This window comes from Phaethon aethereus (genome assembly GCF_964289735.1).
Source record: "Phaethon aethereus genome assembly, chromosome: 5".
In the NCBI taxonomy this organism is placed as follows: domain Eukaryota; kingdom Metazoa; phylum Chordata; class Aves; order Phaethontiformes; family Phaethontidae; genus Phaethon; species Phaethon aethereus.
In genome coordinates, this window is record NC_138579.1 from 59,393,240 (window position 1) to 59,635,821 (window position 242,582).

Genomic DNA, 242,582 nt, shown 5'->3' on the forward strand with positions numbered 1-242,582 from the left:
TCACCTGCAGTAGTGGCATCTGCATGTCCACTGCAGGGAGAAGGTTGTTTTTCCCAGTCTTTGCAAAAGAGAGGTGAAAGGAGGCAAGTAGTAAATTGGTGCTGGCCCTGCCACTGCCTGGGGGACACACGTGGACAGCAGAGGCGAGACACGCAGGACTGAAGCTCCCCACCTTCTGCAGATACACCCCCTGTTTCTAGGGTATTTGGCGGTTTTACATTTAGTGAGCGTGTAGCTTTGCACCTCTGCCCTTTGTGCGAGCCGAGATGCTTTTCTGGAGAGCCCAACCGTGTCTCACGGTGGGGGCAGCCACTGTTGCCTATCGCTCTCTCATGAGTCCCAGACGTCAATCCTGCCGCATTCAAAAAAAGAAAGAAAGAAAACCCCCGCAGCGTTCCCCCAGCTACTTCTCCCGCTGCTGTGGCTTCCTGTTATTCCTGAACTCCTGGTATTTTTAGGTTGTTGACTGGCTTCACACCCACTTTGAGAGTGATAAAGTCTCATCCTGGGGAAGTGGTGGCAAGCGCCATTCTAGTAACAAAATCATTAAATTGATTGCTTTTTCAGCAATGCTATCTCCAGTGAAATGTCACTGATACCTACAGTGTCACCGCCTGAGTCTGTAGCCTTCTGTCAGCGATGTGGTTGTTAACAGAGGAGCAGGAGGAGGAGACCAGCACATGGCTGAGCTAGCCCCAGTAGCGCACAGCCCATGAAAAAGGGAAAAAAGAGAAAACTCAGCTTACAAAAAGGAACCAACTTTCAATTGATGGAAACCCAGTACCTTACCTCCATCTATTAAGCAAGCGGGTGATAAAGAAGTACAGACCTCAACTGATGCTTGCCCCATCAAATAAACAACAGTAACGTACAGCCTTATAATGTATGTTTATTTGAAATAAGTCATCTAGTTATTTGCTTCGGAGACAAACAAATTGGATTTGTTTTCACAACATGTTGAGCATCACATTATCATCAGCAAAACAGTAACAAAAAAAGCCCATAAAAAGGACCTCCCTGGAGAACTATTAGATAACAGATTACCCTGCAGATAGCTGGGGAGAGACGCCCCAGCGGGTCTCGTCTAATCAGCTGCTCTGCTGGCAGAGGCAATGAAAAAACGTTGGTGGATCTCAGCAGGATACAGAATGCGTGTGAGTAATGTTGCTGTAGGGCTATTCCTGGCAACAACCTCTGACTTTCCACTAGGATCAGCAGCAAGGGCTGCTGCAGAGCAGCCAGCCCAGAAGTTAACCCTGGCAGTTGGCTCTGTAGCTGCTTGGACCGATGTGAAGTGGAAGGTCATGGGGGCGGGAGGGTGCGCTCCTCCCCTGCTACTGCATGCCTGCATGGCCTCAGGCACATCACTTACAATGAAATATAGACATGAAACTCTCCACTGGCTGTCCAGATCTCTAAAGTTTTCAGTGAGTGTCAATGTCATAAACACATGGGCCATCTTAGTTGCAGGAGCCCATGCATCAAGACCCTACACATTCCACCAGCTTTTGAAGTGCTGTGATAGATCTGCCAAGGCTCCTTTTAATATCTTCCTTTTTGCATGCTTCATCTCAGCTTTAGGCATGACAAAAATGAAGATGTTGGGGGGAGTGAAGGTGTTTTGTCCCATTGCCCTTTGCTGACTACACGAGCACAAGCAATAGGGCTAGGGAGCCCTTTGGCCAAGGAGCAGCTGACTCGTTTTCCCTTAGGCTGCTTACTGGGGTTGTGCTTGTCCCCACCTGCGAGAGATTTGTTTGCAGTGTGACAGCATTCACCAGCTGGGGCATAAATTGTTCAACAAAACCCTCCACCACCCCAGGAGCTTCTCATAACATTTACTCGCTGCTCCTTTTTATGTCCCCAGTCTTTCTCATCCCAGATCATTTCAGGCATTGCCCTCTGCCACTGGCCACCTGCCAAGGCAGTGGGTCCTTTGGCTGGGGAGCCATGCCCAGGCTTCCTGCAAACCTGTGTCGGAAAGATGTTGCCAAAGGTGCATAGGCATGTGCCTGTGCTGGAAGTAAGCAGGAGCAAGCACCCAGGGCTTGCTGGGCTGGTCTGCGGCGCTTGGCCTCTTTACCTTTGTGGCCATGCAAGTGCTTGCAAAGATACAAGGATCCGATGCTACTTCCCATCTCCTATAATCCCTCTGGACTGAGGAAAGTGCCTGGCTCCTGTAGCAGCTCTCCTATCTTACAGAGCACCTTGCTCACAGGAGCCACCTCTGAAAGGCCACCGGCATCAGGGCTAGCCCCGCTCTGCACTGAAGGGACAAAATTTTGCCCATCGATTTTTCATTTGTGTGTGCTAAGACTCTGCTCTCTAGCGTCAGAAATAGTCTGAGTAAGTCTAGGAACCCGTAACAGCTCCAGGAAGCATGAGAAGATATTTTTGCCTGTACATTTCTCTTACTCATCTGTTCTCCACTCTATTGCTGGAGTCTGATTTCTTTCTGCGCTCAAAGGCAGCCCAGCCCTGAGGAAAGCCACTTTCACTGGGCTTGAAGTATTTTTGCTGTGGGACTTTGAGTGAATAGAAGGACAATTTCTCATCAGTCAGCGAGAGACCAGCTGTTACTGAAGCAGCCTAAAGCCTACCTTGGCAGAGTCAGCAAGCTCCTAAATCCACATTCAAAGCTTTGAGGAAGATGCTGATCTCAGGCTTCTGCTCTTCTGTCTCTGGTCATATAGCTATTGCACACACAAGTTACCTGTCTTTTGTTCTGACCACTTTCTTTTCCGAGCTTCATAAAGTTTACAAAGTTTCCTTCACATTCCCCTTCCCTGTCTGGTGTTGCCCCAGCAAACTAGCCGAGCACGGCAGAAACAAACTCAGCTTTCCGAAGGGTAAAACTCGAAGCAGCACAAGCTGGATCCCACACCTGCTTTGGGAGGGGGATGCACGACAGCAAAAGGCTGGGATTTCAAATGCTCACATTTTACCACGAGTGCCACATGCCATTTATCCTGCATGGTTAGTGCATCTCCGCTCGGTCCGATAGCAATTCCTGGCACAATCACAAAAGCATGATGAAGCCCCAGCAGAGTAAAGACTGAAATGAACTCCTGTTCTCAGTAGAAGAGTGCACTGAAAACAACTATCTGGCATATCCAGGGTACAGGCAAATAAACAGCAATAACAATTTAACTTTATTTAGATTTAATTTGACATTTAGCACAGTAATAAGCACAGAAAGAAAGAAAGAAAGTACCAAAATACCAAACTCATAGCATATAAAATAATCAAATATATTTAGTGAAATATTTCTACACACATCGGTGGCACTGCCCTGGCCAGCCCAACCCTGTAAATATATATTATATTTATATAGCTGTGTTATATAAAATACTGTATGTAGAGAAAACACTGAAACTTATCACGAAAATAGAAAACAGCTCAAAATACAGATAGTTCAGATTTGCTGGTAATACCCAATATTGAAAAGAGGTTCAAACCCACTGCAGGAGATAAAGCTCCAGCTTAGATGGCATGGCAGGTGTGAGATGGCGTTACTGGGCACAAACTGACAGGAGCCTGGCTTGCAGGACAGGCTCCGGACCCGAGCCGATGGCCACAAGGTGACAAGAGTTACTGGTCCTCGCCCAGCACTATCGAGCCATTTTCTATGTGGAAATGCCAGTGACTATGTCGGTGCTTGTGGCTGATGCTAAGCTCCGCGGGATGCCTGGGCGAGCAGCGCAGTAATGTCTGCGGGGAGGCTTAAGTACATGAGCAGCCACGTGGATCCCCGTGGGAGACCCCACAGCCCTGCTGAGCTGCACTGCAGCCTGCGCCTGCCTGGGGCCAAAGGGCTTTTGCTAAATCGGAGCTGCCGGAACAGCACTCCCGCGGCATGCAGCTGGCCCTTGCGGCGCTGGCTGCAGGGGGACCGGCCGCCAGCAGATGCAGAACATCACAAGGATATTATTCTGAATTTTAAAGATGCCTCTTCAGCAGATGACAGTAATTAATTCCCATTAGCTTTTAAAAACCTAGAAAGGTGCTTTTGTACAAGGCCAGGCTCCCCCAAGCAGTACCGTACATTTGTTCTGATATGCAAGCAAGCAGCACATGAAGTAGCAACCCTGCTGCTACAGGACAGTGACACCAAATGAAAAGTTTGTCCTGGTGAAAACTCCCACTTGCCCTGAGGGTGATCAAGGTTATACTGTTGTACTTAAGATCCCAAGCAATTTGTAAATAGATATAAAAAATATGGCATTTCTGGCAGCAACACTGAAGTCCCGCTGGAGTCAATAACCCACGCCGGTGTGCTGCAGCCTGGGTGCTGCTGGTGCTTCAGGCTGGGCGCTGAGCGGGCAGGCGGAGGCACCAGTCCTGGCGGCAGGGGAGAACCGAGGGTGCGTTGGGGCCATTTGGTTCCTAATATATCAATAAGGCTCTGTATCTGCTGCTTTCCAGACAACATACTTTTGTGCTTGTTTGTTGCTTTTTGGCTCAATACGATGATTAATTTTCCTGACTACTCACGCTGGGAAGGCAGCTGAGACCTGCCCAGAGGATCCATCCTTGAGGGGTTTCCAGCCCCAGTGAGGCAGCGCCACGATGGGCTGCGCCCAGGGCTGGCCCTAACCCCACAGCGAGCTGGGGCTGCGGGAGATAACCCTGGGAGCCCTCCCAGCCCCTGTTTCGGTGCTTCTTCCACGCCACTGCAGAGAAGCCTGTAACCCATGAATAATTCTGTAATTGCTCTTTCTCATCGAGCCAGCAGTTGCATCCCTAATTACATGGCAACAATACTATGCCAACAGATGAGCTATAATTCCTAGGTGGTATTAGCATTGTTATTTTACTCTGAGTAACTTCCTGGTAATGGCCATTTGAATGTGGCAATATCAATTAAGTGAATATAAATGCTTAGCCCCTGGAAAAATCATTAATAAAAATTTCATTCTGATAGCCTCTAATCACAGCTAAATACAATTACTCATATCAGGCCACTATAAAAAGTATTTTTCTCATCAGAAGTAGTACATAAGGTTTTCCCAACTGTTCATAATAAAGAAGACACTATATAGAAAAGTCCATAAAATAAGCACACATTTGTTTCTCAAAACCCATAGATAAACATGACAATATCTCTAAATTACTGGCTACTGAACAGGATTTCATTTAGCTCTACTGAAGCTGTAGCCTAGTATAAATGTTTTCAAAGCAGCGCGCCGCTGTTTCATCCGGAACAGTTGCACACGGTTTCTTTGATGTCAAGCTCTTGTGTGGGGACAGTGTTTCAATTTCTTTTTATGCCTCCAAACTGCTGAAGCAGGAAAGAAAAGACATTTAATAAAACAGGTGTTTTTCAGGAAAAAAAAAAAGGCGGCAGCAAAATTTGGCCTTGACTACGGTACCAAGAAATAATTCATCACTGCAGTGGCAACAGAACTACACCGTGCCTCTTGCATCCCTATTTCAAGGAGACAGGGAAGCCATCCTGCAGATTTGCACTGCAGCAGGGTCTCTCTGCGGTGCTGTGCCAGGTGCTCCCCAGGCTCGCGCACTGGCAGCACCCGTGGCTGGCGGCTGCCCTGGGCACACGGTGAGTGGGCGTCCTGGGCACGGAGCGGGTGCATATGCGCTCTTGTCCTGCCTCCCTGCGCTAGTGCGCACATCCCTCCTGTACTCCCCAGGGATCATAAACAGCATTAGCTGAGGAAGGTCCACTCCTTCCCAGCTCCCGCCCAGGCTCCTCCAGCTCAGCAGTGCCCATCATTGCAGGCTCGAGCTGCACAGGGGCTGCAGGATGTCCAAAATGACTGTGGCTGGTCATGACAGGCAGCTAAAGAAGGTGCTGCCCTACATCATTCATCAAAGGCGTTTTCTTACGCAGTGAGCAAGCGTTTTTTAGTTGGCTGTGTCTGCAGCACTCATCGCTGAGCAACCACAAGCGCTGCCTGCAAAGCTGGAGAGGCACATAAGTACAAACCCCCCTCTCAGGCACCCAGCACCTACCGGTTTCATAAGTCAGAGGCAGGAGCCTGTGATATGTCTCTTTTTCACTGTGCTCAGCGAGGAGAGCCCCACACAGCGACTGGAAGGAGGGGGTCACACTGCCTGCTGCCTGCCTGCCTGCAGAGCCAGCCATCACAAGCTACACGCATTTAGGAGGTACCAGAGTGGACAGCACAGATTTCTCTTTCTATAGGGAGGTAAGGCTGAAAAAGTCCGGTACCTCAGGAGCAGCTGGCAGGAGGGCAGCTGTGGCAACACGGGGAGAAGTAGCAACACCATTATCTCCAGGCAGGATCTCTCTCTCCAGCACTTTGCAAAACATTCATGTGGGTTTATTTGCCTTGCTTCATAAATATTTTCCAGAAAAAGGTTTGTTTGGGAACACTCTCAAAGCAGTGCTCAAGGAGTCTTCCTAGTGACCTCCAAAAAGTACATTTCCTAAGGTGTTTCCCTGTGCATGTCTTTTCAGACACACCATTTGCTGTACAATGCTTACTGGGGAAAAAAACAACAAAAGCTGAAAAAGGCTGCTGAAAAAGCCAGGGACTGTTTCAAAACTCAATGGGCTGATGAAAACAATTTCTGCCGTGCCGGTGAGCTCTGGCTCGCCTGCAGCGAGGGTCTGGGGGCTCCTGCATGGCCATGCTGGGGGGCACTGCCGTCAGGCTCAGCAGCACACACACAGCTCACCTCCCCAGCCAACTTACTGCTCTCCTGCTGCAGCGCTGCCGCTGCCCACAAACGGGATTTCTTCCCTGTCCATCTTCCCCAGAATGAGATGGTGCTTCTCCATGTTTATGACACACTGTAGAGAAGAAATGCTTTTCGGTAAGAGGGAAAACAGCAATTCACAGTGGTCCCAGCTCCCTCAGCATGGGTAAAAGCCCTGCTGGAAAACCCTTACCTTCAGAGATTTCAGTGTCTGCAGCCCAAAGGAGAAGGGTTTCTCATTGTCTTCTGAAAAATAGGAACATTCAGATTCTGCTAAATAAAACCCTGTTCATAAAGGGACCAAACCTAATTACTCCGGAGGGGAACATCAAGCGCAGGCAGGCGGATACGCCTGCGGGGCGACACGGTGGTCGCTCCATCGGCGCAGCAGCACGCGAGCCTGGTGCCGCCAGCACAACCCTGCTGAATGCATCCTCCTTCTCTTCCCCTTCTCCCTCCCTCCCTCCATCTGAAGGGCTACACAAGGACTTTTGCTGCAGAAAAGCAGTATTCCCATTTTAATTTTAACGTGTTTCTGAAGCTTCATTTTGCTCCCCTGGGGTAAGAGGGAGTGAAGCCCCAGCCCCTACTCCGAGGACCAGAGGAGCACACACGCACTCACCCACGACGAGGGCAGCGCACTCCACGGGGACCGCTCCCACTGTGAGGGCGAGGCACTCAATCTGGCCGATCACTCTCACCTTGTTCGGCAATGAAACCAGATCATCTTCGCGAGGGAGTGCTTTGAGATGCTCCTTTAACCTGCACATTGAAAACACTTTTGGCGTGATGCAGCCATGGTTTGGCTGCTCCGGCAAGAAGCAAATGGCATTTGGAGGGTACTTATACCTGAGGTGCTCTTAGCTTGCTCGTATTACCATGCCATTATTGGAGAGCTGCTTTCTTGGCAGGTTTTCCGTGATGCTCTGCATACAGCCAGCAGCCTACACCCGTGCCAGACCATAGCACGACCCACAACACAGCCCTGGGGCTGCGTCAGCCCTTGCCCCGAGCAGAGCTCCTTACAGGATTTTGCTTTTTACCTGAGGAATTTTTTTTCCTACATTTCCTCAAGACTTGGGGAAGCTGCTGATCTAAAATTGCTTCTAATGCAGTGTGGGTGTAAGGAAGGGGTACTCCACTCCAGCTCCCACCAGTGGAGCCGCTGCCACCATGTCCCCATGCCCCACAGCTGGGGAAGCGTGCCCAATCCATGCTTGTTAGCAGGTGCTGCTGCTGAGTTTATTCAGAGGAAATGGGGACAGATCAATCACATTCAGCCCAAGAAAAGGAAAAAAGGGTGTCAGTGATGTCTTAGGTACAGTCATTTCTTCTATCTATGTCCCATGAACTAGTCTGACAGCACTCATTAATTATTTAGCTTCGGTTTCTCTTTTAAACTGAACGAGAGCCTAGTGGAAAGACAATTCGAGGCGGTGCCCTCTCCCTCGGATAAAAGCTGTATTGCTTTTTGGCAATTTGAGGCACCTTTCTGCTGAACTGCAGCAGTGCACGCACATGTGTATGTGTCTATCCGTCTGTCCTGGTGGAGACCAGCCCCCCTCAGAGGCAGGGTCCCCGGGACTGAGGTGAGGATGTACCACGCTATTTAGCACAGGTGCAAGGACCAGAAGAGGCAGCAGGGAGAAGGAGCTGGATCCCCTCTGCCACTTCCCTTAGGGACTGGCCTTAAAAAGCAGTGGGAACATGTCAAGAAGTTTATGAGCTCCTTGGCACTGAGCTGGCTTTACTCTGGCCCGAGACAGGTTGGAGTGGCTTTTTTGGGTGCAGTGAACTCCAATGGCTTCTCCGTCCGCTCAAGGGAAGTCATGTGGTCTTCAGCGCTTCAGCTGTGGTCTTTGTTTCTCCATCACTGGGCACAGGCCGTGGCACTGGAGCCAGGACCTGAACAGAGCTGAGATACAGCTGGAGATGGCTCCTCACTCCGGTACCCACTGACCCAGACGGTTTTCCCAGGCATGACCAGGGCTGCAGGGAGGCTGCAGCGGGGGGACGGAGTAAAGGCACCTTCAAGGAAGCTCTTCATCACAGCTGAGACTGACCCAAGGACAGATGGATAGCACGTGGGTAATTCATGGCTGAAAGCTGGCCAGGAACCTGCAGCGAGGTGAGGAGAACCACTGACACACAGTACAGGGAGGCATCTTGGAGTTGGGTTTGAAAGTGGAAAGTCCCCAGCAGCGTGCAGTGACCAGAGCTGCTCACGTATCGACTGCGCCCACACCTTCTTGGGGGATCCCCTACGCTGCGGCAACCTGCGAGCTAGTCCCACCGCTTTCCTCAGAGGCGAGAGGAAGAGCTCGAACGGCACCATGACAAGATGCAAAAAGGTTTTTAAAAAAAGACAGGAGGAATTGAGCCTGCACCTCGGGCACACACATGCTGCTTTTAGGCGCTGAGACCTTGGCAGCAGGGCCTGTCCCCAGAGTCACTTGAGCCTCAGCTGCAGGCAGCAGCACCCAGCAAAGCACGCTGCGGGCCCCTCCTGCCCTGGCAGGAGCGAGAAAGAGCAAAATCGCCCAGCACGCCTCTTCCCTGCTGCTTTCCAGGGCTGGATTTAAACAAAACTCGTGTTTTATCGTTGCCACACGTGCTGGACTGCTTTGAAGTAAAACGTCCTGGAGCGGCGCCTGTTGTCGCATGGGACCTACCACAGCGACGGCAGAGCGAGCCAGGCATCAAAGCCCTGTTTTTAACCCATTTGTTAATCTGGCTTTAGCTTCTGTCCCCACAAACACAAACAGCAACGGAGCTGCAGGAAGCTGCCTGCAAGGCAGCGCTGCCTGCTGCGCGCCTCGGCTGGTGGTGTGTGTGGGACGGGGTGTCGCGCTGGCCACGCTGCCAGCCTGCATGTGCAGCGTGGCTCCTGCGCACCCCAGTGTCCGTGGGGTCCCACCTAGCAGGAACCCTCATTGCTGATGAGTAACACTGCGGGGGGACGTGGACCTTTTAACTGCAGCAGTCCGGCTGATGGCTACAAAAGAGGTCTCTCTCAAATCAGGAGGGAATCCCCATAACCTGAGAGCAGAAACTGGCTCTAAGCTATTTCTTAAGCGCTCTTTGAAGGGCGGGACTGCTGAAGCAGACTAGTGCTGCAAAAACTACACAGGACTTGCATCAGTAACACAGAGAGCACCTCTGTGCAACTCAGACATGTTGAGTAACCAATACAGCATCTTGCAAGATGAGACCCCTCCAAAAGCACTGTTATCATCTGCAAGCTATGCTGAGCAGCTCCGCGGTTGGCGACAAGTTTGGTAAGCGCAGCCACCTTCCAGCCACTAAACGCTGTTGTACAGAGAAGTACTTACTGTCTGGACAGAAAACAGGCACCATTCATGCAGGGCCACGCAGTAGTGCTCAGGGAACTACTGCAGCTGTTTTTTGCGTAATCACTGCAAGTCGGCGATAAAAAGCAATGACTCTATGGAAACAAAGTGCCAAAACCTCCTTGATACCCTCTGAGCTGATGCCTGATCCTGCTCCTCAGAGAACAGCAGAAGTTTCGCTGCAAATTGCTGGCAGTCAGCTCTCTAACACCACGTAAATACATTTCCTTTCCCTTCAACAGGGAGAAATTTGTTATTGGGAGTCGCATCAGACACCAGATTTCGTGCACATGCATGTACACAGCCACACAGCTGTATTACACCCAGTGCCAGGGCCAGCAGTGCTCCAGCAGCCGGGTCCCAGCCTCTCTGCGGGGACCTGCAGGGCAGAGCTGGGCTGACCCAGCCCCACGCCTGCCCTGGGGACACAGAAGGCTGGGGGGGTCAGCTATTCCATGAGGCACGGAATGACAAACAGGCAGCCACTGAAAAAATACAAATGCATCCAACTCTCTTAAGGGATTTACTCGGAGGTGAATAGATTGGTACAAGTGGCTTTCTAGTTCATCTCCCTGCAAGGACATTGAAGAATAAGCCAGGATATGGTTGTAACAGGAGGCTCAGGGACTTGCCCGGGCACAGCCCCAAGCGCTCCCTTCCAGAATGGCCATCGTTGGCATGAGCGAAGCCCCGGCAGCGCTGCCTGTGCTGCCAGGTGCCGCGAGTTCCCACAAAACAGAAATCAAGTTGGATATTTACCCTAGCCTGTCCAGGCAGGCAGATGACATGAAGTTGTGCTGCGAGCCGGTGTCCACCACAGCCTTCAGCTCCTTCCCCACACACTGCAAAAGCAAGCAGAGATGGGAGACGATGTGTGGGATGTGGGACAAGCACAGGGTGCCCATGGTCTCGGCTCTGCACACACCGGTCCCCACCAAAATGCCAACTCATGCCAGCCCATCCCCGCTCCACCGCATGCTCAGTGCCCGCAAGGTATCACTTCATCCACCACAGACACCCAAGAGTTGGCTCTTGAGCTGCTTTTTGAATAAGGGGGTGCTACTAAACAACATGGTGTTGAGTCCTGAGCCCTTCCCAGCAGCATTTGCCCCTGCAGAGAGCAGAAGGGGCAGCCCCAGCCAGGAGTGGATATTGCGGAGGGTGGGAAATACAAGAGAGCATGGGGGTAAGGAGAAGAAATGTGAAATTACTCTTGGGGAAAGAAAAGAGGGATGGCACTTGAGGAAAACAGGTTGTTAGCACAGGGATTCACCACAGATAATTACTCCTCAGGGTTTCAGTATGCTGCCCCAGCCTGGCTGCTCCCTCTGCCTGGATGTCCAAGGGAAGACATCCATCAGACCAGTTCTCTCTGCGATACCCAAGGCGGCCGTCTGTGCCACAGCAGCCCTGAGCTGCAGAGGGAAAGCTTCCCCATCCCCAGCTGCCTGTGACAGCCCCAGTGGAGTGCAACCCTGATCAGGAAACATGGAGGACAAGAGCACAGCTTGAGGCTGTCAGAAATAAAATTGGGGGGAAAAAAAAAAAACAGAAGGCTGGGAAGGGACTATTACCTGGCAGCTCACCACTATCAGCTCCTCGTCCTCTGTTTTGCCTGAGCTGCCCAGTTTGGTTTGATTCAGTTTGTTGGTCTGCGCTGAGATATCACTCTTTGGAGTCCAGCTGCCTCGGCTGCCTCGTAACTTTGATAAATTTGTCTCCATTAGGCGCTTCTGCAGAATATTATGTGGTTGCTTTAAGAAAAAGACACACACACAGAAGAGCAGGGTGAAGTCAGAGGAAAGCCATGAAGTGACCTGCATCGCCAGCCTGCCTGTGATGCCCAGGGGCCAGCGCTGCTCTAGCAGGAGGGATGCCCTAAAGTCTCACTCTCCCTGATTCCAAGGCTACATCTACCCTTCCTAGCCTACATCTGTTTGCTCTCCTGCCAGCTCTGGCTTAGCTGGCTTTGACTAGAGAACTACTTTGTATTGGCAAAGGAATAATCCTTTCAAAATATTAACCAGAATTTGGAGGGATGCCCTACTTTTTCCAAACTCAAGTTCAAGATTTGATTCATATAGGAATCAAAGCAAGTCAGGCTTTTCCAAGCTGTTTTTTCAGCAGTAATTGCCTTCATTTGGTGATAAGGATATCAGGAATTCTGCAGTGATGCAAAAAGAGGTTAAAAAATAACTGTTCCAATTACATGCACCACCTAAGTATGAAAAAGGTGTATGGACTTACTGAATGAACACAGATGCTTTCTCTGAGCACTGGCTTGGCTGGCATAGAAAACACCTGTGTCCAGCCTCCACTTGTGGCAGTGCTCTTTGCATGAATGACCCAGAATTTAAGCAGCTGATTTGGGTGTCTGTGTATTGGCTCTTACAGGTGCGAGTGAACTCGGCACATGCAAGAAGAGAACCACAAACGGTGTCTATTGTCAGACCTGGTCTGGCCTTTAGATCAGAATTTGGTCTGAAATTGCCCTGCGTCTCTCTCCTCTTTTGTATTTAGCTGCTAAGGGTGAGTAAATGGGAGCAATCCTGGGTGCCATGCCACAGGAGGGAAAGGCGAGGAGGGGAAGCGGTAAGATTGTCTGAGGTAGGTAGGTAGGTGTTCTTCCGACAACCCCAATGCTGCATATGGCGGCTTCTTGCCTTCTCCGTCATTTGCATTTGCTCTGTGAGAAGCATGTTACCTCTCAAGATCTCCTCCAACTGCTTTCCCAAAAGCCTTTTTATGTTTAATGTTCATCACGGCTGGATGCACATACTCTGCTGGAGGTGAAATGACTCTGCTTGAGTATCTGCTCATTTCTCTGCCCGCTTAATCCCCCCCCCCATTACTGCCCTTTCCTTCTGATTTTAATTTGTCCATAGTGAGAACTTCTTACTGGCTTATTCCTGAATTTTTGCATTCATATGAAATATGCCTGTGTGTCTGCAGAGACATCTAAACAAGCAAACCTTGTAATCCCAAGGGAATTTCAGTGGGATCCGGTTAACTTCGAAAACCTTGGGCCGTGGTTCCCTGAGTTGGCCAGCGCGCACCCTTGTGCGTGGCACCTCGTCTTTAAAATAATCTGTGTGGCATGTTAAATAACAGCACTTACAAAAGACTAATGCAACTTGGCATCATCCTAAAATAACTGCAGCCACGTGAGTACTTCAGATCCTGCTGTAGACGTAATATGAGCGGTTAAACTGGACCTGACTGATAAGGCTGGGTAGATGCAGCCAACACAAGTGGTTACCAGGATGTGTAATCTCCTTTTCTCCCCACTTTTCACTGCCCTTACTTCTGCAGGCAACCTGTGACTTGAAAGGAAATAAAGTTTCAGGACCATTTTCAGCTGCAGGTGCTACGTCTGACCAGCATGCTAAGAGCATGACCTGCGTAAAGGTGATAACGTGGCTGCACTCCCAGCGATGAGGAGAAATCAGATCTGACACTGCGCTGTTTCCTTCACGCACAAGTAGCGACGCTCCAGCACTGCTCTGTGACCAGCGCCTTCCCGGTGAGACCGAACAGCAGAAACCAGTATTACTTCACTAGACTGAAGGCAGGCAGACTGGCTTCACTAGTAATGGACCCTGTGCTGAAGGACAAGCAAATCTGTTTGGAAGCGTGGGCAGAAGCCGAAGGTGCACAGTCAGCACTTTGATCACCTCCCAGGCTCCTCATCTGAGCAAAAACGCAAGCCAGGGTTTGCTGACAGTGGGTGCCACGTCCTTCTTACCCTTTATGTTTGCCTGCAACTCAGGCACGCATCTGGAGGACTAATTCTTCACATCATCAAAAAAACCAAAACGAGGGGATAGAGGACTAGAGAGGTAGATGGGTGAAGTTCCCAGCCAGCCAGAAGACAGCCTGTTGCACAGTGGTCACCTCCTTGCGCCCAGCCCCGCTCAGCTAGCACCAAGAGAAATTTCTGAACGACATCATCCAGGACAGTCTGGGTGCTCTTCTGATCTGCCTGGCCTCAATCACATTGCCAAACACCTTTGAAAGAACAGGCTGGAGAGGAACAAGTCACCAGCATACTCATCAGTGCTATTTTAACCGTCATCTACCCTTGACTTAAACCTAAATTTTTTTTTACTACAAGTTCTCATATGGATCATTAACCAATTACATATGTGGATTTTTCTCAGCCCTGGTTTTATGAATCCTCTATGGGATCCATTGCTCAAAGGAAAAAATCCAGCACTCGGTGAACATGAGTTACCATGACAAATGGACTGCCTTTTGTCGACACTTGCTATTCTGAAAGTCACAGTGAATCCTGCCTTTGGGGGACAAATGTTGCTTACGTTGTGCTCCAATACAGAACTAATCTAGCAAGAGGGGGCTGAAAAGGTTCCCTGTAGCACCATCTTGTCTCAAGCTATTAATTAGTTTAACTTGTATTTCCATTGCTTCTCGTGTGCAACAGAGTGAGGGATGTTAGTCACGGAGATGACTCAAGTGATGGATACGTACTTGGTAAACAGATAAGGTGCCGAGGGACATTGGCAAATGCAGATTTTGCTGGAAAACTGCAAGCAGACCATGCCTGGGAGATGGGGAGAGAAGGAAATCCTCCCCATGTCAGTGATGGGGAAGGCAGCCGTGTTCTCCCTCCAGCACAGGCCGGCCACACAGGCAGGACCGGTGTTTGAAGTAACCCAGATTACCTGGTACCATGTTTCGATGCACCACACAAAACTGTTGAAAGTTTTACAAAAAAATAAAATGTTACATATCATTGTGTAAATGCAAAAAAAAAAAAGTTACTTCCTAGTATTGTTCAGCATAATATAAATACGAATCAGGATTTTTTTAATAAGATATCTCACTTTCCATCCCTGAGACTTTGCAAAAACCTACAATCCTTAAAAAGTAGACACCTAGAAGTGAGTGAAGATACCAGCTATTGCTGAACCTATTTACCACTGTCTATCAAAACCACAAATAATTCTGTCCAGTCCTGTTCCTCTCTAATTTAAAATCAAGCACATCGCTGCAGCTTGCAGTATCCATCTCTCTGGCAGGTTTCCCACTATTTTGGTTTTTAGATCTGGGGATAACAAGACCCATCAACAACAGTTTCACTCAGGTGGAGACGAGAGTCAGAGAAGATGCCAGCTCCTCCGGTCTCCAAACCCATCTCCAGAGGTTTGCCCCCCTCTCCTGTACCTAGACAGTAGAAAAAAAGGAGTTCTAACACACCAACAGGGCTCACCCCAAGAAATAACCGATTTTTCTCTCTCCCCATCCCTCATCCAAATTCACCTCTCCTACAGCAGCCTGTGCGCGCGTGTCGTCAGCCCCCCTCGCAGGGTTGAGGTGGGACAAGAGATGCCCCAGCTCTCCGGCGCGCCCCGGGAGCCCAGGCAGCGGCCAGGTCTCTGACCAAGACGGTGCACCTCACATCAAAGTTTTTTGCATTTTGACCAAGACACAACGAACTCTGAGAGGCGTATAGCGGGAAAGCGGGGAAAACTGGCTGCGCTGCAATTAACTGCGACCTTGCACCAGCTACAGGAGCAGGGGACAGGGCCACGGGGACACCCAGAGCTGTGCTGAGGACCCGGGTGCCCGAGGGGGGCTCTGAGGGCATTTTGGGATGGGGAAATGCTTTTTGGTTTTGTTTGTTGCTATTTATAACTTTTTTTCCCAGCTTGTAAAGTGATGTGGGACTGCTTCAGGCAAAGCCTCTCCAAACCAGACCAGTGGCTCTTGGGCCGAGGGCGAAGTGTCAGAGCACGAGGAGGAGCTGCCAACGGCCAGCATGCCCTGCCCACGTCAAGCACAGTCATGGCTACGGTGTCAGGAAGCCCAAATCGCAGCTAATGGCCGTCTCATGCCGATTTTCTGGCCTTTGGAGAGGAGGCTAATAGCGAGGCATCAAATCAAAACCATTTCTGCTCTATATATCCAGCCCTACGTTTGCCAAATCCAACGTATGCTATGCTATAGCTTGGTGTTACATACTGGGCAAACAAAGTGGAACATGCAAAGGCAGCGAGGAGCTAGAAGAGGTCGGTCCAACCCAGAATAACACACTGAAAAATATCAGAGGCTTAACATAGATAATTACAAGTATTTATCAAACCTGCCCATACGGGGCCTCACCAGGAGAGAAACTTCAGGAGCCAAGTGTGGGCACAGAAGCTGGGGGACACCAGCACACCCGCCCCGTGACCTGCTGCCGCCTCGCTGCGCGCCACACGCCGTGCACTGCCGCCAAAAAGAAGGGGATTCCTCCCCAAAATCAGAGTGGTCCGTGCCAGCTGTCACCCTGACAGGCAGCATCTGTCCTCACTGGCTGTCCCCGTCTCTGGGGAGCTGTGACCTCCTCTCTTCTCCTGCTGAGGCCGCTGGAAAACCCCCACGGGAAACCCTGCATTATTAACGCCGGTCACGTCAAAAGCCCTTCCGCCCACGTCAGCACGGCTGTCGTGCAGCGCTAGGCATGAAAATGCGCTGCTTTGTCAGGAGAGGTGCAGTTATTCACCAGAAAGGTGTGCAGACGGCCTGGCCAAAGACCCCTGATGCCCCGGGCCTCCTGACCACGTGGCTCAACCCCTCTGGACCTGGACCTCTCGGTTTGGGGCCATGCCAAGGTGGGGTCCCACGTTTCGGGGACTCTTGGTGCTTCTCCAGTCTCAGAAACGCACAATCTCCCACTCCTCCTGGGGACAGCTCTTGTAACACCCGGGCAGCCACGGCACCAGGGGGACACGGTGGGTCCTCTTGAAGCGATGGTCGCTGCCGTCCCAGCGCATGCCGTGCGAGCACGGCGGAGCTGGCAGTGTCGCTTCCCTGCAACACAACCCACTGCAACAACTCTGAAATTCATGGCATCTTCTCTGGGGCTGCAGGAATGGGCCGGAGCACGCACCAGTGCTGTCGCTTTGGGGACTCTCCATACGCCCCGTGGAGCAGGAGGCTGTGGCCACGGTGAGCCCCGGCCACAGCACACGTGGTGTGGTTCTCAGCCCACCCCTGGCCGGACACCCACCACAGCCGGGGCAGGCAGCGCGCCTCTGCCGCGCCGCACCTCCTTTTTGTGCTTGGAGGGGTTGGGGAGCTGCGGAGCTCCCCAGGGCTCTGGCAGAGACCCCCGTGCGGACCCTCCTCGCAGGGGCTGTGGGTGCAGAGGGGCGATGCTGCAGCCACGGCTCGGCCAGCACGGGCACAGGGGCACAAGTGACATTTCTGTGACCAGGGCCGTGGTGAGGAGCCCCATGCTCTGCCCCGGGCACCAGGGCCAAACCTGGTCCTCGCTGCTGTGGGGACAAGGACTTCAGTGCTCAGTGCCCCTGGCTCCTGCTACCTGTTGCCCCTCTCATCTGGGCAGAGCAGAAACCCCTGTCATCAGGGTCTCAGCCCCGCACACTGTGGGGTACTGAGCCATAACACGGTATTCAGACTCTGCAGATAGTAGTAACCACCACCATCACGCTCTGAAAGGCACTTTGTAGCTCCCCAACGGAGAGGGGAGAGCAGGAAAGCTCCTTCTGAGCCTTTCCCTGGGCAGGAGCTTCACTCCCTACAATTGCAAAACATTTGAGATGTCAAAAAAAAATAATCACCTCCATGCGCACTGCAGAGAACAGCCAACTCATTCCACTTATGTCAGCCAGGCAGAGCCAAGCCTAACCCAGCTGGCCAGGAAGGCTGTGACAGAACAAAACTGCCCCACTAAAAATATAAAGATTCACTTTTTTCCATGAACCTGTATCAAGCATCGAAAAAAGCAAATATTTTCTGTTAGAAGGTGCAAGAATTTTGCAACAATTGGGTAAGGAAAAAAAAAAGTAAAGGAGCTTTCCTCGGTAGGATATATCTTCTAGATCTTGCTCCTTACATCAGAACTTTTGATATTACATTGAAGTATCATTTCCCATTAGAGAAAGCTCAAACATTTGTGCACATCAGTATTTAGAAATGCTGTCCAGCCCCTGGACATGATGAAGAATATTGTGTGTCAGCTAGAGGATCACATGGATCATTGCATATGTAAATATTTAAAACCTATAATTATACATCTTCATTTAAAAAAATATATATGCATAAGCCTTTATCAGAGTTCAATCTTGGCAGTTATATATTTTGAAGTACTAGTGATTGCACTTTATCAAATCTTTTACGATTATATGTTGTGCATATATATGCGTCAGACAAACATATGTGTATATATGTAGGTATTATATGAAGCCATTTTGATTTACTCTGCTTCAGAGAGAATTTTTGTACTGCAAACAATATCCCATTTTCTTGTAAGTGTTAAAGAAAAATTAAAAGCTTTTAGGTCTGAGGGCTGGGCATCTGAAAGCACCTACTAGCAAAAAGCAACCCTGGTGATAACTAGCATCGTACTTCTACTCCGTTCCTTTTACATAGAAAAGCCTCATTTTTTTAATCAATTTCCACAAGCAACCAACTTCTCCTCCTAATAGAAAAATGGCACGAAGAAAAAAAATAGATACTGCCCTACCGGATGCTTAAGTCTCCTTCCAGTAAACACAACAAAGCCTTACAGTGTCTTTTGAAGTCCCCAGCTTCTTCAGCCCATCCAGAGGGAGGAGATCTGCAGAATCCTTGTGAATAAACTGAACCGCCTGCTTCATCCTCCTCTGCTGGCGGAGAGACGCCGCTTCCCTTATCTCCACTTCTTTCCTCGTCTGCTCTGTCAGGATACCTGAATAAAACATCTTTTCTGCCCACGTACGGCTCGCTTCTCGAAGATGCGCCTCTCGGAGGGATGGAGCCGGGGAGATGCTCTGTCGCCTGCGCTTTATAACTGGAGCTTGGTGACGCTTGGAGACCGGCAGGTACTCCAGCCGGCGCCGCCGCGTAAAGGAGGGGTTGGGCACATCGCCGTGCGTCGCATAGGCAGCGGCCGGAGAGCTCGGGCTCAGTCTAAGGGAATAAATCAGCGCCGTTCCTCCTCACTGCCTCTCTTGAAAGCGAGATTAGCCGTAGGCATCCGGCGGCTCTCAGTCCCCCCGCAGCCTCACGGGCAGAGACGAGAGCGCCGGAGCACCGTGCTTGGAGAGCTGCCAAGAGCCCCAGGAGCCGGTCCACCTCTGCAGGCACGGCTGGTTTTGGCCTGGACAGGGCGACCGAAGCGCCAGGGCGGGTGACGGCTGCCCAGCACCCCTGCGGTCCTGCATGCCACTGCCCCACAGGGCTGGGGTGACGCAGCCCCACACGGGCTGCATAACTGGCCACACGGAGGTTTGCTACCTTATGCCCGAGGCCGGTGGGGTTAGGGCAGGCTCTGGATGCCACCGGCCTTACCGAAGCATTGCAGGCACCGATCTGCATCGTCACTGTCTACTCAAGTCCCCAGGAAGGGTAAGGACTGTTGTGAAAATTGTCCAAGCCAAACTGGGGCACACCAAACGTGCTCCCCACAGGGCTCCTGTACCCATCAAACGTTCAGGTACAGCACGATTTGACTAATCATTAGCATCCACACTACTGTTTACTAATCAGAATAAAACTTTGCAAAGCAACTACATTTTTGCAGCATTCTTGCTGCTTGTCTATTTGTCCAGACGTCCCTGGAGTCAGCCTTGCTATAGTTACTTACCTCTGATGCCAGACGATGCTGAGAGGGTTTCAAAGACATGTAAGAGGGGAGCTGGGATGCTGGCGTTATTTTGGTTGTCCAGGGGTATCCTTTATCCTTCACGAGCAGCTCTTAGGCTTCCAAGAGGCAAAAAGTCCTTATTTCTGGGGCCGGGCTGTCCTTCAGACCGTTTTACTTAAGCACGAACTATACCAAAGTCACCACTAAAATTCCTCTGCCTCATTACATTACAGTGTATAACTTTGTTAATGTGTACTAGTTCATGTTAATACATTTTCATACTATAGAGACTGTTATAATAGAGAAGGGGATTTTCTTAACAGGACTCACAGAGCACATGGGTTTCTTTCAGTACAACAGTGAGTTTTTAAGTAATACATCATCTCTCACCAGAAACACTTTTTTTTTTTTTTTCCTCTCTAACTCCCCAGAAGGGCCCACACACTTTCAGCAGCGCAGCTCGGGCAGCAGGCACTCACCTGAACCTTCCGCTTGCCAAGTAATTTGCTGCAAGGACTAGGTGAGGAGAAAATGCAGCTCTGCCTCAGGAGGGACAGTACGGATCTGGGAACATCCCACATGGGTTTGGTTCTTATTAAACTAACAGAGACCTTTGATGAATGTGGTAAAGCAGAAGAAAAGCAGAGCTTAGCCCAGGATTTCTATGCCAAGCCTGACTTCCAGGGCACTCCTAGCCTCAGGGAGGAGCCAGGGTGCTGACCCCACTTTGCTCTCCCCCACCGACACAGCCCAGACTCACTTGTACTCACTGCGTTTCGGGAAAACACTCCTGTTTCCGACAGGAAAGGGATAGTGGAGGCCAGGGAAAGATACTTTGGAAAGAAGCGACGGCAGCGCCCGCACCCCCGGCTCCTTGCACTGGTGCCGACGCTGAGCAGGGCTGATGCCAGCTGCTGTGGTGATGCCGGAGCAGCAACGCTCTGCGGATAAACTTACCCATCGGAGCTCTGCGGCCACGGCCAGACTATGTGTGTTCGGGTGTTCAGCCCCTCCTCATATGACCTGGCGGGGCGGGGGTGGGGGATCAGAAGAGCACGCAGAATACAACAGAATGCAAAGCCATTGTATCACAGCCTCACATAAAGGCCGTTAGGTGTGAGCCAGCCGGAGCTCGGTGAACGCGGCCGTGTGCGGAAAGATAACAGGACTGACGATCTGAAGGGGGATATAATTTTTTCTTCCCACGCTGACTCGGCTCATTACATGACAGAACCATTGTTCCACTACAGGCAAACATGCCCAGGAGGATAAAAGCACCTTATTTTTCACCTTGGGAGCTATCTGGCACTTACCCAGCTGATTATAGAAAGACATATGACTACATCCACACTCTCCCAAAGGCAAGGAGCCACCGAAGAAAGCAGAAGGACTGCTGCTGAAACCAGGAGACAATTTTGAATCCAAAAGCTCCACGGAGGAGCGGCACTCTGCTTGGCACACTAGCAAATGCCCAGTCAGCTCTTATGGCAAGAAGAGTAAAGCTGCAAGAGCAGGTGGGCCACGAAAAGCCCCCCTCGCACTACAGCTCCAGGACGGCAGCCTGCATTTTAATTCAGCAAACGAGCTTTTCGTCTGAGCCCTACCATGGCGCTTCTGGCCTGTGTTATGAACGCACCTTGTGCCGACGGTGGGAAGAAAACCTGCCCAGCGGCCAAGAGTAACAAATGAGATAAAGGCCCTAATTCCCCTCTTGATTTTTAATCCTGGGAAAGAGCAAGGTGGGAGGAGCAGTAAATCATCTGCTGAAATTACTCGGGATCCATGCTGAAACGGCGGCGCAGTTTGGATGCTTCGAACCCAGCGGTTAACTCCTGAGGTGGTCATTGTTTGCGACAGGTTAGCCAGCGGTATCGCCCCCCGTGCCCTGTGTCTCAAGAGGGGCACGTTTCGGAAAAATTCCCATCTGCCCCGCTGGAGACAGGTCTGTGCGTGACCATTGCCCCTCACTCGAGAAAAGCCCTGAGGGACAAAACCACCTTTCTTGCCCTTCCCCGGCTCCGGAGCGGCAGGCGCGTTCCTCCGCCCCCGTCAGAAAGAGGCTCCGCAAGGCTGCGACCAAGAAAAGCCCTCGCGGGCAGCGTGCCGCGCTTCCGACGCGCCCTTTGCCGCACGTCACAGCTGGCGGCCGGGGAAGGCCGCGCCGAAGGGCAGCACGGGCACCCTTGGAGGGAGGGGAGAGGATGCGCAGCCCTCGGGAGCTCGTCTGCCGTCCTCCACGGCAGGTTAAGCAACACAGGTCCTGCCGGCAAACACGATTTGCTTTACACGAGGCGTAAGCTGACCAACCAAAACCCCAGCGATTTTATACCCCCATTTACAGTGGATTGACATTGGCTTCGTACCCAGCCACGCTGGAGCTTAATCAGCGTAAGGAAAGAGGGGTTTTGTTCACACCCCCATTTCGTCTCGTCTCTCGAGGAGGAGGAGAGAAGCAGCAGGCGAAGCAGGAAGTCGGTTGGTCCTTTTTATTTTTTCTTTTCTTTGATTTCTCATCTCTCCTTAAAAAGAAGTGACTTGTTAGTGGCTGCCATATCCTGAAGAGATGGAGAAATGCCCCAGAAAACTCAGAATAAAGTACAGAGTGGTGTAATTTAACAGAAACAGAAGCAGCAGCGGGCAGGAGTCCCAGAAAGAATAACTTGACCCAGTGCAAAGAGAAAACTTTAGAGGAAGAGTCAGTTTTCCAGAAGGAAGACTCTGAAAAGCTCAAGAGAATGAAACCACAATAATTGATGTAGAAAAATAAGTTATTCTGTCCATCAGATATGCAGGATATGTAAAGAGTCAGCTCTAGCATACTCAGGCAAATCACTGGAATAATTCGGAGACTAGAAAACAGTCTTTTTCTAAAAAGGTTGGATAAAAAAAAAACCAACGCAGAAGGATTTAGTGAACTTCTTAATCATAATTTGTAGCAAGACTAGGACAGACCTAGAGAAATCCCTTAATATACAAAGGTAGAATCAGGTTAAGATTCCCGAGATGTGGCCCATTGCATACAACAACTCCACACCCACCGTCTGTGTTTCGGGTGCTGACAAGAGAAAGGACCTCCTGGCCTGGGGTACAGGCCCCACCACAGGCACGAGCACCTCACGGGGACAACTACTCCCGGGGCAGCCCTCCCTATTCATCCCGGGTGCCGCTCCGACCTCCCTTACCCGGTGCGTGTTCTGCGCGGTGCGTGGGCTGGTGGCAGCGGGCACGGAGCGGGGGCACGGGTGACGCCAGGAGAGGCATCAGACATTGTGCAGCTTCTCATAGGAGACTGAACCGAATTTACCTGTCTAGTTCGCTCTGTATACAGAGACAACAGACGGACGGACGGTAGTTTCAGGAACACAAAAACTGCCTGTGTCAAACAGAGAGATTAAAATGGCAAATCTTGCAAGAGCTCCCTTACCTTTAGTTTTCCTGTTTTAAAGAGGCTGAAACACTTCTGAAAAACAAAAGCAGCACAGGAAGAGCTCGGTGACAGCCAGCACCAGGCTAGGAGCTGTTCGTGGCTGGTGGAGCATGAGAACAGGTCGTGCCCTTGGAGCTCGCGAAGCCGTGCTGGTAACTTCCGCGCTGGGAGAATGAGCCAAGCCCCAACCAGGTCCCACGTGAGCCAGGGAAGAGGCTGCAGGTTCCACGTGCCGACAAAGGGGCAGGTGGGGGATTTGGGACAGGGTGCCAAGGGGAAAGGGAGAAGCCGGCAGGTGACTTGCCAAGCACCGGGGAATGGGTAAGAGGACAGTACACATGGGGGCTGCTATGGGAGACAGAAAGCCTGGCCTCCCCCGGCCTCCACATCGCAGAACTGGCGGAACAAGCACAGACAGCCCTTAGCGGCAGCGATGGTGGCTGCTGCGCGTTGAACTGCGCCGCTGCTGCTCACGGGTGGGTGGAAACGGGGCTGATCCTGCCCCCGCATCGCTGGCTGGTTTCCTCCGAGACGAGCTCTGAGCACAACTCGGGCGTTGCTGCTACGCAACCGGCTGCGCACGCAAGCGCAGACAGGGCCACACGCGGGTCCTTCAGAGCTTTCCATGGAGCTGAAGACACCAGGGAACTTTTCTCTCAAGCAAAAAGACAGATTCATCTCTCTCTCTCCCAAAATGTCCCTTGCATGGCTTTCTTCAAGAACTGCACCCGGGCAGGTGGGCAGGGAACGGTGTACATAGAGGGCAGGTGACGTTTCTCCCCCGTACGCATCACACCAGGCTCCATTTGTTTTGTGCAATGATAAGATTATCCCAGTATAAAATTTTCAAAATGATTAATTTTAAGAAACATTAATACATGCTAGTTCTCACCCTCCCACATGTGTGCTAGAGTTGAACCGCAAATATTTATTCTGAAGTAAGCTACACACATATTCAAAGTGCCAACCATAACTACATCATTCAGACTCCCCAGACCTCAGGGGATTTCACTTCCTCTCCTGTCCTGCAAAAGGCGGCTTGTGTGCTGAAGGCTTCCTCTGCTGCTGGGGCATTCCACGCCATAAATTTTACATTCAGGCCATTAAAGATATAGGAGGGATCTTGTTAAGGCTGAAACAGTGCGAGCCATTTCATGCTACACAAACACAAACTTCTCACTCCTTTTCTAACTTTCCAGAAGCCCGACAGCCGGAGAGCGAGGCGCAGCAGCGCCGGGCAGGCAGGAACGCCAGCTGCTGCTCAGGATTTCTGAGCTCTGCAAGGCCGGAGGAAGAGGACGCTGCTCTTCCTCACACCGGCTCCCACGTCTGTCCAGCAGGAACTGCCAAGAAAGAAGAGGGAGCCTGTTGCTGCTCCCCAAAAGGCACGGGGCTGGTGTGATGAGATGCTGGCTCTGAGGGGTAGAGAGAGAGGGGACACCTGGGAGAAAAAGGCTTGCAGCTGGGTTCTGCAGTGAAAAAGATTGCATTTACAACCAAGCAATGTGGTTGGGATGGCCTGCCTCATCCTAGAGTCAAGGAAAGATGCTGTGCCATAGCTAGATTTGGAGTCTCTTTACAGACCCAGCTCAGAACAGCACCTGGACAAAGCAGAACTTGACAACGAACCGTAAAAAACAGAGCTGCAGACGGTAGCTGAGGGGCCTGAACAGCCACCTCCCCACGAGGCTGCTGCGTAATTTTGCTGATTCTACTGCTGTTGACTTCTTGAAGTAGTTCACAGCCGCCCCTAACAAAGGGGTTATGGACTCCCCACATCAAGGGAGCTGCGAGATGCTTTCACGGTCATTAGCCATTGGACTAACGACACCTAAAAAGCAGAGTAAGACACCGATGAACTGTCACGGCAAGAACAAGAACAGCACTGAATTTGCTCCAACAGAGACATGCCCTTGTTTTCACCCCCCACCTGTTTTCCTTGCCCCCTCAGCAATTTTCTCACTTTCTTCAGCCCAAGGGACAAAGGCGCTGCACAGCACCCATTACAAAGCCCCACTTATGCTTGCAGCCAGCAATCTTTCAGTGTTTTGTGGACACAAAGGAGTCCATTCTTGGTCTAAATACTCCAATACAACAATCCATTTCTATCCACCACCACACTTAAGTACCTGCTTAAATGCTTTACTGAATGGGGATTAGAAGCAGAGGGCTCTCGGGGCAAAACTCCTCCTTCCCAGCACAGTGAAAAATCACTCCTTAATACACAAAACACCAGTATGCACACAAAATCGTGTGGGACATTTGTTAGAGCAACGGTACTGAAGCGAAGCCTTGTCAGCGCTTACTGTATACATTACCCTGGGAAACTTAGGAGATCTGTGTTTACTTTTAGATCTGTGTGGCTAATTAATCATAAGGCAGCTGGCCAAATTCTTCTTTGAGTCAACACCTTGAACATTAGTGGAGGTGCAGCAGGGATACGCAACACCCAGAATGACATCCATGCCTAGCTACAGTCATGGAAGTAGTCTACTAACCTGATCCTAGCTTGGCAGCAAGAAGTTTTAAATATTTACCCATCAATTGCTGCAAACATGGAACAACAATAGGTTGTCATTTTCTCCCTCGTACTTTCTTTCAAACTAATAAGTTGTCAGAAGCAACTAGCACCATGGGCAGGTGCCCACCATGGGCTAGGAGAAGACCACATCACATTCGTTTTCCATTAGGGTCTAAAAAGTGCCTTGCTTCCTGTTAGCCAAGGTGGTTATGTCCAGGGTCATCTTCCCCATAACCCCGTGTCTTCATCAGCGTGAAGTGCACGCTGGCTCCAGGATAAAAGGTGTTGTGCTATGGAAGTGTGTGAGGCTGCAGGCTCAGCGCTCCGCCCTCACCGTGCAATGACAGGACTAGAGTCACTGCTGAAACTTTTTTAAAACTCTCGTCTTTGGGTGACAAGTTTAGAGCTGGCACTGAAGCATCCAGGCACGGTGAAGCACAGGTATTTGAAAACTCCCTGCCACAGGGTGGAAGTCTTAGTCCTGAAAGGAGTTATGCAAACCTTTTAAAAGCTCTCTGCTTTTTCTCGCTTTCTAGAGAACTTTCCTCCGCCCAAGTATAAATCTGCCGCAAAGGCATTTCTCATTCCAGACGCTTTGGAGCAGTACGATTCCCGAATAGCAGTACTTGGGGAGAGGGAGGGGGAACTCCTCGGGCAAGCTCTGTGAAATTTACCTCCCAGAGAACACAAATCTCAGAACATAATTTAAAACCAAGCGAAAGAAATGATCACGTTGTTCCTGGAACAGGACTTGTACAGGTCAGCTCTGAAACAGTATTGCCTTTTGAAAGGTTCCTGTATGGCATACCCAGTTTACCAGGTGACGGTGACCAAAATGACAGAGTATCTCCGGTGATGAAGTAAGCAAGCGAGTTGAACAGAACTGGAATTTCCCAGCTCTTCTGCAAAAGCCTCGAGAACAGGTGCTTACTTCAACTCATGCCAATGTGGGATTCACCGAGGAACAAAATTCTTACTATACTTTTAAAAAGACTGACTGTGAGCCTCTTCTGCCTCTACCAGTTAAAGGAGTATTCATAGAGGAATTTCTTTGACAAATATTTTCACCTTCTATGGAGCTCAGTTCTAAGACAGCTTTGCACCCTGCCTTCAGAGGAGAGGAGGAGGAGGTAGGTTGTTTTGTGTGGGTTCTTTATCAAGTCTGGAATTGCTCTGGTTTCCCAACAGGTATCCAATGAACTCCAGATTTGAATGCTTTACATTAAAAAAAACCCAAAACAACCAACCAACCAAAATATTTTGGAACTTAAGTTGTTCAAAGTCCTGAGTTCATAAAAAACATCTATTTTGAAACTTTAAGATAAATAAAAATTTGAGCCTGAGACATTTTACAGTATCCCCATTTAAGATAAAAATATGACTTACATCAACATTAGAGAGGAGGTCACCACAGTGTTAGTCAAACACAGGATCTCTCACCTCTGTGGTGCTCTTATGTTTATTTTATGAAGCCAAGACTCCAGCACTCTCAGGTGCTGCAAGTATAAGTGAGCTACCATTGTATCCCCCTCCACATGGCATATGCAAAATGGCAGCAACTCATAACGGGTAAGATTTAGTGAGACATGTTACTGGATACTCAGTGCTAATATTTGCTAACGCACAGATTCGTCAACAGTACTTCAATGTAACTCTTCTAACACAGAGGTTGTGTTTGCCATGTTGTGGTTTGGTTAAATATCTCCACCTTCAAGTCGAGTCAACTGAAAGACACTTCAGCTTGCACTATGGCTGAAAAGGAAGCCAGCTGCCCCTGGAGAGCGGGAGCATGTGCACAGCAGGTATGAACGATGAGACACATGGCGCTATTGATTACCTGTGCTTTAAGGTGTTTCTGCCCTACCCTGGGTATGATTCACCACAAGATCATCAGTCCAATGACTGGTAAGAGTCAACCTGTGATCGAGCTGAGCAACCTCACCTGAAACGATGGAGGAAATCGGTAGCTGATTATACACACCATTTTATTTCCAAAGGCAAATGTTCAAAGTCCATTACTGACACCTGTAAGAACTGACTCACGAAAGAGATGGGGTCAGGCAGAGTGCCAGAATCACTCATTGTTCTCAGAAGTAAATAACAGCAACTGAAGTTTTGCATTCACAGCTCATTTTCTCCAGCCTTCTTTGGGGTTTATTCTGTCTGGAAATCAACAACTTGCAACCTGCACATTTCCTCACCAATAATTTGGAAAAGATGGGGGAATGGCCTTGACCGATGGTCAGGACTCAGTTTAGAGGGGGGGGTCTCCTCCCAGTGCAATCTGAAGAGGTAGCAATATCTGTCCCAGCAGCACGGGTCTTTCTAGGGCCCGTATTCGCATTTTGTAAAAATAGAACAATGCAAAATATAAGGTCATTTACAAAATCATTCCCTCTTCTTCAAAAAGGTTGATCAGAGGCAGTGGTCGGGACCAAGAGCCACTAAACAAAGAAAATCTGGGCTACGTATTTTGGCTGACGGTGGCAATGCCCTCAGAGAAGCTGCCCGGAGCACCTGTTACTGCTGCCCAGAAGAACATTTCACTCCCTGGCGCGCGTGTCCTGCAGAGAGCTGCCAGTGGACCCGCGAATACTCCTTCAGATTCCACCAAAGCTGCTGAAGCCAGCCCGAGGCGGCAAGGTGCTTCTCCTCCACGCCCTCCGCCTGAGCGGGAAGACAGAAGCACACCACGAGCTGCGGTGTTAATGGAGCTCCCGCGTTTCAGCGGACTGTTCGTTTTAGGCCTCCTGCTACGGAAGGCTGGACCCAAAACCTGTTGCTGTTTGCCAGCACGGGTTTTAACAACTTTTTGTCCTTTCGTAGGGCCACATGCTGCCCTCTCGCGGGGAGCCCTGTGGAGGGTACCCCGCTGCCTTGGCCCAGCCCTGAGCCCCATGGCGCAGAGGGCGGGCAGGGAGCTGCGGCCTGCCAACACGCCCAGGCACAGCAGCTTCACGTAGGCCGCCACAACCAATGCCTCGTTATCGCAGCTCCCCAGATCCGCGAAAACCTCCTTCTCTGAGCCTCTCCACAATGTGTCAGGCAAGAATGGACCCCGAGAGGTGTCCGAGGCAGGCACGAGGCTCTAGCCTCTTACCTGAAGGCGTGCCGGAGCACGCACCCACAGCACCCCTGAGCCAGACCGTCTCCCACGTGAGATTTTACTTCTCCATTAACTGCACGTGGAAACACATCCCGCTGGGACAGAGAGCTACGGGTCCTTGTTAGCCACTCCAAGAGCAAATGGTCAATTTGGACACATGTCCTGTACAGAGCTGGGACGGGTATTCAGAATGTGCTTATTTCTGCATCCATCTCGTGTCACAGGCACTGGCTGAGGGGCTTTCCAGACCAGCCGAGGAAGACAGCAATGCCTGCAGTGTTGAGCATTCAGTTCCTAGAGCTAAGCTTCCTTCTTCCACTGAATGAACGTGCTGTTCTCAGTATGGATGAGCCTTTTCAGGGTTTTATTTTTGTAAGTTTGCTGAGAGAATTAGCACCTATGGGAGCCGGGGGGCAATAGTTACGCTATGTAAGTCAGACAGGCCCCCTGAGCACTTTTCTGCCAGTCCTGTTTTTAATAACTGATACCTCTCAACTTTTCCACACAACCCCTCACACGAGCACTACATCAGTAACAGCAAACTGGGGGCCACCCAAATTCATGAGCAGGGTTGTGTCACAGACAGGCTTGTCTGCTGGACGTACAGATGCTGAGTTCCCAGTTTTCTGGAGTACTTTTTTAATTTCCACATTAAACCCCAGAAAAATCACAAACGCTTCTCTGACCCTAAGCTGGGGGTCTGGGTCCGTGGCTGGGTTTTACTCTAGGCAGCACCTCCAGAAGCCAGCTGAGCTGATGTTTTGCAACAGGTCTTCTAAACTGGTGACAGGGCACGTGTAGCTACAGAGCCTGGTCACAAAGAGGGTGCGAGGCACATGCTAGTGCTAACGCAGTGACAAGCAGCTCCTAACCTCTGGCTCTAAATCCAGAGCAAACTCCGTGGCTCCCTGCTGCACCATACCAACAGCAGACAGGGCACAGCTGAAGAGCTTCTGGTACCTCCAAATGCAAATGAGGTGTGTTTGAAGCCTCATTTGCTCTTTTGCTTAACCCCAACTCTTTCCTGCTGTTTTGGGAGCATGTGGATGAACACAGAAAAGGGCAAATAACACACACCCAGCCTTGCAGGTCCTGTCACAGCCCCCAAGGGCTGCCAGCCCACCACCGAGGCAGCTGGCTCCTCAGCTGTAATGCTGGCCAGCATCCAGTGCCCCATGCCGTCCAAGCCCTACGCTGCCTGCTCCCTGCCCTGCCCACCCTTTTACACACCTCTAAGGCCCCCAGCTTTGGAGACTTCCTTTTCTCATCTTTGCCCAGGCGCACGTTTGTCTGTGCCCGCAGCTGGCACACACACCCCACGCCAGGCGCAGCGCCCCTGGGGAGCCCTCCCAGGCCAGCCAGCCCTGCCCACGCTCTCGCAGGGACTCTGGCTCCCCCCGAGGCAGCGGCTCGCTGCCAGGGCAGGGCATCGGGGGCCTGGGAGGGCTGCAGGAAGCAAAGGCCCTCATCCCCGAAAAGGGCAAGGGGAGGCCTGGGCAGGCACGTGAGGAACCAGAGGCAGTGCCTCCAGCAAGCGCTGCGCCCCACCAGGCACCCACACATAGATCCTGCTGCGCCCACCCTGCCTGGCATCCCACTCCTCCCGAGTTTGCATCCTGGGCCAGCATGCTGCTTTTTTAAAAACTTTCACTCATTTTTTCCCGCTCAAGAACTGTAATTTTTGCGTTCCCCTTTCATGACAGCCATTGGTATCTTCTTGTCAATACATACATACATATGTAATACGTATACAGGCATTACCACATACATATATGTGTGTATTCAACATACCTCTACACTTCATCTCCTGAACATATTTGCAGACAGGGATTCTCCATCCAACTTGCATCAAGGCTCCTGTCCATGCTTGGTATTTTGTTCCATTTCTTATAGCACAGCAAGCAGGAAAGAATGCACAAAAAAACCAGACTCAGGCTACCACTGCTATAGCAGATTCAGGCACAGAAGATGAAGCTTTCTCCAAACCTAGTCAAGCACAAACTTGCTCTGTACATCAGTGTTTCATGGATGTTTGTAGTGTTTTTGGTGTAACACGAAATACTTGATCTAAGAACTACTAAACAACAAACTGCATCTCAAATGACGATTTCAGAATACTTCAGCTTCCAGTGTAACTATTTCTCTCCTTAAAACTATGAAGCCCTCATTTCCTAATCCCCAGAAACATCACAGATGGGAAATTTCATGGCACATGATTAATACCCAGGTTTGTAAGCCTACACTGCCTATAGAATAAACTTCCTGGTGAAAAAAGCAGGCTTCAGTTGCATTAGATTAAGGTTAGCAGCTAGCCAGTGTGAGGGAGTTTCCTTAATGAATTTTATATTTATAGACACGTTCAATAAGGAAAAATATTTCAAGGTCATCTTTTCTGACCTATTTTTTCCATGGTGTACTAGACAGGCTTTACTACACAGACTTCAAAAAACTATTCAAAATTTGTTTAATCTGAGCAACAGCTGCACTAATACATATTTAAACTGAGAAAGAGTCTTCTTTTTTCTTAACACTTAAAGTGGTTTAATAACTTAGTTTAGAAGAGCAACATGCAGAAAGTCATACATAATTTGCACTGATGTGGAGAACTTACTAGAACTAGATGAACTTACCTTCTAAGAGTAGAGCCTGTCCCCTGAATACTCTAACTCCCTCCGTTTGCCCCAGAGGTGCTATACTTGCATCACTGCTCACGGCTGTTCCACAGGGACGGCACAATATACGTTGTGGAAAGCAGAGCTCCACAACAGAGCGTGAAAATCTGCCTATGAGCAAAAGAGTTGTTCAAACAGCAGCAAGCTGTGTTGTAGCACAGGCTGGTTGCAGGGATGCTTAGCAACAAACCTACTTGCACCTGCCCTGAATTTGTCTCAAGTTCTTTAAGAAGTACTTGTCTGTCTCCTCTAGCAGCAGCCTTGCAGAAGCAAAGTTGGAACGGAGCAGCATCAAAAGGAAGATGGGAAACTTATGTACGTTTTAGTTGTGACAGGTTTTACATTCAGCATCTATTGCATTTACAGGATGTTGACTATATGCATGATAGAAAAAGCATTTGCATTTAAGTTTATTTAATTCAGAAATGTTTGCAGGCCACTATCCTTGCATTCTGCTCCCAAGGATTATCTTAATACCATTCTTTCCTTCTTACCTGCATCAGACCTCTTCCAATTCCTTGGATTTACATAAGCTTCAAGTCTTGCTCTCTATATTTGGCTACTACTCATTCTGTTACATAAACACTCAAAGGTCCCAGTCAGAATTCCAGCTCCCACTGTTCTGGGAGTTCACAAGATAGTTCATACTGATATTCCCTGTCCTGAGCGCTCCTGTGTCCATCACTGCAATCTAGCGGGTGGCAGCATTCACGGTATCAGGAAGAATATTTGAATAACACTGTTTTCTGCTGTGATTAGCCTGTAGTCATCATACTTTTCCATGACCTCTATATCCCTGTACATCATTTACTTTGCTGTCTTTTCCCTATAAACCAACGTCAGCTTTCTACAGCTAACAGCTGAATTATGCAGTTGTATCTTCCAAAACTGCACCAAATGAACCCGGAGGGCTACACTCAGTTTAATACAAATCAGTCCTTGTCACCGTAATCAAAGGAAGCTAAGGGTCAGACAAACAGCTGAATAAATTAAGGAGAAGATACTGGAATTACTTTTATAGAAGAGTACAACTAATAATCTCAACATAGTATCACAGAAACAAATACAGAAAAACAGTATTAAAAATTATTACAGATTAACTCACTTGAAATTTCCTACATCCTAATTCTATTTTTTAATTCTAAGAAATTGAGTCAGTGGATTTAATGAAAAGCTCTGATGAAACTGTGATGTAATCTTAAAAATATTCTGTGACACTGTGTCTTAACACAGGTTTTCAGCTTGTGGTTTTAGGTGAGTGGGGTTTTTTTATTATTTTTAAGTTTAAACAAGGGGGCTTGAGGGTTCTTTCTTATTTCTTTTTTTAGAAAAAAACCCCAGATTCATCTACAAAGTAATACAATACTTTGGAGTTACTTTAAGTAGTTTATTCCGTCTTCATACAGCTGCTTACAACAGGCCAATTGACTCCAGTTCGTCATATAAGAGATATTTTCAGCGCAATTATTAGAATTAATACCAGGATAATTCTGGTATTATACTAGCCAGAAATATGTGCATGACTAAATATATGAAGAATTGTACCTTTAAGGGTCTAAATGCAGGCTAATAATATACTACATGAAACAGAATGCTATGGTAAGCAGACGTTCCCAGGATAAAGTCTATCTGATGTGCGATAACTTGCTACACAACCCTTAATTTTGTCACAAAACTATTATTTAGCACAAAGACAACTAAAAATATTACCCAAGGTTTTCATGCAACTAAAAGTTCACTGGTTTATTCCTCTTATTAAAAGTAACAGTTTGAAACATTTTACATTATTTTACAATCATGAAAAAGATCCTTATGCTTATCTCAGGTAGGTGACATTAAGTCATCCAGTTAATGCTAATTATTATTTCAAAAGTTAAATCCTGTTTTATAAGGTTAAACACTTTTTTTTGAATCATTTGTTGCCAAAAAATAACATCAGTCTACAACCACACAGAAAGTAGAAATTAAAATTTCTACAGAGCCATTACCATCGCTATGAAGATACAATGTCAAGTGTTACAACATTCTGCAACAGTTATCGCTTCTCCCAATATTTAAGATGGCAAAAATTCCCTCTTTACTTTTTACTGCATACACAATATCTACAGTAAAAGGGGAAATTTTGATTCATAATGTTAAATCAAGGGCAACAGAAGTGCTTCTGAGTCATTTACTTTTTATGTAGAAAATGAACGGGGCTGTGGAGCAAAAAGGATCCTTCTTCAAGAAAGGGCAGATTTTTCTTCTCAGCCTCAGTCCGTACACCACACTGACACACTCCTCTCCTTCCACAGACAACAATGAAAATGGCCTGTGCACCACGGGTCAAACAGAGAAGCAAAGTTGAGATCCACTGTACAGACCGAAGGCGAGACGCTGGTCCCAGAGCAGCCGTGCAGAGCTAGAACAGCGTGCCTACAAGGTGAGGTGCAGTGCAATGAACCCAGAGCTCAAGTGAGTAACTCGTGCACAGAGCAGGAAAGCCCAATTTCACCAATTAAAAATATCTGGATGCTTCACAACTTTTGTTTTCTTGAGCCCTTATTGAAACCAATCACTGAGATTTGTGTGTCGCTCAGCAGCACGAAACAGAACTGGATTGCTTCCCTTGGCAGAGAGCACACAGGCCACAGCAAAGCCACTCTGCTGGCACACCACGGTCCGCTCCTCCCGGTGCCCCACCAGCAGGCCTCGACTCACCTGTGCTCTGAGAGCAGAACTGCAGCATCTCACCCATTTCAAGTGCTCCACTGCCACACAGAGATGGTTGGTGAGTCATCGCGACTCGCTGACGTGCTGCATCTGGCATGGGATGCCACAAACAGCGGAGAGGTAGGGGCTGTGCAGCCAGAGGGAATCTGTCGTGAAACACCTTCCTGGGTTCTCACCACAACAGTACACTTCACCACAGACACAGCGAGCCTTTCTCACCACCTTTCCTCTTGTTTTGGCACGCCTCAGCCATTCCTCTCACCGATCACACTGCCTCATACCTCCTTCCAGACAACCCCTGCCCTCTCCCCACGAAGGCAGCAGGGACCCTGTTCAGGATGAAGCACACCAGCCAGGAATGCACAAGGACCTCGGTTCCTTCCCCTCTGTTCTGCTAGTTGACCCCCTGCCTCCCTCCTGCCCCCCAGGCCTGTTTGCTCCCCTTTGCTGCAGGCCTGGCAGTCCCCTTCATGGCATGAACACTCACCACCCTGCCACAGAAACTCCCAAGCAGCTCTTGAGCTGGAGCAGGAGCCCCAGCGCAGCCAGCTAGGGGACAGTCCTCCCTCTTGGCAGCAACACACGCCATTTCCCTCCTCCGCTCAGACCACAGCGATTCTTTCTGGGCAGAAGCAAGAGGAACACCGCGTCACATCACCCTGTCCCGAGAGGCTCCATTCCCCAGCTGTGGCCTAAGGCCACTGCCCCTTCCTGTCACACCATGGCCGAGATGTGCCCTTACCACACGACAGGCTGCACTGCCTCACGTGCCACAGAACAAGGGCTGCCACGGCACGACAGTTCAGCAAGGCTGCACTTGGTAGTATTCATTTCCTCCTAACAGTGTAGGGAAGGGATTCAGACCCTGGCTCTCAATGAGAGTTTCATTCGTCACACTGTGGACGTGGTATTATTCACATACAACAGTTAAATACCACATACCAATGCAATGAAACTCAGGGAGAGTGGACTCCACACCCTAGGAAAGGGAGCACTCGTCCTGGCTACACTGCAAAATGTCAGTACCTTTCCCAGGGGGGGAACGCAGAGGAAGTTTGGCACACACTGCGCCACTTGGCACTGCCGGTGACTGAAAGATAGAGGTCATAAGTCCATCTCCAAATGAGTTGGGACTGCAGCCAACTCCCTTCAGGACAGAGGTACATTACACTGAGAGCGTGGTTTGGATGGCCGGAGGACAGTGATGTAGTATAAATGTGGACAGAAGAGCACGGAGACAACAAAAACATAGTAGTTCTTCCTACAGGCCCTTTCAGAATAGCCTTCTCTCATGTAAGAAACACATCTTGAGGGAAAGGACACAGTTTGGGAATCTTGAGCAGCATTTTGCCATTGATGACTTTTGCAGCCACAGTCTGCTTGAGGAATATCTTTGTACATCTACTTCTTTCCAGCAAGACAGGGAAAGCAGCCCTTCTCTGCTCAACAAGGTCATTGCAAGGTGCTCACACAAGATAAGGAAGGTAAGGATTGAGGCTCATATAAGAACCTTATTCAGGTTTAAAAAGCGATGTACAAGAGCATAATCTATGCAAAGCTTGCATTTAACACAGGGCTTATGTGTTCAACTGCAGGTGCTCAGAGGACAGAATTTTACACTACTCAGAAGAGCCAGTGCCTCATGCTGTCCCAGGTCTATGCACAGGGAGAGCGCACTGGGATTTAGCAAAGAATCTGTTCTATTGTAACATTTGCTGGCAGCCCAAAATGGAAGTGTCCAGAAGGTCAGGGTCTGTTTTCCATTACTTTGGTACCCTGGTTTTATTCTGGTATCACTCCATTTAAACCAACAAGTCATTAGCATGAACACAGTGTGATCCAGACCAGACCATTCAAGCTAATATTCAACCTTTTGCTTATTCCTCTGTATGCCTCATGTAACATACAGTTCAGAGGAAAATTACACCTTGTGCAATGCTCAGACTCACTCGTTTGAACTGAAACTATTTCAATCTTAGCTCTGAATTTCTTGCGCAGAAAAAGTTAAGAGAGACATCAATCTCGTTCTCACTTTCAGCGAGACCAAACATGAACACAGCTTTTTTGAGGTAACATGCATTAATGGCAGCCGAGAGTTCACCCCAAACCACACTACTTAGCCTGTCTGTCCTCATTAGTTTTTAGAGTTACTGATAAGTAACAGGGCAGAGCTCTACAAACTTCTGCTTGGCACCAATCAGTTACAGAAATAACTGGCAGTCTCTAATTCAGAGACCCATGAAGTATCCTTGGTACCCAAAAGGTATTATCTGGAAAGGAATCAAAATTCTGTTCACCAAAATATTTATATTAGCTGAGAAAGCCAAACTCTGCCAAGAATGGAGTTGGCAAACTTCCCTAGAGTTTCTCTGCCAGTGTGTAAAACACAGAAAGCAGCCCCACCTACCACAACCCCTCTGTGCATGTCCAGGGCTGGTTAGTTTTTTTTAAGTACAGTGCCAACTATTTGTAAGGCCTCAAAAATCTGGAAACTTTAGAGCGCAGCAGCCGAATGAAGGATCTTGGGAACATCTCTCTTGACTCTTGGGCTGTGTACTTGAAGTAGTTCTGTGGATGTGCCAACACATCAAACAATGCTTTTATCAGTTTCTTGTCCTAGAAAAAAGAAAACAGATTTTACAGTAATTCCACTGAGGAGTTAGGGTCAGTATTACCAAAGCTTAATGACCATAAAAGATTATGAGCATTTTACTTTTCAAGTACTAATGTTTCAGGGGCTCAGAAACTAGTGGAGCAAGGCTGGCATTCAGGCCCCAGGGAAGTCACTGGAGTTTCACATTTATTATTAGTGGCACCAGGATTTCTCCCCTCCTCATACTTCCAAGAAGAGCAAATGTGTAAAAAAAAGGAAACAAAACAAAAACAACCACCACACCGGATCTGATATCCAGCAAAAGAAAGGTTTACTCAGGATGACACACACTCAACTTGCCCATGCAACTGTCCCCTAACCAAGGTCAGAGAAGTGACATCGACAAAGAGATTTTTTTTTGCCCAGGGAGGAAATGCCCTTGCTAATTTACAGGCTACAAGTAGCAGCGCCAAGTGCTTCTCCAAGAGATTAAACCCCATGTTCCTCAGTTTGCTCCACTGATTCCTTCTAGCACAATCTATGAGAGGCTCAAGGGGCTATCATCACCATAGATTTCCCTAGTAGGTCTGATCCACCTTTGATCCCCTGGACAAGGTGTGTCATATCCATTGCTCTGCACAATCAGGATGTACTGACTCACCCCACTTCCCTGAAGCAGCATGCGTCTAGTGCACCAAGGAGCAGATCTGATGCAAGCAGGAGGCAACCTCACTGGCACAAAAGAGTGTTACTTTCAATCAAAACCAACATATTTAGTGGAAGGAATATACCTTAAGTATTTCTTGATGATTTTCAGATGCGTAAAGTCTACCATCCCGAACAATGTCTTCTATTAGTTCTTGGTAATCCTCTATAGGAAATGCACAAGAGAGTCATTTGCAGGTTCACTTCACTCACATACTCAATACCTCCCTTGGTTACACATGTAATGGTCACACATTCTACTCCCAAAATAACCAGTGATACCTGGTTCTCATATCAACAGTCAGAAAATATTCCAAATGTTCTGTAAAGAAACTACAAATACTGTTTACTATGAAAACAGTGTACTCTGCTGAGCTGCTCAACATCAATCTGTCAAAAGCAAAAGCAATCGTAATGCACCTAGGATCGTAGTGCCTATTGTAACCGAGTAGCCTGCTTCAACCCAACTGCACCACAGAAACTTCTCTGTAAATACCCACAACTTGTTATTGACTTCTTTCTACAGTAAGAAGGGGGAAAGAAGAAAAAAAAAAAAAGAGGTAAGAGGAAGCTTTCTTAAAAGGCAAACTCCCCCAGTCAATCAAAACTTGAAATGCTTCAAAAGGAGAGGTTTCCCCTGAAAAATTAATTATCTGCTGTTAATGAAACTCTGCAGACCACAGTGAGGATGACTCCTTCACAATTAATCCAGCATGAACAGAAATGGGCCACACGATTTTCACATCACTTATGCTGAAGTGCAAAACTTTCACTCCTGGTGACACTGACAAGGATAGGGTGAGACTCTTGCCCCTCAAGCTTCTTTTCAGTACAGGTATTTTGCTATCTGGTACTAGATTACAGATGGTAGCAGCAACACGGTAAGTCAGAAGCACTTGTGCTCTGCCCAGTTCCTAACGGGGTACTCTGATGCCACCTGAAGCAACCCAGAACTTGGAAGGCACAAAAGTGCATAAAACCCAGATTCTGGCTATGAGCTCTGCATTTTGCAGGTCGGAGCCCAGAATCCCAGCTCTTGGTTTAGGTCTGTGGAAGATAGGAAATATGGTGGCACTTAAGATTGCAGTACAATGTAAAATCCCTTAAACTAGCTTCAAATTAAAACAGCCACTGGAAGTAGTCTCATAGTGACACTGCTGAGAGTGCTGGGTTACCCTGCTGCTTAGCAGGGTCAAGGATCCCACAAGGAGTTCTGCACTTCTGCAGCTGCACTAGTCTACATAGACTCAGCTGCTCACATCCGCTTACCGTCATACGTTACATAAGGAACTTGGAATCCTTTGGCACTGTTGCCTTCATTTGACTTGAACTGGATCCACAACTTCTTAGACCTAGAAGTGAAAGCTATAGGGCGTTCGTAGGTTTGACAGGTTTCATATGTGGTCACTGAGTTAGAAGAAGCTTTCAAAGAAAACACACAATAGGCAGTTATCTGACAATGCTTCATACTAATGAACAATTAGAAAATAGGTTACAATACTGTGACAAGAAATGCTTTCTGGTATTAAGAAAACTCCTCAAAACATGGCAGGCCATCAGTGAGTGACTTCTTGGTCAAGGAATATTTTCCCTTTTCCTAAAACACAGTCTACTGTTTGAAGGATGTGTCTATACTAGAAACCGCAGCTGTTTATTCACACATCAGGCACCTGTAGGTACCAGCAAACATCTCTTCTTTCCTCACCCAGGCTAGAATTGCTTAGCATAATTCATGCTTAGTTAGCTTGAACCATCTACCCCTTCTTAACAATATTTCTGTAAGAGTTCACCAACACATCATAGCCTTGCACCCTTGTTTCATCTGAACCTATGGAGCAGCATTACCAAACAGGACTTCTCAATTTGCTACTTAAAGAAATTTCTACTCTTAAGTAGAGGACAGCCAGGCTACATTTAGTTTATGTAAACAGCAATGCACATGTGAAACTTGTGTGGCACACTGAGATAGATACCACACACCTCAGTAGATATTTCAGACTTACAGCTTTTTCGCATCACCAGGTAATCTCCACACTCATCCTCTATAGGTAGAAATATTTCTGGAACCACAATCAGAATACGGCGCTTTGGTGGTGGGTTAATATTCCAAGTACACTCAGTGTTTGCAGGGTAGTCGCCAGGATAGTTTGGTGATTCAATATATCCAGTGTAATCTCCCAGTTCACCTCCACACTGCCTATCTGAAAAAGCAATACAGGATGCAGGACTAGGCAAAGTGAGGTCATCCTACAGCTCTCTCTACAGTCACCATCAGAATCAGTACATGGGTGACAGACACAAACTTTTCTGTTTGCATCTGATGCAGGTACAGTTCTCTTTGCCAGCTTCACTTCAAACTGCTGCCTACTTCTGCCTTTGTGTTTTAATCAGTTGAGACAGAACAATACAGACTAGTCCCCCTTAACACAGCAGTTGCTATCAACCAAGCCACAGCCAAGCAGCAAGGCAGCTGTAAGAGGACATAAAAATGGTCAAGCAAAGATGCTCCTCTTGCTTCTACCGGACAGAATGTTTTTATACAAGTATCAGCTGAAGTCTAACCGGAGTCTGCAGGGCTCTGCTCAGGCACCACGCCTGCAGCAGCACAAACTAGGGAGCATGGCAGGCCTTCTCTCTGCACAGATCAGCATGCTGGAGTAAGAGAGGGTGAACCGCAGTGCAGGAGCCTGTTGCTCCCCAACTCTGTGTGGCTACAAAGGTCTGGGCACTACAGCATCGTAACAGTGATGTGAGGGTGTAACATGCCCAGGGAACAGATTCTTTAAGAGGCATGCAGTTCCCAGAAACATATTTCTATGTATGCTTGTGTATATATGTCTGTGTGTAGATAAGTGTCTCCAGAGGTTCTTCTGAGGAGTCGCCTCTCTGCCCTCTATTTTTCCTCTTTAATTTACCCTCAGCTTCTCACACTACAGCTACCATAATCTAGAACAGTGGGTCTCTTTGTAATTGCCTCTACCAAATGTTGTTATTAAGAAGAAATGGCTACTAGAGCTATTAAGTTTTGTGAGCCAACTTCTTTCCCTTCTATTAAAAGGAATGGAAGTCAGGGTGCCAAGAACACGAACTCTGTCTGTGATATTATGGGAGAAAAGATTTAACAGCAAGGCACAGAGTGACCCAACACCAAGTGGCAAGACACAGTCATCACTTACCTTAACAACAATGGTGGAACCAGTCTGCAGAAATGGTCTCTCATAGACATCAGTAAGCCATGTGGGATGAGATGCAGGCTGGCAGCAAAAGAGGAGTAACACCACTGCCTTCTCTCCAAGCTGCATTTTGCCCTTAGGGCCACCCTGAATATTAATGGACCAGTCTTTTCATTTGTAACAGATCAACAAAACCATCTTGCTGTACTTACTTTTACACTGTGTTATATTTGTTGATCCATCAAAATCAGTAGTGGTGTTTCCAGGGCATGAAATGCAGTAATTTTGTCCAAACTCAGGCTGGTATGTCCCAACTGTGCAGCGAATACACCGATGAGTTGTGGTATTGTAAAAATGGCCAGGAGAACACTGAACTGGAGAGTAATTAAATATGCATCATGGTTAAAAAAGTGGCAGTAGCACATCAGCACAGCAGAATGTGACTTTATGCATTTTTATAGGACTTACAATTTCCCAAACTGAAATGCCATATTCATAAACTACAAGGGTAGTTTTTGTAGAGGTAATTGAACAGATTTTAGTTTATCAAGTCATTTTGTGCAAGCTCAAAAACCCCAAATGCAACGCAATAGAGCAGTTTTGTGTGGAAGCAGCAATAAAAGATATGGGAGAGTGAGTATAACCACCATGATTTTGTAAATAGGACACGGAGCAGAACAGTGTGTTACCAAAACGCCTAGCCACTGGCATTCGGCATGGAAGATGAACTGTATGTGGAAATACTATCTAAACCTTTCTTTCTTGCCAGCTTATGCCAAGCAGCATGTGCACTGCTGCTGCATCCTAGTATGCCCCTGTGACCACCTCACCACAAGCAGAGGTGAAAGACTCTGGCCCTCTACAAGTGGCACGCTTCATCAGTATTAGTGCTTAAACTGGCATATCGCGGCCTTCTGTCATGATCACACACTGTCTTGCAACAACAGGCTATGACTCAGGGTACAGCCACCTCCACCAGATCTGCTGCTACTTTATTCCATCACGTCACACAAATCATCAGCTTATCTCATTTGGCAAGTTTACCTCTCAGCTCAACATCAAAACAATTTACTACCTTGCTTTCAGTTGTAGTTTTCTGTGCTGCACAGTCCCTTTTTTCTATTCCTTTTAAGCTCTGCTTACTCCCAAATAACGCTAGTCTTGTTGAGCTTTGTAAGCTAGCTCAGCCTGGAGTCCTTCCCTATGTGCTCCACTCCCAATCCAAATGCTTCAGATACAAGTTCCAAATAGTTCTTGCATCTGTGATTGCATGTCTCATGTGGCCTCTTCCACATGCAAATCCCTGAGCTCTTCATTCCAGTTAATACAAAAAACTCCTTTAATCTCCACTCTAATTTGAAAACTGAACCCCATTTATAGACTTGTTTTTGTTTATGTTAAAGAAAACTGAAATCAGTTCCTCTTATCTCGATCCAATGTTTTTAATGTATGTTTTTAGGGCTTTAACTTTGAAAAATTAAGTATGAAACAACAGCATTTGCAGATTCAGTGATTCTTTACTGAAGAAATCTATTAGCTATCACGTTATTACTGGTAATATCAATTCTTCAACCATACCGCAAAATTCTTCTATTATGTTGCAATTCTCAATAGTAAACATATCTTAACTGACACTAGAGAGATCTCTTAATCCAAACCACTACCAAATGTTTGCATCAGGACCTTATTTCTATCCTTTATTTCTACTCCACAGCAGTAGATTTTCTATTAACACTTTTTCTTCAAGTGATCTTGATATAAAGTGATGTTCTTTTACTCATGCTTTAAGACATTGAGCAAACCATTATACTGATTAACATTTCATCTCTCTCCGTGGACACATACTTTTATCAGTATTTTCAAAGACAATTTCATAGCCATCTTTCAGCTTTTTACATTTCAGATAACTAAGATGCTAACAAAATTCCTTCATTTTTGAAGATATGATCCCCACCTGATTTTCACTCCTGTGACTAAATCCTTGGGAGCTGACTGCATGTCAGCTCCACTGTGAGCAAGTTTAGAGGGCTGTCTGAGGTACTGCAGGTTAAGTTGAATGCTAGCTTTTAAGGTATATCCCAAGGCATCCAGGCCAGTTTCTCATTATGAACATGAGGAAACCATTTTCTTTCTTATCCTCCAGTACTGCAATTCCCTCCTTCACATTTTCATGTTGCTGCTGTGCTCAAACCCAAAATGTCAGTAAGGCATACTGGTCTTGGTGTTTTTTCTTGAGACTTTTCTCCCTGCTGTTCCTTTATATGACTTTTCACAGAACAATGACTTCACTGACCAACTTCCACATATCTCTCAACCCTTTCTCAACTCCTGTATAAAAATCAGTTATAAAAGAATTGAGGCTTTATTGAGTTTCCTTGCAGCCAAGCCAGGCCAGCCAACTATGAGACCTCTGAAAAGAGAGATCCTTGAAAGCAGAATGACCCTTCTTTGAATGCTCCACTTGTAGCAGCAGAACTTACTTTTGCCTCAGAGCAATGCAGTTCATCAAATAAATCTTGACCTTACCTTTGGTCTCACAGTCCTGAAACAAGGATGCACTGCTATGTCTTGTTGTTAGACCTCCTCCACAGGGAAAGCAGGATACCCTCCCAGCTTCAGGCTGGTATGTTCCAAGGGGACATGGCAGACAGGGTTTGAAGCCATCAGGAGAATATTCACCTGGTGAGCACTGATCTAGAAGAGTAAGAACACAATTGCTTTAACCAGTACATTATAGGTGAAGGTATGTTAATGAGCCTGCATAGGACCTGAAACCCCACAATGAAACTGCTCCCTCTTTACTTGGGAGGTGGGAGCCAGGGCTTCAGAACTGAATCCTAATGACAGATAAAACTTAATACATGCAATGTACCCTGTAAAACAGAAACAGACACTGATAACCTCTGGTGCTGGTGAGCTCTTCTGTGAGCTAGAACAGATTTCACGCTTTGTTGCAAGGCTACACTGGACACTAGGCCTGTCCAGTACTCCCTGTTGACCTGCACAGTGCAATTATGCAGTGCTTATGTCCTCATTCTAGCTGAAGAACTCTTGGACTCCTCCCAAATGAAATAATTTAGTACTGAACCTAAGATACCAAAAATGTACTTCCAGATTTCTAGGAGTATTTTAATCTTCATATTATTGAATCTTCATACTTCATAACCATTGGTGTCACTGAATTGTGTGAAAACCTCAAGCACAACAAGTAATTGTGCAAATTCATTAAACTAAACATTATGCATGCCTCAAAGACATTTAAAGCAGAAATATTCTTGCCATTCCTCTGATACTGGAACTTGGACAATTATCATCTGGGAATGCTGTGTTCTGCACGGTGCACAGATAGCACATACTCAACCTAACTGATTTTACTTAAAACACATACCTCAATATTATCTAACAAGCCCAGCAATATTTGTGGGTATCTTTGAAAAATTCTATTTTTCCAACTTTTCACAAAAGAACTGGCTTCAGTGCCAGTATTTAATAATTACCCTGCTCTGGAAAGGCACAAAATACTGTTGCAGTTGTTCAGCTGCGCTGAAAAATTCTGTCCTTTTAAAGACCTGTTACGATAATAAACTGTTAGTTTTAGTTTATAGCTCAAATAAATCACCCAGTGAATAGCTGTTTTGTTAGGAAGTTAAATTGGCCTTGGCTTCATTTCAGGCTATATGACTAACAACAAGCAGGGCATTAACTACCGGTCATGATCAATGATGAAGAATTTTGTTTATGGCTGATGCACTGAGCAGAATAGTGAGTGTTCCTCCTTAGCTTAAAAATAAAATGCAGCAGGTTAAGCAATGCTCTGTAGCTTATCAATGAAAGCTACTGAGGAAGCTGTAGCTCTTGGTTCTAACTTCTTCCACCACACATCACTTCTGCTCTCATAAGGACACACATTCATTTGCTTCCCAACTTTTCAAGCCTTTCTTCATTTTATAAACATTCCTACAGAACACTCATCTCTGTACTCTTTGTGCAACTCAACAAACATGAATGAATTAAGGCTTTCATTGCAGCACTCCTAATAAGGTAAGGAAAGAGCACTATTTACAATTCGTGTCAAGGAAAGACAATCACAGTTACTAAAGGTGATTTTGAGAAGTGGCTACTGACTTCAGGAACCCAGAAGCAATAGGAGGACTGGTGCAAATCTCCTTCCCTCAAAAAACTCTATGGCTCTACGAGAAAACGATGTTCTGAGTGGCCTCACTAGAGGCGACCTACCCTCTGCTGTCTCCTCATAACCTGTCTTTTTCCCTTCATTTTTATCACACATCAAGTTTGGGGTGGTTTGGTTTTTTTGCATTGGGGGTATGGGTGTGTTGCATTGGGGGTATGGGTGTGTCTGTTTTGTGGTTGTTTTGAACAGAATGCTACTTTACATTGACACATGTAAAACCATACAAATTCAACCTTAAAACTGTACTTCAAGTTTCCTGAACTTGCTCAGAGCCCAGCATAACAGTAGGCTGGCTAAAAGAGCTCAAAGGAAACCTGCCCCAGGCAGGAACCAAACCCACCACTTGGAAATGTTATATCTGAGAACTTATCCCATAAGAGCTCCCTTGACAACTTTATCATCTGCACCTTACTTGCCTTGAAACTGCATGTTGTAAAATTGTAGAGCTCCTTGTGGAATAAAACTGAGTTAATTTAAATCTTCCAGGTTTATTTAGGAAAGTGCCTAATTTTTGAAAACTTGCATTGAGGAAGTAAACTTAAAAAGATCTCCCTCAGACATCACTGAGATCCTCAACATGGGGCATTCTTAGATGCATTGCACAACTGAATTTTCAGAGCAAGAGAAAGATGGAGTAGAAGCATCAGGTGGTCTGTTTCTGTGCTTTCCCTCCACATTGAGACACACTGTGACCTCCAGCTAATTTTTGGTTTCCAGCATTCTGAGGACTGGGGCAAGAGTCACACGTTATTTGTCCTTTTTCATCCTGTTAAGGTTTTTTAGGGCATAAAACACAACTTTCTCATTCCCCATCACAGTACGTTCCCACACTTTGGCTATCAATGAGAAAAAATACCAGGTTGCTAACATTTTGTGTTTGTGGGTTCAAAGCCAAGTTAAGTGGTCAGCAGCTAGACTGCTAGGTAAAATGCAAGGTGATTTAGTGGGCATGGTGGTGTTGGGTTGATGGTTGGACTTGATGATCTTAAGGTCTTTTCCAACCTTAATGATTCTGTGATTCTGTGTGATACGAAGACTATGTTTACACAACTATTAGAGCCGATCACCTGTCAGGACTTCCACAATTTGGTAATTTCTGTGTACTGAAAGCAAGCTGACATTTTATTTCAGCTTTGCTCAGTGTTAATCTGAGGTCCATTAAGCTGCACCAGCTATACTCCAACTGCTTCAGACCTCATTTCCCTCCTGTCTTCCACTTGCACTGGCTGCCCCAGGGATGCGCTGTGGCAGGTCAGCAGGATGGTAGGCTATGCCTGTGACAGTGCCAACAGAAGAAACACAGGGCTGGGACAGTGAAAGGCAGGAACGGTGTAAAATCAACCGGGACCAAACCAAGATTTTTCCATTTGATCTGAACCAATCGATTCAAGTATTTAATTTTGATTTTCCTAAAAGGTGGCAATAGAAAACTCTAAAAAAAAAAATCCAACTAGCTACCACCACTGTAACAGGGTGTACAAAACCAGATGAAAAGAGCTGTCTACAGTGTGGAGGTTACAGCTGTGAACTAGCTTGGAGAGAGAAAAGGATCAAGGGGGAGGACAAAGGACAGGCTGACCCAACATGGACAGAAAGCCATGTAACGACTACCCAGATCTTTCAGTAAGAACTACTGCTTCAAAATACAAATATCTGTTTGGGCAACGGCAGCTTGCTGGAGACAAACCAGGCTGACAGAGGAGTCCAGCTGGATGAGCAATGGGCTTGTTCTGTGTGCCCATGGAGTTTGGGTTCACAGGACACCGCCACCGTAGTAAGAAGGGGCTGGCCACTGTCTGCTCAGAAATCCCTTCACATCATTATCACGTCCCCAGCGTGTGGAGTGGCCTTCTAAGACAGAGCAGGCGAGGGGAACAGCAGTTGCTTTTACAAAGGCAGTCACTCATTTATGAAGCAGTATATGTGGTGTTGCCTCCTGGAACTGGAGAGAGTAGGCCTAGACGGATAGGCCTATGGGGGTACTCCACACATATTCATATCTGATGTTACTATATGCAATAATAAGCCTTATTCTCTAGGGTGTTAAGCACCCATGCTCAACTTTAAATCGGTCAGACTTGAAAAAAGCAAGCAACTCTGAATTAAGTTTATAAAGTAGGTAAAATACAGACACTAGGAAAATTAATTTTTAAATATTGCACTGCCTAGAAAAAATGCATAACCCTATCTTTCCCCCACTATGACTTCTGAGATGCACCAAACACTTCAAACCTTAATAGATCCTATGTGTGTATGAGAAAAGAGGTTAATATATCCAACTAAAGATTAAGCTATATACAGTCTAACAAATACTCATTATTCAATGCAAACATTAAAACTACTCCAAGTGATGTCCAAGCTTTAATGCCTCAAGCTCTTAAATATATCAGTTTCTTCACATAACTACATCAAACCAAGCTTTTCAAAGTTGTACAGAGACCAGACAATTTGATCCACAAACACATTCCCTGTAAACTTCTCCCAGTTCCTCCCCATCTTCCACCTAGAGATGTCCCAAACACAGGCCACTCATCTAACCTGCAGGAGTAATGATAAAAACCTGTTTAGAAGCTCACAGCACTCACTAGGGCCCAATGTAGCACAACAGACAGACCTGGTGTTACGTTCAATTATAGTAACATTAATTATAGGGACATTGTGTCAACACAGAAATCACCCCACGGAAATTCATAGGACTGTGCATAGAATTAGGATGATACAAATGAACCCTCAAAGAAACCCCAACCAAGAAACATCTCGAAGTTCAAACTTCTCCTGTCTTTTGTTTAAATGAAACTAAAAAAGTTGATGAGCTTCATGTCACAAAACTAGAAACTGCATGGTCCCTCCTGACACATGGGAAATACCCAGTCGAAACAAGATCTGAAGATTTGCAAATAATGACATTAAATCAGAATTCCACTGGCTGGCTTTGCTCTTTTTTCAGAAACCTGATTGTTTTTCTCCAAACGAACAAAAGAACCAATTGCCTCTAGTAGACTCCATTTCTGAAGCCACTGTCTTTGTTTATCTTCAATGCCCATTAAAAACCCAGTCTTGAATCTCATGCAGCTGTTTTAGAGAAAAAAAAAAAATATGTGAAAGCTTTTCTGATGCAAAAACAAGAAGAAAAGAAGGGGGTGTGGGGGAAGAGAGGGGCCCACAGGGAACCAGGATTAACAGTCACAAAGACTTTTAAAGGCTCTTCCCCTCTTTTCAACACATTAGCCTTTGAGCATTTGCTCCTATAGACAAACGCTGTAGAATCTCAGTGGCTGGGAAGGTGAACCTCATAAAGAAGGTCATGATCCACCAATTCACCATTTTCTTAAGAATGATGCCTTGACTTTATAAGGAAAATCACCAACAACTGATGCAAATCAATTCTGAAGTGGCATCCTTTAAGTTATTGTATTTTAGCAGTTCACACATTTAGGTCACATGAGATGGTTACACATCCTAAGGATTTATGTCTTAAATCTATGAATGTCAGAGCAAACAGGTTAGCAGAAAAATAGTACTCTTTCTCCCACCTGATAATTCATTTCTTCTTGTCAGATTTGTATAAAATTGTAAAAAAAACCCCACAACATAGAGCGCTCAGTTGTGTAACACAACTACTAATTGTAACAACTGCAGGCAGCATTTCACTTCTCTTTTTAAATCTCTCCCTTGTACTTTTATAATGCCACTATCATTCCACATCTAAACTTTGAGATGTGGTTCATCATTTTCTATAAAATGTTAATATTTTATTTGCATCCTCTAAACTAAGGGAACAAAACTGCTGAATGCTGAGCAATGAAATGCATCAACACCTCCCACACAAGATAAAGCTGCTCAGCATTTACAGCAGAGCAGTGACTATATCACTGCTGCTCATGCTTGCTGTTCTCTGAAGTGACAGCTCTTTGGATGAATCCACTTGCGACTACTGCGCAGCAAGAGCATGCTCACGTGTCCTTTCACGCAGCAATTTCAGGGAATGCTACTTTTCATTGCCTCCTTCCATCTCTTAAAGTATTCGTCTATCCAACACAAAAAATACCATGTGTAATAGGCAAGGTGTACTTTCAAGTCTATGGGATGTGATCAAGGTATGACGGAGTTTTAAGCAATGGAAAAAGAAGCTAAATTGCTTGTCATTTCTTCCTCAGTGGAAAGTCCCTGAGCACAAAAGGGTCTCAACAAATATCAACAACTTCTCTTTATGGAGAAGGGAATTGGTAGGGAATTGCTAGTATTTAAGCAGTTGGTCTTTGACTGTTAAATCTGTCTAAAGCCTAGCTCATACTGCAGAACAAATACTTGTTCTGCAGTAGCCAGGTTAGTGATGAAACTGCATTCTCCCCAAGACAAATCTTCTCTTCTCGAAGAAACAGGTAGCATTTCCAGCATCCTCAGATGGTTCATCCAGTCTTAAAGCACTGTCATTCAAATATACATGGTTTTTACTGTAAGATTTACTGCAGTGTGGAAAGATCACACTCCTGCCATGAGAATCTAGTTCTCCACAAAGGTTAATGACAGTTCCATTTTGCTATATGCGTTTCCTGTGATATACATTAGTAGAGACCTATTGCTGGTTGCTCCTTGGAAGCCATTCACAGGACTTCATGGAATTAATCCATGTGTACTCACAGTCTGTATCCTGGGCTGCATCAAGAGAAGTGTGGCCAGCAGGTCAAGGTAGGGGATTCTGCCCCTCTATTCTGCTCTGGTGAGACCCCACCTGCAGTACTGCATCCGGCTCTGGAGCCCGCAGCACAGGAAAGACATGGACCTGTTGGAGCGGGTCCAGAGGATGGTCACCAAAATGATCAGAGGGCTGGAACACCTCTCCTGTGAGGACAGGCTGAGAGAGTTGGGGTTGTTCAGCCTGGAGGAGAGAAGACTCCAGGGAGGCCTTCCAGTACTTAAAGGGAGCATCTAAGAAAGATGGGGACAAACTTTTTAGGAGGGCCTGTTGTGATAGGACACAGGGTAATGGTTTTAAACTAAAAGACAACAGATTTTGAATAAATATAAGGAAGAAATTTTTCACAATGAGGGTGGTGAAACACTGGCACAGGTTGCCCATCCCTGGAAACATTCCAGGTCAGGTTGGACGGGGCTCTGAGCAACGTGCTCTAGTTGAAGATGTCCCTGCTCACTGCAGGGGGGGGTTGGGCTAGATGACCTTTAAAGGTCCCTTCCAACCCAAAAATTCTGTGATTCTAAACAACGTGAGCCAATGCTAAATATGCTTACTCGCTGATACAGAGCTCGCACATAACAACATAGAAAAAATGCAACACTTGAACCTCTAAAGCATCAGAAAATCCCAAACAGAACTGTATGTTAAACAGCAAACTTGAAGTAAAATACATCACTCCTTGGAATCAGCTGTGAATTCCCTTTTACCATCAACAGCTGTTTTAAGAACAGCAGACATACACATGCAACCATTCAGCATATTAAGAATGATTAAATAGCTTGGAAATCACATCTAATCTGTTCCTGGTGTCTTCCTGGAGCTTTTATTCTGTACTATGCCCCACTGCGGACGGTAGAAGCTAAGACAGGAAAGTCAGGAAAAGTACTACCTCACCAAAAATGTGAAACCAAATGAAGTTTAGCTTACTGCTGCAGTTGCAGGCCAGTTACTCAAGTCAAAAGCTGTCAGAGCAGGAGCTGGACTTTCCCTCTTATGCTGCTCAGATACACCTAATGTTGCAGACAGTGCTGTGCCAGGAGAAGCCTACCACAGGAAGACAATCAATACAACACTGCCTGAATCAATAAAATTGTATCTAACCTAGCCATACTCCAAGTATTTTGTTTTAAAAAAATGTATTTGAAAACAATGAACTGAAACCTTCACTTCACTCTGTATCACAGAAGACTTGTAATTCCCTAAACTTACTTTCTTCCCTCACTGCTTCCTGCTCCTCTGACAAGACTGAGCAAAATCCCTTTGCCAAAGTTCTTGGCCTGTCCAGAGACCACATCTACCACCTGCACTGAATCCATCTGCTGACCTGGTACGTCTTGCTATTGAGTCACTTTCTCCCCAGAATCATTAGCATGTCTAGATAAGCAGGGCCCCAATCCTGTCCAGAAGTTCTCAGCAGCTCTGCAGAACAATTGGATCAAAACAAAGCACTGACTCTCCCCCACACATCCCTGAGCTAGCTTCTTCCTCTTCTTCCACACCATTCCCACTCCATTCTCTTCTCCTCAGTCTATTTCTTAGCTCCTTCTGACTGGCAGTCAAAGCAAGCAGCGGCCGCAGCTCAGTGCTGCCTTTGCCATACACTCCGGGACAATCAGCTTTTTCTAAGGAAATGAGGCGTATGTAACAACACTGCCTCTGTGTGCACTTTTATGTCCCCTCAGCAACTAGTGAACTTTCTGTCCAACTTCCAGGAACTTGACAAAGGATGCAGAGAGGTTTCAAAGATACTAAGCTTCCGTATGTTTAATATAAATAAGTGGGGAACATGCAAGCAGAGGAGCGAGACCTTCTTAGCATCCATGTAAGTAAAAGGCTGTGATGCAAGTTCTATCTCCTGTTTGATCACAGCAAATCTGTGGAAGCATGTGGTTTGAATACTTCAGCTGAAGAAAGGAAGATTCAGTTAGTGATTGCACCTTTTTAGGCACGAGCAAATCAAACCATAAGGCATGAGACCCACAGGGAATCCTATCTTACTGGTTCCACTGCTCCCTGTAGTACCTGTTAAGATATCCAGAGCAAACTGTGGCACCAATTCAGCAACAGAAGAGGCTTGACTTCTACAAGTTGTTCTTCAAAACATTTTTCTTCATATGCTCAGTGTCTCTGTTTTAGCCATGGACAGGCTGTTTATGCTTACCATACCAAAGACTTTCCAAAAGTCTCCTTTCTCTCTGAACTAGCACAGAAATGCCATGTAAGCTTCTCATTTGTAATGAGAAATTAAACTGGTTCCACAGCTACCTAAAAAAAAAAAATATTTTTTTTTTGTTGTTGTTCCAATTCCTAGTTGTAACTCACGTTGCCTTCTCTACCTGCAGTATTTTTAGCTTGCTCATTTTTCCAGATGAAATCACAAATGTCTTGAAAGTATACTGTGCTCTGTACAGTGGACTGAGACAGAGTTTTTCAAAGCCTTCCTCCAGCATCCAACACGACAGCCTGAAAACATCCATGTAAATTCATCTTGGTGAACATTCCAAATTTTTTCAAACTTATTACACTGTTAAAAAAAGAAAACGTACAGCTTTTTCCAACAGAATTCCTGAGTAATTCCCTAGTCTGCTTGCTTGCACAGATGTTTTAAACACCACCAATTCTACGAATTCAAGTTTTTCCAGAGTTAGCAAAACTAGATTAGAAAATGCATTTTGAGGCTGAAAGGGTTGCTGCTGGAAGACGTACTAATTCAATCTGACAAGCATTTAAAAGGCTTGCTGATTCACAAAAGCACCTACATGCTGCCTACCCTATGCAGCTTGAATTAGCCGTTGTGGTTGTTAGGCCCCTATTAAGGTAACATCTGACCCCTGTCCTTAACTTTTGTGCTTTGGAAGTATTTATTATGGGCTGCATTATGGTGTTGCCCTCCAGTGCCATGATAATTGAAGATTTTTCTCAGTACTGGCCTATAAAACTCCCTATTCCCCATGAATTTATAACTCTGCCATGAAGATTCTCCGGGACTCAGAGATTAACCAGCAAAGGGAATGTGACTCTATCAAATTCTGCCCAGCATTTTCTTTGGAACAAGGGAGAGATGAAATGTTCACAAGTTCAGAAACACAGTGTTACACTGGATATTAAATGTAGTCTTAAAAATAACACTGGTGATGTCGAGGTCACTGGTGCCTGATGTTACTCCCATGTTTTCTACCTTTGAGGTTACTGTAGGCTGTGCATCGACTATAACAAAGTGCAATGCACTGAGCCCTTATTCTACTCTATAACACAGCAACTGCCAACAATAAATACAGAGGGGCACATCTCAGTAGCCCAAGTAGTAACCTCTACTTCTTCACACGCAGCCTTCCTCTCTCCTGGACAAGCATCCCACAAGCCCCTCAAGTTCACTAGACCCGAGTGAAACAGTAAAACACATGTAATGGTTTGTTCCTAATTTACATTTGCTTACCACATCTGTTACCCACGTGCATCTGTCCTGCACCACAAGACTGCTGCGGCTCTGATAGCTTGAGAGACTTTCTGGCCACTTCGTGGTCCATGCCAGAGACACGAACGCGGAACTGGTCCCTGCTGACTGTCTTCCGCAAGGTTCGAATGGTTTTACGGAACCTCTTTTCAGTCTTTTTCCGAGCACAGCGCACATCACATGTATCTGGAAAGTATCAAGGGTGAAAGCTGCTATAAGTGACCATGCTCGAAATTCCACCCAATGCAAAAGACCAACCAGTCAAATCACTGAGAAAGCAACTTCTATGAACAAGTCTGAAATCCTTAAGGACAGCACCACCAGGCTAGAAGAAAAATAATCAGACCACCAGACTTTAATCTATGGGCAGCTCTTTGATCTTTGAAACTATCCCCATACCTGACTTTTTGAAGCAGTAAAATTCATTTTCAAAACAGGAGATACTTTTTATTATCATTTTACATACAGATAGAAGCGAAAAATACAGAAATTACGGAGCAAAACAGCAAGAAGCTTCAAACCGCACCTTGGATTATTTTCCAACCAACCTGTCACCTCCTTTCGGCTTGTTTCAAGCTCAAAGTCCGCAGTGATAAAAATTGCTCTAGTCGCTGTCAGTCTACTGAGGGCTCCATGAACTTTCTTGCCAGAGCTGCATGTTAGGTTTACATAGTGGAAGCTCTCCATTACTGAATTATGTCTCTCTGTATGAACAAAATTAAAGGAAGCACAAGCTTGGCCAGCTATGTTATTGAACATTCACTAGTGCTCAGTGCATATGTTGTCATGAAGAGTTAAAGGGAAGCAAATTATTAACTCCACAACCCAGTAAACAAACAGTTTGGCCAGTTTCTCAACTGGTGCACCCTCGTGTAGAATCATGACTCCAGTGCACCTACACATGTACTGTCAGGCTGAGACTCTGGCATTACACTGGGTCCGAGGCACGGTTCACTGGTAGGATGCAAGCTTGGCTGCAGTGCTCAGCCCGCTTCCCCTGGGTTTTGCTAGCAGGTTCTAATGAATTGCCTTTGCACTATGCAAAGAATCTTAAAACCATGACACTGCCTGCACCAGGCAGGCTACTTGAGAGAAAAAATTTTGCACTCTTACGAAGCATGTGAAAAGTGTGTTAGCTTATAATGGTGTTTAAATTAAGTAGTGGCTGCATACACAGGACATTTGGAGACCATTTTCAAGGTTTCAATGAGGTGATAAGATTTACTTAAAGAAAACACCTGGAATAAGCTTTGGTTCTGGAGTATGTAACACTTCACTGAGCATCTAGTGTAGTTTTTCACTGTTATTCTTCTAAGGACAAACTGATATGCTGATTCATCATATTGTTTAGTGACTTCTTTCCCCAACTCTTTTTTTTTTTTTTTTTTTTTTGAAATGTACTCCTCCTCATTTTCTGCTGACTTTGTAAATTCCCAGGCTATACTTTCTGCCTTGGAACAGATGGAAGAGCTGACCTCAGTGTCCATCTGGGGCTGCTGAAGTACAGTAAAAGGAAGACAAGAGAAAAGAGGAATAATCCTTCGGTAATAGAGTCAGCATAAAAGGCCAGGAGGTTCTTCACTGAGGCATCAGACAGTAAGGAAGAGGTGAGAAAGGAAAGAACTGAAAGAAGGGATAGAGAAAGGAAAGGAAGATATCAAAAGAATGAAAAGTATGGTTGATTTTAAGGAGAATTTATTAGCAGTGGTACAAACAAAAAAGGAGAAGGGCTTTCCTAGCAAGATTGTAAGATTGTCACAGGGAAGTCCTGTGATCTGAAATAAATATTACAAGAATCATGGCTGGGAAGGAGTGTGATTCCCGAGGGCAGTGAAGAGCAGCAAGTTTGCAGTCCTCTGTGCTTTGCTTATGGTGTATGTCGTATCAGGAAAACACTTAATAACCCCTAAGCTATGGCTCTAACCTGCTTACCTGCATTTTTATATTCATACCTGGTATCATCTGTTCCAGACCTTCTTGAAACATCTCAGTCTTTTTCAAACTACATTTTCCTTCATTTAATTTAAAGGTTACACTTATCTTGATGGCTGAAGTATCTTCAGGAAGAAACAATGACATGTTATTTTTAAAAAGTAATAGAAAATTTAGATAACCCTAATGTTACATCATAACAATGACATCAAAAATATGCTGATCTAAAGTGAAAAAGCAGTCATGACAGAAAGCCTAAAGAGATGCCAGCTTCCTCCTGCTGTAAAGCTGGTTCACAACTGGAACAAAGTATGATAATTGTATTAAATTTAAAAAAAAAAAAAAATCAAGTCGAGATCTGCTATTGGGTAAATAAAATAAAGGGTAGCTGAAATTGAAGGAGATTCTCCAAACCAGTTCAGAAAGTAGTTTATGTCTATATGAAATAGCACCTCTTATTTGTTTAGCTTTAAATGCTTTCTAAACTTTATTGTCCAACAGCTCAACCTAAACTTAGTGTATCCTGCCAACACTGTCCAGTTTGAATGACTAAAAAGAGGCATGGAACTCCTGGCCTAGCTGTTTATTTCACTACTGATCTTTTTCTCTTTCCTTATTTTTAAGTCCTTGTTTGAGTGATGCTGTTGAAGCAGTACAAGGGAACTTCCTGCTGTAATCATGAACTGCAATCACGAAGAAGATGGAGAAAACATAGAAGTATAATGGAGATGGAAAATAGAAAGTCAACAGAAACACCCTCATTTCACAGTTATCTATTAAAAGAAATTAGTCAAATCATGCAACAGTAAATCCAGTGATTACCCAGCCAGCTGGATGCATTTGTATTTTGTTGTTTTTTCTTAAGCTGAGATGACCTGCCACAGGTGAGGCTGTAGGCATCTTGTATTCCTAACAGATAGACCATACAGACAGACAGTAAAGACACAGGCACTGTGCACAGACTGAAGAGTCCTATAGTACAAAAGACATTTTTAATTTGTTGAATGGCATCATCATCTTCACCTTTTTCAACAATGTTGTTCATAAAATACCCCACATTAGAGCTTGTCTATTTAAAGGGTTCAGGAAGAAAAGCAGCATCTGTCTCATCATCACCAGCCGAGTCTGCATGCTGTGTCCTGTGGGGTGGAGGGGCTGTGCGAGCAAAATCTCAGACCCCACGCAGGGCTGGAATGCCTTCACCCCATTCAGCAGCGGCTCTCAGGGCCAATTAAGGAATGGCCCAGGGAGCACGGAGAATTCTGCCCTGTCCTCTCCAGCTTCAAAAAGACAGTTGTCATGAGAGGGGAATCTGAGCGTAGAGTAGTTATAAAAGACAAGGAAAGGGGGGCTTTCTTGGGACACTGGCAGGGATCTAGCCCTTTCTCTGTAGTGAAAGAGGAAAGGTCCCTGTTGATTATCTACTTCTTAGGGTTAGGAGGTTTGCTACTCTTAACACTCTCTACAGCATCATATGCTTGTTTTTATTGTTTTTGACTTACCAGAAAATACCTGGACATCCGAAGAGCAGCTTAAGAAGCATCTATCGCTCCCACCACTCTTAATGCAGTGCAGCAATACTTTGGGTGACATATTATCAGGCAAGGGACCCTTTATCTCTAAATAGGATAAAACAAATACTCACGAGAGAAGTAAAACACCTATATACACTCTACTAACAAATCAGCATACAGCTGCTTTTGTAGCTGGTACCCGAGAGCACCTATGCAATTAGTATGCTGTTGAGACAGAAAACCAAAGCAAAGTAAAATCACTGGAGGACCACACAACATAAGTAATTTCCTTTCAGGTAAAGCCATCATCAGGAAACCTTCTCATGCAGGGAAACAAAAGGAAATAGAAGAATGAGCTAGATAAAAGCACAGGAAAGAAAGCATCAAAACCCCTCAAAGTATCTCCTGTTTTGCAGGGGGGTGGGGGTGTTTGCTTGCTTTTGCCAGTTTTACCATCAGTACTATCATGCCTGACTAAAAAGTAAAGTGGAATACCAGGAACGATGACTAGTACCACTTAACTAGAGGGATCACGACTTTCGGATTTGACTATAACATCATGGTCATCAGACACATCAGGAGTAGAAATGTATTTACTAGGCACCTTACCAACACAATCCTTTTTATTCCAGTGTAATTTGAAGTTAGAATGACACAGGCATTCATAGTCTCCCAGTGTGTTCACACACAGCTGTTGGCAACCACCATTGTTGATGCTACATTCATTAATATCTATGGAAGAAAGGTAAAAGTACTTTTTAAAAGTTACTCTTGCCAAAGTTTTGTATCCTAACTCCACTAGGTAAATGTACACGAACACTGCTTAGCAGGGTTTGGAAAAGATTTTAGGAATGCTATCTGGATACCCACCTTGCAATAAGTTTCATTTTCATGGAAATCCTTTGATAAATGTCAAAATTGATCAAATGTTGTCAAAGTGGAGATGTTAGGTATGTCCTTAAACCACATAATTAAAAAAAAAAAGCCTCAGCAACATGGCAACAAATTAACTCAAAGAAAAGGAGACGAAATCAAGCCTGCATTGCACTGTGTCTGGTTAATTAATATTTCTATTTTGGAATAAATACAGGTGACATGGTCAAGATTCAGTCCTCCAAAGTGCTCAGATACAACTGCTGTGGAACACTATTTGACTCCATGTGGGCAAACAACACCACTGTATCACCATTGTCCCTTGTGGCCAATTATCCAATTTTGAGGCCTTGCCCCACCCAATAAATGCCAACAGAGAAACCACTGACAATACAACATACTGCCTTTGGTGCAAACTTGCTTGCTGGTGCAGAATATGCCATTCACCAGTGGTGTATCCCAGGGGTCAACACTATCCTCTTCACTAAACCTGCATGATGGGACAAGAGTTCACCCTCAGCAAGTTCACAGATGATACAAAATTGGGAGGAGCAGCTGATACATCAGATGGTTGTGCCACTATTCAGAGGGACCTTGAGCGGCTGGAGAAATGGGCCGACAGGAATCTCATGAAATTCAACAAAGGGAAATGCAAAAGTTCTGCGTCTCTGCTTCTCAGATCCACACCGATGACTGCTTCGCTTATCTCCAGCAGCTTTACAGCAATTATACATAAACCTAGAAAGCAGCCATCAAGAAAGCTACTGGAAGTCCCAGTGAGTCCCACGAAGTTTGTGCAACTAAGGGTACCCACTTCTACATAGACTTTTCTCAATGGTAATACAAGTTCTTGCCACTGCTCTCCCCCAACCATTTGTTCCCCTCTCTAGATAGGTAAAAATTTGGCAGAAAATGCTGTGAAAAAGATTACAAAACTGGGCTGGTTTCAGGGGAAAAGCATGCTACTAACAGAACTGATACTGCAGGGGTAGGAATCAGCAGCAGAGGAATAATGGAGAAAGAAGGGAACACTTTATATTGGTACTCGTGCCTAAGGTACCACAAAATCGGCGCAAATCTTTGGTTTTCATTGACCTTTTGTTAGGATGCTGCATGCAATGACAGCCTATTATCTCCAGCACTTAGTGACTTCTTCCATATAGGTCAGAAGGTGTATACACAGTATCCCTACCAGCTTTGACACAGCCTGTGAATGCCAGTAAATGAAGGACTTACTATGGTACAAGGATTAACATCTTCTGCACAGGCATATGATAGGAAGGGGACATTTAGCAGCCAACAGAAAAATTACAGTTCCTTTCCCTCATTGGTGGCCAAAAGAAATGGAAATAATGCAGAGGAATTAATGACAGGAGACTTCTTTTGGCAACGAGAACACATGTTACTCGCCATTAAGTCAGGTTGCCCTGTTCATGAGGATAAAACACAGCGATGCTATAGCCCTGTAAAATCTTTGCAGACTTTCTAGAGGCAGAAGCTAGAACAGATCAGGCACACAGGGATCTCTGAATTGTTATCTCCAAGTTCAAGTGTGCTCATTCTGCCTCAGAAATAAATAGGTCTTACTCAGAATTAAGTAAGTATATGGAGTCAGTAAGGTCCTGCCTACAGCTTATATAAAACATGTTTAATTCCTTTTAGTGTCTAATTATTAATGTTTCCTGATGTTAATTCTGGGAATGTGTCACAGAAATATTCACACTTGACACACCTTGGGCTTCTGTGAACATCTTTCTCTTTCTTTGAACTTTTCTTGTAGGAAAGAAGTACAAGATTTAAGAGTATTAATCTTGGCCAATGTAAATTAGTGGTACTATATCGGCTAAATTCCAATCTACATCACATGAAGATCTATCATACTCACAAAGGCAACCTGCAAAACTGTAATTTTCTAAGTCATCCAGAGCTTCCTATTCTACTGACTTTTCATGGAAGTCAATGAGACTTTTGCATGTGAAAAAAAATCTATCAAATTATGGCTTTCATACCTAGGTGCAAGAAGCATCAGTTTGTTCTAACAGTCATAGGTGCTTTCTGGGTGCAGAGTGGGAAGGGAAAATCATTTGAGCAAAGACAGAAATGAGCAGGATTAGTTTCTACTTTTGCTGTGTCTCCTTATCGTGGAAAAGAGTAAAATTTACTCTATATGCCTATTGCATATACATAGGCTTGTGTCTTGCACAGACACTAGTCAGACCTGTGGCAACAGCACCCTATCAGCATGGCCTGTAGTGTCTTTTTAGAACTCACCTCCACAATGTGTGAAGCCATAGAGAGCATATCCTTTGTTACAAGTACACTCAAAGGTGCCTGGATGATTGATGCACGTGTGGTCGCACATCCGTTCAAAAGAGCATTCATCAATGTCTGCAAGTTTTAAAAGGATACATCAACATCTTTCAGCCTGACAAGGGAGCACTGATGAGCTAACAAAGTTGGACACAGCTATGTGCAGATTTATGTAAACTAAGCAAATTCTTTTAAAGCAAATAATGTAACATAACAGAATGACAACTTTTAAAAGAACAATTAGTTTGCCAAACAAACTTTTTCCTGGCAAACCTCAACACTGCTGCTACGTTTTTAACAATTACGTTTAAAGTAAATTATTTCTCTTCTACGGGAGAAAAAAATGCTGACAAAACTCTTATTTCTTTAAGAAAAGTCTACATGAGGTCTGCAGAAATAGATTTACAAAAGAAAGTACTGACTTTGTTTTTTCCCCATAAATGAAAGCAAAGACAACTCTATATGAATATGTCATGCCTGATTTAAATCTGCTAAAAATCGGTGTTCTCTGAGATATACCTTAAGACAGATGACTGGAGTAATTTGGTCAATTTTTCCACGGATCCATTATACTGTATATTTAGACTTCAATGTCTGTCTCTAAAAGCTGCTGAGATACCTGTTTTCTCCAGTGAAGGTTTTCCTTGGCATTACAATAAGTTTGCACACATCTTCTTTGTAAAGTACAGTTAGTATAATAGCCTAACCATAATCCCAGTGAATTGAATGGGACCACTTCCTGAGACTCTGAATGTTTATTATAAGCAAAAAGCACCGAAAACTTCTGTGCTAGTACATTATGCATGCCATGTAAGAACATTGCAAGACACGAAAAAGGTTCACTTAACATCACCGACACATTATGCCGTTCTTTTTTCTAAGGCTTTGGCACACTTCAAGATACCACTTTTGAAACAATCTAAGGAAAGTAACAGAAGTGACAGGGACAAAAGGGAGATGGAAGTCTTTAAAATACATTCAGAAACAAATTGCATTAAAAAAAACAACCTATCTTGAAAATCTTACATTTTTATGTTCAGTTTGTTCCATATAAATACTTGTCCTCCTTTGATTTAGAAAGGATAAGAATGCACCAAGAAGCCAGGTGAAAATTATTTTCTGTTGGTCAGTTCAGCTTTCTAAAATTCATCATTAAAGTCAGCTGGTTGTCTAGGCAATGGAATTATTCACCTTCCCAGCTGGCTGATTGGCTTTACATTGTTTCATACTGTAGCTTTTCCAAAACCACAGACCATTTTGATGTTTATATTTTAATGTATTTAAGCAGCTTAAACAGAATTGCTAACTCTATACTTACAAGCCATCATATAGAAAAGCAAATATGCTTTCTAGGTCTCATAGGAGAAATCCATGTCATCCTACACATCAAATGCTTCTATGATGTTTTAGGGAAAGAATTGCTTTAGGGAATAGTGATTCCACTCTGTCTACAGGCCTAGAATTTCACAGATCATATGTGGTATCTCTTTTTCTTTAAATAATGAACTCATGGCATCTAAATGTCCCATTAAGAAAAATAATTTCACTGCAATGGTGAACTAGTCAGTAAGATAGACAGAGAGATACCGTCTATTTTTCCCTGTAAATTATTTTAAGATCATTAATAGAAGGGGGGGAAGCATTATCTTCATAAAGAGCTTTTTAATATGATGCTATCCCTGTCACTTCCAGAAAATAGTTCACTGTTCCATTAAATATACCTCCTACAACAGTATCATGCCAACTTTATTAACTCAACAGCTGTTTCAGAAAGAACAAAACAAAACTAAACTAAGACAGAAGTATGGACTCTGGAGTCCATTATCACTTCATCATTGCAGTAGATGTCCAAGCTGTGCTGATTTGTTCTACTTCTATTGCCTCTCCAGTGCACATACCTTGACAAGACTTCTCATCTGTTAATAATTTAAATCCTTTTCTGCAGCTGCAATCAAAACTGCCAACAGTGTTTTTACAGAAATGATCGCAGCCTCCATTATTGGACTGGCATTCATCAATATCTGTAACAAAAAAAGTGTTTCAGCAAATATACACAGTACATTCAACAAACTTCCACTGCCAGATCCAGAAAACAGTCATGTCCAATTGGCTGGAGAAGCCCCGAAACAAAAACTACAAATTTTAAGGAAGATCAGATCCAGCTTTTAAAAATGATCTGGCCCATTCAGCCCCATGACAATGCTATTTGCTTTCATTTAACATATTGCTGTCAGTTACATTTGGGTACATGCATTCACAAAAGACCATTTTCCTAAGTTTTGCTTGGAAACACTTTGACTTAGACGCTTTCTAACAGGTTTTAGCTTTTTAAACATTCTCTCCGTTTCCTCTTCCTAAGCCCTGCAAAAATCTCAGACAGAGGAGACTTCCTGGACTACCTTGTCCTTTTCATGCCAACATTAGAATGAGTTCTTTTTCTAACGTTAGTCGACTCAGGCATGGGAATTCCATCATTTTTACCTAGCAGAACAATCTCAACTTAATGTATGTTTCCAGTAACATACATTACTGGAAAACATATTCTAATGTACGACCTAAATGTCCCTTTGCTCCTTTCCACTACTCTAATTATCATTAGAGCTGCTTGGACCAGCATACATAATTCTACTCACGCTTCGCTGTTTGCACACCGATATTTACTTACAGACTGCTCTAATCCCCAGCTGACTGTGGGTAAATAGCAGACTATTGGACTGTGTATGCCTGTAAGAATCTCCACACCCACCTCTACTTTACCGCAGACCTGTATTACCTCCTACCAACCCTCATCTGTGAAAAATGAGGCCATCTTGGCAGGAGGGGTGGAAGTGGTGAGGGGAAGGGCAGAGCAGCAGAGATTCCCTGCACATGATGCACCTGATGCGATGGAACCGTGCATCTACCTCGGCTGCAGTCCTTTCTTAGATCGGATTACATACACTGGCTTTCCTCTGGAACTGGATTACCTTCATTTGAAGATGAACACCTTACAGCAAGGTGTCAGTAGGCATGTGTCCACAAGTGGAAAAAAAAAACCACAAACCAAATAAAATCACCTTTACATGTCTTCCCATCAAACTGGAGTGTGAATCCAACAGGACAGCTGCAGTGAACTCCAGTCGAGGTATCTTTACACGTACGATCGCAGCCACCATTATTTACTGCACACGTTTCTAGCCAACAAGATAAAGCTGAAGTTTACTCAGGGATATTATAATTGTAACAAGAAATGTCATGTGATACAAGGCACTATTCCAAGCACACTGCTATTCAACCACATTTAGTCTAGTATACACGAGCAACTACTAAATGCACGTGTTGGCAAAATCCCTGCCTCAGCTATGTCCAGTTTTTTTGCAGAGACTCTACAAACTAACACATTGTCTCTGGATATTCTCACCCTTGGACACAAATCCCCACGCCTTGATGACGAGTCTGTTCCTGTCAGACTTACAGCCTTATGCCTACACTCAATCCTGGCTGATCCGTGGACACTTCCCACCAATGCCCAGACACCTGGTCACACTCAGCACTGCTGTTTCTCATGCCAGTGCCTTCCCGGCAGTGACAGACCCTCAGAGGCTGGCATTCTGGGCCGGGTGCGAACAGCTGTAGGAAAATAGGGTGGCCTTTTATCCTAACATGCCCTTCTAGATGCAGTCCACTACTGGGCCCAATTCTCTTCCATGCAGAAGTATACTTTCAATTGAAGAGAAGCAGGTAATTCCTCCACAATCACTTGGCTAAAACTGTAGCACAGCAGGAACTGTACTGCATTCCCACGATAAATTAGAACCACAGAAACATACACTACTTCAAGGGCAAGTTCCTGACACCTCCTACTGACCATCACAAACAATGTAGATAATTTCTTATACGTTCTGGAATAATGTTATTTCCTTAAAAGGGAGTGGAGTATCTGAGGCAGAATTCGGCCCCGAGCTATGATGGTTACAATAAAAAAAAAATTCTTCAATCTAAAAGATTTCAGCAAACGGCAAAATTATTTTGGACAAGCACTTTTACCCATAAGCAACCGTCGCTTCACCCTCTTGTCCACATCAGCTCCTGATGTAGTGTTCCCCTCAGAAATTTCAACAGCAGCCTCTTCCCTCTCTGAAAGCAACATGAAAAAAGCAAATGAGTAAAGGTGCCCTGACCAGAAGCCTCATCTGATATCCAATACATACACACATGCAAACAGCTGCATCACGTGCTGAATTATCAGAGACAGTCTGAACTGACTAGGCAGAAATAAATTATAAAAAAAAGTAGTAATGAAAACCATGAAGACCCTTCAGTCAAAACCATGAGAATACTTTGCTTTTGTTGCTTCCTTACAACTCACATTTGCTTCAGTATTCTTAACAAAACAGAAGATGAGCTATGGATGCGGTGAACAGCAACAAGATGAAAGAACTAATTGAACTGTCATGAACTGTTCTGTTAAAACACACTACCACCATCTATCATGGACTAATAAAAGGACCAGCCAGTTATGCCTGAGCATTTGATTTCAATCAACAGGCAACAAACTCTTCCAGAGACTGGAAGAGTTTATAAATCTTAGACTGCTTTCTTTACTGGATAACTGCCTTGCAAAAATTGTATTTTAATTGAATTCAGAGTTCTCTTTTTAACAGACGTACTGCTTGGTTACACTCTCTGTCTCATGCTGTACAAGAAACTGAACTTCAAATACCCTAGAGGGAAGGGAATCTTCCTTGGTTAGTGCCAGGCCTTGTGCTTCAGAGGGACCAGTGATAATTACTGGCTGCAGTAGTATTAGGTAACTACTTACATATGTAAGCATAAGTTGCCTGGACCCAATCAACTCACTGATGCACTAGCCAGTTTCTTAGTTTTGGATTCCTTGACATTTTATAGCCATACTATTATGAAGTGCATTAATCATGCACACACAGCAATGCCCCACAACTCTAGAGTTAGTCATCAACAGAAAACCACTTCCTTCCACTGTATACTGACCCAGGCAGGTTTTCCCATCCACATGCATGATGTACTTGGGGTGACATCCACAAATAGGCCCGTTATCAGCATCATCACATGTATGTTGGCAGCCACCGTTTCCATGATTACATGTTACTAAGAAGAAAATAGATGTTAGATCTCATAAGTACTTCCAACATCTTTGAAAGACAGGGTACAATTTTGTCTCCATTTGACCATCCAATACACCTTCCTAACATGCCCCTTGCTTGAAGAACTCTGTGATACTGAAATACTGCAGAGCTCTCTTGTGGAGCTGAACTTCCCATCTGACAGCTCAACTCCCAAACTACAGATACTGTAGCAACCAACAGACTGGTGTGATAGAGTCCAGCAAAACCACTGATTCTGGTTTAATGCAAACGCACACAATTTAGGCGTATCACCCCGGTTTAGCTAGAACATACCAAATTCCCTATCACTGCAAACAGAACACTATTTGTTCACTTTGGGAAACCATAAGCATATGCAGAATGTTGCATACAAATGCAGCTCCTCTGGTTCTTGGAAAGTTCAAATCCTGGTCGGCATTCACAGGCAACTCCTCCTTTGGGCGTTTCTCTGCAAATGTGGGCACAGCCATGATCTTTATTCATGCAGCTCATCCCTTCTGCAAAACAGGACAAGTGCAACAGCATCAGCATCCTCAGCATCTCTGTATGCGGGCAACAGTCAGATAAAGTCAGTTCAATACACACACAGACAACAGCCTGCTACTTCTGAGAAGACTCTACAGTGTTAGGACAAGAAGTATAAGCCTACAGACAGAAAGGCAGAAAGTCCAACACTGTGAAGTCAATGGCCCTAAGGTTTCTCCAACTGTGATCTTTTCTATGCCCACGTTCTTTGACTGAAAAGTCAAAAAGCAACACCCCTAGATTTGTACAGCATTTTCATCCAATGCTCTCACTTTATACCAGTGTTTATAAAACATCCTCATTTCTTTTATAAAAATTGCAGGGTGGCTGATACCTGGCAAGATCAAAGCCTAAAATGAAATTCTTATTTCCCTGCTTAAAAGAGCAGCCACCAGGCACAGGAATGCCTAGGCTGATGGTCACAAAACTCATTCCTATTTTAGTTACTGGCCTACAAAGCAGATCCCCAAAATCATAACCTACCTTAGCGACCAAGTAGGCACCAGGCAGACATGCACATTGTATGTTTGCTGTATGACAATTCTCTTTATTGTGAACCATTTTGGTTTTTTTTTTTCTGACTTCAATAAATACCTCCCAAAATAACCTCAAAGAATCCCCAAATGGATTCTGTATTTCTACACTCCTGTCCAGCTGGACAGAATTTAGTGCCAGTGCCTGCTTTAACCAAATGAAAAAGCAATGTGACACTCGTGGCTTGCTTCCTTTTGGTGCACCTCCTGAAAACATCCTGCCAATTTTTGTCTCTGACAGTTACAAGCTGTTCATGCACCAGCACTCAATGACTGCCAGAGTGTCTTGTCCGGTCTTTGCAAAAAGTTAAAGACAATTAAACAGGGAGGAATTGTTCCTAGAATTATTGTAAAAACTTCCTTCACCTTGCCCCATGGTTCAGCTAAAGCAATGCCTTTGCCATTGGCAAGATGGTGACAATTTGTACACACACAACTTAAAACTACACAACAGCTGGCTGAGTTATCAAATGGGATCACTAGGCCAAATTAAAAGAATAGTTTTCCTTCTAACAGTAGCCCACAGATTTTTGCTGAAGTTTTCCATAGTGCTACAAAACTGGGAGAGAAGACAACCAAATGCTCTTACCAGGTATATGGAAAATATACCTTTGCCATCAAATTCTCTGTCTTGGTGCACTTGGCTTTTATAAGATATGTTACACCAAAATGCTCTTTCTTCTTGGTGAGAACACTTCATCTGAGAAGACTAAGTGTAGCATACTTTGGCTGCAAGGGCTTATCCCTCAGTGAACCTCTACTGAGTTGAGCACAGGGAGACTGAAAAGGGTGACCATGCTGCTAAAACGGAATTGTGTGAACAATTCCACACCCTACAAATTTCTTAAACTTCCACTGCCCTTTTTGCAGCCTTATTACTAAATGAAACAAAACCACCATATTGGCAAGCAGAGGTCAGCTCATCACCATTATTCCACTACACTTCAGTTAGGTCCTTGCTCTGCACACCACTATCCTTGCCATCTGAAGCACAAGCTACAGTACCCTTTCTCCATTAAGAAAGCTTTAAGCAACAAAAGAATGGATATTGCCGAGCCTAGATTATTCTGCTCTACTGGCTTTTTGATTCCTTTCCCACAGTGAGGACTCTGTAGAAGTCTAACAAGACAATGACACTTCAAATCCTGCAGCATACAGACACAGCCCAAGGAGACCACAGGAAAGCTGTCATCTGTTATTGCGCTGTCACTCAAGGAACAGGACAACCTATGAGGCCTCAAATTAGCCTCATTAACTTTTGTGTTTTTGTGACATTTCTGTTCTTAAGCATGCAATATGCTTTCGTCTGTTAGCTCAGAGGTGTTAGAAAGCATTAAGAGAATTAGCAGCTTAGTTTCTGTTAACAAAGTTCTTCTTTTGTCTCTATTGAGCTACCAAAGGTGAAACTGCTCAAGCAGGTACTTTGGTAAAGTTCACTGACATCAGACAAATCATTTAAATACTCAATTTGGGATTGCTCCATTACGAGTGAGCAGAATTCAATCAGGTTTCCGCAGAAAGCTAAAACTGGCACATTTTAGTAACAAAGTACCCGTTGTGTAACGAGGTACATGACCAAACCCACCAAAATCTAGCTGACTCAAAAGACAGTATTTCATAGAAGATACATACATACATACATTCTAGCAGTTACTGTGAAGCTGCTGCTTGTTTCCAAAGGTGGTAGAAGATTTCTACTCAGCCCCATTTTAGAAGATTGTATTAATGAAATGTCTGTAAAAACATAAATGCTGTGTGGCTGCCAACTCCTTTATGGAAACAAAGTCTCCCAGGTTACATTGTTCCAGAGCTGTTACACTGGCAGACTGTGGTCCAGAACAAAACCCCAACGAATTTTGGTCAAATTCCACCACATGCTTTCCAAACATAACTTCTTTTGCAGGAGACCCTGCCCTACTGACACACAAGTGTCTTGGGATGGATGAGTCTTTTGATCTCCACACTCACAGCCAAGAGAGGTGGAATCCAGTGCCTGGCCTAGTGGACTCCAAGCCAGACAAGTCCTTTCTGATGACTGGACCTTCATCAAGTTACCCAGCAAACCTCAGTGAGATCTGAGCACTCCTGTCACAGGCAAGACACAGGCAGAAAGCCAGCACAGTATTTCTCTATCAGGTCATGTTAAATTAATCTCTTACATGTATGATCTGTGTTTAAACCTTTGTCTTTTTTACAAAGAAAACGCAGGGACATTGCCACCAATCCGCTCAGAACATTAAGGCTCCATGTAGGGCACATTCAAACAGATGCTCAATAGGACAGAGGCAGAGGATACAATTGTACAAAGAACTACCGGAGATTCTCAGAGGCAGCCCTCTAACAGCCAAATGGCGAGGAGCATCAGCACAGCCAGTGGAACAGGAATGCATTCGTCTTTTTTCATGCTTTCTACACCCTTGTGTTAAGGCAAGTTTTTCCAGAAAGCTTTCTAGTTATCATTGTTCTCCACAGTTAGAAGGACTCTTAAGAGCAACAGCTGAGATGGTCCCCTGTGTACGAGCTTTCAGTCCATACATATGTGGTTTCATATGTGGTTTTCAATTTGCAGGTCCAATTCACTCCCATTGATTCAGCCCAACAAGTACATAGCTATGACTGTAAAATACCACAAGGGAGAGTAGCAAGATCGGTCATCCATAGCAATAGCAACCACAAGATGTACTACATATTACTCGTGACAAACTCTGTTTTCCTTCATATTTTTGTATTCTCTAGTATGGAGCACGTTAAGCACAGAAACAAGCTACGTGTGCATGGCTGCCCTGCCAGGCACTGTAACAACCTCCCAAAGTAAATCCATTCTCCTACATATAGATGAAGAGCTCATTCAGAGCAGACAGCCAAGGGAAAACACAGGCTTGTGCACAACTTCCCAAGACACTGTGAGTTCCTGTGGTTTAAGCAGGGGCTAGGCAGAACCATCAAGCCCCTCAGAGCACCCCTGTGCTTCAGACCAACACAGTCATATCCAATGGAAAATCAACTTTCATTATCAAACTCTCCTTTAATAGCTACTGGACCTTGAGTCCCACGTGACAGTAGGTGACAGGGAACCCAGAAGATAATTGCAGATGGACTTGCAAGGGCAAGTGACTCTTAGGCTCCCCTGTTCCACTGGTCATCAGAAGGAATACAACAGCCCCAAGCCTCTCTATTTCTCCTACCTCAACTCCAGTTCACTCTTTTTCTGTGTATATAAAGGCACCACCAGGAAGGTCTCTCAAGCATTAATGTGTTCACTCTCTTAACTGGGCTGGGAGAGAGAGAAGGAAATATCCCCTTATCTTACAGATAAGAGGCAAAACTGAATAGATGGTCTAGGCAGTAGGTACCAAATCTTGTTTAGATCAATGCTGTGAGGTCTCAAAAGAGAACTAATAAAGTATATACACTGAGAGATGCATACATAAGGCAGAGAATAGAAGACCTAGCGATCAGTAGAAACGCAGAGAACAAAGTGAGGGGAAAGATAAAGCAATAAGATTTGGCTTACAACAGACCTGCCCACCCAAGAGAAAAAAAAGTGGGGAATCCCATGGAGCACCTCTTCACAGTAGCTGGGGGGAGGCAGGAGGGAAAGTCACAGCACGATAACTTGAAAAAATGGCTTTTCAAAAAACCAAAACAAACACTTCTGTATTTTGGTATGAAGAAAAAAGCATTTCAGACAAAAACAATACTGACTTTTTTCTTAAAATGGGTATCCATAAAAATGTATTTAATTTAGTAGTTTTTAGGAAAAAAAATGCCCCTTTTTTTCCTCTTGCTTTTCTTTTTCAAAGGAAAAAAAAGACTAAATTAAGAGGAAATTTGGTATTATGGAAAAAAGGCCTTCTTTGCCAAGAAGTTAAAAGAAAATAACTGCATCTTTAAAAATAACAGAACAGAGGTAGAATTCCAAAGGCACAATTTAGGGAACAAATATTAATGACAGGAAATGCTGCTGCTATTAGTTCAGGAGAGTAGAATGTACTCAAGTAGCAGCAAATAAGAATAAAAAGAGTTGGAAGTTTTTCCTCCCTTGGCATGGGACAAGACAAGGAGTTCAAGCAACTGATTTTCATCCTTAGATTCATCATCCACATCCACACACAAACACACATCACTGCTATCAAGGCAACATGAAGGGAAATGCCTTGCCCCACCACTGCAGCCTTCCTGCTTGTCCCCACTGCTGGCCGAGCTCCTGCAGTGGCAAGCTGAGCAACGGCCTGAAAAACCACAATGCATCAGCAGACCCCCATGAGACCAAGCTCAGTACCAGAGAAGCTGAGAATACAAATTCCTAATTCAAACAAAAGATCAATTCAGCTATGTCAGATGACAGCCACCTCGGTGCACTCATCTGTGGATGGCCATATATGTCTACAAATGTTGATCTCTTCACTAGGGGGATTTTTAAGATGAGATTTGTTTATTCATGCTCAGATTCCTCTTATAGTCATGCCAACGATAAGCCTTAGATTAAAGAAAGCTTTGCAGCTTTAAATACTTCTTAGTAAGATATTCACTGTACAGTTCAATGGACAACTCCCTGATCTGAGCAACCACTTTAAAGTATTCCCTACAGGCACCCAAAATAATTTTGTTCAATCTGATATCTAATTAGATACCCAAGGCTCTCTGATCTCTCAAAGGTCGCTTCATAAAGGTTTCACTCAAAACAAAGAACACGATTTGAATACCTTTGGGGCTGACAAACAATAAATCTCTCAGCTGAAACCTAAACACTGTACAGGGAATCAAAAAGGTACCTGAAGGTAATTCAGGTATTGCCCTATAACTAAAGCCAACGAAAATGGTCAGAACTCACTGTTCTTCAATTTGTTGTCATTCCCTGGATCAGGACAGTTTAGCTGCACAACAGAGTATAAAGTACACTGGAAGTACAGCAGTACAGCCTTTAACAAGCACAACACTGCAGACATACAGGTGGGATCAAAGGGGCAGAAGGGATGTAAAGAGTCTTCAAAGTTACTTAGAAGATTCTGACACACTGTTCCTTTTAAAAGGAGTGAGGACTTCAAGACCCTTCACACCTTTGAAAAGCTCAACCTAAAAATACTTTTGAAGGTGCTTTAGAGATTTTGCAGTTAGCTTCTGTCAAAAACTCCTGCTTGGTTCCTGGAGGAAAGCAGCCAGTACCTTCTGAGCGGTGGATGCACGTATGCTGGTTATCACTTAGAAAGAACCCTTCCTTACAGCGACATTCATAGCTGCCCACAGTGTTGACACAAACATGCTGGCAACCACCATTGTTGAACATGCATTCATCCGTATCTGAAAGAAAGAGAGAAAGAGATCAGCGTTGTACTAACACCAACACTCTCATATCGTCAGCAGCCACTCAATATGCAGTACAGACAGACATCTACTTGGCATGTAACCACTCAGGCAGCTTAGCCACCCCAGGCTACCCTGGTGCTGTTGTTGTACTTTCCCAAGGGTGACAGCACATTTTCACTGCTCCTCTTCCCCTGTTTGCAATTTGACCAGTCACAGGGCTCCCAAGAAATGCTGGCCAACTAACCAGAGTTACTGGTTAACTGGTTACTAAGGCAGAGCAGCCTCAGTGCAGCCAGAAACAGGGCTCCACACTCCACCCATGTGAACGTACCCTGCCTCTCTGAGCAGCGGGATAGTACTGCTCAGCAGCCTAGCACATTTACATCTAGGTTGAGCACCCATACATGGTTCTGTCTTGCTCAGTGGAACATAATTTTGGCTCCAAACCCATCCAAGCTATAAACAATGTTTTTCTGGAAAGCTCCCCATTTTGAAGCAAAGGTGGAACAAGAAAAATACAACCCTCAAAATAAATTTCACTATCCCCTGCTCCTTACTTTCATTCTAGCTAGAATTCACACATCACATCTACTCTGATGCTCAGTTTGATTAATTATCCTCCTCCCTCGACTCCAGGTGATCACCACTTACCATCAAGGCTGCTGCTGTGTTGCCTGACTGCAGTCAAGGACAAGAGCAGAAGTTCTGGAAATAGTTTTAATGTTGGTTTTGCAATATTCAGAGCTTCAATAATACCAGAGAATATAGAAAGGCTCTGCTTGCAAGGTAACCAAGAGAAACAAGGAGTAGATAAACCTCTGCTAAGCCCCTGAACAACAGGATGCTCATCCCAACCTCCAGTTCTTTGGAATTTTACCCCTTAATAGGCACAGGTTTTTGTAACCACCACCAGCAAATAATTTTCCTACTCTAATTTTCAGAAATGCCAGATTGAACAGAAAGTAAAAATGCTCAGTCCCTTAAAAAACAGGACAAAACGTTGCTGAGGCAAAGCACTGGTCTCATTTGCAAATTCATATGGAACATCATGTTTACTCCCTGTTCTGTTCATTGTTCCTGTGCTAATAGTGCAATGTTTTTAATTTAACACTGCAGCATTTCTGGCATAAAACAGCTGTCTTCTCAAAAAGGATAAAGAGAAAGGCTTTTAGTAAGAAGCATAACATAGCATTACAATAGATTTAATTTCTACTGAAGGCATTGAGTAAGCCAACTGGATGCAAAAGAATGTGACCTCCTGTAGCAAACTGAGCGGCTGACATTTCTCCATCACAGAGAAGCTGAGTATTTTAGAGTTCTACAGTGATGTGAATGTGCAAACAATCATGAATAAACAGCCACCATGAGTCTCTAGTAATACAGATTTGAACTCCAGCAGATGTTTCTGTCTTACAGACCTTGGAAAGCTTACAAAAAATCATCTCCTTCCAACAAGTAATTGTCTATTTGGCTTAAACCCAGGCACACAGCAGAGATCTTCAAAAATAAGGGTGAGAGGAGGGCAACCCTGGCATGAGCAAAGTAAATAAACAGATTAAGAGAAGATTGGAACCAATTTGCTGCATGCCAAAATATTTATTTAAAGTTTACATTGCATCTCAAAGTTGGCAGGTCAGTGGTAAAAACTTCATTGTATGTCAATGACATTTTATTGTATTTTTTAAAGCCTGCCATGCAATACTGAGCAGCTTCCCAGTAATGCAGCAGGTGGTAAATTTTGGTCTAAGTTATGTCTAAGTCTTACTGATCACAGAGAAGTCAGCTGAAGCATGCTCTAGAGGGGCTACTGGATACAAAGGGAATACACCTTTTGGTGGCATTGTAAGAGGCAATGTGCTTGTTCACATTCAGCCCTTCATGCTAACCTCAGCTGAACTCCACTGGGTGTTTACACAAATGCACTACAGGAAAAATAAGAAGGCCTTCCCATTACTTTAAAGTACCAGCAGATATTTTGCTTCCCTCACTATTTTCTTTGATAAATTACTTGGAACTTAGTGACTTCATCCTCTCCCCCACTTACACTGTAATAAAGTTAATACATGGGCATGCACCAGGTTCCCAGCAGGTGAAACCCAACACAATCCCACCGGAGACTCCCAAGCTTTTCTGATTTTTCCCAGCAGAAGATACAGCCCAGGGGTGGTCTGATCCCCCAACTGATATGCTATACACTAGCAGGAAACACCCCAGTCAAGCTAACTACAGTCTTAAAATTATGCTGTGAGAGCAAGTTTCCCCCTGACTGACATGGGCATGGAAGCCTGCCTGGGCACATCCACACTCAGTGCAGCAGAAGAGGGAAACAGAGCCATCTCTGAAAAAGGAAATGGGACAGGTACCGCAGCGCAGGGCAGAGCCACACAAGGTACCCAGCTTGGGTCCTGCAAGCAGGACAGCTTCATCAACATGACGCTCTGTCCCAGGGAAGCATATCCAGGGAAGAGCACTGCCAACAGGCTGGCAACTCATGCATTCCTGTATGCTGTTGCACTGTGTGTTGAAGAATACTATCACAGTAAAACCACAAGGTTGTCTTGTCCATTTTTAAAGATTTTCGCCTGCTGGCACACAAAAAGAACAAAACTATTGGGAAAAGGGAGAAAAGGGAAAGGAGGGTGGGAGTGTGTGCATGCAAGGTCAAGGAGTGTTGCCAGGATTGGACACATTTCCAGAGTTACATACTTTGCTTCACACTAACCATCCAGGGAAACTCCAAGCATTTGGCCTAGTCCCTCTGTTCTTCAGTGGCCTCTATCGCATACAATTACTGCACACTCCTAATTGCCTTTTCCTTACAGTTTGCAATTCAAGGAAGTACTCAGACAGAGAAGCCCACATGTTATAGATGTATGAGAGAGATACTGCTAAACACAGAAACACACCTGAGAACCGACCCTAAACTAACTTTGGAACAAAAAAAAGACAATAATAGCACACATTCTGTTACTTCTTTAGCATAATATCACATATTTTAACTCAAAGCGCTTAACAGAAATGTAGCACAATTGTCCTCCTCACTTACAGAGGAGGAAAGAACCACACTGGGATGGTGCATCAGTACCTGCAATTCTTTAGTCCCATATGTAACATTCTTCTCCAGCTGAGCTGATTCAGCCCAACAGACAGCCATGCATTTCCCATGGATGCAGTTAGAGGGTTACATTCGCATCACCACTCGCAAAGTTCATGAATACACTTCTTACCCAGGCAGTTGTGGCCATCATGAGCCAACATAAAGCCATCGTAGCAAGTACAGCGGTAATTTCCTGGAATGTTGAAACACTCGTGGACGCAGCCTCCATTGAAATCGTTATCGCATTCATCAATGTCTAAGGAATAAAGCAAAAGGCAGTATGATGGATGCTTACTTGAGTGTTATAGACAGTTAGAGAAGAGACTGCGAAAATGTGAGCAGCAGCTGCTGTCCAAAGTCATCATTGTCTTTTAAATAGACAATACTTAATGCATTACTTGCTGAATGTTACTAAAGAGTGATAAAATGCCCTGAGCTTCACGTGGAGCTTTACCTTATAATTTTTAAGCTGCTGGTGAAACAAGAAACTAATTATTACACCAAGTGATATTACTAAGTGAAAAGCCATGCAATCTGTTTGTCTTTGATTTTCTTGTTTACAAAATCAAAGTGAAGAAACAATGACTACTTTGATTTAAAATCATCCTCCATATTCTAAGCCATTACTTTTAATGGCTCTGTCTTCTTAGAAATACCTCACGCTCACACAGGCAGAGCATAGCGCTTCCATCACCTTACCTTCACATTTCTTCCCTTCGCCAGTGTAACCCACTTTGCACGTGCACTTGTACAGCTTCGGGGTGTTTTGGCAAATAGCATCTGGGTGGCAGTCATCAAGCCCCAGGGCACATTCATCCACATCTGTGGAAAGACAAGATACGGAAGGGATGTCAGAAGGTGGAGAACAGGGCACGTCTCCTGTACACACCACTGACGAGGTGACGTAAGGCTCAGCACCTGTTTGTGGTGTGTGCGTGCGGGCATATAATATGTATTTGTAACTCAGGACAGAAACATGCAGAGACTGCATCTGAACTTAAATTTGTATAATGTTCTACCTGCATATAGATGTATTTGTATGCAATTCAGGTAAGCTTGTGTTAAACTTTTGCACCCACTTATAAATACATCCAGAGTAATCTATTATTGGCTAGAACCTCCAAGAGATTTAGTTGACAGTTTTACAGAGATTCATTAGAGACTGTTAATCTTTCCAGTTAACAAAAAATAGTTATTGAAAGAGTTCTTGACCACATCTGTGACAGCAGGAAGCCCAATGATTTTTAAACTAACAAGGGGGGTTTACAGAAATGTACTTTCACAGGCATCACCAACACGTTAAAGGACTGACTTACCATTAAACAGACGCAAAATTTATAAATAATGCCCTTTTTTTAAATACAAGAACAGTATCTGTTGACCAGCACTGCCAAATCACCTGGCCAGCCATCACAAAGCACAGCATACTGAAGCAAAATATCCAGGTGGAAACTTCAGAGCAGAAAAAATGAGGAGAAAGAGAAACACCAACTGGAGGAAGTCCTGGAGATGAAGAAATGTACACAGAAGAAGAGGAAGAAAAGTTACGGGCAGCAGAAGACATCAGCAGGAGTTTTTCATACAGCAGAGGAGAATTCAAACACAAACCCAGGAAGATTTTTAGCCAGCAACTGGCTAAAAAGAAGAATTGCAGAAGCAGCACCCCACACAGGTACAAAGCAGCACCCCACACAGGTACAAAAAGTGACTCTTAAAACAAGATGACGAATTGCAGGAGTATCAGCAGAAGGTGACTACTTAAACAGTCAGCCACATTTTACCGTGGGGATCACTTTCTAATGGGGAATTTCAGCCAGCACCTCTCCCACTTACAATTATAGCATTCATGTTTGTTTTTTTTTTTTCCCCCCTCAATCACAAAATATGCCTGTAGGTACTGCAGCAGTTGCCAACTGCAGAAAGTATTCCCTTGCTTTTAACTCCTAATGGTGTTTGACAGCAGGAAACAAGGCAAAGAGCAGTGCTCTCCTGGCTCTCAGGTGCACACAGAACCGATCGCAGCGATGGGCTCCCCAGGTACCGCCACCAGAAAGCAAGGGGAAGGTGGAAAACTGCCAGAGAACGCAGCAGAAGATGCTTCCTCTCAAAGCAGAGAAGTCAAGCCATTAAAACATAGGGGAGGCAGTGAATTGAAGGAGCAAGTCAGGTAAGGAAGGTTGCAGGGAGTTGCTGAGGGGCCTCCAGCTAGTGGGATTCTGGTAGATGGGGCAGGAGGGAAGGATGGGTAGGGAAGGAAAGACAGCGGGCAGAAAGATGCACTAGCCACACACGCTGGCTGCGTGCCCCCTGCACAGTAAGCTCTCCCCTTCCAGCCTGGGCCAGGGAGGAAGTGGGGAACACCTGCCCTGGCAAGGCGGGTCCCAGAAAACACACACTGAGGAGGGGGCTTCTTTCAAAGTTATGGCCCAGAGACATCAACTAGATCTCACGACAACAGTAAAACAGCCAGTCTGCTATTTTATTTTTACGCTAATCCTCTGTGGTCTGCAGCACGCAGAGGAGACCAGCAGCAAAACCCCCCAGCATTAATGCATACAGAAGTATGGAAAAGAGGGCTAGAAAAAAAATCACTAGGCGCAGGGAGCGAGATCTCCTCATGTAGTGACATGTAGCTGAAGAGAGACCCTAGAGGAGAGAGACCGAGCAAATATCACAGCCTTAAACCTGGCAGTAAGGCAGACGCGGAGGAGGCTGCAGGAAGAATTACTGGGTTTATTCCTCGGCGACCAAAGGCAGATTAAGCCGTGACAGACGCAGGGTTTACTTCCCCGCTCCCTCGGCACAGGTGGGACGTTAACCAGCTGCCCTGCGCCGCGGGGTCAGCCCTGCTCCCAGACGAGACCGCCTAGAAACCGGCGGCTCAAAGTCACCAGCGGCGGCTCAAAGTCACCAGCGGCGGCTCAAAGTCACCAGCGGCGCCTGCAGCGTCCCGCGAGGGGCGACCTCCGCCTGGGGAACGGCCCCTGCTCGCCCCGCCAACGGCCGCCCCTCACCTCACCAACGGCTCCCCTTCCCTTCGCCAACGGCCTCCCCCGCCCGCCCGCCCCGGGTGCTGGCCCCAGCGGCGCAGGGCACGGGAACACCCTGCGGCAGCGATGGCCCGGCGCCCCGCGGGGAGAGCCGCCCGCCGGGGCAGCCGCTGTCCAGGGCTGAAGGCGAGCCGGCGGCGCGGCGCGGCACTCACCGGGCAGGGACAGGGCGGCGGGGGCGGCCGGCGCGGGCAGCAGCAGGAGCAGCAGCGGCAGCGCCCGCGCCCCCGCCGCGCCGCGGCGGCCGCCGGACCCCATCGATGGCGCTGCGGCGGCGGCGCTGCTGCTGCTGCCGCCGCCGGGCGGGAGGAGGCGGCGGCGGCGGAGGGAGGTGTCTGCGGGCGCGCGGCCCGCCTCGCACTGACAGCGGGCGCGGGGCGGCGAGACCTGGGCGGGCCTCCCCTGCCCCGGCCGCCCCGCCCTCCCCAGAGGCGATGCGCGCACCCCCCTGCACGCGAACCGCCCCACCCCACACTGAAACCCTCCGTCAGCCGCACCAGTGCACCCACCCACGGCACCGGCGTTCGAACACCTGCACGGCACCCTAAACACAGGTGTCCCGGAGAGCCGGTGCTTCCTGAAGGTACGTACAATACCTCACACGCAGGCTGCGGGTGCCAGCGGCACGTGTACTGGGACCGGTGCTCCCCTTTCTGGGGCGGCCCATAAAGCGGTGGCTTGCTAGCAGAGACAAGCCCCTGCAAAGATCCCGGATGCCTGCATCCGTTCGCAACCCATACAGACAAAACTCGCTCCAGCCTTGCTTGCGTTTCTTCAAAAATGCAGTATTATCGCTTTTACCAAGTAATGACCACACCGCTGCAGCACATGAAGTCCCCATCTGAAGGCTGTACCAGAACCTACAACATGACTCCACCACCCCTGGTCCCATCCCACCTCCTTTCCCAGCCAGGGATTTCTCACAGCTGTCCTTCCTTTGGCAGGTAAAAGTGGCCTATCCATTATTCACTGGAATTATAATTTCCTAAATGTTGTTTGACCTTTCACGGCACAAGCGAAAGCAGGCAGTATACTTTTCCACCCCTCCCACCCCCATTTCGCTGCCTTTTCTCTTTTGTTTTGTTCTGTGAGAAATACCAAGCTATTTCTCGTTGTATACACATTAGTAAATCTTCAGAGTGAAACTTTCCCCCAGTCTTCGTCTTTGTTTCCTTAATGGTAGCTATAAATTACCACTTTCCTTTCTCACTGGAGCATCAGGCTTCATTGCTTTTGAAATGATCAAAGTTATTCTCTTCTAAAATCCAGTGAGAAACAACCTATTGTATCTCCTGGACAGTTTCAGTCTTAGTCAAACTCATCTATAAATGCATAAAACTGCTCATTAAACACTCCAAGGATTCTCCATCCTCCCACCATACTCCAAGCATCCCCTGCCAACAGAAAGTAATAAATGAACGAAGACTTTCTCCACAGTTTCCATGATCTCATGAATAAACAAGTGTGCTTACGATGGGAATTCGCACATCCATGCACCTCTCGTCTGAGGATATCAACCAAGGTGTCTCTGCACTCCCAAATGCAGAGAGAAGCCATCTCCCATTGAGGCACGTGACTATAAGCCACTGTACAGAAAAGCTGTTACATATTTCTGGCACTTTCCAGTCACAGTTCCTCAATGAACTTGACCAATATTAATTTAATCAAAAGTCATCCCATAAAATCTATGTAGCAGAAAAAACAGTAAGGAACACTGAAGAGAAGAGGCACATATCCAAACTACAGCTTTCTGAGACACAGCAAAAGCAAAGCATCTTAATTACTTGTGTAAACTAAAATATGAAGTGACACATAAATATTTGGGAATGCCAGAATTTGATCAAAAGATCTCAACATAGCTTGGAAAACAAACATTAACAATATTAAACTTATCTTGGTTAATGAAACCATTTCTTATGCATATATCTCAAAAGTGCTTTGTGAAGGATCTTAGCTATAATTTCACATGGAATATTAATTGATGAAGGATTGCCATTAAAATATCTCTTTAAAGACACAAAACAGACAGAAGCTCAGACCTCAACTCAGACATCCTTCTGTAGCCTTCTTAACTATTTCTATTCAACTACAGACTCACAGTGACAGATGACTGCACTGGGTACAAAGATCTTTACTGGGAGAAAGAGGCTACAAAAAGACTCAACTTCAGCAATAAGTTAAGTATGATTAAAGAAAAACAAACATACCAGGGGCAGTTCAACAGGAAGAGACCCCAAATAACACTGTTTGGGCTTTTCTTCAGCAATTAAAAATAAAAATCACAAAGTTTTAGGGAGCAAAATAGCTACTGGCAAATATCTGCAAGAAGTGTATGCAAACAGGGTATTTTCATACATTATGCATACTGATCCTAAAACCAATAGCAAACTTTTTGCTCATCTAGATACTATAGAGCATTTTAGTCTTGATATAAATTTTCTCAGTGTTATGTGGACCAGAGTCCCATTCAGTTACGTTTCACAGATGCTTTGAGGAAAAAGAGCTTTAGGTATTTTACGTTCGGAGAATGGCTGCACAGCAGAGAACTCGTCTGCTTTTTCCAATTGTACCAACGTGTGTGCTACCTTATAAACCTGCAAAATGTAGAACTTCCCGCAAACACTTGTCTGATCTCTTTGGGCTGCCAGGAGCACAATGCTGCTATCAACGTTGTCTGCTGCTCCAAAGGAACTCTTCCATACAGACAAGATCCCCAATTCCCCCCTCACTTAAAGCGCCCTCCACTTTATCACTCAAAGTTGCTTCACATTGAGAGATTGAGACTAAGCTGCCACAGAGCAGCTGCACAAACTGGTCCAGAGATTCTGCACTTGATGTCCTCAGTTCAATACCTCTGTCTGAAAATTTGGGATAAAAACTGCTTTATAATCCTTGTTAAATGTTATTATTTAATGATAAGCAAACATGATTTGAAGACATCTAGATTGCTGTTTCATTTGTACTTAATGTAGTGAGAAGTAGTGGGTCTGCTGGACTGAGCAACAGTCCATCATACTGACCCAAAATTTAACACGACTGAGCGAGCATAACGAGTGCTTGTGACAGAAGCTAAAAACAACTGGGAAGGTGGGAGGAGATGCCAGAACAAAAAAAGGGAAAGGGGCAGACAGACAAGTGAGGAATATTTGCAAATATTTAATTATTCTAAAGCTTTTCACACACTTAAGGTTTCAGAGCTGTAGTTTCAAGTCTTACTCATCTCCATATGTCCACTGGGTTTTGAACAATTGTTTTCCTTTGAAATGAATCACTCAAACTTTTGCACTTATGAGAGTTTCCATCTTAGTATCCAAGGCCTTTCCAAGCTACCAAATAGGTTGAGTTCTACATAAAATAACACATCTTCAGTAATCAGTATTCAGTTTTGCAATTTAACAGTGGCTTTCAATGGGAGCAGGACCTGCACATGGCTGATCTCAAAACAGAGGAAATCTGGGGTTCCTCGGGTCACAAGGAGTCTAAAAGACCTTGTCATGTAATTTATACTCCTTGTCTAAGTCTTTTTATGCTACTGGTAGAAAAACTTCCCTGAAACAAACATCGGATCCATCAGTGGTATTTTAAATGTTATAGGATCTGTATCTTAAAATGCCACCGTCACAGAAATGGAGAACAGTTCCTGCTTATTGCAGGACTGAATGCAGTATGTTCTGTTAATGAATATACACCTTGCAATTAATAGCAAAACGTCTCCTTTTTTCCCCTATGTGAAATAACTTTTAGACAAATACCTACTTGGTGCAGCTTTGACATTTGTACTTTAAGAACCTTCCAAGTCATCACTACAACAAACCATAACACAAGCACATTTCTAGACCTTTGTGTTTGGACCAGTTAGTCAACAGACTAATCATTGCCCAGCACCCAAACTCTCCTCACCAACAGACATTAGTAAGCATCACCTTCTATGAAACCACCTCAGACTTGACATATGGAACAGTGCTGTGAACCCAGCAGTTGCACAACACACTTTGCCCCCCAAGGCCTCTGTTCTTTTTGCTCCTTCCCCTTGCAGGAAGTCTGAAAGATTCGAGGCCACTCGTGATGAAGTGAATGTGTTTCTGAAGTCATGCTTACCTCACAGCTCCTTCCAGGCCTGCCCCACATCCACCCTCATAGTGCCCTGCAGAGGAATTAGAAGCTGTAGGTCTACTAAGCCTAGGGAACTGAGGTGGTCTGTTTCCAAGAGAGGCAGGTTTGGCCTCTCACATAAACGTGGCACGCCTGGCAGCAGGCACCAAGTTCACGACTGCACTCTCCCAGACCTGTCCAAGGCTCAGGCCACCAGCACCACCTCATCAGAGCATGGGGCGGAATGAGTTCAACCTCTCAGTATCTCCCCCAGTGAGCCCACAGGATGACACCAACAGTTGTCAGAATCACCACCAGCTCAGGAAAATTGATGTGGTTCCCCCAACAGACAGCTTAACTCTTTTTATTTTGCTTTGCTTAAAAAACGCCTCCATCGCTAAGGGGGGTGGGGGTGTAAAAACAGAGAGAGGTGAAGGAAGCAGAGATGCCTCCAAATCATGATCAAACTCCTTCTGCCTTTTTCCTGATGGTATGAAGCATCCAGTGATGACCTCATACAACTTGACAGAGTGAACCCCACCAACTTCAAGATAGTCCTAACTTGAACCACTGTTCCCAGCTGAGAAAATCACCTTCTGTATTTGCCAGCTTCAAAAAAGGAATTTGTCAAAGCAGGAGTTAGCCATTGCTAACATGCAGGTCAGAAGAACATGCAAATCTCTCCAGCTACAGCTGACAAAAGAGTGGGCAGCTCCCTAAAACACGGAAAGAACAGCGCACCTGAAGGATGAGCTCCTTTTTGCAGATGCTGGGCGACTAAGGAATGGCAGAAACCATACAAGGTGGGGGCAGTGGCATTCAGCCTTCTTACCTATTCCTGTCACTGTATGTGGGGAGGAACACAGAATCACAGTGACTGAGGTTGGAAGGGACCTTTGGCAGTCATCTTGTCCAACCTCCCTGCTCAAGCAGGGATCGCGAAGACTGCATTTTGGATGAAGCAGGAGATGAAAGTGAGCAAAATTGACTTGGTCTCCCTGCTTCTCACACAACTGACATATAAAACTTACAGGACATAGGCAGCAAAAAGTTACAAAAGCACAACCACAAATTAGTTGTGCTCACGTTTGTTTACTACTCCACTCAAATCTAAAAACTAGATTGAAGATACAGTAAGGCAGGCAGAACCAGTTTCAAGGTGAGATAAGCAGAGCAATATTTAATGAACCAAGATTATAGAGGGCTCCACTACATCGGTAAGTACTTCAAATAATTTAAAAAGTGAATGAATGGAGAAGGAAGGAACCATACTTTTGCCTCTGTGCCAGTACAACCCCTCCACCTGATAATTCCTCCTCTGGGACTATCTGTCAAGTTAGAGCTTACCCTGTGCAAAGATGAGATAAAAAAAGTAGGAAAGAGACAATAAAGGCAATAATGCTTGGGGCACGCATGAGTGCCACAGATGTTGTCAGTCTCAGAGCTGGAGGACAGTGCTAATTTCTCATTTAACCTTGTATTCGAAGCATCAGATAGTTACATTTCCAACAATTCCTGCTTCTCTGTATGGATCCTCTCACATAAAGAAAAAGGCTGAGTACATGGTACATAGAGGTGAATAACTGTATTTTTCAGAACATAAAATTTGGAGACCTCCACCAAATTTCGTTATTGGGATCAAAAGTTCTTTCTAAGGTAGGAAAAATGCTAATACAAACAGCAACACATGTGTGTTTACTCACAGATATTGTCCAAGATCTGCATTAGTCCCTTTGCCTTCCTGTTCTCCCCACTCCCTGATTACTGAGGAGGCATCTCTTCCACTGATGGCAGTCTGATCAACAACAACTGCTTGCAAGCAGGCTACACTGGTGATGGGAGGTAGGCAGACATTTAGTTGAACAGATCAGATACAAAACTGCACAAAAAACGTCTCCTGAAATCAGACACTAAAATATCATACGTACCTGCAGTCAGGGAAAGAAGATAAGATGATTAGCCAAATTATGAGAGGCTTTTGAAAATAGCACATTAATGCTATTTCTTATGTTAGAAGATAAATTTTATTGCAATTCATCAAATGAGCTACACCTGTAAAACTGTTTTGTATATCCAATTCACATTTAATGTCCAATGGATTGAAATGTCACAGGAAAAATAAAAAAGGAAAACAGTACCTGGTTTTGTCATTATAATGTAAACTTCAACACCCGCCCTTAAAAAAAACAAGCCAGTGATTTCCCCACGTAGTAAAATATATAGTATATAAGGTATTGATGCTTTATCTTACTTTAACAGCCAATCTCTAGGTATAAAATAAAGAGCTACAAAGACATGAAGTACATGTACAATATCTTCAAGTAATTTCAAGTATCCTATAGTATCTCTTACTATGGACAAAAATCATTTGACAATATACAGAAAAAGTTAACTCTGAATAGTTTCACTGCAGAAACCTTAACGTATTCATGAATTCAAAACACATCAAAAACATGGATCATCCAGCTAGTAGGTCCCATTTGAACAATCTGAAAAATACCCTTCATAATGGAAAAAGTTGTGGAATAGTATTCAGTTCATGAATATGTCTTCAGCTACAGAATGTCAGACAGTTAAGTTTATGGCAGGTAAGGGCTATTTTTTGTATAAACTTATCATCATACTATTTCATTACATTTAAAACAAGTCTTTATTGTGTTTTCTTTTTCTATAAAGTATCATATCAACTCTGACAGCATTAATCAAAGAAGCATAAATAACTGATAGGTGATGGCCTGGTTTTTTTTTTTCCCCCCTCAAATCAGGTATCAGCCTCTAAACATGTTTGGCCAATTTAGCACTATATATTTACTGCGTTATGAACTACTTTTCATCATTATATTTCTCTCTACAGAATGCAAGTCTGCTGTTAAAAAAAATTATCTTTTCCCATTAACTGTTACAAAAAAACCCCCAACAAAAACCAACCAACAAAACAGCATAGCCACATTAACCCGCACCTACCAAACCTGCTCCCTTATTTTAGAAAAGTAACAGGAAAAAAAAAAAGGTTACAATTGCATTATTCTATAGCTCATTTCTGAACAAAAATGCAATGCAAGTTTTAAAAAGGGAAATGGATTTTACAAAGCGCTAGTTAAAGAGTAAAAGACGCTGACTACGCCATTTTTCTTACACAGTCACCCAATTCAGCAGAATGGCCTGGAAGGAGCAAATGCTGGATCCTAATGTTACTGTGTGGGACCGATGCTAGCTACATCAATGAAAGAAGTAGGTTGGTTTGTGGTAAACACCAAAGACTGGTAGGATTATGGCTGCTACTGCAGACTGAACTGTTCTTAGATACGCCAGCCAAATCCCTTCCCAAAGCCCTATCACAGGCTACCACAGAACTGTATTTAATATATCAGTCTTCCTTGGTGGCCTTTGGATCCAACAAAACCAACATTTTTTTCTGCTGCATTTCAGAGGCTTCTGCTGCACTTCAGTGGAGCAAATCCTTCCAGACTCAGAAGTTCATACCAAAAAGCACTATGAATCCTAGTGGGATTAAGCATAGTCCCCACTGCGAGAAAGCAGGAAGGGTCTATCACAAAGTTGTCTTTCCTGTCAAGAAAAAGTAACTGAGGAGCTGGGAAGATGACCTCTGCATCTTCCTCTTGCATCTGGACAGCTAGCACAACAGGGTGCCATCACTGATGGACAGCTTCATCCCCATGCGCTAGCCGAAGAACCCAACACTTGGGAACCAGCAAACCCCAGCCTCTCTCCATCTCAGGCATCGCTAACGGTCATAACGAGACCAAGGAGATTCACACCAAAGCAAGCCATTAAACCAACGGTACCATGCCACACTAGGTGGACTTGTGTAAAAAACAAACAAACAAAAACCCAAGATGCTTCACCCCCTCAATTTAGGGTTAATTATCTCATGCAAGATAAAGTTAATCCATACTTAATACTATGAGAGATATGGTTTTAACAGGATCAACTAACCTGTTAAAGTTAAAATAATTAATCCAACCCTCCTTTCTTACGTAGACATACTCCCCGTGTAATACACAAGCGTAGTAAAGTAGTCTTAAATATAGCTGAAAGCACTGTAAATTTTTTTTTGTATTATTAATATATAAATAAGCGATTTGGGGCAAGCGTATAAAGATTATCCCAACATATTAAGTTGAATACATGAAATTCTTAGAATAAAGTACATGTTTTATTTTTGCCCTTCCAAAGATGGAAACAACCTAACAAAACCAAACCTGCATGCACAACATACTTCTGTGAAACGCTCCTGTAAGCTCCAGACTGTGAAAGAATTCACACCCATCCAGCATGAGGAATGGCTTGGACACTGCCCTTGCAACTTCCTAATGCTACTGTGAAGTCAAAAAAGAATCTTGCTCTGATAAGTAGTGACAAAGGAACTTCTCAGTTTAATAATGAAATAAATAGGACAAAAGTAAAAATAGTAAAAAATTTAATACACGTGCTATGCTTATAAATTATGAAAATAAAACTATCACAAGATGTGACTAAGCTGCAGGTAAAGAAAAGGTGCTACAACATTGTATGAACCAAAAAACTGGGACTCTGCTTCTCAAAAGAGAAACTATACTGAGATAAGTTTATACAGTGGAGACCTCTTAAATACATAGCCCTGAATTTCTGTACAGTAATTTGTGATGCTGATAAATCAGCCAGTTCTTAAGTCACATATTCATTTCAAAGATATTTTTATCAGAGGATTCAAATGAACAGAGATGCCTTTAGGCATTTGCAAGTTCCAGATTTCCAATAAATTAAGCTTTCAAAACATTTGTGTTTTATTGTGGAAGTGGACTAAAGCTTTCTCTGCTAAAAACAAAAGCATCCCAAATGAAGCAGACTTTCACAACAGGACCCAAGACATACTCATTCAAAAGGAAAAGAAAAAACCTTACTACCCACTGCTTTTTCAGAAAAATTAAGAAATCCTTGTATTTGTTAGTAAGGTATACCATTATTATTTTGTGGGGGTATAAACATCCTTCTTTAGTCGTCTGGCATTTGGGGAACTCATGTTCCTTTTTATTAGCAGTTAAGAGAATTACCAGCAGCAACCGTATACCAAACTTCAAAAGGCTGGTTCAGGTGGAAACATTTTTGTGTTGTGAACAGGTTTTTCATTTAAGTGGGCTGCACTGTAAATTCTGAATTGCAACACAATATAGCCAGTTGTATAATAGACTTTTTTTTAAAGACAAACTTACAAAACACAATGATAGGTTAAATAAATAAAAAACATCAGTTAAAAAACACACTTAATTTCTTCTGTGCAATTATGTACCAATATGAAAAATATTACTTTGATATCTGCACATGTCACGGTTCAGTCTCCTGGATCTCACTAAAAATAATACTGACAACAAAAATAAAGGAAAAAAATGGTTTGTTGACAAATCAGTGCTTTGGAGCTATTAAAAAAAAGCACACATCAGATTTGTAGTTCCCTTGCAGCAGAACATGACCCAATACGTTAAAAATCAAACATTGGTAATAATGTTAATATATAAAATACTAGTTTAAAAACTATAGAATGACCTTCTCAGCAGAAATGGAGTGTATACATTTGGGGTCTATGACATACAGCATATCTGAAGGCAAGTTCACAGAATGCTGAAAGGCTCACTGCACATTTTCTATGGCAAGGAAATACTGCAGCTTTAAAATAAGCTGCACAATACTCATCTCTATCTCTTTCACATGAAAGTGTGTAAAAAGCAAATCAGCAAATAAACTCTAAAATAGATTTATACCAAAATCCTCTTTTTTACATTGAGTTTACAGCTTCTATCCATTTGCCTGTACTACTTTTGGAGTTTCCTTCAAGAAAAGTCAAAGTTGCATTTTAGGGCCATGAACAAGTTCACGATACAATGTACTGGCAGACAGAACTTTTGCATACTAACGAGATTCACTCCTTGTTGCCTTCTTTTTTTTTAAAGATAGTTTTTCCTGGAGGACAAGAGATCAAATATCGATTCCTTTGACAAGAGATGCCTCCAGCGTAATGTTGAACTCTTGCAAGGTCTGCAGCACTCGAATCAAAGAATTCACAAGAGTATGATCCTTAATCAGTGCTATGTCTTCATACATCTGTGCTGTGATCGGGCAGTCTGCGAGCAGGGCGATCCAGTGATGCAAGAGGTGGTCTCTGACAAATTTGGAAATAAAAATAAAGCCAAGTTAGTTTCTCATTTTCATTGAAATGATGTTTATTCTTTGCCTTCTAAAGAGACCTACCATCTTCTCCCCACATTTTTATAAGGTGGGGAAGAGGGAGTAACTGTCTGTGGAACTTGTTCAAGTAGGGAGTATCCGTGAGAGACCCATTTCTAGTCTTTCCACCCCTCACATCAAAAAATATGGTTCCCAGGAGGCCTGGAAGTCCCAAGCAGGCACGAAGTCACTAGCCTGCTTCATTGCCTTTGTGTTAAGAGGCTTCTTGATGGTCCCAGCTTCCCTCCTACCCACCTCCTACAATGAGTATGTGGAGGGTGGGGAGTTTACCCAGCCATTAACTGGAGAAGCCTCACTGATGGATGGTTTTCTGTTTCTATCTTCTGACCTTGCTAACTGTACATGAGAGGGAAGCTATTCATACCAGCCTACAGCCCTTCTTTCTCAATTCAGCTGCTCTTTGGGATACTCAGTTTTGTATCTCAGATTTCCCACATGCCACTTCACATGCCTAAAAACTCAGTCAGAGCATGGTTCACTTGATCCTTATTTAGTTACATCAAAGAACTGTGTAAGTAGTAGTCAAACTGCACAACCCAGCAGTTGCATATTAGTAAGATAAAGCCACACAACACCCTTTTAATTTTATTAAAATATCAATAACAACAAATAAGAAGTTTCTTCCTACCTGGCTCCAAGACACACCAGCATCTGAAACTTGCCATCCTTCCCAATGTTTCTAGGGGTGTTGTTGATAGCAGTGATAAAGCGACAAAAAGTCCTGGCCCTTGTCTGCCAGTTCTCTTCTGGGACCATTTCATTCTGCTCAAGGGTCTCATAGTATGTTTGTGCTTTTTCTTAAAAGAATGGTGGGAGATAATGAAGTTTCATCAGTGCATATAGTGGTCCTAAGATATCTGAAATACCATTCTCCTGTGCTTGGAATAAAATAGTTAGGCGCTATGACCTTCTAATTTAGATGATTAAATTTAATACCACCTCAGTACAATATTTTCCCCACAAGCATGCTTACAAATCCATAAGGCTACCTGACACCCATATCTGACTGTTGGCAAATCAGTATGAGTGTCTGCATCATGTAGGGGACAAATAAAGTTGAAAGACCTTGATTCAAAGCTCATCCATGAATTTCCTGAATGATTATGTCTAGGCATTGTTTTTTTCTGTTTGATTCAGTCCTGTGCTCCCCATATGTTCCACTTCCTTCTGAACAGTGCTAAAGAGGTTCTAGTATCTACTGAATTTTGAGATGCTGCAGTAAAATGATGATATAAGGAGGTCCTGCCAAGACGCGTACAAGAAGTATGCTGTTCATGTCAGCTGAGACACAGAGGCAATGACGGATGGATATACTTCGAAGACACAAACAGGCTCTGGTATGTCTTCCTCCCACTTACCTAAAAAGTCCCAAATAAAGACGTTTTTGAAGAGTCTTGGTGATTTAAACCCATGCTGAAACACTTGCTCAAGAGCTGAAACAAGTCCACTTTCTCCACACAGCAACAACGTCAGACTGCCTCTCTGTCAAGCACACACAGAAAGCACACTCACTTATCTCAGTTTGGAAGCCTGGGACACAAAAGTGTCTCACGCATCTGTTACTCAAACCAATTTTTAAATAAATAGATGCCCAAAGTTATAGTCTACCGTCGAACAGTGGCCCCAGACAGGATGGCCCAGTTCTCACACGACCTCTTGAAGAATGAGGCTGAAGAAAGCAGTCTCAGGGCCTCGTTGTCACCAAATGAAGCCACAAAAAAGCCAAGATAAAGATCACGAGCACGTTTTACCTATAATAACAACCACTCTTCAGAAAAATAAGAAAATATTTTCCTCTTTTACTAAGTAATAAAGATCACAAGTCCATTGTAGCAGTTGCCTCGGACTTTGCTTATCAACAAAAACAACATTTAATGCTATATTTAAGCCTCAGGGAAAAAAACCGAATTCTTCTTTAGAACATGATGGTAAATTCTGTTTTGCAAAAACAGTGCATGACCACTTGAGATTGTTGTGTAAATGTGATCAACCAGAATTATACTATATATGAATTTGCCATGCCATACTGAACTTAGAAAAGATAGGTGCAGAAGGAATGGGAGGAACTATTTGTGAAAAACTAATGACTTTCAAGAGATATCCATACAGGAGCCAGCACTGCTCTACACCACTCCTGCTCGCAAGGGCTGGATTTTGATGCTTTGACACTGGCATGCTTCTTAAGTTTGTTTCAGAAAATAACTTGGTGTGTCACTTAAGATGAATACATGTATAACGTAGAACTGTCCCAGAGTCTTTGAGCACGTCTGCTTCACTTGCAGGGGAGAAGGTGTGGGTCTTTTTTGTGGTTTTTTGTTGTTTGGTGTTGTTTTTTTTAAAGCAGCCTATGGGTTTTCATGTTTTAGTAGCAAAGACAATGCAACACAGGCATAAAAAAAACTACCCAATACTCAATGTAAAAGCAAAATGTCAGATAATCCAGAAAAAACTAAACAGGAGGCAACACTCTTGACAGTGGTACAGGTAGAATCTTTGGCAGGATTTGACTAATAACACAATTTCCAACAACAGAATGTTAACGTTTAAATTAATGGAATGCTCCAGTTAGCAGCAAAACTGAGGTACTTTAAGATGTACTATTCCAACAGTGTAGTCTCATTATTTTTGTTCCACTTAAGGAATTTTCAAACAGATGGCTGTTTATTCAGTTTAGTTATTTCTGTTATATACTCTACAATGCTTACTAGTAAGAGTTTTAAGACAAGAGTACCACTACAGACAACGCAACTCCTCACCTCCTTCTCTGGCTTGTGGAAATGCTTGACAATACCATTGACAGCTTCACCAATAGCTTCTTGTATCTGACCAGTATTTAACTCTGCAAAATAGAAAAAATATATCCCGTCACTCTAACAGCTTTAGAAATTGTACCTCTGCATGAGAAATAAGGCATACCACCAAAAAAGCATGAACCAGTATAACCTATACTGTTACTGAAAAGGTACTGGACTGTGGGTAATAGAATCCAATTCTACTTTTATTTACTGTGGAGGAGGTAGAAGTGGAGATGGTCTGGTTTTACATCAAAGTTAAGACTGTGGTGTTTCAACACAACAACAGATGGGAGAGGGTTTTTACATATTATGTGAATTTTCAGACCAGGGTCCAAAGCTAAGAAAAGGAGTATTGCTTTGATTAGGACCACCAAATCTGGGCATCCTGGAAATACTTGCTGTGATAAGTAAGCCCAAGTGTGCTTGGGAGCAAGGTAACCACCAGCTTTATCAGGAACAAGACAACCCCAGACCAGTGATCTCAATAAAAAACTGAAGTCCACAAATAGAAACCACTAGCTAGCTTTTTCATCCATGAAGGACAGATAAGAGACAGGACAGCAAATTTCTACCTTTCTCCTTAGCATTTGTTCCACGGATGAAGGACAGGAATAGAGAAAAACACCGCCAGGGCAGATAAGCACTGGACTGGGAGTCCAGAAGCATCTTCCTTTCATCCTTGGAGACTTCCAAAACTTGAATAGATAGTACAGGTTGCTCAGTATTGCAACTTGTAAGTTAGCTGGACTTTGAGCAGGTTGGGTTGGGCTAAGTGAGTTTCACAGGTTCTCTCCAAGCTACAGTTCTAAAATAGAGGAAAACCTACAGTTCTGTTTGCAGCAGCTCTCCTCAGGTGATGATGCAGAACAGTACAAAACAAAACATCCCTCACCACTCACTTGGCTTATTGTTCGGCGATATAGTGACAAATCTTCTGATCATGCTTGGTGACTGTTGCAAAGGAGGGGTTCGGCACTGCCGCTCATCAACCTCAGTGTGGGAGGTCAGCAACTCTCCCACTAGGATCCTCTCTAAGCTGCCATCATCCATTCCTTTTCCAAGCCACCTTCCACAGGGAAACCTAAGAACATAAAGGAGATACTTGGATCAAGTTCTTCAACCCAGATTCAATTCCATTTCAGAGACTTTCCCAAATTCTGCTAGTATAGTTATTAGAAATACTTCACTTGTCTAGCAACAAATGAAGTCTTGGTTTTGGCTTTTGCCAGCAGAGGGAGCAAAAGTAAAACAGTTTTTCAGTTCCAGGTTTGCGCTCAATGTCGCACTAGATGATCTGCAAGGCAAACAGTGGTAGATTTTGTCTTGTGTCCTTTATGTAGCACATGATTTGAGGGCTGCAGAGGAAGAGGAGGTAGAAGGGAAAGACCCACTACACACTATAGATGGGTGGTGAAATACACTTATGCTTTCACTGAATGTGTTACATAACAGTTCAGCCACAAAAAAAAAAAAAACAAAACATATACTTAAATGCCAAAACACCAATACATCTATTGGAATTGGGATATTAAATCAGACACTAGAAAGCACATGTGCTCACTTGCTCATTACCACTTTGTATAAACCAGTGTTGATGTCAGCTTAATCAGAAAACTGAAGAGCATCCAAAAATAGAATCTTGCCTCTTCATTTAATTATAAACAAACTGGCAGAGAACTGAGTGGACTTACCTGTCAGTTTGTCATCAACATAAGCCTAACAGTTTCTCTAAACAAAGGACAGGGCGTCAATCTATGCTGTACCTAACACTGATAGATAGAAATATATCTAATTCTTACTGTAAATCTCACTTCTTTACTTTCACTATGCAAACACAGCTTTCTAACACTCATAAGCCCTTATGTTCCAGCTTGTGTCCAAAGGTGTCTCTAACACCTAGAGCACTCAGCCTTAATATAAAATACCACCCATACTTGGTAAGCAGCGAGCTCTAACTTGCTATTTCTTTTTTAGGCTCAAGGCAGATTTAAGATGCATTAACAGTCAACTCATCTTCTCCACCAATGTTTTGGAGGCTAGACATGAGCATCTGCAAACTGAAAACTGTTTAATTTTGTAAGAATCACAACTTGTTTAATGCCAGAAGCCAAATGACCTTTCTACGCCTTCAGGTAGCAGCAGCCGTAGACATAAAGTTCTGGGAGATAAGACCTTTCTAATCAAACAAGCCTTACTGTGCCAGCTCCCTGCAGAAATTCTACTTACCTAATATGAAATGTCAAGATGATACTTACTTGTAAGTATGCCCTGTTATTTCATTTCTGACCATAACATATTCCACTAGCCACTTGGCATACAGCCCTGAATTATCATGTCCTATTTGCACTGTGGTCAGTTTTCCCAGGTTCTGGCACTGCAAATTAAACAAAGAGTTTGTCAGAGTAAACTGAAAGAGAACAGCATGTTAGAGGAGTAAACTATCAGAGAACATGCTCAGACAGGGAATCAGAAGTGTGGTTCTCCTTTTCTGACTGCATGATTGATTCTGGGCTTTTTAGAGGTCGTTTGCTTTGTTTGTTTTTGGTTTTTTGCTTTGTTTTGTTAAATATGATTTTGATCAGCAGAGAGAGTATCAGTTGAACTAGATTTTTCAATTAAATTTTACCCAATGCACACACACACACAAAAATCAGAACAGAATCACTACTTTGTTTCCAGTAGAAGAGGATATGACACCTCCCACCATTACAGCACAAAGTTGTAATATAAAGACAGACTTGTGCATCCTTGCACTAAGGATCTGTCAGTCATTTTGCTCTGCATGTTATTAAATATAGACTAAATTTGCTATGTACAGGCACAGAAAGTATTTGTGACTAACCCCACAGACTGAAGATATGAAATGTATGGCAAGATGTTACAGCAAGGGGAGACTTTAAAACTGAACAAACAGAACTTCCAAAGCATTTTTTGTATCAAGCAATACAAACCTCAAAAGTCATTTCTAATATATTCCTGGGAATCTGCAGGACTCCTGTTTCACCCAGTTCTCCCGAGATACAGATCCAAGGATTGGCTGTAAACATTGAGCCACCAAGTTTCTTGCTAGGAACAATCAATATGTGGTATGGGATCACTGCAAACACAAGAAGAAACAACACTTCAAAAATTAAGAAGAATAATTATGTAACCTCTTTAATGAAAAGAGGAGGGAAAGGTAAGCCTATAATACTGCAGTACCAGGAAATGTTAAAACAACATCAGAGCTGCTACTTAATCATGCTAACATTTGCACACTAAGCACTGACTGACAATCAGGAAGTGCACACAGAGTAGTCGTTAAGAAGCAGAGCTGATAGAAAAACACTGTCAAATGAAAAAAGAAATACAGATGGAATAATGCCTTCATCTGGGTATAGTAATTTTTCATTTACCAGCCTCAAAACATGTCAAGAAGATGGTTACTTGTCCCCAGCTTAGAAACAAGGAAGTGAAGACAGAATATTCATATATCCAGGACTACATTGTAGCTCAGCATGCAACTAAATGCTCAACTCCTAACTGCCTGCTTTTGTGTGTACACATACACACACTACACAGCTAACACCAATTCCCATTCAATTACTAACCGAAGCCTTTGTCTGCAGGGCTTGCTTGTAGCAGCATTCACTACTGTGGCTGAACAAATTCAGTGAAAATACATTAGAATGCTGCAAGTTTCTTTGTACCACGTTGCTCTTAGCTATGCTAACTCTAAGACTTCTTGATACTAAAAAGAACAAGCAACTTTTCCCCTCTCTTCCTCTAACTGGTACCACACATATGCTCAGACACTTTCTGTTGTCAGGTTTACCAGTGGCTAATTCCACATAGTATCACCTGAGTTACAGTCCCTTCTCTGGCTCAGGACGCATGTGCTCCTGAGGAAATGGGCTCTTCAATCACCTAGCATCTCATGCACAGCCCCCTGTTAACCAAACTTTTATAACAAAATCCAATTACCTGAATGGTCACTGTGTTTGTTGGCAATTTGCCCTTCTTTTATAATGCATAAATGGATTATAGTTAGGACTTTTCAGCTGAGGCATTTAATACATTTCTCCCTCAATGTCTCCTCAGCTGTCAGTGCCCTCAAGAAAGCATTTGGTGGTTGGATTTTCTTAAAAGCTTGATGCTCGTAGCATTTAGGAATGAATTAAAATGTTTCTCTTTTTTTCTGTGTTGATAGTCTTAAAGTGAGACTTTAACTGCATCCAGCAGACCAGGTTTTAGCATTGTCCAGAACTTGCCCACAAGATCAAAACCTGCTTTGCTTAGACATCTCCTTGCTTTGTTTTTCATACACACAAATATGGATCATAACATACCATCAACAGTAGCCCCTACCATGGGGCCAGGGGGATCCTTTCACACAACCCCACACACAGTTTTATAAGCCTTGCTTACAGTCTTTCCTTATTCTGCCTTATTAGTGAGGTCCTGTGGCAACAGGCACACAAATGCATGAAAACTCTGCAACACATTTAGGCATCAGCAACAAGAGGTTAAAAGTTTCTCTAGGGCATCTTTAAAAAAAAGGGGGGGGGGAGGGGAGGGGCGTACTTCAATGTGTTGCAGAGCTCTGATGCAGCCCTCAACGGGCATTTCACTGTTATCCCAAACTTAGAGACAGGCATGCAGCAAAGTAGGCTGAGCACGAAGAGGGGAAAGGTTTTTTATTTTCTTTTTAATCCCTAGCATGTGTTAATATTCTTACCTCGATAATGAAGAATCCATATTGTTTGCATCATGCTAAATAAGAACAAGTCCACCACAAAATTTTCTGTTGAGAACTCTCCCCCAACTAAAAGAATTAAAGCTGCCCATATTTTACCAAGTTAGAAACAAAAGCCTTTAGTACACAGAGAGAGACACTACTGCCCACCAAAGAGAACCACATAAATAGTGATACAGCATACACAGATGGATACCAGGAAGAAAGGCAGAACAATTGCATTAAGGCAAGTTGCTCAGAGCTGTTTAGAATTTTGGGTAAGGCCTCAGCTAAATCTGGATATCAGAGTTCCAGGGAAAGCAAATACTTACAGATTGTTGTGAAAACATTGGTAAAGCAAAAGTAATCAACAGCATTGAATGACAGGAGATGATATAAGAATTGTTCTTTCTCATCATCACAGCGGAGGAATGCATAACGCTTGTAGAGTTTTCTGACAAAGCAAAACAAATAATCTGTCATAGTAAGAAGATGCTTTCAGTAAAATGTTTTCTATTATGCATATTTATTACGTAAACCATGAAGAATATGCAAGCAATTACAAATGACAAGTGATACTAGTAGAGCCAACAGTATTTAATGTGCCAAGATATGACGACACTCTGCAAGTCTCAAGTCTCCCAAGTGCCTCAGTCCAATACTTCAAACTCTTTTCCACTCCTCAAAAGCAAGGTTTGGGGTGTTCTAAGGGTCTTCTCCCACCCGAAAACACCACAAAAGATAGGAAAAGGACTTTCATACTTTCTTGGAAAAAATTCCCTGTCTTCTTTTGGCCATGTAAAATGACAGAATTCAAGTAAAGAGAGTCCTCCTAAGTTACTTCTGAGCAGATAGTGCTGTGGGAGAGTCCTCAAGCACAAGGCAGTTAGAAGACTGTTTCCAAAGGACACTAGGGCAAGCACTGGGGCTATCTGCTTGTATTAGGTTATAGGTGATAGCCCAGGGCCTACAACAACCCGCACGTTAAGCTAGGGAATAGCTTCAGTGTTGACAGCACACAGCTCCTGACATAACCAAAATCATAAGCAAGCAAAGGCGGCCTAAAGTCCTACTGTTCCCTTCTATCGGGTTACAAGCTCTTTGCTAGGACCACAACGCCGCACAGAACTGCAACTTCTTTTAAGTGGAAATATAAAAATGTAGCTCAGTAGCCTTCTCTCAGTCATGGAGATGCTAACACCTATGCAGAAGAATGTGCTGTAAACAGAAACAAAGTTATATACCTATTGAAATTACCCACATTAGAGAATTTAACACTGCAAGACTTGCAACTGAGAAACCTTGAGAAGAATTTACAACGTCAACTTTTTCAAGTGCAATTTTGATGGGAAAATACTCTTGAAGTTACTCAACTGTAGGTAGCAATCACCTTTATTTTTGTCAATTATGCAACCAATAAATAATACCAGTGTTGGTGAATAATCACAAAGGAAGAGCATGCCAAGATGCATCAAAATCCAACTGATGCTAGAGGAATATTCAAAACATCATGAATGCATGAATTAGGTGTTAGAAACGCTGACACAGCCATGGATAGGTTGTTCCTGCCAGGAGGACATCCTGACAGTTCCCCTCAATTTCAGATATAAATTACAAAACAGTCAGCAAGTGACTCACAAGCCAGAATTTGCAATGTTCAATGGAAATAAAGATACTGAGCCTTAAAACAACATTAACCTGCCTGTAGCCAGAAGAGTAGCAAACCCACAAAGGTCTCACAGGTGACTGTGTCCATGTTTCATTTGAACAATCTGACCCACACGTTTAGACAGCCTATCCACAAGGGTACAGGCTGTCCTACCTTTTCAAAGTGTAAGATTTCTCAGTTTACTTATGTACATAAAGGTCTCAGGGGAGTGAAGCTATGTGATTTCCTTCTGTTCCCTAAATCTAGTCCCTTTGCAAAATAGAAAGAAATCAAACATGTTTCAGTTTCCTTACATTTTTTAGCAAATGCCAAGTGATGAGAACGGGTTAATTAGAATATCTAACAGTTGCTTCAAAAAAGAACAACACATAATCATGTTAACTGTAAAATGACAGAAGTTGCACAACTACTTTTAGTACCTCACTGAGCTTGGCAACGTTTCCTCTAAAAACAAACAACGGAGCACACTTTAAATCCATGCTGCCTAGGACACCTTTCTTTAAGTAGAATATCTAAATATGCAGCACAACGCACACAAAGAACTGATGTCATTCCTGTGCAAGTTGCTCCTTTGCTTGTCGCTTTCACTTAAATGTATTTTTGCTGCTGTCTCACTCTGCTCTAAAAAACCAGAATCTGATAGACAAACAGTGCATTGGCCAGCGTTGAGAGTTGTGTTTTTTCCTTCTTTTTTTGGGGTGGGGTGTGAAGGGTGCTGGTATGTAGAAAGTCCTCTCACAGCACTTGTTCTGCATGGGACAAACACTGCTAAATTTAATCTGATCTGGACTGCTGACTTCACTGGAGAGGCCTAACCTTAACTTAGAGATACAGGTAGATTTATTAGCTATCCTCACTCTGTCCTTCAGGTTTTCCTTGCTTTCTGTTGGAAGACCACAGCTTCATCAGAAAATCCATGTAATTCAATACAAGGCAAATATCAAATAATCAGTTGGGGTTTTGGGGGATTGGGGTAGGGAAGACATTTCTTGGCAGGTGGTGTGAGTGGGAGAAGAAGAAAGGAAGAGTAGACAGCATAGGTTAAGCTCTCTCCAGAAAGAAGTCTTCAATTAAAGCTAATGACAATTACTAGGGCCCATACAAGAGAACCTTTAATTTCCACACAGTAAACAGTATATCCAACCTTACCAGCTGCACATTTTTTTCTGCAAAGGTTACACTAAATAAACCTCAAATTGTTACTCCTAAAACAATCAGTATTAAATATGGCCTGTACTCTGATTTGTGCAACTATTTACAAAAGAATTTATGTTTATAAAGATAATGTACACGTGCTCTGGACATCACCAAATAAATTGGTCCTTGTGCTGAGCATTTCTCCTTTTGCCCTTCAACATGCATACTCATAAGAAGCACTATCACAGAGTACTTTTGACAGAGTTGAAGCCAGCCGTATTTGGAACTCTCTCCAGGTTCAAGACTTTAGTTTTCACGCACATCCCCCTGCCCCGCCCCCCTCCATATACTTATCCCATTTTCTTCCTATAGTACAACTAGTCTTGAAATAGTGTTTTGGGTCTCAATGGTTCGGTCTTCTCATAATTTTTTAATTACCTCATATACAAGGAATTGAAAGTCACATATTTTGAAATGTTTAGGAGAAGTAATAAGAACAAAAAATGGACCATAATAGCAGTTATTTGACTATTAAGAAAGCAATTCACCTCATGATCTTAAGCAGGCTATAAATGCAAAACCTTTACTGTGTAGGAGAGGACAAACAAAGCCGAGACACTCAGTTTGATCTAGATATGTGGACAACCATGCTCTGAAAGATTTAGATTGAAGATTTCAAAAGATTACCAGATCTCATCTTGAGCTTATTGCCCTAAAATGAGATGCAATAACTGATCCCAGTCAGCATTCCTAGTCACCTTCAAGGTATTGTGTGTACACCGTTCATCTGCTCTCTTAAACCACACCAGAAGTTTGGTTTACCTACATTATTTTACATGGCAGTGAAAGGAGTTACAAGAATGTCTCAGATTTGGAGACAGAAGTGAGAAGCTAAGGAACAGTCACTTTGAGTCACACTAGCAAGAACCACAGAAGCACACCTGGATGTGCCTTTACACTCTTCATATTGTGACAGAAGTGCATAAAAGGACCCAAGCTGCACTTTGTCATGCACTGCAAAAACACACAAACAATCCAAGGAAAACAAAATACCCCACAGCTACAGAAAAAGGGCCAAGATAAAAAGTTTGACTCAAAGTAATGGCATTTGTCCAGTTTCATTTAATCCCTAGTAATTTTGAAGACTTCACCTCAAAGTCACAGGCAAGCCTATGCTGCCAGAACTGATTCTGTATCTGAAGAACCCCAGCATTGAATCATAATTCCCAAATAGCTCATACACAGGTACAGAGACACACTTGGAAGGCTAGTTTGTTCTATTCCTTTTGCACACTGTTAAGCAGCTGGAAGAATAAGCACTTCTGGGTTTTTGACGTCAAACAACTGAACAGGCTTAATTTTTAAAAGTTTTGCCAAAGATAAACCATCTTACTTTGTGAGTTCATGATCTGAAAGCAGCTGTTTTAGATGCCTAGAGAGCAACTTCTTTTCCATAGAGAGACGAACCCAGGCTCTGGCCTTGCCAACATCTGTTTTGATCTCACTAATGTTCTGGATATGCCTGAAAAGGGGGGGGGGAAGAAAAGACATTGCCCAGTATTTTCAAAGTGTGACAGTTCTTTTGAACCAAGCTAGTCTGAAGGAGTTTTGCCAAAAATGCAAAATATCAGGCAAACTACTGGAAAACAACGCATGACCACCTTAATATTCAGCAGTATCTAAATCCCTTGCATATCTAGCTGAAAAAGAGTAAGAGCCTGAAAAGGAAATATCTGCAATGCAGTGCCCTATTTACAACATTCTAAACCAGGCCCATTGCCTCACATGATTTAAGAATCATTCTGGACCATATCACTGCAATATTTATGGCTGAATGCTTTGGAAAATGAAATACTGTCTTTGTATGCTCAGTAGTAGCTTTTCTTGCATACAAGACACAAATGATATATTTTGAAAGGACAAGCATGTCCCTTGAAAAACCTCAATTCACTCCTCTCCACTGAAAAAATTAGATGTTGATAAGGAAAAAGGAGCAAAGAAAAATCCTTTCAAAATTACTTTAGAAGTTTTGCATATTGTTTTTTGATGTACTGAAAAGAGGGCACTGAGCAGAAGTTATAGTTTTAGTCACTATCTAACACTCAATGTTAGATAAACCCATTCCTTAGGTGAAACAAGTTCTTTAAACTGCTTTCTTCACTGAGAAGCAAGAATGAGCTCAGAGCTACGCAATCAACTTGGCAATGACTGGGAAAATACATATGCTACACCCACATCTCTGTGGAAATAAAACAATATAGAATACTTACAAAAAGATGAAAACTTTGTCAGTGTATTTCTATAAGCTAGTAGCTGTGACAATATAAAATCTGCTCAGTATAAAATGTTTTTTGTGAAGGTCAATGAAAAGGTTGTACTATATACTTTACAAGAGTTCACCAGGTTCCTTCCCCACATCCCCCTCCTGATGTATGAAAGAGACTTTTCTTTATGGTAGACATTATACACAGAAACAAGTATGCAAATCTCACAGGTTTTCTCTGTTGGTTTTAATAGTTTAAACTCACCTCATATCCTGGATGAGAGAGATTCTAAGAGGTGACATGGCTGGACTAGTATCAGACTTTCTTCTTTCTGAATCAAGAAGTATTCCTAGATGCAGGAGAACAGAATCTCTTGTTAGCAGAAATCCATCTAAAGATTTAAAAATCAATATAAAAAAGGTGAATTAACACCAGCTTGCACTCCTGTGTTACTGGTGACTCACTGCTCTGTGAAGATACTGTGTCTTATTTCCACTTCAAATGAGATGAAAATCTAATATGCTACACAGATGGTTATGCAGATCAGCACACACTGAGCATTAACACATTAATAAGCTTAGATTCAGCTGAAATTGGTATGACATCAAATGGCTTAAGACATATACTAATCAAGTATTATTTTCTAAAGACCACCCTATTTTCTTTCTACGTAGTAAAACTGATTGGCACTGTTGACACCAGAAAACAGTGTTCAACATGTTTTACTCAGTTCACCACATATCATATGTTTAACTAATCTATCACTTTGCACACTCCTATAACACCACTACTCTTTAAAATAGCACTTTTGTGGGTTTTTTAAGCAATATTGTTACTCTTAGCAACTTTAGAAAAAAAATAGCGGCACCCACCACCTCCCCCAAATCCATTTTTCTCTCCAAAGTTATACCCTATGCCCCCATCTGACACAAGCAGTGTTTAAATATTACATTAATAACCTTAGTGGATCTGATGTACAGTATTACTTTTACTGCAACACTTGATACAACAAAAATTAAAATGTTTCTTCAGTGTTTTTTGTGGTTTTTTAAATATCTTTTTCTTTTAAACAATAAGCCTACTGTTCAGTTGTTTTTCAAGAAAGAATGCAAAACTTCAGGACATAGAGCACAATTTTATATGCTTATGCTTTTTTTTCCACCCCCATCCGTAACATAATATGCTTTGCCAGTCATGCAGTGACTATGTGTCATATGGAGGATGGTATATTGGAGCAAACCATTTTAAAGCTTATCTTCAAAACATCAGATACTTCTGCCCCAAACAAGTAGGCTCAATCCAAACAAGTTTATTTTTCACAAAATATATTGAGACAATACACCAGGTCTATATTAACTCTGTAGTGGATAGAATACTTGATTCAGTTATACTGAGTAAAAGATATTTCCAAGGAAACAATCTCTGCATGGTGCAAATCTGCGGGCAGCTCTTACTCATGGTTTTTTACCACCTTCTTCCAGTGGAAGCCAATCTTACCTGAGGTACTGAAGCTGCCAGATATAGTTTTTCTCTGTCTGTTTTCTAGGTAGTGTAACAGATGAGACCACAAAGCAGATTTTCCCTAAAATTAAAAAAAGTGTTAGCTAAAGAAATCACTATCAGCTGAATAACAAAAAAAAAAAAAAAAGTTTAAATCATCATTGACAGTATCAGCCATAACAAAAACTTGCTTTAAATACATTTGTTCTTATAGAGTCATTGGTAAAAACCAAAAATGAGACACAAGCTGGAGGTGCTCAGGAGCTGTAAAGAGGTTGAGAAAGAAAAGCAAGAGTCAAACAACTGGGATCTAATGATTCTGGTAACAGGAAAGAGTCAACTGAACTTCATTTCTCATAGTTCATTAACATGACAAGAAAACATATAAAGGCTTGTAAAACACTATGTGCAAGCAAAGTTCTAAGTCTGAGGCCATAACCTGTACTATGTGTCTTTCCCTCCCTGCCTCTCCAGCAGTGAAATGACAAGAGATACAAAGACAGCCTGAGTAAACCATCTTAGAGTGTTCCCTTCAAGGTAATTCAGGGCTATAGGTGCATGCTGTCAATTTTTAGAACCAGAAAAGATCCCCCTCAATTGCATCAAGCATAGGACCTGGATAATCACAAACACAGTAAGAAGAGACAACCCAAAATATAATCAGGACAATGAAAACTTATCAGCAAGAATCCAGCTCTACACATTATAAAACCAACTTAAAAGTTAAAATTTGAGATGTAGCTTTTAGGCCAAGATAAACCCGTCAAATGGTTTTAAAAGGTGCATCTTGGTCATTACGTTGCTTTCTTAAACCTCCGGTGGCTTAAAGTAGTGTGAGAGGAAATCTTTCGCTCGCAAGCTAAAAAGATTCTTGGATTCATCCTAAAATACTCTGCATGATAAAGCAAAAGCTTACAAAGCCACAGAAAGGCAGCAGTAATTGGACAGGGGCTCTCCAGCACATTAACTGGAATTACTTGCAGAGGAAATTAATTAGTATTACTTATCATCTTCCTAAATTATTATATTAACTTGAAATCCCAATAAAGATTTAGCAATTCTGCATTTCAGAAAAGCAGTCATAATATAAAGCCATATTTTTATTTACAACTTTGTGCAGAAAGAAACTATGACTGTAAAGCAACAGTTGTCAATTCAGTACTATCAATGTAATCTAAAATCATGTAAGTGCCTTCCTAGAGGTGCAGTAATTATGTTTCAACTCTGAAATAATTTTTCTAGGAACTATCTTTAAAAAAATCTCTAAACATTTCATTCCTATAGCTCACTACAGTTGACATAAAGAACTAACAGCCATGAGGGATTATTCCAGTAGTGGCATGCCTCCAGAAGATAAAGCCTAGAGTGTTTGTAACATCTGTGTTGAGAGAAGTCTATTAAAAAATATGCATTCAGTGGTGAAGACATAAAAAAATCCAGAGAAGCTCAATGCCTCATGTGTGTACCTGACAGATCCACCATGGAAAGCCAAAATTGCAAGTTTTATAAAAACATAAAAAGAGAGCATGAAAAATATCAACCAGGGAACAGTTACATCCAAAATGGCATTTCTCTTAAAAAACACACACATGCACACACAGTCTAGTGTTCAGCAACTAGCTGCCATGGCAAGGGGAACTGCAACAGATCACATAAAGCAGCAAACAAAGGATCTTGCAGCAAATAGATGTCAACAATCATGATGAATGTAAGAATTCATGCAGCATATATCTGCCCACTTCCTTTACCATCATGTTACTCTCCTTTAACTTTACCAGAGAGCAATGATGATGCAAGCTCTATCTATAAGGGAAAGGAAGACAGCCTAAGGAAAGCAGTGGGACAGAGAGTGGGCAAGGGAGTAACAAAGGCCGCCTGAAAGTTCAGACTACTTCAGTCATTAGACCCTACATCTGACAACTCTCTTGCATTGCTCTTGGCAAAGGAAGGCATGGATTCACTTCGCACATGGAAGAATCAGTAGGTAGCTAATGTAGGACTATCAGCGTTCATCAGCAGAGAAGAGGTAAAGGCAGGGATTGGTGGAAGGAAAGCCATCCATCCTCATTACTATGGTCAATTAAGAAAGAAGAATCTTGCTTGGCTCACTATTGAAAAATAAAATGAAATTGATGTATAAAACAGCAGGCTTTTGCATATTTAATAAAGGCCGGAGCACACAGAGAATCGGTGGTGTTTTTTGTATGTTTGTTTTTGTTGTGGGTTTTTTGCTGTTTCTTTTTTTTTTTTTAACTGTGGATCATAATATGAGATGCACTGCACTTCCTCCATCAGGCCTCTATTATATTCTACCACTCTATCTATTCCACCATTCAGCACTGTTTGCCAACATCTGCAATCAATCCAAAGCATTAACCTTATGTAGGGTTGGCCGTCTGGTGGTCTGAAAGGCCCAAATCTGAGTTGAAGCAGAGTATACTGATGCTCTGTCTTCTAAGACGAAAGCAGTACAGCTTCTATCCTAAGTGATATACAAGAGGGAAGGGAGAGAATCACATGATAAATCTTCACATAGAGAACTGCTATATAGCTTGAAGGAGAGCAGATTTAAACACTGGCACTTGGGTGCTGGGAACAGAGATACTGAATTACAGCTGCTTGGATTATGTACATTTATTCTGCACGTTCTTTTTAAAAAAAAAAAAAAGTTATAATCCTCACTGTCCTTGCTATTCCTTTGTACAAAGGAGGAGGAAAGGATAAAGGCCTTCCAAACTCCATCTAGTCCCACAAGTGACTCCAAGAAGAACAACAAAACAATCAATTTTAATTTAATACATAGAACAACACCTCTAACTAGTGATCTTGTAAACGTCACTTAACTATCCCTCCATCATTCAGGAAGAACGAAAATCGCAACGGTTTTACTCTTAAAAACTAAATTATCCTTCATGAAAACAAATTCCCCATACCATATCCCATTGACAGCACCTTTACCATACCCTGCCTTACAGCCTATGCAACTTCATTAACAAAAATATTAAGACCACAGAAAAAGTTTTATTTACCACCCCATCAAAAAAAAACCCCACAACCACAAAGCACCAAAACCCACAAACCAAACCAAACAAAAACCCCAGGTTAAATGCAAAGACAGTCTTCCAAGAAGTCACCTGTGGAATACTTCTACATGTGCACTTGCACATAGCCCAAAGCAAAAAGTGGAGACAGACAAGGGGACAGTAACTGACAGAACAAAGGCTGGGGTCACACACACAAGTATTTTAACATGTCTATATACACAGAAAAGGCATCGTCTGAAAGCGGAGAGAGGAAGAGCATAACATGACTTTAGGAAAAGTGCATTCTGCAACATATAGGAGTATTTGTTCCTCACCTGTTTGACTTGCAGACCGTGGCTCCATATCCTTTCTAAGAGGTCACACAGACTGGCTATCAGGGTATTCTCTTCTACACCTGTGATATTCACTTCACCATGACCTAGCTCCACAGCTTCTCGCCCCATTTTTTCAACCAACATTCTCTTGGTCTCAAAAAGGACAAGGCAAAAGAGAGTTAATTCTTTCCATAGGAACTTCTAAGATCACTTACGTTTCTTAAATAACCAATAAGGAAGCACACGATAGCAAAGCTGTGGCAGAATAACTGGGTGTATGTAGTATTTCTGAAGCTAGTGCAAGACTACATGTCTTTTATCCCTGCTTTTCAAGACATGGCAGCAGCAGTGTTGATCACTTTACAGCCTCTTCCATCTTGCTGACAACGGGCTTGCAAATGGGCACATAAGCCCAAAGGGAACAGCAGGCCACATAATGACAAACTAGAAGCCTAGCAGCAAGGCCCTGCAAGGGAGGCTTGGGTGTTTCTGAAGCCTGGTGAGTGCTGGACTGGGAGCAGTACACTATGTCCACCTCCTCCCAGGGGAGGTGAATGGGCTCAAGTGCTTCCAAGTAGCAGGGGGATATGCCGTTTCTGTGAGACTGTGCTCTGTCAGAAGGGTATTTGCGTTTAAACCAAACCCATTCTGGAGTGCATCTCTTGAGTTTCCCCGATGAGTAACATTCCCCTAAATTGTGCACAATTTCATACTGGTCAACAAAGCTCTCACCAACTCTTCAAGTACAGTCTCCCAGTCACAACATACTCATTGTATAGCTACCTGAAGGGAAAAACGACAAGGGAATCACTTCTGCTCATCTCTTAACATTTTTTCATCATTGTTGCTATTCTAGAGTAGCTCTCAAATGAGTAATACTGCCTTAGGCACCTATGCAGAGTCTTAGTTGAGCCTAAGAACTAAGTTAGTCTCTAGCTTCTCCTCCTCCTCACCTCCCCTGGTAATTTCTCTCTCTGCTAACAGCAGGCTCACTACATTCCCTCGAGTTGCATTCCCACAGTGAAAGAATCAAGTCTATCTTCAAGGACTTTCACTGTCATATGCCTCTATTAAGTGAGGGGGATTGTTTATGCAGTTTTGTACATACAGAAAACTAAAGTGAAATCAGAAGTAGATGCATGTATTAAATATGGTTTTATGAAAAGCTGTATACAATTGTTATATTACCTCCACTCACTTAAGGCAAGAATGCATCTATTTGATAATTATTCTTTTTACTGTTAGTATAAACATTAACACTTAATTCAGATTAATATATTGTCAAATATATACTGGTGAAGCATGTCTACAAACTAATGCTGAATTTCTTCATTAAGCGCTTGAAAACTTACGTTTCAGAAGTTTGTTAACCCACTTCCTTTAGTTATGAGAACAGCTCCTGCAGTTTCACCACAACCTCCTCTTTTGGAACATTCACTCTTGTTGCAATAATACAGTCTTATTAGTGATAACTGAAATAAGCTATGATAGACACGGGCAGTGGGATGATAAAGACTCATCAGAATATTCAATCTCTTTCTATCATTTTCCATTCTCTACCATAAGTCTGCTTGATAAAGTTTCCACTCCTTGCAGAATCTCTAAATACGTTATCTCTTAGTGAATTTCTCATTACCATTCAAAAATCTTTATACAGCTAAAGCAGAAACAGAAAGCAGAAGACGGGGGTTCAAGGATATTGGCCAAGAAATGGTCCATAAAGGATGGATATGAGGTGCAAGAGGACAGAAATATTCTCTGTATTACCTTATTTCGGCATTCCTTCAACAAGCCTTCTACAAACTTCCAGTTTGTTTGTGCAATTACCGATGGAGAGAGGTTAGACAGTTTGGGCTGCCGAATAGTGCTGCCTAGATTCCTGGCTTCTTGGATATACTTCTGTGTTGGGGTAGAAAATTGACAGATACGGATAGAAGCGCAAGTGAGACTATTTTGCCAGGAGAAAAGGATAAACTTATCTTTATAACCCACCCCTGTGCAATTAGGAAAGGATCAGATCCCCATTCAGAAAAGGCCTCTTTTCATATCCAGCATTATATTGGGCTGAGACACTTAAGGTACTATTTCACTGGAGGACAAATCCCCATTTACATTGTCTATCTAATATTAAAACACACATTGCTGAATAACAAAAACACAATACAAACTGCCAAGGATATTTACATGCATAGTTATTCCCTCCACTACTGAGAACTGCCTTGTTTTTTTTCATATAAAATTAAAGTTTGTACTAATTACCCAGACCAAGACCATTCAAACAGCAGACTGGTCTACATAGGGACTGCAAGAAAACTTTGCTGAAGCTTGACAACATCCGAGAGCTGTGCTATGCCCTGCATTCCTGCAGATCTCTGGTTTGCTTACCCACCCTCCCAGTCTTTCAGGAAGCAGCTGCAAAATGCTATTAACCGCTCTCAGCTGTGAACCATCTGCATTTTTGAGAAAAATAATTTCCTCACTATACTTGAAAGAGATTTTCTGCTCCTGTTACTGCCCATTAAGGAGTTGCCACTGTTTTCACCTCCAAGACAACAATAATTTGCAAAATGTTTTGAAAGACAGGTAATCACAGGAGCACGGCTAATTGAATAAGTGATGAGAAAGTCCCATACAGGCACTGATAGAATACTCACGATTAGTACCTATTTCAGATTAATAGGTAATTTCTCTAGCTTACACTGAAATAATGACCAACTGAAAATTCAGTTAACAGACAGATTTATCAAACATGATCTGATCTTTGCAAAGAGGGAAAACCACACCTTCTCCATCAGCCTTGCATTAAAGAGCTATGATATATACATTTAATTATGCATCTTTATCCCAAACTATGATTATAGTCATGTTGTGCATTGGACATACCAGATAACGCTCTGACACAGATTTTATAGAGGGCATGAAGGGCCAATCATGCTGGTCCCAGTCTAAACACAACTGCAACTGAAGCTCTGACATGGAAAAGTCCAGGTGCTGGGAGGACAAGTTGGTAGCAAAAAGCCAAGAGACCATATAAAGCGGAAGTGGTAAGTACATATGAAGTAATAAAAGCAAGCATGCAAAACAGAAAAGGAAAAGAGTGAAGACGTAATACAACGCAGAACTTCCAAGCATTCAACATAAAAATAAATTCCCAAGCAATGAAGCTGAAAGGAAAAAAAAGAAAAGATGGTGTTCAATCATTGGATTGGTGTAAACTCTGCCCTCCACTGGGCACAAATATTTGCAACTTAAAAGCCACTAAGTCTCAATTCCACAGATTTTTGTTGGCTGCCCCAAAGCTTCAATGTGTATAAACCTCACAACACTGCACTTTGAAACCAATGCCTGCTGCTCAGCCTGATCCCCAGTGTTCATCCCAGAAGGGCTCCCTCTCCATTCTTTCAAACTTAATAGGAAAATCTCTGGTTCACCTGGGAGAGCAGGTCAGCGTTCAACCAGTATTATGTAATCAAAAAGGCACAGCATAAAAACCCTAAAACATCAACACAGATTAACTTGGGAGTTGGTACCCTCACCTGAGGCTATTTGTAATTTTTATTCCTCAGAAATTATTTGCCTCACGTGACAGAATAACTCCGATAGGATAATCAACTTGTGAAAAGTCAGTTAAAAAACAAAACAAACACAAAACCCCAGAGACTAGAGGTAGATTTTTCCCTCTGTAATTACGTAATTGATATCTTCGAGGTTTACATGTATTAAACATTATAACTGTTAAAAGCAGTAATGAGGTTACAAATCAACTATTCTTCACTTCTGTTACTTCTCAGTAAAAAGTACTTTAGAGTTATCTGAGCATATGGAACATGTCAGAGCCAGAAACTACTCATAGGTTTTTTTTATTATGCAGACATTCCTCTATTACACAGTTATGGATGACATAGATGACACTATACTGCAACAAAATTTTAACAAACCAATGTGAAAATTCTGGAAATGAGTACACTGGAAAGGCAAAGGTAAACTCATCACTACCATAAAAGAATGAAATAGACAAAGATATTTGATTTTGATAACACTATCCTACCAGATGCAAGACTACTTTAAAATTCCAAATGAAGCTCTTCTGAAGATACTTAGCAAGGCAAGAGAATATTGTCTTCAATGAACAATATACATTTAAACAAAAGTTAAGCTTTGGGGTTACTAAACAAAAAATGAATTCCGATATTTGAAACCGTATTATTCTTAGAATTACCCATAAATCAACACCTGGTGTACCAGTTTGCAGTCTGTATCATATGAATTAGAAACTATACTAACTATACTGTAATTAGTTCACATCACGCAGATCTTTCAAAATCCCTTCACCACAAAGAATAACTGTGTCAGCTGTAGAAGCACTAGTGAGAGAAGTTATCATTTCAGAAGGTGGGTAAAGCAGCATCAGGCTGTGCTGTGTAAAAACAGGCAGACACAAACCTGACAGCATGGGTGGGGTTCACATTCCCACCTTAGCATGAGATTGCTTGTCAATTTGTCACCTTAAGACTTCTTTTATGGTCTACAAAAAAGCCAGGCAATTCCAAAAAGCAATGCTTCTGATTTTAGGATGAAATTAATCACTCTGGAGGTGGTTATCTTTCCTCCATCAAATATACAAAAGCACAGGGTGACTAAGATATTTAGAGACAGGAAATAGACAGCTAAAAACTGTTAAGATGAACTCCTCCCTTCCCCACCCATCCCACCCTCCCCCCCCCTTTTTTTAAACTTTAAAGCATGTGATGACATTTTCAGTGAACTCTCCTATGCATGGGATGAAATAATTTTGTCCTGAGAGGGGGTAGAAATGGCATACTTTTAGAATAAGCCAACTAAGTATTTTTTGACTGCTATGGACCAGGAATTTCATTTGTACTAAATACACATAAGGGAGAGCAGAGATGGACTGCAAGTAACTGTCTAGACATTTCATAAAGGTTACAAAGCATCATTCAGGCAATTAGGAAAAAAAAAAATATATCAGGTCTCTATAGCTGAACAATTTTCACCTCTCTCTGATCATTGTCAAGACGCAGGTGCTCTGTGTGTTGCTTCTGTCTGTCCTTCCGCCTCCACTGTGCGGGAGCATTTCTCTTTGTCCACCTACAGACGGAGGATTATTAAGCAAATGTCAAGAGTTAGGTGAAGGGCAGTTGCAATGGGGGAAATAAGTTTCTATCTTACTGTATATTAAACATGTTGACCTAATTACATCTGACAAAGTACAGCTGCAAATACACACAAAGAATCTCTGTAGAAGAATCCAACATTGGGCAATCAAAGGATTTTAGAAAATTAGATCACATACACTTGCTTTGTATTTTTCCATCCTTTTATGATATCCAGTACAATTTACACCTTTCTCCTCTTCCTTCAATGTTTTTATAAGAAGATATCCTAAAATATTTGCTAGCTCTTAACTGAGATCAAATAAGGAGATCTGCTTTTATATTGATAGTAATTATAAGTAACTCAAAGTACATCAACTATAACCTCAAACATAATAGGGCTTTCTTACATAAATTTGCTTCTGGAAGTCCAGACTTAAAAAAGAAGGGGGGGGGGGTGTGAAAAAAAGCAAGAGACATAACCAAAAAAAACCCAAAACACCACATACAACCCACCCACACCATCTGCTCTGTTCTCACTTTAAAAGAAAAAAAAAAAGATAGTGAATCTGCTTTCTAGTATCTCTGTGTTAGTACCATTCTACAGATCTTGGAAGATCCAGCACCTGTTGTCCTAGCTTACTCACTTGTTGCTTGCTGGTCCAGTGGATAAAACATCAGACTGAAGCCTGGGAAAAAATCCAAGCTCATATTTTCCTTGTCCAATTTTCATGTCCAGCAAGTGTGGATGGACTGCAGTGTGATCTATTTTTGCTAGCCTTAATTCAATAGATTTCTCTGAAACAGTATGAAAGTTAATTTTTTTAAAGGTGTTTTAATCAGACATGTATCTATAATCACACATCCTCAACTAAAAGCAGATCTCAAATTTGAGAGGAGGTGGAAGTTTCCTACTGACACCAACAGGTACACTAGCACAAGAGTGTATTAAACATCAGAGAACTGCCACCAAAAGGAGAAAAATGTTTATCTTCTCAAGCTCAAACATTTTTCACACAAAGCATGCAGGAAAACAGTTGAGTTCAATTAAACTTTACATGAATTTCACCTCACATCTCAGCTTCCTATATAACGTTTAGTTCGCCACTTAAGCATTACACCTCAGCTTTTCCTTTTTTTTTTTTTAAAGTTTCAAAGCATAAATCGTTACTTAACTTTAACCTAATGTCTACAACACACAGCACTGGCTAGTAGTATTTTCTTAAATGTCAAGAAAGTGGCTTATTACTCTTACCAGCCTCATCAATGGTTGTACACTTTTGATACATAGATGTGCGCAGAGTGGGTGTCCTAACGTTTAGCAGCCTAATTTTATCCACTCTAGAATCAAATACTCTTAAAACAGGGTCTTTATCATCTTCATCATGGCACATAATCTTATTGTCAATAAAAGATGCAAACATTTGGGTCTCCAGGAATCTCGAGAGGAAAGGCAAGTAAGGTTCAGGCTGGTCCGACAAGAAAGATGCCTAACAGACAAGAAGAGGTAAGTGTTTGTGAGTCTGCAGAGAGAGATACATCCATCAAAAGCACCCAATTTGTCTACTCAAGGATGTATCAGAGTGCTTCGGTGCCACTGAAAGCCTAGTTTTATTACATACACCAATTCTATCTCTGAAACAGATATGCAATCTTCAGTTTCATGACAATTACCTACCCTATAGCACAATAATTATTAAACTGTGATTTTAGCACTTCCTTAATTTTCTAAAAATGTCAACACAATCCCAGCAAACCACAACAACAGTACTGCAGGTGTGGATATTATGTACTTCTGGCTGGGCTCAAAGCTTATGAAGTTGATGAGAATCTTTTCATACAATTTGATGGGAATCAGATTAGCATTTTAGCAGGCAGTGCTTCAACATAATCTTCACCCATGTGAACTTTCCTGCTGACAATATCTAATCTCCAGTAAAGACGACAGTAGTAAAATTTGAAGAACTGAGACTTGTGTTTCCCTAGAAAAGAGGTAGGAATACATTTGGTACACATGTACGTAAGTGCTATAAGGGGTCATGGCTTTATTCATTAACATATTCAGCAATTCCTCTGGTTTACAAAAAAAAATTTAAAAAAAAAAAATCATTGTCACTAGTAATATTTAACCTTAATATAGAGGTTAGCCATGAAGTGAGATTGTCTAAGCTATTTTTCTACAGCATCCTTAAAAGAGTACCTTTATATCTCTAAGTGTGTGTATGTATGTATTTTTCCACAGAGTATACAAGATGTGACTTTTTTTGGGAACACTGACATTTAAGGAAGAAATTACAATTTTCATAGTACTGTTTTCCATTTTATGGCCCAATAAACAAAGTCTTAGGTTTGAATACTGTTTTACTTTTTACATTGACATATCTTATTACAACTTACTTTATCAAAGTTTTGCATCTGTTCCCTGTTTGTAAACCAAGATTCCTTGTCCTGACTAGGCTGAATGACAAATACTTCATAATCTGCAAACATTTGTGTAAAGCGGTTGGCAAAAACTTCACGGATTTGAATGTTCAGCTGGTAAATCTTGAATTCTTCTTCATCACACTGAATTTTAAGATCCTTTTTGCTACTGGTCTCCTCTCGCACCTCCAACTGAGAAAGTAAGGGAACATACAAAAAATTTGAATTGTTGCTTTGTCAGGTATTCTAGGTATACAAGATCTTAATCTGCCACTCAGCTGCTACTCCTCAAGTCAACATTCCAATTAAAAAAAATTACTTAAATTTCAACCAGTGTAATAAAACAGCAACATCAAAAAATCTAGAAAGAAACCTTTGTCTGTAAAAGTTCTAACTTCAATAATAAACCATAACCTACTTTAGTACTGGTTGCACTGGATATGTTTTAGATTAAAAAAAGATAGATAACCACCACACACATGCCCACGTATGCCATATACTTAATTTACTTACTTTTACTGTTTAATCACCTGCATAGGCTTTTCAGGGGTTTTTACTACCCCTGCATATTAGGCAAATACATATTTCTGTCTGGTGTAATACAAGTCCAGGTTTAGAACTGTTACAGTTTAACACATACCAGCTTTCAAATGAAGACAGAAATGCACAGTAAAAAGAAGCTGCACATGTCTAGTAGCCAATTTCCTGTAACCTAAGTCCTCAGCAGCGTAATGCACAATTCATCACTACACAGCCCAGAGTAATCTTTAATGAAGTAAAATGCATTTTCAGTTAACACATGGACTAAGATTTATGAAAACAGCAATGTAAGATTCAGATATTCAATTCATATTACTTTTGATAGGAATTGAGTTTGCATACGCATTTGCTACCCCTGCCATTGCTTATTATTATAAGAGGCACCACCACACATAATTAGACGTAATACCTAGAGCTGACAACATCTGTACAATGATGCAGTTGCTGCAGCTGTCCCATGCTTCTTAAAGCACCTCCGCTATAGCAGTCCAAGGCCAGCTATAAATAGCATCCTACAGCCATGCTCTCTGCTAGAGAGAGCTCTGCTACTCAGCCATTTCTTCTAATCACATGAAAGTGGTGTAAATTTAGAACAAATCTTAAAGCCAAGAATAAACAAGGCAAGGTGTATTTCTAAACACATTAGCTTTGCAAAGAAACACTTGGAGGATAGCCAAAGGTTTCCCTAGATACTGGGGGCTTAAACGCCACTCCCTCTCTCCCCCAAGCTTGCCCTTGTTTCGACAGATGTTCACAAGGCTTGTGAACATATTAACATAAAGTTCTTTCTAGTGAAGACAAACACAGTCTTTGGACCATGACTTCAGACCACCTGCTAGTGTCCACTAGTGCAGATAACTTCATAGCTTACCTTTTCTAGACTCACACCTGTTCTTTTAACGAGTGCTTGGAGCCTTGCAATAGTCTCATTTTCCTTTAGCAGCTCATAGGAATTCAAAGGTGATCCTGCTATGTTCCCATTTCTTTTATCAGAAACCAGGTCACACGCTCTGAGGCTCTTCATCTTGGAGGCACTTTCACTGCAGTGAAGGTTTCCCTCAGGTGGAATTCCAAAAGCCATTAGTATCTCTGAAATTTCCTGAACAAACTCAAGTTTATTCGGGAACTGGGGTAAGTCTTCTGGCAGCTCGATGAAATGGTTGTCTACATCCACAAAGCACAGGTTAGCCTGGGATTTAATTTAGAACAGGATACCATTACACTATCCCTAAGCCCAAGGGTCACGTTTTAGTCCTCTTTGGGTTTTGTGCTTATTAAAAGGTTTAAATACATTTGCATGTGTTTGGTTATCTTGTAAAACAGACTCGCCCCAACCGTAACTGAACTGGTTGGTCAGTTTTGAAGAAAGCAACGCAAGGCCTACATTTCCAGGTCTTTCAAGGAGGTAACTAAGAAAGACGACTAATTTTGAAGTTGTTTACTAGTTGTTTACTTACTTTTACAAAAGGGATTGTAGCATATATTAGGTACAGATGTGTGAATTTTTTCATACACATACAGCTAGAATTTTAACTACAGGATATTTGCAATGCTATTTTATACACATGCATATGTAAGCAGGTTCCTGTTGCTCAGGTTATCAGCCCACTCCTCTACGAGATTTGGCAAATTCCATACTAAAAGGTGTATTGATATTGTGGAAGCTGCAATAAAGTTATCTTCTCTATTCTGTAAGCAACTTGAGAACTAAGGCAATTCCTTGAAAGAGTTTAGAAGTTTGTTTCCAAGGGGAAAAATGAATTGAACTAGTTTCAATGCTGTTTTCCTGTTCCAATCTCTACCTCATTTACCATCAAAAAGGACCAAGAAAAAAAAAAAGAAAGAAAGAAAAACCACCTACGTGGCTTCCACAGCAACATCAAAAGAAGTTATGCATCTTTCAATTCACCCTATATTTGGTGATGAGGGTTTCCCATTTTGGCTGCTGCATTGCAAAATTTGTATCAAATGGTTTCATGACATCATGTAATTACATACATCACAGCAAGAACCCCATTCCTCTGTGAAATCTGCTGGGAAAGTTAAGTGTACAGAAGAAACTTAGCTTTTCTGTAGAAGCGCTTCAGTTTTTCTTCACTGCAGAATTAACTTGCACTGTCACTTTTCTGTTTAGCCTTCCCATACAAAATCCCTTCACCCAGATTACGGGGTACTTTCAACCTAGCTTCATCACATTATTCTAAGAGGCACACCTGAACTCAGGTGTCACTATAGTATTGCAGAAAAAATACATATCAAGTCATGAGCGCTAGCAGATCTCCAGTTATTTCTTATGGTTCAGTAAGTGCAGAAGGATAGAAGCACTCTAACAATTTATTAGGAAAGAAAGAATTAGAAGAGATTAACCTCACACTGAATGAATGAGAGATGCTCCCAGAAGTCAGAACAATGTACGCAAGCAGAGAAACATCAGTAAGGACAAAGTAATTCCAATAGGACTTTGCTGTAGGACTGGTCATAGGTAAACTGTAAACTAAGATGTCCTGTTCCTGATGAGACCCCTTAAATTAAGTAAAATGTTGTAAAAACATACATTTAATACTTGTGACAGATGTAGCTCTTGGTATTCTACAGAACAGAGTTAGGACATCAATTCTCCTCAAAACACAAAACATCTGTTGTTTTTGATTTCTTGAACTTCAACATTAAAATTTAAGAAAACATTGTAACTCTTAAATCAGACCTCCACTGGACATACTACACTAGATTTGCACAGAACTTTGCACGAAGAAGTCCAATTTATGCTCTGCTACAATATTACCCATAGTTACAAAGGCAAGTAGGAGAATTCCAGTTCTCCATTTCTTGATGGTTTAGCATTCTAATACTGGGATTGAGTTCTTCTGCTCAAAGAAATGCATACAAAACAGGTTAGTAGCTCTTCTATAGATCCTTTACCGTAAATTAAATCACGAATTGAATTAGGTGTTGCAAAAGTAGGGAAGTGATTGTGCCCCTGTACTCGGCACTGGTGAGGCCGCACCTTGAATATTGTGTTCAGTTTTGGGCCCCTCACTACAAGAAGGATGTTGAGGTGCTGGAGCGTGTCCAGAGAAGGGCAACGAAGCTGGTGAGGGGTCTGGAGCACATGTCTTATGAGGAGCGGCTGAGGGAACTGGGGTTGTTTAGTCTGGAGAAGAGGAGGCTGAGGGGAGACCTTATCGCTCTCTACAACTACCTGAAAGGGGGTTGTGGCGATGAGGGTGTTGGTCTCTTCTCCCAAGTAACTAGTGATAGGACAAGAGGAAATGGCCTCAAGTTGCACCAGGGGAGGTTTAGATTGGATATTAGGAAAAATTTCTTCACTGAGAGGGTGGTCAGGCATTGGAACAGGCTGCCCAGGGAGGTGGTGGAGTCGCCATCCCTGGAAGTGTTCAAAAAACGTTTGGATGTGGCACTTCAGGACATGGTTTAGGGGACATGGTGGTTCTGGATTAATGGTTGGACTTGATGATCTTAAAGGTCCTTTCCAACCTAGTGGTTCTGTGATTCTGTGAAAAGAATCCAAGGTCAATAAATAGAACTAAGACCTTGACTCTGAAACAGCTTCTGGTGCACCCTAGAAAAGGGTTTTATTTTTTAAATAGGGCAGGTGTCATTGTTTAGATTTCAGCAGTTCAACATTGCTCAAACACAGCAGGCAATGTGTGTGCCTACTTGTCAAGGCAGCTCCAGCGGTAAGCTAGGGATGCACACAGAGTGCATCTGCTTCAAGTTCAAAGAAACATTCTGCACAAAGGGACAGTATATACACAAGAAGTCTCATGTTTCAAGCAAGCACCTGAATTTAGGAACTTCAGGACCCCCACTATGCACATGATTCTGTGATGATTTGAACTCAAGTCAGATAATATTTATCAGGAACACTGTAAGCACTTCAAGACATGGGAGAAATAAAGCCATGAAACTAGGCACAATGCCTACCAATCGATGCTGAGGGAAAAACAAAAAACATTTTATTTGTCACAAGCTGTCTGCAAAATGGCAAGATAGACTCATTAAGAAACTCTTCAAACAGTCTAATTGTATGACTTCCTTTTAAAACTCTCTTTAATTGATGCCATTCAACTTTTCTTCTTTTTTGGATTATCTTACCTTAGCACAGATTCTGCAGAAAACATCACTCTCGGTTAAGGTTGGTTGTACCTAAAAAGCGCTCAGCCAAAAAGTAACCAAACATTAATCTCACCAATGCAGAGATTCTAGTCTTCACACTGAAAATAAACTCCTTGCCAATGAAGAAAAAGCCAAATTTAATGCTTGCTAAAATTGCTTGTAAGTATCTGGGCTCATCTGGTTAATTCTTCCAACAGTTAAATATCCCTTCTGCAGAGCCTCTCTTTAAGAGCAATACACAGAGTTCTAAACACTCTAAGTCACTAAGGATGATTGCTTATCCTGCAACTTACTATTACATTTCCCAGAATTTGCCCTCTATATAAGCATTTTTAAAAAAGGAATATATTTGTGTGCAGCAATACTCTAAATAGTGTAAAGAATACATCTGGGGACACGCTACACTTACTCAGTCCCTGGTTAATAACCTATAAGATAGAAAATTACCTAGAGCAGCATCAAAGAAGATTCAGTAGACAGCTTTAGCCTCTCTTAACTTAGGGAGACTGAGGTCACCCTCAAGAACTGCATAAGCACTTCTGAAAAGGCCATGCTCCCCAGCGAACAAAAATGGCAAAGACAACTCACTTCACAAGCCCTTCAAGAGGTACGAACCTTTGTGCATTAGGTCCGAACCTTGCCAATAACCACCGACTTCACTTAACACACAGAAAACATGGATATGCAAATTTATACACCCACAACTGGCTTGTGGAAAGTGTGGTTACAGTGGTCCTAAACTCTACAGGATGCTCCTGTGCCATTCCTGTAAGCAAATGGTGACCTTCTGCATTTATTCTCAGCACTACCCAGAATTTGTGACTGACAACTACTTACAGCTGCAGCTTTCAGAAACATGAATTTATCTCCTCAAGTGGCTATTCAACATTGAAATAGAGGAAAACATAAAGCTGAAGTCTGTTAATAATAGCAGTATTGCATATCAAGGATCTATCACATGAGCAGATAGCCTGAGAATGCACGCAAAGCAGTGATTATCTTTCAAAATAATTATCTTGGTCAGTCTGGTCTAAAAGTGTTGGCATCAAGAGGAAAAAAGGCTTTTCTAGAGATCTTTCTTATCTTCTAAAACAATAAAAAAATATAACCCCACAGAATTGGTTAAGATTTAGCATTGAATAACATTTTTTTAATGTTTGAAATAAAAATACTGAGAATATATGTCTGTCTTATATTAGCAGAGAACTAGATTTTAACTTTTTAAATCTTTCAACTTTTCTGAAAGAAAAAGCAGTTGCCCAAGACCGTTGTGATCACTTCATTAAAAAACAAGGTTTTTTAAGGAGATGTAACTTCTGTTTGATTTAACCAGTGCTGGAAGACTCAGTGTTGCTTATTTTCACTCAAAATAATTTCAATTTCCATCATTCTCCTGCATCAGAGTGATGAGATGCACATGCAAATCCAGTAGCATGAAATGACCCAGATTAACTTGCTTGTTAAAAATATCTTGCTGTAACACTGCAAAAGTTTCTTTAAAAGGAAATGCAAAGACACATCAAAAAAACAATCTCGCTTTAGTATTTGCTGGGTTTAGGATCTGCAAGAAAGCTAGTTTAACCACTTTTTTTGATCAATTTTACTGATAAACAAACCACATTTTTGCCAGCAACATCTGAAACAGCTACATGTTCTTCCTTTCCCCTTTGATTTCTGCAGTACCTTATTCCAGCACCACTTCTCCCATGCCCCCAACCCCCTTCTCTTCTGGGTTCTTTACAAGCCTCTGATGCAGCTATCAGTGAAACCACAAGGATGCTCATGCGTACAGAAAGAGCCCTCAGCAAAGTGGTAATACATAAAGGAACAAGCTTAACTTTAAGTCCACTGTATCGGTGACATGGACAAGAAACTCAACCCTAGAGTAAGCCTCGAGCCTTTTCTACAATTTTTCTGGGCCACAGAGAGTTAGGTCTTTGCCACTGGTGAACATCAATGAATTCTCCATCGGGCACTGTTTTCTGATGTACCCAAGGTATAGTCTAAAACTGAATTTTGTACTAATACTAATTCTGCTGCAGATTTTAATAATCATCTGACAAAGCATCAACTTCTAGGATACAGCTGGGCTTCCATGCTCCCATGGTAAAGCATTCCCTTAAAGCACCAGATGTGACCAAAATATGGGAGGCTGCCACCACAAGCAAACTAAAACAAGCCTTATGGTATACGTCTGCAAGAGTTAAACCAAATGTGACCGAGTTAGGACAGATAGTATTTTCACATATATTAGCCTAAAACACGTTGAGCAAGACAAATTATTCTTTTTAAAACTTCATTGTAAAACCACAATCAAGAAGCTTACAGTGACACTGAGGCATCCATGGTATGCTAGATAGCAATATTATATTCTTCCACAAAGCCCTTCAACTGAGAAGCATTAACTAGATTTTCTGTCAAAGATTTGATTTTCTAGAAGCATTAACTAGATTTTCTGTTTCTTCATTGACCCTTGCCTAAATTAGATATTCCTGTCTTTAACAGCAGCTGCCCCACGTATCCATGTGAACAGAAATGCAGTTTGTGCAGTTTCAAGACTGCATAAAAAAAGCTGGGTTTTTTTTTGCAGAAGTCAGAATATATTAGAACATAGAACAGCTCTTCATATACCCTTTGCGATAAGCGAGGAAAATTCTGAAACTTACTATATCTATGAATCAGGAGCCTAGAGGCAGGACTTAAGTTCCTCACATAACCCTGAAGATTTCCTGAAGTACCATATACATTCCAAACTTTACAGATAAGCAATGTTAAATATTAATATCCCTTTTGTTACTAATGATAAATTTGTCTTTATTGACTTACAAATAATAGAAACCATATGCCCTCTTCTGCTGTTCTACAAAAACACATTTTATGCATGTTCCTTGTCAGTTTCTATCTCAGGAATTAAGCGTAGAGCTGCTTTGGCTCTTTAAGTGAAGGGTATCTGAAAGCCTAATCATAAAGCAAAGTAGTTTTGAGATGAACCTGTAATGTGCAATTCTAAATATATTAAAGCTGACTGATGAAATTATTAATATCAGAAATACTGATACTGAGCAACAGTTTCACTTAGTGAGACCAGCATGCACTTAGAATTCTGCTTTATATTTTAAAATGGTACATTCACTTCTTGTTGCAATGGCAGATTTTTTTGCATTTGTTTTTTAGGTTGTTGGTTTGCTGTTTTGTTTGGTTTTTTTTAAAGTAAACTCTACAATGAAAATCTCAACAATAGCGAACTCCTGTTCTTCCCAGTCTACTTTGTCTCTCAGATAAGCAAATTCTATCGGTATAGGACAACTTACTCATCTTTGAAATCTCCAGCAACACGTTAAAGTCCATTTCTATGCCATAGCTACATCCCCAGCCTGCGGTGCTAAGGACTTCAACAGTTCACAAGAAACCTTACTCAGCAGTGACCACCAAGGGCATTCCTCAGACTAAGTCATACTCATCGTGTACAAAGCTTTAAGAGCTCACTCTTTGAATAAGAAAGAGAAAAGCTGAAGCTCCAGAAGGACAAGTTTAAGTCCTGCAGCAAATTCCATCACATGGGCACATTGCTGCTGATCTCAGTCCTGTGTCCTCCCCTCCTTGCCCTCCCAGACAATTCTGATCTCTGTAAGATACTATCAAAAAATCGACTCCCCAACCTTCATAAAAGGGTATCTGTAAAACAAAATGTAAATTCAGGTGCCAGATTATTTTTTTAATACTACTTCGATTTCATTTTTAACATCTAAAAATAGATCAACCACCTTACTTTAAAACTCCAAAGTTAGCTGATAAAGCTCTTCAAAACCATTTGCCTTTTAAATAATTGAAATACTTATTTGAAATTAAAGTATGTTTATTTATTTGGAAGTATTACTGCAATTTTAAAATGAGGACATTCTTTACAAAAGGAGGACAGTCTTTTAGAAGCTTGTCATCATAGTGAAAAATTCCATGGTGCATATTAACATGCATATCCACCCATGCATTTTTCTTCACCAGCTAGTCTCTCTAAAAAGTATACTAACCATATTAATTAGGCCTGTCAGTACACCCAAAATTCTGTAAAAATGTAGTAAACCAGAACAATAGACTGTTTTCATGGCAAGAACATACACTATTCTGTTATTAATTATGCCAGTGGGGAAAAAAAAAGAAAAAGAGGGAGAAAAGAAAGAATTCAAGAGATTAAATACTTCAGTTTTCATAGAAAAAAAAAAAACAAGTTTGAAGAGAAAATTTCCTTTGAACTTGCAAGGAAAAACAAACAAAAACTATCAGCATATGGATTTGAGAAAAAGAGCAATGTTGGCATGGTGACCAGACTGGAGGTTCACAAAAATATCTTGTCTTTAATTTCACGCAGCTTTTTTAAGAAGTTTTTTTGCGTCAAGCTATGTTGCAGCACTGCCTGATAATGAGAATAAAAAACAACACCACAAAACCCTCTGCCTGTCACACTTCTGTTTTTCCAGTAATGTAAATGATAATAGAAGAAAACAGACAACCAGAGAAAATGGCAGAGATTAGAGAATCCTACCAGTGCCTCTAAGTAGGGTGTTTCCCATGGTTTAGCAAGTCCCTCCCACACAAAGTTACACCTACAGATAAGCAGACTCTAGCAGGGGCCAGAGCTGTGTTGTTCCGTAGCTAGTAACTCTGCAAGCACTCGCTTCTCACAGGGCTACCTGATAGAGGTGTCCAGCTTCTTGACAACAGCCCACCAGATATATACTATAACACTCAGTATTTTCTATATACAAGAGCAAATAAACCATTCAGTGGCGCTCAATGAGAGAAGTCATTCAGATGACTGATGGAACTGCCTCACAAGCCAGCCAGACACCAGCCACCTGACATACTTCCCATGGGTGGCTACTGGCTCCCGCAGACATTTCCTTTGCTACTTCAGGTAGGGCTCAACCACTCTTGGTTCCCTGATCCCCACAACCAGCTCTTAAACTCCCTCTTGGCATGTCCCTAAAAATAATATTCAAAGTGAACACAGAGATAAAGTAAATAAAAACAACCTCTAAGCAGTTTGAACTTAGTTCCAGCCCCATGTATGAGTTGCAGAACCTTTACAGACTGTTTATTTCTCCTTTATACAGTGGCTGGTGTTAACAGAGCTTCACTACTAGGCAGGACTTCCTGAGCACAATCCCAATTTGCACCAGTTTGCTCAAGTATATACTGACATTTTGCAGCAGAGTAAAGTGTGCATTCTAGAAGAATATTTGAAATATTTTTGGTGCAGACCCCTGACAGGCTGGATCCACATAAGCCAGCCCCAACTCAGAAATGCAGTGCAGAGAACCAGCACAGCGCTGAAGCCACGCAAGCTTTGCTCACTCAGCACCACTCAGAAGCAGCCGTATGGCCTTTTGGCCACCACTGGTGAATTCACACACTGCACTTCCTTGCATTTCCTACCACTACAGGGCTACGTTTGCAGTACCAAAATGTTCTTTCTGTAACTCCACTGCATCAATACCTGTAAAATTACGGTTTAATTTTATCAGAATATACAATTTCCAAAACAGGGGTTTATTTATCTATTTCACAAGATTTTCTCCAGCTTCTCCAAAAAATAAAGAGCTATCCCAAACCAGAGCCAGCAAGAACTTCACAATGGCTGTTAGAGTTAGCACCAGTGTTTTGTCTCATTTCTCATTTCCTTCATAGTCATGTACAATATTTAATCAATTGAGACGAGCTCCTCTCACCTCTTGAGGAAGTTCCAGCTTAGACCTGTCATCCAGCCCATTAGAATGCAAGCCCATGAGGTAAGGGACAGGAGCATCTAGAAAATGAAGGAGGGATGCTGGAAGGATAGGAACATACACATGCTGCCACTGAAATGGAAACATTAGTGCTGTGATGGTCTCTGCCACAGTCATCAGTCTCTGATAATCTGAAAAAGACCAAGGGAAAAAAAATATTTCTTTCACAAACATTTTTAAGTAAATGAATTTAAGTTAAAGAAATGAGAACTTGCTTTAAAACAGAAGCCACAAAACCCAGTACTAGCTGAGCAGCATCTTAATGAAAGCCCAGACTCATACTCCCAAGCACATTTTGCTGAAACAACAGACAGAGCTCAATGCAAAGTAGGTCATTCTACAAGTCATATGGAAATGAGCAAATTGAGTCTTAGCATGCATTAAGTCACCCTCTGCTACCTATACCAGGGTTACCAGGAACACCAGTTTGAGTATGGAAGCAGTATTGTAATTGGCTAAGAAACACATCGGAAATAATTTCTCTTCTCTGTGCTTATGGTTTTCTATGGAAGCCTTGGATGAAACCCAAGGCATCTGGTATCTCTCAGATAGACATTTAAACACTCTTTTAAAAAATGTTTACAAAGCATGCTGTATAGTAGCCAACTCAACAGTGCGACTGAAATAACTGTGTAAAAAATAAAAAGGATCAGCTTTGTTTATCCTTTGCAATGTATGACCAAAGTCTCAGTTCAATGCAAAACCAACTCATCTCCTCCCAGAATTTAACAGCAGTGCAAATGCACCTGTGCAACACGCATACCAAAAGATCTTTTTATTCAGCAGCTGATGGCTAGAGCAGTTAACATTGCAGTATGTTAGGCCAACACCTCACCCTCCTCTTTTACACTACAGAATCATCTTTAATTTTTTTTTGTATTTATGCACCGTAAAGGAAACGGCAACACCAGCTGAAGTCAAGAGCGTGTGGTCTAATACAACTGCTGAAACATTCAGACTGCTTTCAAGCTGCCAGGCTGGAAAGAGTATACAAGAAGCTCACAAGACTAAGACAATTCCTACCTTCAGTCAAGCTATAAACATAGTACAAACTGGAAACATAGGATGCCTTTTTCATGATAGCAACAATATCCAACTGCAGCCAGGCAAGGCAGGGGGAAAAAGGAGGAAGAGAAAAAAATCAGTATCCTTCATATGTGTGTTGAGGTGTGGGGTATGCATGTCTTCTAACATGTTCATAAAACTACAGACACTATGAAATTGGAAAAGATGCACAGGTTCAGGTGTTGAGGTTTCTGAAGCTGCTGCACACTGTTGCAGAGTTCAGATGAAAACTGCAAAAATAACATTTGTTCTAAACAAACACTCTGGAGAAAAATTAAGCTTAACTGCGCACTTTCTAAGGTTATCTTTATTAATTCTATCCTTTAGCTATCCTCTACTCAGAGTTCAGATAGCTAAAGACAGAGGGCCAAGAAATTCAGTTCATGGCATTTATGATTAATTTTGTTTGAAGACAAAGTGGCAGAGAGTTTGGAGTCTGCAAAGAGTCCCACAACCCAAGAGGAACCCAGCTCAGGTTTTGCTAACATCAGTCATAATTCTCCAATATAGGCTTTTGATTTTTCTTTTCAGCTCAAGCTCTGCTGGCGGAAAAGGTTACTGCACAGAGCTATCTGTCACTGCCTCACAGTAGACCTACTGTGACTGAAGGAGACTTCAATCAAAACAAGCAAGAATAGCTTAAACAGTTTAAAGTTTTTGCCAAAAGCTTACTTGGACTGAAACACATTAGGGAACAATCAACAAACATCACCAGCAGCACTCCCCTATTCTGCCTGGGCACCAGTTTCTGCCTACACAATTACGTACTGGTTTACAACTTTAATCACAGCCTGACTGCAAAGAAGTGATGAATTAATGATAAGCTTTGGGAAGAAGAACCCATTCCATACCCTATTTTCTTTAGCTTTAAAAGGACTTTAAATGTAGCCATAGATACACAAACATTCCAGCTGTTAAGTATTCAGCTTGTTTATTTGAAAGAACAAGTCTCAGAATAGAAACAGTGTTTTCCTACTACACAAAACCCCCCTGTCTAATCCTGCTGGCTAATTTAAATACAACTTTTCTCTCTGTCATTAAGCTAACTTTAATATTAGCCTTTCAAGTTAATTACAAAGTAACATCAATAATTCATAATTTTTATCCACTCAGCAGCTACCTCCTGCAACCAAGTTACCTGCAAATGCAGCTCTCTGATCCTGGATACCCACATGGCTTAAGCCATTCCCAACTATTTGGCCTGCACAGTCGCAGCCTGCAAGTAATAATGGCTACATTTTGCGGGCTTTATGCACGTCAGGAGCTGTTGGCAAAAGGCAAGGACAAAGGCAAGAAGCCTGCAAACTTAACAAAATATTTAGGTTGTTTTGGTTTAAGTTACACCTATCCTGAGAGGGTATAGAGTTTTTTTGGTTTTAAAAAAGAAGGAAGGAGCATACTTCTAGTACCAAAGAATTACAAAAAATCTAAAAATAATAACAACAAAAAGTTTAAAAGAGAGGAAAAGTGCTTCAGTAGTGGTCTTGGTCTTGTTTTTGAAACCAGAACATGCTTATTCTGGTGCAAATGACAAGTCTTTTGGCCTTATATTGTACAAAAGCTCTGGTAGGGAAAAAATGATATACCACTAGTGTGCTATTAGTTTGGAAAGTAGTTAACTGATCACTGTGCAAGGTAAACAAAATCCACTACTTTTTAACATGGCCACTCAAGAACACAGAAAAAGGTTGATTAGTTCTTCTAACCAATTACTGTAGGTAAAATACATTATCCCTTAAAGCGTGTATGAGAAGTTATTTACACTAGTATTTATCTGTATCTAGTATATCTAGACATTTTTGTTGATCTATAAAAAGCAAGTAAATCCAGGAAAAAGAAGAATTGAAGGATCTTGGGTCTAGAAAGAGAGGAGCAGGATGGTAAGAAGGTGCCAGTTGTAAGAACCATGATTCCACCTCTCCATTCTCATATCCTACCAGAGAGAAGTCTATCAAGTACCTACAGAAATTGTAATGGTTTTAAATTTGGCCAAGTCGGACGTGATCACATTCTGGAATATTTTTTCCTTCTAATCTTCTTGCTTCACAGTTGACAATGAAATACTGTTGTATTTGTCAAGTAATTTCCATTCCACATGGAACTCCCACATTGCTGCTATAAGGCAGAGAGTTGCCCCTACAGTGGTGGACCATTACCACTGATGTGGGTATCTTCAGAAAGTATATGGATAAACCAGAAAGATAGGCTACTTGCCAGGATGAAGCTTCTCTTCAACCTGAAGGGGAACAGAGGGGAAAAAATTGTATACACAGTTCCTATGGACAGGTAGCATGCAATGCAGTTGAGCCACCGGAATAAAGCCTTGCCCTGGAGAGTTCGCTTTAGGCATGCCTGTTCATAGCAGAAAGCACAGTACAAAAGAAACCTTTTCCAACGAATCTTTCTGACCACAGGTATTCAGTATGTTCGACTCCATAGAGAAAACACACATTTCTTTAATTGGGCCTTTTACTGCGGTTACAGGTTTTCTGAAGTAAGAAAGAACTGTGGTTAGTAGCCGCAGTGGGTCAAAGTACTTCCTATTCGTGTTTACTTCTGTGTCTGACAGGCCGGTTAAAGATGCCTGCAACAAGCAGCACATTTCCTAAACCACTGGAGGCATAAGAAGAAAATGTCCTACATAAGAGATTAGAGTTGGGCAACACAGGACTAATACTGCAAAGAAATAAAAACTAATATTTTAAATCTCCAGAGTGAATTTTAAGCAAGTGAAACAAAAGATGGGAAGGAGTGATTCAAAAGCAAAGCAGAAAAAACACCCCCACCTTTATTTGTACTTTAAAATGGCAGCAGACAGCAAATACCCAGAAAATAGAAACTGTTGAGGATCACAGTCTGTGGCAGTGGCACATTGCATTTCTCCTTTTATTGTTTTTCGCTGTTTAGAAAATCGCTTCCAAGGAGATTTCACAGCTGTCTTAATTCAGTGCACACTTTCCAGAAGAGCTCTAGGTGCTCTGTAGAGATAAGGAGTAAGTCTGTTTCACAGATACAAGAGCAACATAAACTGCAGGAATGCAAACCAGCTCCCGCAGAATAATCTGGTGAGGGCACTACTGGAGGCCTCCAGCACTACTGTCCCTTTGCCAGAGTTCCTCAGCACTGGCTCAGCATTAGGAGCAGCTTCACTGTCTTATAAGCACCTGCATTCCTCTAACACTTTTCCAAATGGGAGACAACTCTTCCTAGAGGATAATCAAATCAAGATATTCATTCCCTACATTTGGCTTACACTGATCTAAAACATACAGGCTGTGCCAATATAGTGGGACAAAAGAAGAATTTCCAGAAGCATAAAGTCAGAAACATTTCAAAGGAATCTTGAAGCAAAACACATTCACTGCCAAGTGAACTTACTCCTTTCCAAGGACTGATTGCAACTTAAGATGCTAAATAATTTGTTTCAAAAAGGATTGCATCTGGCAGCAGAGTCCTCCAAGAGTTTTAGGGTTTCTTTTTTTGTTTTTTTGTCATTTGGGGGGTGGGTGTGTGTGTTTGTTTTGTTTTTTTCTTGAGAAGTAAATCTTACAAGCAAACCCTCTGATCCTGACATGTACTCTTCTGAATCTAAATCCACCCAATGAGTATCACAATCGCATCTGAGCTAGGAGGACGAGAAACGATCCCAAACACCTCAACTGCCACAGGTTTGAGCACCAATACATTTAACAAACCCAAAGGACATAAAAAAAATTTAAGATTTATATTCTGAAGTACAACCTAGACCTCACACTACTGCATGTGCAAGAATGTGAGCGAGCCCTTACAAAAGTTCAAGCAATTTCTGATGCCACTTAGAACTGAGTGCACCATCACCTGTATCTCCATTCAACATTCGCTGTTTTACGAACATCAAAAAACAGATGTTAGTCAACCATACAGAAGAAAGAGCAGAATGTACTAGAAGCATATTCCAGTTTTAAAAACAAACAAACAAAACACACACAATAAAAAAACCCACTAAAACCTAAACAAACCAAAACAAAGCAAAAAGAGGAAACTGGTAAGTAAAGGTATAGATAATCAGAATCACAGTCAGAAGTTCCATTTTCCTACTGATATCATCCTTTTAAGCGAAGAAAGCAATTACTTTTACTAAAGCAATTTTCTAATTCACTGTCATGTAGAAGAAAACAGAGTATCATGGTTAGAAAAGACAAAAAACAAAATTACAGGAAGAAAAAGTTTACTTTCTACAACTTCAAAATACTTCACCCTCCCATTTCAACTAATACAAAAATAAAGCACATGTGTATCAAAAGCATTTTAGAAAAGTCTTCAGCTTGACTGTTGGCAACACCAGCAGTATGTAGTAACTTCTGTTATTAACTCACTAGGACCTTCAACGTATTCTGAGTAACTACTAGGAAACTGCACCAAAGGGTTTTTTAAGAAAAAACAGCAGGGTTAAAAAAAAAAAAAAAAAAAAAGTGTCAGCAATTAGATCCCTCAGAAAGTACTTAAGAGAAGCTACATTTCAAAAAACTATGGCTACTATTACTGAGAAGGCACAGTCACAGCTAGTTTGCCAAAACTGAGGGCCAAAAGTCAGTAAACAAATAACTAAAATTCTTTTTCTACTGAAAGAAGACTTTTCAGCCAGAAACTCTAAGTGAGAACTTGATAGAGAGAGACAAGACATGTCCATAAAGGTGCAACACAGCCCAACTCAGCCAAAGTTTGGGGTGAGACAGGGGAACAGTAGATAGAAATTGTCATAAAAAGCCAGACCCACAGGCCTTCAGCTGCATGGGTCCCTTTGAATTCTGTATGTCTGTGCACGCAAACAAGAAACTCAAGTGTTCCAGAGCTATTTTAAGCTTCTTCAATTAGCCACTGATCAGACACTTGGAAAGTGTCCAAGAAAAAAAGCTGAACCTATTAATATGACTTGGAAGGAGAACCCAGAATACAGAAGACCAGTCTAGAAGCAAGCTGAGTTCCAGCCCAGGAGAAAAGAGTACTTATAACATGATGGCCTGAAAAGAGACCAGGGAACACTGTTCCAAAATGGCGATGCACACACTGCTTTTCTTGTGGTGCTTCCGCAAGACACAGGCACGCACACTTCCACCACAGGAGGTCTCAAGCACAACTACAGGTCAAGTGGAGTGCATTCTTCTTTAGATGGAAGAGGTGATATTTGAATCTTCCACTGGTGGGACACAGATACCCACATAAACTCTCCCTAAATCTCAAACATATAAATGCAGAATCTACTTCTGGAGAAAATACCAAAAAAGTTTGTCTGCTAGGCAAGCATTTCTAGCTTTTCTATGAATAATAAGCAAAGCAATTTGTTTTTTAAAACCAATAGAGTAACCACTATTGACTACAGTAAGGTTTTTTGACTGTGTTTGTGTTACTGTATAGTTTTTCCTCTGGTAGTTAACAGTGTTTATACAATGCAACAACAGTGACATAACACCCTGCTGCCATTATACACTTAATAACCTTGACTATACACACAAAATCCATCCTTGGCTTTAGTCTATGCACACATCTCAACATAGAAACATCTGTATTTCATGCTAATAAAAAAATGTTGCTAATAGCTGCAGCTTATATTTTATAAATAGTTACCATTTGTATTCTACATATTTCAGCAACAGCTCAATGGAAGACAATATTGAAAACAGATTTCAGTACCACCACAGACTATCCCTGGATTTATCTTGGGGTCTTCTAGGCTTCTTTATCATTACTATAAAACAGTGTTCCAAATGCAGTCTGTTTACTTGAAAACACACCATTATGGATGGGTGGGTCTGGACTAACATTATCCAGCTTGGGACAAAAAAAAAAGTCTTAGGCCAAAATTATCTTTTGGCCTAATTCCACGTAATCTGTGTTAGCATAACAGGATGCAGAATAAGAAGCCCAGTATTCACGAATTTCAACACAGAAAATGGATACCACTGCCACATTACTTACTAATTGATAAACAGATGCTATTTCAGCTTAGTTGCTGCTTATCCTCTTCAAAGCAAACTTTATCTACATGACTTCAGCAATAACTATTTCAAGGCCTTAACAGAGATTTGGGATTTAAATTCAGTCAAATAAAACTTTTTTCAGGCAATTTTATTTCAAATTAGCAACTTAAATGTGACTTTGGGTACTCAAAAAGAAAATTACATCTGCATAATTAGTTCTTATTCAGAACCATATACACAATTTACTATGTATCTTCTCAAAATGAGCCGGCAGTGTGCCCATGTGGCCAAGAAGGCCAACAGCATCCTGGCCTGTATCAGAAATAGGGTGGCCAGCACGAGTAGGGAAGTACAGTGCCCCTGTACTTGGCACTGGTGAGGCCACACCTCGAATACTCTATGCAGTTTTAGGCCCCTCACTACAAGAAGGACGTTGAGGTGCTGGAGCGTGTCCAAAGAAGGGCAACGAAGCTGGTGAGCGGGCTGGAGCACAAGTCTTATGAGGAGCGGCTGAGGGAACTGGGGTTGTTCAGTCTGGAGAAGAGGAGGCTGAGGGGAGACCTTATTGCTGTCTACAACTACCTGAAAGGAGGTTGTGGTGAGGTGGGTGTTGGTCTCTTCTCCCAAGTAACTAGCAATAGGACAAGAGGAAATGGCCTCAAGTTGCGCCAGGGGAGGTTTAGATTAGATATTAGGAAAAATTTCTTCACTGAGAGGGTGGTCAGGCATTGGAACAGGCTGCCCAGGGAGGTGGTGGAGTCACCATCACTGGAAGTGTTCAAAAAACATGTGGACGTGGCACTTTAGGACGTGGTTTAGTGGGCATGGTGGTGTTGGGTTGATGGTTGGACTTGATGATCTTAAAGGTCTTTTCCAACCTTAACGATTCTGTGTGATCCTGTGAAAATGCATGGATAGTTTGGGAGAGAGAGGAGGGAATTCAGCTAAGCAGCTGGAGAGGAACACGGGAGAAAGCATGCTACTCTATCCAACAGCACAACATTTCCAGAGACAACAATAAAGGGGACAGTCTATCTATGAATACAGGAGATCATGTGAAAGCCTGAAGTTTTAAGTTTAGGTGTCTAAAAAAAGGAGACAATGCAACACTCTTTTCAACTCCAGTTCTTTCCTTTACATTAAAACATGCGCATAGATCAGCCTGACAGCCACTTTAAGGCAGCTATTCTGTTGTTTGTGCGTTTTTTAAAATTCAAGAAATGAAAAGACCTTGTGCCAGTACAACTACAAGATGAGAAAACAAAAACCAAGTACTCACGCTGTGAATAAAGCAGTATCTGAAATTCCAAGAGGGCACAGGTAAAGAGTTGAACCACATTTTCTACTCCAAGCAATTCAAACACTTCTTTAACCGGAAAATCAAATAATGGTAGTTCACTGGTGCTTGGTCTCTGGCAGATAATCGGTCCATAAACACCTGAAAATTTTAATGACCTTCCTGCTGGAGGAAGAGGAACCTCATAGAGAATATTGTAGATGTAGCTTTCTAAAGGTAGAGGAGGCGGCTGAGGTGAAGTCACTGCTTGGTGAAGTTGTTCTAGTACTTTCTTACAAGCTTTCATGAAAGACATTGGAGTAATCAGACAAATGCACTTTGACACATAGAGTGTGTCTCTGCTGATGTCATAGGAGTTAAAACGCTGCAGCTTTGAAACAGAGGTGCCATTGCAGTCTCCAGTGCTGCTGCAGCTATCTTTGTCATTTGTGGGTGGAGTATGAAGAATGTCATATTCAGCATTGTGCATATGATACAATGTCTGCATTGCACTGCAGATCTGTTTGCTAGTAACTTCTTCAAAAAACGTGAGAGAAAATCCAAATGTCCGTGAGCCATCTTCACGAGTAATAATAAAAGAGTGGAACTGAGGTTCTCTAGAATCTGCTTGTGTCTTGAAAGCAAGTCCTTTAGGCATACACAGCTATAAAAAAAGGGGGGAGAGGAGATAATATCAATTAAAACACACTTTTCTCTCCCCCTGCCTCCAGAAGCATTGGTGAAAATAGGATTTAGAATCCACAGACTGCCATTGCATTTCACTTTAAATTCTATTAAGTGCTACATCTCTGTACAATACACTAATACGCATCTATATCAGAAAAACTAAAGGAACATTATTAAAAGGGCTGTACGCAGTTTCTATTGAAATTCATGATCATTTTGTTACCAACCTTTGTGGGAATAAAATAACAGAATTCAAACTCAGATAAAGGAAAGTATTTTGGTCACTAAGACCAGAAACCTGACAAAGTACTAAATTTTATCTAGATTAAGAAGCCACACCACATTCCATTAAACAGAAGAATCATGCACCGAGAAGATTAATTAATTGCAGACTAATTTAGTTATCTACCAATTCTCTAGAATGTAACAAAAAAAAGTTGTAAAAGAACAAAAAAAAACTCTCCTAGGGATTTAACACCTCCCAGTTAAATGAAATGGCCTTTTGAGCCTGCACAATTTAGAGAAATTAATGACTATTTTCAATCTAAAATAGACACTTTTTTGTCAAAGAAAACACAGATTAATGCCTTCAGTTGTTAAGGTAGGTTTTTGTCTTAAGTGATACTGACCATTCCCACTGCATCCTGGTCAAAAGGGTTCCATTCAACATTCTCAGGATAGCGAGCAAGAACTTTGGATTTAAATGTGCGTCTTAACGGAGTCTGTTCAAAGTTTTCCCCTGAAGGTGGAAGAAAAATACAAAAGTAAGTATTTCATTCTCTTTTTAAGCTCAAAAAAGGCCAAAAAGCAGGACATCAGGAGGTAGATGCGAGGAAGAGTGAATTAAGCACACACTCCTTTTAAGAGAAACAGGAAATGAAAGACAGTTAGTTAGCATATAACCAGACTGCAGATATTAGCAAGGATTAGCATGGTCACGTTTCTATGTTGTTAAGCATCTGTGCTTTTCCTTATGCATGACTATCTTGAGATTGTGGTCATGACAGCAATTCTCTAAGCTACTCTTCAGATATTTCAAATTCTTGTTAAAGCATAGCTAAAGCTTCGGTTTCAGTGAAATTTTGTTACTGAAGAAAAGCACAAATAGAGAAGATGCAAAGATGATGCAAGTTTAAGATAGACATACAAGTGACATCATTTAATTTCTTCTTCAAGACTTAGGAATAAAGGGTATCCACCATCTATTACAAGAAGCTAGCTGTGAAGAGAGAGTCTAGAAGGTTAAAAGATCAAGAACCACATAAATGCCCACGAAGACAGGGTATCAGATGAACAACAAGTTGTGCGCTTTTTTCCCCACACTTTTTCCTTTACCTTCTGTTGCACTTGAAATGAAATGGCCGGCACCATCTCGCGTTTTAGAGGCCTGTATATACTGGCATAAAGCTATATAACAAATAAAAACAACACTGCATTATAAATTTCATACTGTCAACTGTAATTACGTAGCTAACACATAACCAGTAAAAAACATACAAGTATTTTATACAGAATTAGCATGCGTAATAGATAGTCTATTCTCCTAATGTGCTTTTTATACATAAACAACTTTACACAAATTTCTCATTCCAGGTACGTAGTTCTTGAAGGAGATTATCAGTATGCAACAGAAGCTCATAGTTCCTGTATACACAACCAGAATACTGATGCAGCAAAACTATAAAATACTCCCAAAGAGCAGATGATGAAATTAACCCCACGGACAAGACCATTTCAAGGCCTTTAGAACTATATGAATTTAAGTGACATGGTCCAACTTTTCACAGATGCTATCCACACACTAGACTGGCTGATACAGTCTTGTTTATAAGGTCTCATATTTTCTCTACAGCAATGATTGTTCATTGTGATAGCAGAGAACTTTCTGCAGTAAATCTTCTGAATGCATATATTTGCCCTAAAAAAAACAAACTGCACAATTGCATATCTTAAAATAAGCTTAGCTATCTTACTAGAATGCAATTAGCTAAATGAGCATGCAGCTGTTGACAGCTGCACTAACAATCAGACACAATTGCATGAAATCATATGCTTTAAATAAACTATTTTGGCAACACCTGCAAAAGAGAAAACACACTTCAACTCCTTACTTGTTTTCCTACATGCAGCAATTACATGGCTATACAAATTGATTTCAGAATCAGTTGGGTTTGTTCTGTACTTTTACAGCAATATTTGAAGTTCAATTTCTAAGCCAACTTAGAATCTTTATTTCGTACAACATTTACTTCCACAGAGTAGCCATACGTTTAGATAGTTCTAACACTGCCTACAGACAATAAAGAACCTAACAAACACATTACACCAAACAAAACTTAGTTTCCATGGAATGCTTAAGAAGTCCTTTGACAGCTGAGAAGTCATGTAACTCTGGATTTTGTTTAAGCTAAATATTTAGATATTACCTCAAACAGAGAACTTGTACTGAATCAGGACCTAGGACAGGTCACACGATATCCAAAATATTCACATCTATTTTGCTAATTTTCTGGGTTTTAGCACTTGAAATTAAAGGAAGGATTGTTTCTCCTGTTTGTCTGAAAAAACAACAGCTCAGCTGATTTTCATACAAAACCACTCAGTTACGTTTTTTATTACTTTGTTCAATAATATCATTGTTCAGAGAGGAAAAAAATGCATATTTGGGAAGCCCTGAAACATGTATAGAGAAGGATAACTAGGAAAAAAAGAGAACACAACTTCACTGAAATATAACCATCTTGCGAAAGAGCAGAGTCAATGACATAAAACAAAACAGCACTTCCACAAGATCTAACACCAACCTTAAAATATGAAAATAAGCATTTAAAGAAACTTCCAATATCCCAGGAAAAAAAAATGGTCATAATGCCACATCTCTATTTACCGACACAAACATACACTCAAGTACAGAGAGTCTGCTGTAAAAGATGTTTTAAAAATAAGTGAGGAGATTTAACACACCTACTATTTTCTATATTTACATCTGTGCAGATGATGTAATGTCAACTTTTAGATAATTGAGGAAAAACCTCAGACATTTACTAAGTTGTTTTGTTCCTGGTTTTTATTCTTCCACATACATATAATTGAGAAAATATCTGAAGGCCAAATTTCCTCCTGAATTTGGAAACCACACTCCAGAATCACTGGGTTCACCTATGTGCAAGGTCATGCATATTTTGGAAAGAAAATCTGAGAGTCAAAGACCTTTTCATTAAGGTGATCAACACTGCAAAATACATGAGGCTGCTCTTCCCTTCTGAGGAAAAAAAAAATCCAACACCAAATGGATACTTATACATTTTAAGAAGCCTTGCCCTACCTGCTCCGAAAAGACATTCTGTCCAACACACACTTAGATTTTTTTTAGACCTGAAGTCTGTCTATAATTTAATGAAAGTACTGCAGTTGATTTCTGGAAACCCACTGAGTCCTGATCCAGACAGAAACATAAGGCAACACTTACATGCCTTCCTGTAATTCATCAAACAATTCAGCTGTTGCACAGACACTGCTCTTGCCAGAGTGCCTCCATATTACAGTTCTCTTATAGAGCCACCCAGCTCTGGTATCGTATTTGTCACGTTGACTTCCATGTGAGGGCGATGCTCATTTTCTCTTTCACGGCACCAGTGTCTTCCATCTTTAGCTAGCTCTTTTTGTAAAAGCCTTCATGCTTGTAATACAGCAAACCACTGGACCTTCAGATTGGACAATGCTGACTTCCAAAGATACTGATAGGGCAGGGAATGTCAAGTGACAGCTCACCAACATCTGGAAAGTTCAACCCAGGAACAGAAAGGTGACCTGTGCAACTCCAGGACACAGGCCACCCTGTTTTCTTGCCATTACAACTAAAGAGAACCTGAGCACCAGCAAGTCCACCACCTAAGCTCTCCCTACACTGCCCTCACTAAGTAGCTAGCGGTTGTCACTAGATATCCATCCACATACAGGGGGGGAAAAAAACAATCCACAAATAGTATTTGCTTATATCCAGAGTCAAAAAGCAATTAACCTTAAATTTCTAAATTTATGATCAGTTACAAGTCTCAAACACAAACACCCTGCTCCAGCAAAATACCAATTACAGCACAGCTCCAGCAGGCAAAAATAACTCATGTTTCAAGATCTGTCATCTCCGTGAATTGGACATCTGATTAATTCACTACTAATTGAAATGGTTTTAATAAAAACACTGAAGACAAGAGCAGGTTTAACAAATGCAGGAAACAAACCCACCAGCAAAAATGAGCAGTTTTATTCTAGAACTGAGAAAAGTCAAGTAAGAGAAGATAAACTGATAAAAATATGATGTATCCCACAAGTTTCAGAGTGAGTACAAGTGCCTACACTTAACAACTATCAGAGGACTGCTATCATCAGATCATGCTTTTCATAAGGTTCCCCTCCTCTAACAGAAGTGATGGCTAGAAAGTACTTTCCTCATTGGTCCGAGTTACAATGAAGAGGTCTTCAAACATGATTTCTCTGTAAATAATTTTTCTTTTGTGCAAGTTCCATGTAAAAGTGTTGGGGTTTTTTTGTTTGGTTGTTTTAATGGAACACCGTATTGCCTGCTGAAGACTAAGGAGGCCTTTGAAACACATTTTATGATCCTCACATACACGTTATCACTCAGCTGTTTGTCACAGCACAGGAAAAGCTCTACAGAAATGAGGATACAAACCACACCACAGATTACAAATTTGCAGTGAGTTTGCATTTAAAGCAGAGCAGTAACCAAATAACTACAACTAGAAGATAATTTGTCAGGAACAGTCATACAATATATAAAATCCATAAACATACAAAATTCCAGGAAAAAGAAAAAAAAAAAAAAATCACGAATACTTGAAGAAGTTTCAAGCCAACATGCTTCTCAATATCAAACCTCCAAAACAGTAAGAATCCCATTGTATTTTGTAATGTAAATATCATAAAACCATAGAGAAACATCATTTCACTAGGCACTGTACAAATCCACAAACACCAGTTTAGAATAAGACTTGTTGCTGCAATGAGCAGAGGAATGGCAGTGAAGCAGAGGGTCTCAGAATTTCTTTGTCATTGGAAAAAACACTGTGGCATCCCACTCAAAATAGGATCAGTGAAATGATTTGGATTTAAAATAAATAGAAAATAGAACAAGGGGTTAACAAAGATTAATGCTTCACTAATCCAGTTTAGCCCATGTCCACAGCTTAACTAGCTTATAGAGATCCCCCAAAACAAGAGGGAAGCAAAGACTAAACCACAGGCACAGAGGTTCTTAAACTGGTGCACTGAAGAAAACATGGGACTATAGTAGAGTTTTATTAACTTACATGGGTAACTGAGTAACTCCTAATGCCACTCCTCTTCCTGCAGCCTAGCTTGCCCACCTGATGGCTCCTGCCATGCCAGATAATAGTCTTCTCACCACCAACAACCACCATCTGGCTTTGGTAATGCCCTTTCCTTCCTTTCCCTTCTTTCACACTTCATCACCCCCCTATGACTCCAGCACAGGGTGAAAAAGGAGTGAAGATGCTACAGCAGTCAGTGACTTGGAAAGATTTTATCCATCTGAACTGTGGCAAAAATAAGCTATTCCCAGCTGTTACACTATGTAGGCAGCTAGTCTCATTACAGTCCTATATTGCTCGCTCCTTATTTGTTACCATGTAATTTAAAAAGACATGCATAAAAGATTTAAGTTCTTAGTATAAGCTTGCTTATCAAAAGGGAAGTCACCAGCTAGGCATAACCTCTGAGGCAGTCTCCTTGGTTGAGGGATGTTGAGGACCTTGAACGCTGCCGCTACCGAGACTGCCAGCTTGAGCCAGCTCTTCCTGTGGCAGGCAGGGCTTAGCTCACAGCTGTCTCAGACTGGAGTGAGGTATGCTCAGTACTGACCAGATTAAATCTCACATAAGAGGCGTTAATTCTCCAACACCCTCCCCCCCGCCATCTCTTCAGTAAACTGAACTTGATGGACTGTATTGAATGCATGAAGGAAACTACCAACCTGCTCAAGATGACCAGAGTTGAAACACATTACATTTAGTTGGAACATGTAGTTAAAACCAGCCCCTTTTCACAGCTGCGTTGAAGCTCACACCACTCCTCTAAGAGCCATCTAGTACAATTTGCAGCACATGGAACCATAAGGTCTGATGGACTTCCAGTTCCAACATTATTTATACCACCTTAAATGATGCTGGCCTACGTGTCTGTAATTTGGACTTCCTAATTACAAGCACATTAGAACAGCTAATACATACACTCCAACTACTCTGTTTGAACTAACAACTAGACCCCATTTTATTGAGTGGTATCCTACTGAGTCATCTAATACTGAACGTAAGCCGTATCACAATGTAGATTTGTAGTGTATGCTGGTGACCTCTCTGGCTCTCATTTTTGTGCTCCTCCCTACACTTACCTGTATTACTTTTCTTGCTGCTCAACCTGTGAGCAGAAGACAGCTATGTCTTGTCTTGGTACGATAAGAATTAGGACTTACAGACTCAGAGATACTACATGGAGTTTCCAACCTGTGCAGGACCGCACTGCTTTGAAAGTACCTGCATGAAACTATCTATATCAATGGATACCACTTCTCTACAAGATTATAGAGAGAACAAAAAAAAGTTACAGAAACTGGTATGAGCTAAAGCATTCTTCAATTCAATAACCTGCAAAATGCTATCTACCAAGCCTGCCTCATCTTTGAGGGGGAATAAAAAGAGTGACTTCCGAAGGCCTAATTTTAGCTCTTTCCTGATTTAATCAGAGCAAAATCTGACTCACTGCCTTTCATATTCCTCTTCAGGAAAAGAAAAAAAAGTCTTCCCAACACAATAATAAGAATAATGGTTAGGTTGTAAAACTTGCAGTTCCAACTACTTATGACCTCCCCCCTAATATATAAACAAGTTTCAACTGAAAAGCAGATTTACTGTAAGTGAAAAAGATGAAATTTTGAATTCTCAACAAAACAAAAAAAGACAAGACTTTTTTTAAAGGGCTAGAAATTCAAACTTAAAACCCTGCCACCACAGACACACACCTCTCACTCTGTACCCTTCCCTTTCTGACTACGCCATTTGCAACGTTCTGTTTACAACCTGAACCATGGGGGAGTTCAATTTATGGTTGCTATTATTAGCTGCAAGTAACCAAGCTAACTAGTAACATATTTACTGTCAAACCTTCATGCATAGTCATGAAATAAGATAGACCTGTAGTGAAATCTCTTAACCCATCCACTGTAAATTCAAGCTATGCTTGCCAATCATATACATCCTCTGAGGAAGCTCATCGCAACAGAAGCAACACATAAGCAGATGGATTGCTTGCAAATTTCTAATGAAAATTCCAAAGAAAACTTTTACATGATTGTAACAATTCCATTCTCCCTGCCAAGTAGTTTGTTCCTTTGTAAGTATGTTCTAACACTAATTTTTTTTTTCTCTTCAATACATTAATCAATCATTCTTCTTTGTAACCCACACCCCGCCATGAAAAGTTTCCATTCACGTAATAAAGTTCTATCTAGTACAGAACAGTACCCATGTGGCTTATGTTGTCCTTAATTAGAAAGGGCAAACTTGTTAAAAAAAAAAATGCCAGGGATACCTTGTAAACAAAACTTTTTCAAACTGAATCACAGCCTTTTGTGTATGCTGTCAATTCACTATTTGGCTTCAGTTTTTAGACAGTGACTGCAGTGTTGCAACTCTAAAAATTATGCAAGACTAGGAACTGTACAGAAACTTCTCCTTACACACTAGATAGAAAAAAGTCTTTGAGCAGCTATTTCAGAGGTAGAGTCTAACTCAACTTTCCCTCTATGACAATAAAGAGAAAGTCAGAAGAAGCTACCCTCATTACCAGAAAAAGTGCTCAATAAAAGAACTAAATGCTCACACAACACTGATTGTAAAAAACTGTTAATACTGCCACCTTCATTTGTTCATCAAGTCCAGTGATCTGCTCAAAATAATTACAAAACAAAGACATCCAGAAAGCTCTACTGATTCTGATTAAGTGGTTTGTTGCTTTCATCCTGCCAAGCAGCTTCTTTCTTTAAATTCTTGTGATACAGCCTGTTATTAATTCAAGTCATTTGGTGTTGGTGTACATTTATGGTATACATGACACATTCAAATCAGAAATATTAGAAAGCATGCAATGAAAACATTAACTTTATATTTTCCACATAAGGATACTCTTACAGGAATCTTTTAGCATACAGAGGCTGTATATGCAGTTCCTGCTGCCACTAAAATGAACATCTCAATGAAGTAAATATAAAACAGATTCAACATGAAACAGTCCTATTGCTATAATTAAACAAATTAATAAAAACAATGAGAGTCTGTAACAGCAACAGGAACTATGAGCCATACGCTTAGGGCAGCTTTCCTGTACTATGCAGCATGCCAGAGAAACTGAACTTAGGATTCAGAAGACCCTATAGAACCCTATAATCACCACCTTTACCTCTGCACTTTCTACACCACAGTTCAAAGAATCTTGCAATGGTTGAGAGTCATCCCAACTTGTGCAGGGTGGGGGCCTGAGACTGAGCTGACCACGACAGCCAAAGAGTAGAGGTTTTCCCAAGTGCCACTTGCAAGTCACAAGTCAGTCAACAAGTGGCTTTGAACAGTGCATGAATTATAAACACCATGCAGTGAACAGCCTATCCTGCTTTCAATTAAAAAAATATAATAAAGCACAAAGCCATACTTAGATGAACATGGACATTGTAGGACACTTTGAAAACAATCTTTCTCATTCTGGAGTTTTGGGTGAAAACAGAGTAACTGCAATAACATGCCTGTCAAAGGGCCTAACACTTAGGGAACAAAGTCTGAATTGTTTCCACAGATACAAGAATGGCAGCAGTCCACAACACATTTAGGACTAAGTTAATCTGAAATCAGCAGCTAATGTCATAAACAGCAGCAGGATTCCCAGGTCAGACAGCAATCATTTTCAGTACACACAATAAGGCCATAGATATTAAGGAAAATAATTTGTTTACTGAATATAAAATTATACCAGCTCTAAAATTCATAGTCCAAGTCCAATTAAAAATAGTTGGCTGGCAAAACAGATAGTGTGCATACTTCTGGAATCCACACTATGGAAAGGATGAAAATATGGAGCAAATGAGAGCAATTTGGGGGAGAGGGGACACTGGGGCAAAGAGGTGGCAGGCGCACTAACAGATTTGAGGATTTCTTTCTTGATGTAGGCATGGAATGACAGCCAAGCCAAGAACCAGTATCTTAAAATCAAAGGCAAAAGAGTTCTGTTAAAAGTCAGACTTGCTGTATTGTCAAATATTCTATTTCCAAGTCATAAGAGCAAAACTGGGATAATCAAACAAGTAATTAAATTATATGGGCTGTACCATACTAGATGTGAAATGAGATGGCAATCTGTTGATTCATTCTAGCCCTTAAAAAACAGAGCGGGGGGGGGGAGGGGGGGCAAGGAGAGGGAGCAGGGGAAGGCAAAAACCCCAGACCTAGCCTTCTGGAGAGCAGTACCATTCTGATTTTTCAGAACCCCATATTCTAATACTGAAAAGTCCTTTCAATACACATCTATAGGGCTATTAGTATACTAACAATTAGCCAAAGTTTACTTTAAAAACAAAACAGTAAGTTTCTCCAATTCCATCTTTAACAAATATTAAACCATATATAACTGAAAAAAAAAAAAACCCACCCTTCCACAATGTAGAAAATAAACATCCAAAGTTTGGCAGACTAAGCTAAGAAATTCATTAAAGAAGAATTCTTGGAATAAAAACCATGATTCAAGAAATGCTGCAGCTGCCAAATCTGTAAGCAAACAGCCACTCTGAGTATCAATGGACAAATGCCTTCAGATTATGACTTGTTTCCTTCCTTCCAGTTCCTCCTCCTTCGGTAGAGCTGCACGTATTTCTCATTAGAGAGGACTCCCTTCCTCAGCAAATCTCCTCCTAGGATATATACAAAAAAGAATTCTTCCCTTTTATCCTGAAACACATAAACCCTCTGTCCTGCACTTCTATCCCCTCTTCCCCCTGTTGGCAAGACCACTTGGCATAGTGCAAGCTGAAGTGGTGGTTAGACCAGTTAATTTGTTACTGGAACTGGGACTTAAACAGTTTTTAAAGTGGATCAGCTTATCCATATGAAAAAAATCTTCAGGATCACTTTCATTTTACTGCAGCACTGCTGTTTAAGCGACTGGAATCAGGGGTTTCAATCACTGCCTCCAGCAACTGTCATTCCACTGGATTTGTAGCAGATCTACAACCTGTGATTCTCACATATGGAACTTTCTCTAAACACTTCTTTATGCAAGTTACTGTTCCACTTTCCCTGACAAAATAGCTCAAAGACAATGAAGTCCACTGTCTGCCTTTCTAAAACAAAGGTGCAAATACGTGTTATGGACACACTGCTCTCCACTTACATATCTATCTTAAGTGCAACTGAAGTGTATGTTGGGTGGAGTGCCATCCTCCATCTGTAAAAGTTCAAGGACTTTCTTTAGAGGATATAGAGAGAAGAGGAAGAAAAGGCTCTAATTTTTTTTTGCCTGTTTGTCATCTAGGGAACCCAAACTTGCTTGTAACAATCCCTTATCCCAGTCCCATGAGAACACATCCCTTTCAGCATATAACATGAACATATTTATTATTTATAAATATTATAATATATTAATATTATTAATTATTAATATAATATGTAATTATAAATATTATGTTAATAATTATAAAATTAATTATTATAAATAAGAAACATCTTTATTATTTATAAATTAAACATATTTAAACATTCAATGGACAACACAATTCTTCCCACTGCAGTCACTAAAAAGGTGAGAAGGACAGAGATGAGTTAAACCTAATCTGTCGACTGTAAAAGACCCTGTTGTTTTCTTGTTTTCCTTTTCTTTCCAGAATTCAAGAACTGTAACATTTCAAGAATTGTGACATGAAGAACCTCACTATGAACTGAAAAAAACTCAAACAAAAAACAAACAAGAGTTCATTTCACTAACTGGATATTTAGTGTAAATTCCACAGGATACAAATAATCTCTTGATCAGCCGTTATTTCAACAGCATAAATTCTTCCAAGTCCTCTATAGCAAATGAAAATTTAGGAGTTAATAGATATCCATTCAAATTTCAGCATTCATCTAGTTGAAAACAAAACATTGCCACACACACTTTGGAATTGTTTCCAATGCTGCAACATCTAATTTAAAGCACCATAGGTAAACAACTGAGGAAATCTGCATTCTGTGATTGTAAGGTCAAGAAACCAAAAGCTTTTGGTTTTATTTTTCTGGTAGCATTTCAAGGAAGGCGGGAAGAAGTGGGACAGAGAAGGGGCATAAGAAACCATCAAGAATCTAAGGCAGCTTTTTAAAAAACAAACAAGAAAAAACCCCAAAAAGTCCTCAGCTTGCATCTTTAAGAGCATCCTAAACTTTTTTTTTTTTTTTTTTTTTTTACAACTTTGCATAACACAGGAAGGAAGATGGACACAATGTATTTTAATCAAGACTGCCTGGCAGAAATTTTCAAGGAAATGTTCTTAAGAATGGAATTGTTTTACTAAACTATTTTTCTGCTTTAGCCACAGCAAAAAGACTTACAGACAGATAGTTAGGTCTGTTTCCAACTAAACAACAGAAGCAGCACTCAAAATTACAATGACAGGGGTGTTCTCAGCCACAGGGGCTGGGGGGGGGGTGTGGTGTGCATTTCCATTACACAATAGAATTGAAATACGTGCAACAGAAGACACTGAGAAATGAAAAGGGTGGCTTATCTTCAGAATAGAACACAATTCTTTTATATGAACTAGAAATACGAAACAGATGCGGAGACAAGCATATTTTAAATATATTTAAGACAGAAATCAGCTGTTCTCCTCATGCGCACCTAAGATTGGCAGACCCACTGAGACTGCTTCAGGAAAGCCTGAGTAAACAGAAGCACAGACCATCTCAGGCAACCCTCCTGAACCACTGTGGATCTCCTTTTACAGTGACATGTCCCATCCAGTCAAATTTCCCTACTTCTTGCGCTCCCAGTACCCTCCAGCTCTGGGGACTGATCTAAACACATCTGTGTAAAAGCACAAGTACCAAATGTTATTGAAGCAGCTGTCCAATCCTTTAACCAAGTATTTCTACTCTTCTGGGATACCACCAAAATTTTGAAAAGGAAAGCCATATTTTAAAATACACTTGAAGCCTTTCAAGTAGGTTGCAATGACACACAGAAGCCTGCAAAACACAAAAAGTTCCGTTATACAGCCTTCTCAGTATACAAGTCCTGTCCAGTATGTTTCACTGTTATCTAACCTTTGAAAATAGTGTTTTGCAGCAACCTGCCTTAATAAGGGCTGCCCCCCACCCCTAAAATGCCCTGTAAGAAAGTCATCAAGTTGCTTGATTTTTTTCCCCTATTTTTAAAATAGAAGTGACTTCTACTACCAGAAAATTAATCAGATGTGCTGACAGTTTGCTTAACGGATATGACAAACTGAAGTTTATCTTAGCTCTGACTATATCCTTTCTTATCACCTCACCAACCACTTCTCTCAAGCTTTCTTCCTTTTACATGTATCATATCATGCTTACCTTTCTTCATAAGGCATGATGCATGTTTGGTAAAAAAAAAATAGTTTTCAATATGAAAAACCTGATTAGAACAGGAAGCACAACGTCCAGTACTTTTGTTCAGCCCTGAAAACACAAGTCACAGGTCCAAGTTAACCACTTATAACTGCACATTGCCCCTTTGTTCAAAGTCATAAACAAAGATGATGACTTGTGGTTCCACAAAACCAAGATTATGAGTTAAATCCCTTCCCTGGTCAAGTTTGAGGAAAACAGAACATTATGTTACACATAGTTTTAACTGTGGAAGACTTTATGTGAAGGAAAGGGAAAAAAAGACACACACACAAAAAAAAAACCCACCATACACACCACACAAGTACTTCCCAGAGCACACTTTGTCACCCACACATAAGAAACTCAGGACTATTCATGGAATGAATTACCAGTAAGAACACGCAATTCGCCTCATTCAGGGGATACATCCAGATTCCTTCATTTTCCAAGTCGAGATTAGGCCCTGTTTATAAGGCCTCACCTGTGAAGTGGCAGCCATCTCAAGGCTACTAACACATGCAAGGGCAGACCTTGTGTAGCAAAGGTTAGTTCATGGATCCTGAGCACACTTCCAAGGGAGATGTGAACACTGGGACATCTATCCAACGCTCACTGCCTGCGACGACCTTGCAGCATTAAAGCAACTCACAGAGCATAAGTAACTTGTGCCCTCTGGATCACAAACCCCTTAGAGGTCAGGTCAGTGTCCTGCAGATCACTCACATGGATTTCAGCCCTAAGAACTTTTATAATATGGCCCCCAATGGAGCTGTGCTTCAGGGCACCTATGCCCATTTAATCAATGGCTGCACATTACCAACAACCTCTTTCCTCACACCAAGGCCTGCTGCTCCCTGGAACCTGCTACACTGAAACACGTCCAATGGGACTAGCTAGTCCTCATGCAAGGGAAAGAGGCAGGAGCACACAACCGCCGTAAGGGCAGGGAAAGGGAAACCCCAACAACCTACAGTTAGATTGGCCTGGGCTGCCATAAACCTCTGCCATATTCATTCTCAGAAATGACCAAGATACTCATAAATAGAAATTTTACCAGCCTTCGGGAAAACTTTTGAATGAGTTATTTCACATTTCCAGCTCCCAGACCACACACACAAAAGCCAGAAAGAGACATGACTGTCTTATGCTGGCTAGAGCTGGCACTGACCTTGTTAATGTAAAGGACTTTTCCCCTATGCAATTCTGATGACAGCTCAGTAGGACAATGCTGGACTTGGGGAGCAAAATCAGGAAGCAACAGTTGGTAAGGGAGCTTGCTCAAAGTAGCAAGTTAAGGAGGAATAAGTAATATATGAAAATAGTAGAATAGCTCATTAAAATGTTTGCTTGTAGAGGACAGAAGCAATACACAGATCAGTATGCTGCTGCAACCTCAAAATCTCTGACCATACGTTTTTGCAACACAGAGTGCAATTGCAGACACAATCAGCAGCAACTACAATTGCAGAAAAACTTTTCCAAACTCACCTGTAGTCATGCTGAAAGGATATCTGCTTCTATAAAACCAACCCTTTTTCCTCACTCTGTTAAACATTGAAATGTTGCTTTATCTGAAAATTAAAAGGTTGCTTATGGCATGTTATCTGTCTGCAGATCACTTATGCACGAATTGCAATAAAGTTTCTTTCTGAGGATGCTTCAGTATCAATATATAAGTCACTCAATACAGAGGTACACATTGTACATGACTCTGGCTGATCATACAGCCAGTAAAAAACCAACAAACAAAGCAACATAGTACACTTCTACAGGGAAGTTTGAAACTAAAGGCCTCTTGCTCATCAAACCATAAGCAAAGCAGCATGTTCCTGGAAAGACTAAAAAACATGCCTTGAGCAGAAGCACTCCAAGTAAATTCTTCATCATTCATCAGTTTGTGCTGGAATGCTTGATAATTTCTCTGTGCAATAATGTTTTATGCCTCCCAGGGTTAACATTCCAGTTCGTTGCAAACTTAACTACAAACCACAAATCCAAAAGGGTTGTCAAGAAATTCAGAGAGAATAATTACTGCACAACATACATCAATAAGTAATTGCTTCTGACATTGTCACTTCATGTGCATTATTTCTGCTACATGAGCCCTGCAGGTTAGAAGGAATTCAAAAGATAAGTATGAGAAGTCATTACCAAGAACACTCAAGTAGGACATCACCAAGTCAAAAGGCAGATAAAAACAGCTGTAGTGTCTTGTAGCTACAGGATTAATAATTTGAAGCGAGGGAGGTGTATTATTTGCAAATGGCAGTATTTCCCAATCCATTTAAGATGTTTTCTTTGTGTAGTTTCTCTCTTGCAAAAGGAACTGCAACGAAAACAACACAAAAAAAAGGAACAAAAAGCTAAATCAACCCAGCTTTGTATGCCTTGCTTTAATAAGGTGAAGTTCCTATGGCTTTTTTAAAAGGCTTCAAAAGCCAGACCCATAAACTTTAATTCTTTAGGCACTGTTTTAGAATCTTTAGTCTATTCTCAAATAAAGAACCTGTAACCTTTCCCCTCTCCCACACCTTATCTAAGACCCTTTCCAAATAAGCTGAATTTGTAACCGAATACTGAAGGGTGGAAGAATGAAGAGTTTTGGAGGTTTTGAGGCAGTGATTCTGTGAAGCACACAGCTCAGTTTAACCTAGAAAACAAATATGATAATCATAAGGTTGGCATTATAGAAACATCAATCACTTAATAAACCATGGCTTCAAAAGTAGTTCAGCGAAGTACAGCTGCTTCCCCCTTACATCAGCTCTCCCATTCTTTATTCTACATATCAGCTACCCTAGCACGTCTGTCTCAGTTCCCAGAGAGACAAAAGATCTTTTTGGCACTCAAACATGGCAAACAGCTCCAGCTTCTTGGGAAAAGACAGGGGGGTAGGGAGGAGTGGAATAAACTATTATCCCGATTAAAACGTTGCACATGTGCCGGTGTAAGTCCAGCCAAAAGTTGTTGCTACCTACTGCCCGTCCACAGTGACCTATGGGAAAACAGTGTGTGGTCTCAGCCTTAGTGCTACTGGAGAGGCCCCCCACAGAGTTAACACCTTGGTTAGCAGTCTCAGAGAAGCAAAGAAACTGAAAAGCCTCCTTTTCAGTCTCAAAATGAACCCCTCAGGGAAGAGGCAGACCATTAGGGACCTGTGGGAAGCTTGCACCGATACCATCCATACTATGGACAGAGGGGGAAAAAAAACTAAAATAACCCCCAAAACCAAAGAACACTTCAGCCTTTGGAAAAATCCAGCAATGACTCCCACCAATGCAATTCACTTCTGCAGCAAAGCGTTGGTACTACTATCATAGCAAAGATAGAGAAATTTACTCACACACTATTTACCCAAGGAATAAACAGTACTGCAGAAGAGCTTTGCTGCAAGAATCACAGCTGGCTCCAACCCCAAATGCCATGTCTTAATTCCAAGATAAAAATGCCCAAAAGAGGAAAATACAAAACAGGTCAAATATCAGGCAGAAAATTTTATCTGCTAATTTAAATTAAGCTTACTCTTCTTCCTCCTCTTTCTCCTTAGCTACCCCTTCTTCCTCCTCTTTCTCTTTAGCTACCCCTTACAAATACCTTCGAAGCAAAATAAAAGCCTGTAACTATATAAGTCTGTTAAACGTGGAAGCTAACACAGGCACTGATAACAACATTACTGTGTGGACTACCACAAAGGAAACTACTACCCCAATTCTGAAATACTAAGCAATTTATTGGTTTGTATATGTCACAAGTGCCTTCAATCATTCCATCATGCTCATACTTTTTAAAAGTTTATATTGATAAAGAATGCTGTTAAAATAAACCATACCAACAGGAAACATGTGAAGATAAGCTGACATTTTAAATATGAAGCCAAAAAAATAGAAAAATAGCAACACTTCAATTACAGATAGAGGGGTGAGGTAAGACAACATTTCTATTTTACTGGTAAGGAGAAACACTTGCTCTAATATCAATTTGTCAGATTAATTTTGAGTGGAGCTACATGAATACCGTACACCAGGTACCATCATCTTTCTTTAGAATTTCACACATCAGCACTAATAAAGTGGCCACTGTGCCAGCACATAGATGCCTTACTTATAAGCAGTCCTGTTATGCTACTTGATCTATACACACACAGATCTTGCCTCAACACCATTAAAAACAACTAACACAAAAAAAGTGTGACACAAAAAGAATAATTAAAATGGTATCATATCACCACACACTGGAGTGAAAGGAGATCTAATATGGATTCAGAAAAGGCACATGAAGGGTGGCTACAGGAAGGGTATTTCCTGAACACATTGGCTTCACCTAACACTCATTTTCATCCTCCTTTTAAGGATGAAGGCCATGATAAGATGCACTCAAAGCTCCAAAATAAGGACCTTGGTAAAAAGAACACAAGTCCATCTACTGAATAAATTAATTTTTGGACCAAACCTTAAAAGACCAGCTCAGACTGGAAAGAAAGGCAGAAAGAAATACAGGTGACAGACTAGTCGCTGGCCTTAGTCTTCCAGAATAAGATTTTTTAAAAAAAAAATCCTATTATTAAATCATCAATCTTTACAGATTATAAGCATTTTCTTTCTTTTTACACTGTTTCTCCTTTGTAACACTGTTATTTCTGAAATAACTATTATCATCTTTATAGTATGACATTCAAGACTACTACGGCATGTGCAACAAAACCTTCGATTAGAATATGGTGGGTGCAAGTTCCATATTTTGTAATAGCAACTCCCAGACTACAACTACATATAAGTGTAATGCAATGGCAAGTCAACCCTTTGTTTTGCCACTCCATAATAAACAAGCTCTATCGACAAGTGATTGTTAAAATCTAACACATTACAGAAGAGGAAAAGAAAACAAAATCTTTGATGAAAAAGAATGTAGAACCAAAACTCCAGCAGTTCTATATAGCGCAAGTATTTCCACCATCATTCAGATCGCATTTAACTAACTCAACAGATAAAGGACTCCAGCTGAAAGATGAGATGAGGCACAACTTCATTCTCATTACCTTTCCAGGGCACAGTCATACAACCTAAATTAAGAAACCCTATCATCATATTGCAGCATTATGATAAGTTATATTACACACAGAAGATTTTTTGGTAGTTGATGTATTTCATTATTTCCTGGTGGACACCGTAGTTGACCACACACCAGTAGCATGCCCCTGCTGCAAAGAAGGCAAATGGTATTTTGGGATGCATTAGTCAAAGCATTGCCAGCAGGTCAAGGGAGGTGATCCTTCCCCTCCACTCAGCACTGCTGAGGCCACATCCAAAGTGCTGTGCCCAGTTCTGCACTCCTTAGTGGATACAGTCATGGGCATAGTGGAGAGAGTCCAACGAATTGCCACGAAGATCATTAAAGGTCTGGAGCATCCATCGCCCATATGAAGAAAGGCTGAGAGATCTGGGACTGTTCAGCCTGCAGAAGAGAAGGGTCAGAGGGGAATCTTACTGATGTATATAAATACCTGAAAAGAGTGTGCAAAAAGGATGGAACCAGGCTCTTTTCAGTGGTGCCCCGTGACAGGACCAGAGGCAGTGGGCACAAACTGAAACATTTCCATCTGAACATCAGGACACAATTTTTGACTGTGAGGGTGACTGAGCACTGCACAGGTTGCCCAGAGAGGTTGTGGAGCCTCCATCCTTGGATATATTAAAAAAATGATCTTGACACTGTCTGGGCCCTAGGTAGTCCTCCTTCAGCAAGGAGGGTAGACCCGACAACCTCCAACGTCAATTATTCTGTTATTTTCTCTGTGAAGGAACGTATCTGTAACAGACCTTTGCAGCTTACTTGCGAGATTTCTGTCATCACTTCTCACACATCAACACCATCTCTAAATGTGGAAATGCGCCTCAGCTCCTCTCTTGTCCAGCTCAGCAACTGACACTGGATGAAACTCAAGTTTCAGTCATACAGTCTTAATGAAACTTAAGCTTCATTCAGTGTTGGGTTTTTTGTTTTGTTTTACTACGACCCAGTAAATTTTTGTCTATGTGCTTTAACAGGTCACCCAGTGCAAACACAATTATTAGAATAAGAAAGGATGCCCAGATAATCAGATCAGTTGAATTTGGGGATAAAAAAGCTGTAGCAATAGAGAACATGCTATCTTTAACCCATGCTAGCTACAAAGCCCTAAGTACAGTATTTCTCACTATATTAAAAGAAAACACACAAACATATATATACACACACACACACACACAGAGTGTACTTTCCATCAGTCAGCCAGCTTTTTCAGGAAAAGGTGTTACAGCTGTGCTATTTTGTAAGCTTCCAACATACAAAGGAAAGATGCTACCAGAGGTGTCTCTTCAAGCAAAGTAACTAGACTGAGCATCAATTTATGATCTTATGCTTCATTTATAGGTCTGCGTAAAATGCTGTATCATCAATATTAACGTTGAATACTAGAAATACACAGTTTCATTAGCCTGGTAAGAACAAAGTCTGCCGGCAGCATCTCCGGGGGCCCTGGCAGCAACCGCCAGTTCCCTGCGGCGGTGGGGCGGCGATGACATCATACCAGGCTGAGCTCCGGCAGCCCTGACGCAGGAAAGCCCTGGAGAGACCCGCTGTGCCCGGCTTCACTGTGCTGGAGAACCATCCCACGCCCCACCCCTGAACCCACCAGCTGAAGTGCCAGCGCCCCTCTTCCAACAATGGGCACTTATAAAGCAAATTGTTTCAACAGTACAAGGATTCAGAATCTATTTTTCAGCACAGAAATAAGGAGGAGGGGGGAAAAAAACAGTGCACAATAATCCTTTCATTCAAACAAGAAAGCCTTCCAGGAAGTACAAAGTGTTTCACAGCTTTATCCAAAACCCACTGAAATCAACAGAGGCCCTTTCCATTTATATCAGTGGACACTGGAGGAGACTATAACCTAAGACACAATTTGAAAGCATTATCAGTCACAAGATCATGCATTATTAATAACACAACAAACTCAAGAAAATGCACCGGAATTCCAGACAGCTCATATGCTGTGACGTTATCATAAATTTATCCTCCTCCCCCTTGCTTCCCTCCCTGCTCTTTTTCTAAATTTTTTCCTCAAATCACACGAAAATCAGCCTCCCCCATAAATACTAAAAACCTATTCCTTCCCCCCAAAACCCATACCTTGTCACAAGCAACACCATCACGGTGGAATAGCAGAGTCCAAGATATATTGCACACTGCAGTTTTACATACTATAGATGTAGTCCTTGACCGGGAAAGCAAATACAGAAAGAACATCATGCTCCAGCTTTCAGACCTATGTACTCAGATAGAATATTTTTTAAAAGGCACTGATGTCTTCCAGTTTACGATTAGATAGCTAGCTCAAAGTAATACACTGCTGGTTTTAAATTTAATTAAGTGAGGACAGTTATTCATGTTTCTATCAAGATCAGGGAATATTACTGAGTGTGCCTTGCACTATGTTACACAATTAGATAAATGAATTAGTAAATTAATAACAAAGTTAACATCAGAAACTGTTTTCAATCTAGAAACTTTGTTCACTTGTGATTCAATCAAGAAAAATCTGTGGAACTTCATGTATCTTTCAATTAAACTGTATTGCATTTTGTTCTCTGGGATTTCTTAAATTAAATTGATGCTGTAAGTTAAAGTGCCATTACGGAGCAGACTGTTAGCACTCTATTCAGAATTTGAGTCTCAAATTGCAGTCTATAGTTATTTTAACATTAGGCAAACATGAATTCTTTTAGCGTACTGTTCAGCATGAGGGACAGATGAGAAATTTTGTTTGAAATCATTAAAGAAAAAAAGAAAGTTTCCGTCATAGCCAAAGTTTAGGAGAGTTCAGTGTAAGGCATCAGTTCTCATAACACAAATTTCACTCTGCAAGAAACAAGTGTTTATCGGGGCAACGGAGGTTTAGATACAACAATGTAAAAAAAACCCTCATGACATCTTATAAAAGCAAGCTATTAAAAAAAAAAAAAAGAAAGAACATATTATGGGTCAAGGTCTGAGCTCAAATACACAAAATAAGTACTGATGTTAGGTTATGTTTTCACCACCACATTCCTAGATCTTTCTGAACAGTTAAAGATGCTAAGCAACAATCTAATTTAACTGAAGCCAGTACAGTGAAACTAAAGATGAAACAAGGTGCTGCTAAAACAAAGAACAGATTTTTAACATTAAAAACACAGGTCTGACACAGTGTTGTAGGACAGATTGATATGCTTTAGCTATGTATTTGTGTGAACATTCCCATCTAACACAGTAATTACTTCCTAACCCTATTTCTTTTCAGGTACAGCTGGAAGGGAATTCTTATGCTATGCTACAACAAAACTTAATACAGAACAAGCAAGCGTCTTTGCTTTCTCTCCAAAATGCGGTTCATTAAGATTACCTGCGTGTTTCAAATGTCCAAGACCCTGACTAAAAGTTGATCAATGCAATCAATCTCCAAAAAGAGCGTGGTACATAGCTGTTAAGACAGAGATGATCTAAAATAATACCACGGCCACCACACAACCTTCACGTTGACAAGGCCGTTCAAAAGAGGTACTTTGTTGGCTTTTTAAGAAGTTAGGTACACCTCTACAGACACGCGCTTGTGCACAGCCGGGCATTTCTGCGTGTCACGCAGTCGGGGCAGCAGCACAGACCCCGAGGCGCCGGTGCCGCGGGGCACAAGCGCCGCTGCCAGGGGCGGGGGGCGTAGGGAGCTCCCGCCGGCTGCCCCCGCGGTGCCTCGGGGCCGCCCGAGTCAGCGCCCAGGGCCCGCGGAGCCGGGAGGCGGCGAGGCCGGACCCCGCCTCCAGAGCCACCATCCCGCCGCCGCCACCACCACCACAGAATCGACCATTAACGCCCGCCGCCGCCCCCCGACCCCGCGGCCACTCACCCGAGAGCTCGTCCGGCTCCAGCCCGGTCTCGGTGTCCAGCCCGCAGATCACGAAGTAATCGGCGAAGCGGCCGGGTGCCGAGGAGCCGCCCCCGCTGCCGCCGCTCATACTGGAGCCCGAGGGGTGCGCGGGGCTCAGGGGGTGCGGGGCCGGGCGGCGGCGGGCAGCGGGGCTGCGCCAGCTGCGCCAGCTGCAGCGGCCGCCTCCATGATGGAGCGGAGCGGTCAGCGCCGCACGGCATTGTGGGTACAGCCCCCAGCTGTTCCTGTGGGGGGGGCAACCCGGGCAGGGGAACCGCAATGCTGCGCCTGCGCTCTGGGCTCGGGGGATGACGTGATGCTGCTGGTCCAGCTGGGGGCAGTGCGCGCGCAGAGGCAGTGGGTGGGGGCTGAGAAGGGCGGTCTCGCGCGCGGTGGCCGTTAGGCTGGTGGCTGCCAGCGGCGCGTCCGCACTGTGGGTGGATGGTGGGGCGGGCGGGCAGCCATCAGGGGATGTGGCCAGACCACCGCAGGGCAGCAGGGCTGCTCTATGCCTCCTAGCGAGGGGGCCTTGGTTAGAGCACCGGCCTAAGCTTCGGGTGGTCAGTGGCTGAGGGGTTCCCCTCAGAGGCTCTCCTCAGCCGGGGAGAGGCTCTGACCTGCCTCTGCAGTTAGAGGGGACAAGGCGGCTCTGCCAGGAGCTACTCGCTTAAAGCATGGTTTAGTGTCGGTGGTGCTTAGAAAGCACATCTGGACTTGGGTCTTACCCCATCACCTACAGCTTTTCATGCCCACTCGATGAAGGCTGCTGCCCCAGTGGTTGACATGACTCCACAGCTTTGTGGAGCAGCCATACCCTGAAACTGGCCCAGGTCATGGGGAAGAGACAGTGGGTGCAGGGGAAGTGCTTTTCAGATTGTTCGTTTTTTGGGGGTTGAATGGTGGGGTTTTTTTCTATTTGCATTAATATCACAGCCATAACTCTATTAACAGTTGGGATTTCACAGCTGGATGAAATCCCAGTCTCCCCTCTGGCTCAGCATGGAAAGGAAGACAATCCCTGGGGGAGAGGGGAAGAACACAAGAATGACTCAGACCAAGTTACTACAGGATGAGTAACGCGTGCTCATGGTCTCCGTTGAGAGCACATCTTTCCCCTGACCAGGGAGGGACCTGGGACAGCCTTGCTAGACTAAAATTAGGTGTGTAAGCAGTTCCCCTTCCTCTCTGCTCACTCAGTTCTCTATTTGCAGCTTTCACATTAGAATTCTTCCCTATCTTGTAGGGCTGATAAGATGATAAATGAAAACTTCTCAGTCTTTCAGGATTATTACCTAGGACCACACAAGTAGTTCAGGTTGCATCCATAATGCTGAATTACTCAGACACCAAACTAACTTAGCATGCTATCAAGCATGTGAAACTTCACCTATTTGAACATAGGTTGCCAAGACATACTGAGTTTTTGCAAGCACTAGAGACAGCAGCATGTGTAAGACTTCACTGTCAATGGTCTACAGCTCTTACACCATTTTGCCCCCTGAATTGCAGAGAGCTTTTCTAGCTTTCTGGGAAATAGGAAATACTGTGAGAAGCACTGGTACTATTAGTATTCACTTGGTTAAGACTGTATGGGCCACAGAATGGGTTATCAATGAATGAAAGTATTGCTTAGATTTGATTGAGAGTTTAATTTTAAAATCACTAGTTAACATGAGGGAGAGATTTCAATAAAGGTAACAGGATAATTAGGAGCAATATTAGCACTAAAGTCTCAAGTTAACTGTAGAGTAAGCACATACGTTTAGATTGTGTTCAGCCTGTCTGGTGGTTTGCAGAAGACAGCAACAGAGAACAGAACTGGCTAAACATGGTTGCTCATATTCTGCTACATTCTCTAGCCATTCTTTGTACGTTTTGCTTCTCAGTCTGTTTTTGATGTGGCAAAGGACACTGTATTCAGCCCATAATAAGCTTCTTTTGAGTAATCAACAAAAGTCATAGCCCTAGGGTCTCAGAAAGACTTGCAAGAAAGTCTAGGGAAACAGCAGAGGTACTGCTAAATAGACTAAAATGGGGAAGTAAAAAATTGTTCTTACTTGGGCTTTAACTGCTCCAGCAATAACCATGTGTTTAGAAGATTTAGCAAATAAAACTAGATAGGCCAGTAAGCAGAGGATTACTAGAAATACTACCGAGCAGCGATATTTAAACACACACATGCCTTGCTATGCCACAGGGTAAGGGACAAGAAATACTTTTTTAAAAGGAGACTCTCAGACTAAGAAATTCAGATTTGCTTTGAATTGCTACAAGAAAGGAACAAGAAGGGAGGAACTGCATGAACCAGAAACAACAAAATGTTGATTATCTTTGATTAATTAAGAGTCACCACAACATTTTCTGTGAAAAGTTTTTTCTTACTTTGTCAGATAAGTTTTCTGCTTTCACAGCCAGGTTACAGTCCAGTCTATCTTAAATCTAGGCATCCAGTAGATGTATCCAAACAGCTACAGCTTTCTCCTCCCAGTTTTGTCAATGACTGTCTCCTTTCTATTGCATCCCTCTCCACAATTATTTCATTTCTGAAATACTCTTTGCCTAGTCACCACAAGCAACATTGGTGATGTTTAATTCAAAGGCCAGTAGCTTTAATCTGTCAGTCTTCTTGAGCAATGTTCCCATCAGAGGAAGCACCCAAAACATGGCAATTTTGTCAATAAACTTTGCAAACTGCTTTGGTGTCCTTGAGTGAGGTAACGACATTCTAAACTACATGATAAATTCTTGAAAGCATTCTTTGTGATGTTGACAAAGTCTGTGTAATTGTGAAATCTGTGGAAACTGTGACTGTTTAGCCAGAGAGTCATAAAGATATATTAGCAAATAGGAAGTGATTTAAAAGATTCATTGTCTCTGGCAAGACTATCAGTGTTGGTTCAGCTGCTGTTTTCAATTGCAAAGACTGGGATTTTCAAGCTCAGGTATTTTAAAAAAAAATTTTAAAAAAAGACAAGATGGAACTTAATGTGAACATATCTTCATAATTCCTCATACTAGCTAATTCAGACTTATTTTACTAACAATCACCATGATGATTATTGGAAGAGTTTGTTTAATAAGCAATAAGAAACCCAACAGCAAATTAGTTTCATTCAACACTGCTCAGAGAATTGAAAAAGTCTGAAATAGGGTGTCTGCCCTTTTTCTGTGCAGTTTTTTCCCCAAGATGAGGTAAGCCCAGAAAGGTAACAGAGCTCAAAGCATAAACAGATTGCTGCAGTTATCAGGGTGCTGATTGGGTATGATGTCTTTTAACTTTAACATTAAAGCAATCCTCCTGAGCCTGCCAAACTGGACATTTGAAACTGGCTACAACTGCTTAATGACAGTGCGTTTCGTGTTAGCAACATCCACGCAACAGACTTCTGGAATATAGCCTACACACCACATCACCTAACACACACCCTCTCACAACAGGGCACGGGCACAGATCAGAGAACAGTCATGTCAAGGTGCTGAACGTTTCTTAAGCTCCCAATGCATCATTGTCCCTCTTCTCCCCAACTCCAGGAGCCCATACCTGGTGGTGCAGCTTGTGAGCAGGTCATAGATTCGTTGTGTAGGTGTATCTACAAGGACTCACAGAGCCTCAGATGGGCAGTGGCACCAGGCCACCTGTCACTGAGGTCCAAGAGTTGGTCAATAGCTGAGGTGAGTGCAGAGGGCGAGTATGTAAGAGTGTTTTGTTTCCATTCCTAACTTGTTGAGGATTGTGCCCCAGCCTAAGGAGTCCTGCAAGGTGGAGGAAAAGGCCAAGGCACTGACAGCCAAGAAGGCTCTTAAAATCATCCACAGTTTCAAGAAGTTTTGCGCATTTCCCACTTGCAGGAGGCCGAAGACTCAACCCAGTGTCTGCAAAGGCAGCCCAGAATCCCTGTAAGAGCCCCACACAGCAGAACAAGCTTGAACTTCGTATCATTATGAGGTTCCCTTTGACCACAAAAATCAACCATGAAAAAGAAAAAAGAAAATGCCTTGATTTTCATCACTGATGTCAAGACAGAGGCAAACATAGGATCAAGGAGCTTTCAGGAAACTGCACAATATTGACACAGTCAAGGTCACACATTGGTTAAGTCTGAAGTCTGGTTGGAAGACTTGTGGCTCTCTAGCCTAGTGTTCTAGTTGAGACACTGAGCTAAATCCACAGAGGGGGCTTGGGTATCAAAACATCCGATTTACTCTATCTGCTTAATAATTTTTTTACTATACAGACCAGGCATTTAGGATCTCCCGTAACACTGGAGGACAATCAGGAGATAGAATTCAGGGTAAGTCCCATTAAAGTCAGCATATCAAGATAGAAACTGCATATTAAGAGGGCCCTGAGGGCACTAATAGGCCTCAGTGGCCCTGACCAGCCTCAGCTTGGGTCTCAACCCCACCCACTATGGGTCCATTTAAGTCAGCCTGCTGGGCTACATCACAGCCTGGTTACCTTATTGGGCCCAATCCTGACCTTGTGTTGCTGATTTGCATCCCTGGCTTTACCGCAGAGCTGTCTCATCGCTACAGATGTGCTTGATGACCTAGATTCTTGGTTGAGGCTGACCCCGGCCTGCCCTGCTCCCTCGCTGGAGACAATGGAAAGGCCACCTAGGCTCTGCCCTTCCAACCCCCACCCTGGGGATACTCCTCATGAGAAATCATTTTAACACAGAACAAATAGTCAGACATAAGAATGATTTAGTGATCTCCTCAAAACACTTTTTCATGTCATAGAACTCCTCCAAGTACAGTAAACATTGCAAGTTCTAGATTATTGGACACACTCAAGGGCTAGCTTGTGAAACAAAAATCAGGAGTTGTGACCGTAACGTTAGATCGTAATTCAGATGCAGAATTGTAAAAGCTATCTGCCACTATGGGACATTCTCCTTTCCAGAGCCTACTAACCTTGTGTCTACTAACCTTTTAAGGCTATGAGGATATCCTTGAAGTCCTAGGGATATGCAGAAGCAGAATTCTCGGTTTGGAAGACTGTCTACAGAAAGGAGCTTTTATGAGGCCTCTCGCACAGTTATACACCAGTCATTGATCTTAGCTCTCCATAATCCAGGCCCAGGTTCTTCGTGTGTGTACTACAAAACAATGAAACATGAATTACTGCACTAGGTGGAATATTTTTAAGATGATACTAGTTTGTTAGATGTTTAGTATGTTAGTAAACATATTATGCTTTTATTCATATTAATTACAATCATTAAAGGCCATAACTTCTTTCAGTTCGGGTGGCCTGGAGCTATAAAGCCACCAGCTGAGAGTTAGGTAGAAATGTGCGTCATTGCAAGACATCAGTCGGTCACAAAAATAATCAGAATAACTAACTTCTCTTTCAGGGAAATTTGAAAAGCTCATTCTGGATCCTGCTCTCCTGTCAAAACTTGTTTAATTTCGCTCTTAACACTGTCACACTAAAATATATAAAAAGTGTGAGGTTTGTGAACCGTAACAGAAGGAAAGCTTTCTGTAATTTGACCTGTATTCTTCTCAGCCTCCTGAAAAAAAAAAAACCTTACCATTTTGTCATCTTGCAAAAGAGATGGTCCCACATTATGAAAAATAGTTTGTTATATATTTGAGTGATAGACTTCCCCTTTCTGGCACTGGCTCTGTAGTGGGTGCTAAGGAATGGACAGGCACTCACACAGCACTTGTGGGGCATGATTTGTTCACTGCTGAACTTAATCTTGAATGGAAGAATTTGACTAGAAGGTATGATTCTTAGTGCTTTAGCTCCCACAATTCCCAGTTATTACTCCACTGTTATATACTTACAAGAATGAAAGAAAGAAAAAAATACGTGACTACGAAACATAAAGAAATGCATTTTCCTGTTTTGTTTCTTTTCAATATATTTTTCGTGCAAAACACTAGAGGTATGAATTTCATTCCTGTAGTAACAGCTCTCACAAAGGCACCTATTTCAGTTAGTCCTTACAGTTGTAAAAATGTACCTGCAGTAGCTGCTGGGTGTTTCAGTCCTTGATCAGCTACCTGGTTGAGTCGATTCTGCTGGTTGTTCAGCTTAAACCAGAGTAAACTGCATGGTACAAGGCAGGCAGCATACCTCAGTTCTAATGCAAAGCAGAGCAATCCACACTGCATGTTAGTTACTATCATAAAGCTAGGTTATCACAGAAACTATACATGATAAATATTCTCTGGAACAACACACAAAAATCTTCAAAGTTACCTAAAAAACAACCATGTTTTGACTTTGCATAATAGTATAGTTCACAAACATTTTATAGAAAGACTTGTCATTTTCACTTTTGCTACTTTTGTCTTAACCTTTCAGCAAGCTTTCAACATCAGTTTTCTTCACAAGGCAAAAGAATTCCCTAACTGGACATAATAGAACATTAAGGGAAGGTAGATGAAGCTATTGTAACTTCAGCATATGAGCCTGCCATCAGGAATTCACACAAAAAACCCCCAAACATACATATTATGCAAACGGTTGTATTTGAAGAGATAAGTTAGACCCAATTGCCTTTCCAATGCAAAATACAAAAAACTTTTCAAAATTACTGTTGAAATTAATTTCAGATGGAAAAGTCAAGTTTACCTAGGTGTTCTGAAATAAAGGTAGAAACAGAATGAATTAATCTACAGATGTAATCAGTGCAGTTTAATTTTTAATCAGTCATTAAAAATATCATTTAAGAAGAACTCATCCCTTTTAAACAGATTAAAAATTAAGCTTAGTGGGAAGTTCAGCATCCTTCATTGTGCTCAAAAAATACAGTATTTCATGTTTTATACAATAGCTTTATTATCAAATGGCAAGAGACATTTAGTAATGACGTCATGCAGGTATCACAAAAAATTCCAAAAGGCAAACAGGTCACCTAACAGCTCAAAATTCCTTGCATTTAAAAAAACAAAGCTACATCTTTCTGATTTCCCACTTAGTTTCATAGTAGACACTGTTTTCCTGTCAAAATGTTACAGCTGTCTCTTGGATCACTTTCTGGATTCCCTGAAGGAAAGAGTAGGCTAGTACAGTATTCCACAGCACAGTGCTTTTTTTGCCTTTTTCACAAGGCCTTCCTTGCTCTTCACAACCCTCAGCAGTAGTCCTCACAGGGTAGGAAGCTGCCCGAGGCCCTTGGCAGCTAAAGATAAACACAGAAAGGACAGGTTAAAAAAAATGCTCAGGTTTTGCAAAGGGAAAGAACCTTATTTTCAACCTTTTTAAGGTCTTAATGCTTTTTGCCACAGTGACAGCAACCCAGTCTATGGCTGAATCACAATAGGTTTTTCAGTAACATAGCCTGATCCCATCTACGCAATGAAATGTAACTCAGTGAAAATGTGAAGTGATAGCACGATTCACATTCAATTGAAAAATAGTTCAGTTCCTTCTTCTGTGTCAAGTTTCCACCAAAACATTGGCTTTATACAGCGTAGAAGGGATTTTACAACACCATCTGTTATTGACCAGAAATTGAGACAAATTTTGAGAAAAGCCATTGGACAATAAGTAGTAGGTGATTTATTCTGAGAGTTCATCTGCATTAAAAGTTAATTATGCAGAAAAGCAGGCTGTAAATCTACAGCAACTTCACACTCAATAGTCCAGGGGACACTTGCTCACAACAGCTAAATTCACACTCAAGTTTACTATGGAATAAAACCCCTGGGTAGATGACCTCCGAGATTAGAACTGCAGCAATAAAAATAATCACTGCTCAGATTTAAGTGCCAATGAAGTACACTTTCAGAGTAAATTCTAAATAACAAAACAACTGCTGAAGCAAAATGATCCTACAATAAACTTGCAAACAGAAGCAATATGAATTCCTTTATATACCTATGTAAAAAATATCATTTACTGTGCAGCCCAGATTTAAATAAAAGACAAACAGTGTATCAATAATATTTACTATATATTTACATGTAACACTGATGAAATGAAGGAGTCAATTAACATTATGTTACAAAAAGAACAAAACTCTTTAAAGGTACCAGTACCTTTCACATTATCACATTTATGGAGCTGTTCTGATACATCTCAATGATCTATCATATGATGAGTTAACATGAGGATACAAACAAATAAACCCTTGACTTGGAGCATATGCTAATGTGTCAACTCCCATTTCAGCAAGGTACTTCAGGGGCACCAAGTTAAAGCATATAAGCAGCACTGGTTTCAGCAGGATAAAACTTAAATGCGCACCCCAGTTCCTTGCTGATCAGGGCCTCATTTTACAGCGTTCCACTGACAACATAACAAACTACAACAGTTATAAGCATACAAGTGGAGGGATCATATACCTTACTGAGTGAATATATATACTTTTACTTAAAGATGAATCATAGTTGGTTGCCCATTGCCAGTTACTGACTTACCAGACAATGGAATCATCCTTCCAATTTTATATACACGAGCCTTCTGCTACATGACACTTTGATCATTATTTGGAATCAGCTCTTTAATAAGAACTGCACCAATTTGTGTACCTGACATTTCGAGCTGCAATGGAAGGTTTTATACTCTTTACATATTGCTTGAGAAATGGTAGTATTACACTGCTTAAAGTTAAACATTTTTCCATCACTTGAAAACTGAGTTTTATATAATTATACGATCATTTTCTTAAATTGGCAGGATAAATCTGTGCAAATGAAATACTGGCAAAATAATCAACATTAAAAAATTAAAATTAGAACTTCAAAATCATCAGCCACAATAGAAATTCCACCCTGCTCTCTCCCTTCCTATATCCTCTCCCAGAATAAAACTTTACAAAGGATGAGAGGGAATGATGTGACACTTTGCTTTTGTTAATCCAGTTAGTAAAGCAGATGTAGGTTCAAGTATTTAAATCCACACAGCACTAATAAATAGAAGTAAACAATCAGGATGAGATCATCATTGTAGTTAAAGTACTGCAAAAAACCTTCGTTTCTGAGTAAGCACCGTTATTATATTATGCTATTGTCTTGGAACTCCAAAAGGCAAAAAAAAAAACCCATTGTTGATGAGAAATGTACTCAGACCAGACTACATGCAAGCCTACAGAGAATGTTACAAAACTAGACTGAATAATTAAAGTTTTTTTCCTGCAAGTTTTAGAAAGCATTATCCATAGTTTATGCCTACATTACAATTTTTACTCTGCAGATAATCAGAGAAAAATGTTACATTTGTTTTCACTGCCCTCATCCTGAGGGCCCCACACACACCCTCTGAAAGTAAAACACTGATGGTTTGGATACAAAACTATATGCAGTACATTTCTGAACACAATTCCTTCTATTTTAGGCCATGTGTTCGTTTAAAGACATTCTTATCTGTTACAAGCCTCCCCTTTAATTGCTTAAGATCCAATAGAAAAGCAAATATACAAATATCAGAAGTGCTGATCCTGAGATGAAGCATGGGAAATTATGGTCCAGTTCGATCATTATTCAAACTTCTGTTTCAGTTTCTTGTGGAAGACAGCTGGAAGAATGGAGAGGATGGCTAGAATCATGAGAACAAAAACAGAGTTCCAGGAAACAGCTTCCCCTGCTGTTGTAAGTTGGTACAGCGTTGTTCCTGCCTTAATGGCTACAAAAGACGGTGGTGCCACACCTGGAGCAGGGAATTAGAAAGGTAGGAAGGCAAAGGAAGGAAAAACAGCTTGTTAGTGGGGAAAAAACAGCATAAATTAGTCATCCAACTTTCAACACCAAAAATTTCAGGCTTTGTTGCCTTGTACTTTTTTGTTAAAAAGAAGGGTGTAAATACAAAATTAAAAGACAAAAAAAAACCTTATCAAAAGAACTTTTTTGCCATTTTGATATTTTTAACACCAACTCAAACACAGAAGACTAAGCAAATAATCTCTGCTCTTTAGACACTGAAGACTTCAAGCTGTCCTTCTACAAACCGAATTTTATTTAAATTCATAAAGGAAAAATATGGATTGTTTCTTAAACAGATTAAGAAGTGTTTACAAAAATATGCCAATTACAAAACTAAGGTGTTTAGCTCTACATTAGTTAATTATGAATTCACCCCTAGGAAGATATATTATGATTAACAAAATGGAGTGAGAAAGGGAGAAACAATCCTCCAGATCAAAGTCACATACATCCTCAAACAATTATGCTGAGCTCAAAATGGGAGCTTAGAGAAGTTCCCAGAAGTATTATAGTCACAGAGTGGAACAATAAGTTACTAATAACGTGTTCATATAAGTCATGTTTCCTTAAGCAAGTAATTAAGCCTGGGCTCACGACCTCTCATCCAGTACACCAGAATAGTCCTGACTATTAAAATCTTTTGATGCTGTAAGTTCCACACATCAAAAAGTACAAAAACAATATGCCCATAACCGTTCAGCTGTCCAGCAGGTGGTGATCTCTGCTGAACAACGCATACAGAAAGAGGCACGTAATATCCCTTCTTCTGTCTACCCCCAAACTGCAGTTCACTAGCCAGAATTCTTACCTAGAAAAGTGCCAACGAAAAATACTTTCAATGGCACATTAATTACAGGAGATGTGATATTGATAAACCAATTGGGAAGAAAAGGTGTTATTCTCAAAAATATTATGTAGTTGATGAGGTGTTCTCTGTGTCGTTCAACCTGCCAAAACAAAACACAAATAAAAGAAAAATCAGTAAAAAAAAAAATCCCCGTCTTGAAAATACACAATGATTTTACTACTAGAGGTTTGTTAGGGGTGGGGTTTTTTTTTTCATCTTTTGTAGAAATTTACAAGTCAAAAACATAAAAATCTGTTAAACAATGAGTGACTCAAGGAAGAGTCATCAATGAATCACCTGTTAAATAGTAAGGAAGTTAGTCTGGAAATACCAGTCTGCGGTACAGCATGATGACCATGTGTCTGAATCAGCCAACTTAAACAGCAAACAAGTAATTCAGCACAGCAGCAGGCCTAACCCTAACTTTAGCGCAACAACCTCTGCCTGTCTAACTGTACCCCAATCAACACCGTCAGCTTCTCATGCTGACCCTAAAGCTTTTGCAGGAACTAGCAATGAAGTTTGTTCCTCGACCCATTCTGTCCTAACTCATGATCAAACCTGAAACACAGCTGTATTCCTCGCTTGGAAACTTATCCAGGTCATGGCTCTGAAGTTCGTGAGGTGGCTGCTGCCATAGTTGCAAAACTTACCTACCCATACATTAGAATGCCTAGCATCAGCATTTACCCAAGAGCATCCACAATAGCCTCAATTTTATTTACAGTCTGAATTATATTCTCAAGTCTAGCCCAGCTACTTACACTAGTACTACAAAGCCTCTTCTCCTTCCAGGCTGACTTTAGCACATCAGCCCTTTCAGTTCTTCTCAAACAAGAACTGTAACCTCAAATCAAGTTATAAGGATAGCAAAGCATCCACCATTTCTGGCCTATCCTGGCAGACCTTCACTAAGTCTGAGCCTAAACATGGTCATCTGGCCCCAGCTGAAACCAAACGTGATCTGATTACAATTCCATCTGAGATCTCATGTAGCAACTCCCTCTACTCACAATACTGGTTTTTCCCCCAACTTTAGCTTTAACTGCAATACTGAAGCCAGTAGCCCTACTACTGTTCACTAGTACCATTGTGGGGTTTTTCTTCAATCTTAGTGAAGGATGAATATTCAAGCATTCATTAAACCTGCATATAAAATGTCTTAGCCCTCAAAATGCAAGCGTCATACAGTCCAATTAACCTGGAAACAGTGAGATACGAGCTGCACGTGTAATTACATAATTTTAAATCACATATCCAGTTCTATTAATGAAAATCGTAACCATTAGCTGCTTAGAGAATAGCCTCAAGATTACACTGCAATATTAAGATTTACTTGGGTCAAGTGTCAAAATACTACTATATTATTTAATAAGGTCAATGGTGCAGGACACAGCTCCACATCTTGCCTCATGAAGAACAAGTTTAAAATATTTTTACATGATTAAAAAATCTTGAACAGAGTACAGTAGTAAGTTGTGCTTCATACTTGCAAAAAAAAAAAATCTGTTCAAACACGTTTCAGAGTATCAAAGCAAGAGTAATGAGGTCAAATACTAATCACACTATGATTTTGTATTGCAAAATCTTTAACTTCATCTGACAATTAACACTTGCTGAAACTAATGTTACCAGATACTATAAGAGAAAGTTTCTAAATGCTCCAACCAGAATAACATCTTCAAATTAAGGTTCTGCAATCAGACATAAAGCTATTGGTTTTCTTCCCCTATAAAAAACAGAAACCCAACTTTCATTAGTTCTGATGCTTACAGAATGATTATTTTAAATTGAAACTGGAAAGGTTTCCTATTGACATTAGCTAAACCAGGGGAGTTACCAGGTGCAAACTCTTCCTAGGCAAAAATAGCTCCCTCACAGGAAGTACCATAAAAATCAGGAATACTCCCCACTGTTTAAAAAACACTCAAAGTAACTACACAGTGTCAGAAAGGAGTCAGAATCCTTTCTTTTATGAGCAGAAGGCCCCCTAGTTTTCCATGCTATTCCATTATACATTTTCTATCATAAAGTTCAGCATCTCTAGAAACTTTACCTGTTCTGACCATTTTACTGCTTTTTCTGTTAAATATCTGTATACAACAGGACGTCCCACTAGGTATGAAAGCATATAGCAGAATGAAGCTCCAAGTCCTGAACACTGGGAAAAGAAAAGAAAAAAAAGAACAAATGAGCAGAAACTCTAATTATATACACCTACTAACTACACTACCCGCACAGAGCCTGCTTCTATGCAGCTCGCCTTCAAGGCTGAAGGGCTCTCCTGCAGCAATATATACACACTCCCCAAGAATGCTCTTGACCCAAGACAGTTCCTTTACTTCCAAGGCATTTAGATCGATCTTAACATTTAAAGCAGACAATACTGATTACTTATCAGTTAATATTGAGTGCTTCTGCAGTTTTATTTTAAGATTTTGAACAGTGAAAGCTTTGCAAGTAAGGGGCACAATGGCATTAAAGAGATTCAGACTTGAAAACTCATCAACTTGGTCCCCCATACTATTTTCCATACTTACCAGACAAACAAGAAATAAGGCCAGTGGAAAGGGATAAAGAAACCCTGAGAGGATACTGAGAAATATAGACCCAGGGATAGCAAACGTTTGCAAGCTGGATGCATCTTAGTTAAGAAAAAATATTTTGAAAAGCTACCCAATTCTTAATTTTGTAAGCAGTCAGGATGCATATTACAATTTGAAAAAGCATAAATATAAATAGGCATAACCTCTAAAGGTCTTTACTTCCAACTATATTTGCAGAGCAGCCCAAGCACAGAGAAACAAGGGGTAGATTCACCATTACACATGCAAAATTAAGTCACTAAATAAAAGCTGTATTAAATTTTCCTTTTATCTGTGCTACAATTGGCACCACGGATTTATTGTGACATTACAGGAAACACACGCTTCTGATTTTACATTGTTGACTAGAGATACACAGATTTCAGCCATTTTCTCTGAAAGTTCACAGAACTCCTGTCTGAGCCTGTAACTACTATGAGTTTCATGGAAGACTGACATGTATGAGGGCAACTCCTACTTCCTTACCAACAGGCATGGTGCAATCACTAGATAACTAGGATACATGATCACTAATTTCAGTCATAATTTTTCAAAAAGTTTCTGCAGCATAAGCAAACAGGCTGTTGAGCTTAAGGCTTGCTAAGAATACTTGAGACTATGATGTATGGCCCATTTTGGCTAGAAATCTTACAAAGCAAAAAAAATTTGCACACCATTTTATCTGAGTTGAATTAACTGAAATATCAAAAAGCCAAATCAACTTCCTTTAATAATTAAAGTCCATTACAGCCAGTACAGCCTTTTCTAAGAAAGTGTCAAAGTTCTGAGATAACTAACATGCTTGTCAGCTGATCAGTCTACTGCTGAGACAGTAAATGTTGTCACATCAACTGCTATAGTAGCTCATCAAACAACCGATTCTGTTCTACTTCTTGCTAACATGTAAGCTAACTCTTTATTTTTCTTTTATTCTCTTCATAAATCTATTATTTGTGACCTACACTTAAAAAGAACGAGCTAGAGGCTAATTTGTAATGGCACATTCAGCACTGATTTTTCTCCAAGTTATGAAAGCCTCCTGCATTAAACTATGAAACAGACCTCTTATACAGCTTTTAAGAGTTATTAACCTTTAGTTAAGTGTTCCAGTTAGGAGTGTTTAATGATTAATTAATGTATTCATCACTCAAGAAAAAAGTTAACACAGAACACAGGTAGCCTTTGTGTCTCCCTAGGTGGAAAGTACTTCAGAAATTTAGCACTCTCTAAAAGGAAATAGAGATTTGTTTTTTGAATGTGAGCACTGCAGCAATGAAAGAAGGATCAAAACACTTTCCCTCAGAAACAATGCAAAATATTCTCGGAATTACTGTTACATGGCACTTCTGAATGTCTCAAGGTAAGAGCAGTGCAGTAGTCTCAGTTTTCCTTTAGAATCAACAGTAATTTCTAAGAGGGAATTCAGTTTGCAATTTTAAAAATTAGCATAACACTAAAATGAGACCAAGTCTAATATCAAAGTTTAAAAAAATTGGCCATAGCAGACACAATCAAGGTAAAGCATCATGCAAATCCCCAACCGCATTTAATACTATACATGCAGGCATCAATTTCCTTCTACTTAATCCTTTCTTACAGTCCAAAAAAAGCATACTGAAACACATAAGAAATGTTTTAAAGTTCAAAGATTTTGGAATATATTTGTATTTATAAACACACGTAGGTATGTTAGCCCTCTTCACCCATGATCAAGCATTTAAGTTCATATTTTTAAATTCTTTTTCAGAGAAACAGGACTACATCAAAACTGCCCTTTATATCAGAAAAAGGATACAAAACATATGTGGCAAAATAAGCCACTAATACTTGAACATAAAATGTGTCCTTATATTTGGACAGGACTTTTCCCAAGGCCTTTGCATCATCCATATCTCTAGGAACCTTTATACATTCTCTTTCTTCTCTGGAAAAAAAAAAGTAGGAACAGTGATAATTATAATCAAACAGTATAGTAAAATTACTTAGTGAATATACAGATAATTAGATACACTGCATCACTAGACTACAACCTCAGCAAACAAACCACATGATTATTGTTGTGAAAATGTTCTCAGCTGAACACTTAACATTTACAGTGTGTTTTGTATTAGAAAATGCTCAATTTTCAATATTTGCAAACCGTATTTTTTCATTCATTAAAATAATCTGCTTCATCTCTAGGGTTTTGTGTTTCTTTTTTTTTTTCTTACCAAGTACTGATCAAAAAGAAATAATTTCTCAAACCAAGCCTTGGCAACTGAACAACAGACAACATTTCAGCCAAAACCAACTGTAACTGCCTCAATACTAGGGTCATAACATTTGAAGTGCAGCAAGAGCGGCAGAGCTTTACCTCACAAACAAAGCTTTAAGAGCAAAATCTCATGTCACACCTTAATCTGGTGCAACCCTGGGCAGCACAGTTGAGTGTCCTCTCTTCCTCTGTATCAGACTTAGTGATTGGACTGTTGCAAACTGAACTTGTTGAGCAAGTTAATCAGAGAGAAAATTAACTACTAAAAGAAAAAAAGAAAATTGTCAGACAAGCAGGCTTCCATCTTGTCAAACTATCTACCTTCCCAACACAAGTACTAGATGCAACAGAAAGAAGAAAAAGAGAACATAAATCTTAGACATAAAGGAAGAGGGATGTCCCCCTTTGATGACAGCCTCCAGTTATACCAGTGCACAAGGAATTTTAAAATAAACCTAGGTCTAACCAATCATGTTTTGGCTTTCAACTGAAGAAAGTTAAGAACATAGTGCTAATGTGACGGGGGTAATTTTTTTCAAAACAAAGCATCTCAACTGTGCAACAGAAACCCTAGGTCAACCCTATGTACAACTCTCTTTACACAGTTCTTACCAGTTAGTACTTCAATATTAAGCTTTTATATCTTGACATTCTAGGTTATAAACTCAAATTTCCTTTAAAAAAAAAAAAAATAAGGACTTGTCTATAATTAACTGATGTCAGTTTAAAAATCACTTAACCCCATGTAGGCTCCTCTACAATTTGATACTAAAGAAAAGCAAATAAATTAATCTTTCCTGACATACTTACTCACTAAGCTGTGGGAAATTTTTATATACCAGGAACATGAGGAAAGCAGCTGATAAGAAGATGGACACTAAAATAAGAAGTGATGTGCGAGCTGATCCACCTTCTGCCTGAGCTTTCCCTGAAATTAAACAAAAACAAAGTTTAAAAAAAAAGGAACCAAAACAACAACAAGAAAACCCTCACATCTTGTAACAAATTTCAAACTTACACTCTAAGAAAATGTAAAGTTAAGCTCTCTGTGGACATAATCTTCTCACCAATGCTTTCAATAACATATATAACACATTGCTCAGATTCCCTGAAAGCTTTCAAACAAATTTGAAATTCTAACACTAGCAAACATGCCATAGAAGTAAACTTGTAATTTATTAATTTTGAATTATATATTATATTAATAATATTATTACAATATTATTAATAACATAATATCAAAATATTATCAAAATTATTAATCTAATAAGAAATAACCTTATGATCCATAATAATTTAAGACCCAACTAATACATAAATTTGCAAAGAGCAAATTTTTCAGAGCAAAACAAAGTAAGCCGTACATATTTTTTCCTTTTTGCCAGAAATCTTCTGCCAGTCAACTAGAGATTTAACTTGCAGTTAAATCTTCAGTATGTATAATGCAACTTCGAAACATGCTCATCAACAGTTGGGTTTTTTCCTCCTCCTAAGAACGAACACCAGGCACAGCCACTAGCCAGTTAGGTGGGACACACTCATCAGGATACGACTTATGTGAACACACACATGCACCAGCCTGGGCTATAAAACTACAGTTCTCAGACTTGGGAATTACACATATTTTACACTCCTATAAAGACTTCTCTTAGATATATCTATGTAAGTTTCTATTAGCCTTTAAATTCTTGTGTAAAGAAAGTAGTGGAACCACAATAAGTGACACAATTACATTTTAGGCCTCTTCTATACTTTACCAACATGACCACATATATGAAATACACTGATTAGCACAAAGAATTTTAAACAGAGAAATAAACAGTAGGAACCCTCTGCACCCACACTAGGGTGTGAACGTGTGCACGTATTAAAACACCCTCCCTCCTCAGACACTGCTAGAGGCTAGCACAACTTCACAGCTAGTGTCAGTCTCGGTCACCTGAGGAACACAAAAAATGCCAAAGCTGTACTTTCATTCGTGGATGCCGGTGGCATGACTACAATGCCAACACGCAACGTTCAAGCGGGTCGCACCGCCACCTCACTGTTGTGAAACAGCGAAAGGATGATGAAACCCAGGGACGAAACGGAGCCGGCTGGACGAGCTGGCAATTTTACACGCTTTAACGTTTTTCTCTTTGAGGTGAGCGTGATCCCACAGGTGTGCACTGGCTCTGCTGAGGCCGAAGGCGGCATCCATGGAGTAGCTACAAGCATGAATACCGCACCGGTGGTTATTTTAACAACATCTTCTCCAGAGACAAAAAACAAAAAAAATTAAAAATTAATTTAAAAAAAAAAACAAAACAACTTAGAGGACGAAAAACGACAATAATCCAACTGCACTTTCTACCACTGCCACTTCTTGTACTACAGCCGCGCCGGCAGTGGAATAAAACACACACACACGAACCCACGAGTGTTTCCTCATTAGCGTGTGGGGGGCGTGGGGGTTGCTGCCCCATTTCGGCTCCTGGTCCTGCCGCGGGTAGCTGCGACGACAGCCCGCCTCACCCCCACACACACCGGCCCTCCCTGAGGCGACCGTGCTGCCGCTCGCCCGTCCGCCCGCCCACGCGGGCCGGAGGACGTTGCTCGCTGCGCGGGCGGTTGGGTGGGCGGCTGACCGTTGGCAGAACGAGGTCCCGCGCTCCCGCCGCCCCAAGCCCCGGCACCTTCTAGAAGCTGCCGCTGGTGTCTGGCGCTCTCCGCCGCCGCTTGGCAAGGCCCGCGCTCCGCCGCCCTCCGCTGCGCCATGGCTCCACGTTACCCCGGGGACCCGCCGGCCGGCAAATCAGGCCCAGGGCAGGCCTCGCCGGCACCGAGAGCCGCGGGAAAGAGGCGGAGCGCGACCGGCCGCTCCTCCTCACCCCACCAGGTCACGGTCGCGCTCCCGCCCCCGTCGCCACACAGCGCATGCGCTGCTCCGGCGTGTCGCTTTTATGAGGGAGCATTACGGCCTTGCGTTTCTGCGCCGTGATATACGGGAGCACGTGTTGGGCTTCACGTCGTGAAATGCGGCGGTGGCTTAGTGACGGTAAGTACGGTAACGCCTCCTTTGCGGGGGCATCCAGATGGGTATATACGGTAATGGAGTGTGCGCTCAATAGGGGTAAATACGGTGGGGGGCGCTCCCTCAGCGCAGTGGGGTGGCGGCGCCTGAGCCCGGCCTCCTCGGCCCCGGCTGGAAATAAAGGTCGATCGTGCCTGCAGGCAGCAGCATAAAACTCGTCTGCGGGCTTGTTTCACCTCGGTAACGGCGCGAGGCGTGGGAGCGGCTTGACATCTGTGGAGACGGGTGGGCGTTCCCGTCAGAGAGGGGGCGGTGAGAGCCCCTCGGCGGGCGGCTGGGACTCGCTCCCGCCCCGGGCGGCGGCGGCGTCTTCGGGGGTGCCCGGGCGGCTCACGGGAACAGGAGTGGGCTTCGAGGACAAGGGGAAACCTTATTTGATTTTTGCAGTTAGGTTTTTAGGTTTTCGAGCCAGTTTGTTCCTCTCTTCCGAGAAGAAGGCTTCACTGCGCGGTTTCAAATGAGCCGGATTGCGCTTTCCTGGGAAGAAGGAAAACTCCTCTAGCTGCCTCAGAATTTTTTTCACGTCTCTTCCTGTCAGTAAGGGGGTTTGGAATCCCTTAGAAAAGTCATGTCCCAATGCTCACAGATTCCTTGGCATTCAAGCCGAATCTGACCTCGAAGCACCTATTTCCTCATAGAGTCTTTTGGCAAGAGGACACCTCTTAACCTTTCAACTCTTCCCGCCAGTGAGAAGTGTTACAAGTAAGTGTTCTGCAGGGAGAACACTCTGAAACTCTTCGGAAAACACACGTTGCATAAGCTTCTGGGCAGACTTGTTGGCTGAGGGAAATCGTGTGTCACCCTCGCTCCCCTTTTCCAGCTGTTCTCTACTTACAAATCTCTATCCTTTCTTCAGGGTCCTTTTCTAGAAGGGAAGCTTTCATGAGAGAGCTGGACACCGTTCCAAGATTTAACTTCAGCCTCAATTATCTGAATACTCTGTCTGCAACTAACTTTATACCATGACTAAACATATCTTTTAAAATTGCTTGTACAGGATACAGCAGATAAGTAATTTTATAGCAGTAGAATTTTACAGACTGTATTTCCTGAGATCATTATAAAGCAGTGAGGAAGATGCAGTTCAGCACACAGCAGACCTCTTAAAAGCGTTGCTTTATTGCTACACTGTGCAAAAACCACTTATGTTACAGTCTTAAGTGTCTACAGGAAGTTGATGATTCATTTAAGATCTCAATAGTCTAATATGCTATTACGCAAGTACAGCCCCTGCCAAATCCAGTGGGAGGAAATAATCCAAACTGTAAATTGTGTTCAGATTCCAAATAAAGCTTCAACTCATGTGCAGATTCCACATGAAGCTTTAATTTACTCAGAATTTCTAATTTTTGGAATCAAATTATTTAAAATTATTTCATTAAATCATGTAATTCACTATTTTAATAGGAATACTAGTGCCCTGAGGACCCAGTCAGGTCTCTGAACTTGTTGCTCTGGGCATTGGTGCCAGATGACAGAACCCTTTGTTTTTTCAAACCCTTTCACTAGAAAATCGTGCATACTAGCAAGATGGGAATTGCTGACAGCGTAGCAGATAGCATTTTTTCCCCTATTGTGAATGCACATCATGTTTACCATCTCTCTTTGATAATCGCATTGCTTCTAGAGTCGCCAGATTCAAATGATTCAAACCCCTGAGACATCTTTCTCATCTGGATAACTTCTGACAAAACATCAAATAAATACTAAACTGAAGAATGTTGGAAGTAAAATTGTAAATCAGATTGTTATGCAGAAAACTGTTTACCAAGTGGTGTGGTTTAGCCCCAGCCAGCAGCTAAGCACGACATAGCCATTTGCTGGCCTCCCCCCACAAGGTGGGAGGGGGGAGAGAATCGGAAAAAAAACTTGTGGGTTGAGATAAAAACAGTTTAATATGCAAACACCAATCGGTACCCAGTGCAGCAGTTGCTCACCACCCAGTGATCAACAGCCCATACCCAAGCAGCGATTCCTGCCTGCTGCCGAACTCCAGTTTACGTACGGAGCATGAGGTTACATGGTGGGGAACATCCCTTTGGCCAGCCTGGGCCAGCTCTTCTGGCCATGCCCACTCCCAGCTTCTGGTGCACCTCCCCGCTGGCAGAGCAGGGGAGGCTGACAAGTCCTTGACTTAGTATAAGCACTACAGCTACTTAGCAACAACCAAAACCATCAGCATGTTATCAACATTATTCTCATCCTAAATCCAAAACACAGCACTAGACCAGCTATTAGGAAGAACATTAGCTCTACCCCAGCCAAAACCAGGACACCAAGTCATCCTGAAACAGAAGAAAAAGCACATACTGAAATATGTAAATAAAATATGTACCACAATTTAAAATCTGTGAAGTAGATTCTAAATGCTGCAAGGACTATTTCTTATTTTGGTGTAGTGGTTTTTATGGTGGGGCATGAATCCCAGTTTGGCATGTTTGTTGTTCAGTAATCACTTCGAGCCAAGGAGTCAGGCAGAGCCTGCTTCAGTGGGTGTCTGACTTCCAATTACTTGCTTTGTATTGTGTAGCCCCTCTGTGTTACTCAAATGCAGGTAACCTGACAACACAGGTTAGGCTAACATCTGACTCTTGCTAAATCCTCTACAGTTCCCACTGTCCAAGCCACCACTGCAAGACATACAACAAACAATTAACAGCAATACAAATTTTCTCCATGTTTCCCCTTCTATTTAGCACAAGTGCATGGCCTGCAGAGCATTCCCAAGACGCTGATTCTGCAGTAAGCTCCCAGTGTTAGTATATGTCTCATTAAAAATAGAGAAGATGATAATTCCAGTCGACTCAGTGTTCTGGAGCTCCAGCTTTCTGAACTGCTGCCAGAGTGAAATTTAAGGATCCATCAACTAGATCACTTTGAAGTTGAAATATACTGCATAAGTGATATTTGTTAGACTAGATTATCAGAAGACTTTTAGACTGTTTTATGCTGTTCTGGATGCCCCTCGTGGGGGATACTGCTGTTGTGAATGCGTTGGCTGGTTTACTAAACTTTGAAACTGTCAGTGGTGTTTAGTGTCTGCTGACAATTTAAACAGTCACCTCCAAAGACATCCACACCTAACAAATATCAGCAGAACCTCTGCATTCACTCAGGAAAAAAAAGGACACATCTGGGGAATGTTCCTTAGGACTCGCTCTGTAAATAACATAACTCAGAACCTCTATTTAAAACCTTAAATTAGATTCATTTACTGGAAAGAAAGAAAAGAATGAAAAATACCACCGTAAGCCACATCCCTTATGTGTTCAGAGGAGAAAGAGTTTTGGTAACTGGAACTCGGTGAGTGAGCAAGGAAACTTCTGACACATGGTTGAGATCAGAACTGCCATAAACAGCATCAGTCCACAGCGTACTGGGAACGATAGCTGTGGACTGAAAATAGATTTACACGCTTCATGTATGAAGTATCCCCTATACATAACGTATAACTTCATAAACAACATGAAATCTCCTCTGCTTCTTCCTGAGCCCCTCCTGGGATGGAACATCTGCTGCAGAATAGTTTGGTCAGCAGAGAAAGAATGATAGAAGCCCTCCGGTCTCCAGTTGGAGTTTGCTCAGTGGCTTTACCAGTGGGCACAGCACTCTCTGTACTTAGAGGCTATAGGCTGAATGAGGCAAATAATACCCACGAGCTTTATAGGAGTTGGGTTTTGGAAAATATACCTTAAACTCAGAATATGAGTTCTTTCAAATTATAGGTGAACCAAAAGGAAAAGCGTTTTTTTGGCTGCTGGAAAGAAGCAAAATACATTGACAATTACTAGGGCAGCAGCTAAGTGGTCAGCTATATGAAGTCACTTCCTTCTGTGGGTGGCTGGAGGGAATGTTTTATTTTTATCAAATTGAAAGAGCTGTCTTCCCACAGCACAAAAAGTTGTATTTGCTTCTTTTTTAAATCACGCCTAGATGGACTGATAGAGCACGTGTCGCATGGCTGAGTCATTGACACTGCCGATGCTTTGTAGACTGAGTCATGCTAATTGCCAGCAAGAGCGGGGAGGAAGAGAGTCGGAGGGTGATCCTACTCCTGAGAGCTTCTAGCTGAAAATTATCAAAAATGGGAGCATTAATCAATAAGTAAATCATACGTATAATTTCTTGAGGAGAAGTGCGGATTTAGAACCCTTTTCTCCAGCTTTCCCCTATTGTTGTCTTCTTTCTGACTACCACAAAGAAAACTGCATTGTTTTAACATTTTTATTATGTATAAATATGGCAAGAAATTACTCTGTTCCAACTAACAGTTCAAACGTTAGAATAAAGCAGCTGATTTTGCTTTACACAGAACAGGTTGGTACTTTGCTGACATCTCGGAGGCAGTAGCTTGCCAAAAGAAGCTGTAACAAGCTGAAAGGCAGATGACAGGAGAGCTCTCCTCCCTGCCTGGGCCCATTCCCGTGATGGAGGGCCCAGCTGCAGCACTCCGCTGGACAGCCGGTACACCGGGCGCCGAGCACCTGCTATTGCCTGCGCGCCCTCGTAAACTGTCGCAGAGCCTGAACGCTCTTCCAGCAGAAGCGCGGGCAGAGATGGCATGAGGGGTCACATCGCTCCTCGTGCGTCTCAAAAAGGACTTCGCATAGGTGCTTTTTTCCTGATTCTTCCTCCCTCGCCTGGTTAGCGTTGGGGTGGACAAAGCCTGAAGCGTACGAGCACTCAGCTTATCGTCTCTGGCTGGTTTTGAGTCTGTTGTGTTCGGTGACGGTGCCAAGTTGTCTCTCGGCAGGGGCGCTGGGTGCTGCATGCGGAGGTGACCGCCGCTTCCCAAATACAACAGTAATGCCGGCGAACGAGAAAGTACTTTGCTTGAACCGGTTCGGAAAGGAGGGTAGCCAGCGGCCTTGCTGTGGAGCACAGGGGTGGAAAGAAGCTGGCAAAGAAGGGCCCGACAGTCGTTCTGTGGTAACCCCAAGAGGTCTGTGGTACAGCAGTACCTACATGCAACACCCGCGGCCTGCTGGAGGAGTAAGATTGCCTTTTCAAAAGTTTAGAACAAAATTATACTAGCAGATCCATTTTTCCTCAACAAAGGAGTTTGTATTCTGTGACAGATGTGTTTGTTTATTCTACCTCGGCCTTAAAAAAAGATTTACAGTCCTATGAAACCCGTGTCTGGGGTGTAAGTGTTAACGAATGGAGTTACACCCTTGTAATTCTCCAAGTTGTGCGGATGTTGTTATATTAGAGAAAGATCTTTCCTCAGCTTCATTTTTATCACTTGGGAAGGAAATCAAGACAACAAAATCGAATGTACTATATAACTGGTAAACTAATCCAAAGCACACAAGGCTTTAGTGATTTTTTTACTTTTTTTTTTTTTACCAACTTCAAGGAATTTGTTTAAAGATACTATCAGTATGGTATATGAACATTGTTCCAAGAAGTTGGCATTAATGTAATTAATGCACATCTAAATTAATTTAGCCATATGGATGCAACGTTCATGTATAAACAAACTTTAACAGAGTTCAGAATTTTTGAGAGAGTCCAATTCTCCTTAGTTTTCCTAAGCACGGTTTTGCTGGAGTACAATTAAAAATGCTTGAGTACTGTGTCTGTCAGAAATTAAACCTCTAACATTTGTTTTATTGTCATTCTATCCATATTTTAATTTAAACAAATAAACCTACGTCCCTTGCAAGCAATGGGGTTTGAGTGTTTTGATGAGCTCATTATGATAAAGAGTTTGAGGATGTAACTGGTGAATAAGCATCTGCACAGAAGACAAGTTAGGATGGAGTGCACTGATTAAAATGAATACAAAAATGTCACCATCAAGTGAGATAAATAGAAATATGCACATATTTGTAGCTGGATAGCTCTGTTTGTGTGAATGAAGGGTTAGAAATATCTTGGAGCCAGGAGGAGAGTTAATGAAAGCTTTTGTTTATAAAAGTCAGTGCTCAAGGACAGAAGCTGAAAAATGAATTAAACAGCAAGTGAGAGCAAAACTAACAAACTGTGGAATCAAAAATATTCAGATTTGTTTCTCTCTTGGTATTTTTTTTATAGAAGGTATTTTTCTTAACTCCTATTGTCCATTTTATGTGCAACTGTACATTTTATGTAGCTACTGTACATATGTACAATGTACATACTGTATGTACTTATTCCACATATGTACGTACAATATACTGTACACAGATTTATGTACGGGTGTACAAAATGCACATTTTTAATAGTGTGTACCTATTTTCATTACTGCTTAGTTAATTAGAAACACAGTAAAATAGCTAGCTATGATGTTTCTATCCCAAAAGGCAAAAAAGCCAGATTCTCAGTTCTGATGCAGCTCTTTTTCCTAATTAATAGTTCATAGATCACCTTAAATAGTCAGCTACCTTTTTTTTTTTTTTTCTATTGCATATGCCAATGGTGTGCATGAAATGGGGAAAGAAACTTTTCCGGTTAGTCTGCTCATATCCTATATTTGAATGCAAGAAGACTGCAAATTAAGAGTGAAACATACCCTGTAATAAGCTTATGCCATCCCAACTCAGGGTCATGAAAGCTCCGTCAGGCTCCTTAAACGTAGTATCAACCTTCAGAGGCCTTACTTCTGATTCTTTTTTCCCCCAGAGTCGGAAAGCACTTTCTCTAAAAAGTCAAAGCCCCTATTAAAAATACCAGGAAAAGAGGGAGTTCTCATCACAGTACAGGGAATCTCAAGTCTCCTCCTGACAGAAATAACTAACTTGCCGTTTGTAACAGGACTGAACAACAGCAAGAGGAGCGTGAGCTGCAAGGAGGGTCCTTGCTTGACTCAAAAACGGCTGCGCAAGACTTCAGCCATGCAGCGCTTGTCCGCAGGCATCCGGCCTTTGCTACTCCTGATAACTATCCCATTTGTAAATTTCCGTGTAGAGAATGTGTATGCCCTTATTCTGAGATACACCCATTAGTCGTGATTCATATTTAATACTAGGTTAGGATTAAATGTAATGATCAAATATATACCCTGTCTGCAGCTGGGTTTGCACTAACATAGCTGAAATATTCCTTCTAAGGAGAAATATGTTCCTTCAAGGATTCCTTCTAATTTATAGCAATAAGGTAGCTGGACATACCTGTCTGCAGGGCAAAAGTTCCCAAATCTAAGTTATTCCGTGCTGATAAAAACACTATCTTTAAGCTGATCAAAGACCCATTTTAATTTCTCTTTAGATGCCATTACATACTTTTCGGACTGTTTTACAGGTTCTGCCCCTACAAATGTGGAACTGGAGTTTCAGCTCAATTAAACTGAGGCTTAGGGTATATTTTGGGGTGTTGGCAGAAGCTTCTGTCTTTTGATTCTTGTTCTTGGGCACACCAATTCAAGAGGGAGGGGGTGAATAGTGAACCTGAGCAGCGGCCTTTGATCTCACTGAATAATACTCTGTGTTTCTTTTTGCTGGTTTATTCTTTGTTGGACTAGTTTCTGACCTGCCTCACTGTATGGCCACAGAGTAACACGGGGAAGGGTATACTGGCAGAAAAAAACATTCAGAAGTGGAGATTTCCGGTGCCCATCTAAACAGCCTGTGCCTGAGGCTTCTTGTATCCCGCCTCAACCCCATCCTTTAATGTCACCTTTTTGTGGGCCAGGTCACTGTTCCTGGTGTAACCACATTGCACTGTCCAGCCAAGTGGAACCACCTGCTGGAGCTCACCAAGACCAGAGCGATCTCCTTCTGCTGCCAGGTTCTTAAAAAGTAGACAAGGGGTCAGATCATTGTAACTGTCCATTGACATTTCCTTTCTGCATTTTGCTCTCTTGCTGTAAGTAGGCTAGGCAGCTTACGCTATCGGAAAGAAAACTTCCCTTTATTCTAATTTGCCCTGAATTGAGGTCCTAGCTCTCTCCCTGAATGCTAAGAAAGAAGCTAGAGGAGAAAATGTGTTTATAAAAAATAATAAGCTACAAAGCAGAGAGTAAACAGTGTGAAAAATAAAAAATGAGCCCTTGTTGAGATCTGAACAGAAACCAGTTCAGCTTCCTCATTTATTCTACAGCTCTCTTGGAATGTGGTCTTTACACAACACGCCACTTGGCTACCTGAACTGGGTTACCAGCAGAAAGCGTATGTCAACAGCCAATTGCCTAATGGTATGGCAGGGTCAAACGGTTGAGTTGTCGGCGATCGTCTTCCATGTTGTGCTCTGAGTGCAGTTTTAATCACGCTTTGGTGTTAAGCGGTAAATGCATTTGGCTTGGAAAAGGAGTAAATCGGCAGTACTGGCACATAGTTTCGAAAAACAGACCTATTGGTCTGTTTTTTTCAAAAGCATAAAATTAACACTTGCTTCAGTGTTAGGAAGGATTTGCATGTCGTCTTATTAATTACCTAAATAACAGAATGGCCTTAAGCAATGTGACCCAGATTATGGTAAGCATGCCTGGCAAAGGAGAAATTATAAAGACTGAGCTTTTCAGAAATGCTGACTATCTGACTTCTCTGAAATTCAGGCTCAGAATGTCTCAGTGTAGCACTGTGTCATATGGCGCTGTGTTCCTAGGTTTTATGTTCCACATTTCTCTCTTGGTAAACAACGTTATGTCACGCAGGGGGACCGGGGTTCTGGTCTGATGGCAGAAGCAGCCTGGTTTCTGTGACACGGGGCCTTACACACCACATTGGGTAGTGCCATGAGTGACAGGGGCACTAATTTACTCATCCTTCTTGCCACGCTCATGAAAGCAGCAGCTTGAAGTTCTAGTGCTGCTTCTGGATCTATTCTCACCACCAGCGTACCCAGAAATCGTAGCAGGCTGGATGATCAAAGACATTCGCTGCTCATGCTCCGAGAGAGAGTGGTTTTCATTGCTGAAGAGCATCATTGCAGAGACGCTAACCTGGAAAGCAGGCGTGTACACGTGTGGGACAGGAAGGGAAGGATATGTAGCTCATCACACAGTCGTACAAATGCAGAGGCTTTCTCCTGCTCACAGCAAGCCATTTCTCTCAGCATTGATGCCCAGCATACAGGGTGATCAAAAATGCCTGAAACGAGGGGCAGTGGTGCCCCTGCTCAGGGGAGAAAGCTGGGGGTCCGGGAGTCCGTCAGGAAGCACCTGCGGTTCGGAGATACTGCAGGAGAACAGTATGGCCAGGTAGCTGGAGGTCTATTTCTGCAGGTTTTTCCCCATTTGCACTGGAAACCTGAATGAAGATTTTCAAAATGAAATGCACCTTACTTTTCAGAATACTTTTCAGATCTAAATAGCCTGACCAGCAGTTTTTACAGCCGTCAATGAACCGCTGGCTGGTGGCCAGCGGGCAAAAGACTGCAGGTCGGTTGATCCTTTGCTTTATTTCCAGGTGTTGCTGAAGGGTCTCAGAAGATCTGAAGAGAGAGGTCAGAGTTTCTACTTTGTTTGAAAATTTCTTCTACCTTAGAGGAGGAAGAGACGAAAAATCAGGGATCTTTGGAAGTGGAGACCAGGCAGACCAAGATTTGGAAAAAAATTACACGGTGGTTAGACACATGATTCAGGAAGAAAATGTGGAACAACAGTTCTGATGTGGAAAGGAAGACGGAGAAGTGTGTTCAGGTAATATGGGAGTGAAAAACAGATTGTAGAAGAAAGAAGGATAAGGGAAAAAGGAAAAGTAGGAAAAACTGGTATTACTTTTTCCAAAAAAAGCAAAACTTCCGGTGAAAAAGTTTAGAACTTCTAAATATTTCCCATATCGTTAAGGAGTCCCTGCAACCCTTAGATAAATCCCATTAATTTCCTTTGAGATTAGGAGGGGAAAAGTTAATAGGATCATTTTTTTTCCCATTACGATGTGTTTCACGATTCACAATTTAAGAATGCATGGTCTAATCAGAACACACACAAATGTCATGCCATATTTTCTTCTGGTTTGTTTTTTCTGAGAGATACAAAATATCTGCAGTGAGACTGCCCAGTATTTCTCCTGATCTGGCCTCTAAGGTCCAAGTTCTTCCAGAAACTAACCATTCAGTGACCCGATAACCAATCCACAAGGAACAAACCTTTCACCCGTGCTATATGCAACCACACAGTTTTTAAGAAAAATATTTAGGTCAGTGTTAAACCAGTATTCTGCAATGGAAAATAATTAAAATTCAGAGCAACATCAAAGGGGTCAGAATGTGTTTAACTGAAACATTTTGGAAAAGCTGCCAACTTTCTCAGAAATTACTTGTTGTACATGTATTCCTATAGGAAATTATTAAATTAATTGAAAAAGCTATGACATGACTGATAGCACATACTATCATAATAAATGAGCGTCACGGAGTCAGTTGTTAATCAGGATTAGAAGTTAAATGGGGACGGTCTGATAAGTATAGACTGTTTTTACCTAAGGCAGTTCTGTGAAGGAAACCTCTTCATTTCAATCTTGAACGTTATGTACTCAGTCCTAGACAAGTTTCCTGTCAAATAGCTTGGTTGAATGCAGAAATCCAGATCTACAAATATCTGTGATAAGGAAATTTGCACACTTTTTCTACTGCACACAATACAAGTTCCTTTTTGCCTGTGGACAGACTACAGGATCAGCTTTTTGGCCCGCCTGCCACAACAAAATAAGTTAAACCCAATGACTGCAGAAAAGAAATGTCAGATGCTTGTGTAAGATACTGTTAATTAATTTGATGTGATAATTTCCGAATAAGCAAGGCTAGTGCAGAGAAAATAAAAGAAATCCACAGGAAGACTGAGAAGTGGTTCTATAAGAAGTAAAAAGAGCTGGTATGCTATTATTCTGTAGAAATCCTTATTGCAGCTGAAGCAGCATGTTTGCTTTTTCATGTGGAATTACTTGCTGTACTGGTGATACGGTTTCATGCAAATACTTTAATAAACTTTCAGCTTGATTTATCCGTAGCAATTCCTTATTTTCTGTTGTCAACCCAGCAGAAACACGGATGAAAATTCATTTCACGTTCCGAAGCGAGGAATCCTGCTGGGGAAGGGCCAGGAGCAGGACAGCAGAACGCCGGCAAGCAGGAACCGAGGCGTACGAGGAGCACGCGGGGCGGCAGCTACCGCACCTCTTTGCTGTCCTGAGAACAGCCCGTAGCCCTGCGTGCACCGCGCACGTGCTGTCAAAAGGTGAACTGAGGGGCAAGTGCTTTCCGCTTTGTTACTTCACAAAACGCATGGAAAAGACACGGAGCCTTGTTCAGCCAAAGACATGGGCATTGGTGCAGCGACAGCCATCGAGACACAGAGGCGTGTGCCCGCAGGTCGAGTATAAAGTCGAGTAATACCAATTCCATCGCTTGTTTTAATACCTATATTTCTTCACAGGTCAGAATGGGTCCTATGTGTACCCTTCCTCAGCACTACGACTGCTTTTGTTAAATAAGAAGCTACGAGTACTTAAAACAATATAACCCAATAGAAAACATATTCATCCCATCTGGACAGCAATACTGAATTGTTAAGGCCTGCAAAGAATAAACGCTACAAGTCACCTAATAAAAGTGCTAATCAGAGGACATCTAAAATGGACGTAAAGGAAGGAATTAAAATAATTTGGTCTTATAACGGAAGAATGTATTTCTAATACACTCAAATTCTGATACTTATCTTTGCTCTACCTAAAAAATACACATCACACTTTTCAACCCTAGTTTTGTTATTTTTTTACTCTTTTAACATAAGCAGCTCGCTAAGGCTTACGATCTATAGAGCTATTTCTAATAGAAAAGTAATTTGGTGAAGGAGTAAGGTACTTTTATGAAATCCTATTTATTTTAAAAATGCGTATCAAAAGTTGTGCTTCACTTAGTCCAGCAGGAATCAAACAGAAAGGGGCAATACATTTCTTTTAGTACTTGTTAGTAAACTTTCCATCTTATTTGCTGTTCACAAACTCTGTATCTAATCTTAGGTTTTCTCCCAGTCAGCTGCAAGCACTTCCCTGCCTGCCTCTGGGTATTTCTTTGATGCCTTTATTATGCTTCCTCTCAAACACAGAGAATTCACCAAGCAACAGCCAGTCTGCTTTTTATCTGTAGTCAGACCCAAAGAAACGCGCTTGGCCATGTAGCTCCAATTCTTCACCTGCCCTGCATGGGGCCTCTGCTTTTAGCACGGTTCTGATTATTTCAGCTATATGTTTCGTAAAGGAACAGAACTGGTTTCACATTTTTCCTGTATAAAAGGCTTCTTTGCTATCTACCTGCTTCCCCTGTATTATGCAGAAATCTGGTAACTGTACTCTTCATTTACTTTAATTTTCTAAGAGAAAAAATGTTTACATCTCAAATGGGGAAGGGAGTAGAGAATATACCTACTTGCCTGGCCTAAATTGTAATCTTAAAATTTTAGCATAGAATGGATTTTAAGGGTCTCTGTTTGGCATTGGACAATCGTCATCTTGCTTGCTATTTATGAAAATTAAACAGGAAAGTTTTAAAAGTTTCAATTTAGTCTTTTATTTAAAGATAAAGTATTATTCATGATATTGACTTAGTAGTATACATAACTGTCTCCTCAAGTTTGGAAAGGACAGAGGGAAAGGTAGATCTGAAAAGCTGGAAAAATAAGAAAAAGGAATATTGTACCATGCCAGCAAAAACAAAATATATTTTAATGTCTATAATGAATATATAATAAATGTGCAGCTAAGACCGTGGTCATCACTAGAGGTCAATCATATTTATTGATTTCTCATCCTCAGATGAATGTTACCAACAGCCATTTGATGTCATTCATACTGCATAATAGTCATAGTAGGCTTCTTGATCAACTTCATCCCTTTTACCTCTACTTCTTTTCTTATACCTTCTTTTCCGATATCCCTTCCTTCTTTTCCATCTCTGCTATTCTTTCCCTCTCCTTTCTCCTCTTGCTGCCTCCACATTATTCTCTCCTCTCTCGTATACACCTCGCCACTACTGATGACATCCATGCCGCTTACCACCTGTGGAAAACTGCCCAGCCTGAGTACCGACCGGCAACGTAAGGTGCTGGCAGGAGACCCAGCTTCCCCGCGCACCGGCTTGCGCTGTCACCTCCCAGCAGCGTCGGGAGCCGACGGCCAAGGGTGTGGGCAGCCCCGAGCACACCAGAGGCTGCTCCCCAGGGCGCTGACCGCCGCTGGCTGCCTCACAGCCTCCCTGCCAGCCAGGAACGGGCTCCAGGACGGCTGCACGGGCAGCTACGCCCGCCACGGAGGAGCCCGCCGGCACGCTCTCTGAACACGGGTGTGTTACGGAGGGAACTGCCTAGAACCGTACCGACTGCAACAAGTCAACAAACTGAATGCTATGCGTACTAGATGACTACGAATCTTACTGCCTGTATGTAGTGCCTTGCACATGAGCAGGTTTTCCTAAGTGCTGAGAATCTATTCGGAGCGAATTTTTAATATAATAAAATCCTGGTCCTGTTCTACTGTACTCACTGTATTTAATCAATTCAGATGGAAACCGCATATGAGTATAAAGGCTAAAATTATTCTAAACAGGACTAACTTGAACTCTCTGTCTTATTAAATAGAAAGAAATACTATACTTTGATAAATGTATATATAGCTTGCATAAGCCTCACTTGAACACATTTAATAATATGGCCAAAGTTATAGCTTAAATGTACTTTTTTACTCCTAGGAAGTTTCAGAAATTTTTGCCTGTTCCCCAGCTTGAACATTTTCACAGCTATTTCTGAACAATTTCTGTTTATTGCTGTGTCTTGGCTGTAAAAACTGCATTAGAAATCTTGTGTTTTAAAAATAAGCATCCACTTGAACACTAATTAATCACGGATGCACATCCCTTACACTTAGATTTTCTATAAATTTTCTTCCTCAAAATTTCAAGTCCACATTACATTTGATCCACAGGTGTCCATTTTAGGAACAATCATTAAAAAAATAAAAGATGAGCTTGGGGTCCTACTTAAGGAACGGTAAGGAAAGAACATACTTGTTTTCTTGCAAAAGTAAAATAAAACCATGCCCATAATGCATATGAAGAGAAAATATTCTTGGGGAACACAGTGATCAGTGTCCTTATTCTAAGGCCGTGTTGTATTCGCTTGCAGCAATTCTGTGATCTTCAGCATGAGTTTTCATTTCACAATAATACATTCCATTCAATGCACTTCTTAACTCGTGTGGTTGTGCAACTGAATTAAAAACACGAAAAGAGCATAAATTGTTAGTGCCATCTTAGTGCCACAAGTACCAGTTACTATCTCCTGCTCATCTCTCCAGGGTGTCACAGGTCCACCGCTCTGCATCTTTGTTAGTTTGGCATTTTCCCTAAGGGCCATGAAATTCAATGGTTTTGCACACAGAATTCACCACTTCCCAGTGTCTGACACTCAGTGCCTGTGTCTATGTGCCACTGAGGCTTATCTGAAGCTGCCTCTTCCCGTTTCATTTTGCTTGCACGAAGGCAAGTACATTTTTTGCACAGTTTGACAGGGGTAGAGTTACAGAGCTGGAGGGGACTCTGTATCGTGATAAGGGAAAGCTAAAAGCATAGATGTGTATACAAATATAAACATACAGGCTGGAAAAACAGTACATGAGGTAGGAGGAGATAAAGCTGCTGCAGCTACAGACAGCCTTGCTCCACCGCTGTCGCCCCGAGCCTGAAGCAGGCTCTGGGCTGGGTTCGCTGGACTTCCACATTGTGGAAACTGAGCCTTCATCCCTCTAACTTCAACGCAAACAGCAAAAACCCAACCATCGTGCAGTTTATGATCACATCATCTAGTCCAACATCCTGTATGGTACTGCCAATTCAAGTTTTATGCACGTGTTTTTTATTAAAGCCCTAATCTTGTCAGTTTGACTGAAGCACAGCTTGTGTTTTTACTAAAACATATCTTCCAGAATGGCATCCAGTCTCAGAAGACATAGAGAGATAGAGTCTGATTACTGCCACTGGGAATTTATTTCAGTGATTCTCCAGTTTCATCTGTTAGGATATATGATCCTGTTACATCTTTCTTCACTAAAGAGCTGTTCAGTACCCAGTATTTTCTTCTTTAGGAGATACTGGCGCTCTTTTTTCCCAGCTTGCTGCCCGGAATTAACTGTTAAAAGTGAGAATTGATGAGGGAGTCCTGTACCTTTGAAGAAATATTTAAAAAAAGAAGTTAGTAGTCCAGTTTTCCTGACCTCAGAAGTATCATACATCAGAGCTTTTTCCTTATTTTCACGCTGCTCAAGCTTTTTTTAAGAGACCATTGGTCTAAAAGCTCTATAAAAGCCCTATCTCCTTGGTGTTTACTCAGGACCTTAATATCACTGGCTCTGTTACAGCGACTTACAGCTGTAAGTCAGCACAAGTCGTATGAGGAGCGGCTGAGGGAACTGGGGTTGTTCAGTCTGGAGAAGAGGAGGCTGAGGGGAGACCTTGTCGCTCTCTACAACTACCTGAAAGGGGGTTGTGGTGAGGTGGGTGGTGGCCTCTTCTCCCAAGTAACCAGCGATAGGACAAGAGGAAATGGCCTCCAGTTGCACCAGGGGAGGTTTAGATTGGATATTAGGAAAAATTTCTTCATGGAGAGGGTGGTCAGGCATTGGAACAGGCTGCCCAGGGAGGTGGTGGAGTCACCATCACTGGAAGTGTTCAAAAAACGTGTGGATGTGGCACTTCAAGACATGGTTTAGGGGACATGGTGGTGCTGGATTAATGGTTGGACTTGATGATCTTGAAGGTCCTTTCCAACCTAGTGATTCCGTGATTCTGTGACTGTTTCTTTGCTGCTTCATCTCAGCATTTCTACTCCTGCTGTTCCACTCGCATACACTTCAACCAGCTAATGACCAAATCTTATTTTCAGCCTCTGTCCCCTGGGAAACCTGTTTGAATATGGGGTTTAGCATCTGCTAAAAGCTTGCCATTTGGCTGCAGCGGGTGGGGGTGACTCGTGCTTTTTTTTTGACCGGGTGGAGCGACTATTGAGCTCATAAAGGAGCTTAGTGGCTTCTTTACATCCATCCTGAACAAAATATCAGCAAAGTTACGTTGGGGGTGAGGCCAACTCCCATCTGACTAAAGGGGATTAAAGGCAGCTGTGCAACCACAGGATGGGCATGCTATGGCATCCTGCTCTCTTGGCTAGAGCCAACCTCAGAGCAGGGATGCCTTAACGAACCTCCCTTCCACTGCCCACTAAACCTCTGCTTCATCTCATCGTTGCAGTAGTGACATACGGTAACCAAGACTCCTCACAACTTTTGTCTTAAACCTAACTTGGACATTTCAAATAGGCCTCACACAGGCGAAGAGAATACACTCGTCATCTCAAATAATTTTTGTGGCTATTTTATACTACCTTGTTTGCATATACTGAAAAAATGTCAATGCTAGAGCTATTCTCTGGCAATGTAGCATGTGTCTTTCCAGCACCAGAGGATGGGACAAATCGCTCCCCTACTCCCCCTCTTCAGACCCCTGTTTTCAACTCAAAGACTGTACCAGATCTTTTGCCGCAATGTCCTGCTGGGAGCTCATGTCAGCCTGCATGCCCATGGTATCCCTGACAATCCTTTCAGCCTACAGAAACCTGCCTGCATTTTCTGTTCTTAAATGTATAGCTTTACAATTGGCTGCACTAAAGTGCATTTCTGTGTGTTGTTCAGTTTACCTGCTTGTCCCATCCACATCGGATTGTTTTGCTAATCTCACGTCATCCTCACAATGATCTGCAGCAATTTTTTATTTCAAAACTACTTAAAGTATCAAATAGCAGAGAGTCAGACAGTGATATCAGTAGAAATCCTACAGAAACAGTCCCTTAAGTAATCACTCTTCACATACCTTTTTACCGAGAACTGTAATTTAGCCAGTTCTCATTCCCTTCAATGTGCACTTATAGTTATAGCCTACTATGATATTTTAAAGCAAAGAAGTCTATTTATTCTGCACCGTTTTCCCAGCCAAACTAGAGAACTCCTCAAACAATTAATCACCTTTGATGATTTTACATCAAATTCTGTTGACTATCACCAGTTTCATTTCATAGCTTCATGTTTGAATCCCATTTGAGCTTTTTCTTTTAAGACTAATATAGTTACCTGAAAACTTTGCATATTGGCAGAATATTTCTGTGCATAGTTTTTCCTTCCTATTGCCATCTTTGATTTAGCAATAGATCCAGGACAGCTTTGGGTGCTGGTGTTTCACCCACTCAGTCCATGTCCAAACTCCCTTTGGATTTGTAGGATTGGTAGGTATCTTTACACGCAAGTATTTTTTTCCAAATACTTTGGATATTTTGATATTTGGATATTTTGAATGCTGTTGATGCAGAAATACACTGTCTTTGCACAGCTGGAGTCAATCTGGCTGCTGTCAGATCTGTTCTGGCACAGAACAGCTGACAGCAGCATTTATCAGTTACTACATTTTTGGGAATATGTAGATGGCATAAAAATTGCTGCAAATTTTTTTTAGAAAGATCTGGTGAAAGCACCTAAACTTGACAAGGCTTAAGAAGACCTTCGATAGCTGCGTTCCCTTTATACACGATTTTTGGATTCTAGCTTTTAATTTACCATAAAGAGAATGGTACCCCAGAAAGGCATACATGTTAAGCCGTGCTCTGCAGTCAGCTCCAAGAGAGTATCCTACTTCATTAAAGCTGACAAATATTGTCTTTGTTATTGTTCCAACTTTCTGGGGAAAACATACATGGCTGTTAAACCCAAGACAGTCTGTGAGAGGATGTTTATCTTCAGGAGTAATTGCGACTGATTTGTATCCAATGTTTGAGGCCTGCACAATACCACATCTGCCTTTTATGAGATAATTTGAGACGCTCAGTGCTCCCACAGCAGCCTGAGGTTGCCTACAAGTGTTCATACACAACAGAGAACATTATTGAGCAGCTAATCTCTGCAGCATGTATACATTTTGTTTCTCTTCTGACAGCAAGAATTTGATGAGGCTGGTCTAGCTAAAGGACATGTTTCTCTCCAATGTTAACTCTTGTGATTTGAAATTTGACTTAAAAATTAAATTCTTATATCAACTCATCTGCTGCCTCTTGCAAGATATTTATGCATTGGTAGGATATTTTTCGCCTCCTTTGTTTGCTACACAGTTTTGGCCAAAGTCCTGACCAGTTGCTGTGCTGTGGTGGCTAGACTTAGTCCCTTTTGTCCTGCTAATACTGTTCAAAGAAAGTATCTGACACAAGCGGGTGTATTTATTTAATCCCAACAAAATTTCGGTGTTCAAGATGCCACAGCTCACTAGTGCCTTGTACTTTGACATCAGCTGTCATCTGTTAGGTTGCTCCTCTCAAACTGCTAGTTTGTCTGTTTTCTTTGATCATTAGTATTTCATCTCCCTCTTTAATGCGGAACTACCCATGGCAAATGTAATCCACCAAAAAATTGTTCAGATTTGTGACAAATTCTTCTTTAACCTCATGGATGTCTCTTCTTAAAAGCTGGTATACAGTCTACATGAAATGTCCATCTTGAGTGAATCTTGCATTTATTATTTTCTGTGAATCATTTATGCAATTAATCGTGCTGTGAGGTTAGCTATTGTTATTACTGCTGGGCAAGCAAAGATGCGAATGCAAACATTCCTTGACATACAATGTTTTCTTTTTCAGAGTACACAAACTCTGGACAATTGCTTATACATTCTTCTGCATAACTTTTTTTTGTCCTCCTCACTTTTCTAAACAAATGGTAACAGCTCTGGCAATAAGCTTCTCCAGCCACAGCACCTCTGCTGACAATGGTTCGCATCCCATTGTGCTTTGCTTTGCAGCCTTTCTCAGCTGTCTATCTGGCAAAGAGTATTATGTATAACCAGCACATCATGAGCCCTTTGTCCTTTGAAGTACTTACTTTTCCGTTTAGAGAAGGTATATTCTGTTTCATAAGTTAGAGGTATTGCTGTTTTGATGCAAGGAGCATTGAGATTTGATCTTGTTATCTGTGCTGAGACACAAAAGCATGGAAAAGACTTTGTTGTAGCATTTTTAATAGTAGTGAATCAACAGTACTTCACCATTTTTTACATTTTGGGCAACATCTAGAATTGGAGTGTGACTGCAGATCTGTGCAACTTATAGAAGAACATCCTATGACACCATGTCCTGAAATTATGCTACATTGCCACTTGGGTCTTCTGGATCCATGTGTCTCCTAGGCTTATTTAGAAAGCCAGACATTCATTGCTGTTTCGCCCTTAGTTTTATAAAGGAGGCACTAATTTTCATACTTGCAATAAACCTAAAAAGACTATGTAGTGTAAATCACAATTTTAGCATTATGTAAAAAAAACCAAACCAAACCAAACCAACAAAAAACTAAACCAGTAGCAAGAGAAACTGAGAAATCCAGTTTTTAGTCCGACAACAATCATGGAAAAGTTACTCATTTGGAAAATTTATGTACAAAAGCAAGTCTGTTAAGCCGTTTCATGTATCAAAAGACACGCTAGATAAACCTGCCTAGTGCAGATTTTGCCAGCTGAGATGGCACTGGTTGGCCTGCCTTAGGCCGTTCTCTGGGACAGTGGCCAACTGAGAGGGGATGGCCTTCAAAACCAAGCTGGCTCCATCCAGGTGAGGTGTTGCGAATGGCCTGTGGCTCATGCTAACTCCATGTATGGAAAACGTTTGCAAGACCACTAGCACAGTTGGCTGGTAAAGGGAATCAAGTTTTAATGTGGCATTTCCTGAAACTCTTTAACTTAACTGGTAAAGAGATAGTGTCCTTTATCAATTTTCTAAATTGCATCATTTTTAATTTGTTATTTTCTGTGTGTATTTGCATTTCTGCTTTTCTATTTGATATGCAGTTTCTTTGTTAATGTGCCTTCATTTCAGAGTTGTGCCAGGATGGGCTGTTTGTGAAACTTTTTTTCTTTATTGTATTATCTGACTGTTCAATAAACTCCTCTCATGAAAATAATTCTCAAAATTTCAAGAACATCACTGCATGTCATCCCCCAATGAAGACATGACAGTGAATGACTCTGTATACTACCAATCAAATTTAACAAATCGCTATGCACCTAACTTGTAAATAGCATTGCTTATTTTATCATCGCTAATCATGTAAGTGAAATTACTTCAGTGCTTAATGCTTGTAGGATAAAGCCTGCAGAAGTGACTTAGAGAGGACCAACTTACACAGTCCAATTCTGATTTTGTGACTGCATCAACCCCTCCAGAAATGACCGCCCTGTTTATATTGATTTTCTGACAAATTTCTGACACATCTTAGGGACATTTTTTTTCTTTTTTGCTAAAACTAGCAGAACAAAACGCTGGATTTTACCAAATGCTTAAGAACTGTTTGTACCCTATACCCATTATAAAGCAAGTGCCTTTAAAGGAAACCCATGCCTCCATGTATCCCTTCTTCTTCATCATCCATCCAAGCAGCTCTGAAAACGGGAAGCGTACGTGGTAAAAGGAGGGACCTTCTGTAAAACAACAGATTCCACTTTAATCTCAGCGCGGCCCATGAGATCAGGACAGAGCGTGTACCGGCTTTCCCCGCCCGCAGCGGCGGGGAGCCCACTCCGGCCCCCCGCAGCCAGCGGCGCCTGCCGCAGGGCCGAGATCGCCCGCAAGGCCGAGATCGTCCGCAAGGCCGAGGGTGCCCGCAGGGCCGCTCCAGAGGCCAGAGCCGCTCCCCGGGCTGCCCCGAACACAACCCTCGCCCCGCCGTGGCGGGCCGGTCACCGAGCCCTCACACGGAGGGGGAACCAAGCAGCGGACCCCTCCGTCCCCCACTCCCCTCAGCGTGTGGAGGTCGGCGGTGCGCCCTCCGTGCGAGTGTACTCGCCCGCCACTTCGGTTTGGCGGGGCGGGCGGCGACTGTTGGGGCGGCCGTTAGACTACAGGTCCCGTGACGCCCCGCGGCGCGGAGGCGGGGCGCGGGCGGCGGAAGGGGCGCCGCTCCCTGGCGGCGGCGGGGGGCAGCTCTATCCGGGCCTTTGGCGCTTTCCCTTCCTTTCGCGCCGGCGGCCGCTGCGAGGCGGCGGGTCCATGTGCGCACGGCGCGGCGCGGCCCCGGCCCCTGCCCTCCGCCTTCTCCTCTTCCCCTTCCCCCCGCCGCCGCCACCATGGACCCCAACACCATCATCGAGGCCCTACGGGGTACCATGGATCCGGCATTGCGGGAAGCCGCCGAGAGGCAGCTTAACGAGGTGAGGACGCCGACGGGGCCTGGGCCGGGGGCCGCGGCCGCCGCGATGCTGGAAAGCGGGGGACGGCGGCGGGGTCGGCGTGGTCGGGCAGGCTTGTGTGAGGGGGAAGTGGGGCAGGCCCGGCGGGGGCGGCGGGAAGGGGCCGAGTGCGTGGGGAGACGGGGCTGAGGGAGTGGAGGTGGGGGGTGTGTGTAGAAGCCCCCCCTCCGCACCGTCGGCCTCGTCTCCCTGCGCCCTCGGCCCCTTCCCGTCGCCGGGCCTCGCCTGGTGTCACGGCGGCTGCAGGCCGAGCCCGGCCGCCCGGCTCGCATTGTCCGTGGCACATGGCAGCGGGGCCTCCGGCCGGGGCCACAGGGCCAGGCCAGGCCATGCCGTACCGGGCGGGGCTGCTCAGGGGCGGCGGGGGGCGGGGGGGGTGGTTTAGCGGCAGAAAACGGTCGGGGTTGGGGAGGAGGCCCCCGTTGCCTTTCCTGTCGGTAACAAATTACCTCCATTGTCTTCCTGCTCAGCCGAGGAAAGGGTAGTCTATAGAGGGGTGGTTAAAATCATGGGTGGCGCAGGCCCCCGGTGGCTCAGAGGCTGGACCCAGTCCTGCCTAGGACTGTCTAAGGGCAGTCTTTGGATGTGGAAGGCAGTAATTTTTCAACGGGAAAGGAGGTAGTAAGATCCCCATCACTTTTCTAAGTAGTGCAGCCTATTAGCGTAAGAGTGGCCTGGGCCGAGTTCAGAATTAAATCTGCTAGCCTGGCGTTATTTGGTGTTCGTACAAATCCTGTGGACTCCCGGTTCGGCAGCGCTGTCGAGGTAGGTGTGCTTTCTGGGTGTAGTATCGACACGTGCCCGAAAGAACAGAGGAAGACAGGGCTCCCAGCCCAGATCTGTCATCTGCTTAGACTACATTCATGTGTCATATTGAGATATAACAAAACCCGGAGGTCCTAGTTCCACAGGTTTCGATTTTGAAAGAAAGTTGTATTTTTGCTCCACTTAACTCTACATGATACGTGAAATTTTTTTTTATTGATGAGACACAGCCACGGGACTTTTAGACTTTTTGAAGAAAAGGTGATAGCTTGATGGAGGAGGTGAAAGGTAAGCCTGTGTGGCAGCTCCTGTGGTGCCTTTAGTTGGCCTTTTCCACAGATGTTTTTCTTTGTTGCTCTTAAACAGACTTCAGGCTTGACAAAATACATTTAATGCAACAGATGTTCAGCAGAGCTTAGATAAAGGTGGGCCAAATGTTCTGCTGGTGGTAGAGAAACTTTCAAAAACTAAAGATATACCTTCTCTTATTAGGAAAAAGTGAATTAAGCTGAATTCCTGCATATCACTTAATAAGTGAATGGCAAATAACTATGAGGTGCATTTTAAATAAATAACTGTAAAACTACCAAATGTTTAATTAAGGTTTGTATAAAGTAGTTGGCTGTCTTTTCCATACACTTAGGTAAAAAGTATTTTAGTGTTTCTTATTTAAACCAGAAGTGAAAATCATGTAATTGCCTGTAAAGACAGTAATATATATGAAATCTTAAGCTGGCTCCAAAATGCCATTTTTTGTGTTGTATGCATGTCAGTATCTGCATACAGTAACTTGCTTGAAATCTATTTTAGCTATTTTCTGCAGGTATTGAGTTGCTGAACGTGCACGAAATTACATTCTCTGCCAATCGGGATCTTCAGCAAATGGCTAACTGTTGCATGAAGGATCATGCTCACCAGCAACTGGCTTTTGTTCACACTTTTGAATCAAAACATCATGGTCTATCATGTACTACACGAGTATTAAATTGGTATAAAATCAAAATATCTGAGTCCCGTTACAGACACCAGACATTATTGAACCAGTGCGTAAGAATTCTTTGTTATTGGAAATGTAGCCTTGCTCATCTTTCACAGTCCTTTTGTGATAAAAGTATTTGTTAAACCCTAAATCTGCAAGCACTGGTATGTATATTTAGGTTTTAGTCATATGCATGGTCTTGGTTTTGCATAGGTTTATTGAAGTCAGTTATGCATTTGCTTGTAGGATACTGGTCTGAATTTGTTAACTGTTAAGGCAATTGCATTACCAGTTAATATTTCATTTCAGGTAGGGGTGTCTCTTTCTCTGCAAAGATGAAATCATACAGCAGCAAACACTATTGTTTCACATGGCCAGGTGCATACAAGTGTTTTTATAATTTAAGTTTAATAGTTGTCCTTGGTTGACCTTTTAGTTTACCTTTAATTTGTCTTAAGTGCCTCTGTTGAGCTGATAAGACTGGTTTTCAGTAGAATGGTCATTTTACCTTATCAGAAAGGAACGTGCTTCAGTCAGTAGTTGATAGTCCTAATTAATGGAAGAGTTAAGTAGCTAGATCTGTCTTCATCATAATCAGCAAAGTTTCCACTGACTGGAGAAGGGAACCAGGTGTATGATTCTCAGTTTGTCCAGAGTTTGTTATTTTCCTTTGACCTTGGCAAAGTCATGAATTCTTCTATGCTTTATTTCTTCTTTCACTAAGTTTTATCAGGTTGTATTGCCTGCACATAAAATGCTATGAGAACTTTCAGAGTTGAGAGAGGCTAAAAAAAAAAAAAGAAAAAAAAGTAAATGCAGGTATCTCAATCTTTTTGGCTTTACTTTCTGCACTGTGAAAATAAGTTACAGGGAATGATACCACTAGCTCTTGTGTCAGCTTCTCATGTAATTTGCAGCTGATGATGTACCCTGAGGTGTTTTGCCATCTCTGTCCCTGTCTTAGAGGGACAAGCTGTGTTTTACAAGGGCTTAGAACCAGACTCTTCAAGCAGCGAGACAACTTTGTTGCCTTTTGAAACAGTCTTTGTACTGCATGTATAAAGTGTTTCTCAGAAATGGTGATGAAAATAGATATTTTTAACCATGCAGTTATGGAATGACACTCTGAAAATAATACACAGTGTTGTTTAATCTTTTAATATCAATATATTTATAAAGGTGCAGTTGCTAGATAGTACGGTCCTTGCAGGTTTCTTCTTTGTAATTTCAGGGAATTTATAACTTAACTGTTATGTATGTCTTGTAAGTATCTGAGATTAACTGCAGTACATATGAGCTATTAAGATGTCTTTTTAGACTAACAACCCAATTTTTCTGTCTGAGAATGTTTAAAAATAAAAAAGCAATCCCCAATAACTTAAAATTTTTTAAAGTCAAAGCTTAACAGAGTTTGTTTAGGAAAATATTACCCTGTTGCTCTACTGAAAAAGTGCCTTTCAGAAGTTATGTTTAAGCTTCTTCATGTTCTAATATGAGCGACAGGGGAAGGAAAAATGCTTTAGCTTGTTGACTAGTCCCATAGCATGCCATTGGTTTAACAGAATATGGCAGGGCCTAGTTCAGTGTCTTTAATTGTCTGCTTAATAGATACAGATGTCAGAATGATGGAATGATTAAATGATTGGACTCTAACTACTGGGAGCTTGGAGTGAAAGGTTGTCAAAGGGGAAAAAGCAAGATGCTTATTACGCAGTGCCTTTCACCCAGTAATTTCCAAATGCTGATACACTATGTTTTGGATACTTTGGGGTAGGTATTTATAGTGTGTTACCCCCATCTTTAATTTTTTTTTTAACCTTTTCTAACATGGTCTTCATGTATAACACTACCTCTATATATTGTAGTGTGAGTAAGAACAAGAACAGAGCATGAGTTTCCTGGCTCTGATTATCAGATCATGGGTTCTCTTTTAAAGTTGTTAGTATGGTGTTTTACCAAAAGTACTCGATTATTTTCACTGCCTTTATCTTCCATCTTTATATTTTGGTGTGTGCTAGATGAGAGATGCTTTGGGAAAGGATGGTTTTAAACTTTATGTGTTGAGGCTGGTCCAACACCAGAAATCCCCTTGGGGGCAGTAAGGAACCAAGGGAGCTTTGTCTTCATTAGGAAGATGTTACATTCTCGATGCACGTTAACCAGTACAAGGCAAAATCCTGGCAGACAGGGCGACTTGCCACTTTCTCATGACTTAGCAGATAGTTACTGTGTGTGCTTAGCTAGCCTTTGCTAAGAGCACATTCCTTTTTCCTCTGTGAATAGAAGAGCAAATAAGCTTCAGAACTTGCAGACTTTTTATTCTGATAAAATGAGCATCAAGGATGTTTGCAAGATCTGGTAAGCGTGTATTTATTTTTTGTGGACCTTAAACTGGATTTACATATTGTAGGTGCATAAGAGGTTGCAGAATTAGCCTGCAAAAAACTGAGGTCAGAATGACTCCCACACCTGCTGAGTTCTTAAAAAAGAATTGAAAGAGTGCTACAGGGCAGTTTGCTGATTCAGCATGGCCTTACAGTTCCTGACCTTACCTTTCTATAAAAAAACCAAACCGTTTCATCTCAGCGTAATAGTTGTGTTCACCTAGTCCTGTTATGGTCTAGATCAAAAATTGCATGTAGATTTTTTTTTTTTCTTCAAAATTGGAATGGGGGAGATGCATTGAATTTGTATTTTTTCAGATCCTTTAAAAATAAATTGTAGCCTTTATTTAAATGTGTGCGACTTTGAATAACTATATAAATAACCTAGGGTTCTAGCTCAAGCAACATAGAGTAAGTATTACCCTTCTATTTTGCTTTTTTGGTAACGGTAAAGGAGGTACCAGTAGTAGTGTGTCTGTATAGTATGTTAAATTCTTAACGTCTAAGAAGAACACACGGAGGTCTCTGACTGAGATGAAGCTTCTTCTTTTTATCATTTAATGGCATGCAGGCTTTGTGTGAGATATGAATAATTCTAGTATTAAAGATGAATGTAACTGACTTTAGTGAGTATCATTGCTGGGGAAAAGGGCTTTTCTGTATCATAATTAATTGTTGATAGTTCATATGCCATGAACTGGTCTCTTTAATGTTAACTTCAAACTTCATTTATATTTCAGAGTATGTAGCTGGCATGGCACTTTGCTCAGAAGTGTGTTTTAGCACACGGCTAACAAACAAGTCTGCTAGGAAAAGCTGCAATGAAATATGCAAAAAGATTGTATGTTCTGGAACAGTGATTGATATTAACAGACAGTGGTGCAACGTTTGTGGTCTGATAGAATACATTCCTCAGCTAGCGAGGGTGCATAGCAGAGATTGCTCTTGGGAAAAGTCCCTGAATTCTTTGGCTCTTACACAACAAAGTCATACCAGTGACACGGCACGTTGGAGGATTTGTAAGGGGGAAGGACTTAAGATCAGTTTTGGTTTTGTTTTTTTAAAATGTTGAGTTACGTGTTGGGAAACGGACTTTGACTGTGACAGAACTATTTGGTTTTTCAGTTATCATTGTAGTTCTTAAATTTAATACTTATTTTAAGAAGGTATTTGTAAACAAGGAGTAAGAGAATAAAAGACGAAGTTTTACAGATGTTAAAACTCTAAAATCATAGAAATTGTTTCTATTCTCCACACAGTGTAGAGTATCTGATAGCAACCACTGTGAAATCCTGATTTTAATTCTCATATGCTGGAGCCGTGGGACTTCTGTGTAGAATGACAATACTTGCCAGTGGCTTTTACTGAAGTGGCATCAGTGCATCTGATTCTTCTGGAGACTGGGGTGTGCATGGGCCAGCGGAATGCTCTACATTCTCATAGTTCCCTGATAGACCTTTTATGAATCTGCATTTGCAGCTCACCTTTTGTATAGCGAAGGATTCTGGCTAATTGCATGCACTGAAACCAAAAGCTAGTATTTGTATAGAATATGTACCTAAAATAGGTGTGGGGTTTTTGTTTGGTTGTTTTTTTTAGCAGTGCTGTCAGTGAAGAGGAACATGATGTCCTGAGAGGCAGCCATCTTTGGAGAGTAAAAATACTAAAGATTAAAATAGCTGAAATGGATGTGTGTTCAGTATTTTTTAATGCCATAGATACAAAATTGGCACCTATGTGGTGCCGTATTTTAAGTTCAGTTGTTTTTTCGGGTGCGAATAAAACATCGGATGTTCTTTTTAATAGCAAAACAAAACAAGGGGAAGAGTGACAGGTTATTCTAGTACCTGGGGTTTTATTTGACCATTCAGTACACCCATGTCTTCATGTAGCTGTCCTTACTCCACATTTCAGTTTCTCTGGAATTGCTTTCCTTTCAGCGGCATGGGAAGGGGGTCATTGGAAGGAGTTTGGACATCCTTTATATTCCACATAGAATGCATAGAAGTGTTAAATGTAGTTCTGTGAAAATTTAGTTATGAACTGAATGGATTAAGAGATGGCTTTGTTTGGGAAGTACAAGGTGTTTTAGTTACGCTACCTTGTATTAAAAGCACAAATTATTTCTAGTATGAATCTCTGCTTTGAACCACTAAAGGTGATGAAGTAGCTCATCGTTGTGGTTGGTTGGTGCCTGATGCTTGAAATGTTAGTAAGGATGATACTTGTAAACTAAAAAAACCCCCAAGATAATGGTATAGATGTTTTGGTCCTATCCTTTAAAACATGTTATAGTTCAAAGAATCCAGTGGAAAATATATTAATCCCACGTACTACTATAACTGACGTTTCTCGGGACCTTCTGTAGCTTGCTACAGGCATAGGCTTAGTCCTGGGTTTTTTCCATTAAGAAAAGATTATTCTTTAGTATTTTCTTAAATTTCAGTGTGTGGCAGTTTTATACACTGCTGTTTAATTTTTGTTGCATTTTGCTTTTAAGACACAGAGGTTTTGTATTATATTTTTTTGTTATTCCCATTAGTTCCTTGATCGCTTTTAAGCAATTTCCATTTTTTTTTATTGAAAGGGATAGTTTTTTATTAAAACGATAGTTGTCATTTATCATGAAAAAGGGAAAGTAATCCTTCATTTTTAAAATTCTAGGATTAAATGCTTTTCAATTTCCAAACATGAAATATATTGCAAATTTTCAGTGTTGAAAAGGTAGCTGTTAAGTTTATCATAGTCATTGTGGAAAGACATCCGTTTGCACTTTTAAGTCTGTAATGACCTTATTCGTAGGTGAGTTAAAGGTTATTGAAACTGAAAGCGTTCTTCAGCAAATTCATAATACATTTAAGTACAGGAGTACTTCCACTGACATTAATGTTGGGCATATAATAGAATAGTGTGCTGAATTAGGGTCTAAGGACATTTGGTATATGTTGCAGGAGAAGTGTGTCTATTAACGTTACTTAAGAAAAGGAACTTAACGGACCTCGAGCTGTAGTAGAAATGAACACCAGCAAGTAGATTTTATTTCAGATGTATTTATTCAACCATTACTTGACAGTTGAAAAAAAATAGGTTTGGGATTTTGTTTGTTTGTGAGTGTGTGTGTGTTTGGTTTTGGGGGGGTTTGGGGTTTTTTTTTAATTTGAAAGTGTATTTGCTTCTTTCGGACTTTGAGGGTATCAGAGGGATGTGGGTGAGAAAGATGTGTGCTCATATTGCAGTGTCAGTTACTTGCAATTCATCAAAACACACTCTGTGAATAAACATTTTTGTTGGAACAGATGCGAGTGTTGCTTCTGTGAGTTTTCTGCAGCCTGCAGATTTTTAATGCATGGGATGAATATGTACAACAACGTTTTAACATTTTGTGGAGATTCTTAAGTCAAGTTAATTCTTCATTTAAAACTGGTTTTGAATAACACATGATAGAAAATGGGCTACATTAATCAAATCTTAGTACAAAAGCATGAACAAATGTCATGTCCCAGGCTGTCCCTTTTACACTTGGTGCTGTAGGAGTGAGCTGGGCAGTGTTACACACTTAGGAACATTGACATAATTTCATACTGTCAAAAGAGCTTTTGGTCCTATTAAAAGAATAGAAAGATAATTTATCTTGATGATATTAATTTGCTCTGCTGCAGTAACTGAGACAATCGTTTGCTAAATGAATAGTGTAATTTCAATGGTTTTCAAAGTATTAATTTATTTGCTTTATGTAGGGAGTAATAAACTGAGTAACAAGCAGGTAAGAGATGTTTTCCTAAGAGTTTAACAGATTAAGTTACATAGATCTATGCAGTTGTATTTGCTAGAAGCACTGCAAAGAGCTTATGAAACAATACTGACATGTCAGTGAAGATAAAACAGAAATATATCTTGGCAATTTGAAACGTGGAGTAATTAGGTTAGGAGGGACCTCTGCAGATCGTCTGGTCTAGGCCCCTGAAGCAAAGCTGTTTCGAAGTTAGATGAGGTAGATTGGGACTTGTCCAGTTGAGTTCTGAATATGTCAACGGACAAGGTCCCACAGCCTCTGTGGACAGACTATTCCAGACCTTGGCCACCCTTGTGGTTTTTTTTTGTTTTTTTTTTTTCTGTAAAATATGAATTTCACTTACTGCAGCTCATGTCCATTGACTCTTGAACTTGAGGAAAACTATGTTGCTTTCCATTTTTAAAAATTAGAATTAGTTTTTAAGGATTACAAATCACTTTTCTCAGGGAAATTAATGTAATGTCTTGAGTTTTTGATGCTTAGGAAAGGTGGATAAAGGATGCTAGAATAATGTTAGGGTCAGTTTTCTCATATTGAAAATACAATACAGCATTTACTGTACCAGTGACATTTCTCATTATTGTAAGAAAAAACACGTTTTGTTTTCTTTGTAAGTGAACTCTTACACACCCTTGCAAAGTCATTACTCTGCAGATGTCACTCGTCACTCCATTTTGGTCTCCATACTGTTGGTTTGCTGTTGTGTAGGTATGCTGACAGTTGCTGCAGTAATGCATAAATGGTCACTTGAAGCTGTTTTTTTTCGAAAGATGGACTATGAGTTGGACAGGCTTGCTTAAGGCTGGGCTTAGTTTTAAAACACAGTTGCCATCTGTTTCTTAGATTATTATATAATTAATTCATACCTTGATAAAGGTTGCTGTAAACTTGCTGCGCTTGTGTTTTATCTGGCTATTTCGATATTCTTTCAAATAAGTATTCTGAATGAAGAACATGTTTGGTGACTGTAAAAGGCCGATACCTAAAACCTGTTCAGTGATTTTTTTTCACTCTGTTACCTTAAAAGATAGGGTTTTTCCTCCCCCATGCTGTCTTCAGAATACAGTGGGCGTGAAACTTTGGAATGCTTTGGTTGATTAGCTGACTACTGTGAAACTGTCTGAATTGCTGGTATTCTATTGATTGCATTACATCATTATAAAGATATTGTAAAACCTAATGGGAGCATTCTAAAAGTTAACAAACTATGACTAAATAATAGTAATTTTTTTTTTCCTTTACAGGCTCATAAATCAGTGAACTTTGTTTCAACTCTGCTTCAGATCACTATGTCTGAGCAACTGGATTTACCAGTGAGACAGGCAGGCAAGTTTTCAAATCCTTTTTCTTTGTGTCTACTTTAATGGTTCATACACACAAGTACATATGCATATCCTGTTAAAGAATTCTAATGGTTTTAATCTCAAATACTGAAAAGTTGGGAGTTGCTTGAATGACAGTCATCATGAATTTTATCTGGCACCCTACACTGAATAGGGAAGATGGAAAGAAAAGGTGGCTGGCTCTTCAGTGATTGCTCCCCTTTATCTCTAGTGAATAATGGTCTTTGGGGAAACAGAATGGTTTATGATGCTAGTACACTTGGCCCAATGAAGTAATTTAACTTTGTACTAGTAATGCTAATATTTCTAAACATTTTAAGTGGTAGAAAACAGATTATTTCTCTTGGAACCCTGCTGATTTGCACATGAGCCTGCAGTAAAATTGAATATTGAATATTAGCAACTCCAAACATCACCTTTAAAGCTGCTATGATTACTTGATAGAGGTTTCTAATATGATACTTCAATGTTTTTTCTGACAGTTCAGGAAGTGTGATCTTGATCGCTTACTTGGATCATCCACATAGTAGACTATCCTAAGTTGTAGCATAAGACTAACTTGCATTTTTATCTTATTACTTGGGGGTACCATTCAGATGATGACTCAAGAAAGTTACTGCTTAACATGTATAACATGCAAAAAAAAGGAGGTACATTTGAAAACAACCTCTGAAAAATTAGCCCTCAGTGTAAGCCAATTAGAAACCAAAGCCATCTGTAGAGACTGGAGACAACTCATACAACGCATGGCTTACAGTGCACGTTTTGCAAAGCGATTAATGACATGATAAATCCTGCTCAGGACAGATTGAAGGCTGTATCACTTCAGTCTTGTAATAGCACATATCTGCTGGGTGTTTCTCTCCTTTGCAGACCCTTTCAGAAACCCTGTGGTTTCTGAACCTGCGGAAGGTACATACAAAATTTGGGATGAGAAGTTGCTTTATGGATTTGTACATGGGATTAGGTTAATAACTTTGTTATTGGTTTGTCATGTGACATTTCCTGTTGCATTTTGTAAGTCCTTTTCTTTCCAAGTGCTATAGCTATATTGTACCACATAAGCAACTTGGATTTGGTTATCAAATGGTAAATGCAGGCATTTGTGCCAGGAGCCTGGTTGCTACAAAGTGCTGTGCCCCATAACCTTGGTATAAAGGAGCTCTATTTCTCTTTAGCATTCACTCCTGTATCACAAACTTAATTAGATTTTTTTTTTTGCTTACAAGGGTTGTTTTAGATAGTCATTGGTGTTGATTAGCTTTGTTTTAATGAAAATACTGAGAAAATGATAAAGGGTTTTTCAAAAGTGTGTTGCTAAAATGTTCCACAACTACTTATCTATAATACAGGTACAAGCAATATGCTTAGTGTTTTTATATGAAAACACATTTTTTACAGAACTAAGAATACAGACATCACAATAAATGGGTAAAAGAGTATCAACCTAGTAAAATATTAGGTTGATAATTTACATAGTTAGTGTTTTGATTCTCATACTCAGAAATGGTCAATGAATTAGTCATTACAATCAGTTTTGTTCTAAAATAGATTTGTTTGCAGAATATGTGTTTGTTTTTGTACTCTGAACGGCTGTGAGCTGGTGTGGCTGTTCTGTCTCGCAGGGGTTATCTACTTGAAGAATATGATAACCCAGTATTGGCCAGATCGTGAAACTGCACCAGGAGAGATTCCACCTTACTCCATCCCAGAAGAAGACAGACACTGTATTCGTGAAAATATTGTAGAAGCCATTATTCACTCTCCTGAGCTGATTAGGTATGCAGTTTCAATGTGTTTATGAATTGTCTGTGGTTTCTTTTTTGGCACAAGTAAGACCACCTGCGTGCTAGGCATCACTGTCATACATTGTGTATTGTAAGCAAAGAATTAATGTAGATGTAGATGGAAAAACAATGTTCAGCTTGTGCAGCATGTAGAAATTTAAAGTTCCTCAAATGGAGAGTATTAAGCAGAAAGTACAGAACTTAAACCTTCTAAATAAAACTTGAAATAACTCTTAAGTTTAGGTAATAGCTGTTTCACCACCACAATAATATTAAAAATAATAGTAGTAACTTAACCATTGCGCATTTGATTTCTAGAGTACAACTTACGACTTGCATTCACCATATTATCAAGCATGATTATCCTAGTCGCTGGACTGCAGTTGTGGAGAAAATTGGATTTTATCTTCAGTCTGACAACAGTGCTTGTTGGCTTGGAATTCTTCTTTGCCTTTATCAACTTGTGAAAAACTATGAGTAAGTTTTTTCTATCACATAAACCAGCAGAATTAATATATTTGTGTATGTTTTTTCTATTCTGCATGTATATTATAGCCATGCAGAACTGGGGTTGTGCAAAGGTGATAGAAATCTAATTTTGGAAGATATTATTGAATACTCACAATGCAGATGTTGATTCATATATGTTCTCCACTAAGAAATTACAGAAAAACTGCCTTCATTAAAAGCTTGACATCAGAAAAAAGAGGGTGTTTTAAAGCCTCGATTTGGTAGTTGCATTTTACGGATTGATAGTAGTAAGAAAGTCTGCTCAAAATCATGACTTTTGTGGAAAATGATAATTTATTTAAACCAGGTTTAGACTCTTAAACAATTTGTACTGGAGGTATCAATGACAGTAAACATATAAAGGTTTCAAAGTGTGAAATCTTCAATGTTAGGAAGTTCAGAATTAGTTGACAGACTCTGGTATGATCATTTTGATAGCCTCATCCAACCCATCATAGGAAATCTATTAAAGCCCACTGTTCTCCTATATGCAAGGCATTGGGTTAGGATACAGGTCAATGTTCGTTGCTGTGTACCTGGTATTATGCTCAGAGCTTTGAAGTTGAGGTTGCACTTTGAGAAGTTATGTGGAGCTTAGCTGCTGCTGCTGTCATGTAGGAAGCTCATTTGAGCTGGGTCAGAGAAAAGCAATCCTGGAGTCAGAGAATTGAAGTAGTGGAACTGATGGAATCCACAGTTTACTCTTTCAAAGCACTAGCATGCATGACATTTTTTTTTTTCAGATACTTGATTTAGAATGTTGCATTGAAAAATTTCACTATCTAATTCCATTAATTTATGTAAATAGTGTAAAACAGATGAATGTCAGTTTCTCAAAAATCCTTTTTACAGGAATACTATGAAGGCTTTTGTAATCCCATGTTGGAGTTTTTTTTGGTGGCTGAAAATTGCAAGTCCTGCTAGGAAAGGAAAATAAACTAATTTCTCACTTGATTTTCAATTTAAACATCTTTAACCACATATACAGCATGAGACATCAAACATGAAGTGTTCACTGGTAGTGTGTTATGATTATAGCAATCCTTGTTTAAGGAAGAATTTTGATATGAGTGCAGTCATTGTGTGATTAAGTAAGGTAACAGGTGTGGTCATAATCTTAGTTCATCAAGCGCTTTAGCTGAGGCCAGCAACTGCTCATACTTGTTTAGTTCTCTGGTGAAGTCAACAAGGGTCGGTTTCACAAATCATGTAGGAATATGCATATTTCATTGCGTAACACTACGGGTGCAAGCAGGTCTCTGCAAAATTTCTTAAATGACTTACGTCAGGGTGTTTTTTTTGGAAAAACTGCGTAATGTTATGACTTTGATCAAGTTTTTACTGCTGGAGTTGTAAGAATATTTTGCTTTTTTTTTTTCCCGTAATGTTGAAGGTAAAGATCTTGGAGTTTTTAAAGTTGTTTGTTTCCCTCCCCTCCCTGCTGCCTGCAATCCAGACAGTAAGACTAAAGGGCTGCTCTTTGCATAGCCAATTTTTCTGGTCTTTTTCAATTGTGTCTGTTGCAGAAATTAGAAACTTGAGTTTTACTGAACAACATTTAGTCCTTATATTTAGGTTTCTAGTTCAGAAAATATGTGGAAACTCTATTACTGAACAGGATTTTTGAGCTCGGTGTTGTGTCGTAGTTTTACAGAACATGCCATGTGGCAGCAAATTGAGTAGACTCTATCTTATATTTCTGCAAATTGGCACCGTTTAAGAGGCTGAGCATTGATAGTTAATATTAAGGAAAAATCTAACAAAAATGTATTTAAAACAACAAAACCAAACCAAAATCGAATCCCCCAACCCAAAAATCTCCCGCAAGAGTCCAAGAGCATTATAGTATTAATTGCTTAATTAAAAAATAGAACTGTACGGTCTCAAAATGGTATTTTACTTTGTTCTTATTCTCATCACCAGTATGGACAAGATCTTATTCTGCTGTGCTAACTCTTGAGTCAATAAGGACTTTCATCTTTATAAGTTAAAAGTTGGGGGGAAGAATTCAAAATGTGGCTTCATTTCCTTTCAGGTCTTTTTAAATGTTTTGAGTAGGGAAATGGAGCCTTGTTTTCAGCATAGGCAAACTAGTGGACTGTCAGCAGCATGGGAAGGTCTGAGGCATTATTTCAAGGGAGGTTGCAGTCGAAGCCTGCTCAGAGTCTGCCACATAGCCTTGAAGCCTACATTCTCTATCAAATTGTTCTATTTGGGCAAATTAAATGGTAAGATGTGAGAGACATCAATGGTAAACTGCGAGAGTCTTCAGACTTTACTTCCTTCAATATCGGTGAAGTAATCTAGGTTCTGGAAATACTTTGATAAATTGTCAACTCTGGTAAATGTCTTTCTGGAATTTTACTGACTAGCCCAGCGTCTGCCATTCTTGGCAAAAAATACATACCTTTTGCCTGCAGCTTTTGTAGTGCTCTGATTGCTTTTCACTGTAGTAATGGTGTGGCTGAACATGATGTAGTATTCAAAGTGAGTAAGTTGGCAGAAGTGCATTACCAGCAGAAAACTAATGTGGATATATAGTGGAGTAATGGATGCTCAGCGATGGTTGTGTGGTGTGTGTGTGTCCCCCGCCCCTGCTTTCCTTTTACTGTAATGTTGTCTGACTATAACTTTATTTCAAATTCTGTAATGAAGAAATGACTAGGGGTTTTTTTAGATTGTATGTTATGGACTGTAATATACTTGTGTCTACACTGGGGAAAGGTGGACTTCTAAAGTTCAAAAGCTACCTGAAAGATCTACAAAACTAGTTTGTTCTTATCTAAAGGTACAAGAAACCAGAGGAGCGGAGTCCTTTGATAGCTGCAATGCAACATTTTCTACCAGTTCTGAAGGATAGTTTCATTCAGCTCTTGAGTGATCCATCGGATCAGTCTGTCCTCATCCAGAAACAGATCTTCAAAATATTTTATGCCCTTGTCCAGGTAAAAAAGAAACTTTGTATATATTTGATCAGTAATTTGATTTAAAGTGTAATGCTTTCCCTTAAATTAGTAAATTACAGAAATATTAACAACATTACATTACATCTGAATCAATTGTGGTATGAATCACAGGTTTCTGGTATGCTTGATTATGCTATACAGTGTACTTTTATACAGTGCTATTCCTGGTTGGTATTAGATAGAACGTATGCATGCCATCCTCTGAGGTACAGTGTTTGCTAAAAAACCCGTTACAAAATCAGTTTTCTATTGACAAATTGCAGAGGCAAGCCTGCATAGAATTACCAATGTAAATGTAGTTTGGAATGGAGCTGTTAACATGCTGTTTGTTAATTGCTTCAGAAATTAATGTAACATCTATTAAGTAGCATCTTAGCATTGCATAAGCAGAATGAATTGGAGTAAAGGCATCTAGCACCTTTGAGGATATTGAGGATATAGACTAGGTTGTGTTCTTTTGCCTGGTTTTCGGAGTCATTTGCTGATCTTTCATGGTAGCTAAGTGTAGACAAAGATTGGAAAGAGCTAAAATTCAAACTGTGAAAATAACATTTTCAAATTGCTTTATAATAAGTTCCCCCCCCCCCTTTTTTTTTTTTTAAATAAGTACACACTACCTTTGGAGTTGATAAATCAGCAAAACCTGACTGAATGGATCGAAATCCTGAAGACTGTTGTCGATAGGGATGTACCAGCTGTAAGTGGCTTTTGGGTATTTATGTCTTCAAGCTTAAGTATTTTTCATTCATTAGAATGTTTAAAAGTTTAACTTTATTTCTGTATTTTTTTTTCTCAATAGATGCCAAGAAAATGTATTTTTAACCTAAATACGGTGTGTTAAACAGAATAGACAAATTTTGAAAATATGTAGCTTGTATGGGAGCTCTGGTCTTGAATTACAGCACAACTTAGTTTTGCTTCTTTCAAGAATATGTTGACTATTTATGCAGCATATATCATGGGATTTATTTTTAGATACACTGCTTTATAACTCTATTAAGCTAGAAGTGCAAATGGCAGGTCAAAAGCAAAATATGCTATATGGTTGTTCAAAATACATATAATTTGAACTCTTTGTGAATAGTTGGTAAATAATCTTTTTTTTCCCCTTTTTCTTTTCTAAAGGAAACCCTTCAAGTTGATGAAGATGATAGACCTGAGTTGCCTTGGTGGAAATGCAAGAAGTGGGCTTTGCATATCTTAGCTAGACTTTTTGAGAGGTATTTTCTCTTCCATTGTTATTAAAAACAAACAGACAAACAAAAACCCAAACAAATATTCAAGTCAATAATATTGCTGCACCCTTGAATTTACATACTTGATTCTAATTCTAGGTATGGAAGCCCTGGTAATGTTTCCAAGGAGTACAATGAGTTTGCTGAAGTGTTCCTGAAGGCGTTTGCTGTTGGTGTTCAGCAAGTAAGACACGCTGAATGTGAGGGGGGATTAGGATAAGTTTAGAGTTAGTAGTGATATTTTATTTCATTATTTTCTGAAAAGGCTTCTTGCTGTTCTTCATAATTGTTTTTTAAGCACATTGGTATGGAAAGCACTGATGTCTCTGGGTTAAACAAAAAGAATAATTAAAGAAATTATTAATTTGCCACGTAGGACAATCCACTGAAAATAGCCTATTGATAACCTGTAAATAGAGTAAATGCTCTCATATTAACAAGCCCTCAGATGAGCTTCAGATACATGTTATCAATTTCTCTCTTTCTGGAAGAGATAAGTAGAATATTTTTGTGGTGTAGTTGACCTTCTTACCTATCCTTTTAACTGTGACGATAACAGTTTTTCTTTGACTCAAAGTCAGTAAAAACTAAGCTTTCTAGCCTTCTGCAAAAGCCTGATGAAGCAGAGGCTCACTTACAAACAGGTCAGTCTGGTCCCTTTCCACTCATCTCCCTGTCTGCGGGTTTCCACTTCTACAAGTTCTGTTACACACAAAGCATCTTCTGGACTATAGCAGTTTCTAAGCTGATGTATTAATGTTATGCCAAACTCTCCTTGATTTCTACTTTTGTTGGAGTAACCTCATGATTCAGATAGTCCTACCACATGGCAGCAACTTACAGGTTTTCTTGAAGGGACAGAATGGATTGGTGGGGCAGGAATTGTCATCTGTCTCTTACAGTGCATGTGTTTAAAGTGAGTAATTTGAACTTTGGGAACTAGCAAGAAAATTCCCACAAACATTGGGAAATTTTTGGATCTGATTCTCTGCTCTTGGCTGTACTACTGACTTCTGTTTTTTGAAACAAGCTTATTTATAAAAAAGCTTCATGTAGTTTTTATAAAATTTCCCTATATTGGCTCATAAGTCTTTATATTAAGGTGATTAGGTTGTAAATGTAAACAGACTGTTAAATTTATGAAAATCTCAGGGAGCAGAATGTTTTCTTCAAAGCCTTTATTTTAATCAGGAGAGGAACAATTCTTAGTTCAGATTCCATTTTCTTAGTTTTCATTCCTAATGAAATGATAAAGAATTAAGGGACTTTAAAAGAGGAGAAGTAGGGAAAGTATCTCCTAAATAGATGTGGGTTTTTTGAAGGTCAAAGTATTGAAAGGGAAAAGAACGTTTGTCACATTGAGTGTTAGTAAATATGTGCCAACATTCTACTTGGACAAGTGCAGTCGGCGTCACCTTCTGAGGTGCTCATCTATCACTGGTAGACGATATCAGATAATTATTGCATGTTCTGGTTGCTTTGCACTTCCAAGCTACAGTGAAGTTCTGACAAAAGACTGTATGGGCAAAAGAAACGTTTGAAAAGATAAATTTAAACATCTCAACAAAATACTTTGTGTTTCTTGTTTACATTTTCTTTGAATCAAATTTGATCCTTACTGTTACTGAATCTATGGAACACCAAGAATTTAAGTATTTGAAGAAAATTGCTAAAAAGCAGGACTTCAACATGCTTACAGTTTCTTCCTGTACAATAATGTAACTTGTTTAGAAATACAGATTATTTTTAAGGTGCTGTCCTCTCTTTCTATGCAGAAGATAAGTCTCAGATGTATGCTCAAGAAATTAAATTGTTCAGATAAATATTAGGGAAAATTTTTGAACAGGATGTATTTCTTTACAAAAATTGGAAATCTGTGAAATACTGAAAATACAAATTCTGATAATACGCTTCACTGAGTTCGCTTTACTCTCCGAAGTGTACGCACCCTTTTACTAAAGGAGTAGTAGATAAATATGGGATTACAGGTTGTTCAAGTATAAACATGAAACAAACTGCTAATATTATTCTGATAATTACTTCTCATTGATTCTTCTTTTTATCTACGCTATACCTCTTTGTCATGTGCATGTCACCACCCCCCAAATAATCCAGTACGTTGAGCATTAGTTCTAGCTAAACTTTAAGCTTGGCCAAAACAGGCTGAGCTGCCTAGCTCAGATACCCTGATTCTTATCCTTTGTGTTAGCAGCTTTTTTTGCTCAAGACATTTCTCATTTTGAAAGACATGATGAGCCAGAACTAAGCCCTGGTTGAACACTACTGGTTCAAACACTGTGCCTGGTTGTTCCTTGGCACAGTTGCAGAATTTTCTTCATTTGCCCTATAGCCTCCATCTCACATCCTGTTTTTCCTCACTGCAGTTCTTAAACCTGTTTTTAATCTTTCATTTCTTTACTTACTGCATCTGAATCATGAAACTACTTAGATTTGTGAAAAGAGAGGACCAAACCCCTTGTCCTAAGTAGCATGACTGCAAAAGACCATTTGTTAGGCCTCAGCTGCAAGTCTGAACATTTGATCTCTTTTCCTTTCCTATCCTAAGTCAGTATCTAATGCCACCAAAGCCTTGCACTCAGGTGAAGGTAACAACCAGTAATTTCTTAAGTCCAGGAGGCTTTTAAACATGAGCAGTTAAACTTTAAGGACTGATAATGCATCTAGAGCATAAAACCATTACTAAAGCTATGAATTTCATGGTCCTCATTTCATGCATTCTCTTTAAACTCAAGTGTGAGGCAACTCCTCTGGGAGACATGCTTCAGTGCTTGTGTAATGTTGTCAACGGAATTACTTTTCAAAATAATGAATCTTACTTTCCCAAAATGTTTTCTGGGTGATGTTACAGATTGATAGATTTTTTTTTTTTCCTAGTTCCTTCAGTTTTAGATTTTTTTAAAACGTTGTTTTATGTGAAGAATTTAATGAAACCCTGGAAATGGGATTTGTCATTTCTCTCCAGTTGGTGCTGCTGCTTTTGAAGGTGCAGTGTTGCCACTGATCTGGCTTGGGCTACAAGGGAATGCCCTTGCATTACCAATACCAAACGTTCCAGTGAGCTGGAATTTAATTACTAGTAACGGTCCCATGTCCATTTCATATCCTTATTCGTGGAGAGCCATGTACTTTAACAAATGTAAATCCCTGTGAATAGTTCTGAAGGGCACCTCAGGAGAAGAATTGATGCCAGAAAGCCAAGGGGAGAGGCTGGTTCATACTCATACATTTTTCATACGCTGCTGTTGCTGTAAGGCTGCGCATAGGCAAGAATCGGTAGACTGCCTGAGTGTAGAGTATTTTACCAATCCAGTGTTTGGGCATGAATTTCTGCCCCCAAAGAGTGTCAAGATGGAATAATAAACCTTGCAGGGAAAGGGCTCCTGGGCTATGTTGGTGATGAATTAACATGTATGTTTTGTCTTACTAAAGGACTGCATTTTTAAAAGATGTGCAGCACCTGATAATGAGCTGCAGATTGCCTTATACAATTAACAATGACATTTAGTAGAAGGATTAGTCAGTACACATTTTAGCCTAATGAATAAACGTTGGTTTTGTTGGATTCAGAGGGGTTCTTATGTAGGATTGAGAGGGATTGTAGAGTTCTTCTGGTTAAAGTGGTCTGTGCTCAGTATAAGCTATTGATGAGCTCTGCTTTTTCTAGGTGTTGCTGAAGGTGTTGTATCAATACAAGGAAAAGCAGTACATGGCTCCTAGAGTTCTGCAGCAGACGCTGAATTACATCAATCAAGGAGTGTCACATGCAGTCACCTGGAAGAATCTGAAACCTCATATTCAAGTAAACCATTTTTGAGCTTTAATACTTGGATGACTCAGTAGTACATTAGTCAGTTTGTTGTATGGTGTTTCTAGCCTTGCTAGAATTCAAGTTTTAGGGACCTCTGTTATAAATTGCTGGTGGGAAGAATTTAATCCTGTTTGGTGAGGGTTACCTTGATACAGGAGCAGAGCTAGCTAATAGCTTTTTTTGCTGTCAGTCCTTTGTGCTTTAATATGTTAAGAATTGCAGTGTAACACAGCAACACAACAAATTTGGAGATGTTAATTACTGAATTTGTGGCATTGAATCATCGCCACATACCATTATCCAAAGAAAATCTAATGGCTTGTGCTGTATTGTAGCTTTACCTTAAGTTAAAAGACCTTTTTTTGTAAGGTAGCACATAAAACCCACTATGCCCACATAATTTTAGAATGTTACCATTTTGTGTGAGAAGTCACAGGATGGACAAAATCTCTGAAATACAGGACAGAATACAGAGATTGGTTTAGTAGTACTAGCCTGTTTTCAACTTTTTTTTTATTGCAGGGAATTATCCAAGATGTTATTTTTCCATTGATGTGCTATACAGATGCTGATGAAGAGCTTTGGCAAGAAGATCCATACGAATATATTCGCATGAAATTTGGTGAGTATTTGAAATCTACTCACGTTTAAAATATGGCTTCACACAAAGATGGAATTTTGGTAGTTTTTTTGTGAAAATAGAGATGGCTTTAATCTTTAAAAAAAAGAGAGAGAGAAAACCAGTTTGTATTATCCAAATAATACAACTTTATATAGTTAACTTTCGGATATTCTCATGGAAGTGGCACATAACATATGACAGTCAACAATGACACAGGTGTTTCTGCACTTGAAAAAGTAGCTAATTTTGACAGTTACGAAGTTTTTGTTATAAGTCAAACAGTCCAGGTGTAGCTAACAATAATTACATAAACTTATGTTATTAAAGGTTTATGCTTTACAACAGCTAATATTTCAGGCCCTGGAGTTTTTACAATCTTAAGGAATTTCACACATGGTACAGTTCAGAACAGACTTACCGTAATGGTAAATAAAACACTGTGAAGTACTCCTAGCATTCCAGGCTTGTCTTATTTCATGTCCTGTGACTTGCTACTTTGTTGTTGGGGTTTACTCTAAGTCTATGCAGTCCTTTCAGGCTGAGGAAGAAAGAAGATATACTTCAGACTTCCTGAACAAATTCTTTCCTCCACTAGGACTTTTATGTGTCTAGAACAAGGAATCTTTATGGGTTTGGGAGTTTCTTATCACTCAGGTCAGAGGAAGACCTGTTGACAGTACAGGTATTGTACAAGGCTCCGATAATCTGTAGAGAAATACGAAGCTGAGCATTTTAAACTCAATTATGTGTGCTTGCCTGTACAGAATCACAGAATCACTAGGTTGGAAAGGACCTTCAAGATCATCAAGTCCAACCATTAATCCAGAACCACCATGTCTCCTAAACCATGTCCTGAAGCGCCACATCCACGCGTTTTTTGAACACTTCCAGGGATGGCGACTCCACCACCTCCCTGGGCAGTCTGTTCCAATGCCTGACCACCCTCTCAGTGAAGAAATTTTTCCTAATATCCAATCTAAACCTCCCCTGGCGCAACTTGAGGCCATTTCCTCTTGTCCTATCACTAGTTACTTGGGAGAAGAGACCAACACCCTCATTGCCACAACCCCCTTTCAGGTAGTTGTAGAGAGCGATAAGGTCTCCCCTCAGCCTCCTCTTCTCCAGACTAAACAACCCCAGTTCCCTCAGCCGCTCCTCATAAGACTTGTGTTCCAGACCCCTCACCGGCTTCATTGCCCTTCTCTGGACACGCTCCAGCACCTCAACATCCTTCTTGTAGTGAGGGGCCCAAAACTGAACACAGTATTCAAGGTGCGGCCTCACCAGTGCCGAGTACAGGGGCACAATCACTTCCCTACTCCTGCTGGCCACACTATTCCTGATACAGGCCAGGAAATAACATATGTCAAAAATTGACTGGTGTCTGCTTCTACTGTTACAAAGATTAGCCTTTAAATAAGGAAGACATAAAACTTCAAATTAGACATATAGAGCCAGTGATCATGAAAAAGGTGAAACATATGTATTGGGAGTCTCCAACCATGTGTTCCTGCAGCTTGGTCTTGGAATATCTGTAGTAAGAAAGCATGATTAACCACCTGGGGGGGAGATGCTCTTTTGTTTCATATTAAATCATTAGATTAGATTAGGATCATGAACTGTAGTAAAAGACCAAAATTTATAGCTGTTACATGTTTACTTAATAGATGTGTTTGAAGACTTCATTTCTCCAACAACTGCTGCTCAGACGTTACTGTTTACATCATGTAGTAAAAGGAAAGAGGTAAGCTATTCAAGGATTTTACTTAAATACATTAGCTAGCTTTAGTTTATAGTCTCCGTTTGCTGAAAGAACTACTAATAAGTTTTACTTTTCTGCTCTCTTGTCATATCATAGTACACTAAAGTTTACTAATTCTATGAAATTTATTTTGCACTGGCCTATTTGATTTTTGTATTTGCCAATTCCACTAGGACGAATCTGTCAAGAATGTTGTGTGTTTATAACAAAGACATAAAGCATTATCCAGATTTCAGTCTTGGAGCAGATTATTAGAGATTTAAGCATTTCAGAGCACTGAGAACGGTACCTGAGATGATTTGACAGAAATATTTTGCCTAACCTTACATGTAATCTAGGTCTTGCAGAAGACAATGGGCTTTTGTTATCAGATCCTTACGGAGCCAAATGCTGATCCTCGTAAGAAAGATGGTGCTTTACATATGATCGGTTCTTTGGCTGAAATTCTCCTAAAAGTAAGCATAACAAATCTGGTTGTTCTTTTGGTTCTTTCTTTTTTTTCACCCCTCGTTTCCTTTCTTTCACATATAGCATCTTAGAAGAAATGAGAGTAGCTCTTTGAGTTTACAAGTTTTTGAATTGCTGCCATTATTTTTTTTTTAAAGCTTTAATTGATTTGGTTTTGTTATCAGCTTAATTACACAAGTTTTATTAGGTCGTGTTCAAGTTCAGATTATTGTTTTAGGTTCCTTTAAGTTCTCTGCTTCTAGTAGGAATTGCTATACCATTTCCTGCACTACACTTAACTACAGTCCCTTTTTTTGTGGAAGAAAGGGAAAAAATCCATTCAGTGAGAGGCTGTTGATTTAACGAGATCTTTTCTGTGTGTAGAAGAAAGAAAGGAAATAAAGTGAAATTGGAAACCTTGCTCAATTAGAATGGTAGCAAAAAAGATGCAGGGCATGGACTTGTGTTTGGACCACAATTCTGAGAATCTTCCCTGACCACTTTTGCTTTTGATACCAGAGTAATGTACTGCCAAGCAAAAGGTGTCTCTCGGAGTCAAAAAAAATTACAGGGGGGAAAAAAAGCGTCACTCCTTTGACTGAAAATTATAAAAAGTCTATGTTTAATTACTAATATGGGACTTCATTGTTGCTTAATGGACTTTAATAAAGGGGGAAGTTAAAAGTCCTATTATGCTGTTCATACTTGTATATGTGACTTCTTTTTACTGGATTAGAAATGCATTTTTATTTAAAGGTTTAAACTGATGTGTTTCTGTTCATATTCTAACAGAAGAAGATATATAAAGATCAGATGGAATATATGTTGCAGAATCATGTGTTCCCTCTCTTTAGCAGTGAACTGGGTTACATGAGAGCACGGGTAAGAAAGTACAAGATTTAATGTTAAGAGATAATGTCTGTTTCAACTGAGGAGTTCAGGAATATTCTTTAAATTTTTCTGCTCTAACAAAGGCACTCCTTTCTGCACCTTCTCCGTAATAAATTGTGTGCTTATTTCAGACACTAGTATCAGTCTTTATGTGTGATTATAGCTAGCTACTGTGTAGTTTTAAAATGGCTGCAGAACTGTGTGCATAGTTTTCCATCTGTGTCTGGTGGTATGGTCTATTTGTGTTTTGCATTTAGACTGTACTGCTCACACAAAACCTGTGGCCAAAGATGAACCCGAGATCATAGTACTGGTCTAGTGATGTCCTGAAGGACAAGCCTCCCACTGGCCAGCCTCCACACGCTCAAACATCTTCATCTGTCAAAAAGTTTTACAGTATCTTTATTCAGCAGTAGTTGTACTTCAGTTTTAATAATTTGTGTAGGTTATGGGTATACGAGTAGTTGATAATCCTGTTTGTAGGTTTTGTACCTCTGATTTTGTTCAATGTCTTTTTTTCAGGCTTGTTGGGTTCTTCATTATTTTTGTGAAGTCAAATTTAAGAGTGACCAGAATCTTCAGACAGCCTTAGAACTCACAAGACGGTGTCTGATAGATGATAGGGAAATGCCTGTGAAAGTGGAAGCTGCAATAGCACTTCAAGTTCTGATCAGTAATCAAGAGAAAGGTAGCCCTCTGTTCTTAAAGCTACAGCAAGCTTTAATGGAATAGGCATTCATATTGCTATGTTCAGGGAGACTTGTTCTCTTCTTTCCTGATGTTAATTTACTACTTGCAATTGCAATTTGTGATAACTTACTGTAATTTTCCAGCTGGAAAATGTTATTTTCTATAAATAACTTGATCACAATTTCATGGTACAATAAATCCAGTTTTACAGCAGCTAATCATTGAATCAGAAATACAGTGGCAATATAAGCATATCTGTCTCAGCACACATTAGTTCATGTTAACTTTTTTTAAAAAAGTTTTCTTTATCCTGCCAGGCTTTACATTGCTTAGTATTCCTGAAGCTAGCATAAAAACCACAAAGCAAAGAGAAATTCTATATCAAATACTTAGGTATTTTTGTAAAATTAGCCAATGTACCCATTCCTGTTCATTTAAACTTTGCATTGATAAGTAATCTTGCATTCCATAAACCAGAGTTCTATAGTCTTTTCCTACTTCAGTTGTGATCCTCTTGGTATGTATTTTTATTAAATATTTTTAATATTAGTATTGCTATAACAATTTATACTACCCATGGTTTTGGCATATTAGTGCTGAAGTACTAAGTATTAATAAAATATATATTGGCTTTCTTATACTGTAGTTTTGTAAGAATATGAATTCAAATACTTCCACTTGTTTTACAGCTAAAGAATATATTACTCCATTCATTAGACCTGTAATGCAAGCTTTACTTCATATTATAAGAGAAACTGAAAATGATGATCTTACTAATGTGATTCAGAAGATGATCTGTGAATATAGTGAAGAAGTTACCCCAATTGCAGTAGAAATGACACAGCATTTGGTAAGACTTTCTGGTGACTTATGAAGAGATTTAATATGAGAAAGATTGGTATTTAAAATTAAGATAGCTGTCCATCAATCAATAGCTGTTGTTACTCCAGTCTGCCCAAGTGCATTGATACAAGTAATTTTCTGCAAGATGTAGACTGTTTATTCTCAAAAGTGGCTTCATAACTTGAGCTACATGAAAATTTCTCAGAAAGATTGTAGAAATGATTGAGAAATCTGTACGTATTTTCCTCTAATAGTGTTGTTAATGAATTTTGGTAGCACATTTTAGGTAGTCTCCACAATGTGACTTAGTTTTTCTGGTTTAAAATGGGAAATTAAAGAGCAGATTTCTAATAACATTTATTTTCACACCAAGTTTTTTGTGTTCTATGTAATGTGAAAATAAAATTGAATCTGCAGGAGAAATTCAGACCTTGAATGGCCGTATCTAGCAAGTTACACTAGTGGCTTCAAAAGCAGATGTCATCTCAGTGCTTTCCCTTTAATGAGGAAGGCCCAAGGCCCTTGCCTTGGAGTTAAAACTAAATTGTTTGCATGTCCCTTCTGGGAATGCCTACAAAGTGGTCCAGTCTACTTCAGCTACCAATTAAGCCCTGCGTCAGAAAAACTTACTTGTAGAAAATGTATTCTTTTGCATGGAAAGTAATGTCATTTATATCTTTTTATTCATGAATGGTTAAAGGATGACAGCTTAAATGGCTTAACATTCAAATTTTATCTATCTTGAAAAACTCTGGAATGGAGCAGTTACCTTCTAATATTAATACACATTTTCTTAAAAGAAATATTCCATAAATTGTGTAGAATACCAGACTTGCACAATTGTTCTTCATCTCCAAGCATGTCCTCATTAAATGACATATTTATGGCTTGTTTTGCTATTACATGCAGGCAATGACATTTAACCAGGTGATCCAGACTGGACCAGATGAAGAGGGCAGTGATGACAAAGCAGTAACAGCAATGGGAATCTTGAATACCATTGATACACTTCTCAGTGTAGTTGAAGATCACAAGGAAGTGAGTAAAAATTACTTTAAAGCTAATTTGTCTTGTCTAAACACTGGAAGTCTTCTGTAGTTCTAGTGTTCCTGATATTGTTATCTGAAAAACTGTCCTTTCAACCAAAAATACCTTAAAACAGAAAACAACAAAGTACTTATCATGCCACAAAGTTGTGACAGAGTGGGTCGCATTTCTGACACAATACGTGTAGTAATAGAGCTTAAGTGTTCCCATAAGAATCCAGGTTCTTGTTCAGATATGTGGAAGCAACTTGTCTCTAACAGATGAAACTCTTGTCAGTGCAGCTGGAAAAAAACATCTGTCTTGATGAGGTCTGCCCTTCACAGAAAATAGGTAAAACTTCACTGAGCTTTGAACATTGACTCTGGTGACTTAGTTTGCTCTCTGCAACAGAATCAATATCTGTAAATACAGCTGTTGTGGCTATGCTAAATGATAGGGTTTTTTACCTGCCTAATCTGCACTGTAGAATTCTCTGGTGTGATGAAAACTTTTATTATTTAGTTGGGTTGTACTGAACGGCCTTATTTCTGTCCAGAGTACAGCTTGTTCAAAACATGCTATTGCTGATGAAAATACTCCTTGACAAAATCAGCTACTATTTTTTGATAAATACATTGTATTTTTTTAGTGACTATACAGTTCGGTAATAAGTTTTACTCTCAGGGCTCTGAAGACTTTACTGAGGAAGCAGCATAACACAAATTTTGAATGCTCAATGGTGGAATCCAGTGCTGCCATGCAATAAACCAAGGACCAGTTCAGTTTATTTACTTGTTACTAAAGCTGCTCAGCAAGCTTTTCATGTACTTGTTTTTGTCAGTAAATTCTTGCTATTGAAATGAAAAGTTTCTGTAACAATATGCTAGTCCCAAGGAACTCAATTGTAGAAAGTTGATCAGTAAACATTTGTATTTAGAGACATCTCACATAGGATATCCAGTGTTCTAAGAGATAGGGTATTTAGCTGGTTAGTTTCAAATCCTGTTCTGCATAGCTAAGACCAGAAACTCAACCCTTATTTGTCCCTATGCAAGGTAAGTGCCCTAAACAGGTTAATGACTGTTCTGTTAGCTGTTCCACAGACTAATACATACTAATTGGGGAGAGTGTCTGAATCTGTAGCCCAGCATTGTCCACATACCGTATGAACATCCTGAGCTAGGTTTGGGAGGTGGTTTGGTATTTGGTTTTGTTTTTTGAAATTTCACTTTTCCGGAACAGCGAATACTTCCTGCAACTTCCATTGCTTACCCCTCTGATATATACATTTACTTATTGTGTTTTAATGGGACTGAACTGTTCCATAGGGTTACTGTCAGGCTTTTTTTTAAGGATACCCTATAATGAGATTCTTCTAGCATTTAAAGAATATTCCAAAAACGCCTCGTATTAAAAGCTATCTTATAAATCCTTAACTAAGAGTGCTGCTCTTACACATTTAGTGCTATAAAATGTGAGAAATTTTGAATTATTTTTAGAAGACTATACTGTGTAAATAGAAATTGCTTTGAGTAATTTTATTTTATAATGTGTTTAAATTAAACTCCAAAGTATTGAAAACAGTCATAAATCTCCTTTTTCAGATTACCCAGCAGCTGGAAGGGATCTGTTTGCAAGTGATTGGAACAGTTTTGCAGCAGCATGTATTAGGTATCTCTACTTTTGTTGGCTTATGTTTTTTTAAGTGTATGGGATTGGCATTAAATTTACCTAGATTCTATTTGTTTTAGAGTTCTATGAGGAGATCTTTTCCTTGGCTCATAGTCTGACTTGTCAACAAGTTTCTGCACAAATGTGGCAGCTTCTTCCTCTTGTTTTTGAAGTCTTTCAGCAGGATGGCTTTGATTATTTTACAGGTAAGTAATACAAATAATAAATCAGAAAGCCAGATGGTTTCATATATGTGATTTCAACCGTACAATGAATTGCATCTTGATTGAAATGTTAGGAGAACACTGAAGTGAGGTTATGCTTGAAGTCTTTTATTCTGCTGTTGCTGCAACCAGCCTTGTTCTGCTAAGGCATCTATGACTAGATGCACGCTTATCTTGACAAACATTAAGCAAGAACTGTAATTAACTTAATAATACATAGATTTCAACCTGATTTTTAACAGCTCATCTAATAAAACATGCAAACAATATCTAACTGTGATCATTCTTTTTTAATACAGACATGATGCCGCTCTTGCATAATTATGTTACTGTTGATACAGATACACTTCTGTCAGACACAAAATATCTTGAAATGATATACAGTATGTGCAAGAAGGTAAGTAGATTATTCCTTTGTGATAACAAAACCTGTGATCTCTTGTAATACACTGTTAAAATGGATACTTCTTTTCCACAACAGCAGACTATGAAACTGAAGAATTTTGACGTCTGCTCTTAAAGCATTATGCTATTTAACAACCTCCATGATTCCACAAATCAAGTTATCGCAGAGAAATTTAAAGAGGTTGCATCAAATTTCAGATATATGCTTTTGCTAAAGGGGAAAAATAAATCATACACAACAAAAGCAGGTTAAACAACCCAGGTTTTTGTGCATGAGTGTTTTGTGTAATACACTTTGTGCATACGGGCATGCAAAATGCGTATGCATATTGCAAAAGGTAGATGGTTTCTTTTATCTGAGATTTGTAGCCTCACTATGGCTAGGATACCACACACAATATGTATGCTAAAGGTCTTAAATCTATTAGCTAAAACAGGTGGAATGGGGATGGAAAGTAGAGGGACAGGAATAGGAAGTTATTTTCCCAAGTTCATGCCAAGTCAGTGATGAAAGCTGGGAGCAGAATGCAGTTGTTCTGACTCAGTCCAGTCGCTTTTGGGCAGTGTTTCTGTATTTAACGTAGTTTCTGCTAACTTAGTTCCTTCACCTCGGTCACGACAATCCCTGGTATCAATACAGGCTGGGGGATGAAGGGATAGAGAGTAGCCCTGCCAAGCAGGACTTGGGGCTACTGGTGGATGAAAAGCTGGACATGAGCCGGCAATGTGCACTCGTAGCCCAGAAGGCCAACCATATCCTGGGCCGCATCAAAAGAAGCGTGGCCAGCAGCGGGAGGGAGGGGATTCTGCCACTCTACTCCGCTCTGGTGAGACCCCACCTGCAGTACTGCATCCAGCTCTGGAGCCCTCAGCACAGGAAAGACATGGACCTGTTGGATCGGGTCCAGAGGGGGGCCACCAAAATGACCAGAGGGCTGGAACACCTCTGCTGTGAGGACAGGCTGAGAGAGTTGGGGTTGTTCAGCCTGGAGGAGAGAAGGCTCTGGGGAGACCTTAACTGCAGCCTTCCAGTAGTTAAAGGGGGTTTATAAGAAAGATGGGGACAGATGACTTAGCAAGGCCTGTAATGATAGGACACAGTGTAATGGTTTTAAACTAAAAGAGGGTAGATTTAGACTAGATATAAGGAAGCAATTTTTCACGATGTGAATGGTGAGACAGTGGCACAGGTTGCCCAGAGAGGTGGTAGGTGCCCCATCCCTGGAAACATTCCAGGTCAGGTTGGACAGGGCTCTGAGCAACCTGCTCTAGTTGAAGATGTCCCTGCTCACTGCAGGGGGGTTGGACTAGATGACCTTTAAAGGTCCCTTCCAACCCAAAGCTTCTATGAATCTATAATTCTCAGCTCCTGTGCATTAGATAGCTGCCAACTGGACTTGCTTTATCCAATCAATATGTAGAACACAAAGTTTTCCAGAATGTTAGCCCTATGTGAGGAAATGAATACTTCTTTATAAGATGGTGTCAATATTTTATAATCTCTAGTAGTAATCTGTGAGGATTTCAGTTTCCACTTCTGGATATCATGTATTGTGTCTATATGAGAACTATGGTGAACTGCCAACTGCCCTGCTCATGGTATTTCCTGAGTAATTCTTTTGAAAAAGTTTAAATATTATAGTGAATAACTCTTGCCAGCCTTTATTTGAAAACAGTAAGTTGCAACCAGGCTGATTGTAAATACTTGAACATTTTTTATATATATATTTTTCATTTTTTTTAATATATATATATAAAAAGAAAATTAGCCTGTTATGACTTCTTAGTGATTAGTATTTTATTAGCTGAGCACAGTGAATCTTTAACACCGAAGTTTTAGGCATTGCTTGGCCTCCCAGTGGACATCCCAAATTTGTAAACACAATTTTTACAAAATTCAGTACATAAATGTGTAAGAAAAATTTTTGGTTTGTGTATGGAAATAAACCTTTTTTTTTTCCCCCCCCCCAGTTTTACCTGCATTCAGCAATGTTTCAGTCTCTAGTTCTGATACTGAGTCATTGCTGTAGATTTAGCTGCTTCACTGATGGATATGTTTGCATTGTAATAGAGTGGTAAACTTATATCCGCTTTTCAAAGCGAAGCAGTATATATAGAAAATACTTCTCGAAGGGATATCATTAGCAGTAATATTATTTTTCAGGTCCTTACAGGAGTTGCTGGAGAAGATGCAGAATGTCATGCAGCAAAGCTGTTAGAAGTAATTATTCTTCAGTGTAAAGGGCGCGGCATTGATCAGGTTGGTAACAACTTTGGTTGCTGTAACTATTATTTTTAGAAGAATTTATTCTGCAGTATCATTTGATTATGTATTAACATGAGTTCCGTTCTACTTCAGTGTTACTCAGTTAACAGCACTGCAGAGATAGTTACTGCACGCTTTGTCTCCAGAACTGCAAAACTCAAGTGTTTTTGTGAATTATTGTCGTAGAGGAATGAGGGACTTCATTATGGAAGTTGGAATTTGAGAGATGAGTTTGTGTGCTTCCGCTCTGTACATGACGAGCACTCTATAATAGCTGTTTAAACTTTTTTTGTATGCTTTTTAATACTTGTGAATAGCGTGCCTAGAAACTTTTAATTTTTAATGTATTTGAGAGAAAATCTTCTCCAGCAATTTTTTTTTTTCACTGTAGCATCTCTGAAGACACTACTCCTTTGAACAGCTGATTTCTTAGGATGTTAGTAATATCTCTTGACTTTGTGGATATTAAAAAGATTTAAGCTGATTTTTCTGGACTTCCTAGTATACACATTTCCTCTTATTTTTCATTGTTAAAACACAAGATTATAGAACCAGGAATTAAATCTACTGTGCATGACGTCACAAAAATCCATGTGCTAAGAGTAGATTAAATCTTTACACCTTTTCATTTCATCTTTGTATATGACTTCTGCTGGAAAATAAAAATTTTTCCCATTTTATGCCCTCTGTATTTATGAACAAGACTGGTTTTATGCCATTTCTCAACTTTAGTGTGAAATACAGAACTACAAAAGTTATTTTTTATCCTAAATTTGTAATGGTTCTCACTCTTCAGTGCATACCCTTATTCGTGGAAGCTGCATTAGAGAGATTGACCAGAGAAGTGAAAACAAGTGAACTGCGAACAATGTGCCTCCAGGTTGCCATAGCTGCTTTGTATTACAATCCTCATTTACTATTAAATACATTGGAAAATCTTCGTTTTCCCAATAATGTGGAGCCTGTCACTAATCACTTCATAACACAGTGGCTTAATGATGTGGACTGTTTCTTGGGGTAAGTGTTTCTAATTTTGAAGATTCTTCTCTGTGATACACCTCTATATTACCTGCTTGTTAATCATAACAAAACTATTTTACTCTTTTTGTTTTGTAGACTTCATGATAGAAAGATGTGTGTGCTTGGCTTGTGTGCTCTTATTGATCTGGAGCAAATACCACAGGTTTTAAATCAAGTTGCTGGCCAGATCCTACCAGCTTTTATCCTTTTATTTAATGGATTGAAAAGAGCATACGCCTGTCATGCAGAGCATGAAAATGACAGCGATGATGATGATGAAGCTGAAGATGATGAGGAAACAGGTATGGAAACCAAAACATTGTGTTACTTTGTCTTTTTTCATTTTTTTTCTGATGGAGATGCTGAGTTCCTTTGTGGAGTTCTTCAGAGTTCCCTAATTCCAAAAATCAAAAGCTGTGCTGGAACACTGAACATCTTTTAACAACTTTCAAGTATATCTGACTTACTTTCCAGTCCCTCTTAAAAATTAACTTCTAGGCTGAGTCTCTTCAAATTCACATCAAGCTAGCTTTTGTGTGTGGATGCTGTCATTGCTGAAAGAAATGATTACTGAGGCAATGTTTCCCATTTGAGTGAGGGGTAAGAGTCAGTAGGAGTTTCCAGGAATCCTTCAAATCCATTGTATGGTTTGGGCTATATTACAAACTCCATAAGCTGCTGGTGGCTTATCTGTGCATGGAAAATGACAGCTATTGTGGATAGCTGCGTCCCCCCCCCCAACTAATGTAATCTCAACTTCATCAGCCTTTATAGACTTTCTTCTTCATACAGTCATTTCACAAACTTTCACATCTTTTGCCACCTTCTTTACATGAAGGTGAAAATTACCTACCGCTTCCCCGTACTTCTTTCTTCCACCTTTCCCTACGTTCTGCTTAAGCTTTTACTTCTTGTTACCTATTTTTATCTTTCCATCATCGGCCTGGTGTCTTTGTGAGTGATGGTTTGAAACAGTTTTCCACATTCAAACCAATCATCTGTTGGGTTTCATCTATCTACTTAAAGCCCAGTTTCTTTTTGATTTCTGCTGTTGAATTCTGGACTCTGCAGATTATTGTCATTATACATCATTCATACTATTATGCTTTGTATTTCTGAAGCATTCTTTTCAACAGCCCTTTTGCATGTGCCTTTAAAAGTGTTTTCGTCATATTATGTCAGACTTTCTTTGGAGCATAAATATTGCTTTGCTTAAAGTTTTATCAAGGGCTGTTCCAAACAATCTGTATATACAATTTTCCATACACAATAAAATTTTCCATTCCCACTTGCACAGTTGGTGTAAATGAGGGAAGAGTGTCTGGGGTGGGGGAGACCGTGGCAGTAGGAGAGGAGTTAAATGAGCTTCCCTCTTTCTAGTCTGCACTATACTGTTACCAGTTCCATCGCCTGTGCTGCATAATCAGCCATCTACTTAAAGAGTTGTTCTTGCTGTTCTTGAGATAAACTTCTTGTGTGTGATCTTTAAATCAGAGGAATTGGGGAGTGATGAAGATGACATTGATGAAGATGGTCAAGAATATCTAGAACTTCTAGCAAAACAGGCAGGTGAAGATGGAGATGATGAAGACTGGGAAGAAGATGATGCTGAAGAGACTGCTTTGGAAGGCTATTCCACAATTATTGATGATGAAGACAACCCTATTGATGAATATCAGATATTTAAAACAATCTTTCAGAGTAAGTAACTTTATTTCCTTTCCTGGCCACAAGTTACATTTTAACTTAATTTTAGTGTATACCATTGTAAACTAGAACCCGTTGAAAGCTTCCAAATAGGCTTTCCAATATACGCTTTGAACAAGTTCTTTCTTTGGAAAGGGGAAGCCAACATTAAGCTTTCAGAACAGGGGGAAATGGTTGAATGAATCTATAGTGGGAGGGAAGAGGTCAGAGGTTGTATTAGTGTTTTTAAATGCCCTGAATTATGTAACCCTAACAGAATATTATTCTAATTAAAATGGTAGTGAGTTAGTAAGCTTTGAGTTACAGAACGTTTAAATGAACACTTTTGCTTATATTTTCTTCCTCTTGCAGCAATTCAGAATCGTAATCCTGTGTGGTACCAAGCTTTGACACAGGGTCTTAATGAAGAACAAAGAAAACAATTGCAGGACATAGCAACTCTAGCAGATCAGAGGCGGGCAGCACATGGTATTTTTCCCCTTTTATATCATTAATTGCTTCTTTCACTGTTTGAATGCTTTTTATGTGCTCAAGAAGCAAAATACAGAAAATGCCTATAATTCAAGTCTGGTAATGTCTTCATGAAAGCAGGGTTGTTTCACACTCCAGAGATGTGTGAAATCTCTTTAAATTGTCAGGTCACAAAGCCTCAATGCACAAATTGTATGCCATACCACAGGTGTAAGGAATGATAGAAATGTCTTAATGAAGTGAATTTTAAGTAAATAAAAGCATATTTGTCATAACTGCTTGGATTTGAAAACAGTTGATTTGATTACCTGAAGGTGGTTGAACTCTTAAGTATGGCAACACACACATTCAGTGGCTGACAAATTGTTTCCTGATGTGACCTAGTCCACCTGGGATAGACAGTGATTCTATGGATGGGAACATGGCAAATTATGGAAGTAGTATCTATCTGTAAAGCTACATTTTTTAAGCCTATTAAATATTCTAGATTGTTCTTCAATACAAATACAGGTTTAAAAATACAGGAAGTGGGCACATCTCCAGTTTCTTTCTTTGTGTGCAAATTTTCCTAGGTGTTTGAGAGTAAGCCAATATGTATCACTCTAAAGTCAAGGTTGAATTTTGAGTCATCAGTCCAGTCTCACATCCTGCATCTCATTGAGCAATTACTACAAAATGTTTCAAAATAGAAGTTCAGAAATGTTTCAACAAAAAGATTAGTAGTAAGAATGCACATTTTATAAGTAGGTTTTATCAGAAAACAGCCTAAATTACCTCACAAAGCTTGTAAGTGTCCCAAGTGGTCCACTTTTAATGGTTATAAAATACAGTTTCACTATGACCCCTGTCAAGTAGTAGACATCGTACTGATGAGCTTATATACTAGTAGTGCATTTTATGAAAAAGAATTTTTGTTTTGGTTTGTTTTTTTTCCTCGGCTGCTTATTCATAGAGCAAGTTAAATTCAGATTTTGAAGTTTAACTTAAGCAACTAGATCCTTACAGAAAATTCTTGTGTACTGTCAGACCATACTGATAGTCCATTTAGGCTACCTATCACACATGGGGACATCTTGTTAAAAGAATTTGGAATATAATTATCACACTAATGTAGCTAAGAAGAATTTCCATAAGCTAAGAGATTTGTCTTCTGTGCACTATGGAGCCATGAGAGAACAAAGTGATGCTCCCCAGGTGATGTTCTCCTTCATCAGCCATGGCAACATTTTTCTGGCCTATTTCCAAAGAAACAGACAAAATGCAGATCCTCTAGATAATATGAACTGTCCTATATTCCCAGAAAGTGAAAGATTGCAACTATGTTGAGGTAGGAGAAAGCTGTTAGGCTGGAAATAAAACATTAATAAGTGTTGTTACCTTGAGCTGGGAATAATATAAACCTTCTTCTGCATTATCTACATTGTAGTAAAGATAGACAGAAATACACATTTCTGTCTGCTCTTTACCAACCTAATTTTCAGTTGTCTATGTATTAGAGCTTGTAAAAATCAGTCTTGGAGTAATCTTTAAAGGATGGAATATGCAGCTAGTAAAACCAGACAGCTTAACTATCACTGCTAGTTATAGTGATGGATATGTGGACCTCAGATGCCTAAAGATCTTAAGGTTTAGTTGAAAATGAAAAGTAATAAATTCGGTAGTTTTCTCTCAAAGATTTGTATTATATGGTCTAGCAACCTGAACTCCAAATTATCTGCTTGGCTATCGAGGGGATATGAGTACATACTAAAAAGTCTGTTCCTGGTGCTTCAGTAGCTATTTCTGCTTATACTGTGGAATTGACATAGGAAGACTGCAAATTTAGTTAATATCTGTGTACTACTTTTTTGTACATGTGCTCTGTTATTGATTTGACTTAAAAGTCTATTAACGTTAATCAGAAAGAATTGGGTGCCTGTTACCAAGTTCAGAAGTCCAGCATTCATTCAGGTCCTGTTTCTGAAATGTGAAAATGACAAACACATGTCCAGAAGCTAAAGTGTGGACTTTTTAAAATATAAATTAATTTAAGCATAGCTATAACAATATTGAGAAATTAAAATAAATAATCAGTCCATCTGTTGTTTGGGGCCTGGCACATTTCCATTTCGTGGGTGCTGATTACTTTCTTGGGTAACCCCAGGTTAAACCTGTATCTCTGAGAGACTCAAAATGGTCAGTCACAAAACCTTAAATCTGTCTTCCCCCCTACACATGCACTAAAATATCTTCCTTCTGTGTTTTTTGTTTTGTTTTAGAATCCAAAATGATTGAAAAGCATGGAGGATACAAATTCAATGCTCCAGTTGTGCCAACTTCATTTAATTTTGGAGGCCCTGCCCCAGGAATGAATTGAATTATCACTTTTCCTGCTACTGTGTGATTGTAGTGAAGAGCTTGTGTTCCTCCCAATAGTGGTTCCAGAACTGGTTCATGTTATCTACAACTCACTCTAATTGATAAATAGATTGGACAAAAGCCCCAGAAGCGGGACCTGATCATGCAACCTAATACTGGAAAGCAAACCAGAGGTTTTTTTGAAGATAGGAAGAATCTGAATTTAAAGCTTCAAATGACACACTTTGGAAATCGGAAATCAAGAGGGGATGTCATGAAGGCAGCTTTTCTTTTTCTGAGGAAAAAAAAATAGGCATGGGCTGCAGGACTATTTAAAATGTCTCGTTTACAGGAAAAGCTAGAAGGCAGACTTAATTTTTACACCTGTGGCAGTATGAGTATTTGCCCAATTTATTTCCCTTTTCTCCCTTCCTATTGGGTGTCTATTCTTTTACTGTAAATAAGATAAGGTAATCAGATAGCCTTACTTAATCTTCATCATTTCCATTTATCAAGATTGTTCATATGTAGAATATTGGACACTTAATGTAGCACTACATAACTGATAAATCTGTAAATGAATTAGCACTTTCATATTGAAACAAGCCTGCTAGCCTATGTACAAAAATAGCAAAATGTTTGCTGTTTATAAAAAATAAAAATAAAAAATAAGGGATGTATTGGGGAAAATAATTTCAAGTTATTAATTTAAAATGAACTAGCAGTTTTGTACCTGGTGACTTTGTGGTGCAGTCACCTCTGGTTGTGACTTGAATTCGGTTATGTAAAAAGGGGTTAGTGATATTTCATTGCTGCTAAAAAAAAAAAAAACCAACCAAACACCCGCCGTGTCCTTTGTTTTTCTTAAAGATCTCACTGTACAAGGTGAAATTTGGATACAAATGTGTACTGTAAACACTGAGGAAAAACTTACGTTCTCTAAAGCAGGTAAATAAGATGTGAAGTTCTGCTCTTAAGAGTTGACTGAGGTGTGTGGATGAAACATCTATATATGCAATCTATTAAAAAAACACAACAATTTGGCTAATTTGGGCTATGATCCATGAATGCAATTTTCCCCTAATTTTGCAAAATACTTTTTTTCTAGCATGTGGTAGTGCAGATGCACTACTCTTGCATTTCATTCCCCCTCTTTTTGCACTCCCAGCATTATTCTGTGCTGTTGTCTGCCTGATCCAGACAGTGTATTTGAAGTTTTGCCAATCTTTCTTTTTTGAAGCCACAATTTTCTTCCTTCAAAGTTGCTATAGTAACTAGTATTTTAGCTAGAGGCAAAATACAGTTCCCTCTGGGACCACTATCAAAACCACTGTATGAAGAAGCCAGCAGGGAGATGCTGTGAAGGGGTTGGCTTAAATGCCCCCTTTTTCCTTTCTAAAAGCAAAAATATATAGGTTTTTGATCTTGCCTTGAGATCATTGGTGTCAGGTCTTATAAATCGTTTGTTTGTTGTTTTTTTTTTTTTCTTTTGGCTGTTTTATAAAAATGTCACCTGCTGTTACAATTAATATTAAACAAGCTACCTTAATTTAATGTAAGCCTCCAAAATTTAAATACAGGTTAAAAATAAACTGAGTTTATATCTGTAAAAATGAAATGCACATATATATATTATGATACTCAAAATGCAGTCTTCAGAAAATTGGTTTGTGTGGTGTGGTTTTTTGCATGAGCAGAGTAGCAGGAATTCATGGTTTGGGGTTTCCTTTACAAGCTGACCAGCACCATGCTCTGCCTTCCATTTATTGCACAGCCACTAGTGCTTCTCTGGGCAGGTGTAATGGGTGTTTTCCAGTCACTCCTCTCTGGTCTGCCTTTCTTCAGCAAATACAATTCCCTGCACACAGAGTGCTAATGTGAGAGACTGAACCAGGACTCTAATGCCACGTTGCCCTAGCCAAATACCAAAGGGATACTTTCAAAGCAAACTGTGGACTTAAAAGAATGGACATTGCACCTGATGTGGAAAAGCCTAAAAAATTAAGCCTTGAGTCAGAGTATCCGTTATAGTAGTGGTATGAGAACCACAGTAGTACTTTTGAATCTTTAGCTGACTGGCCAAGTACATGTAACAGAACTGGGGGTTTTTTGTAAATGTGTAACTCCTGAGCACGTATAGGTGTACTCTGGCCTCAAGATAATCTTTAGACAAGGTTTTATTTTTGTAGAAAAAGGTGACATAATTACAGCATGCCTTTTCCTGTGTGTTCCTTGACCTTGAAAAATGCCCAGTTTGACATAAATAGTCTGAACATCTGCTTGTTAGGTATCTGCTTATCTTGTTACTCATCCCCCCAAAAAGTAAGAACTTTTTAGGACAGATGAGAAGCTTTTTGCCTCATGGCGGAAGATACGACAGAGAAGCAGTGAGAGGGCTCTGTATACAAAGCAGATGAAAAAAAAAAATGAGGGGAAAATCGCCCATTTAGTGCCACTGTCATTTCTGGAACAATTATATTTTTCAAGTCACGAGTCAAGGGAAGAATTTTATCTTGGTGTGAGGAATACCGTCTTACTTCAAGGGTGCTTTTATGTGTCGCTAGACTGGTTAGCAAGGAGCATCTTTTTAAAGAATGGATCTAGAACTTTGCTTTCCTTTGCTCCAAGACATGTATTTATATAAATTGCAAAACAATTTTGCATTGTTGTTGGTGGTGATAGTGCATTTTGTGATGCAATATATCAATTTCAGTGATACACTTATGTCAAATTTAAAATTGATCTTCGTCCTAGACCTTGCACTTACCCATTCCATTTTCAAGGATAATGCAACTCTAAAGGAAGAGCTGGGAAATTTAAAGCCTCTGTTTTTAATATTCTGGAAGATCTCCTTGGATTAATAAACATCTAAAGCAAATCCTTATCTTCACTTATTTCAGTGTGGTGTTTTGAATGTAGCTGTATTCTTACAGTATTTGGGAGTCCTGATCTAGTTATGTAGCCTTAACGTTTGTATTTTCCTCTTTCAAATATTTCTTCAACCAGAAATGTTAGGCACAACCACAATTCTCTTAACTGTGTTAAATATAAAAGGCTTACATTATTTTTTAAAACGTTGACATAATTTGGTAAATTTAGTGCCCTTTTTACCTAAATTGCTCTCTGTAAAGAATTACTAATAGGTGTCAGCGCAGTACAGCAAAATTCAAATCTCTTGTAGCCTAGAATTACAACTGCAAGATTCAGAGGTCTGCAGTGGATTAATTACAGAATGCCCGAAAATAAACATGCACACGGTTTTAATTGTGCCTGGTAATTGATACCTCATAAGTTTTATGGGTTCAGTTGTATTTTTCTAGAGGTAATTTCCCTCCTCTTGCAACTACGAGTTCTCAAAGAGTAGAAACATAATGAAGCTTTTCAGCACAGCTTGTATTTCTGTCAAGTTTCCTTTCAGTCCTTCCTCATACCTACTTTTTCTTGCTAACCGTTTTCATTTCCTGGACCTGAATTTGTCGCCCGTAACTCCCTTGAGATGCTGCTCAGCAACTGGAAGCGCTTTGTACTTAAGCAGTTTGTACTGTAGGCAGTCATGCCCCTGCTGATGCTCTGTGTGTCTGTAAACAGCAAGATACATGGCTTCATTCCCCTTCTCCGGAGTTTCAGCAATGGGACTGATGCTTGCTGATGGCTCCTCAGTGGGTGCTGCAGGCTCCCAGGGGAAGGGACATGGTTCCAAACTCAGTATTAGTGGTAGACCCAGCATTGTCTATGTATGGGCTTTGATTTAACTGATGTGGCCAAGTTCAGGTAATGCTGGTCCAAACTTGGTATGTTGGTTAAGACTTTACCAGTCTTCCATAACCTGGGCTACTAATTAAGTTTTTCTCTCTGGAACATCATCAGCAGTGGATGAACAATGCTTCTGAAAATCTATGCAGAAGCGCACATTTGGTTTATTTCAAAAAATGTAGCTGGGAAGAGCACTACAGTTATGCATTTCTGCTCAATCCACTATTGAAAGTTTTAACCTGAATGCGGTAGTAGAAGAAACAAGGTTTATCAAAATTTGAGAAAAGCTTGGAAGGTTCAAGGCTTTCCATATTATGCTGTTACGGACTATAAAAAGCCAGAGTTGTGTCCCTTGAGCTGGGTTTTTCCCTTCCCTGTGCTCTGTGGGACCTTCCACATACCCACAACCAGGAATGTGGAAAAGCTTAATTTGTCTAGTGTTGTGGCACTGATTATAAATTACTTCACAATCAGTATGTGGCTTATTTAAGTGGTGTCATTGGTTTGCATATTTCTGCTTTTTATAACTCTACATTCTCAGATGTTGATGCTAGAAACAGAAAGCACTTCAGAATGGGAAACACCAAGTCGTAGGATTTGACAGAGATGTTAACAAGTAATCTATTAACATTAAGGAGCTGGTAAACCCAAACCAGAATTTTATGTTGGATATGTCACTGTAACTCAAGCTGATGGCTGTCATTTGCATTTTTGGTGAAAGTTTCCCATTAAGAAGTGGGAAATAAACTTGAAACCAAGAAAGGAAAATTGTTCCGTATTAGGCCTATTCAGGAACAATCTATTTTTGCTGTTTGTATGAGTGCAAGAATTTACAACTATTATTCTGGAATTGCAGGCAAAAAAATCTTAAATGCTTTTATATGCCACGTTCAGAAAGGTCAAGTAAGCCCTACAGAGCTGGACATTGTCCTGTCAATGGTGATAGCTCATCTTCATTGCACAGTTGGGTTTTCCTGAAAAATCGTCTACCAAAATAACTGTAATAACCTTTAACTGCCTGTGGAGCTGTTGTTGGACGGCTGTGCTTCCATACCAAAAAGATCACCTAACGATAAATATCCTCAAGCATAACTTCAAGAACAGTCCTTATCCACAAGATCTGGGCTGAAATGGCAGCAGAAGATAACAAGGCTGGGGAAGGGCAGGGTGCTCGCTCCCCCTAGCCCTGCCAGCACACCCTGCTCAGAGCAGCCCCTCCGCAAGGGCACCGCGCCCCGGCACCCTTCCAGCGACCTTCCTTCCCTCCGGCTCCTGCACCGGCAAGGGACGGAGCCGCGGCCCCAGCAGGACGTACCGGGGCCGTCTATGGGGGCCGCGACGGCGAGGCCAAAGCCCGCGAGCGGGCCACCCCCGACCCAGCCGTCCCTCCCCGCTGGCGCCCGGCGGCACAGCTCCCGGCGCCCGCCTCCTGGGCCGCGCCGCTCCGTCCCCACCGCGGGGGGCCTGCTGCACTGCCAGGGGCAGCACCCTCAGGGCGCGCCCGTGCCCCCACGCTCTCCTCCCTCGCTTCCTCCCTCCCCGCGACCCCACCAAGGGTCCCACGGCGTCCCCGAGCACCACTGCCGCCAGGCGCCCTCCCTGGGGAAGGAAATGGCGCCTGGCGCCCAGCTCCTTCGCTGCCCCGCTGACGCACAAGCGCCTCACTCCCTACGGTACAAAATGGCGGCGACGACAACCCCGAACCCAGCATAACCGAGACGCCATGAAGCCGCGGGGCGGAGCCCCGGGAGCCTAGCCAATGGGCAATGGCGCGGGGCCTGGAGGCGGCCAATGGCGAATAGAGACGGTGACGCACAGCGCGGCGCGCCCAATGGGAGCGGCGGTAGCGCGGGGCGCGAGGCCCGCCCGCGCGGCTCGGGGCGGTGCTGAGGCGGGCGGGCGCTGAGGCGGCCGTTTCCTGTCCTGGTGCATGGTGGTCGGACGGAGGAATTGTTGGAAAATTTCTCGGCGAGGTTAGTATATAAATGTGTTTTTACCCAGTGTGCCTTATTCTAACCACCGCCATCTCCGGCTGGGGCTGCCGCGCCGGGCCGCCGAACCGGGCCTCGCCTCCCACCTCGCGCGCAGGGAGGCGGCGAGGGGCAGCGAGCGGGGGCAGCCGGGCAGCGCCGGCACCGACCGACACGAATAAAGCCGCGGCTCCGCCGCCCGCCCGCTCCGCGCGGCCCGGCTCCTCCCCCTCCCCCTCCTGTCGGGCCTGCCCGCGCCTGCCCGCCGGCAGTCTGCACCGCGGGGCGCGCCGGCCTGGACACCGGCCGCCGCCGCCCCCTCCCCACTCCGGGCGGTGCCTCCGTCCTCGCGGGGCCCTGGGCGCCCCGGCCGGCCGCCCCCTCGCGGACCCGGGCGCGGGGGCGCCCGCTAGCCGCTGCGTCACGGGCGGGGGTTGCCGACGGCGGGCAGCGCTGCGGACGGGGGGGTCCTGGCGCACTCACTGCCCGCTCCCGCCCCGGGGCGCCCGGCGCTCGCTGCTGGCGCCCGCCGTGCATAAATTTGGGGTTTAATTTATTTTCACGCTTCCCCCTCCCCCTCAACGTGGTATTTTCTTTCCGTCTGAGGGCAAACCCGCAAAACGGCATTGAAACAATTGGCTTCAGAGCGCGCTCGGCCTAACGTGCGCCTTGATAGGCGCGCGTTTGGGAAGGAATAATTCACTGTTTTTGCAGGACGTTGCTTATTTTTACCATTGCTGTATTGTGGTGCCACGAGCGCGGCTGTTGCCGTGCTAACGCATGAGAAGGTGTTTGCACGGAGCTGGTGGAATCTTCTATTTATTTTATGTCTTTCAACTGGCCAAAATACCATGCAAGATCATTTTAAGCATTTTACAGCCTGTTCTCTCTTGTCGTTTCCTTCAGCTTTTGTTGTCTAGACCTTTTAATGGAACAGAAAAACGGGAAGCTACTCCTAGAAAAATTACCTGCAATAACACAAAGATACTGTTTTCTGATAGTCTTACTTGCGGTGCTTGTTCGTCGAGAAAAAATTACGTCACTTTAATGCAAGTTAAATTTTATGTTAAGTCTACGGTTGAGTAGGTCCCGTTAGTATAAAATCTCTTAAGGGTTTGTTTTGAACTACCAAGAATTACTTTTGACATTATATGCAGAGTGATAACAGTACTTTTAAGGAACGTTCTTCCTGTTTCCAGTGATACAGAAACTTCAACCTTAACAGTCTTCCAAAGAAACATTTTCTCTTGTCATACAGTTTTCTCAAGATTCTGCTTCAGGTGTTGTAAATCTGTTACGCTTTAGAGAACTATATACTAGATACTTCCTGTTGCAGCTTCAAGGCGATTTGTACCTGAAAAATTAAATTTGTTTGTCCTTAACTAGTAGCTTTTTAGGAGCAGTATGTGCATAGTATATTTTAGCTTCTTTGAGTAAGTGTATTTGCCATTCAGCTTTAGTATGGCAGAGTACAACACAATTGTGTTTTCATGGCTTGTTTCTTTCTATTTCATGCATTGAAGTCTTGAGCTGTCAAGCTGTATATAGGTCAGAAGCTATTCATCTGAACCACTGCAGAAAATGAAACTTGGGAATATGTAGTCAAATAATACGATTGTTTCGGTAATAGATTGCGACTTAAATGAGATGTAAAAATATTTTAAACAGTTTTGAGAAATGTATTTCAAATTGATTGCATAATTTACATAAACTATTCTCATTATTGTAATGAAGTAATGTTTCATTTCTAGTATCCTATCAGAAGAGGAGTTCTTTTGCCTTACATTAAAGGCTTAAATAAAGCAAATGCTTAAGCAAGTGTAAAAGTTTCTTTAGCTAGAAAGTCACACGGGATTTACTCTGTCTTCATGCCTGTGTAGCATTTGATGCTTAAACATCAAAATAACTTCTGTCACAAGCTGGCAATCGCTTTTCTCAGAGGAGATGGGTGCAGCGATAATGAAGTGATGAATATTCCCTGGTAATGGGTACCAAAATTAGGCTGTACATTTGTTTTTTTCTCTGGAAAATCTCAAATTATGTACTGCTTCCGTTCAGCAGACTGTTGCTGGACCACATTTTGCTGTCCTGTAAATGGGTAGGCGTTTGAGGCTGCTGCTGAGGGCTGCCTGCGGGCTACCTTCTCACCTACAGTTCTATTGGATGTGCAGAGGGATTAGGCTGAGGGTTCCTCAGCTTAAGTTTGGTGGTGGTAATGGTCTCTCCCTGGACAGTATCTTTTCTGGGCATTCCTTAAAACATCATATATGTGTGTATTCTTGCAGACTTACGTGCTAGCCTTAGTAAAATGTATGGGTTTCGTTCTAAAATAAAGCTAAAAAGATGACAAGTTTTGAAGTGGATTGCTTCTTTTACAGTGTAATTGGGCTTCATTTAGAGTGTGGGTTGTTGATCTTTCCTTGCTGTTGCATGTAAGTCTCGGCCTTAGGAGTTTTGGGTTAAAACATGCTCAGCATAGGTGGAGTCTTCGAGAAACACTGTTATTAAATTCTGAGGAGTCTTTAGTTGGCACATGTGAAACTATTTGTTTTCCAAAGCGTAGGGCTCAGCTGAATTTGGACGAGTTTCCACACACAAAGCGAAGAGCACATTCCTGATAATCAGGGCAATTCTTCCAGTTTCAAGCGTTGCAATGGACAGAATGCAGATACGAGGAAGATCTAATTTGTCTCAGTGCTCTTGTGATCTGATTCCTTCATTACTATTTTCCTGTCTGCATTTTGACTTGTACACTTTTCCTTGATCATCCCCATGATTTCAGCTTCCCGTGCTATCTTTTGTAACTCCTGCTGCCTCTGATGTGTATGTACATACCATAGCATCCCAGGCCAACGTTTGTTTGCCTTTCCTTGCAACTGGCTTTTTTTTTCCTGTATTGGCACATCTCTTGCACATTTCTACAGCTCAACAGCATGCTTTTTGCTCTTTCTGCATTAATAGATGGGCAGTTTGTTTTTTCATCTCTTCTGTGCCGCACGGAAATTGATGCACCTGGTAAAAAGAGCACGAATTGGGTAGACTATTCCTGTGCCTCATGCCACAAAAGATCCCAAAAGACTAATGGAAGGTTTCTGCTTAGCTTATGGATCCCTAAGATGGATCGTGATCCTGACAGATGAATCCTCTTCTGCAATCTGAGAATTCAGCTCTGAAATGCAAGTTCCTGTAAATAGAGGTGTGCATAGGTATTGTTCTGAGGATGGAGTGAGGAATCTGAAGGAGGTGCCTTGTCCATGGACACCCCGTGTCTGGGGGAGGAGGGGAAAGAAGCCTTACAACGCATCATGGCACAACAGGGTTTAATAGGGTTCTGCCTGTACCTTAAGTCTGTAACTTGATCTGCCTTTAGTTGTATTTACTTAAGGGAATACGGTTTTCGTCCTCTCACTATGTGCTCTGAGCACCAGGAATTGTTGGTTGGTTACTCAAAAATGGAATTCGACTAAATTAGTGAATGCTTCCAGTGACTTAGTCTGCTAAAATTTTCTGGGTTACACTGCTTTTTTAATTGTACAATGGGATTGTACTTTGCTCCACCAAGATAACTCTTGTTAAATAAATGAAGTTCTCAATTTTAAAGGGATAATTCTACAGTGGGATTGTACTTCGCTCCACCAAGATAACGCTTGTTAAATAAATGAAGTTATCAATTTTGAAGGGGATGTACAGTTCCAGCAAGTTCTGCAATATTCGAAGTTGACATCAGAGTTACACTTACAACTACTTAGTGCTTCCCTCAGTCTGTATTTGATGTCTGCTGAATATTCTCCTCTGTATACACTTCTTGAGGGGAAAATTGTGTTACCAGCTTAATGCTCTTGGACTTCATTTCTAATGACAGACTTCCCTAGAATTGGAAGATGGGTCTGTATTTGCAAGTTAGTTGGTGTTGCCCATATCAAGTATATTCATGCTGAGCTAACATGGTATTAGTGACTCAGAGTTTCTTACAATGTATTTTAGATGTACTGTTTTTCAATTTACATTTGTAAGCCATATTTTTGCAATTCAAAGTAAAGGTTGGGAATTCAGTAGGCTGTCCGTTTAGTTCCTGAAATACAAGTATAGACTAAAACACTGCTGTTAACTGTCCTGGCTAATACTGATACATCTGTAACGTAGTTATCAAATTACTAATTAACTCATAACCACACAAAACAACCCATTCAAGATTCCCTGTTTTGTTGTCAATCTCAGCAGATTTGCAGGATTTTAATTGTTTTGGTGATGTAAATTAGACACTTCTGTGATTTCTTGACAATTAAGAGAGAATTCTGTTTGACACGAAAGTAAAACATTGATAGAAGTAGTTTGTCTCAATTTCTTTCAGATTTTTAGCCCTTAAGTATTCACCTATTCAACAAATGCTCCTAGTTCTATTTAAAACACTCACTGATACAAACCGGAGGTTTTATGATTTAAAGGATGAAGTAGCCTGAAGTGCTTCAGAAGTCAACTGTATCTTTTACTTCCTTTTTCTTTTTCTTTTTACTGCAGATAGACATTACTGCTTGTTTCTAGGAGTAATTTTAATACAATTGTGACATGCATCATCTGGATGCCTTCTTTATATAGGCAGTGTTTTGTGGATATATACTTGATGGTAAAAAACAAACCCCAAAGCCAGCAGTTTTAAAAGCACATAGGTTCATTGGTTAGATGTTTTAAGTCTATTTCTCACTTTGTGCTTCCTGGGGGAAAATCCACTTGGAATAAAACCTAGTGCTTTATCTCACTAACATTAGTGCCAAAAAATTATTTAAAGTCATGGGAGTTCTTTTCAGCTTTATTCATCATGTTCGAAGTTTTTCAAGTATAAAACAGAAAATCAGATGACCTATGATATGTTCATCTTTTTTCTCATTCCAGTCTCATAATTCAGTTTCTGGGCATGCACATTATAATTATTTATCTTTACTTTTTTTGACTATAGAAACAAAAATAATTATTGCAGACTGACTGGTAATAAGAGAAATGGGTTTGGTTTTTTTACAAAAAAAGGTATGTCTGAGCATTGATAATACAAGTTTGTGTCTTAACTTTGAGGAAGGAATACCATCTGAGTTGAGAGAAACTTGCTGGCTTGTTTTGGTAGGTGAGTTACATTGTTCCTGTTGCAGTATGCCTGCAAGCCATTCCATGTACACACACAAGTGTTCGGAATGATGCATGGGCATTTTCAGTCATATCTGCATTTTATGTTGCGGTACAGATTATGTGTGTCTTTCTCATGCTAAGCCTATTCTATACGGCAGTGTACGAAGAATAACTGTCTCATTAGTGCATTAGTATACTTTTTTGTACTTTAATAAAACTTTCAGAATCCTGGTCTCTGTACCTCTGCAAATGGTGCTGTGTGGGTCTCAATTGCTTGTTACCTTCCATGCAAGATTTTTTTCAACTGCATGTCTCTCTCTGAAGACTCTCAAACCTGTTTCAAATCTCTGGCTCAGGAAGCCATGCTGGTCATTGGGGTAGTTACTTAGAAGCAGTGCTGTTGTAGTACTGCTGCCTAAGGTAAATGGGATCATTGAAATAAGCATTTGCTGGGGAAGTGCTTGTCCCAGAGCTGCAGCATGAGTTTAACTAGCTTTCTGTCAGCACTGCTTGCAGTTAATATACTGATGGAACTACTCTGACCTCCATTGATTAACCAATAATTTCTTCTCTAATATGTTCAAGAAACATGTGAAGTTAGCGGTCATATTTTGGATCAACCTGAGTCTTCTCCAAACATGTAGGACTTCTTGGTGGGTGGCTTTCTGATCTGCCTGCCTTAAGTGCCATACATTTGAAAAATCATAGCATCTTTAGCACTCCCACAATGTGAAATTGCATATCTATGCTTAATCTGGTAATATTAGAGTAAGGATTTGTAAACATTCTTTATTTGCACAGGTTAATCAATTTTTTTTTATATATATATGAAATGCAAGCATTGATCTCTGACAATACTTTTAACATTCATGATTTGTAGATGGGATTCATAATGTAAACTGAATGTATGGTGATGACTTTGGGGGAAAAAGACTTGCTGGAACATAAAGTAATTACTTGAGGCTAAATGTGGTTCTCACTGCTCACACCGAAGTCAGCAGAGTTGTGCTTGGTTATGGCAGTGATAAATTTGGTCTTGCATGTTTATGCTATTTCTGAAGAGATCCCAAACTCTGTGGCAGTGAATTAATCTTGAACTGCATTATAGTCAGGATATATCTCTGGTGGAACAGAAGGGTTGAAACACTGCAAAAAAGACTAAAAAATAGCCTTGAGTTTGACTGCAAACCTCTGCTTTGGGCAACATGAGTCCCTGCAAGTTAGCTGTGCTGCCACTTGGAGTGTATAGATCATGGTTATGCAGTTGACAGTGCTGTCACTCTTGATTAGGTTCTTCTCCAGGGCCAGGCTTAGAGCCCATGGTTTGTAATTTGCAACTCTTATTTGCTATCTAAAAAATAATTGTGTAATTTGCTATTAAATTGCATATCTTACCCGTCTATCTGAATCCAACTATTGTTACCAGATTCTTCAGTAGAGGTTTTTGTTCTGTATTTCAGCCTTGTTTCCATTACATAGAGTGGATGATTAATGTGGTGGAAATTGCTGTTTAATTATATTATGTTTGCCTTTACAAGAGACTGGAAAAAATACAGTAAAAGAAGTTAAGATTATAGGAGAAAGCACATAGAAATTTAGGAATGCTTAACATTAAGTTTCATGTTTAGTCACTAAAAGTCGATCTGACCAATTATAGCATGAAATCAATGTTTCAGGTGCAATGGTAAAATACTGAAAAAGGTACGGGCTGTTGATGAAGAAAGGAATCCATGTTTCATTTATTGAAGCATTTTATCAAAGCATCCACAATATCTAGATTTAATTTCTGACCCTGCTACAGATTTCTAGTGTAATACTGGAAAAGATTACCATACAGGTACATATAGGAACAGAAGAATTTAGAGAGCCTTAGTTGTGCTGTGTTTTTATTTCTGAGCTTACAGCTGTCAAATGACTTTATGTAATTAGTAAGCTATACACTTGGGTCCTCTAAAAAAAAGTTGTCTGGACTAGTCAGTTTTTTAGTCTATGGCAGTCATTTTTTGCACTGAGACCAAGAAAGCTGTAATGCATATTAATTATCAGTTGAAGTGTGTTTAACCAGAACGTTAATTGTAAGTACTAATTTTGATTTTTCACAAATGTTTGTTAATCAGACTAGTTTTGGGAAAATACTGGTATTTGCAATCATATCTGTTGTTAAGGACTCTAATGTAGCCAGTATTTAATTCAGAAAAACCTTAATTATGTTACTGTGCTGACATACTTGAACTGTTTCTGGGATCCATCTTTGTCAAACATGGGAATGCAGTTTCCTGAAATTCCTTAGTGAAAGTTTCAGTATCGTGGGGTTATGTGTCATTCACTATTTTACTTTTCTGGATTGTTTTTTATTTGTGTTTTTTATAAGTTTTACACAATTATAATGGTTTTGTACATTATTTAGAAGTGTATTCAAAATAAAAGTGATGTTTCTTTTCAAAATCAGTAAATGGATATTATTTCAAACTTGTCAGTGCTGTCTGCAGAAGGAGGGTGAATAATCACAAGGTTGCTGAATGTCTGTGGTAGCTTTTTTCCTGTCTGTCTTTCCCAGTTCTTTCTTCCTGCACGTTCTAGATCGCATTTAATAACTGTAAGTTTTCTTCCATGACTGCTGTTACAAACTTTATTGCATTTCCTGTT

General features: G+C 41.4%; 5 protein-coding genes across 8 annotated transcripts; 1 reads left to right on the top strand and 4 right to left on the bottom strand.

Annotated features, from left to right (window-relative positions):
- Positions 1-6,676: 6,676 nt before the first annotated feature.
- On the bottom strand, positions 6,677-18,742 carry NRIP3 (nuclear receptor interacting protein 3; the record flags this gene model as incomplete). Its single annotated transcript, XM_082000856.1, has 6 exons — positions 6,677-6,778; positions 6,878-6,930; positions 7,307-7,446; positions 10,794-10,876; positions 11,609-11,788; positions 18,569-18,742. 6 exons carry the CDS (start codon positions 18,740-18,742, stop codon positions 6,677-6,679), a joined length of 732 nt encoding a protein of 243 aa, XP_081856982.1.
- Positions 18,743-36,527: 17,785 nt separating this feature from the next.
- Positions 36,528-77,512, bottom strand: SCUBE2 (signal peptide, CUB domain and EGF like domain containing 2; the record flags this gene model as incomplete). Its single annotated transcript, XM_082000741.1, has 22 exons — positions 77,297-77,512; positions 74,791-74,913; positions 74,222-74,347; positions 70,854-70,988; positions 65,001-65,126; positions 64,496-64,612; positions 63,533-63,622; positions 62,563-62,679; positions 61,405-61,527; positions 59,468-59,584; positions 56,933-57,055; positions 56,312-56,428; positions 55,632-55,718; positions 54,830-54,934; positions 53,426-53,581; positions 52,860-53,063; positions 43,062-43,229; positions 40,748-40,909; positions 39,366-39,563; positions 38,632-38,784; positions 37,449-37,528; positions 36,528-36,680 (listed from the first exon to the last, which is right to left on the bottom strand). The coding sequence occupies exons 1-22, from the start codon at positions 77,397-77,399 to the stop codon at positions 36,528-36,530; spliced, it is 2,883 nt and encodes a 960-aa protein (XP_081856867.1). The 5' UTR covers positions 77,400-77,512.
- A 9,694-nt stretch (positions 77,513-87,206) lies between these two features.
- On the bottom strand, positions 87,207-153,611 carry DENND5A (DENN domain containing 5A; the record flags this gene model as incomplete). 4 transcript variants are annotated; one of them, XM_081999901.1, is made up of 25 exons in its annotated part: positions 87,207-87,390; positions 88,105-88,273; positions 88,835-88,958; positions 90,233-90,315; positions 91,171-91,352; positions 92,527-92,645; positions 93,223-93,368; positions 95,318-95,439; positions 99,185-99,313; positions 100,320-100,404; positions 101,553-101,637; positions 103,933-104,037; positions 104,914-105,066; positions 106,681-106,812; positions 107,797-107,904; positions 109,929-110,022; positions 110,675-110,825; positions 111,283-111,517; positions 112,425-112,640; positions 113,860-114,177; positions 122,852-123,039; positions 131,210-131,870; positions 132,523-132,632; positions 133,229-133,300; positions 153,503-153,611. In XM_081999901.1, the coding sequence occupies 25 exons, from the start codon at positions 153,609-153,611 to the stop codon at positions 87,207-87,209; spliced, it is 4,080 nt and encodes a 1,359-aa protein (XP_081856027.1). The 4 variants fall into 4 exon arrangements, with proteins under 4 accessions (XP_081856027.1, XP_081856028.1, XP_081856029.1 ...); XM_081999902.1 differs by lacking the exon at positions 107,797-107,904; XM_081999903.1 differs by lacking the exons at positions 103,933-104,037; positions 107,797-107,904.
- Positions 153,612-162,963: 9,352 nt separating this feature from the next.
- On the bottom strand, positions 162,964-171,778 carry TMEM41B (transmembrane protein 41B; the record flags this gene model as incomplete). Its single annotated transcript, XM_081999880.1, has 7 exons — positions 171,548-171,778; positions 169,683-169,800; positions 168,414-168,542; positions 166,574-166,667; positions 166,090-166,194; positions 163,995-164,133; positions 162,964-163,133 (listed from the first exon to the last, which is right to left on the bottom strand). Exons 1-7 carry the CDS (start codon positions 171,627-171,629, stop codon positions 162,964-162,966), a joined length of 837 nt encoding a protein of 278 aa, XP_081856006.1. The 5' UTR covers positions 171,630-171,778.
- Positions 171,779-192,999: 21,221 nt separating this feature from the next.
- On the top strand, positions 193,000-229,114 carry IPO7 (importin 7; the record flags this gene model as incomplete). The annotated part of the gene is made up of 25 exons (XM_082000121.1): positions 193,000-193,083; positions 202,288-202,369; positions 204,012-204,165; positions 204,492-204,650; positions 207,472-207,628; positions 208,257-208,346; positions 208,775-208,869; positions 208,984-209,068; positions 212,570-212,704; positions 213,236-213,335; positions 215,003-215,079; positions 215,436-215,552; positions 216,337-216,426; positions 216,958-217,123; positions 217,815-217,975; positions 218,878-219,006; positions 220,599-220,665; positions 220,746-220,871; positions 221,189-221,286; positions 223,459-223,554; positions 224,357-224,577; positions 224,677-224,882; positions 226,075-226,281; positions 226,639-226,755; positions 229,017-229,114. The coding sequence occupies 25 exons, from the start codon at positions 193,000-193,002 to the stop codon at positions 229,112-229,114; spliced, it is 3,117 nt and encodes a 1,038-aa protein (XP_081856247.1).
- Positions 229,115-242,582: the final 13,468 nt, after the last annotated feature.